General features: G+C 37.6%; 4 protein-coding genes across 28 annotated transcripts; 2 read left to right on the forward strand and 2 right to left on the reverse strand.

Moving 5' to 3' along the window:
• Positions 1-7,626: 7,626 nt before the first annotated feature.
• Positions 7,627-44,262, forward strand: KRAS (KRAS proto-oncogene, GTPase). Of its 4 annotated transcripts, XM_032473305.1 has the most exons (7): positions 7,627-7,933; positions 11,784-11,905; positions 27,246-27,424; positions 28,396-28,555; positions 35,467-35,582; position 35,817; positions 39,793-44,262. In XM_032473305.1, exons 2-7 carry the CDS (start codon positions 11,795-11,797, stop codon positions 39,907-39,909), a joined length of 684 nt encoding a protein of 227 aa, XP_032329196.1. In that variant the 5' UTR covers positions 7,627-7,933; positions 11,784-11,794; the 3' UTR covers positions 39,910-44,262. The 4 variants fall into 4 exon arrangements, with proteins under 4 accessions (XP_032329196.1, XP_032329194.1, XP_032329193.1 ...); XM_032473303.1 differs by lacking the exon at position 35,817 and having other exon boundaries at positions 7,628-7,920; positions 35,467-35,590; positions 39,793-39,927; XM_032473302.1 differs by lacking the exon at position 35,817 and having other exon boundaries at positions 7,631-7,933; positions 35,467-35,590; positions 39,793-39,927.
• Positions 44,263-44,517: 255 nt separating this feature from the next.
• Positions 44,518-48,960, reverse strand: ETFRF1 (electron transfer flavoprotein regulatory factor 1). Of its 14 annotated transcripts, none has more exons than XM_032473315.1 (5): positions 48,902-48,960; positions 47,929-48,031; positions 45,679-46,184; positions 45,499-45,590; positions 44,518-45,420 (listed from the first exon to the last, which is right to left on the reverse strand). In XM_032473315.1, exons 4-5 carry the CDS (start codon positions 45,547-45,549, stop codon positions 45,208-45,210), a joined length of 264 nt encoding a protein of 87 aa, XP_032329206.1. In that variant the 5' UTR covers positions 45,550-45,590; positions 45,679-46,184; positions 47,929-48,031; positions 48,902-48,960; the 3' UTR covers positions 44,518-45,207. The 14 variants fall into 14 exon arrangements, with proteins under 14 accessions (XP_032329206.1, XP_032329205.1, XP_032329200.1 ...); XM_032473314.1 differs by having other exon boundaries at positions 48,898-48,949; XM_032473309.1 differs by having other exon boundaries at positions 48,799-48,932.
• A 111-nt stretch (positions 48,961-49,071) lies between these two features.
• On the forward strand, positions 49,072-107,895 carry CASC1 (cancer susceptibility 1). 7 transcript variants are annotated; one of them, XM_032473460.1, is made up of 16 exons: positions 49,087-49,187; positions 52,147-52,164; positions 58,692-58,776; positions 60,080-60,171; positions 62,300-62,401; positions 63,311-63,448; positions 67,858-68,004; positions 70,768-70,871; positions 72,539-72,851; positions 94,818-94,881; positions 97,460-97,620; positions 99,229-99,385; positions 102,990-103,204; positions 104,375-104,542; positions 106,412-106,525; positions 107,359-107,895. In XM_032473460.1, the coding sequence occupies exons 1-16, from the start codon at positions 49,185-49,187 to the stop codon at positions 107,635-107,637; spliced, it is 2,160 nt and encodes a 719-aa protein (XP_032329351.1). In that variant the 5' UTR covers positions 49,087-49,184; the 3' UTR covers positions 107,638-107,895. The 7 variants fall into 7 exon arrangements, with proteins under 7 accessions (XP_032329352.1, XP_032329351.1, XP_032329354.1 ...); XM_032473461.1 differs by lacking the exon at positions 52,147-52,164 and having other exon boundaries at positions 49,072-49,187; XM_032473459.1 differs by lacking the exons at positions 49,087-49,187; positions 52,147-52,164 and having other exon boundaries at positions 55,020-58,776.
• LRMP (lymphoid restricted membrane protein) lies at positions 107,854-159,722 on the reverse strand. 3 transcript variants are annotated; one of them, XM_032473468.1, is made up of 24 exons: positions 159,596-159,722; positions 152,351-152,465; positions 151,767-151,929; positions 144,818-144,879; positions 143,585-143,665; positions 142,920-143,016; positions 141,047-141,194; positions 139,768-139,849; positions 129,418-129,464; positions 129,246-129,310; positions 128,983-129,090; positions 127,003-127,073; positions 123,876-123,933; positions 121,593-121,656; positions 121,480-121,507; positions 121,074-121,214; positions 117,740-117,874; positions 114,404-114,551; positions 113,505-113,548; positions 111,810-111,872; positions 111,644-111,693; positions 111,251-111,352; positions 109,291-109,401; positions 107,854-108,277 (listed from the first exon to the last, which is right to left on the reverse strand). In XM_032473468.1, the coding sequence occupies exons 1-24, from the start codon at positions 159,712-159,714 to the stop codon at positions 108,091-108,093; spliced, it is 2,289 nt and encodes a 762-aa protein (XP_032329359.1). In that variant the 5' UTR covers positions 159,715-159,722; the 3' UTR covers positions 107,854-108,090. The 3 variants fall into 3 exon arrangements, with proteins under 3 accessions (XP_032329359.1, XP_032329357.1, XP_032329358.1); XM_032473466.1 differs by lacking the exons at positions 152,351-152,465; positions 159,596-159,722 and having other exon boundaries at positions 107,854-108,381; positions 109,294-109,401; positions 151,767-151,955; XM_032473467.1 differs by lacking the exons at positions 139,768-139,849; positions 141,047-141,194; positions 142,920-143,016; ... (3 more) ...; positions 152,351-152,465; positions 159,596-159,722 and adding an exon at positions 132,993-133,093 and having other exon boundaries at positions 107,854-108,381; positions 109,294-109,401.
• Positions 159,723-209,313: the final 49,591 nt, after the last annotated feature.

The raw sequence follows: 209,313 nt of genomic DNA on the forward strand, positions 1-209,313 counted from the left end.
GCGCCTGCTGGTCTGTCCAGGGAGGAGGACGTGCCATTAGGAAGGTAATGGGGTCTCTTGTGGACATTTTGAGGGTTTTGCTCTTGAATGAGATGGAAAGCTACTGGAGGTTTTTAAACAGAGGAATGACAAGATCTTAATTGTGACTGACTTGAACATCACTGGATGGGATAAAATAAGAGTTTGGAGTCACTTTAGTGATGACTTCTAGAGAGCCAAGGTGTTTTATGGAGCTGGGCAAAGATTTAGTGTCTGAGGATTTTCATAATTTTGGTATTTTTTCAGGAAGTCAGGAAGGAAGGAAGGAAGAGAAAGAAAAGGGGGAGTGGGTAAAAAGGAAGAAAGAAAAAGAAGTCAAGTATTGTCGAGACGCTGAGAGTAGAAACTTTCATTATAAGCACAGTATCCATACTCCTGACAAACCTGGTAAATTAAAACAATATGGGGAATATATAGTGCTCTTATAGTCACAATAAATAGATGATAAATGCTTTGTTTTTGCTCACAACTTTCCTTCAAGCCAGGACAAGCCCTTCTACCCGGTTTGTTAGTTAAACTGTCTGCAAAATGTCTGGAAATTATATTTGAAAACGTTTCCTTGGCGTCTTGGGATGTTCAGTTAATTAATGTCTTGTAAAGTGCTTCAAGATCCTCAAGAACACAAAACCACCCTAAAAACAAGAGTTCTCGATTATTGCAAGGAAGGACATGACTTGGGGCATCTGTTTTACCTTTGTATATTTTACAAAATATACAAATCTGTATATCATATTGGTGATAATTTCTCCCACATACCATTATCAATAGAAGCTGTTTAATAGTGACTCGGAGAGCCTATTCTGAGAAGCTGAAGAATCGTTTTGGAAACGCTAACAACGGTATTGGCCTTTATTAAACTGTGGCCCTGTTTTACTAGTGAAAAAAAATTAACAAAGAGCTCTTTTGAACAGCAGTTATCAAATGTGGTCCAGTTACCCCTGGAGATTCGGAGACCTTTTTAGGAGTTCTGCAGGGTCAAACCTATATTCATAATAATACCAAGAAGTTGATTTCTGTTTTCACTTTCATTTCTCTTATGAGTGTATAGTGACGTTTTCTAGATTCTAAGTGTGATGTCTAAGCAGATAGAATGTAGGAACAGATAGGATCTAGTTTCTTCTATTAAGCCACACATTCAAGAGACTTGCAAATATGTTAAAAAAAAATGCTACTCTTCTCGCTGCTTTTAAAAAGATAGTTTTTTTCACTGGATACTTGACAAGGCAAATAATCTTCCACGGAGACTAGAAGAATTTAGGAAAAAAAGAAAAAAGTGACTTGCTTCTTTCAACTGAGGACATATGGAGACTGAATTAGACACCTGGTCCCAAAAGGTTTATAATGCCCCTAGATTCCAGAATGTTAAATTGACCTGCACAAGTAAAGCTCTGTTGAATGCACATTGCCACAAATGGAATAGAAGCAGCTCACAACGTATCTAATGACTGTGATTAAGGAGAGATGGAAACTAGGAAAATTAGGCTTGTAATCTACAGGTTGTCCAATGAGCACCTCCATGGGGAATTAAAAGGAAGCAATTTTAAAAAATATTTCTGATAATCTAATTTTCTTCAAAACAAAACAAGCATTAAATGAAGTACTGTTGCATTAGGTAGACAGAAACAAAAGTTAAGACGCTTAAATTGACTTGCAAAGACCTCACTTAGAATGAATTATTAGTTCTTTTATTTTCTTTACAGCAAATTATCAGCAAATCTGTACTGACTACTATGTGCTAAGCTCTCTCTGGGCGTTGAGGATTCGGGAGCGGGGAGGGGTCCCTGTCTCATGAAATTTATATTTCAGGGGAGGAACAGACAAACAAACGAATGACCAAGATAATTTCAGATGTAATATGTGCTAAGTAAAGGAATAAAACAGGCCACTGTGCTAAACGGGGACTAGCTGAAGGGTAGAAGTAAGAGACCAGGGTGGGGAGTGCTGATGTGGGCTGGGTGTTGGGGAATCTCTCGCTGATTTGCTGGTGTTAAGCTGCCACCTGGGAGAAAGGAAGAGGCCAGAGAGCAGGAGAAGGCAGGTACCAGGCCCTGAGGAGGGAATGAGTCTGACACTACCTACGGGGAAGAAAAAGGTGACTAATCTAGTTGGGGGGTAGGGCAGCTGGAACTTAGTGAAGAGAAAGGTCACGGGTGGTGTGATTCAAAGGAGGTAAAAACGACCTCATGAAACGCTTGAAAGAGTTCCACTTTTCTTCTGAGTGTGATGAAAAGTCTTTGGAGAGCATGATCTGGTCACATGATTCAATGTGCATTTTGAAAAGATTCAGCCTGGCGGCTCTGCTATGGGAAAAGATTGCAGAGGAGCAAGAGTAGAAGCCAGGAAACCCGTTAGCTGATGACTGTTCCCCTGGGGGGGGGGGGCAGAGGATGGTGGCTTGGACTGCAGTGATCGCAGTGAGGAAGAGGAGAGTGGACAGATATGGAGCAGATGTGTTCTTTGTCTGAAAGAGTGTCTAAAACTTGTCTGGCTCAGACGAGGAGTTTAGCAAATGGTAGCCACTATGTCTTTGCTGCGTTCTTGAGCTCGAAGCTGGCAGAGATTCACGAATTTGTTCTCATTCGCAGGACTAGTGAATTCAGCCAATGCCCCATTCCCACTGTCACTGGGTACTCTTAAACCAGCCACAAAACACCTGACCTGAGGTCTTTTTATCTCTCAATCTTTTCTGCATTTAGCTGCCATTCTGATCTTCCTCAGACACAGCTTTCATCATGTTTACCTTGCTGATAAGAGCATTATATGTATTCCCGTAGTTACTGAGTAATTGCAGTGAATGAGGCTTGTTGGGGTGGGTGGGGTTCACACACCTAAGATTATTTCTTGCCTCTGGGATTTTAGAATTTACTTGGGGAGATATGATTAACCCATACGAAATAATAGATCTAAAAGAGATGGCATCATTAAGGAAGCTTTCAAAAAGGAGGTAGGACTTGTTCTAGATCTTAAAAGAAGTTAGTAAATTCTAGCAAAGATGCCCAGTGAAAAAAAGGAGCAAGGACATAACAGCCTAGAGTTGTGGCACAGAGAGGAGATTTCCTAGTGTTGTGGCACAGAGAGGAGATTTCCTAGTGTTGTGGCACAGAGAGGAGATTTGCTTGAGGAGAGGAAAGCGTCTGCTTTGGGAAAATGTGGGGGACCAAGTCACGGGGCAGGATGGTGCCGGGTCGTGGGTGCCGTCAAAAGTTAGGCACCAAGGATTTGGATTAGATGCAGTTGGATATAAAGAGTTATTAAAGATTTATAAGCAAGATTCAGTCTTAGGTAAGGCTTAGCTGGGGCCAGTGATCATCCCCCCCTCTAATTTTCAAAGTAATTATCAGTGTCTTTAGGTGCTCATTAGGAACTTGGCTTGTAACTCTGGACTTTTCAAATATATAATCTGTATGCGTGCAGCCTCTATGGAGTAGGTACAGAGTAAATGTTTGATGATGAAGAAAGACCTGTGTAAGGAAGAGTCATTTGGCAACGGCATATGACCTGAACTGAAAAGAAGAAAACCAGGAGGTAGGGAAATCCCAAGGAGGCTGTTCCAGTAACGCAGGTGTGAAGGAGGAGTCTAGAAGAGGCAGATGTGAGAAAATACTTAGGAAGTATCACTAAAAGGAGCTTGCATGTGGAGTGGGTTAAACATTTAAATTTTCAAATCAGAATGTTTTGAAGGGTCATGATGCCACGGTGGCGGGGGGGTGAGATGGGAAAAAAATTGGGAGAGGGAATTAGTTTGGGGGAATAAGATGGGGCATTTGGGTTTGGATGGGCATTTGAGATGATGACTGGATATCTGTTTAGAAATGGTCTGGGAAATTAGCAAGAGGAGAATGAAGCCACTAGGTAGAGACAGGGCTGAAGTTTTGTCTTAATGTCATTCTCTACAAGAAATATTCATAGAGGCCCTACTATGGGCCGAGAGGTAGAGGATGTAGAGTTAAATGAGGCACGGACTTTGAGAAGTTAACAACCTAGTGGAGAAAACAGATATGCAAAAAAGGAAGGCACAGTCTAATGAAATAAGTGTCTAGAGGAGACTATGTGCTGGGTAAGTGAGCTAAGTAGCACCCATTCAGTGGTACAAATTTCCCACCTGAGACAACTGATGGGGAGTGTGTGGAGAGGTGGCTCCTCCTGCTTGACTTTCCCTGCTCTGTGTCCTGCTGCTCAGCCACCACTGTCTCCATCCAGGATTGGCACCCAAACAAAGGCAGTGGTCTCTAAGCAGATGTAAAGAAGGCCAGTCACCAATCAGGTGGCCCATCAGGAAGACTGTCCCAGCAAGACCCTTCCTATTGAACAATGAATGACAGATGCATTCAGATCCTCTCTCTTGGGATGCTTTAAACTCAAGTCACAGACAGCAGTCACCAGAAGCAGAGATAGCAGTAGAGGCTGCGACTGTGAGTGAGGAAGAAGCAGGGAGATGCTGATTCGGGAGAATGGCTAAAGCAGCAGAGTCCGGGCAATGGGTGCTTGTCAGTGAGGGGCTGAGCAGGGCACCTGCGCCTGTCATTGGATCACGAGGACAGCAGTGGATTCCTGGATGAACAGTAGTTCTGGCCATATCGTGATATGGTTTTCTAAGGTTTCCTTATTTCCTTTACATAAATCTGCAGCATTCGCCATGTTCTGAACACGTCCTGGCATTTTATGTCTTGTGAGAGCCCAGCTAACACAAAGGCATTCCTGTTGTTTTGGGTTTGATTCTATCTGCAGAAGAGGGTTAATACGATCTTCACAAAACAGAATCAGAAGGACGTGCATGGGTGCACACGTGTACATGGCTGCCTTCCCGGAGGAGTGGGACGGTAGAGGGCAAAAACTTCAGTTACGTCTTAGCGCAATACTGGAAGCCCCAGGTTTATATATACTTTTTGTTATCCTCTCTCTCTCTCCCCATCCTGGTCCCAGTGTGGGCCTGGGTGCTTGTCCTTGGGGAGGGCAAAGAAAGAGAAAGCCAGGGAGACTATTCAACATGGCCACCAGGCTTGAGGAAGGGAAAGCCCCAAAGCTCGCAGCAAGTGCAGCTGCCAAGAGAAGAGAGGACTGTGAGCGTCCAGACCAGTTTCCCAGTGTCCAGACTGCTAACCACCAGGTGAGGGTCACCCGATTTGTTCAAAATGAATTTCACTTTAGACCAACTGAATGGACTATCTGGAGGAGGGGCCTAAGAACGTGCATTTTTGTAATTATGCCCGGTGATTCATGAAGTGCCTTCCTTTGAGACCCACGGCTCTAAGCCCCGTGTCCAGGAAAGGGTGTTGGGGAGGAGGCAGCTGGCTCTGAGAAAGCAGTCAGGGCTGGACAGTCGAAGCGCTTGACGTGCGTACGTAGATAGCACTGGAGGAGTGAAAGGGAAGGAGAGAGGAAGCGTGTCAGGTGAAGCAGGAGTGGAGGGTGCACGGAACAGAGACTGGGACGCAGGTCTGCTTCGGGGAATCCTGAGCCTAGATGATAACTGAGACATGCAGAGGGATGAGGGTTCTGCTAACGCCAGAATTTTCAGTCAGCGTATACGTGCTATGGAAAGCTTTCCCCTCCTCTCTAGCATAGTCCGTTTAAGATTTATGGAGCACCAACTACAGAGAGAACATTGTATTAGCAGCTGTCAGAGAAAACAAGAGCTTAGCATGTACTTGAAGTTGGACAAATCTGTGATTTACATTGAAGAGTGATGACAAAGCAACATAGAAATAAGTGAAAATCGTTCACTTAACAAAAACTCATTGTGTCTATTGTGTGCAGACACTTTTCTAGACTCCATAGGGTGTGGTTTATCAGAAAGTGATGTGGGTGAGTTTAAAGGCAGATTTCTGTAGGAAGGTAAAAGAGGCTACAGATACTTGAAGGCATTCTGTCTCAGTAAGGACTTAGATTCACACTGTTCCAAAGCTGGGTACATAGCTTCCTTCATTCAACATTCCATACATTTACTGAGTGCCTATTATATTTGTAGCTGTAAACGTAAAACACAAAAATCTGTGCCCTCATGGAGCTTATATTCTGGTGGGAGAGAGACAAAAAACCAAAACAAATATGATACATGGATGTTAAGCTTTGGAGAAAAATAAAGCAGGGAGAGAGGATTTGGGAGGAGGGAGAGATGTGGTATCAACCATGATCTTTTGGGAAACTCATTAGAAGAAGGCATTTGAACAAGATTTGTAAGTAAGTGTCAAAGGAAGCTCTGTGGGTATATATTGGGTTCCAGATAAAGGGGCAGCAAGTACAAAGCCCCTGAGGAATAAGCCTGCCTGTGTTTCCCAGGAACAGCCAGGAACCAGCACGTATGTCTAGAAGTTAGGAAGGTGGACTGTAAAATAGAGAAAAGTGTTTGACTTCATGAGGTTGTTGTGATGACTAAGTAAGATGATATGTGCAGAACACTTAGCACCTACTTGACCCAGAGCAGGCATATTCTTTTCCCTTCCCTGTCTACTGCTTCCTCTCTTCTGCCTCCTCCACCTGGTACCAGGTGCTAGGAGAGCGAGACAGGAACCACCCTTGCAGAGTACAGTCCACATAAGGCGTAGGAAGACGGCTGGTACAAGGTTTACTGACATACTAGTTGGGATTTGAAAGAACTGTTTTATTCGTGTTTTGTGACGTGGATTAGAGGGACAAAACTGTAAGTAGAGACTCAGATGGGTGGTCCTATTAGGTACAGGTGCTAGTCTGCCAGGCCTCCATCTTTACAGCTCTCCCAAACCTTTCCAGGTAGTTTATCAACGCAGACTCTGGGCATGCTAGCAGTTTTAATTGTTCCATTGTTTAATGTGTTAACTCCCTGACGTTAACTGATTAATCTGTCTTCTAATTAATGTTTGAATGGTTCTCCTCAGGTCTAGACTATTAAGGGCACTTCTACTTAAAAACAGTTTGTCTTCAGCTTATGCCGTCAGGGGCAACTCGGTACATTTATGGTCACTATTTAGAGTGACCTGTGATGGCTTCGAAATATCCAGAAAGACAACAAAAGCAACAGACCCTCTCCCCCTTCCTTAGTGATGAAAGGATGTGTGGCGTTTGTTTGGGCCTGGGGCTGCGTTCCCAGCCCCAGAGTGCTGAGACTGGTAATCACCAAGGCGTGCTCAGAAAGCCCCGGGCTGGGGAACTGGCGGCCGGGTCTCTCCCTAAGTCACCCAAGTCGCCTCCCACTTTTGATGACTGCATGTTTATTTACTTGCAGGAAAAGATAGTAAATGAACGTGCCCAAGTGTAGGCCGACCCCAGGGCTGGCGGGATTTTCGCAGCTTCTCTGGGCGGACCCGGCAGGGGTGCGGCGGGGAGGCCTCCGGGCCTCCGCGGTGCGCGGGTCCCAGTCTGCGGCTGCGGGCTCGGCTCTGCGGCGGGAGCCGGGGGCGGGCCGCCGCGTGGGGCCTCCAGGGCGCCCTCCCGCCCGCGCGCCGAGGCACCGCCCCGCCCCGCCCCCGCCACCTCCAGCGCCCCAGCCGCCCGCTTCCTCCGCCGGCCCGGCCCCCGCTCCTCCTCTGCCGGCCCGGCCCGCCCCCTCCGCGGCCGGCCCGGCCCCCTCCCTCTCCCCGGCGGCGCTCGCAGGCTCTCTCTTCCCTCTTCCCACACCGCCCTTAGCCGCTCCCGCCCCGCACGCCCGTCTGGAGAGGAATCGAGGGCCGAGCGCATCGATAGCTCTGCCCTCTGCGGCCGCCCGGCCCCGAACTCATCGCTGTGCTCGGAGCTCGATTTCCCTAGGCGGCGGCCGCGGCGGCGGAGGCACAGCGGCGGCGGTGGCGGCGGCAGCGGTGGCGGCGGCTCGGCCAGGAGTCCCGGCCCCCGCCATTTCCGACTGGGAGCGAGCGCGGCGCAGGCACTGAAGGCGGCGGCGGGGGCCAGAGGTTCGGCGGCTCCCAGGTGCAGGAGAGAGGTACGGAGCGGACCACCCCTTCTGGCCCCTGCCGGGGTCCCGACCTTCCTCGCCGGCGCCGGGCGGGGCCGCCGGGGAGTGAATGAATTAGGGGTCCCCCAGGGGCGGGGAGGGGGCGCGGGCGCGGGGCCTGGGCGGGCCGGCCGGCCGGCGGGCGGGCGGGGTTGGGGGGGTCTGCAGGGGGAGGCGCGGGGACGCGGCGACGCGGGGAATGAGGAATGGGCGGTGCGGGGCTGAGGAGGGTGAGGCTGGAGGCGGCCGCCGCTGGTGCTGCTTCCTGGACGGGGAACCCCTTCCTTCCTCCTCCCCGAGAGCCGCGGCTGGAGGCGGCCGGGGAGAAACTCGCGGGCCGGGCGGGCTGCCCCTCAGGGCGGCCGGGTGCGGTGGAGGTTACCCCCGCTGCTCTCCAGCCTCCCCTCCCCCTCGTTGTCCTTCCCTCTCCCCTCGCTCCCGCACTCTTCCTCCCTTCCCAGCACTCGGCTGCCTCGCTTGCTGCCTTCTCTGCTGCATCTCGCATCTCTAGGACGAAGGTATAAACTTCTCCCTCCAGCGCAGACTGGACGGCTAGTGGTCCTTTTCAGTGTGTAGGGGGCTATATGAGTAAGAGGGGAGGTCACGTTTTGGAGGAGCATACGAAAGTGCTTAGAGACCACTGTTTGAGGTTATTGTGTTTGGAAAAAATGCATCTGCAGCCGAGTTCCTGACTGCTCCCCTCCCCCACATATGGGCTGTGACATTGCTGTGGCCACAAAGGAGGAGGTGGAGGTAGAGATGGTGGTGGAAGAACAGGTGGCCAACACCCTACAATGTAAAGCCTGCGACTTAGTGAAAAGGAAAAAGTTAATCCCAGAAGGTCTGTTTTGCTTTGCCGAGTTAAAACACACGCAGAAAAGCCGCAGAGCAGAAGCAGGGCTTTTTCCTGGCTACTTGAGTGTAGACAGCAATAACTAAAATCGTACTTGAAGTTTAATTTGCGTGTTGTTGCCCTTCTCCCCCATTTCTTCTGTATTACCTTCGTCCGTACAAATTTGACCCCCATCCCAGGAGTTATTACAGTACTCAAACAGCACTCGCACGATTTTTTTTTTTAACTGACTTAAAAGAGGAGTTAATTGCCGCAGTCTGCCAGCCAACTGCCTGAAATACTCCTAGGCATGTGCATGCTGTGGTTGAAGTCCTGCACTAGCCTTCTTAAATCTTGATACCCATCAAAACAAAGGGTTAAGAACAGAAAGGTGTTTTCTGATTTTTACACAGTATACATGTTACATTTGTAATGGGAAAAAGAAAATCATTCAAAAAGGAATTCCAGAAGGAAAAAAGTCTTCGTAATCATCATCTCAGAATCAACCTTGTGGGTGATGTCATTCTTAGGTGACTAAGGTCCAGAATGCTGACTCGAACGTGTAATAGACCATAGACATGAAATATGGTTGATACCAGTACTATTTATTTTGAGACGGTATCCATCCACAGGCGTTCTTGGTTTTAAGAGATGGTTAATGAAATGATAATTGAGTTTTATGACCAAAAAAGTGAAACATTTTTTTTTCCTCAACAAAATGTTTGATTCTGGTCCCAGTTCCACCCTTTGCTCCCTTTTGTATTTTTGGGTGAGGGGGCTCCTTCTTGCCTGTGATCTTCAGTAAGACTCTGTGGGAACTCAGATCTCTCTCGTGGATTTAAATATTGCTTGATTTTTTAAAGTCTAAGTGAAGGATTTTTTTTAGAAATGAGCACTGCATAAAGGAGTAGACCAGAAGGTGTGTGTCTTTCAGAATTCACACATGTATGTACAACTAAGCTCTAATCCAGTATTTGCCCACAATATCTCCAAGGCTGGCAAACTTACTGGTCATAAGGACCCAGACCCTTTTACACGCTTAACAATTATTGACAGTCCCAGTCTGGAGTATGTCAACATTTACCATAAATAGCAATTAAAATTGAGGATCAAAAAAAGAAATAAGTCCATTATTTGGTAACATAAATAGAATTCTTAATGAAAAATAACTTTTCTAAAACAAACATAAAAATTAGTGAGAAGAGTGGCTTTGTTTCACACTTTTGCAAATCTAATTGTATGGCTTAGTAGAAGACAGCTGGGTCTTCATAGCTGCTTCTGTATTCAATCTGTTGTGATCATACGTCTGGAAAATTCTACCGTACACTTGTGAAAGAATAATGGTGGATAGGGTAAATCGCATCATAGCAGTATCATGAAACCAGTTTTTGACCTCTTGGACCCTCCTCAAAAGTCTTAGGAACCCTAATGGGTTCCTGGACCACATTTTGAGAACTACTGTTCTACGCTATCCAAATTGTTTATGAGGAGGTGGGAAGTGGGGGGAGCAGGGCACCAGAGGGTGCATTTTGGTGTGATTATCCTCACCTATCCCATTGGCTGTGGCCAGTATTTGGAATAAAAAGGGGAAGCAAACAGGATGTGATACATGTTTGTAGTGGCCCTAGACAAGCCTATAGGTGGCACAGAGCAGGCCAGGGAGCAACGGTTGGAGATGTAACAGTTGTCTGGCCTGTCTGCTCTTTGTGAGTGGGTTCGGGAACAGGGCAGGAGTTAGCTCATATGTTACCACTTGGAAAACCATATTACTTTTTTGGGGGTGGAGGGGCCTATTTTGATAATTCTTGGTCTTTAGTAAATAGGATGCTGCATGTATATAGTGTTTATACACAGTATCTGCACATCCCTTAGTTTGGAACTGCTTATCCCTTACTAAATGATTGGGCATTGACTGCCCTTCTTTCTGCAGTTCACTACTTCTAATAGTATCATGGAGTTATTGAGGGAAAGGAGATTAACATAGATAAATTCATTTTTATTTCAAGAAGTTTGAAACAGCTGACTAAAACGTGTTTCTGTCTTGCACTGTTCACCTTGTCAGTTGTCAGTATTTATTGCTACTGCTGGGAGATGGTGTGTGAGAACCAAAGAGTAAAAGTCATGTGGATTACTAGGAATATTCACTTTCATTTTTTAAACATTCTCATTAAAAGCAGTGCTTGACTTTACATATTATATTTTTCTTGTGCAAAGTGCTGTTTTTCAGCACTGATACAGGATTATATACTGTGGATTGATGATCACATTATTTATACTAAATAGTTAATTCAGAATTCTCAAAGTTCTCTTAGATTTTATGCTGTTATTTTTCCTAGCAGATAATTTACAGATTAAAATGCCACCAGATACTGTCCTGTAGTGTCTCAATTTTTATTTCCCCAATATACCGTCCAGCTTTATTTGATGATTCTCTCCCCCACCCCCATCTGATTCTTGCTAACTGTCCAGGAAAACTACTGTGATGATGCCTTGAAAAAGTTTTCTACAGCTGTTGGCTACGACAGAGACATTCAGCATATCCACTCGTAACTCTTAGGGGCCCGAGTCAACGAGGAATATGGAGGAGATAGCTGTCAACAAGTTTTGTGTGGGTGTGTCCACGGAGTATAGAGCAGTGTGCTCGACACTTGGACTCAGTGAAGTCATGGCGTGCTCCTTCGAGAGCCATTAACTGCTGCAGAATGGCAGCCTGGCTCTTCAGATAGAACAACCTGAGTCGAAGATAAAAGGACTATGTACACTGAATGCATTTTTCTCAAATGCTGATAGGGGAGTTTGTAAATGAAGTACAGTTCATTGCAGTACACATCTGTAATCAACTGGAGTTTTCATCGTTGAATTTTGTAAGGTATTTTGAAATAATTTCCCGTGTAAAGGTGAATTTGTGTTAAGAGGTATTGATAAGAGTGTTTGGGCTATATTAATCTCATGTGTGACCCATGTTCTAATTTAGTCACATTTTAATTATTTTTATTTTATTGTAAGGCCTGCTGAAAATGACTGAATATAAACTTGTGGTAGTTGGAGCTGGTGGCGTAGGCAAGAGTGCCTTGACGATACAGCTAATTCAGAATCACTTTGTGGACGAATATGATCCTACGATAGAGGTAAATCTTGTTTTAATACTACGCATATTGATTTGTGCAAACCCATCCTTTGGGTACCAAAAAAAGATTTCTCTGATCATTTTCTGTGACTGCTCATTACCAGGCAGTCATGCTGATAATACTTTTATTAAGTGATCTGAAATGTACGTGGGTTTCAAGGCTTTACCCTGTTGTTATATGTAACCGTGGATATGGAGAGCCCGGCTTGTCTTCTCCCAGGAGAATGATACCAGGATCCGTGGCTTTCACTCTGTGTTAGTACACGTGCATTTTAATTTGAAGTGTTTTTCAGAGGGTGAGAATGTAAATTTACATCTCATCTGTAAGATGAGACATATCTAACAGTCATTTTTTAAAATGTGGTTATTGTTTCTATGGGTTTTTGGTATTTTGATGTCACTTGTAGAGTTGATTTGTCTTGGTGAAGTTCAGTCATTTGACGATTGAACTGATAACACTTAATTAGTAGTATTTTCATGTTTTCTCCTCACAGTGAAGTAGTGGAGAACCTCCAGCTACCTGATGCATTTTAAATAGCTCATCCTTTGCTTTTATGTGTGTGTCTATCAGGTGATGTATATAAAGGTCCCACCACCAGTCCTTACCTCTGCTTTGCAGCCCTTTTTCAATTTACTCAAGGAAATTTTAGAATTGTTTTTATTATAAATTTATTCATGAATAATTTTCAGACTTTCTCAGTTTCATGAAAATGTACCAAAGGAAAGGCCAACAGCAAAATAATAGAACAAAGGCCTGGAAGAGACCTTGAGAGGTAGTATTTCCCACTCACTGCCTTCTGGCAGCACTGTTCTCAAGTGATCTCAAGCAGATGAGGATTTATTTAATCCCAAAGACCTGCAGGAGGAAATGGCACATAACTGTCCGTGTTAACTAATCTCCAGAATGTAATTATTAGTGTATTTTATGCATAGTCTGAATCTTCATGTTAAGTTTAACATAATATCAGCTTGTCTTTGAAATAGACTTATGTTGTTAGACTGTTTTTTTGATGTCTTTACCCCAGGTTAAGCAGTCTTTAATTCCTTAGCTTTTATTCTAGATCTGATATATACCAATTTTTAAAATCAGCTCTGTAAAATTTTTCAGAACTTTCTCTGAGTCCCCAGCTGTAGAATCTAGAATAGCTCAAAATACCCTGTATGGTAATGGGTAATGTCTTAAAAAAAACAAAACCCACCTTGACTGCACTGAGGTCGATTCTGAGGGCACTGTTGTCCTTAGGAAGATGTTTGTGCCGTATAGAACTTTGAGGATTGATTAGGTAACTGTTCATAGGGAAATGACAAATATTTTTGGTACTGCTGGAAAAAAAATGGAGGAATAACGCTTATTTACAAAGATCTGATTTAAACATAGAAGCAACTTTTATTTGGCTTCCAAGTTTTAATAATTTGCATTAGTGAAAGGGACTGAAGCAGACCACCTGTACGATAGTTTCTGCATTTTTCTTGGCAAGTCAGTTCAGTGCTGATGGTTTTGTTTTTTACTTCAAGGAGGATTAAATAGTTCACCTGTTTCTAAAGCCAAGGTTGCTCAGCATACTGCACCATTTAAATTAGAAGTAGAAGGAAGTTTTAATAGAATTCAAGTTAAGCATGGAAGTGTTCCTGGGATTCTAGAATATGATTTTAGCAGAAGTGCCCTCTGTCTTTTCTGGAAGTCTGAGTAATTCCATTACACTGTTTCCTATCAGAGGTCAAGAATATATATAATAATCTGATAATAGATTAGGAAACCTTTTGGTCAAAAGTATTAAAATGCAGTATAAATCTTAAATAAAGTTAAAAGTCAGTCCTTTATTTTGGGGGAAGGTAGAAGAAGGTTATAAGTAAACTCAAACCCATTAACTCTGATTGTGATTTCTGCCAAACCAGAATACTTGACTCAGGGAAGCATTGATAACCTGTGAACTTTGAAACTGACTTTCCCTCACTAGTGTAGCCATCTGGGAAGAGGCGTCAGAGATTGCCTCTTATCTCCCAAGTATCTGACACGTTAAATTCTCCGTGTAGTTCAACTAGGAGAAAGGCAGGAGAATTCAGTCGTTTATTTTGATAAATAGATAAGCAAAAATACTGACATGACATTTTTGTAAAAAGTTAAAAAAGAAGGATGGAGGTATCACTACTGCTGTGAAGTTTTGATTGGCAAATGATACAGGTCAGAGGGAAAATGGGAGAGGACATAGGCTTTTTGCACATTTGGAATTCTCATCAGTTTTCCTACATTGAAACAAATAGAAAAAAATTGAGGGAAAAAAATTTAAAAACAAATTTTAATTTGGTAATAACCATATTTTCTAGTGGTTTAGAATTTGCAGAAATTTATACTGTGAGATAGGTAAGGAAGGTAGTCATTTCTTTCATTTTATAGATTAAAAATGGTTTCTGAGAGGCTGCAACTTCCTAAGGATACTTAGCTAGGAAGTGGTAGAATTTTAAACTTTTTGAGACCAGGTTGAGTGAAATTTCCACTGTACCCTTGTATAACTTTTAAAAATTAAAATTAGCTTTCAAGCTAAGAAAATATTTAATATTGGAGGCTGATTGAGATTTATCTATATACCAAAATTTGACCTGAGTGTACTATCTAGGGGCATCTTACTGGCACAGATATGATAGAGAATTAAACAGGTCTGATGCATCGATGGATCATGTTTAAATTTGCACTTGATGATCACCTTTACTTCTATTCTGAAAGATTTTTATGAAGCCCATTGAAGAGTTCCAAGAGGCAATGAAATACCTTGTTAGTGGTGCAGGGTTATTAAAAATTCAAAGCAGTCCCCAAACACAATACCAGGCTAAAAATAATAAACACTTTTATAGTTTGGAGATATTTGTTATTATAAAGACACCTTCTATGAAGTGTGTTTTCTAAGGTAAAACTTGGCGGAAGACGAAAAAATCTCGCCCAAAGAAAATAGAAGTAGAGTTCAGAACACCCAGTTGGTCAGTTAGCAAATATATAAGTTATCTACCGTATGTAACATACAAATAGATACAGAAAGAAGTATTTTTTTCCAGGCCTTAGTTCACTGATATCTACATGCTTCTGTTAGGTGACACTTATAATTCAGTCCAAATATTATGCCCTTCTTCGATGAAACAGTTTTCTACTCAATAAGGAAGAATGGATTCGTAATTGGATTGATTTGTTCCATCTTTAGTGCTCTGAGCTGTGGAGTGTTTATTCAAGATATATCAGTTTCTTTTTAAACAAAAAATTTCCATGTTAATTATGGAATTTACTTGCTGAGAGCACTATCTAATGTCAGCTCTTTTTCTGGTTGTGAGGAATGGGTGGTGACTTTGCCCCTCAGGGGACATTTGGCAATAATCTGGAGATATTTTTGGTTGTCACAACTTGAGGAAGGGGACTGCTGCTGGCGTCTGTAGTGGGTGGAGGCTGGGATGCTGTGACTGGTGTTTCCAGCAGTGCACAGGACAGCCACTGCAGCAGTAGTGACGTGGCCCAGAATGTCAGCGGTGCTGAGGTTGAGACCCTCATACGTGTTGTGTGCAGCTTTAAACATCCCTTAAGTTGTGCAATTCAAGTCCCTGAATATGGTTTATGTTAGATTTTTAAAAATAAAAGATTTGAACATACTGATAGTTCATTATATTGACGTACTCTAGCATGCTATTAAAACATTCTGTTTTTAAAATAAGGTATACAAAGCAGTTTGGTAAATGCATTTCTCTTCAAGGCTGTGGCCAGCTCTTCCCCCCTTTCAAATGAGTGCCCTCTACTGGTCAACTTACTTCCTTTTATAATAAAACATGAAATTCCAAGTTCGGATATTTTTCCTGTTTAAACTAGGTATAATCAATTTACAAATACATAAATTTTATTTGAGAGTCTTATTTTATATAATTAATGTTTTAACAATCTAAAGTATCAGTTTCACTCTGCTAATATTATGATTACTGTGTGGACTAGGTAGGACCAACTAATTAAATATGTGGGTGAATATTTTTAATTGAGAAAGGAAATGTGGCAGTGTAGGAGAAGATGGGGTGGTTCTGTTGTTAACACTGATTGAGGTTACTTTGTCTGAGGGAATTAAAAAGTGGCACCGTGGCTCTGAATTTCTAGTCATGCACACGGGAGGTACCTTACAGAGCTCAGAGCTTCATGGTGTGTTACGTGGGGTGTTAGGAAGGGCCTATTTGAAAGTGACAAATTGTGGAAGTTGACATTTTATAAATCTTTATAGGACTGTAGAATAGTTGAGAGCGCCTGACTTTTAGAGTAAACTAATAACAAAATTCAGGCATTGTATTTAGGTCAATTTAAGAATAAGTATTTACTTAGTAATAACTGTTGAGACCTGGACATTAAAAATTACTGGATGCGTTTTATTGTAACTTGAGTTTTTATAATTACAAAGCTTTAAAGACATACAAATGAAAGTTGGTAATGGAAATAAATGAGAGGGGGAAAAACTTTTTATCCTTTGGCATCTCTTAAGATTACGGTTTTAACATTGCAACTAATTCCTTAATTCTATCAATGTTATTCAGTGCCTGCTCTGTACCATGCAGCCTTCCTTGGGCCTAGAGATACACTGGGAAGCAAAAGGGACCAGCTCACGGCTGTCATGGAGCTTATTAGTCTTAGATGTATTTTGAAGAGCGGTGTTTGTAAACAGCGATCCTTATTACATGTAACTTAGTTTGGAGGCTTTATTGCTTTAGGACAACAGATTTCTTCTGTGTCTTAATTACATTGTCTCATAGTGCCTAGGTTTCTGGAACAGTTATAGTATTGTGATCTTAATATAATAAAATTAGAGCTGCGCAGTAGAAATAAAATATTTGAGAGGATTAAGTAGGGATATATTGCTTCCCTAAAATAATTTTTGAACTTTTTTTTTGAAAAATTTCAAACCTATGGAAAAGTAGTCAAAAATAGTGCAGGGAATACTTGTTACCTTTAAACTGCTCATACTTGCTTTGTGTGTGTGTGTGTGTGTGTGTGTGTGTGTATGTGTATGTGTGTATACACATACTTGAATACATGATTTTTTTAGCTTAAATCTTGGAGAACAAGTTGCAAATGTTAGGACCTTTTACCTCTAAACATCTACCTTCTAGCCCAGGGGTCTGTACACGGTGGCCTGCTGGCTGTGTGTTAGTGTAAAGTTTTGTTGGAGCACAGCCATGCTTGAGTGTATACGTGCTGTCTGTGGCTGTTTTTGCTCCACAGTGGCAGAGCTGAGTGGCTGCAACTGAGACCAATTACTGTCTGGTCCTTTATGGAACAAGTTTCTGACCCTGTTCTAACAACAGGAATAGTTCCTTGTATAACTACAACGCAGGGACAAAATTTGGGAACTTCAATGCTGATATAGTACTTTATCCAATACATAGTCCATATGCAAATTTTGTCAGTTCTCAGAATGTGTTTTTAGCAAGTCTGTTTTTCCCCCTGATCCCAGGATCAAAAATCAGTTGTCACACCTCACAGTCTAGCACAGTTTCTTAGCTTTTCTCGGTCGTTCACGACAGTGACACTTTTTGAAGAATTCAGGCCAGTTGTTTTGTAGAATTTCCTCTCATTGAGTTTTGTCTGGTTGTTTCCTCATGGTCAGGTTCAGATGAAACGTTTTTGGTAGAAATACTGCATAAGTGATGTTACGCCCTCCTGGTGCATCACATCAAGGGGCATGTGATGCTGGTTTGTCCCGTTACTGATGGTGTTATGTTAACACTGATTATTTGGTTAAGGTCATATCTGCCAGTTTTCTCTCTATGAAGGTATTTTTAGTTCCTTCATAATTAATATGTACTCTGTGGGGGGGATACTTTGAGACTATAAATATCCTGTTCAACAACATACTTGCACCCAGTGGGATGTAGTATCCACTGATCATTCTCACCAGAATAAATGACTGCCACAGTGATGGCAAAGTGGTGGGTAATCTAACTCTGTCATCACTTCTGCATTTATGAGTTGACATGTACCATAAGTAAGGGTCCTCTCTTTTCTCCTCTGTCTCCTTGTTTGGTTTGTCTTATTTGTATCAGCATGGACTCATGGATTTTTTTTTTCATTCAGTGTGTTGCAGTCTATTCCTGTAGTGATTGATTTTGATGCTCAAATTTGTTTTTGATATGGCCGGTGGAATCCCTTTCAAGCTAGCCTCCTTTCTTTGACATGTCCCCCTCAGTTTTTGAGCTCTTCCTCACTTTCTGGCACGGTGTGTTCTGGGTTCACCGTGTTCTTTCCCTGTCCCTTCCCTGGATTCAGCCATTTGTCCAAAGAGCCCTAATTCCTTTTACTGGGGAATGGTATTTAGAAATTCAGATCTGGATGTTAAGTGTGTGTGTTGCTGCTGGGGTGTCACTGCTCTAAACCCTTTTCGACGGACAGAACTAATAAATTTTATTTAAAAATCGTGAGTTCATTCTTCCCTACCTTCCTCCATGTCTCCTTTCTCTCATGCTGAGAACCCTGGTTCTACCTTGTATAAATTTTAACGTTAAACAGTAGACAGCCGTTGAAATAATGATAATGTCAGTCTTAAATCCTGTTTCTTGCAGTATTTTCTAAGTAACACAGATTGAATGAATGAATTCAACATTAGGTTATATTTTTATTTGTGCAGTTGGAACTAAATGTTTTTCTCCACTGAGAAAAATAGGGATCCTTTTCATTTTCAAAGTATTCTTAAACCATTTAGGAAAAGATTGAGCTATTGGCTACATAAAAATTAAGACATCTTTAACAAAATTACAAGACAGGTGGAAACCTGGGAAAACTGTTCGTATCATTTATCAATCAGAAAGCTCTCCTCTTTCTGGATTAGAAAAAAGCAAACATCCAAATAGAAAAAAAAGGAGGCTATAGATACAGATAGCCAACCTATCCACAAACACATACAAAATGATGTTGAAACATGTGAAAAAACACTTCATTAAGATAGAAATGTAAGTTCAAACAATAAGCATTTAAAATTTTCATACTGACTAAGAGAGAATGATAACAGGTCTGGAAAAGTCTGGAGAAACGGGAGAAACGTGTGCACTTTATTCTATAGTGGGGCATCCGTGAGTGTATATTCTTAGAAACTTTCTGGAGGTCATCGTTTTGGCAATATGTATCAAAATGGAAACTACTTGTCGTTTGACCACGTATTCCACTTACAGAAATTTATCTGAAAGATTCAATTAGATAAATGTTTAAGATGTATACCCAGGAGTGTTTATTGCAGTGTTGTTTATAATTTTTAAAGTGGAAATAATCTACACATTCACCAGTAGGGGATGGGGAAAGTAAGTTATGGTATATCTGTACAAGTTACACAGTTGTTGAAAAGGATTCGGCAGATCGGTATATATTGACATTGATAAACTGTCCATCATGTAAGAAGCTGCACTTTGTGTGGAGTGTGATTCTAGTTATTTAAAAACAATGTGAATATGTATGTAAAATATGGTAGGACATATGCCAAACTCTCATTCTCTGTAGTGTTTTGGTTTTTAAAATGAACATCTTCTGTTTGAGAGGGAAAAATAAATCCTCATTTTTGAGGGAGAAAAGTCACTAGAGTATACTGTTAGATTACTTTATATTTACCCCTCCACAAACACACTTTTAAAGCCTTAGCACATTGGATAATACAGATGTATCTTAGATAAAGAAATTGGTATCAGTCCAATTAAAGAATAGCTGAAGGATATATAATCCAACACATGGAAGTTACATTGGCGTCTGTAATTATTAAGATGTGATCCATGATCGCTCTAGCCTCACATTCTGACCTTGGCATCAAGTGAGGGTTGGGGGAGAATGCCACATGGCTTCACCAGGTTACAGGTGTATTCCTGTCATATCCTTATTTTCAGAATCTGTTATGCTGATTTCCCTTGAGTTTATTCAGATTTTTTGAACAGTTTTATCTCTTGAATATAGTACGTATTTTATTCTGTAGTCCTAAGTTAAGATTCAACACTTTATAATTACAAGTATCCATCATTTAGTAAAGAAGGCTTTGTTTTCTTTATTCTTAACTTTAATGAATGTCTTAATGAAAAATTCTGTCGTAAGAATGAGCTCTTTTAAAACACTTTTGCTCCCTCATAAATGTAGAAATCCTTCTTAAATCCCAGGGTTTTAGCTCTTTTCCCCTGGAGCTCCGTTATATTTATTTTGAAATATAGTGAATGGTTTTGGAAAAAGTAGTTCAAATGTCAATGTCCAATGGTTTTTATAAGGACAGCATATTGCTGCTGCTGTGTAGTTCCTAGTAGCCAGTAGCCTGCCTCTCCCTTTTTGGCCTATAATAGCATGTACGATATAAAATGCAAAATAATACAGTTAACTTTTTATAGCACTTGTCATTTTATAAAGGGATTTTCATGGTCTTTAATCCTAATCTGTATGCAAAGGCCTGTTCATTGTTTACCCACTTTTACAGCTAAAGGAACAGTAGTTTAGAGTAGATGAGAGATTAAGTAGTTTGCCTACACTCACACCGCAAGTAAGTGGAGTTCTGCGGCTGCCCGTGGACTGAAGATTCAGGAGTATATCTCTAGCCTAGACTTGAGCCCTGAGCATCAGACCTGTTATCAGAACTGCCTACAGGTCACAGCACCAGAACAACCCACGAACATATGGAATTCAACATGCCCCAAGCTGAACTCCTCTTTTCCTCTCCCTTCCCCTTCTGTTCCCTTCCCTAAACAGTAAGCTCTGCCATTAAAAAAGGTTGAGATATAATTTACATAACATAAAACTCATCCTCTTAAAGTGTACAGTTTGGTAGATTTTAGTATATTCACAAAGTTATGCAACCATGACCCCTGTCTAATTCAGTAACATTTTTATCACCCTGTACCAATTAGCAGTCACTTCCCAGTCCCTTCTCCTGCCAGCCGCTGGCAACCACTAACCTACTTTCTGTCTCTGGATTTGCCTATTTTGAATATTTCATATAGTTGATAACACACAGGATGTGGCCTTTTGTGTCTGGCTTCTTTCATGTAGGATCATGTTTTCAAGGTTCATCCATGTTGTCACGTTTCAGTACTTCAGTCCTTTTTATGGCTGAATAGTATTCTCTTGTATGGATATTTATTTATATGTTCATCAGTTGATGGGCATTTGGATTGTTTCCTCCTTTTGGCTATTTTGAGTAACACTCCTGTTAACATTGCTGTAAGCAATGAATGAGGGTTGTTCTGTCACTTTTACCCAGTATTTCTCAGAACTCTTTGATCTCCATCTTACTGTTGTTGCCTTAGTTCAGATTCTATCATTTCTTGTAAAAGTTTCCTAAACTCGCCTCCCAGCCTCCTGTCTGGTCTCTTTCTATAATTTGTCATAATAATGCTACCAGTGAACCTTCTCAGTCTGATCTTCCCTACTGTCTAAAAACCTTTCAATGATTTAGTATAAGATGAAGCTCAAAACTCCTTACTATAGCATATAAGACCTTCGTAAGTTGGCCTTGTCCAGTTTCATGTCTTTGTGCATTCTCTTTGCTTCTTCCTGCCTGGAGTGGTCCTCCTGTCTTTCTTAATTCACATAACCAAAGTTGATCTCTTCTTCCTGTTTGCCACCATTGTACTTTGTATTGCATGCATTTCATTGTGTTTTAATTACTTGTTTACATTCTTATCTCTTCCATCAAATCTAGCTCCTTAAACTCAGAAACTTTGTAATGCCTGGCAGAGTATATGACACATAGTAGATTTTTAGTAACTATTCTTATGATGCAAGGGAGAATGGAGTAAATAGGTGAATAATAAATCAGCCTGTGTTTAAATATCCCAAATTCAATACAATATGTGGCCGTGTCTCTTTCCTATTGTAATTCTAACATAACCAGGCTAATAATGTACACCTTTCTAGCTGTCTTTTGAGAACTAGCTGTGTACAGCAACTTTTGATGGTTTATAACCAATAGTGTGGAATACATCATTCTGTGATAGATTCAAATAATCTTTCAGGAGAGTAACAAAATACTTGAGCATTAAGAGAGTAAAAGTAAGTTGCTCATTTTTTTCTATAGCTGTTATTCAGCAGTACATGAAAAGTACTTGTAATACTTCACACAGTAAGAAAATCTTAACATTTCAAAAGTAAATCCTCAAATAATACTTTAGCTGACATTTTCAGCAGTCCTGTTGATATTTACAAGAGTATCTGATGTAATCAGAGGCATGAAGATGGAGATTAAATGGGATAAGGCTTGTAATATGCTTATCACAGTATCTGACGTATAAATAAGGGCTCAGTAAATGTTGGCTGTCGTAATTACTATTAACAGTAACATGATTGCCTTTAGTAAGTTACTAATTTCTTTAGGTCTTTACTCTAGTATGTCTAACCATGTCAAGGTTAACTGCCTGGGTTGGAAAACTAAGTTGAGTCTGTTAAAAGATGAACATACCGAGTAACTTGGTTACTATTAATTATAATAGAAAAACAGCAAAATGATGTCCTGGTCAATGAGTTTATCTTATTCTTGAGTAATGTAGTCCTAACTTTCAAATTTCTCCAGTGGGTCTAGAGATAAGTTTCTGTACATAGAACAACACTTAAAGGCATGTTAATGAACTGGAAAACACTTAAAAAATTACATAAGTCAGCACAAGAAAGACAAAAATTCCAAATTGGCAAAGGACACAGGTAATGGGAATAAATATGAAAATATAAAGAAGAAAAACTGTATAATATTATTAGTCCTCAGAGAAATAGATATTAAAGCGATAGGGGTTTTGGGCCTAACAAGATGACAAAAATAAAAATATAAAACTCATTGTTGAGTGAGTGGTGATGAAATGGGTACAGTCTTAATGCTATGTGGAAAAGTAACACAATAGTAATACAATCTGTTGTTTATATTTTTACATTAAAGGTAATGTAAAACTTTTTCATGTATAAAACTTGTATTAATACCTTTATTAAAATACTCAATATGTTATAATTTTAAAATTTACAACTTCATTGTTTTAATATAATTTACAGTATCTTTAACTTGTGTTTACTTGGACTGATTTATAGTGTCTGCATTTATTTACATTGAATGGATTTATTCATTTGTTCAACAGACAGTACTGATTACCTACTGTGTTCAAGGCTGCCACACACATGGTGCATAGTGGTGAGCAAAACAGATGTGAGCCCAACCATCATGGAGTTTAAAGCCGAGTAGGGGATGTAGACTTGAACAATTACACGTAAATACACAGTTAGAAATTACAATATGACCACCAGCTGCTAGGTGGAGAATTTATTGTAAGGGTAGCAGCAGGGATCCCTGCTAGGAAGCAGTGGCAGGAGAGTGCATGACACAGGATTACCTTGGACTAGGGTGGTGACGGTCAGTGCTTGGATTTGGAGCATTTTTTGAAAAAGAGATAAATGGCATAAGATTGTGGACATTAAATGCTTTTTTTTTTTTTTTTTGGTAAGATATTTTAGGATGCCATGTTGAATGTATCTATTGTAATAACTATCATTTTTAAAAAAACAGACCAACCATATTTCCTTAGCATCTTTTACCAGAAGCAGCATTGACTGTGTGAAAGGCTGTGACCAGCCCTGTGGCTCTTGATACGTGCTGCACTTGCTTTCTAGAAGGATTGTACCTGTTTATCACCAGAAGTGTCTGGCTTCTGTCTACACTTAACTTTTGCATACCACAGTATATGTCATTTAGAAACGGCTTTTTCCCCCCCTACAAATAAATAAAATAGTACTTTAGTTGGGAGTAAAGGGAAATACATGGAATAACTTTCCTTCATTTAATATTGTATTACATTGAGTTAGTTTTTAGGTGGCTTGCTTTTATCCTTGTTTCCAAAAGATGTTAATAACCTATGTACCTGATATAAAAGTTTATTCTATTTGAAAGACTGGAAATGACACTAATTAAAAATGTGAAGTCTTAATCCTGTTCTTGCTCTGTCTTTAACTAGTTTCATTGTAGAATCTATGTGGTTTTAAACTGATTAGGCTTTGACAGCCTGTGCTTTCTCAGTGATGATTTTTTTTTAAAGTATTAAAGTAAAATGTGTTGAGAATATTTAGATTTGTGAAAAGGTATTTTGCTAGCTGAGAGCAGGAGATGGCAAACTTCTGTAAAAGGTCACTTGGGTATTTGTCACATACTCTTTTTTGTTTTTAAACAACCATTTAAAAACATGAAAACTCTTCTTGGTTCATAGGCTATACAAAAACAGGTGGCCAGGATTTGGCCTGTGGGCAGTAGCTTGCTGTACCCTTATTTAGACTCCAGTCTTGGGAAAGATTCTACATTGGTGCATAATTTTTTTCTACCTCCTTATACTTCTTTTGTCAATGGGTAACCTGAAGTTGAAACAAAATCTTTAGTATTTACATATCATTTTTGTTATGCTTGTTATCTGCTTTGCCTTAAAAAGTGTTAGTTCTTTTCAGATCATACCTCGCCATTTAACACTTTTGTTCTTAAGTTTTTACCGAGTTGCACTGCCTTTTTATATAGCTCAGTGACTGTGCTTCTAAGGGTGACTCTAGTTAAAATTAACTTGGGAAATAACTGAATTTTTAACCTAAACCTATTATTTGTGATCTGCAGATTGCTCCTCGTTGTTTATAGGTAGGTTGTAGATTACTTTTTTCAGTAACAGAACTTTGCTGTCAATTTAGGATTTAGAAGGGAACAGATAACAGGAATGAATAGGGACTGCTTTTCCAGTTTCTCAGTCCCTTTGATGGAGTGCTCATGGGAATATATTATGAAATGCATGCAGAAACTACTAATACTCCACATTATATGCTTTTGAAACACAAAGTGTTTGAAAATTTTGTAAATGGGAGTTTATTGAGGTATATGTACATCTTGGAGGTGATATCCACGGGCAGATGGTGAGTAATCCCCCAGTCATGCCTTAGGTAGAGATTTGTGTGGCTTAGAAAGTATAATCCTTAATTTTATTGTTGATAGAAAATTTTAAAGGCTGAAGAAACTATCAGCCTTAAGGTTAACGTAAGCTAGTGTTGGCAAGTGAGGAACGTGAGGGGACAGCAGTAGGTAAGGAAAAGGCATCTTGGGTCTGTTTTACATGCTTAGTAGCCTCCCCTGGGTAATGAATGGATTGACTCTAAGATACTGTCCTCTGCTCTCCATTTCCCCTCTTTCATTATACTTCAAAACACTGCTTTTCAATTTCTAGTATACAGGAATTCTTTTAAGTAGTTAATTAAGGGAATAAGCTAAAATAAAATGTCAACCAAATGTTCACATCCTTAGTCAAGAGTTTCTTATTTAGAAAATTAAGTAAATATTCATTCTTTTTTTCTGACTGGTGAGATCATTTTTATTATGGGCAATTTTAAATATAGTTTACTTTAAAAGATAAACAGAAGATCCTAGTCTAGTATGGCAATCTTTTCACAGTTTTTAAAATTAAAAGCTAAAGAAAGAAATGCATTTAATGTAGTATCTATATTACCCTCCCCAAAAAAAAGATAAACAAGAGATGAGTTATTTCTTAAATTAATGATCTCCATCAGAGACATACCCTTTGTTAACATTTTGATGGATGTACCATCAGTTTTGTAATGTATGTATGGATACATTTATACTGATATGTAGAGATATTTTATTGGGATCATGCTACATATGTATCTTTGTATTCTCCTTATACTGGAAACATTTTTCAAACATTTTACCAAAAGCTTGATTTTAAATGACCACCTTTTAAATGATAGGTCTATAAAGTAATTTATGAATTAAGGGTGGAACAATAAGAAACAGTGTCCTTAGGTTTATACTTTATACCCCTTATCAGCCCTGCCTCTGATTCTATGACTACACATGGCACCAGCCGTTTCCTTATTTTTTGAAGCCTATTTTGGCAGAGGGTGTGTGAAACCTTGTAGTCATAAGTATTAATCAGAAGTCTCAGATTTTCAATTCCAGATTGTTATGTTACCCACCCTCTTTCCTTTACTCCATCTTGAGAGCTGCGTAGTCTCTAAGATACCGTCTCTTCCTCCTTCCTTCCACCTGCCTCTCTTTTTACTAGAGGCTTCCCAGGATTTGCAGACAGGTCATTCTCTTTAACTTTATCATAGTATCCATCTGGCTGTTAAATGTTCCCAGGACTTCAGAAATGGATAAATAAGGGTGTTAAAATTCTCTGTATTGACCATTCTCTTACGTATTCCCTAGGCTGGAAGTAAAATTAATGCATGGTAACTGTGAATTGCTTGATTTTTCTTGCCATCTAAATCATCCAGAATAAAAGAGTTAGTAGAGCTGTCTCATTTTGTAATAATTATTTTCCTTTATAGAGAATTTGGGTCTTTTTGTTATGAATATGGAGATTTACATTGTTGGATCTCTGTATAACACCTTTTTAAAAAAAACTTATTTTTAACTGCCATAAGATACACATTTATATATAATATATATACATTATATATAATATACCTTTATATATATAATTTATCATTGCAGCCATTTTAAGTGTACAATCTAGTGGCATTAAGTAAATTCACAGTATTGGACAACCATTAGCTCTGTTTCCAGAACTTTCTCACCATCCCAAACTGACACTCTATGCCCATTAAATAATAACTTTCCAACTGCCCTCTCCCCCAGCCCCAGGAACCTCTATTCTACTTTCTGTCTCTGTGACTTTACATAGTCTAGGTATCTCAATATAAGTGGAATCATAGAATGGTTGTCCTTCTGTGTCTAACTTTTTTACTTGGCATAATGTTATCAAGGTTCATCCCTGTTGTAGCATATATCAGAACTCCATTCCTTTTTATGGCTAAATAATATTCCTGTGTGTGTGTGTGTGTGTGTGTGTGTGTCCGTGTGTGCCCCCACGTGCACGTGTTTATCCATTCATATGTTTAATAAACACTTGGGTGGTTTCTACATTTTAGCTATTATAAAATATGCTGCTGTGACCATTGGCATACACGGGTTTGGGTTTCTGCTTTCGGTTCTTCTATTTGTATATCGGGGAATGGGATTGATGGATTTTATGGTACTTCTGTGTGTGACTTTTTGTTCTCTGTATCCTCGCTAGCACTTGTTATTTTCTTTTTTTTTTTAAGTAGCCATCCTAATGGGTATAAAGTGATAACTCATTTTGATTTGTATTTCCTAAGTGATGTTAGGTATCTTTTCAAGTGCTTATTGGCCATTTATGTATTTTCTTTGGAGATTTGCCTATTCAAGTACTTTGCCCAGTTTTGAATTGGGTTGTTTTGTTTGTTTGTTTGTTCCAGAGTTGTGTCTAACATCTTTCTTAAAAATAAAAGGTGCGCCATAATAATCCAGACTGTGTTTCTCCCTTCTCAGGATTCCTACAGGAAACAAGTAGTAATTGATGGAGAAACCTGTCTCTTGGATATTCTCGACACAGCAGGTCAAGAGGAGTACAGTGCAATGAGGGACCAGTACATGAGGACTGGGGAGGGCTTTCTTTGTGTATTTGCCATAAATAATACTAAGTCATTTGAAGATATTCACCATTATAGGTGGGTTTAAGTTGAATAAAATAGACACTGAGGGGTAATTGTATCTTCCACTTATTGAGTCTTTGCTAACTGCCATGCACAAGTTATCTAATTTAAATTTTAAAATAATTTTTATGAGGTAGGTAATATCCCTGTTTTAGAAATGAAGTTCTTAAGGATTAGAGCAATTGTGTAACTTGTTCTGGATCACATGGTAGTAGTGATGGAATTGAAACGTAGGCCCATTTGACTCTAAAACCTGTGCTCTTAACCACGCTATACTGGAGAAACAAGGCTTTAAGCTAGATCCATCATAAAAATAAAAACCATGAACAAAAATGTGAAAAGGTCATTGAGATGGTGCCTTAAATTTAGGTGCCGAATAGTATATTTAGTATAGAATTCCTTGGAATCGGAGAAATGTTGGCCTTAGATAATTAAGGAAAAAAGCTTAACTCTGAAGTTGTAAGGTTGAAGTGTTAGAACAATACAGTATTTAAAGAATCTGAGAAATTTGCATAAAACCATCTACTTTTAATAAAATAATTGTCCAATAGATATCAGAATCTTTCCACTTGGTGCTCTTTTTTTAAAGAATGGAATGTGAAGATTATGTTTATGTTATAATTCGTATTTTTAAAAAAACTTTTTAATTCTACATAAACATTTAACAACATATATAGTATATGTTTCTAAGATTAAATTTTTTTAAATTAGGTGTAACACTCTTTTGGCCTAGAATCGTTCAGTATTTCTGTTTTATCCTTCTGACCTACCTGCATATGAACCTACTGGATTGTAGTTTTACTATATTTCTAGGTATTTGATCTTTCAAGGGACACAGAGAAAAATAACTTGAAGGAGGAGAAAGGAAAATTTGGTGTGATGGGAACTAGGTCTTTTAGCCATATTTTATGAGATGAAGTTGGACAATTTTTGAAAGGTTTTTGTTACTAATTCTTCTGCTATAACTTTTTTTTCTTCCTCCCCAGAGAACAAATAAAAAGAGTTAAAGACTCTGAAGATGTACCTATGGTCCTAGTAGGAAATAAATGTGATTTGCCTTCTAGAACAGTAGACACAAAACAGGCTCAGGACTTAGCAAGAAGTTATGGAATTCCCTTCATTGAAACATCAGCAAAAACAAGACAGGTAAGTAAAACTGTAATAAATACAAACCTCTTCTCTGCAGACTATTTCATGTGATTTTAGTCATTAATCATCATTTACTATTACATATTTTAATATTGTCATTTGGTGCCAGGAGGGCAAGAACATTAATACACATACTTGATAGCATTATTGTTATATCAGTTGATATAATTTGTCAGTTTTTTTTCTATTATACTAAAATAGGAAATGAAACAATATTTATTTGGTAAATGTTCTCTTAAGGATGTGGGAGGCAGCCCTTTTTACTCCAGTGCCTGTGGTATTATTTTTGGCTTTGGTTTCTTTCTACACTGAACTTTTTTCTTCAACTCAGCACATCTTATATTCAAGATTCAAGAAATGTGGGAATTTTCTTTTTTTTTACTGTTATATTTATAAAGTCAAAGAACAAGGAAACAAATTTTGAGTTTCCTATTTTAGAAGTGCTTTTAAGAGTATTATGTCGTATGTTTTCTAGACTGAATTTTGTTGTATTTGAAGAATTTTACTCTGGTAGAATTTTTGTAAGGATTTATTTATTTTTGAAGAAAGTTTTATTAAAGCAAGAGAATATTTAAAAATTTTTCATTTACTGTGTTGTTCTGATAAAAAATATTGCCAGCTTGGTCCTGAATTTTTCAAAAACTATCTTTATGTTAAAAGTAGCTTTTTCTCTAGGTAAAATAAAATAATTGGTATTATTTAACCTATTTGTATGAAATAAGAGTTTAACATATAGAAAAAAATCCTAGAAAGGAATATGTAAGGTTATGATGGGATACTAATATGTTCCACACAATATGGAACCTTTTATGGGGCCTTGCCATATGTGCAACTATGAGCCCAGAAAACCAGTTTCATGGAATTTAACTTCATAATGCTAGAAGCTGAAAACTGATGAACATCTTATTACATGGTTTAACTGACAAAAACACACTCTAGACCTTTCACTAAATTTTATAAAGGGGGAAATACTTTAAAGTAAACCATCATTCAGCTAGTATGTATGTCTGTTTCCCTAGTGGAAGATCACATGTACCACTTTCTAGTTGTGCAAATTTGATACACAGTGGAAAAAAAAAAAGAATTCTATTTTAAGTTTTCATTTTGGGATTAAAAGCTGAATTTCTGGGGTGTTTGATCATAGTATAGAAATCTCATTCTAAAATCTGATTTATAAGTTAAAGAAATATTTGGTATATACATTATTTCACTTTACTTTGGAGGAATTAAAATTTCATTCATATCATTCCCAGGTCCCAAAGACTGGGTAAAGGTTTGGTTTTCGTCTTCTTTGTACTGGTCTTCTCTGACTTTGATTTCCCTTAGGAGGTACTCAGAAAACATGATTATAGTGTTACAACTTTTTCTCCCATTTGCGTATGAAAAATTTTCAGATATATAATTGAAGGAATTTTATTGAAAACATTTACAAACCTACTATCTAGAATATACCATAAATATTTTATTAACTTGCATTATTTGCAACTTTTAAAAGATACCTTTTAGACTAGCGAACATGTTAGTTTACATTTTCTAAAGAAAAGAAAAAAAATCTAAGGGACTTGGCCTAATGTTGTAAAGGGCTGCAAATAAAGCAGTGCTTCTCATACTTCAATACGCATATGAATCAACTGGGCTTCCTACTCAGATCCAGATTCTAATTCTGAATTAGAATTAGGGTCTAGGTTGAACCTGTGATTCTGCATTTTTAGCAAGCTCTCAGGTGTTGCTCACTTTGGTACGTGGGCTACATTTGCAATAGAAAGGCAATAAAGGGCAGTAAAAGGAAGTCTTGTTATTCCTACAGTGTTGCCCTCCCCTTCTCATTCTGTAAGAGCCTAAGGAGCTGTATCTTCTTTCCTAGTTGTATGGTTACTACCTCAGAAGTATTGCTTATTCTTAGTGTTTGATGTTAGTGCTTTAACATACCCCAGCATCATAACTAATCAGAAGAATACCTGGTTTCCTTTTAAAATAGATGTTTAGGTTTTATACTGGTTTTGTGGGGGGGTGGGGGGGATAGGGAACGGGATATAGTATGTGTGATACCAGTGGATTAACTTAAATTTGCTTTGTAGACATTTTTTATGGATTGTTAAAATATAAGGAATACTTGTACTTTATTTCTTAACCTTCTGTCACTCAGCTTTTCTTGTATTTAAATCCTGTTTCATTGATACTGTTATGTAATTTATGTTGCTAGATTATAATCAGATATTTAGTTTCTGATCTTTGATTTTTTTCTCTTTATTACATGGACTTGTTGATTTGTCTTTCAAAAGTTTATTCATCTTTCTCTGTTGAAATTAACTTGATATTTGCATGCTTTTGGAAGACTTTAAAGAGCTATTCCAAGTAACTGAGAAAATGATATATGTAAATTTCCATAAATTTTACATCCCCAGATTTTGTGAAAATTTGAAGCCCTATTTTCTGCAGTGTTTTATTGTGCATCTGCTATTTATTATTCAAACAAAATAAATATGCTTATCCTTGTTGCATTTAATCAGCAGCTACTTGCTTCACGCCCTAAGTTTTGGTCTTGAGCATGAACTTAAAATACAAACAACAGAAAGTTATATTCAAGTCAGCAGGAACAGGACATTCATTTAGAACTTTTGGTAGATATAAGTCAGGGGCTGGCTGACTTTTTCTGCGAAAGGCCAGATGGTAAATAATTTAGGCTTTGTGAGCCACAGGTGGTATCTGTTGCATTTTTTTTCTTACAAACTTTTAAAAATGCGGAAACCATGCTAAGCTTGTGGCCAGTACAGAAGTACAGGCGGTGGCTGCACTGGGCTTGCAGGTTACAGTGTGCTGGTCATTGACCGTCTGGGGAGCTGTGTTCTTTGACTAGACGTGGGAAGTTAGGTCAGACTTAAATTTTACAGGTGAACATTAGTAATTTTAAAGTAAAACATGTATTCTGTGAAAGAGAAATAGTTTTGCTATGGCTTTTTTAAGGTAAGGGTTGCAGACTATATATTTTACCAACTTAATTAGTTTCTTATTTTAAAAAGCCCATTATATGGCTAGAATATGATAAATTCTATTTTTTAACCATCATTTTAGTCCACATCCAAAAGGCCACTGGTTTTTACTTTCTGCCAGTATGCTGTATGTGGCCCCTATGTTCCTAGTGTATAAAGACTGCTACCTGGTTCACGTTTATCTGGGCAGTTACGAGGTGACATTTTCCTGGCCTCTTTGGACAGTGCATGGCAGTGTTGGCAAAGGCTCTTGAGACCAAAACACTGACACCATGGTAATGAGCTGTGTGTTTTCCAGTCTGCTAAAATCAAAAGTGGGGAGCATTCAGTAAAGTGGATGACAAAAGCAGAATTCTCTGAGTATCTGCCACTCGCGATTCAGCTTTTTGCTCTCTGGACATCTCAATTTGAGCATAAGATGAAAACTTGTTTTATGAACTTAAAAATATTGAGTGATTAATTTTCTGTTTTTTGCTGTTAATTTCTAGATACTTAAAATTAATTGTTAGAAGACCTCCATTAAAGAAAGCTCATAAGCAAATAGTTTTCACAGAGCAAACTTAACAAAAACACTTCCTTATATGCCATATTTCTTTGTTTAATAGTAGTTGGGTTTGTGTACATAAGATCAGTATTTTGAGCCTCAGCTTTTCACGAGTTAAAAGTAGGTAAAACAGTTACTGAGCAGCTGCTGGGCACCCACTTTATAGCCTCCCAAATAATGATATTGTTGCATTTCAGTGGCTCCTGAGATGGGTTATCATTGGGCAAGGTTTCTTTCCCGTTCAGCAGAGTGAAGTTGCTTTTTAGAATACATCTTGTTCCCCCCATTCCTCTCCCTCAAGAAGGCTAGTATTCTTTCATCTGTCTACAGTTTGGGTATTTGAAGTGTTATTTATTTCCTTGAAAGAGTTTTTGCAGATAATGAGCCATTCAACTGGAACAAACGCTTGTTTAAAATTAAATGGCTTAGTGAAAGTGTTATAGGCACCAGGTATAGAATGGTGTTATTCGTTTGTTCTTTCTCCTGTACTGGGAATGCTCTATTTCTATAGTCTCACGGTATGTTTTCAGATCATAGCTGAGCTGAAAATATTGTCAAATCTCTTGATTTAAAAAAATTCACATTATATGAAAAAAGGCGCTTTTGTTCCTACATGTACTTTTGTTTCAATTGTAATTCTTAAAGTTTTGATAATATTAACATTTGAAAATGAGTATACTTGGCAACAAGCCATGTTCTCAAGAATAAATCATTACATGGCAGTTAAGACCTTAGGAACTACTCATAGTGGGTATTAAACATCTGTTTTGGCTGCACTTAATCTTCTAAAATTACCTACAAATTTTGGAATATAAAACCAGTGTTCTGTGCCACTGGTTTAAGATACACAACAAGGATCAATAACGTTCTCTTGATGTCAGTATGACTTTAAAGCATATTATCAGGAAATAAGTAATTAAAGTCTGAGGAAATATGGTAAATAAATGATTCTTTAAAATCTAATTTAAATGTCTTATTAGTAAAAATGAGAAATGATAAAAGTCACTCTGGAATAACTGTTTCTCAGTGTTGTTAATTATCTTAACCTCTGAGGTCCTCATACTGAATTCTTGGTGGCGGGTAGTAATCATTTCTTTTTAATTACTGGCTTCCAATTCTCTCTGCATTGCTGGAAACAAAAATCATATATTCTGGCATTGGTGATGGGGATGTGCACACTTAAAAAGTAGACACTTTCAAACTAATTTTAGAAATAAGTTACCATCAAAATTTGCTTCTGCTAAATTAGTAGAGGACCAAACCCCTATTTTACCCCATCATAGTGTGTTTCAGTACTTTTACATTGACTTTGTGACTTTTTTAAAAACACAAATAAAAGTTTATATTACTGAAAAATATGAGCTTTACCTGGTTTTTATATATATATATATATATTTTAATTTCTTACATTGATTTTCAAATTGAAGAGAATCATTTGTGAAAATATCTTAAATACATGCTCATGCTTTACGTTTTACATGCTTTACTAGAGCTATTTTAACACTTTAAATTATTTCTCTAATTTAATCATGAGGATTTCTGATACATAATTTTTAAGGACTTAAGAGTAAAACAAACCCTCTCCTTGACAATTAATGATAAATATAAAATATTAAAAATTTTGGACACAGGTACAAATGGCTATCTAATTTAAAGTACCAACATATTTAATGATTTCAGAAAATAATTGGAAATTTTAATTTTGAAGTTGGCTTAGCTAGCAAGTTGATTAAATTGATTCCATTAAAAATAGGATATAAAAATTTCCTTGGGCTATCATGCGTTTTGTATTGGATAGCTAAATTAAAAAAAAATCATGAAATGGTATAAGTAACCTGAGCGGTACATTATAATATATAATCAACATATTATTTAAATCCCTACTTCTTAACTGAAATTTTTATGAATTTTAAATTAAAATTTTACTTTAAAGGTAAATTACTGAGTCCCACTGAAGCAGTTCTTAATATATTCTTGAGATTTATAAAAATTAATATACCCTGAAGAATTGAGGTCCCCTTTTTTTCTTAACTGTTGCAGGCAGTGGATGTGCAATGACTTCAGCATGCAAAAATTAAGCCTTAGCTGTTGGTTTACTTAAGTTAATACTTAAATGGCTGATTCTCTGTGCCTAATTGAATTTAAAATTACAAACCATACTTTTGATACATACTAGTTTTTTAGGTACTGGGTCCATTTTATCACGTTTGGTTCATAGAAAGACTGCTGTTACCAATCCCAGAGAGCTAAAATGTGCCAGTCCCCGTTGTGAATCATTCATTCTTAAAATTAAAGGAACAGTTTAAGGTCAAAATTAAATGCGTAATAAAATATACCACTGACATCTTTTCCTAAACACGTCTTTCTTTTCAAAGAATGAGCACACATATTTAAGTTAGTCTGTACAACATGTAGATGAATATTTGTGTGCATTTCTCTTTTAGATGCAGGCTTCTAATTTGGTGCTGATGTTTCTCTGGGCAAACCAGCAGTACAGTTATCGGAACATTTTGTCCTCTCAGCTACCACCTAATTCTCTAGACTGGAGAGGACAATAAAACCTTGACTGAGCCCCAGACAGCCATATATGATTGTGTTTGTTGTCATAGATTTCTTTCCATCACCTTGGGCAGGAAAAGCCCCCTCTGCCCCTTCAGAGTATTTAAATTGGAATAGAACGTATGACCAGTATAGTTGAATATTGTTTTAAAAATTAATTTTTAAGACATTTCAAGATATTTTCATTTTCTGGTAAACGGTCCTCATTCAGCATTTTTATTTAAATAATGTAGTTCTCCATCCATAAAGTCCCAGTCCCAGTCTCAGTTGTGGGCCCTGGAAACTGACTGAACAGTGTTGTGATTGAAGATAGGACTTGATTCCAGTCTCTTGACCCAGCTATATTTTGAGGTATTTTGTGCGTGTGTGTTTAAACAAAGGTTAAATATCCCTTTTGCACCATTTTTCTCCTCATTCCTCACTCAGAGCAGGGGGGGGAATCAGTGCTACATAAGTCACTTGTTTTCCCAAAATCAAAGAACTACTTTAAGTCTAACTTCAGTTTAGGCTTTGATTAATTCCAGAACTAGCAAACTAAAATGACTGCACTAAGTTGATACATAGGTTCCTAATTTAAGTTTTTTTTTTTTAATTCTAATCACATTACAAAATAAAACTGACTTTAAAGAACAAACCAGGATTTAAGCCCATATTTTAAAATTGAATCCCCAGTTTCATTCAAACAATCTGATGTCTGTTTAAAAACAAATTCTCAAGTAAAGCTCATAATTTCAAACTTCTTGCACATGGCTGTCCCAATAAATTATTTTTACCAATGAAACAGACTTTAAAGAAAGTTGTGTTTTACAATGCAGAGAGTGGAGGATGCTTTCTATACATTGGTGAGAGAGATCCGACAATACAGATTGAAAAAAATCTGCAAAGAAGAAAAGACTCCTGGCTGTGTGAAAATTAAAAAATGCATTGTAATGTAATCTGGTAAGTTCAGCATATTAATTTTGGCAGAAAGCAGGTTTTTTCAAAGGTGACAAAGTAGTAACCACCTTAGAACTTACCTAGGTGTGGATTCTAATGTGAAGTATTAAAAAGTAAGAAACTTGTAGTTTGTTTCCCTGGTTAACACATTTATTTTTAATCTAATGGGAATTAATAATAATTGAGGCGTTTCTGATGACCATAGACCATTAGATGACCATTGTCACAGGGTCTAGAGAGAAGAAATGTGAGGAGCCGTACAGAGGGGTCAGGTGAATGGCCCAGAAGGCGGGAAAGGGCCACTCTGACGGTGTGTTTTTCTTTTGGACATTCCACAAGCAAACTCCTGTTCTGTCTGTGCTTTCTGACTCAGTGGCATCGTCACTTTTTTACCCAAGTGAGAAACGTGGCAGTCTTGGGATGATTACTAAACCCCTCTTTTTCACCCCCATCTGGAGGCAACTACAAATCCTGTTAAGATGTTACATTCTAACTTTAGTTACATCATTGGTTCAGGCCCCTATGAGGTCTTGCTGGCACTGTTGTAACCTCTTACTTGGTTTACCTTTTGCTGCCTTCATTCACAGTGTAACCAGAGAGAGATACTTAAAAGAAACGTCATTTTCTTATCTTTAAATCTAATCACCTGTTACTATAGAGCAAAGTCTCAAGTTTCATAGCGTATATATTGCTCCTAACACCTTCCTCCCTCTTCAGCCTTTGGCCTTTTCTCTAAAAACTCCTTGCCTGAAATGTTTTTGTCCTTATGTAAATCAGTACCTCGTTATTTCTTACCTTCCCTTGAGTCTCGGCTGTTGCTCTTGTTTGGAAAGCCAGTGTTCTTAGCTCCTAGCCTTCCTGATACACTTCCATGATTGTCTAATCTCTTGTTCTCTAAGAATCTTTCTTTCAGCCCCATAGACTGGGCATAAAGCTCTGCCTGTGTGTTCCCAGTATACTGCTGGTAACTGCTCCATGCTCGCCATGTTAAACTGAAATAACCCCTTTTATATTTGAGTCCTGTACGGTAAGAATCTTAGCCAGAATCATATATTTTTAATCTTTGCATGTCCATGGCCTAATGAGATTCCTGGCACACAGTAGCTGCCTAGTTGGATTTACTGAGTGAAATTTCTCAATTTCCATTGTTAAACCAACCCATATTAAATTTGGTCTTGCTCAGAAAATATTTCACTGAATTGATGCCGTAAAGTACATGCCAAAGCTTAAGATTTTGATGCATATTATTTGTAACATGTAATGTTCTGTGAGAACATGAAATAAAATTATAGAACATCATTTATTGTACTGATTAAACTAAAGGTTGGTATTCTTTATGATATGAGTTTAAATTTTGAAGTAATATATTTTCCCCAAATATAAAATAAACATCTGAATAATAGCCTAAGTTCCAAAAGATACTATGTGGTATACTGATGAACTAAACTCAGAAGAAACAAAGCGTGACTGGCATGAATTTTTATTGAGATTTGTGAATGCTTAATATTTTTTGAGTATCACTGTGTAAAGCAATATTTTAATTTAAAAGTTGTGGTGAAACAACACCATGATGTAGTCTGAAAAGTAAAACATTTAAAAATAATAGTAGGCGTGACCAGATTTAGGTGATAGTTTTTTTAAATTCTCTCCTCTTATTGTCTTATTATTAGATGATTTTAAAAGTAGAACTATTTAGAATAAGCTTTATGATTTAGTTTTTATTTAAAGCAAAGGTGAAAGCATATACTTTTCTAACATTTCTGATTTGTGCAGACTACGTTGTCAGTGACTGTGGTCTGAATGTCAGATTGTTGGGCATGATGAACCGAGTCCTTAATTTTTTCAGTGGATATGGATAGCATCTACATAAAGAAAAAAGTTCTTGGGTAATACTTAAAATTTTAAACAAAATATTTTTACAGAATTAATTTGAGAAAGGTAAATATGTACAAATTAGTTTCTCTTCATCCCAAAATGATGAGTTTAAACAAAATAATTGTCTTTTATGTGTGTTGTGAAATGATTAATTCCCACATGAAAAAAGGCATTCAATGCCCTATTTTAACATTTCCCTAATCATTGAAGTCATTAATTTTAGTGAGATTATATAAGAAGGAAAGTTCAGTGCAATATGAATGTAAAGTATTTGTCAGAATCTTAGAAGGTAACATTATCAGATTCTGCCCTCATTGTCTCCTAAATACTTATATATTGTCTTCACCTTAGGCTGTGTCTTCTCTATACCCGTCTCATGGTTCTTCATTTTATCTGCTTCCCCATTTTGGTACCATTGACATTTTTCTTCATTATAAAAGGAGTTGAAATGGGGTAGACTACATAAGGATGTGTGATCAAAGGGAATTTGTGAGGGTAGGAAACTGGAGGAGATCCTCCTTTATGATTCCATGTCATTCTAAGAGTTTATAATTATAAATTAGGCGTTGGTGAGCTATCAAATAATTACTCTTTATTATATCATTGGAAGTTTTTTGCTCTTTATATGTGTTGAGGGTTAGCATGAAGGTTTATATAAAGCCTTGACTGTATTGCTGATAAGCTGTCTGACCACTTTTCCCCTCTCCTTTGAGTGAAACAGAAGCATATGTTACATCAGTAGTGATACCAGAACATGAGTGAGTGCAGTCTGGGGGCTTCGTTGGGGACTTTTATTCACTGGTATTTAAACCAATAATGCTGGTGGCTCTCCTACCACTATTTCAATGTGAGCAAGCCTCTCATTCCCATTCTGTGTTTAATTCTTTAAAAATATTGGTAATACTTTTCTAAATTTTAGATCTATTGTGAAAATTAGTTAAATGTAACTTGAATGAAAATGCCCTGAACTAATTTTGTTATTATTTTGAAATATTAATTGTAGAAGATCTTAGTAATGCAGTAAAGGAGAAATGATATATCACTGTTAAATCTTCAAATTTTAAATTATTTTCAAGATAATATATAACTTAATGAATGTGTTTATATTAATATTCAACAGAGGTGGTTTAAATGAGTAAAAACCCAGTTTTCATTGCTCTTAAAGTGGCTTGATTTATACAGCTTCATTTGGTGCGTGTTTGTTCGTAAGACTCCCTCTAGTGCTAGGTTTGAAAACATTATTAGGTTAACAGGCTTTTTTTTTTTTTTTTTTTTTTTTTGATACTACTCAGTTGAAAGATTTTAAAATATATACAGGATCAAATTTTTCTTTAATTTTTTTATTTTTCTTCTATATTTAATTTGCTTTTTAACAGTGGTATGACAAGAATTGACTTACGTATGGATCTTACAGACCAGTATTGCAGGGTTAAAATCTGCTGTCCTGCTGCCACTTTCAGAGTGCCGTTTCTCATGTTGGGTATGAATGATTAGGTTGAAAATTATTCTGACTTGAAATCACTTTTAGCCATTGTTGACTTAGATAACTTGCTTTGACCACAAATAGATGTAGGCCAAAATGACCAAATGGAAATTTCTTCAAAGATACAGCATTTGACTTTACATGGCAAACTTTTGAATACTTAATATACTAAATAAACAGAAACTTAAAAAAAAAATTTTTAAGATTGCCTCCAATTTGGCAGAGGACACCACCGTTAAAATGATGTAGCTCCTCTTCCCACAAAGAGAGGTATCACATTTTTCAAGGTAGTGTGTTTTGTGTTGTGGTCACTGGGAATTTCTCATATCAAAAGTATATGAATTGAAACTAATGCCTTAACATATATTATTTGAAAACTGAAAGCATATTATTGTTTACTTGGTAATTATTTAAATTTAATAGATTTAAATAAGTATGGAACCAAAGCTCAAACATTACAGTATTTATGAAAACAGTACATAGTTGCGTGGGCTTATATCAAATGTCTAGAAACTCAGGGAGAATGGAGTATAAATACATATTCACACAAATACATACATATTTTGGCCACTATGGAAAAAATTAGTAGCAAATTAAGTTCTGGGAAAAAGTCATGTGTTAACCATGTATAAGATTCTGTGCCATTGACTTTAGTGAAAATCAGTGTTCCTATTTATATAAGCCAAATATCCATGAAGACATTTAAGAATATATTCAGTCGCCTAAAGAGAAATGTTAAGTATCCTTTCTCAATATTAATGTTTCCATTAGTAACATATCCTTCTGTTACCTGTACACCCCAAGCCATCCTGTATATTCACATTTTAATACTTGTTATTTGTTTCAGGGTGTTGACGATGCCTTCTATACATTAGTTCGAGAAATTCGAAAACATAAAGAAAAGATGAGCAAAGACGGTAAAAAGAAGAAAAAGAAGTCAAAGACAAAGTGTATAATTATGTAAATACAATTTGTACTTTTTTCTTAAGGCATACTTAAGTAAAAGTGGTAATTTTGTACATTACACTAAATTATTAGCATTTGTTTTAGCATTACCTAATTTTCTTTCTGCTCCATCCATACTGTTAGCTTTTATCTTGAATGCTTATTTTAAAATGACAGTGGAAACTTTTTTCCTCTAAGTGCCAGTATTCCCTGAGTTTTGGTTTTTGAACTAGCAATGCCTGTGAAAAAGAAACTGAACACCTGAGATTTGTCTTGGGGTTTTTGGTGCATGCAATTGATTACTTCCTATTTTTCTTACCAATTGTGAACTTTGGTGTGAAACAAATTAATGAAGCTTTCAAATCATCCCTATTCTATGTTTTATCTAGTCACAGATATGAATTAATTACTAATTATAACTTCAGTTGAGATTTCATGATTGGTTTTACTGAAACATTGAGGGAACACAAATTTAGGGGCTTCCTGTAGATTCATCTTGTTGGCATCGTGTCCTACGGTTTCAGTTACCCTTAATGAATGTAAAGTTATCTTGTTCACAAAGGTTTTCTCCTTCTTTCCACTGCTACTTGTCATGGTCACATTCCCCAAAATACTATATTTTTTCTATAAAAAGGGAAAAAATGGAAAAAAAAATACAAGGCAATGGAAAATATTAAAAGGCCATTTACTCTCCACCTTAGATAAATTCCTATAATACTCTGAATAGCTTTCCCTGTTAAGGCAGACCCAGTATGTAATGAGGATTATAACAACCATTTGGGGGCTATATTTACATGCTACTCAATTTTTGTAATTGAAAAAATTTTAATGTGTAAAAAATTCTCATAGGAATTAAACATAGTCTCCCCGTGTCAGAGTGCTCTTTCTTAGCATAACTTTTAAGTCTTTTCTTGAACTTCAGTCTTTGAAAATGGTTTTAACTCTGGTAGTGATGTTAAAGATTATTTGGGCCACTTAGCTTAGTAGGTGTTAAAGAGACCGAGGTTGCAAGGCCAGGCCTTGGGTGAACCTTTGAGCTTCACAGAGTTTCACAGGATGGACTGCATCCCTGTGGTCTTCCAGTGTGGGTCAAAAGTGGGAGCCAGGAGAGAGCTTGGATAGCTCAGCAAGGTACATTCTCGTGTGGTAGTCCTACTCAGGAACATCACTTTTATTTAAAAAAAAAACCAAAAAACAAAAAAACCCAAAACAAGACAAACCATTATTTTAAATGAGACTTTAGGGTGGGGTGACAAGATTTTAATTTTTTTAAACAATGAAATGTTTAAAAAGTTTCAAAATCTTGAGTATTGGCTCTGGTTCTCTTAACACCGGCTAAAGTAACATTACATAAACACTTCACAAGTTTGGTCCATATTTAAGAATATCTAATACTTATAAAATAGATAAATTAATGTTAACAAAATGATTCTTTCAGTGCATTTAAAATGTTAACTTATTGTAAAATATTTGAAGTGAGATGGTGTATCGAGGTGAAAATATCACTGGACAAGGAGAAAGGTGACTTGGATTCCAGTTAGGTGTCTTTCCCAACAGTGATCTGATGGGCAGATCACTTACTGTCTGTTTCTTCATGTTAAAAGAAGTCATCTCCGAGGCTGTATCTAGCATTACAACTATGTGATTTACATTCAGTTTACATAAGGGTGTACCTGTTTGTCAGTCTCAGCACGGTCTGTAACTTTTTACCTGTGTTATCATCTTCAGTACCAGTCTTAGGCAAAATTGTGCAAGAGGTGAAGCTTATTTTTGAATATCCATTCTCCAGTTTCAGGACTTCTCCCATATTAGTGTTGTCTTGCCTGCCTACCCTTCCACATGCCCCATGACTTGATGCTTTTTCTAGTTCTAAGTCCCCTAACTTCAAGATTTATTGCTGCTTTGGGTGTCTTCATGAAGGCTTCCCATCAAGTCATATCAGAATGCCCTGTATCTTATTTCCACAGGCTCAACATAATCTGACAGATACCACAGCGGAATTTGACCTAATCGCTAATTTTCAGATGGTGGCTGTAGCAATTGAATCTTGATCCTTTGAACATCATCTCTTTGCTGCCTGGCCCATTAGTGACTAAGTAGGCATTTTCATACTTGCTTGGAGTAGACAGAACCCTATCCAGTGGAAGGAGAATTTAATAAAGGTAGTGCTCAAAGAATTCCTTACACCATCTGCAACTAGGACTAGCCCTGGTAATAGTGATACATTCCATTGTTTTAAAAACTAAAATCTTACAATGAATCAAAGATACTTTAAAATTTAATTCATACAGCTTACTTTTTAGCAGAACTCATTTATTCAGCAAATATTTGCGTGCCTACTAGATGCCAGGCTCTGCACAAGGCACTGGGGATATTACAGTGTCTCCACACAAGGGACATAATCCTTCAGTAGTGCTTATATTCTAGAGGGGTCTCTTGGTGAGGCCCTTGGCACATGACCCAAGAGAACATAATGCATATTGTAGTTCTGCAAAGAAAGGATTGGTCTCAAAGGTTTCTTTCAGTTCTGAAATAACTGTTTTGCTCTGATTCCAAACTTTAATCAAGCAACTTTTTAAAATTAAGTCAATCAGTTTACTTTATTGTTTTGAAGGAGTAAATTTGATTATATTGTTTATTTTGCATAAGTATGTGATTCTATTGGGGCAGTTATAGAACAAATTAAGTTGTATGTCAGATAGTATTAAAATTCCCATGTGTGTAATATTCTAGTTGGTTTCTTTGTCTAAGTAATTAAAACAGACTTTAAAAATTAAATATTGAATTCTAAACTAGTGGTGTGTATCTGGGTGCAAATAAACAGATGCCTGAACTAATTCACAGAAAAGGAAACTAATGTGTATAAATCAGCGTGATTTCTGAAATACTACACTAAACTACAGGTTAATGGATCATTATCTAGGTAGGGTGTGAAGACCTAATATAGTACCTCCTCTTGTTTCTACACAAGAGAAAGAAATGGCCATATTTCAGGAATTGTAGTGCATAGCTGAGGGGATTTTTAGGACTCTTGAATTTTTGATGTAGCTGGGCAATTTTTTTTTATGGCAGTGGTAATTATTCTTTATTATGTGAATTTTGAATGGTCTAACAAAAGGTTTGTTTTTGTAGAGATTTTAAAAGGGGAGAGAGAATCCTAGAAATAACGTTACCTAATTATTACAGCCTTAAAGATAAAAATCCTTGTTGAAGTTGGAAAAAAAATTGCTAAATTACATAGTTTTAGACATTAACATGTTTGTGGAAAAATGTAGCAGAAGTGTGTAGTATAATTTGAGTGAATATTCCCAATTAGGAATTCTAGGCTCTATTTTAACTGAGTCACACTGCATATACGAATTAGAACCTAACTTTGTAGGTTATCAGAATCTTTGCCACCATTGCACAATTTTGTCCTAAAATATATAGAACCTTTGTGAGGCATGTTAAGTTGCAGTTTGCACAAGTTCATCTCATTTGTATTCCAGTGTTTTTCTTTTTTTTCTTCTAACCATGTTTTTCTAAACAATATATACACATTTAGGTTTTTTGGTAGGCAATAAAAACTGTCATTTCCATTTGTCAAACAGAAAAAATTTCTTGATTATGTATTAAATGATTTTTAACTACCCATTAGTTACTTTAAGCTGAATAACTTTGGTGTTAATATTGGGTAGCATGAAATCTACAGAGAAACTGAACAGCATACAACTGATAGCTGTAAATTCCTTCATAAAATGAAATTTCTTTCTTTCTAAAGATATATTCACATGAGTTCTTGAAGAATAGTCATAACTAGACTAATACTTGTTTTAGTTTAATAGTTTTAAGTGCCTGTTTGGGATAATAGGCAATTTTAGATGACTTTAGGGAAAACAGAGTTATTACCTGCAGAAATGTCAATTACAGAAGGTCCCCTTCTCTATAGAGCTCAAATGGGTTATGTAATGTTTTATCCACAAGTTTCCAATTCCACTGTCTTGTGTTTTCATGTTGAAAATACTTTTGCATTTTTCCTTTGAGTGCCAATTTCTTACTAGTACTATTTCTTAATGTAACATGTTTACCTGGAATGTATTTTAACTATTTTTGTATAGTGTAAACTGAAACATGCACATTTTGTACATTGTGCTTTTCTTCGTGGGACATCTGCAGTGTGATCCAGTTGTTTTCCATCGTTTGGTTGCGCTGACCTAGGAATGTTGGTCATATCAAACATTAAATTTAAAAATGACCACTCTTTTAATTAAAATTAACTTTTAAATGTTTATAGGAGTATGTGCTGTGAAGTGATCTGAAATTTGTAATATTTTTGTCATGAACTGTACTGCTCCTAATTATTGTAATGTAATAAAAATAGTTATGGTGACTATGATAGTGTGTATTTCTTGATGGAAATTTGAAACATTTGCCCTGCAGTTGACACGGGACAGTTTATAAGCCACAGACGCTACGGTGTATTAGTAAATCTTTTTTGCAACTCGTAAGTTAGATATATTTTTTGTATGTGAAAGGTGCTGTGAACATTATGCAAAGGCTTGAAATCTTGTTAGGTTTAGGCCCTTTGCCACGTTAACTCATGTAGATGTGGATGCAAAAGAAAGAAATCTGCCTTTATGACAAAAAGAACAGTATAACATTATTTATTTTTATTAAAGAAGGTAATTGATACACCTTGTTTTAGGGCCCAGAGGGAGCCAGTAGCAAAATTAATAATGGAAATAATTAAATAGGTATATATGTAATGCCAACTGCTGGCAGGCTATTTTGAGTCCAGAAGTGATCTTAACTCTCTATACATATTATTTTAACTGCACCGAAATCATTACCAGATGCTATTTCTTTTCCAGTGAACCTTGAATACGTGCTATTAATGTACCAAATGGGGTTCAGAATGAGGAACTCCCTCAAAAGTTGAGAGGAATAAATTTGTGAGAAATCATTTTGCTTTACTTAAATGTGCATTAAATGGCATTCTCTTTTCAGTAAAATGAAGGGGTAAGAATAACTGGCAAAATTTTATTAACTAAAAATTAAGTACATTGTATTGTCATTCAAAATTGGATACTCATCAATTTTTAACTGGTAGTCGGCTACATACGGCTAAATTGCTATTTTAGTATAAAAACTGAGCATAAAGGCTACTGATAAAGCTCTCATTATGTATAGAAGTTGAAACATATTTTAGTTCATTAAGGCAGCTCAGGTATTTGTTACACAGTGTGTATCTTGACATTTTAAGTAAGAATTATTTTTGTAGTATCTGGGATATATGAACAGCTGGCACTGGTTTTCTGTCAAATTAGAGTCATAGGGATCAGTTAGTATCTGAATAATAGCGTTGTTTCATAGCTCTGTATTTCCTAAGGAAGTATAATGCTTCTAGTTCTTTCATTACAAATTTGCCCCGTCCAATAAGTTCTCTGATCTTCTCTGGGTCCTTCACATCTTTGTTTTTAAGGAAAACATTCTTCAGACGCCTTTTAAAATAGTCTGCTCCTTTTGGATAGTCTCGTCCAAGATACAGCAGCTTAAAAAAGAAAGATTACGTATTTCTGAACAGTCTATGTCATACAACATTTATAAAATTGGCAACACAATTACTTACATTTTTATAAAGATTCAGTACTTCTCCTCTTAAAGAATTAGCCATTTTCATTTATCATGGAAAGCATCCACTTTTATATATAATATATATACCTAAAGAAAAAGAAATGTTTTTACAAATAACTGCATTGTAGTCTTAAAGAATCAAAGAAAAAAGATTCTACATATGGGGAAATGGTACCTTTTTCTTTCTCATCCAGTAAATGTTACTGAGCACTTTGACATTCCAGGCACTGAGGTGTAGCTATGAACATGTCAGGTAAGATACCTGTTCTCACAGAATTATGTCCGAATTAATGCCCGTATGCTTCCCCTATTTACTAATAATGTGAACTAATTCAAGTAACTAGCGTACAATGTAGCAGAACAACTTTTTTCTGAGTTCATTAGTATCAGCTTTCATGCAATTTTCTGTTGTTTTCCTCCAAATTGCTGTTTTTCTGCTTTTATATCACTTCTGAGCTTTCCTCTAGAAAACGTAATACTTTTCTGTCCATTCTTATAAGTGAAAGGACAGAAAAGTTTTTTAAAAGATCTGTATACATGGTTGCAGCTTAGAGACAGAGCTTCATTGAGGATGATGTGAGTCGGCCCTTTGCGGGAGAACCTCTGATGTCAGTATCTTAGGCCGATCCTTCTGGGCTGGTCAGATTCGTCAGACAAGTCTTCCAAACTTCTGAGGATTTGCTAATTCAACGTTAAGAAGTGGAAGAGGAATCAGGGTTTGCATACAACACTGTACACCCAAATTCACCTAATCTTCCAGCGTGGTTCTCACGTACTGGGTATGCCTGCAACCCACTCCAGAGACTAGTGTTTTGTCCAGAAATAAACCTCCAGTCTTCTGGGAGTGAGGGGTGCAGTCACTTAGAGGTGGTTCTCAAACAGTTTTCACGTAATCCTCGCTACCTCATTCTTCATTTCCAATTCCAGAGGCCCTGACCCCAGTAACTTTGAGAATTATGCAGTATAAATTGGCTTTTCTAGTGTGCTAGGTCACATTTGTTTTGCAGCTTCCAAGGTTTTATTGTCATCTCTTTTCATTTTTCTAATTTATATTTCTTTACTGAAAATTCAGTGGAGTTGTGGAAGGGAGTGAAATTAGATGGGTGTATTTAACCAGCTATATCAACACCTAATTTCATTTTTAAAACTTTTTGGGGTGGGGGGCTGAAAGCCATTTTTTGTGTGGTTTAATTTTACTGAAGAATGATTCTTAAAAGCCTTGTGCTTTTAAAATAATTAAGTTAAATCTACATTATAGCTTGTTTGATTCCTGGCAAAGAGCATAGCTCTGTTTAATTCACAATTTGTAATTTGTGAAAGCTTTTAGAGATGTGGCTTAAATTGTCCTTTAGCTGTTGCCCTTTCACAAATTATGCACAATAAAGGACCTGCCCAGCAAAATAAAAGTAGCTGCTGTGACTGAAGTAAATTTGTCTCATTCTTCGATATGTTAATATATATGAATTTTTAAAGTTTATATTATATTGCATGCCGACCTTCAGGCCTTTATTTTAGCCTTCAGGAAAACTAGGTTTTTCTAGGTTCACAACTGGTGAACAACTTCAATGCAGCAGGGAACTGGGCTTGCTCCTTGACCCTGCATAAAGTCGTGGAGATTACTGTTCTTTGTAAAGAGCCAAAAGAGTTAGGGACTGGGAGAAGTCCCCATCATTCTGAGATCTTGGATGGGGGCAGGCATACAGTTCACATCCATAGCTCTTTCCCAGTGACTTGTGGGCTAAGGATTTAAGCCTTAATCAACTCCACTTCTGGGTTAAGTGAGAACTGTCATTTCACTAGAGTTTTGGTGCCCAAAGCCCTGGTTAATCACTCTTCCCCATGAAGTTCAGACTTGATTCAAACAGAATGAAGCCCATTTCCCCAAAGTAGTTGAGTCTAAAAAGCTTCACACAAAAATCTATCCCCAAACACTTGCCAGCACCAAAGGGCATGTAATCCGAGAGGTGGGTGGCAAGAGACTTTGTCCCCCAACGCTGGTATACTGCTTGGTCTAGGCCTACCCGGAAGCCAGATTATACAAGAGAGCTGAAAGGAGATGGTTACATATGGCAGGGGTAGGTACTGCACCTGTCTGCAAGTAGAAAAGAGAGACGAGGAAATAGGCTTCTTAACGCAGCTTGTAAGGGGTACTAGAGGACAACCAGGCTCACTGGGATAATCTCATAGCAGCGATCCCCTAGAACACAGCCCAGCCTGTTCTCACACATCCATAGCAAATCCTCCTCCCTGGGGGGAAGCTGGAATGAGAACTTGAGCAAGTCTCTCCCCTAGAGGCCCACCATTTTAGGTAATTTGTGATTACCATAACACCTCCTTATCCCCATCAGACTTGACTGAGGTTTTGTATCATATACATTGTAGTTTGGCTGAAAAACTAACTTAAAACAAAAGCTTAGTTCCATACCAAACAGCTTCAGAACTCTATATGAAGTCGACGTTAAGATGTTTTTATTTTGCTGCCAGAGATCTGGAGATGAGATGTCATAGCTACCACACAATCTGGATTTCTGGGGAGAGAGTAAGTAACACTTTAAACTACAAAGACCAGCTCAGCCAGCAATGTTTATTTACTAATACTACATTTAGTCAACGAAATGGGAAGGCATAGCACACTATAAAACTAGATGTCAGACATGAGAAATGGTGCCAGTTATTTTAAAGCATTTCTTGACAGAGTTTAGGTCTAAACCCATGGAGAACTCAGGCTTTGGAAGGAGCTTAATTTCTTAATCACTTAATTTTTTCCAGTTTCCCTGCTGGTGTAAGTTGCTAGAGTTTCTTTATGTGGGTAGACTGACATTCTTGTGCTATCGGTTGGTACAATGAAAATGTGACCTTGACTTTGGGCACATAACTTTAGCAAGTCTTTCTGGGGCTCAGAAACCTTCACACCTGTAGGTATAATTTACCCAGGAATTGCCTCCAACCATTACCACTTCTTGTTTAGAGCTCCTAGAAAAAAAACAAAAAAACAAACGGCATACACCTTGCCCAGACAGTAAACAGAACCATGTCCAGGGAGAAGAATCCGAAGGTCAGTTTCAAAATAACCAACCCTCTGGAAGCCAACTTATTTACCTCTTTGTCTAAACCGCCAGCCGAGCCCCGCCCCCGCTGGCCTGAGCTGCTGAGGCCCAGGCCGCCGGCCCGGTATCCGTCACCTGACCCAGCTCTGTGGCCGGCGGCCCCCTTCTCGAAACCCGCACAGGCCTCGCCCCAACCACTCTAGGGAAATAGGAAGACGGACTGTCAACGTTGGAAGACGCTTACAAACCCTTTCCCACAGCCGGTGGTCCTCGCCCAGAGCAAACTTCACCGCCTCCACACCCCAGGACCCGGAAAACGGAATAAAACGCCCAGGCGCTGCACTCACGCACTTTCCGGCACGCCACAGCCGTAAAATCCTCCGGCCGCTCCGACTCCTCGGTGCGTCCGCCGCTGGGCGGGGCGGCCGTGGGCGTGGGGCAACCTATCAGGGGAAAGGGGCGGGGCGCCGTCCGGAAGAACCCCAGCGAGACTGCGCGGACCCAGATGGGTGGATCCGCGCGCGTTTCCTGGGGCGCCAGTGGGCGGAGCTTGTCGTCCTGACAACCCGGGAGCGTTTTCCACACAACCCTGAGCTGCGACTTGGCCGTCTGCGGAGGTAGTGCTTGCCTCGGCATGGTGAGCGGGGAAAGTGGGGAAGCCGGGTGCTGGGGCAGGCATCGGTTCTCCTGCACTGTGTTAAATGATGTAGTAAGAGCCTATCATGCTTCGTTAGAGGGAAGAGAGTCGGTTTAAGGAAGAGCCTGCACCCTTGAGGGGGATGGGCCTTCCCCTGATCTGTGGCCTTCCCTCCGGTATCCGGCGGGCAGGTGGGAGTCCAAACCAGTTTCTGCAAATGGGGAATGGCCAGTGCAGTCAGATGGTGACTTAATCTCGAACTACTGCTAAATTTAAAAATCGGTTTCAATCTAGTAACTTCCAGTAGTAATAGACGTTCCCATGAAATTGCTTTCTTACTGCAACTTGGATGAAATGTGATTTTGGTTTTGCCTCCTCAGCAATTAATGCAAAGCTGTTGCAGTTTACTCTGCTTTAAAAAATTATGTTATGTGGTGTTTTGTGGAAATTTGAATTGTTTTGTGATCCAGGGTACTCAGCCTGTCCTGTATTTATATTAAGTATGATAAAGCTTCCCGTGTTGTTTTTCTGCATGCCTCAGCGGTCCTGTCTTCTCCAAGAACACAGGCCAACATGTAGCTGTGAGGTGATCCCGTTTCCCATTTTCTTAAACGTGATTTCCGTCGTCGTCTATGATTAAAACTAGAGGAAGCGGACAATGTAATTAGTTAATTATTTTATTCATTAATTAAGGGAAATGAGGGGTGTGTTCTTTGTGCTTGACACTAGGCTGAAGCCACGGACAAAGGTGAATATTACATCCTCTCCCTGGTATGGAAGACAGACTGAGCAAGTTAATTACAATACGGCTTTATAACTGTAGTAATTGAAGTAACTACTGTGGAGTAACACAAAGTTGGAAATGTTGAAATTGGGGAGGAAGAGGAGAGGAGGACAGGAAGGAAAGAGCAGTGCTTTCAATCTGTGTTTTAAAGTATGATTATGAGTTTACAGAGGTTATGAGAAGAAATAGGGCGTGGAGAGCGTTCATGTCAGAGAGAACAGAAAGTAAATGGATTTTAAGCGGACTTAAAACTGCTGATAACTTGAGGAAACACTAAGCACCTGTATTATTTTCCAGTGGGTACGTAAGTCTCTTAGATACCTGTAGCAGTGTTTCTCAAAATGTGGTTTCTGGAAAACTTGCTTCTAATACACCTGAAATACCTGTTAAAATGCAGATTCTGGGAACAGACTGGACTCCAGATCTGCTGTATTAGTTTCCCAGTGCCGCCAAGTAACCAAGTACCACACACTAACTGGCTTAAACCATAGAAATGTATGGTTTCACAGTTCTGGAGTTTAGAAGTCCAAGATCAAGGTGTTGTCAGGGCTGTACTCCCTCTGCAAGTGCTAGGGAGGGATCTGTTCAGACCCCTCTCCTCGTGTCTGGTACTTCTTAGCTTGTGGCAGTATTCTTCCATTCTTCACTGGCCTTGAAGGGGGGGGGGGTTAGCGCGCGCGCATCTGTGTCCAGATTTCCCCTTTTTATAAGGACACGAGTCATATTAGATTAGAGGCCCACCCTGTTCCAGTATGACCTCATCTGAATCTAACTAATTACATCAGCAATGACCCTCTTTCCAAATAAAGTAAAATTCAGAGATACTGGGAGATAGGACTTCAATGTATGAATTTTGAGGGGACACATTTCAACCCATAACGTGAACTGAATTACAGCAGGGAGGGGTAAGTGAGCGTGTACACTTTTAGGTCAGGAATATGCATTTGTAACAGGCAACCAGGTGATTCTTATGCCCTTTGAACTTTTTGAGAACTACTCTACTACATGATACTCTTACAATTTGCAGGAGGGGTGAAGATACGTATTTATTCCAAACCTGCTTCACATTAAGAGCATTAGCGAGAGATGGCAATTCGCCCGTCTTTAAAATGTGGCTACCTGGGAACAGGGGCAATGCTATTTACATATTCTGCTTTGTAGTACTTATTTCGAGATGGAACTATGTTAACTTAATTGATAGCAGATATGATAATAAAACTAGAGCCCATTTGTAAAAATTATGTGAGAGCCAAGTCTCCATATTTCTTATTTATATCATCTCCAGCTTCTGAGTGCTTTGTGTGTAAATCATTAGTAAATATCGCTGAATGAATTAGTGACATGAATGCAATTGTCAAGAAGATAAAATCTACTGCTTTGTGTCAGTTTTAACATTTATATTTTATACGGTGATAATCTTGTGACTTAAACAAGTAACTTATACAAGTCTTCAAATGTGGCAAGTATGTAATATTATAGTCACATAATCTACAAATTCCTCACCAGAAATATAAAATGGACACATGGGCCAAATCAGGAAATTACAAGTAGTGTTACTGAAAAATACTTGTAATTGTAAATATTCATGGAAATGCTGTACTTCCCAAAATATTTTCCAAAAAAGCATAGATGTGTTTTAAGACGCATTGCTGAATGGAATCATTTTGTCATACTTTTGTTTGCTTTAAATCACTGATTCCCTTTCTACAAAATCAGCAATCTAATTTTACAGAAAGATTATTTCTTTATAATATAAGCTGATTCCCACACTTTCAAACTTGACGTTAGTACCGTACTTGGTACTTCAGAACCCTTTACATCAGTGCCTTCTTGAATGGTACTATGTTTTGTGATGAGCCATTTCATTAAACATGGATCACTGACTGATTGTTATAAGAGTGTAAAATTTGCTTACAAAAGATGCTTCAGTGAGTGAATTAGCTTTGTTTTTCCTAGACTTGCGTATAGTTTTCTCTGAATTCTTTTTTTAAAAACTTTTTATTTTGAGATAATTTTAGATTTACTGTAAAGTTGCAGAGAGGGTACAGAGAGTTCCCTAATAGTCTTTACTCAGCTTCTCCTAATCTTATCATCTTAGGTAATCACCATACTTTTGTTAAAAATGTATGAATTATTTTTCAAATTTACCAGTTCTTTTGTTTTTCTAACTTTTAGGGTCCCAAATTGAAAAAGGTAGGTAGAAATTATTTTCTCAAAATAGTTTTATAAGCACTGACATTGTACAAACAATTTTTAAACATTTTCTGGTAGTTTTATTATAGTTTATAGAATTTACTAAGCTTAGTTTTTAGACATTAATGCTATTTAAATTATGGTATAATCCTTCGTAAAAATAGGACATATTTCAAATTTGACTTAAAAAGATAATGCTGATTTCACAAAGACTTTTTAAAATAGCCTTTAATTTCTTCTTGTGTCCAGATTTGAGGTTTTCAATTACTTGTGCTTGAGAAAATGTTGGATTAGGTAGGAACTCCTCTTCTTCATTTCAGATAAATACACAAAAATTTAATGAAATTTTTTTGTACTTTGTCAAAATTTGAGTGCGTTAAGGGATGTCTAGAATACCTTTTTCTCTCTTCTTCCCTTAGCAGATTTATGCTTTAAAGCAGAGGTTATAATCTCTTGACTGGCAAAGCAGATTTACCTACAGACATATCTCCTTTGATCTAAAAGTTTTATTTTAATCAACTGCCAAACTATTTTCATGCAAAAATGTGATCTCCACCTATTCTTGAAAAATTGGAAACCTGATAACATTGGGCCTACAGTCTTACAAGGCAACAATTGGCGAGACTGAGTAGCAGCTAGCCCTTTTGGAAATACGTAAACTCTTCAGTTTGCTGTAGTCCAGACCATGACCAAATCCCTTGCTTTATTTACCTGCCTGGTCCCAACAGGGATTTAGATTTGGAATGCTGGCTTTAAGGCAGATCTGAAAGGTCACAACTGTTAATTTTCCCCTGTGGAACCAATCATACTCTCTATGTTCATAGCACGTGCATTTGAACATACCTCAATTAAAACTCATGTCATTTTATTACAGTAATTTATAATTGTGAGCTGTTCAAGGTCAAGAGCATATCATATTTATTTCTGTGTCTGTAGCATTTACCACAATGTCTGGCATGTAGTAGAAATCCAGTCAATATTTGTTAAATGAGTATGTGAAGCCCCATTTACCCTACCCCTACTTAAAAACACTTGGGTCCTTGACTGTTTAGGAGAAATGCTTATATAAATGTGTATTCAGTATTTATACAATTAAACATTTCTTCCAAAAATAATGTTGTTTGCTTTTCTCAGTCACTTGAACCCACTACCAACCTGATACTGTTTCAGGGGCTCTGGCCATAACGGACCAAAGTTTACGTGGGCTCGGGCCCCATTCTTATGGGGGAAGTATTCTGGAGAACTCCAGTCATTTGTATGTGGGTCTCCAATAGTTTATTAGTTTGTGTGGATGTTCATTTTTGGCTTTAGATTGTGAAATTTTAGAGGCATTGTTTTAAATCTGAAAACTCATTGTTCCAGTGACTTTGGTACTTAATCATGTATGTACAGATGTTAAATAAACACTTTGGATTATTTTCTTCATAGTGTTGTTTCTCTTAGAGAATGGTTAGATTCATCCTCTGAAATCTGAATTTGAACAAAGGTGGAAATTACTCACTTTTTAATTATTTCCATTCTTAAAGATTATGGCTTGGGGATGAGGGGAGTCTGTGAAAGGAATTCACAGTATGGTTAGGAAAACATTGAAAGATATATTTTATTCTTCGATTTCTTAGGTTTTTTTTTAAAGGGAAAAAGTAATAAACATACATGGTACAAAATTAAAATAGCCCCAAAATGTAAATGTTCCTCCTATCCAAGACTAAAAGAACTACTGAGTATCTTTTCATACATTTTCTAAGCACTAAAAAGTACACACACACACCCCTTTTCTCCCCGCATATGGGAGCATCCTGTACCTCCTATTTTTCACTTGATGATATTGTATTTTATTAATTCCAGGATACTCATCTTTTTACATTTTAACATGACTGAAATTGACATATGCCTCATGGGCGATAATAACTTACAATCACTGTAGTACTGAGTTGATGTCTGTTTCTTCCAGAGTGGATGTTTGCTTCTGTCAGTTACATGGGCTTACCACCAACCTGATACTACTTTAAATTCTCTTCTAGAGCGTTTTTGGACTGCACTGGTATGAGTCAGACTGCAGATCTCCATGAACTAGCTTGTGCTTTAAATTTTCAGGGAATTCTTTTCCTTCTTTATGTTCATTTTCAGGATTGAGATTTGCAAGTTTCCCTGCTGTATCTTTCTGTTCCTTTGTCTGTACCTAATATCCATGTATATACCGGCGTCTCCTTTTAGATTCCCATCTTGGGCATTTTCTTTTTTGCTATGATTTAAAGGTACATCTTACATCTGATGGCATCATCGATTCTATGCAGTAAATATGTCTTGGGGACCTTTTTTTGTTTCAGCACATCGAGATTACATCCCTTTTCACAGCTGTATCACATTCTGTTGAGAGTATATCTGTGATTTTTTTATATTGTCCCTGTTTTTTGCTACCACAAACAAGGTAGAAATGAAGAGCCTTGTACACGAGGCCTTGCAAACATATGGAAAAATGGTGGTTTTATTGATTTAGCAGTGTTGTAGACAGAGTACAGCAGCAAGACAGAGTCTCTGCCCTCATGAAACTTACTTTCCCGGCTTTATTAACATATAATTGACATATAACATTGTCTAAATTTTAAAGCACACAGTGTGATGATTTGACATACATATGTATTATGAAATTATTACCTAAATAAGGTTGGTTAACACATCCATCACCTCACATAATTACCATTTTATGTGTGTGTGTATTGAGAACATTGAAGATTTACTGTCTTGGGGGGAATTAGGTTTATTTCTATCTTTCTTTATAATGGAGGTACCTGGGAGTGGGGAGATTATAGCTCAGTGGTAGAGTGTGTGCTTAGCATGCGTGAGATCCTGGGTTCAATCCCCAGTACCTCCAATAAGAAAATAAAACTAATTACCCACCCCCCCAAAAAATGAATGAATCTTGCAAACCATGATTTGTAACCTAAAGAAGTAAATCACACAAAAGGAAAAATATATTATTCTACTTGTATGAAATACCTAGAGTAGTCGAACTCAAAGACAGAAAGTAGGATGGTGATTGTTAGGGGCTGGGGTTGGAGGGGCAGGAGGGGAGTTAATGTTTAATGGAATCAGAGTTTGTCTGGAATGATAAAAAAAAGTTCAGAGATGGGTGATGGTGATGGTCGTACAACAGTGTGAATGTACTCAGTGCCATTAACTTGCACATTAAAAAAATGGTTAAAACGGTAAATTTTGTTATGTGTACTTTATGACAGTGAGTAAAGAAGTAAATTACAATCGTATACATAAAGTATAATTGGATTTCTGTAAAATTCAAAAGTAAGAAAACTACTTTTCTTACTGTTTAGACATATATACATATGTAATACAACTTTAAAGAAAAACAAGAAAATTATCACAAATATCAGTGATTATCTCTAGGAGTAACTTTTTTTTTGATAAATCAGTATAACTTCCGGCATATGTTGTGGAAAGGATTCAAAGAACTGCATGATATAGCTGGAACCTATTCCCATTGGCTTTTTTATATAAGCCAGATTTCTCACTTCTTATATTTGTACAAATTAAAATAGAATCTGTGTGAATTCTTGTTTCATTCAGCAATAGCCAACATTTATCCATGGATCATGAACTAACCAGCAAAAAGAAAAAACCCAACCATCTCATCAAGAGATGTATATCTAGTAAATTTTCACTTTTTGTATTTTAATATTTACTCACCAACATTTGTAATATAAAATGTTGCTTTATTAAATTGTATACTGAATATAGTAATAAAATTAACGCAATCCAGAGCAAAATTTGTATTGCTTAGAAACTTAGAGACAAGGAAATTTAAATTTTCATACATATTTTGACAACATAAATATGATAGGATCGACAAAATTTTTCAAATGTATTACATTAGGATAAAACTTGGTGGGGGAAGTGGAATGGAAATATGAATTCAAAGAGAAAAGGATTAAAATTTTTATTAAATGTTGTTCATATTTCTTGAATTAACATTAGGTATTAAATCACTGTAGTATGTGGATCCATCAGATATAATTTAAATAGTGATGGATATATTTTATTTAGTTAGTTTTTTTTTTGTGATGTATGTATTTTAAATAGTGATGGATATATTTAAAAGAGTGATGTAAAATCTTCTTGTGCATACCATATACTAGAAAGTAAAACATTTGCAGCTATTTAAACTTGTGATAAAAAAGTTTTCAATGCCAACTTAAAAATGTGTGAAGCTTTTCAAAATTCTTTTAGGGAATCTATGAACAAATAATTTTAGAAGTTACTGATCAACTATCAGCTGAGGAGGAGAAGCCAGACAAGAAGTCTAAGAAGGAGGGACTTGCAAGAGAAGAAACAAAATCAGACAGTGCCAACCTAAAGCCTAATGAACGAAATATTTCAAGAGAAGGGAAGAAAACGTTGTCAAGTGATGATGACAGAGGAGTAAAATGAGGGCTGAAAATTGGCCATTGTCATTGGAAGCGTGGCCATCTTAAGGCTCCATGACAAGAGAGGTTTTAACGGAGCAACAGAAATGGAAGCCTGATTGGAATGGGGCATGCAGAAAATGGGGAAGTGGAAGTAGTAGGCAACTCCTTTTAGGTGGTCTGATACTAAGGTTACCAACACTGGAGCAGAAGGTGGAGAGGGATGTGAAATCTAGGGAGGTAGAAATCTATGAATAACTAGAGGTGTTAGTTACAGGATCCAAGCCTTAACTAGACAGTGAGGAATAGGATCTACTGTAAAAGTGACAGATGCAGCCTCAGAGAGCTGAAGTTCATCTACTATACCAAGAGGGAAGGCAGACAAAAATAGAGGTAGGTTCAAAGATTTGATGTGTACAGGAGAGTATCCTCTTAACATTTCTAGTGATGTAAGAAGTGAGGTCAACAGCTGAGTAGGAAAGAGGAAAGGATTTTGGAAGGTTGAAGAGTGAGGAGAATGGAATAGTTGTAGGAATACAGGGTGGTGCTTACAGCCTGTTTAAAATTTGTGGTCACAAATCTGAGCTCTAGTATTTTTCTCTGGCAACGTCCAGCTGCTCATACTAAATAAACGGAGAGTTGCCTTTAACTCGAACTAGGAGTTTGCCAGCTAAGCTCCTCAGAGGGAGGGGAAAATAGGTCAGGTGGAGATATATAAGTTAGTGATTGTGGTGATGAACTGTGAAATTTAACTGGGGTAAGAAAGAAGTTGGGGCGGAGGTGATGAATGGTGAGAAAGTGATGGGGTAATAGATTGGAGATTCCAAAGGAGCATCCTGCAGTAGGTGAGCCGAAAACCGAAGATGGGCATCCAAGAGTCTGTATATCCCAAGGATTAACCACTCTGTTGATTCCGAAATTTAGATGGTGTGCTTCTGTTTCTACTCTCTCACTTAGGGAAAATGGAAGGGAGGTGGTTGTCACCAAGATAGTTCTCGAGTCTGTATGCTGTAGTCCTGATCTCTGCTATACCTAAATTCTCCAGTTTCAAAGCCTGCAAGCATTGTCTGGCTCCTCCACCAGCACTTCATACTAACTATATTTAAATTTCTTTAAACAGTTTCTCTTGCAAATTTGCATCTTCCTGACTACTATTCTTCTTTTTTGACCCTTCTCTGACTCCTTCCTCTCCTTGCCTTCAGTTTTAATCATTATCCAATAAGTTAGCGTATAAAGCATTTGTTGCATCCAGTATCCTATCTGCGTTTCCATTGTCAGGACTTTATTAACTATTGTTAATAGTCACCAAAATGGTATCATCTTCATAATCACGTTTTCCCTAATACCAGGTTAGTTTTCACAATAACATTCTTAATAGCCACAGCCCTTCTCGAAAACTTTTAGAGGGTTTACAATTCTTTTAGAATAATGTCCACACTCTATAGCATAGGCTCTAGCCTTCTTTTCCATTCCATTTCCATCATTACCTCTCTCTGGAGCCTTCCCAGGGCCTGTCCAGTGCTCTCCAACTCCATATTTTATGCCTGCATGTCCCTCTTCTTTGGATATCTTCCCCTCATATCTGAGTGTTAAAATCTTTGGGGCACAAACTTAAATTCTAGCTGCTCTATAAAAATTTTACTTGATCCCAGCTGCCAAAAACAATCTCCCCTTCCTCTGAACTTGCAAAATAACTCTCTTTATATCTGTTAGTCATTAAAATACCTCTAATTTTTATAGACATGTAGCAGTGTTAAGTACATCTTCACATGTATTTTATTTTAATCCTTACAAAAGTGAAACGAAGTTTTCTTCAGCACCATTTTAAAGATGTGAAAACTGGGAATGAGAGAATTACATTGTATATACTTGTCACTGTCACTCTTGCCTTTGAATAATTTATATGTGCATTTTTCTTGTTTCCCTACTTTGTCCCCAAGGCACTGAGTCGAGGCTTTGCACTTAATAGGCAGTCTTATTTGAATGAGTACAAGACTGGGTTCATGGAAACAAAAGTGTTTTTCCATAATTACTATTTGAGGGATATGTGTTTTAAAGTAATTTGGGTACATGCTAATAGCTTTTTTAAAAGTTGTGGCCTTTGTTAAGTCTGGCAGTAAGAAAAAGAAAATCACCAAAGCTGAACGATTGAAGCAGCTACAAGAGGAGGAGGAGAAACGACAAAAAGAGGAAGGTATGAAGTACAGATGATACTGTTTTCAAACTCAGGTACTACCAACAAAAGGTTGGTGTTTCTGTAATCCAGTCAATACTTTTTACAAACAGTTTTCAGAATTTTTAGTTTTTTTTAATTTAATCTGTTTCACATTAGCTATTTACTATTTAAAGGGTACCCAGAAAGTTCTGTTAGTACACACCAATCACTCTCTGATATATCTTGAAGTAGAGTTGCCAGATGTAATACAAGATGCCCAGTTAAATTGGAATTTCAGATAAATAATGGATAATTTGGGATAATTTGTCCCATGTAATATTTGGGGCATGCTTAAACCAAAAAAAGAGTCCATTGTTTATCTGAAATTCAAATTCAACTGAGTATCCTGTATTTTTATTGGCAAAATATAGCAACCCTATTTTTTTTATTTTTTATTGAAGTGAAGTTGATTCATAGTGCTGTGTTAGGCAACTTTATCTTAAAAGTGTTTATATTCACTGATTAAATTAGAGGCATTGGTGCTTATTGTGCAGTAAGAATTCTGAAACTCAAATTAAATATGGGAAATATACACTAGCGAGAAATACACAGAACAGCCTAAGATCTTATAGATTAATAATATTTATTTGCCAATTTAAAGAGGACTTTCATTTGTTAAAGAATGTCAAATATAAATTAATAAAAGTATTGATTCTTTAAAATGCCAAAAAGCGATTTTAAAAATCTGAATAGTTCAAGTGGTTGTAGCTTTTAGCATGAAGAACATCTGTTGATTTCAGATTCAGACTGTAAAAGTCTGTATCCTCAGGTTTCCATGCTGATTTTTTTAGGTATAATCATGTAAGTCCTTTTTAGGTGACTCATAAGAATTCAGTATCAGAATCCTACATCTTGGGAAAGTTTTACTATATTGAGCTAAACCCATATTCTTCAACATATATTTCATTTGTTGTTTCTTAGTAGTTGAAAGTAAGAGAAAATTAAGGTAATTCCGACGATGCAGATGTCACAAGATTATGGAAATCTTCTGAAGATGTTATCTCTTCTTAATTACCCATGATAGACCTGTCATTTTTCATTGATTAAAATCATTATTGGATTGCTATAAACTTTTTGGAGAAGAGAAATATCATTGTGGGCCAGAAAGTTTGAGAGTCGTGTTAATTTTTTGAAAGAAATCTAGCACCTGTTTTATTTCTACCACATAATAAAGGTTGTGACTTCTATAAAGTATTCCAGCCTCACTGTATCTTGAAAATATTTGAAGTAACTTTAAGGGCTTGAAAACAGACTGAAAATAAAACGTTTTGCTGTTCTTTAGAGGAAGCCCGTGTGAAACATGAAAAAGAAGAAATGGAGAGACTTGAAATACAACGAACTGAGAAAGAAAAATGGCGAAAACTTGAAGCAAAAGTGAATACACGTTAATGATATTATTACTGAAGACAAACTACGTGGCGTTCAGATCTGTCTGGCCATTTAATGTTCTTCTGTGTAGCTACTAGTAGCATTTAGGCCTTATGTGAACTGGTTTAACTCATTTAATCCTATCAGAGAGTTATGGTGGGTAAATTATTACCCACATTTCATAGATCAGGAAATTGAGGAATAGAGAGATTAAGAAACTAGTAAGTTACAGAGTCAGGACTTAGACAGTAGTAGCCTGAGCCCGTGCTTATAACTATTAAGTTATTATTCTCACCTTTAATGAAAAAGAATATGAAAACAAATATATGTATGTATATGCATGACTGGGACATTGTGCTGTACACCAGAAACTGACACATTGTAACTGACTGAACTTCAATTTAAAAATAAAAAAAGGTATTATTCTCAATGTGTTATGGATAATTAAATAGGGACAAAAAATGTTCAAATTCTACCAAATGTCAAATGTTAAAATTTTGCTTCTCTTTTTCATCAGAATTTTCATTATTGGAACAGTAGGACTGAGATATTTTAATCCCAGGACAAAACCTCATTACTGTTAAAAACTGAAGACCCCCCCAAGGAGCTTTTGTTCATAGGGGTTATCTCCATCAATATTTACCATATTAGATATTAAAACAGAATTTAAAGACATTTATTATATTAAAAGAGATTAAACATTGTTAAAAAACATGAATAAAAAACAAGTACATTAACATACTTTTAAGAAAAAACAATTACAATATATATATATATTTATTGAAATATAATTGACATGTTATTATTAGTTTCAGGTGTACAACATAATGATTCAATAGTTGCACATATTGTGAAATGATCCCACAGTAAGTCTAGTTAACATCCAGCACCACACACTATATGTATTTTTAAATTAGGAAAATGAGTGGCATTGTTTATATTTTTATAACCTCTTTAATATCTGACTTAACAGGAGACAACGGGATCTCATATCTCCTTCATTATTCCATCCGTTACAATGTGTCGTTTTGACTGAAGTATATTAAAAAATATCTGGCCTCACACAGTTACGTAGTGGGGAAAGGAGGAGTACTGTAGTAACCTTTCAGATCACCGTGGCTAGTCTTCTTTGATACTATACTGAAACTCAGTAGATGGTAGTACCTTAATGTGAAACCAAATCAATGACCTTTACATACGCTATCACACTAAAACACTGATCTGTTCTTAAACTTTGAATAGATCTTGTATCCATGCATGATTTCACAATATGATGCATTGGTTGCTCGGAAAAATTGGTTCACTGAATTATTTCCTTCCAAACGTTGACACATTTTTAGTATTCATTATCCAGAACATCACATGCATTAATATCATCGCCAATCAAATGAGAAAAGTGTTTAAGGATTGGGAAACTGTCTGACTCACTAGTGGTGGACCCAAGTTTTCTAAAATTCAGATTTGTATCTGAAAGCTTGAATTTTACCAGAAACAAGTACTTTGAGCTGTTTCGTGAAAGCGACACACTCACTTTGTTTTTGAAAGAGTGTCTGCTAAAATACTCCAGTAACTGCACACGTGTTTGTTTCTTAAGCTAGCATAGTCCTTTGATAGGTAGCAGAAGTGCGTTATGCTTACACCCCATTTTATCATACAGAAAAATACAAAGGCATATACTTAAGCTGTGACATTTAATGAAACTAGTAACTTTCACTTATTCTTCAGGTCATTCTTATGTGAGTCTGGCTGGTTACTGCCCGCGTCCCCGGCAGGGTAAGACCACCAGTACAGCCCGTGCCAATTTGTGCTAAGGCACCAGCAGCTTTACACCATCTTGCACCATCAGTGCAAATGTGTACACTGCAAAAAAAGCAAAAATGCCTTAGTATAATTATGAAAATAGATTTGACCTCAGATCCTGAAAGAGCCTGGGGGACCCACTGGGAGTCTGCAGATCCCACTTTGTAAACCACTGTTTCAGATTAAACTGCTTGGAAATAACAGTTACATTCATTCTCATTTTAGTATTCATCTTGAGGACTAAATACTTTGTCTAGTACATTTTAGATGCTACTTGTGAGACACAAAGCTGAAATTAAAGACAAGATCAATGTTATGTATTCGCATGCAACAGGCTCTAGAAAGGAGCAATGAAGAACTTGAAGAACTTTATTTATTAGAGAGGTGTTTCCCTGAAGCAGAGAAATTGAAACGAGAGAAGAGATTGCTGTCTCAGGTAAAACTGCTTTTTTATTTTTAGTTAATGCTTTGACAACAAAAGAGGGAGTTGTAATCTGGTATCCAGATTAATAACAAGAAAATTTAAATTTGTCTATAAAAAAATCTCTGATCTGACAAATCTCTCTCTCATCTTGCTTGTAGTGAAGTAAATTCATATAGTTTTGTAGAAAACTATTTGTCAAAAATAAGATCCTTGACATTTTTATGTCCTTTGATTCTGATTTAATTTTGGGGACTCTATACTGAGGAAATTATCCTAATTCAGATATATAAGATACCCTAATTAAGATATATAATTAAGATGTATTTTTATATCTTAAGCTTAATGAGCTTAAGGCAATCTAGTGTTGCTCAAAACAGCATAACTTTGGAAACAATATAGATGATGATCAGGATAAAAAGGGAAAATTGTAATAATATGGCAAAAGATTATAGTATAATTTAAAGCAAAAAATTGTGAGTACAGTATGACTACAAATGTTGAACTTGCACTGACTAGAAAATGAATGGAAGGACTCATCCTGAAATGACAGTGGCGATGAACAATTAGTAATAATTTGAGAAGTAGAAGACAGCCCAAGTGTTAGCTTTTGTACACACAGGAGCTGTATAATTAGAAAGGAAAGTAAACCAAAATCAACTCATAAATACTGTTTAAAAGATTCAAGTATGACAATAAATAGAATATCTATTAATTTGAATTATTAAGGCTTATACATTATTTTGATGAAGAGGAAGTTTGTTATTTTACAGATATCTCAAGAAACTAGTTAAAGTCATAATATGTTTTTTGCCTAAATTGGGAAAACTAGGTTATAAGAACTCATACTTTGAAAAAGAAGGAATTTTTAATCTTTGGTTGAATTTTCACCCATGTGAACCTTCAAACATTTTTACTCCACAGTGGAAACACTACATTCAATGTGGTGGGAGTCCTGATCCTTCAATATCCCAAGAAATTAATACTTTTATTAGCTTGTGGAAAGAGGAAACCAATGAGACTTTTGAGGCAGTGATTGCAAAGAGTAAACTAGTGCTAAATGTAAGTATTTAAGTGTTATTCTGTACTCTGATATTGACTCTAAAAATAGAGATAAATTAAATACATATAGTATTTGCCAATTCATAACACTACTACTTCCTTGGCTATGGAGAGGATATTTGCTCATCTTTTTGGTCTCTTTTTTCTTTTTACAACTCCTAAAAACCTCTTGCCACCTTAGGTAAGATCAGCCTAACATAAATCTGAAGTATTAACTGTATGTGCGTCTAACAAGAAAAAAGATCAAGTTGCATCCATTTATGTAGATAACTCGAGTAGAAAATTGTGTGATTTTATCCTCAGCTGGAATTAGCCACTCTTCAGTGATTCAGTACACATTTTTTTAATGTTAACTATGTGCCAGGCACCACTTTTAAGCACAGGAAGTATAAAAATGAGTAAGAATATCTATTTCTGCAAATAGGATGGATAGGCTAGTCTGAGGAGCTACTGCTTTACAGTGCACTTAAAAATGCTAGGGAAAAAAAAAGTTAAAGGACATTTAAATCCATTGCCCATCTCAAAAGAAAGTAAAGGAAAATCTTGGAGGCCATAAAACAATTCAGAAAAGTAGGCAAGTCTCAAAGTTGCTTCCCAGAGCAACTGTTAACCCCTGGTGGTTTAGCATTCATTTAAAGGGACATCAGGAAGCAAAGCCTAGGGTACAAGCAAGGTGACAAGTTGGATCAGGGACTCTTTTATGGCTGAGAGACTCAAAAAGGTAATGTGGTCAATGTGGATAATTGGGGAAAACCTGCTCTGCAATGGGAGATGATAACTTGACTGGTTCACCTTTACTGTTTTTGTTGTTTGGTTTTTTTTGGGGGGGGGGTAATTAGGTTTATTTATTTATTTACTTTTTTGATTAAACCCAGGACCTCGTGCATACTAAGCATGCGCTCTACCACTGAGCTATATCCTCCCCCTAAGAATTTTTAATAAAGGGTGAGTCAGAAGTTAGACTGGAAGAATTTATCAGAATACAGCACAGAGAGGTAAAGAGATGAAAAATATCAAAGAGTAGTTAAAAAACATGTATAATGGCACAAAAAGGGCTAGACATATCTTGAAAAGGAGTACCAGAAGGAGATCTAGAGTAAAGGAGAGACAATATTCAGCGATAATGGCAGACAATTTTCCAGAATCCTCAGAAACCAACAAATCTCAAGTTAGGATAAACAGAAAGGAATTCGCACTTAGACACATCTACATAACAGTAGAAACTTGGAGGAATTCACAGTCTTCCGAGTCCTTTTATCCTCTGATGCTTTTGTTTCAATTCCTTACCACATTCTGGTGCTTCTTGTTACTGTGGTTTGCACCTTCTCCATGTTGCTATCAAATGGGATAACTCCAGACGCTGTTAAGGTCATAACATGCTTTGCCTAATTTAATCCGGACCACAAGTTTACGAGATTCATTTTACATATGAAGAAACAGATTGTGACATGCTTACAGTCCCCTACGAGACCTTAGATGGGCCTTATTCTGACTTTGCAAATGCTGCAAAGAGCCTCCCATACATTGTGAGATGTTTGGACACTAATGAATTCATTATACAGTGTTCTTGGCATTGCATATCCTGTCTACCAGGGAGGCTGCCATGGTGTGATGCTGGTCCAGGAATCTGCTGCTCTTTGATTAGCAGGGAGGCAGCAGGATGGAGACTAGAGATCACGAGTGATGAGATGGTTGTGACATCTTCCTATTATGAATGTGGAGTATAGAAGCGGAAGTAATAAATAGTAGGGGGAGATGAGAAAAGGATAAGTAAAACAAAAAGGGGACAGAAGAGGAGAATAATCAGTAGCAATAGGAAACTAAAGCAGGAAGCCACAAGAAAAAGAGAATGAATTGGATAGCAGTGATCCCATTGTAAACACTAAGTTCCAAATTATCCCACTTATTTATTTGACAAACTCTTAGATGACACTTACTATACCAGGCTTTCTCAGCCTGGTTCCGGTTATTCAGCTGAATTTCCCTAATAACACTATGACGTAGGCACCATTATCCCCATTTTACAAACGAAAAAGGCAAGGTACAGAGATGTTAACTAACTTGGCCAAGGTCACACCTGGTAGCAGGTGATGAGGATGGATGCCCAGGTTTTGGGCTTGAGCCCATAACTACCCAGCACTACTACGCTGTCTCTCTCAGTTTAGACATTTGCTATATATTATCTGTCAGTGTTCAAAATTAAATCCTGCCACTTATTAGTTGTTACTTGAACATGCTGTGCCTCCATTTCTCTTAATTTTTTTTTTGTTTGTTTGTTTTCTTTTGCTGGGGGAGGTAATTAGGTTTTTTATTTCTTTATTTTTAGAGGAGGTACTGGGGATTGAACCCAAGACCTCGTGCATGCTAGACCACTTGAGCTATACCCTCTCCCCAACACTTTAAATACCTCTCCACTTTCTTCTTACTTTCTGAGGAGTAGGATATAATTCTTAACTTTGTTCCTCTAAAGGTGAGGTACTTTTTTCCTTTGGCTGCTCTCAGGAATTTTTCTTTATCTCTGATTTTCTGTATTTTGAAAATGATATGAATAAATAAAGAGTTTTTTGTTTTTCTTTGTTTTGCCATTTATCATGCTTCGTGTTCTCTGAGCGTCCTGAATCTGTAGTTTGGGGTCTGACAGTAGATTGGGGAAATTCTCAGTCATTATTATTTAAAATATTTCTCTTGTATTTTTCTTTTTCTTCTGGTATTTCTATTGCATATTTGCTACATTTTTTGGTAATTGTCCCATGGTCCTTGGATATTCTATTTTGCTTTTTCCAGTCTTTGTTCTCTTTGCTTTTTGGTTTTGAAGATCCCATTGATATATTCTCTAGCTTAGAGATTCTTTCTTCAGCTGAGTCCAGCTAAGGCCTAAGCTTGTCAAAGGCGTTCTCCATTTCTCTTGAACTGTTTTTGATCTTAGCTTTTCTTTCTGGTTCTTTCTTAGGATTTCCCTTTCTCTGCTTTACATCGTCCTCTATTCTTGCATGTCATCTACTTTATCCACTAGAGCCCTTAGCATATTAATCGCAGGTGTTTTAAACTCCTGATTTGATAATTCTAACATCCCTGCCATGTCTGGCTGTGATGCTTGCTCTGTCTCTTCAAATTGTGGGTTTTGCCTTTCGGTATGCCTTGTAATTTTTTCTTGGTAGCTGGTCATGATGTAGTAGGTAAAAGGAACTGCTGTAAATAAGCCCTTAGTAACGTGGTGGTAAGGTGGGATTGGGGAAGGGAGAAGACCTGTGATTCGGCCCTAGTCTTTCAGCAAGCCTGTGCCTCTGTACGGTGAACTTCGCAAGTGTTTGTGGTTTTTCTTATTCCCTCTTAGGTGGGAGGGGATAGCTCGAGCCAGCTGGAGTTGGGTAGTTCCTTTCCCGGGGTGATTTAGGCTCTGATGAAATTCCAGGTAGGCTCTAGTTAATTACTTTCCCGAGATCAAGCCCTGTGAAGAACAGAGTGCTCTGGTTTGTGGGTCCTTTTCCCCTCCCCCTGTCGCAGGCACGAGGGGGTTTATTCCGCTTACTTTTTGTGGGCACCATGTTGAGCACCTGCAGGTAAATCTTGAGATAGTAAATCTCGCCATACGCTGGGCGCTCACGCTCCCCGGGCTGCGTCCTCCCGGAAGTTGGTGACTCTCGCCGCGCTCCGCCCTGATCCTTCAGCAACTCTTCCTGCGGTTCATGTTTTCCTAGCTGGCACCGGCTCCCGCGCAGTGGTTTTTCCTCCTGACTCTGCTCAGGTAAACCGACTCCCTGAATTCACCAGTGGGTCTCCAGACTTGGGGACGGGGATTTGCCCTGTGTCGTCCTCTCTGTTATGGGTCAAAGAAGAGTTGGTTTTTCCGTCTATTCAGCTTCTCCCTTGTTAGGGTGGAGTGGCGTCCTCCAAGCTCCTTACTGGTGGAACCAGATTGCCTCAGTTTCCTCACCTATAAAATAGGCACAATGAACAGTAGTAGTGGTAATTTGCAGAGCTGAATGAACGGAATGACGTAAAACACATAAAGCATTTAGAACAGTTGCTGGCACATAGTAAGCATTCGATATGTGTTAGTAATTCTCCTCCTCTTTCTCCTCTCTCTCCCCCTCACTGTTGCAATCATATTGTTATTCTGTTGTTCCGCAGTCTTAGGTCATGACCAGCTATGCCTCATCTGTTAGCTTGCTAATGACAGCTCTGTTTCACATGGTTGAGAACTCTAATAATGGAGTTTTTAGAGGCTATATTTTATTTTTCCATGCTCTTAAATAATGCAATAAATACAGGGAAGTATTTTTGTATGTTTTACTGGTGATGTGTTTCTCAATTCAAAAGTGATAAACATCCCCCATTTCGCATTTTCTTTGACTTTATCAGATTGCTTTTATAGTAAACTTACTTTTTATGTTTACTTTTTCTTATAGTTAATTGAGAGATTGAAATTAATTTTATTGGAAACCCCACCATATGATTTGCAAGACAAAAACATAGCACAGTACCAGGGATCAATTCTAGAACTGCAGGAGCTCCTTCATCTTAAGTTTAACATAGCCACAGAAATACTTCTCAGAGTAAGTGTGATGTTTTGCTTTACACGTTACTAACTTTTGTAAGAGTTAAAATTTTATATAGTTTTTAAAATCCAGTATCTTTTTTTTTTTTAAGAATTAAAACGTTATGGGAAAGTCAGTAGAATAATTTAAGACACATGTCGTTATCCACATTTAACAACTGTAAATATTTTAAAGAAATAAAACATTATCAATATAACTAAGGTACAGGATTTTATTCTTATACTTGCTGAGGTTTACTGGGACCATTATGAAAATAAATTAGGTATTCACTCTAAATGAATCAATTGACACAAGATTACAATGATTGGTAATTACTCTATTTTTGCCAAATATCTTAGCACTAATGATAATATCCAAATAATTGTAGAACCATTATTATACCTAAAAAAGTAATAATTCCATAATATATTCTAATACCTATCCATATTTAAATTTTTAAATACCTGTCCATATTAAATTTTTCCTGTCATGCCATGAGTATCTTCTATAGCTGTTTTTGTTTTGTTTTGTTTTGTTTTTTAAATCAGAAAACAATCTAAGGTCACACATTAGTTTTGGCTGTTTTGTCTCTGGGTTTCTTTTGATCTAGAACATAGTCACCTTTATAGTCTTGGTAGAATATATTCTCTTTTTTCTGTGTTTAAATTATTTTATTTTTTAATTTTATTGGGGGGGTAATTAGGTTTATTTATTCTTAATGGAGGTACTGGGGATTGAACCAGGACCTCATGTATGCTAGGCATGCACTCTACCACTGAGCTATGCCCTCTCCCAGAATATGCTCTAATTACCAGAAAAAAACTGCAAAGAAGGCTTAATCATCACTAAATTTATTGTTAACAGTAATATTCATAATTTTGCAACTATTTTATTTATATTGTAAGAGAAAGTCAGTAAGGAAATGTATTATAATTATTAGTAATCAAGATTTTTACTTTAAGAGAAAAAAGATACATTATATTAAAAAGATTAGAGAGAATATCATAGTGTTAAATTTGTAATGAAAATATCAGTAAGAATGAGATTTCTTTTTATTCCATATAAAGGAACCAGGTCTAATTGGGGTAAATGGCTGATTCAGGTTTGGGGCAGGGGAAGTGAAAGCTGGGGTTACTGAAAGATGGGGTTGAGTAATCTTGTGCCAGAAAGCAAGTAAATACTGAAAGACTAATGGAGTCATATCCAAAGGGACAGGACTGGCTTAAAGAAGCTCCCACTGGGATAATTTGAATATCAGAATGAAAAATGACTGTAATTGATGATAGTACGTTGAATAAATAAAAATGCATCAGTCTACAGTAATACTCCAAAAAGGAAGGCGGAAAGTGGTGTTGGGGGATAGGTTGGGGAGAACAGCTCTTTACAGAGGAATGCCATCTGATAAATGTGGAAGGAATGGTCAGGTAGAAAATCACCATTTTTCAATTCCCAGTGTAATAATTGATAAAGATCATCAATGTCTACCTAAATAATTAGGTGAAAAGTTGAGGAACACATTATTCTCATACTGCCAAAGTATTAGACCACAGATTACTTACTGACTGGAAAAAAACATACTTTGCAAGGTGGGTGGTCACCACCTTAACCAAGTGCTCAAGTCCACGTTGTTAACAGTGGGGCATCGTATGCCTTCTGATACAATGCAGTCTGAAGAACTCAACATAACCCACCATGCCTTCCTGCCAGAAATGGTTCATTTAATGTAATTAAAACTACCTACACCTAACGTCCAGTGTTCAAAAAATGAAGCGGATAGACAAGCGAGTTAAACCATAAGGAAACAACCAGATAAATCCACAATGTGGAACAGCTCTACAAGGCAACTATCCTGGATGCCTCGAAAAGTTAGTGTCAGAAAAAAAAAAGTATGGGAGAATAATCACTTCTTTAAAAAATTAGCAATAAATTCAATCCCCAATACTTATTTTTTAATTTGGAAGTAACAGTATTTATTTATTTGTTTACTTACTTATTCTGTTGAAGTATAGTCCATTACAATGTGTCAATTTCTGGTGTACAGCACAGTGTCCCAGTCATGCATATACATACATATATTCATTTTCATATTTTTTTCATTAAAGATTATTACAAGATATTGAATATTGTTCCCTGTGCTATACAGAAGAAACTTTTAGGTTTTTACATTCTAGGAACCAAATACATACTGGCTTATTCAAAGCCTTTAAGAGAGCTAATTTCTTAAGCCATAGGCATCAACCTATGTTAGTCTTAAAAAATTCTTAAGAGCATCCTTAAATTGTATGTTTAATGTTGGATATCAGGTATTGGACTAGTAAAACACATGATTCATCTGGATTCTATCAACTGGATATTTTGTTTTCTAAACTTGGTATGTTCAGCAATAGGCTAACTTCTGCAGTAACATAATGTACATTTTAATAGAGTAAGGATAAAGAAGCATTATGTAGCTCAAATGAAAAGTCATGACAATGTAAAAATTGAAAAGGGTAGCCTAAGTGTAACCCACAAGGGCTACCTGGGGATAAAGGAGCAACGTCAGTCCCTAGATACCTTAAGAGAAACTGAGTGAACAAGGGGAAGCACACTTAATTAAGTGAATAAGTTTTGTTTAGCGAATATTTTTTAAAACAACTTTTTGTTTTAATTGGACCTCATTTTTACCCAACTTACTCTTTTAAATATTGAAGGGATCCAACACCTAAGTGATAGGATAGCTTATCTAAGTGGCATAACTTATGAGGCCTCTAATCTTTATAAAGTTTTCTTTTCCTCTTGCAGCAAGCTAGTACTTTAGCAGATCTGGACAGTGGAAATATGGAAAAAGTCATTCAAGATGAAAATGTTACTCTCTATGTGTGGGCAAACCTCAAGAAGAATCCAAGGTATTCCATGGGTGATACTGTGGATACTGGAGGTCTGAAGGCAGTAGGGTCACATCGGGATGACCAGGCAGAGGCCTGTCGCATTACAGCATAGCATACTTACAAAATCTCATGTTAGGAAGTCGGCCAACTGGGCTTTGACTCATAGACCTGCCATTTATGTTAGGCAACTTACTTAGCATACTTGTTATGCTTCAGTGTATCAGCAGTAAAGTGATGATTATGTCACTTAATAGGACTGGGCTGAGGATTAAATGTTAACACATGTAAGGGTCATAGGGCGGTGACTAGTACAAATACACACTGAATAAATACCAGGTTTTCCTCTTCTTTTCACACTTAACCTCCCTCCCCACCAAAAAGTAGAAGTGGTGGGTGCTTTCTACATGGCAATCTGAAACAAACAAACAAAAATTTATCTTTGTGAACTGTTAAAAATAAGATTTTCACGTTTATTATTTTTTATGTATTTAAGAGATTGTTCCCCCAATCATTCATTTTCAACAAGTAATACCATTCTGAGGAATGATAGAGATAATGGTAAATTCATGACCACTCAGTTGCTGCTTTATCTCAAACATTTCAAATTAATTGAGTTAGTATGGCCTTGAGTTTTAGGGGGGAAGTGACCAGAATAGAGGTTAGGAGGCCTAGTTTCTGGTCCCAGCTCTGAAAAGACTGATCACATGACAATGGGAAAAACTGGACTTTATTTTTGATATTTAGTCAAAGGAAGGAACGAACTGTTTTCAAAGTTCAATTTGCTACAGAATTCTCTGTGGGTTAATCGAAGTCAATATATTAATATAACCTTTTTCATTGTAAAATATGTTAAATATAGAAGTGAAGGAAATTAATCTGTATAATTTAAAAAGAGTAAAAGTATGAGTAGCCCTATATTAACTACCCAGGTTTAAGAAGAGAATTAGGTGGTGTCGTATTACTAAGATAAGGAATAATGGAGGCAGAACAAATTTTGTGGTGATGGTGATTGTGATGGCGAGGGGGTGGTCGGGGTGACGAGTTCAGTGTTTCACTTGCTGAGTTTGAAGTACCTGTGAGACATCAGAGTGCAACTGTCTGAGCCATTGAGAGGAATCTGAGTTGGGTATATATTTTGGGGAGTCTGTAGCATATAGATCAATAGTCTTTAACTTCTTGGAAGTCATAGATTCTTAAGAACTTTAAATGATTACATATGTTCACCCATATGTAAGGGCATTTTTGGACCTTTTAAAGTTCATTCAGGGATGCTTCCCCTAGGAAATGTAAAACTCATGCTAAAAACTCCTGGCAATATAAATAATAATTGAAGCCATACAAATGATAATATGCAGGGAGCATATGAAGAGGGAGAAGAAAAGAGGGCCCAGGATGGAGAGCTGAGTGACGTGTACACTTAAGGGATAGTTAGGAAGGAGGCCATAGAAAGGAACAGAAAGAGCTGCCAGAGATGGAGGAAAGGAGAATGGAGTCATAGATCCTAAGAGAGTTCTGAGAAGGGTATCATCAGCAACTGGTTCAAATGCTGCACAGAAAGCAAGTGCGGGTTGGGACTCAGAACTAGTGTGAAATCAAAGTGGAGAGAAATACTGCTTAGGTATATAATTTCACGAGAGATCTAGAATTTCCTAGAGCCTCATCCTTTTTGTTAAATTAATTGACAGGTACAGAAGTGTCAGATTCTCCGAGACACAGATTGGATTTGAAATTCCAAGGATACTAGCAACATCTGACATTGCTCTGCGACTCCTGCATACTCACTATGATCACGTCACGCCGCTGAGGCCCGTTCCAGCAGCATCACAGGAAAACACCTCCACAGTAACTCCCTTTGTCAAAGGTGAAGTAAAGAGTGTAGAAGCAGCAATCAGCAAAAATCTCCAAGAAGAGTGTAAACAACAAGAAAATGAGCCTCACTCAGTTCATGAGGAAGAAACAAAAGTCATGGAGGAACAAGATGATACTGAAAGACAAACGGTAGGACCCTTGATATGTACATTTTTCTTCATGTAACAAATGAAGAAAAATTCATTCCCTTGAAGCATCTCAAGATTTCTTTTCTAACAACTAGCAACTGTGTGAAAGCCACTTTCTTGCCAGTGGCTCAATTTTGAATGTATAATTTTTTTCTTGCCTTCTATTTATAGTCACTATTCATAGTTGAGCCTGTTGCTCCAACATCGTAAAGTTGAGCACAGGAACTGGTCATTTTTATTTTAGAGTCAATCCTGAAAAGCTTTGAAGCAATTTAATTTTTGTGTATTTATTATACTTCAAACTCACTTAAGGGAACTTGTGATAAATACTTTCACAAACTGAAGGGTTATCTTACGTTACTCTTACTTTATCAGCTTTTGGTGTTGTAAGGTAATTATATAAAATTAAAATTGATATTTTAAAAACTGTTACATTCCTCTTAAAATGTGACATCTTTAGATATAATAATATATTATTTGAGCAATTTAATAATCATATTCCATTAGTTGGTTTCTGCTCTTTTTTCTATTTCCAGGATTTTCAAGCTACTTACTTATTATGATAGAATAAATTGTCTCTTTTTAGAATTTAGTAATACTTTCTCAGAATTGAGCAGCTGTTTTGTTTAGCCATAAACAATTTGCATTTTAGGAAGGACCAGGTTTTCCTACAAGTACTTAAGATATGAAGTATGCTGGTTTATTGTTTATTTTCTTTAAACACAGGTAAGGATTAAGAATTAAACTGAATACAAATTTCAAATCATAATAAGGATTATTAAGATATTCTAAGAACATGTTTAATTGAAAAATTCCATTTAGAAATTCTATTTGATTACACCAGCATCAAAAATTATAATGATTCTATAGCAAAATAGAAAAAGGATAAGACAAACAACAGAGTTTAGAGTATGATTACAACCATGAAAAATTTTAAAAGGCATAGGGGAGGAAAACCGAGAAAACTGTATATAGCTGATATTTTAGAGGTGGGAAAAAAGTTAATTTGTTCTTCTTTTAAAATCAGTCACTTTTAAATGCTTTCTCAGCAATCTGGTAGCTTTTACAATAAGAAATTTCATTTTACCTCTCAGGTAACATGCTAGTTTTACAAAAGTTCATCAATATTTCTAATTTTCTTATCTTTCTTGGACATATGGAAAGATTACCCTCTTCACGCCCTTGAAATTAGGTGTGACCATGTGACTTGCTTTAGCTAATAAGATGTGAGTGGAAGTGACATACTGATTTCTAAGGGCAGGGGGGATAAAGAATGAGTAAATCAGCCCTGGATGTGACATTATTTAAATATGCAGTAAAAAACTAACTGAAGACCCTTAAACTTAAAATTTGGTAGGATTTATGATTGAAAATTCATGAAAACAAAGATCAAATAAAAAGGTATCAAAATTATTGTATAAAGAGAGTATCTAAAAATGTTTGATCTTGAGGGGAGGGTATAGCTTAAGTGGTAGAGCACATGCCCAGCACGCATGAGGTTCTAGGTTCAATCCCCAGTACCTCTTCTAAGAATAAATACATGAATAAACCTAATTACCTCCCCCCACCAAAAAAACGAAAACAAAACAAACAACCAACCAAAAGTTTGGCCTTGATCTGATAAAATGATTTCCATATAAAAGAAATTCCAGAAAGCAAGAAGGAAATGGATGAATTTAACATAATAATTGGCACTGAGATAGCTGGCTAAGATTTGAAATAAAATAAATTTCCATTTATGCTTCAGTCTACAGATTAAAAAAATGAATCGAAAGGTTTAAATATAAAAACAAACTAAACTAATCAAAATTCATAAAATAATAAAAGTATTTGAAGAAGACGTAGGGGAGTTATTTTATCATTTTTACGAGATCTTATTTAATCAGTGCATCAAAACCAAAACCACAAAAAAAAAAAGATTCAAACGTTTGGATAGCCAAATAAACATCACTGTAAATAAAGTTGAAAGACAATGAACTGAGAAAAATATTGAAACATAGAAAACAAATGGTGTATCTTAATATAAAGAACTCACAGGGGCGGGGAAGGGTATATAGCTCAGTGGTAGAGCGAGTGCTTAGCATGCATGAGGTCATGGGTTTGATCCCTAGTGCCTCCAGTTAAGTTAGAAAAAAAAAAGAAACCTCATACAATTGATAAGAAGACCATTTCCTAATATAAAACTAGGCAAAGGATTGGAGTAGATGGATGAGAAAGAGAGATGCAACTAGCCAATAAAAATATGAAAAGATAACCAAATAAGTAATCAAATTGGAACTGACATTGTACCACTTCTTACCAGCTTGAGCATGAGAGGGTGCAGGCATTTTCACCCACTGTTGTTAAAAGTGTAAATTTGTACAGTCTTTCTGAATGGAAATTTGGCACCACATAAATGTACCTATTAGTGATTTATTATGAAATAATAGGATAAGTAAGTAAAAATGAATGTGCTACAGTGTTCATTGAAGTTTTTTATAGTAGCAAACATAGTTCATAGATTAAGCAAATTATAAAATATTCAAATAGTAGCCATTCAAATGATAAAGATTTTTGTAATTAGAAAATTTTATTGAGATATGCATGACATATAGCATTATATTAGTTTCGGGTGTACAACACAGTGATTTGATATTTCTATAGGCTGTGAAATAATCTCCACAATAAGTCTGATTAACATTCATCACCACATATAGCTACAATTCTTTTCTTGTGATGAGAACTTTTAAGATCTCTCTTACCAACTTTCAAATTTAAAATACAGTATTATTAGCTGTGGTCACCATGTTGTACATTCATCCCAAGAACTTATTTTTAACTGGAGGTTTGTACCTTTTGGCTACCTTCACCCATTTTGTTCACCTTCATCCTTGACCTCTGGCAACCACCAGTCTGTTGTCTGTATCTGCGTTTTGTTTTAGATTCTATGTAAAAGTGAGATCATCTGGTATTTATCTTTCTCTGACTAACTTACTTCACCTCGCATAACATCCTCAGGGTCCACCATGTTGTCTCAAATGGTAAGATTTCCTCCTTTTTGTGGTTGAATATTATTCCATCGTCTGTATATATCACATTTTCTTTTTCCGTTCATCTGCTGATGAACTCTTAACGTTGGTTCCATGTCTTGGCTATTGTGAATAATGCAGTGAATGTGGAGGTGCATCCATCTTTTTGAGTTAATGTTTTTGTTTCCTTCAGATAAATACCCAAAAGAGGAACTGCTGGATCATATGGTAGTTTTATTTTTAATTTTTTTGAGGACACTGCATGCTGTTTTCCGTAGATACTGTACCAATTTACATTTCCACCAACAGCACACAAGAGTTCCCTTTCTTCCCCATTCTTGCCAGCACTTATTTCTTGTCTTTGTGATAATAGCTATTCTAACAGGTAATATTTCATTGCAGTTTCGATTTGCATTTCCCTGATGATTAGTGATGTTGAGCACCTTTTCATGTGCCTGTTGGCCATTTGTGTGTCGTCTTTTGAAAAACGTCTATTCAGATCTTCTGCCTGTTTTTTATTTGGAATTTTTTTTTTTTGGCTATTGAATTGTATGAATTCTTTATGTATTTTGTATATTAGCCCCTTATCAAATACTTGATTTGCAAATGTTTTCTCACATTGGGTAGGTTGCCTTTTCATTTGTTGATTGTTTCTTCTGCTATACAGAAGCTTTTTAATTTGATGTAGTCTCACTGGTTTATTTTTGCTTTTGTTACCTTTGCTTTTGGTGTCAAATCCAAAAAATCATTGCCAAGACTTATGTCAAGGAATTCACCACTTATGTGAGTCTTATGATTTCAGATCTTATGTTCAAGTCTTTAATCCATTTTGAGTTAATTTTTGTATATGGTATAAGATAGTCTCTTACCACATTCATTTACACCCACCACACAACTTTCAGTATAGCTGGGAATAGCAATTTCTTTATGAGCAGAAGCTGTAATTACTGGCTTCCACCATAAAACAAAAGCATCTCTGGCCCACTTTCTACTACAAGGGGCACCAGTCTCTCTCTTATCCCTATGCTAGTAATTATTGAAACTATTAGCTTATTTATACGACTAATAGCCCTAGCCATACAGCTAATGGCTAGTATCACAGCTGGCCACCTATTAATTTACTTAATTAGAGGGGCAGTCCTGGCCCTAGTAAGCATTAACCCTACCACAGCCTTCAATACGTTTGTTATTCTTTTTCTGCTCACTGCCCTTGACTTTGCAGTAGCCCTTATTCAAGCTTATGTGTTCACCCTGCTAGTAAGCCTCTACATGTACACAGTAACACATAATGACCCACCAAGCCATGCATACCTGTCATAAACCCCAGCCCCTGACCTCTTACAGCAGCCCTCTCAGGCCTTCTCATAACATCTGGTCTAGTCATATGATTCCATTTAAACTCAACATTTTTATTATCCTTGAGCTTATTAACCAACATCTTAACAATATACCAATGATGATGAAACATTTTCAAGGCCATCATATACCAATGGTTCAAAAAGAACTTTGATATGGAATAATCCTATTATTTCAGAGATTCTCTTTTTTACTGGCTTCTTTGGAGCTTGTATCATTCAAGTCTTGCCCCTACAGCTGAATTTAGGTGGTTGCTAACCAATAGGCATTCGCCCCCTAAATCCATTAGAAGTACCACTTCTCAAGACCTCTGTCTTACTGGCCTCTGGAGTATCTATTACCTGAGTTCAACACAGCTTGGTAGGAGGAAATCGTAAGCATATACTTCAAGCCCTTTTTCTTACAATCTCTGTAGGAGTTTACACCACTATAAGCCTCAGAATATTAGGAAACACCTCTTACAATCTCAGATGGAGTGTACAGATCAACATTCTGCATGGCCACAGGCTTCCGTGGTCTTCACAAGATCATTGGCTCTACTTTCCTAATCATCTGCTTCCTAAAGTTTCATTTTACATCTCACCATCGTTCTGGGTTTGAAGCTGCTGCCTGATACTGACACTTCATAGATGTAGTGTAACTATTCCCATACGTCTCCACTAGTGTTAATTAGTACAGTTGACTTCCAATCAGCTGGTTTCAGTACAATTCAAAAAAGAATAAACCTTATGTTAGCATGAATATATTACTAGCCCCGTTACTTGTATTTATCGAATTCTACCTTCCCCAGCTACAAACACAGAAAAATCAAGTGCTTAAAAATGCACATTTGACACTATAGGATCAGCATGCCTACCTTTTTCCACAAAGTTTTTCATTGTGGCCATTGCGTTTCTCCTCTTTGATCTAGAAATTGCCCTAGATCTTCTGCCCCTACCCCGAGTATCCCAGACAATCTAATAACAATACCCATTATAGCACTAATCCTAATTTCACTGCTAGCAATCAGATGAGCCTACAAGTGAACTCGGAAGGGGTTAGAGTGGACTAAATATGATAATCAGTTTAAATTAAAACAAATGATTTTGACTCATTAAATTATGATTAAATTTATAATTATCAAGTTCCTTTAGTCTACACAAATATTATTCTAGCATTTACAGTTTCCATTATGGGCTATTAATATATTGATCCCACTTAATATCCTCCCTACTGTGTCTGAAAGAAATAATATTATCATTCTAATCATTCTAAATACTCATTTCACTCTAGCTTGCATAATCATCTTACTAGTTTTCACAGCCTGTGAAGCTACACAAGACTGTCCCTGCTAGTAATAGTATCAAACACCTATGGCATTGGTTACATGCAAAATTTCAACCTTCTCCAATTTTAAAAATGATTATTCCAACTATTAATACCACAAATGTGATTATAAACAAACAATATAATTTGAATTGATACCACAACTTTCAGTTTACTAGTTAGTTTTACTAGCTTATTCCTTCTTAACCAATTTAATGACAACAGTCTTAACTTTTCATCAGTCTTCTCTGACTCTCTGTCAGCACCTTTACGAACGCTTAACAACAGGATTCTTACCATTAATACTCTCAGCCAGACAGTTGCACCAATCTAAAGAATCACTAGTGCAAAAGAATCCTATATATCACTGTTTATGCTATGGGTACTCCTAATAACTTCCACAGCCACGGAATTGATTCTACTCTCCATCTTACTTGAAGCAAAACTAGTCCCAACGTTAATTACTGTTTCTTGCTGAGGAAACCAAACAGAACTACTCAATGCAGAAATTTCCTTTTTGTTTTACACACTTGTAGGATCTCTTCGACGTCTAGTTGCTCTAGTATATATCCAAAGTATTTTAGGTTCACTAAACATTTTAATAATCCAATACTGAGCCCAAACAGTCTAACTCTTGATCCAGTATTGTCATATGATTAGCATGCATCATAGCTTCTACTTATAGCAAAACAGCCCCTCTGTAAGTGACACCTCTGCCAGAGGGCGTGCAGAATCCCTTGCTGCCAGGCTGGAAGTTCTTGCAGCCAGACTGCTCAAACTTGGCTGCGGTATACCACGAATCACAGTAATCCTAAACCTTAAACTATATAGTGTATCCATCCCTTACATTATCCTTATGAGAAATAATTATAAGTAGCTCAATCTGTTTGCGTCAAACAGATTTAAAATCAGTCTTCACACACCCCTCCATTAGCCACATGGCACTTGTCATCATCAGAGCTGTCCTCATCCAAACACTTTGAAGGTTTTGCAGGGGCTGTCACCTTAATATTGCCCATGGATTCAACACCATTTATAGGGTTTTGCCTGGCAAAATGACATTTTTTCATGTGCTTCTGGACCATTTGTATGTCTCTTCTGGAGAAGGGCCTATTCAAGTCCTTTGTCCACTTTAATAATTGGCTTGTTTGTCTTTTGGTTGATAAGTTGTGAAAGTTCTCAATATATTCTGGATAACAGACTCTTATCAGACATACAATGTGCAGCTATTTTCTTGCATTCTGTGGGCTGTCTTTCTGCTTTCTAGATAGTGTCTTTTGATGTCCAAAAGTTTTTAATTTTGAGAAATTCCAATTTATCTATTTTTTCTTTTATTGCTTGTGCCTTGGTGTCAGATCTAAGAAACCATTGCTAAATCCAAGGTCATGGAGATTTATCCCTGTGTTTTCTTCTATAGTTTATACAGTCATCCATCGGTATCTGTGGAGGAATGGTTCCAAGACCACCCTGTGGATACCAAAATCTGCAGATGGTCAAGTCCCTTATATAAAATGGCATAGTATTTGCATATATCCTATACACATATTCCTGTGTATTTTAAATCATCTCTAGACTACTTAGTACCTAATACAATGTGAATGCTATATAAATAGTTGCCAGCAAGGCAAATTCAAGTTTTTCATTTTGGAAACTTCTAGAATTTGGGGGGTAAATATCTTTGATCCACAATTGGTTGAATTTGTGGATGTAGAACCCACAAGGTTTGGAGGGCTGAATAAGTAAGCCTTTTACCTATTTTGAGTTAATTTTTATATGTAGTGTGAGGTAAGAGTCTGATTTCATCCCTCTGTACATAGCCAGTTGCCTAGCACCATCTGTTGAAAAGATCATCCTTTCCTCAATTTAATGTCCTTCCATGTCAAAAATCAGTTGACTATAGATGGATGTGTTTTTTTCTCCACTCTCTAATCAGTTCAATTGATCTATATGTATATGTTTATACCAGTATCATAATGTTTTATTCACTGTTGCTTTGTACTAAGATGTGAAGTTGGGAAGAGTGAAAGTCCAACTTTGATTTTTTTTTCCTAGATCATTTTGGTTTCTTGGGGTCCCTTGAAATTTCATGTGAATGTTAGGATAAGCTTGTGTATTTCTTCCCAGAAGCCTCTGGGAATTTTCATAGGAATCACTTGAATTTATAGATCATATTATGTACCACTGACATCTTAAATCTTTCCATCACCACGGGATGTGTTCACATTATTTAGATTTTCTTTCAGCCTTATTTTATCATTTTCAGGGTATAAGTCTTGCACCTTGATTAAATCGATTCCTATATATTTTATTAGTGTTAACATTATTTAAAATGATACTGTCTTCTTAAATTCCTTTTGAGATTATTCATTGGTAGTATATTACAAATAAATGGATTTTTGTGTATTATATTTTGTCCTTTCACTTTGCTGAATTAGTTGACTAGCTCAAATAATTTTGTGCTGATTCTTTGGGAAGTTATATATAAAAGATGCTGTCATCTGTGTCTGTGAATAGACATGGTTTTACTTTCTCCTTTTATATGTGGATGCCTTTCACGTCTTTACTCATTGCTCTGGTAGAATATCATAACAATGGTGAAAGCCAGCATCCTGGCCGTGTTCCTGAATTCAGGGGTAAACCTTTCAGTCCTCAACGTTGAGCATGATGTTTGCTGTGTGTTTTGTCTAATGCTTTGTATCATATTGAACAAATCTCCTTTTCCTCATACTTTCTAGAGTGTTTATATGATGAAATTGCACTGGTGTTTGTTGAAAGCTTTTTCTGCATCAGGTTATATGATCATGCAATAATTGTCATGTATTACATTGCTTGGTTTTAACTTGATAATTGATTACATTGCTTGATTTACTACGTTAACAACCTGGAATTTCTGGTGTAGAGACACTTGCTTATGATGCATAATCTTTTTAATATGCTGTTGGTTTCCTATTGCTATTATGTTGTGAAGGACTCATATCTGTATTTAGAAGGAATGTTGATCTGTGGTTTTCTTTTTATGATGTCTTTGTATGGTTTGTTTAAATTGGGGTTGGCATTAGTGGTTTAGAGGGCTAGGGCTAGGGGTTGTATGCAAGCTGACCCTGGGCTGGGCTAAGGTTAGAATTTTTTATTACGGTATAAGGTTTATAATTTATGGTTTACATTTTGATTATGGTTAATGGTTATGGCTGAAGACTTACGGATATGGTTTCTAGTTATGGTATATTCTTTCTGGTTATTTTCTGATTTCAGTTTCTGGTTACAATTTATGGTTTATGGTTCTGATTTTAATTTCTGGTTATGGTTTGGTTTATGGTTTATTATTATAGCTATATGGTTATATGATATGTAATTTTATGGCTTTTTGGTTAATTTAGAGTTTATAGTACAGGTAAGGGTAAGGTATGGGCTGGGGTTGGGGTTTAGGGTAGGATTATCCTTGGTAAATCTAACTAAAGCATTGTTAATTTTATCTTATCAAAAAGGCAGCTCTTAGTTTTATTGATCTTCTCTATTGTCTTTTCAGTCTCGGTTTCATTTATTCCCACTCTGATCTTTGTTATTTCCTTCCTTCTACTAATTTGGGGCTTCATTTGTTCTTTTTCTAGTTTCTTGAGGTATAAAGTTAGATTGTTTATCTGAGATATTTCTTGTTTCTTGATGTAGTCATTTATCTGTGAAATTCTGTCTTACAACTAACTGCTTTTGCCTTATCCTGTAGGTTTTGATGTGTTGTATTTCCATTTTTGTTCGTCTCAAGATATTTTTTTTATTTCTCTTTTGGTTTTTTTTTTTTTTACCCATTGGGTGTTTAGTAGCATGTTGTTTAATCTCTACTTATTTGTGAATTTTCTGGATTTTTCTTGTAATTGATTTCTAGTTTTATACCATTGTGGTCAGAGAGATGCCTGATAGGATTTCAGTTTTCTTAAATTTATTGAGATTTGTTTTGTGGCCTAACATATGATCTATCCTGAAGAATGTTCCCTGTGCACTCAAGAAGTATGTGTATTCTGTTGCTTTTGGATGGAATGTTCTGTATATGTCTGTTAAGTCTATCTTGTCTAATGTGTATTTAAGGCCAGTGTTTCCTTATTGGTTCTGCCTAGGTGATCTATCCATTATTGTATTGCTTTCTATTTCTCCCTTTATGTCTGTTAACATTTGTCATGTATATTAGTTGCTTCTATGTTAGGTGTATAAATATTTACAAATGTTATATTCTTTTATTGGATTGACTCCTTTGTCATTATGTAATGACCTTCTTTGTCTTTTACTACTGTCTTTGTCTTAAAGTCTAATTTTTCTGATAAAAGTATAGCTGCCCCAGGTTTCTTTTGGTTTCTATTTGCACAGAATATTTCTTTTCATCCTTTCACTGTCAGTCTGTTTGTGTCTTTAAAGTGGGTCTCTTCTAGGCAGCACATTGCTGGGTTTTGTGTTTTATCCATTGAACCATTATGTCTTTTGACAATATTTAGCCCACTTACATTTGAGGTAATTATTGTTAAGTATGTACTGACTGCTATTGTGGTAGTTGTTTTTTGGTGGTTTTTTAATTCTTCTGTTCCTTTTCTTGTTGTCTTTCTATGTGATTTTGATGATTTTCTTTATGGTATGCTTAGATTATTTTATCTTTTGTTTATTTACAATAGGTTTTTGATTTGTGGTTACCATGAAACTTACATAAATCAACTTATTTATAACAATCTATTTTAAGTTAATAACAACTTAAGTTTGAACATATTCTAAAGCTTTACATTTTTACTCCCCCCACCACATTTTACTTTTTTTTAATCATTTTTTTAACTGAAATATAGTCAATTTACAATGTGTTAGTTTCTGGCATATAGCTTAGTAATTCAATTACATGTATATATATTCCTTTTCATATTCTTTTTCATTATTGTATCTTACAAGATATTGAATATTATTCTCTATGCTATGCAGTAGGACCTTATTGTTTATTTTATATATAGTGGTTAATGTCTGCAAACCTCAGACTCCCAATTTATCCCTCCCCACCTCTTTCCCCCCATTTTGTTTTCAACGTCACAATTTACATATTTTTATCTTGTGTATTTCTTAACAAATTATTATAGTTATATTTATTTTTACTACTTTTTCTTTTAGTGTTCACGCTAGCTTTGTAAGTGATTAACCTACCATTTTTACAACATTAATCTGAATTTTACTATATATTTTTCTTTACTAGTGAGATTTATACTTTGACATGTTTTCCTGTAATTAATTAGCACCCTTTCATTTCAGCTTAAAGAATTCCCTTTAACATTTCTTGTAAGGCCAGTCTAGTGATGGGGAGCTCCTTTAGCTTTTGCTTGTCTAGAAAACTCTTTTCTTCAGTTCTGAATGACAGCTTTGCTGAATAGAGCATTTTTGTTTTGTTTTGTTTTGTTTTGTTTTGTTTTGTTTTGTTTTTCTTTAAGGACGTTGTATGTATTATGCCATTCTCTTCTGGCCTGCAAATTTTCTGCTGAAAAATATGCTTATAGTTTTATGGTAGTTCCTTTGTATGTAACATGTTGTTTTTCTCTTGGCTGCTTTTAAGATTCTTCCTTGTTTTTAACTTTTGACGCTTGAATTACAGTATGTCTTGGTGTGAGCATCTTTGAATTTACCTTTTTTGGAACTCTCTGGACTTCTGGATCTGGATGTCTGTTTCTTCCCCAGGTTGGAAAGTTTTCATCCATTATTTCTTCAAATAAATTTTCTGCCTCCTCTCTCTCTTCTCCTTCTGGGACCCTTATAATGTAAATGTTGGTGTTGTTCCATACGTCTCTTAAGCTGTCTTCACTTTTTCTCACTCTTTTTTCTTTTGCTTGGGTGAGTTCTACTGCTCTGTCTGCAAGTTCTCCAATCCTTTTTTTCTGCTTCATCAAGTCTGCTGCTGAACCTCTCTGTTGTATTTTTCAATTCAGTTACTGTATTCTTCAGCTCCGTGCCTTCTATTTGGTGCTTTCTTATATCTTATTTTTGTTGAAATTCTCAATGTGTTCCTTCAGAAAGGAATCAATTTCTTTTCCCAGGCTCAGTGAGCATATTTAGGACCATTATTCTGAGATCTTTGTCAGGTAAATTATTCATCTCTGTTTTATTAAGGTCTTTTTCCAAAGTTTTATCTTGTTTTTTTGTTTGGGATACATTCCTCTTTTTCTTCACTTTCCTTGACTCTTTGTATTCATTAGATAAATCAGCCACCTCTCCCAGTATTGAAGGAGTGGCCTCCTGTAGGAGATGACATTTATCCTTCAAGGTTGCCCTAGCTCTTGGTTGTCTCTCAATTCTTTGTGATTGTCCAAGTGTCTACTATATTTTCAGTGCCTCCCGGCAGTTGAGGGTGTTCAAGACCTGTCAGTGTCCCAAAAGGGAAGAGCTCACTCAGGACCTGGGTTCAGGCTGATTGGAAGCCAGACCTTCAAGCAACAGCTTTTAAAGTATGCAGATATGCATCTTTCAGGGGAAGACTGGGAGATAGTCTTCTGGGAGTTTCTGCTGCCTCTGAGCTGAGCCCTGAGGTGATAGCCAGTTTAAAACTGTTTGTTACTTTGCTCCTATCCTGTTGAATTCATGAATACAAGCTCTTCTAGCCACCAGAACCAGGCCATTCCCTGGGCAGCAAACACAAAAAACAGGGTACCAAACGTAAAAACCAGGGTACCAGACACATGTACAAGCTTCTCCTGGGAATACTGGTGATCAAGAGCACAGCAGAGGGAGACTACAGAGGTAGTGCCTGCCTTCTGAGGTCTCCGGAGAGGATACATTGGGCCCCTAGGTGTGTGTCCAGTTAGAAGCCTGCCCCTCAGGCCACAGCTCTGAAGGTAAAGCCTCATTCACAGAAGCACTGAGCTCCTGGGTCTGTTGCCCCTCTGCTGTGCCCTGGGAGTGGTAGCCAGTTAAGAACTCTTTCTTCATTTGTTTCAGTCCTATGGGACCTGTGGACGTGCACCCTGCTGGCCACCAGAGCCAGGCGATCTAGAGGTGTCTCTTGGGTACAAGCTTCCTTGTGGGACGTACTGGTGATCTGGAGCAAAGCAGAAAGAGAGCACAAAGATATCGTGCCTGCTGGCCTCCGTTGTCGGAGACTAATTCAGTAGGTCCCGAGATGTGTGTTAGATGCCTGCCCCTCAGGCCTGTGCTGTAAGATAAGCAAATAAGCCTCTTTCACAGAAAGTCGTGTTGCTTTTCAGTTGGATGCCTCTGCGCTGGGCCTCTGGTAGGGGTGAGTCCACCCCCAGGGGCCCTGTAAGAACTGCTTCTCAGTTCATATAGCCTGGTGGGCCTGGTGGGCCTGGTGGAGCCAAGCCTGATGGGCTTTCAAAGCTAGATGTTTTGGGGGCTAGTTTCTCAGGTGCACGTCTTAAGAGTTGAGGTGCCCGACGTGGGGTTCAAACCCTTATTCCTCAGGGAGAAGCTCGTGTTTGTGAGTTCCCTGCTGATCATGGGTTGTGTCGGGGGGTGGCTTCATGGTGCGATTGCGGCCTCTCCTGCACGCTTCAGTGTGGGCTTTTTTTCATTCTGCCAATGTGTAGGAGTCACTCAGCCAGTTTGGGGTTTTTTTTCAGAGAACTGTTGCATATGCAGCTGTAGATTCAGTGTGTCCGTGGGAGGAGATGGCTTCCGGATCCTCCTACGTTGCCATCTTGGACTAGAACCTAAATGCTTCTATATGGAAAAATACCTAAGATGTGTTGTTAAGGTATTTTTCCAAGATACAAAACTGTATTTGCAGCAGGGTTTTGTTTTTGTGAGGGAAAAAAATACCTATTTGTGAAATCGTAGAAAACACTGGCAGGCTATTTAGCCAAATGGTGGCTACCTTGGTGGTGGGGGAGAGCGTATGAAAAAGGTAGGATGGTGGTAAAGTACCGGTGATTTTTTAAGTTCTCTTTACAGTTCTGTATTATTTGAGTTTCCAGTAAATAAGTACAGAACACACATTACTTTCCTAATAGAATATGAAACGGTTTATTTCCTTTTTTGGTTTTAAAGGGGGAAAGTTCATGATAAGCCTCAGTGACACTCCACCTGCTCTGTTGTCGTCATGAAATCCCCTTCCTCCCATCATCTCATCCACTTTGCCTGACATCCACGTGTCTCTTAAGACTTACCTCTGTCGATGGAAATTCAGTTAACCATCAAGAAGAGAAAGGAGAATTTTATGCGAGTTAAACTGAGAATTATAACCCAGGAGTCAGGCTCTCAGAAGCTCTGAGAACTGTTCCACCTGTTAGAAGTCGAAGGCGCAGCCATACACATCTTCTAGACAAAGGGTCATCCATCAAATGACACACTGACATTTTGCATAAAGTTCACCAAAGATACACAATCCAGGGAAGCACGTACCAAGTGAGCAGTAAATCACCGTGACCTCTTACAGAGTCGAGAAAGAATGCTGGTCTTCTAAGAAGTTACATCGCCGACATCAGAAGAAAGGGGAAAAAAACCCAAAACATATTGACCTTTGTGGCAGGCGTCCCACCTTGGCGGAGGTCTGGTTAACGTGTACCGCAGATACGCACTGTACGTTAGAGACGGCCCGGTACGGGCAGGGAGTATGTTATGCTTACATTTTCTTGTCCTGCTTTAAAATACAAATTTTATTCCATTGCTTTAAATTTTACCTCCACAAAATTCTTCCCTTTTCTTCAGGCTAAATTAGATGTGTCTCTACTGTGTCCTTATCATCCTGTTTAATTATTAGATTCTTAAACATCAAAGTATGATCTTGAGGACAAGACTATCTTGATAGGCTTTATTTATATTTACAGTAGGCATAGGGCCTAGTACATGTTAGGGGCTCAGTAAATGTTTATTGAATGAATGAATGAGTAAGTGAATGCATGGATGGTGAAGTGAGTGAAAGTAAGTCCTGACTTGAGTGATCTGTTGTGAATGACCTGTGCTGGAACAGTCACCCGTATCAAATACCTCAGCTTCTAGCCACATGAAAATTACTCTGTGTTTTAGAGACGTTTAAGACTCTTTGAGTTATACTTGGCTGTGCTGGGAACCATTTCTGCTACTTCTTGGGAATCTACAAGCTTGTCACGAGGGAGTCCTGGGACCGTCTCCCCAGCAGTTGTGACCCCTGGGGTGATCTGGCCTGGGAGGTGGTGGTAGGAAGGCTTCATTTCCCACACCACAACGGCCTCAGGAGAAGCGTGCCCCTTGCAGTCCAGCCAAAACTAAGAGTGAATTTGAGGCAGCATTTATGGATGGTGGTGAGGTTTGTGTTCCTTTACAAGCACAGCAGTATAGGGACTGGCATAACCCTAAATGTCATCCATAACGCTGTTTTCTTGGTGTGGCAAAATATGCTCTGAACTTTAAAAACTAGCGTGTAAATTCATGAAATTTAACTTGCATGTGTAAGTGTACATGTGTTTGTGTGAGTGTATTTAAATTAGGGACTACCTGTAAGATCAGGAGGCAAACTTACTATGTTTTGTCTTTAGAGGAAGAGATTTTTTAATTTTTAAAACTTGTTTTTAGGATAACCTGCTTATTTTTATAATTTTATGTTGATATATTTTAATATAAATATTACATTTCTCATATCTTTTTAGTAAATTTGGAGGCTGATTGCAAGGCAAATATTAGTATAATCATACAGAAGTTATGGCCCAGAATACCTGAATTTATGCTTGGTATGTGATATGATTTCAAGCAACAAGTATTTAGGACTTTGTTAGCTTAAAAACTAAGTCTCTTATTCCTAAGAAAACTAAAAACAGAGTTACCATATGATCCAGCAGTTCTACTCCTGGGCATTTGTCCAGAGAAAACTCTAAAGATATGCACCCCAGTGTTCATAGCAGCACTGTTTACAATAGCCACGATCTGGAAGCAACCTGAAGGTCCATCAACAGATTATTAGATAAAGAAGATATGGTGTGTATGTGTGTGTGTACATATGTGTGTGTGTGTGTGTTTGTGTGTATACATATATATATATATATAATGGAATATTAGCCATAAGAAGAATGAAATAATGCCATTTGCAGCAACATGGATGGACTTTGAGATTATCATAGTAAGTGAAGTAAAGTCAGAGAAAGACAAATATATGATATCACTTACGTGTGGAATCTAAAAAAATTACACGAAGGAACTTATTTACGAAACAGAAATAGACACACGGATATAGAAAACAAACCTTGTACCAAAGGGGAAAAGGTGGGAAGAGATAAATTAAGAGTTACGTCTTCCTTTTTCATGAATCTATTAAGAATTTTGCCACTAGAGGGCTCTTAATACCATATTTTAGTTAATTTAAATGTGTAGTAATAATAATATGATAAATTTTAGGTATTGGTTAATACTGTCTTCTCAATTAATACATCTTGCAAAATTTTTAGAAAAGCCTAATTTAAGTGTAGCACAATTATGAGAAATGTTGCTTTTTAAAAATGATAGTGATCTTCAGAAATATTTTAGTGATTTAAGGGGCATGCATGATAGTATATGGGCCTTTGAACCTTTTAAACTTCAACTTAAAAATAGCCTTTGTTGAATGAAATAATGCCATTTGCAGCAATGTGGATGGAACTAGAGATTATCATACTAAGTGAAGTAAGTCAGAGAAAAACAAATATATGATATCACTTATATGTGATATCTAAAAAAATGATACAAATGAACTTTACAAAACAGAAGTAGACTCACAGACAAAGGAAACAAATTTATAGTTATCAAAGGGGCAAGCGGGAGGGATAAATTAGGAATTTAGGATTAACATACACCTAACTATATAAAACAGATAAACAACAAAGACCTGTACAGCACAGGGAACTATATTCAATATCTTGTAATAAACTATGGTGGAAAAGGATCTAAAAAAGAATATATATGTATATAGATATATACAGACATATATAGATAAGTATATGTAACTGAACCACTTTCCTATATACCTGAAACACTATATCAACTATACTTCAATAAAAAAAGTTTTAATTAAACAAATAGACAAAAAAGTCTTTAGGATACTCTATAAACAGATACCAGATTTAACAAAAACGTGAGTATATATGTACTATATATATTTAATATAAATATGAGTATGTACAGTATATAAAACGTATATATGAAATATAAAATGTACTAAGTATCTTCTGTAAGGAATTCATCATGTTCATTGTTTTTTAATGGGCTGACAGTCTTGTGGAGGAGAAGTGCTGCGGTTCCTGTACATTCTGATAGGTGCAATGACAGAGATTAGGCATGAGAGTTAAGAGATCAGAATGACTCCTCTCCTAAAAAAAAAACAAAGAAAAGAAAAAAAACCAGAGTGAAGAGGTTGGAAGTCTTCTCTGATGAGGTAACATTTGAGCTAAATCTTTTGATAGGCATGGAGGAGTTTAGATGGAAAAGAAAGGAAATTATTCTGGTCAGAAGTAAAAGTGTAGAGACATGGAGTAAATAGCCTTAGAGATCTGGGGACTTCTCAGCATCATGATGGATAAATGTAAAATCTGCGAGAACAGCCCATGTGAAAAACCTAGCCTTACCGTTCAGCAGCCTTCAGCTTCGCACAGATTGACTGCAGCACCCGATTTCCACGGTCATACCCGCTGCCTTGTTCTTGTTTCTGTACTCATTCAGCAAGTATTTATTGAATGCCTACCTATATGTCCTAGGCACTGTTCTGGCCCTCAGGGGACAGTGGTGAAGGACAAATGAGATTCCTGCTCTCATTATTTACTTGCAAGTCAGGAGAAACCAACAATAAATAAGAAAAGGCTGGAAAATAGCAGATATTAACAATTGCTGTGCGCAGAATTAAACAGGATGGTGTGGTAGGGAGTGACTGGTGGTAGCTAGATTGGGTGGTTAGGGAGGGCTTGTATGATGAGTTATTATTTAAGCTGAGACCCAAATGACCGGAAGGAATCAGCTATGTAATGACGAGGGTGAAAATATTCCGGTCTGAGGGAACGATCACCGCAAAGGTCACAAGACAGACAGGAGGACGGCCAGTGGCCTGACGTATAGCGGGCAAGGAGGAAAGTGGTACGTGATGACGTCAGAGAGGAAAGCAGAAGCCAGGTGAAGCAGGGCTGTGCAGGCCAGAGGAAGAAGCTAAGATTTTATTGTAAGTGCGGCGGGAAGCCGTTAGAGGGCTGAATGTAGGAGAGTGGTGTGTTCTATGGCCTCAAAAGGTTATTCTGGCCACGGTGTAGAGAGGGAGTTGTGAGGGGCCAGAGCAGAAGCATGGAATGGCGTTACATAGTACTGGGGAGGCATGAGAGGTCATGGTGGATTGGACGACAGGGCGGTAAGGGACATGGAAAGGTCGATATGTTTTGAAGGTCAAGTAAACAAATCCTGCTGAGTTTTGATTTTTGCGAAACTGAGCAGATGGTGATGTAGTTTACTGAGATGTGTAGGAATGGGCTGAATTGGTCGAGAGTGACAGTGGAACCAGGGGGGTTTGGGGGAACATGGTAAGTTTGGGACGCACAAGTGGAAATATCAAGTAGGCAAATGTGAACCTGGAGTTCCGAGGAAAGTCAGACCCAGCCACCATGTCTGTGTGTAGACTGGGCGCTTTGCTTCCAGAGTTGAGCATCACTGGCATTGATTTGGGATTCACTGCCGTATAGATGGTATTAAAGCCACAGGAATGAATGAGACTTCAGAAACTCAGGATAGTCATTCTGATCTTTTATCCAAAAGGAAGCATATGATGCTATATTTTTAAAATTCATCTTTAATTCCTTATCAAGAGCCAGTTCCAACAATTTATTCTGAAGCTCTAGTTAAATTATCTTTTGATGATGAAAAAGTTGGATTTCAGTACAATGAACCTCCTTTGTATAGATTTTCTCTTGCTGGACAATAAAATTTGAGCCATCCTATCACATGTGTACAGTATTCAGCACTGACATTTTGCAGATGTGTAATAGCAAGATCACCTGTTCCATTGATGATTGTTGATATCAGTCTCCTGTGTACTTTTCAAATACTTTCATGATTTTTGTGGCTTTTGATTGGTCTAGTTATGTTTTCACTTTTAAATCTTTTATCCATCTAGTGTAAAGTAGGGAGAATCTAAATTTATTTTATTTCAAATCTTAGCCAGCTGACTCCAAACACCATATAAACCTTGGCTTTTCCTATTGATCTGAAACGCCATGTGCTAATGTTCCAAGTGGATCCTAAGGTCTATTTCTGGAATTCTAGTCTGTTTCCGTGATCTTATTCATGACCCAGGTTATATTTTTATATCAAATTCAAATGACATATATATTAAAAGAATTTCCACATTACAGTATCTGCACATTTTTCAAGTTGCAATGAAAAATACTTTGCTACTGTTCCACGAAGTTCTTCCATGTTACAAGGCAATTCCTTAATCTATTGAACCAAGGTGTCTTTGAAAAGTTATACTTTAGCTACCTTCTCTGCTTCATATTGTTATTCTGTCAACATTTCCAGATAAACAGTTTTTAGAAAATATTATATTTCGTAGATTTATTATAAATCTATAAATCTAGTGCAATTCAAATAAAAATTCCAGCTGGTGATTGTGGAGACTTGGCAAAACACTATTAAAGTTTATCTCGAGGAAAAAAAAAATTCGTGGAAAACAGCAAATTTTGTAAAATGATTATGATGAAAGAGGACTTTTCATTACCAGATATAAACATGAGGATAATATTAAAGAAAGAAGTATTTTTTTCACCCTCATTGCCAACGAACACAAGGAGCTTTGGGATGTATAAAACTATGAAGAATTATAGTATCTGTCAGTGTGGCTTGGAGTTTAATTTTTGTGCAGGAGTATGTTCTAATGATATAGCTGCCGTGACAGGAAGACATTCTAGAACAGTTGTCAAGATTCATAAGGAGCTTGCGCTAGAATGTGCGTTGACCCATTGCTTACTTCCGCAAGAAGTATAACTTCAAAACAGAGTCATTTGAGCTAAAGAATAACATAAAATTGTAAAAATTGTGAGTCGTGTAAAGGCAGTGTGTTAAATACAGGCTTATTCTATTATGTGGTAATGGGGAAGCTGATAAATTTCTGTTGTTCATACTGAAGTATGTGGTTATCAAGGGCAAAGTTCTTTTGAGAAGGCCTAAATTCTTAGTTCCCTCCCAGGTTAGAAAACCAGTTTGATCTAAATGCAAAAGAATTCTCGACTTTTTGAAGATGTGAATTGGAAAGCCTGATTCATTTGGTTTGATACCTTTGGTATTATTGTTGAGGAAAATCCTTCCTGTAAGGAAGAAATGCAACTGGCTTTTTAATGACAGCTATAGCATATCAAAGGCTACCTAGATGTCCCCTGGGCACCTCAAAATCAACAGATCCACCATCAAATTCACTACTTTTCTCCTAAGCCTATTCTTCCTTTTCTTTGTCTTAGTAATTTGTAGCACCATCCACCTTACTGCCTAAGCCAGGCATCTGAAAATCCGTCTTTGCCTGACTCTTGCCTTTCTTCTGTATCCAGTCACCACCCAAGTTACATTGATTTAATTCCTTACCATCTCTCATATATGCTCCTTCTGATGGCCCTGGTTGCTTCTATCTTGAATTAGGCCCTAATCCTCCTACCTTGGACTTCTTACTCTTCACTGACAACCCATCCATCAGCTGACCACCAGAATACTCTTTCCAAACGCAGATTTCTTCCTGGGAGTTTCCTAGGGCGTTGTCTTTTACCCTTAGGAGAAATTCTAGTCTTCCAGTGGCACCCAAAGCTCTCCACAAGCCTCTCTCCAGCTTCCAACCTGTACACCCCCCTACCATGTCTCATGCCAACCATATCTGATGGTTTGGGGTGCTTGAAACCCTCTGTTTTGCTTCATGCCTTTCTGCCTTCACCCACACTTGGAATTCCCTGCCACCATTCTTTGGAAGACCTAAGTATCTTTCAAGATTTAGTTCAGACTTTACACCTTTGGGTAGCATTTCCTATCTTCTCCACCCACAGACTATTTTCGCCACAGAATGGACTGTTCTTCCCTTGTATCCCTGTTGTAGACCCCTTACTTTTCACTACAGCACCCACAAACTGTATTACAGCTCTTTGTTTACCTGCTTCCCTAGTAGACTAGCAGCCTCTTAAGTCAAGGACTCTCTTCCTTTCTTTTTTTCTTTTTTAATTCTTAGTATCTAGTGTTATCTATACAATTTAGGCACTGAAAAATTCTTTGGATGAGTTAATAAGTAAGAAGTTTCAGAGACCTGATGGAAAGGGTTGGCAGAGAATGCACTAGTGCTGAAACTGGTCCAGAGGAGGTTACAGGGCAATGCAGTGATGAGAGTAAGGGAAAAGATAACTTACTAAGGGGGACTTGACTTTGTATGGTGGATGAGGATGAGAGGCATGGTGGGCCTGGCTGACCTGAAGCTTCTGGCTAGAATTCTGCTATAAGATTCCTCTATTGTTCTAGAAAAGTACAGGTGGTACTTGAGGCCAAATGAAGTTTGCTGGATATAATCCAGTTTGCAAATATTAGCACATGCATACCAATTTTTTATAACAACACTGCATTTATCTAGTGCTTTACAGTGTACAAAATTCTTTACTTTAATTATTTTATTTGACCCTTAGACCAGTTATCTCTCCAAGCTTCAGTTCCCATTTTTATAAAACGAAGATAATAGCTGTGTCTTAGGATTGTTTACAAGATATGTTTGGCATGCAGCCATGTACCAAATAGGTTCTTAGGTCAGGAATTTGAGGCTCATGTTGGTTAAATGACTTGCTCAAGGTCACAAAGGTAAGTTAATGGCAGATTTGGATATAAATTCTGTTGTCTTACCTCCTCTTTGTATGGTGGTCTTTTTACTACACCAGGATGTAAGAAGATACTGTCTTCTACATTACTTGGTGCATGGCATCTTTAATTTCCTTGAGAGGCTTACCCAAAAGCAGGCTTTGGAATTACTCATATTAGAGAGCTTATTGCCAAAATCAAGCAAAATCTGAAACTTGGCTAAAACCAACATGCAAATATAAATAGTGTTTTTATGGCTTGAAATGCTTCCTCACCTCTCTGTTTTATACGTGGGGGTTTTCAGTGGAGAATCTGAGCAGGCTAGTTCCTGCCTTCGTGAAGTTCTGTGGAGGTGTGCTCTCATTTACAATAATGCTTAAAATACCGGTTTCGAGTCCAGTTTTAGGCCGGAACAAGTGTCAGTCTGGGGCCCTGGAAGTGAGGTAGCAGAAACCTGAAGTGGGAACTGAAACAGAAAGAGAGTGAATCTGGGCTGAGTAGCCACTGACAGTCACACCCATCTGTCCTTGTCTGTCCAGGAAGAACCTGAAGCCACAAAATGTGACCTGGAGATGAAATTATTAAGTGAAACAGTTTCAGCAGGTACTTTTCTAAATTACATTTTTAGAATTGAACTTTATTGGGATTTTCTGCTTGTAAAAGAAATGTAGGGGCATTGTAGAAAAACAAAACAAAGCAAAACAACTCAGATGTTGCAGAAGTATATTTAAAGTGAAACTTCTTCCTAATCCCTCTTCGGAGATAACCAGTGTTAGCAGTTGTGTTTTTTATTGTTGTTGTTTTTTGTTTTTAATATGGGCACTCTCTGTCTCTCTCTCTCTCTTTTGACTTTAAAACCATGGGATTACATCATACAAATGTTTTTGTTCAAATCACTTTTTTCACCTAACAATATTTGTTATTGTACATACATACATGAAACACAATACATATTCTCCTTAAATGAATAGTATTCAACATTATTCTAAGTCAGAGCACATGGGTAACCTTACTTTTTAAAGTATCTGTGTAATGCCATCTAATAATGGAACATTATTTAAATCCTTATTAGTAGACAATAAGGTCACTTATAATTTTTTTGTTATCACAAGCAATGTTGCCTTGAACATTTGCAAGCACACATACACAAAAAGAAATTTCTCAACACTTTTGTATTAAGTCTTATTCTGGCAAATAGCAATTGCATAGTTTTAAAGTGTCAAAATGATAGTGAAGTCTAACTTGTAAATCTTTTAGTTTGAGATTTATGTACATCTTTTCCATTAACTTCATTGTTATGCTACTTTCCCAGTACCTTTTACGGAATCTGCTTTCTAATGTATTTTTTAGCATAATTTTTTATAACAGGCTTCTTGTCTACTTCACTTTTTCCAACATACTTTTGTGTCAGCAGTCAACTAGGTTTGTATCTTTGTAATTTTTCTATAATTCCTGTGAGGTAATTTTCCTGTTAGAAATATGATACTGTAGTCAATGCATGAACCTCTGTCAGTAACACCAAGGTTTTCTGCATGGTGCCCCCCAAATAATGCGTATCATAAACAGTCTGAGTTTGGACACAGTATTCTTTCTTTTCAGGTAAATCGATTACTAATTAGATACATCTGAAAATTACGTAAGGTCTGCATTTTATTGAAGGTACACAGGGAAAAGGGGCAGTTGTTTACCTGAAATTTTCTTTGGATATTTCCATTTACTTTCAGCGCCTAGTCTCCATGGGTTAAATTTAGTGCCATTTTGGTGCGCTTCCTTTGATGGAAGAGGAAAATTGTAATGAGAAACAGTAAGACTAACAGATCCTGAGTTGTTACTATATGTCTGACACCAGTTCTAAACTCTTTTCCTATATTAAATCACAGTACCCCCAAGTTCTAGAGGATAGGCACTACTATTACATCCATTTTTTTGGAGGAAAGCACTTGGACTAGAGATGTTAATTAGTGTTTCTTGATAAGGTCACACAGCTAGTTAAGTGTGGAACCTGTAAGTGGCCCGATCTCCTTTCCTTATCTATCACACTCTATTGAAACAATTTTGGTAAAAGTTGAGAACGGTGATGTGTGACATCACAGATCCCCTGATTGTGCACTGAGAATTCTGGGACAATAGAATTTCCCCTTAAAACTTCTCAACACAAGAGATTATCCAATCCAGTGTCTTCTCTTTCATCTTCCATCCCTGTATTTCTATGAGCTGGGCCTATTTTTGCTGGAAAAATGTTAGCTTTTATTTCGTACATGGACCAAAAAAAATTTTTTTTTCCATTTTACTTTCTTTCAGATTTTTAGCCCAAAAATGTCCAATTTTTAAAAATTCATTTGGTGGTTATTAAATTTTGTGTTAAACCATTTTTGGTCTTTTATAATGTAAGATAGCAGGATATGCCACCCCAAAATATGCCACTTAGGCAGAAGCGTTTTGAGCTGAAAACAATTAAAAAGATGCAGATGCAAGAAAAGGTCCTTCCCCTCCTCCTCTTTGCCTAAAAGCAGGATATAAATTTTCAAAAGTATTCTTCCTCCCCTCTGTACCAGGAGGGGCAAAGGTTAATTCTCAGAGACAACTTGAGACCCTGTCAGCCTGGAGGGGGCGCCACATAGCCAGCTTTACTAACTGCTTTCCTTTGGCCTGTTATTTTTCCACAAATGTATTGTTCTTTGTAGACAATGCTATATAAACCAGAGTTCTAAAACACCTCTTTGAGTTACTAATTTTTCCCAGGGTATCTCCCATGTATACGTGAGGTGTACATGTTAATAAACTTCTATTTGTCTTTCCCTTATTTATCTGTCTTTTATTACAGGAGTCTCAGCCAAGAACTCAGAAGCTAGTGGGAAAATTATTTTTCCACCCCTACAATAAACTACATTTTTGAAGGTTTTGTTTTAATAGTAACACATACTTATTGTATACAAATTCCTAGAATGTTAGTATATGAACTATAAATGGAGCCCTCCCCTGCACCTACCATTATGCATACGTGTTCCCACTTCCAAGGTTAGCTTTGTGAACAGTTCTGAATTAACCACATTTTGAAAAATTTTTGTAGCTAAATGAAAGCTTCCTTTACCACTGTTAGAATTTTATTTTATCTCCCTACTAAGAAAAAACAGAAATGTTATGATCTATTTAGAAACTGAATTAAACTGATTAATTTCAGCCCAGATGTTGCTGTTAGAGAATGCTTGTGAAAAGCCATATTCCTTTGAAGACCCTGAGGTTGATTTATACCAGTTCACAACTCTGGGTGGAGTGTACCACTTGGATATTTTGGAGCTTCCCCCCCAGTGTAAACCAGTGAAGGGCTGGATGATTGTGGAAGTAGGTTGATTCTTGAATCAAAATTTATGAATAATTTCTCACTTTTACTTTATCTCAAATGATCTAACATCTGATGAACTCTAACCCTATTAAGCAAGCACAAAGGAAAAAATGTAATTTTAAACTGTCTTGGATTTATAAATTTGACTCAGATACTAAAGGAGGAATCTGAAATGTTATGAATTTTGAAACTAGAATTCATACATATTAACTTAATTGTAAATCTATAGCACTGTGTTTATATTGTGCCAGTTTGGCCTTAATAATGATATTCTGTTTCAGAGGCTGGCGAACTTTTTCTATTAAGGGCCACGTGGTAAATATTTTCAGCTTCGCGGGCCACACACCAGCACTGCTGCAACTCCTCAACTCTGCCATTGTAACGCTAAAGCAGCTGTGTGTAAATGAATGGGCGTGGCTGTGTTCCAGTTTAATTTTACTTACAACACTGGTGATGGGTTGGATTTTCCAGGAACCATAGTTTGTGGATTCTGGTCTAAATCAGTGGTTCCCAGTATGTTGTCCCTTAGCCAGAAGTGTCAGCATCTTTTGGCATCATCTGGGAATTTGCTAGGAATGCAAATTCATGGGCCCCTCCTCAGTCACTCTGGAGGTGAGGCTCAGCCATCTGTATTTTAGCAAAACACACCCTAAAGTTTGAGAACCACTGGTCTGGATCCTTAATATACAAAGTGTGGTCCATGAGCCGGCAGCATCAGCACCACCTGGAAACGTGTTAGAAACGCGTAATTCGGGGCTTCACCTCAGAGATACTGAATCTGCATTTTAACAGGATTTTCAGGAGATTCATACACACATTCAAGTTTGAGAAGCACTGATCCAGGTGATGCCAGTGCTGCTGGTGCTCAAATACCAGTAAGGATACTGATGGTAGCAGTTGTTCATCATGTTTCAAGAAGTTCCTCATCCCTCTTTCAATAGGTAGCAACACTTGCACTAGTACTGACTTGGTTTAACTTCTGGTGGCCTGTGTCCCAGATATACCCGGTTACGTTGTGGTGGGCCCTTCCTTCCTTCCTTCCTTCCTTGCTCTCCTGCCCTCTTTTCTTTCTCCCTCCCCTCTCCCAGCCCCCTCCCACTCCCATCTCTCGGCTCTAACACATCAGGTACACAGATTGCCAGGTACTGGTCACCCACAACCCCATCCCATTAAGGGTCTTCATGCACTCTTGTATTAGAGCAGTATTTCTTAATTTTTATTTTTTTTCCCATTTTCACCCCTCTTAGGAGCCTTTGTAGACATTTTTTCCCCAACAACATCCCCCATGAAATATTGTCCACAGATATACTATTGTATGTGTTATATGTACTTTTGTGTTTTATACCTGAAAGAGTAGTTTTTTCATAACCCCTCAAACTAATTTTCACCCTCTTAAGGATAATACTGCTGTTCCTTTCCTCTTCTGTTTTTTTCCTCAATCATTATCTTTAATTTCATTGTGACATTTTGTTAGTCAGTCTATACTTAAATGTGACCAAACTGCGATGCTTATTAAAAATAACTATACAGCTCATTCAGCAATGTTTACATCTTTAGCTATTACTAGTCAGCTTCTAACTTGGTGTTATTTTGGTCATTTTCAAAAGATACTCAAAGAAGGATTACAGAAATACGTGTATCCTCCAGAAACTACAGAAGACTTTGAAATGGAAAACGCTTTCCCACCCATAGAGGTCATGCTTAAGGTTCATGAGAATGTCATCTTTTTTGAGGATCCTATGGTTGCAAGGTGGGATGCTGAAGGTACAGTAATGCCTTAACCAGCTTTGATAATTATGTCTCGAAAAGAGGTGTGATAATACAGATCCTTACGTCAAAACAAGAAATGCAGTGTGTAAACAGAGTTTCTAATCTTGCATATTTCTGTGCCAAATCTAGGGTCTTTGTTTTGTTTGCTCTTGATGGAAATGAATAGGGATTGGAGTTTAAAAATTTACTGAGTTTTATAACTATTAGTTCCTATATTAGTTTATTTTATCTGCCATATTCTCTGAACCGTTACTTGATGGTTATATAATTATGTTTTAAGAAAGAAGGAAATGCACAAAAATATCAAGATAGCATAGCAAATCAAAAAAAAACCAGCAAATGAAAAGCCTACTCTCTCTTGCAATGGCCAAATAATTCAGATTGGGGTGATTAAAATTTGATTATTTTAATGTTAATAACTTATAAATTGCAAATCTTACTGCAGCCAAGTCCTGGGGAAGGGGAGTGGGCAAATGGGAAACCTGAGAAAGAGGAAAACTAGCCACCGTATGCCTCTTTATAACTTTGACTGTTGAACCATGAAATTATTGCTGATTCAAAATGTTAAATAAGTATCAATAAAGTCAGAAGTACTAACAGAAATACAAGCTAACGATTCACCAGTCATTAACAAACAGCTTATTTTGGGTTGACTGGCTAAACTCTGAAAGGTCTTGTGAATTAAGCTGTGCAGTTCTGAGGCTCTTAGGTGGAAGCTATGTAGCTTTGTCTTTAATGTGAATTATCTTACATCCTATTTATTCGTGAAAGGGTTTACACACCGGGTGATAGGGTGGAACAGATAAGACCACCAAGGCACAGAGCTATTACTTAATCTATTTAGTTATGGTGGCAGAGAATTTAGAGAATATTTTGTGCTTTAAACTTTTTTTATGATTGCTACAATACTCCACATTTTTGCTTTTATAGACATAGCCACAGATATTATTTATTTTAGAAACAATTTATGTATTAAAACAGTATGTTTCTATCAATACGTTAAACTACAAAATATATCAAAATGAGCGTTAGGTAATTTCTTCCTTTCATGTTGCTTTAGAGGTTTCACTTTTCCATTCCATTAATGGTAAGGTTCTTAAATATTTATTTATCACATTAAAATTTATTCACACTGAAAGGAAAAAAAGAAAAGAAAAAAGGACATTAATGAACTCATCTACAAAAGAAACAACACTTCCAGACATAGTAAACAGTCTTACAGTTACCGAGGACAGTGGGTGGGAAAGGGATAAATTCAAGGGTTTGAGATTTGCAAATGTTAACCACTATATATAAAAAGAGATTAAAAAACAGATTTCTTCTGTATAGCACAGGGAACCATATTCAATATCTTGTAATAACGTTTAATGAAAAAGAATATGAAAACAAGCATATGTATATCTCTTCATGACAGGGACATTATGCTGCACACCAGAAACTGACCCATGGTAACTGACTATACTTCAATAAAAAAAAAAAAAAAATACTCACACTAAATTAGAATTCGACAAGGGAAGTTATCCCAAATGATTCAGGGAAATACAGCATGTAAAATTTGATTATGCAGTAATTATACAGCAGTAATCTGTAACTCCAGTACTTTTTAAACCATGGGGAAACTTTTTTGCCAGGAAATACTAGAAATCTGGAGAATTTATTATAGGCAATATTTAATTTTTACCTTTACAAATTAAAGTTATTTTGTTAGTGTAAAAGCAAAAAGAGGAATTATAAGTCACTTAGTTTTCCAATATAATTGTATTTGTTATATTGAATTTAAGAGTCAAGAACAGTCATTGGAACCCTCCCTGTGAGAAGAGGAGAAACTGTCCCTGTGAGAAGTGGAAATGAAGAGGGTATTCTGGGAAAGAAGTGATTCATTCACTCATTCTATAAATATGCTAAACAATAAGAAAGATAGAGATAAATGAGACGGTTCCTTCCTCCAGGAGTTTTCGAAGTTGTAGGAGAGGCAGACACAGAAGAACGTCATAATACAATGTAGCAAGGTGCTGTATAATAGATGGAGGTGGTGTGGGGCAGAACAGTGACTGGGTCAGTCTGGAGAGTTAAGGAAGGCCTTTTCCAGGATGGAAATTTAAACAGGTCCTTAAGAGACTAAGAGAACATTCACGTGTAAGTCTTTGTGTGGACATAAGTCTTCATTTCTCTTGGGTATATCCCTAAGGATGGAATTGCTGGGTCGAATGGTAAATTGATGCTTAATTGTTTAAGAAACTGCAAAATGTTTTTTCATAGTAGTCATACCATTTTACATGCCTGCCAGCAACATACGGGGTTTCCCATTTCTCCACATCCTTGCCAACATTTATTATTATCTGTTGTTGTTGTTGTTGTTTTTCTCAATTAAAGCCACCCTGGTGGGTGTGAAATGGTACCTCGTGGTTTTAATTTGTATTTCCCTAAAGGCTGGTAATGTTGAGCATCTTTTTCATGTGTTTAATGTACTTTTGTGTATCTTCTTTGGTGAAATGTTTATTCAAATCTTATGACCATTTTTTTAAGTTGGATTGTGTTTTAGTATTGATTTATAAGAGACATAAAAGACTACCTATTATATAATTGTATTTAATGAAAAGTCCAGAAAAGGCAAATCTTCAGAGACAAGAAGTATACTAGTGGTTGCCTGGGGCTGGGGTTAGGAATGGGAATTAACTATAAATGGACATAAGAGACCTTATCAGGAGGATAATAATGTTCTAAAAACCGGATGGTGGTGATGGTTGCACAGCTGGGTAAATTTACTAAAAAATAAGATAGGTGAATTTTATTTGTTAATTAAAAAAAATTTTTTTTGAAGTACAATCTGTTACAATGTGTCAATTTCTGGTATACAACACAATGTCCCAGTCATGCATATAAATACATATATTCATTTTCATTTTTTTTTCATTAAAGGTTATTGCAAGATATTGAACATAGTTCCCTGTGCTATGCAGAATAAACTTTTTTAAAATCTGTTTTTATATATAGTGGCTAATGTTCGCAAATCTCAAACTCCCAAATTTATCCCTTCTCACCCCCTTTCCCCCAGTAACCGTAAGATTGTTTACTACGTCTGTGAGTCTGTCTTTGTTTTGTAGATGAGTTCATAGAAGAAAAGATGAGTCCTTTTTTTTTTTTTTAGATTCCACATATGAATGATAAGATAAGTGAATTTTAAAGTTGTTTTTAAAAAGAAAGATGAACAGAGATTCTCTAAAAGATTAAGGAAGAGAACTCTAGGAAGAAAGAACTGCATGTGCTGAGGCTCAGAGGTATAGGATGTGGTTGGGGAAGGAAGAAAAGTGGCTAGAAACAGGTGTGAGAAGTGGCAAAGGATGAAACCAGAAATGAGAGTCAGAGCTTCATTCTGAAGGTCTCACAAGTCATGCTGAGGGGTTTGGTCTGGATCCTGTAGACAGGAAGGAATTCCCAGGAAAGTTGACTTTTTGTTGAGATTCTACTCAATCAGTCCATTAGTCAATTAATGTGAAAAATCAGTTAATACACATTGTAGTAATTGAGGTGGTTTCTTTCACCTGATTTTTGTAGAGGGAAAAATGAAACTAATGTCACATTCTTCCTAATTATAAAGGTAAACACTGGAAGACTGATGGCATCAGCAATGTGTCTTACCAACCAGAAGACAGACTTATAACATTCAGCCTGGAAACCTTTGGCCCTGTTACCTTGATTCAAGATGCTCACGTTAACATGCCGTACCAGTCATGGGAGCTAAGGCCACTTGATGTGAATAAAGTACTTTTGACTGTGACTACAGTATTTACTGAGATTCAAATACAAATTAAGGTAAACCACTGTTGTAGCAAGTCAAATCAAAGAGGGAAGCCTCCTTGGGGACTGTAAGACAGTGTCCAAGCAGTCAGTCATGGTGATTTACATATTGAAATATGTCTTTCATAAAAATATTTAAAATATACCTTGAGCTATAATTTCTAAATGAAATATTAATTGAATCAATAGTAATAACATGTAATAAGTAAAGTGCAAATTGGTAACCTAAAGTTTCTAGGAATAGACCAATTGATGAAGCTACAGGCCTGGTTGCAGTATGACTGTCAGAGTTTTTGATCCATTCGAAAGAGGCTTCTGGGTCTTACCACCCAGCCACTTGAAATCCCTTTTGAGGCTGGTCTCTGAATGAGCCACCGTTGCCCACTACACAGTCTGAAATGGAGAGAGACAGAAAGTAGATTTAGCGGGCACCTGAGGCTGAGGGTGGAAATGGGGACTAACTATAAATGGGTATAAAGGGATTTTTTTAGGGGGATGAAAGTGTTCTAAAACTGATTTATGGTGATAGTTGCACCACTCAGTAAAGTTACCAAAAAAATTATTGGACTGTGCACTTGAAATGGGTCGACTTTAGAGTATGTAAAATACACCTCGTGAAAGTTGTTTTTAAAAAGAGAGAGAAAGAAAGAGAACCTGAAATTCCTTATGAATGTGCCAGGAAGGCTGAAATAGCATCAGATTTTGCTTTTAAAGTCAGATGAGAGAGTGAACTCTGCACACCTTCAGACCGCCACTTTGTAAACGTTAAACCTGGAAAATAATTTTGCATTATTATGTTAAAATTTTATATGTATAAAAAATTATGATCCTTAAAAGTTGCAACACATTGTTGTCAAATAGCTACTATACTTCAGTATGAACATATGCACTACTCTTGGATCATAATGTATAAAATAGGAGACCAGATAGATACTTTAGTTCAATCTCTTGATTGCTCTGATAAGCCCAAAAAGAGGCGATAAACTGCTTAAGGTAACGTGAAGACTTTGTGCTGAAGCTTTTGGATCAGACCTAAAACATATCTGTCCTATATCCTTTTTAATATAGGATAAAACAGGATTTTTAAAAAATAGGATAAAGAACCTAACAGCTGGAACTGAAATGATAATGAGGTAACAATTTAACTTACTTATAGAAAAGGTTGTTTTTTCTCCTTGAAACTAGGAAAACCTCTGTAAGTTAGCTTCAATCAAACTAAATAACAAAAGGCATTCTTCTGCTTTGGAAGAAAAGTGGATGTCTCCTGTTTCTTTCATTATTGCTTTGAAAGAAGCTGGATTGAATATCTTCCCAACCGGACACTCTCATTTTTATGTTGTTACAAACTATAAGGTAAGAATGACTCTTTCCAAATTTAATGTGATGGACACTTGGAATGTTAGCAAGTATTAAGTATTATAGAAATCCTAAGGTACACCATGTTTTCTACATTCACTTACATAAGATTACAGTTAGAAAGAAAGGAATGTATGTAGAATCTTAAAAAAGATAAAAGGAATTCATCTGCAAAACAGACTCACAGACATAGTAAACAGTCTTATGGTTACAGGGGAAAGGGGGTGGGAAGGGATAAATTGGGGAGTTTGAGATTTGCCAATGTTAGCCACTATATATAAAAATAGATTTAAAAAGTATTTCTTCTGTATAGCACAGGGAACTATATTCAATATCTTGTAATAACCTTCAATGAAAAAGAATATGAAAATGAGCATATGCATGTATATATATGATTGAAACATTATGCTGTACACCAGAAATTGACACATTGTAACTGACTATATACTTCAATTTTTTAAAAAAAGAAGAAAGAAAGGAAAAAATGACAAGACCAGAAATCCGGAGTTCTCTCAAATTTAATCTTCCCCAAGAAAGTAAGCCTGTAGTACGACCTTCATGTTAATGCATGGAGCACAACCCCAGCTGGTCAGTTTAGTGCAGAGGTAGTCTGAGCAACTTCGTTTTATGTATTTTCTTTCTTCCTCCAGACTGGATATATGTAAGATTTCTTAAAAGAGTATATGACGTAGCAGTTTCCCAAACATGATAAATCAGGCAAAATTAAACATACGGGGACCAGTGTACAAAACCCACTTCTTTCGGTTTCTTGGCAGAGCCTCCCTGTCTGCAGACTTACGTTACTCGTAAGGCTTTAGTTAACTGAGATGCTTGCATGTTAAACTGAGCTCCTTGAGGGCGAGGACCATTTCTTAATCAACGTTGGTTCTTCTAGTTAGCCCACTCCTAGAATACAGTGCATGTTTGGCAAACATTTATCACATATGAATGAAGACAAAGTAGCTTCTAATCATGAAAGGTGTTTTGGGCAGAAGAGTTCTATACTCAAGAACAAATTTATAATATACCAGAAAATGACAATATAGGTAGACAGAACATTTGAAATAATTGTATCAATAAGAGCATGTACATAAATGAGTAGGGAAAAAAAAACTACCTGGGTTTTAGTAACTCAAACTGCCAATTACTCTACAAATGCTGAATACACTATTCATCTTACCAGAATATAGTATTCAAGAATTTTTTTCTGAACCCCTATATTCTAGACATTGTTTTAGATGCTTAGGAAACTGAATAAAACAAAGGTTCCTGCCCTTGTGGAGCTTACATTCTAGTAGAGAGAGGCAAAAGTAAATAATAAACGTGATAAACAAAATTATCCTGTATGTCAAAAGGGGATGCGTGGTATGGGAGAAAGAAAATGTAGATCAGGAATAGTGGGGTTAGGGCAGCAATCAGTATTAAGTAGGGTGTGGGGGAGGGGGCTCAGTGAGAAGGTAAGACGGAGCAAAACCTCACAGTGGGGAAGTTAGCCAAGCTGGTATCTCTAGAAGGATGGCAGCTTCCAGGTAGAGAGAGGAGCTGAAACAAGGGCCCTGAGGGAGTGTGTCTGGGGACTAGAGGGGCAGCACGGAGGCGGGGAGCCGGGAGAGCCAAGGGAGGAGGAGGTCGGAGAGAGAACGGGGTGTGGGGGGGACGTCAGGTCGCAGAGGCCCTCATGGAGGATTGTGGATTCTACTCTGGGAGAAGGGGGACGCCGCTGCCCGTTTTGAGAAAGAAGGCATGAGATCTTAGAGTTTAAGTGCCTCTCTCCGTGTTGAGAGCAGACGAGACTGTAGGAGGCCAGGGATGGAAGGGAGACTTGAGAGGCGCCATGAGCCACAATATTGGTTTTTATTTTGACAGCTTCCTTTGGTAGAAATGAAAGCTTATCGACAAATGGCCCTGCTAAGTTCCGCTTTTGCATTTAGTTGGAGCAGGTGGAATACAGAATGTGATCCTAAAAATGTTGTATTTAAGGTATAGTATGCAAAACCCCATTAAACTACTTTGCCCTCCCAAAGAAGATAAAGTACTGAAAAGCTAAATGAACGTAGACCATGGTTTCTCCTCTTAAAAGGTGAAAACATTAACATTCAAAATGGAGTTTTAAAACTTCATTTTTCTTTATTTTTGTCAAAACTATAAAACCAAACCATGTAAAGGTTATGCCTTCGCTGTCCATTATGGTATCAAATGCTCTTGATTTTAGGTTAGCGTCCTTATCTCCCTTCACACCAACTTAAGAGCAGATGAAGCCTTTCATGAGACTGTATCTGTGATTCACAAACTTCCTCTGAGAGGGTTAGGCTTCCAGGTTAACTTTCTGGCCCATTTCTACTGCTTGATTTAAAAAAAAAAAAAAAGTATCTTACCAATTCTACAAGTTGACTGATGAGTATTTTATCATAAATGAGTCACCCTATTTATTTATCCTGTTCATTATGTGTTTCTCCCATTAGAATGTAAGCTCCTTGAAGACAAGATTCTGTTGTTGCAGTTGTTTGTTATTTATTAATGCAGTTGGTTATTTTCCCTTAGTTTTGTTGTTGTTATAGCCCCAGCACCTAGAACAGTACCTGGCACTTGAAGCCATTCAATAAATACTTTTCAGAGAATTAATACATTTTGATAAGCTCCATAAACACCAAGATATAAACAGTTCCATGCTTAAAAAAAAAAAGGAGACGTTAAGAATGTTTCTTTTAATGTTGGCAATTTGGGGAACTCAGTTACGCCCTTCAGATAAGACTTTCTGCTGCCAAAATACCTCATAGAGAAATCTGTTCAGTTCCTCTTCTAATTTTCTTCAGGTGCGGGAACACCTTACAAAAGAAGAACCTAGTCAGAATCCTAACTGGAACTTTCTAATGTTTAGCGGTGACAGGGCCCAAAGTCTCAAGATCAACGAATCCAGTGAGGCATTCTCTAAAGCCCTCAAAGAAGAAACTGAGTTTCATTCTACTTTATATCACATGGTGAAGGATTTTGCTTCTAAAGAAGCAATGGAGAAAGTCAGGCTTTCCAGCTGTCAGTTTATTGACTCTGTATGCCATCTGCTCCTCTCAACTAGGTTACTCAGCTATTCTTAAATCCCCCCTGATAAATGTTACTCAGTATGAAGAAAGGATCAGGCAACTTGGAGAAAAATCAGGTATTTCATCAATAAAGTAGAATGAGTGAGTATTTTTCAAATAGGCTATTAAAAGATCTAATCAGTATTTTATATACTCAAATTTTTTTTTTAAGAATTAGGGATTTTTCCCTATGTATACTTAGCCTACTGAGAGTTCCAACTTTTGACTGTATGAAAATTTGAATGGTTCTTTATTTCAATAAATTTTAACAAACAATAATATCTCCTCCTCAAAAAGTTCATTAAAAAGTCATAGGCAGCCTTCCTCCCCATTGTACTTCAGTGAGGAAGGCAGTCACAAAAAGGGGGGGAATATAAAATATCTTACAGTCATTCTGAGAACCTCTGGTTCCACGCTATAATCTCCCAGCTAAAAGTTACTAGTTTACAAACTTCAGATACTGAAACTTTAAAAAAAAAAAAAAAAATCTAGACACACATTGGGATGTGCTGCAGTCACACTGGTGGTGGCCCATTGTGCTGGAGTCTGGTAAATGGCCACAAGATATGTTCCAGAGACATCCAGGAGTCCCCAGCCTGTGTGGGCGCCGCATCCACGGATTTCTGGAAGAATCGGCCTGTGAAGAAGCTCATCAGCGCCGCAAACAGCACAATGAGCGCGACAGAAAGCCAGAGTGCCCTGTTGGCCTCTCTGATGGAAGTCTTGAGGCTCGTTGCCCAGGAAGCTATTGTGCCATAACTACAAGGAAAACACAGATTCAGAATTCAGTCTCTTGTTAGAAACACTCCTTTTGTCAACAGTAATCAAGTCACACATCTGCCCTGCAGTCCACCGACACCGCCTTGTAATGTGCTTCATAATGTGGTCTATCATCTTGGCTTTGCCACAATCTACACACCCCTTTATAATTTTTAAATTATAAGAGTTAAAGAAATGTTGTGGTAGGTAAATATCTGAAAATTATGTGATTTAGGCATTATTTAACTCCTAACAAGTACATGTGAGTATTAATTCCATTCTTTCAACCAGGTAAGACAACTTACATTCTTGTGGAAACAAAAATGTTACTTACTGGGTAGAGCAGGATACGTGTGTGTGTGTCATATGAATGTACATAGAAACGTGTCACTTATTTCTTACCAGGCCCTGGGCTTTTGCTGTACTGAAATTTAAACTCTTTTAAGAAATACCCACCAAAACAAGCTTATTATATTAGCATTGCATAAGTCTTTGAAAATAGTTAACTCTGTGTTAGACACTGTGCTGAGTATTTTACATGCTAATTCATTTAATCATGACAACAAAACAGTGACATAGGGACCATTATCATCCTTATTTTTTAGACGAAGAAATCGGTGCTCAAAAATGAATGAATTTGCCCAGGTCACGTAGCTGGTTAGAGAGCTAGAATTCGAGCTGGGCCATCTGGCTCCAAGGGCAGGTTCTTCACGCTGTGGACGCTCCTGCCTCTTGTGGCCCACAGTTTCAGGGATAATTCTTGTAGACCTTACAGAGTTTGTTATTCATCTTAAAGTTAACAATTTGAAAGCTCTTTTAGTAAAGAAATATAATTAAGATGATTAATGCTAACCCTGCCTTACCTCTCCCCATTCCACCAAAATGGTATTATTTAGCAAGTAGACAACTTACATCGAAGATACATCCCATTTTGATGGATTATTTTTCTTTTCAGAAAGACTGGGCTTTCTTGTCCTTTCTACTGCTTCTTCTCCAGGTGGTTCTGAGTCATCTTTAGTTCTGTAAATATTGTTTTTAAATATTAAACTATGGACAATGTGCTATAATTATTTATAAAATAATGCTAAATTTTATGGTATTAGTAAGACAGCTCACAGGTATGTGTTTTGCTTTAGAAAGATTTGATAAATATCTAATTCTGAAAGTCAAATCAGCAAATTGATATTTTTAATCATTCATAGGAATTTAATTTTTAAAAGTAACTTTTTGTATTTAGAAACATAGCAAATGTTTGTTGTAAATAGTTGGGGTGCTAGCCAAAGAACAAATAAAAGGGGGAGATGTACAAAGAGCATGTCGGTCAATTCTCACCACTCACAATTAACCAGGGTTATTACTGCGATTCCTTTCCCTGTGTGTGTGCAGAACCACACTTTGAAAAACAAGTGTAGATGCCACTGTGTATTTTCTTCTTCAACGTGTAGTACAATTTTTCTCATTAAGCATTCGTTTACCACATTTTTTATATTCTATATTAACAATTGATTTTACTCTTTCCTCTGTAGGCTTTTTGAGCAATGCTAAATTCGAGTAACATCAAAGTGTCATTTCTTCTTTCTCTAAAGAAATCTTAATTTTAAAAGTGTTTATGAAAATATGTTTAGTATAAAACTAGCTAAAATAAATAGTACTCAGTGAGCTGGGGAAACAACAGTTGGGTTGACCGTATTTTAAGTAAAATCGTATTATCTAAAGAGGCACCTTTTACATGAACAAAACTTAATTGTTTCATTGCTCATGTTTCATGTTCACTGTTAACTTCCTTGGAATTTGAATATTGAAACCCCAAACTCAAAATCCCCTCACAATTGCCAAAGGGAACTGTGCCTCAAAGTTTCTGTTTTTGTTTTTCAGTCAGCCATCTATAGAGAATGCATGGGGTAGATTCTAGTTTGATTTTTAAAGGAAACAAGGCCCAAGAGCCAGAATTCTTGTAAGAGCCTCAAGGTTTCAGTCTTTTGTTTGCAGAGACTTCTCAGTAGAAATCATACTATACTAACAAAAATTTAAAAGTAGATTATAGTCTTTTCAAGGAAACTCTTGTTTTTTTTTAAACCCAGATCAGAAAATATCCATTATGTTAACTCTAAATCTAAAAAAAGTTTTCAATACATGCAGTAGGCTCCCAGGATTATAATTTTTTTTTTTGAAAAAAGGACCGAGGGTAGGCGCTGTGTCTTTTTCATCTTTATATCCTTTAGGCTTGATAAGCACGTAATGAACATGTGAAAAATGAACTTAAAGTTGTTTCATTAAGATCTCTCCAGATGAGGAAGCTGAGACCAAATAAAGTTAAGCAATTTGTCCAACATCACCCAAGCATTTCCTCATGGCTCTCCCTCTTGCCTTCTTCCTTTCACTATAGAAGGTGAATTTTTACTTGTTAAACTTGCTAGGTACAGAGATAGCAATAGAGAATTTTATGTCTTCCCTACTCCTCATTTACTTAAAGGGAAGACAGATGTATATATATAATGCACATACATTACGTGTGTGCCTATATGTTGTACATAATTCATCTAAGTTGATGGACATTTTATTTTTGTGGCTCTTTACTGACCTTTCCTCCTGAAGGCAAGAAACCTAAATAGGAAAAAAATTATCCTCACAAATCTGGCAAATTCGTCTTTTCTAACTTAAGACTTCAAACCTTGCAGTACAGAGTACCACAAGAGTGAATGTATTCACAAGTAACATTTATATAGTGCTTTATAGTTTGTAAACGCCTTACACACTGAATTATCTTTTTGATGACGCAGGATTGAGCTCATCTCTGTAGAATGAAAGTGACCCCCACTGTTTATGCCCCAGTCACGTCAGGTTAATAAACACATTAAGCTTCACCTACTTTAGTTCACATTTTTCTTCTTCAGCATCTGCCCAGGAATAGGTGCTAATAAATCGATGTAATGAGGGACGATGTTCACTCTGCTTTGAGCCCAAAATACGCCTAAATAAAGATGATTATAGCCACTTGTCAAATTGGATACTTCTGTAGCCATTATCAATTATTTTCCACTACCTAAGCCAATACAAAAATGATGAGTTCTCATTTTTATCTTGGCATATTCACACAACACTTACAAGAAAACAATTTCATGATCATATACCAATTTTTACAATTATTCCACATGTGCTCTGTACAAATCACATGTTACTATATCACTTCTTTCAAACATTTCCTTCAGCCCAATTATAAAACAGTAAGTTTCCCAAAAGGCCACCATGAAAGTACACTTACCAACTGCTTGACCTCCGATTGAATCGGTCATTATTTTCCATCCCAGCCATCTTTAACGTTCAGACATTAAGGAAATAATAAAATATGAATTTAGTGAAGTAAATTTATATTTTGTCACATGCAAATGAATTTGCTTTGGACTAAGAACGCTTAAGAATTTGCTTACCATTCCCGCATTTCCAATATTTCTGGGCAAAGAGGCAATGGTCACTCTTCGAAGAGAAGATGGCTACCCAAAGGGGGAAAATGTACGTTTAGAAAATTCTCAGTATTTTGCCCTTGTGTGAAAGACTGATGAATATTCTTGTATGTACACATCCATACACTTGACCACTGCTGAGTTAAACTGTAGACATATTTTCAAAGATTTTGTTATGGCCAAAATTGTCTTCCAGAAATATTCCACCAATTTATTTTATTTGGGGGTGGGGGAGGGGGCAAGCAATAACAACTTTATTTGTTAAACCCGCAGGCCGTGGAGATGGTGGACCAACATCCAAAAGAACCATCTTGCCTGGATTTGGATACTAGTCTCTTTCTTTAATAAATTTATATTCCACCTTCTCCAACCATGGATGAGTATAATTTTTACCAATCAAGTAAGGAATATAAGGTTTTCTGTTTAGGTTTCTAGTAATAAGTCCACTGTTTTTCTATGCTGAATAACCATGTGTGTGTGTGTGTGATATATCTGCTCTGAGAACCACCTATATATTTTGCCTACATTAATTTTGTTAATATTTCTGGCAGAATTTTTTTCTTTTTTGCTGTTAATGCAGCCGAATCTCTTCTCTTTTGCTACTGTTTCTTTTAAGCTTGGGAAGGTTTTCCCCACTTCAAGAGGAGTTAAATATGCACCTGTTTTCAAGCATTCTTTTCATGGTTTCATTTTTTCCATTTAACATATTTAAGAATGAGTATGACATTTTAATAAATGGATATATTTATACATCAGCCTTGAGATTTGTACAGGAAAATGTTATATTTTGTGGCTCTTAAAGTTTAAATAAGTAGAACTTCAGAAAATAAAAGTATCTTAAACATAGGAAATAAAGAAGTTTTATGTGAATTCTTTTCTTAAACCACCAAACCTAATTGAATTTTATAGGTTAGTTGAACATCAAGATATCAAATTGTGGTCCAGAAACCTGAGTTCTAATCATGGTTCTGTCACTACATAATCATAACTAATTACTCTGTGAAACTGATTTTCCTTATCTGTGAAAAAGAGATTTAGATGGGATGATTTTTAAATTACTTGCTCAAAAGTTCGATGAAAAAATTCTGTGAAATCCTGATTTTCAAACTAATGAAAACTGCTATTTGACTCTCAATATTCCGTTCTCTTCTTATTTTAGTAACAGACCCCTTGATTTTGAGTTAGGCATATGTCCTCTAGAGTAAAAACTGTTTTCACCTTATTTCCAACCAAGAATGAAAAGGGAAATGTCACGTGGGACTTTGAGGAGATAAAGCCATCTCAGGCCGTAAGGAGGAAGCAAAGCATGGAGGGTCATGACGCGGCAAGTGAGGGGGCGACTGGGCCCAGTGGATGTTGTGAAGCTGCTCTCCCCTTGTGAACTGCTTGTTTCCAACTTCAGTTTTACATGAGAGAGAAACTGTTGTTACACTGGCTTTCCTCTCGCTGCCGGGAAAACTTAATTGATACTGACAAATACAGCAAGGAGTATAAAGCATACATATACAAACATAAACATACGTGCATGTGTACGTCACAATTACATATGAATTAAGGCCTCTATTTTATGATTCATGTTTAAAGCCATGTTGCTTCAAATAATACTCTAAAACCATCTCATATAACATTTGATAGGCATTTGTCAAGTGAATTAGTAATTACCTTAGAGTTTAGGGAAGCCGAACGTTTTTTAATTTGGCAGTCATCTGAAAGGGAAAACATTTGAGCAGTTAAGGAATTACACGTGCAATTTAGTGCAATGGCCTTAATTCTTTACAAAGAAAAGCAATGGTCAGAAAATAAGACCATTGTGGACATCTGGTCATTTATTTGGTGATTCATAACATCAGTAATCTGAACCAGTGGAATACAGTCCTCTGTATCACTGCAGATGTCCACACTGCTTGCCTAGCGCACAGGGCACTAAATGAATGTCTGCTGAATAAAAGACTCCAAAATTGAAAGATCAGAAGGTCATCAAATATTATTTCTAGAAGAGATCAATAAAATGAAAATTCTGCTTCAAAATGTTCATGTTGTCTATTTATAACTATTGTAAGATTTATATAAACCTATAACCCTTATGTTAAGATAGTTTCCATGATCTCAGACATCTCCCTATTTCCCAGTCCACTGGTCAGCTGACTATGCCACAGTCACTCCTCCTCCTATTGACGACAGTGGTCCATTTACACTATTGTGCCTTGCTGTACGTGTGGAGAAAGAGCCAATTCTAACATATCCCAGGTTGGACATCACTGGGGTCCACTCCATGGGCGGGATTAAGTATATTCTCTCATGTCAGCAATTTAATTTAATGAATTGTTGGTGTCTACCATAAAATCCTTGTCTCCTAATTTGTTTTCTAATTGACATCTTAATTTGGGCCCATAAAGTAACAGGGATGAGTTATTTCTTATATTCTATATATTATATCCTTCTTAAATTCTTCTAATATAACCTTAACATAAGGATGTTTTCCTAAAGACACTGTATAATAAGAATTAGTAAGAGAGAATGAAAGGAGAATGTTAGAAAAACATGATTGATACTCTTATTACCTTCATCTTCAAGAGGGTTAAAAGACCTTTCATTCTGCAAAAGAACTTGTTTTAGTTCTTCTAACTCAGCGTGCTCCTTGGCATACATTCTTTTCAGATTCTCTACATGCTGAATCATCACTTCTACTGCTTTACTAACCCGGCTTTCCTGGCAGGAAAAAACAAAACAAAACACATTTACATTGAAAATACTATTCTCCATACCCAGTTGTAAATCAGTGAATTAGACACGTGCTTACCTTCACTCCATGCCTAGAGCCTACTAAAATGGAGAGAAAGGTTTTGTTTTTTTTTAAGGCATGCGTACATAAGGATGTATAGAACATGGAAGAGGATATAATAGCAACAAAACTGAATGCCTGCCAAGTAGGAGGACTCGTGGTAAGTGACTAAGACCTGAAAAACTGAACTCTAAGCAAAGCTGTAAGAAAAGCCCAGAAGCAGCCTGGCTTTTACCACAGAAAGCCACAAGGGCTCAGGAACTAGTGGTGCCTCTGGAATTAAGCTTGAAGGTAGACACGTGAACAGAAGAAATGGTTGAGAATCTGTGTAAAAAGCAATCAGAGCCACAGATCACCGCCCTTACTCAGGTCAGCTGAGCAACTGCCCCACTACCGCTTTGGTGAAAGACTACAAGGTTGGATATCTAGAGAAATTTAAACAAAGGGTCTGTGGGTGGAGCAGTAACACACAGTTGATGGTGAGTGGATCATACGGAAAAGAACAGACGGAAGCAGAAGTCTGCATATATATATTGAATATTGAGATACACAGCCTTATTCTTCCTTCCAACCACCAAACACTGGTAGCCAGGCTTATACTCTCAAGGTAGGCAGTTGGAAGATTTTTCTCTGAGGAATCTAACATTACAAGATGAAACTCTTAAAAACTGCTGACACTGAGTATGCCAGAAAAACTTCCTGGCTCGTGTGAAGCTCAGAGCCACCATGAAACTTCCCCAGCCAGCATATGCAGAGCTCCCAGTCAGCTGTATAGCGGGTCATCGCTAGTCAGAGGAAAGCCTCTAGCTTGAGAAAAGAAAGTCAACACATAGAAAAAAAGCAAGCTAAAAGAAATGAACTGTAAGAGGGGCAGGGCATAGCTCAGTTTAGAATGTGTGCCTAGCATGCATGAGGTCCTGGGTTCAATCCCCAGCATGCCTATGAAATGAATGAATGAATGAATGAATGAATGAATGAATGAATGAATAAATGAATAAATAAATAAATAAATAAATAAATAAATAAATAAATAAATAAATAAATAAATAAATAAATAAATAGTAAACATAATTACTGCCCCCCCCAAAAAAAGAAATAAACTGCAGAAAAATGAAAACGCCAAGGAAACTATCAATATCTTCAGAGAGGTAAGATTAACTATTGTATCTATGAAATAGGAACAAGATATTATTTAAAAGCAACATTCTGAGTTTTTTTTTAAGTCTGGAAATTAAAAATATGACAAAAAATATGTAACTCGACAGAAGAGTTTCAAGATAAGGTTGAGGAAATCTCTCTGAAACTAGAGCAAAAAGACTACAAGGTAGAAAAGAGATGAGAAAAGACCACTTCAGGAGATCCAACATTCAAAGAACAGGAATTCGACAAGTAGTCAAAATGTAGAGAACATCCACCAAGTGTAGAAAAGGAAATAGCTCAAGAGAATTGCTGAATTCAGGAAATAACTTGCCAGCTGGGAGCGGCTGAGGATAAATTAGAGAAAAGTAAATAGAAAACAGCATAACAATCATGGTGAAGGGAAATGATTAACTCCATGAAGAACATGAATGTTGTGCAAAGAAGAAAAAGTACTAGACTACTGTCTCTACTATGAACAGAATTTATATGGTCATAATAGTGTTTATAGATAATATTGACCTAATACTATTCATCCACTAATTTTAATTTAAAAAAAATTTTGATATTTTCTACAGACACAAAAAGTAGACAATAAACCTACACATATCCATTAATCAGTTTCAAGAACCACCAACATTTTGCTATGAGTTTCACCTCAATTTTTGAATGCTGTTTTTTAAGAATAGATGGACATCATGTTATTTCACTCTTAAACATTTCAATAAGTATCTAAAAAAAAGGAGTGTATTTCCTTAAATAATCACAATGCCATGATGACACCTAACATTAACAGAAACACTTTAATATCATCTAGTCCATATTCAAATTTCCCCAATTGTCTCAAAAAAGATTTATTTACAGATTTGTTTGAATTGGAACCTGAAAATGTATATTCATCATATTTTTTCTGTTTTTAGATAATGATGAGTAATATAAAATTAACTATTTTAAAGTGAACAATCCAGTGGCATTTAGAACATTCACCATCTTGTGCAACCATCACTTCTGTCTAGTTCCAAAACATTTTCATCACCCCCAAATAAAACCCCACACCCATGAATCACCTACTCTCCATTAATCCCTCCCACAGAACCTGGCAACCACCAAGCTTCTACCTTTCTCTAAAGAGTTACCCAGTCCAGATACTGTGTAAAAAAGGAACCATACAATACGTGACCTTTGTGTCTAGCACCCATACTTAGTTTAATATTTTCCAGATTCATCTACATTATAGCATATATCAATACATTCTTTCTTTCAATGGCTAAATAATATATTAATGTTGCCATAATAATATTGCAATCTCTTCACATCCTTGTCAGTACCAGTTATTTTCCTTCTTCCTTCCTTTCCTCTTTGTATTATAGCTCTCCTAGTGGGTGTGAATGTCAATATGGTTTTGATTTGTATTTCTCTAATGATTAAGCATATTTTCATGTGCTTATTGGCCACTTCTGTATCTTCTTTGTGAAATGTCTATTCAAGTCTTATTTCCTTTTTTCAGTTGGGTTACTTCTCTTTCTGTTGTTAAGCTATAAGCATTCTTTATATATTCTGGATACTAGACCCTTATTAGTTATATGATCTTCTAATATTTTCTCCCATTTTATAGATTATCTTTTCACTTTCTTGGTAATGTCACTTGATACACAAAAGTTTTTCATTTTGAGGAAGTCCTATTTTTTTGCTGTTGCTTTTGGTGCAGATTATAACATTGTATGAAGGGAGTATCTAGAAAAATATATCACAAAATTTTTAAAATGATTGTCACTGCCTAATGCTATCGAGAGATTTTTCTTTACATTTTTATTTGCATGCTCCATTTTCCATTTTTTCTGTATTACATACGTATGTTTTGTACAATAAAGAAATGTTTTTTTAAAAAAACTTATTCCTAGAAATGTAATCCATAATGTTAAGGAAAATACATTCTTTCAGTAGTTTCACCATAACTAGAGAAATGGAGACAAATTACCTGATTAATGGCTCCCAGCATCTCAGCCCTACTGGCCACTCGTGCTGTGCACTGGCTGAGGAATGTTATGCTCTTCTCCAGCTTCTTAATGATTTCCTGAGCCTGGCTGTCATCTTCACAAAGAGGGGTTAAAGACTGCACAGAAAGGAAAGCATTAGTAACTATTAAACCCAAGTATTCAGCAAGTGATTCTAATACTGATTGTGTTGTAAATCCAGGTGACTCTGGTACCTTTATGGAAGGTGAAAAGCAGCAGCAAAGACCAATAATGAATGATACAGAAATATTAGCATCTTTGTTGGCCATCAAGCAGGTGCTCCCAAAACCTTTTATACTATCTTATAGTATCATATACTATCTTTGATCCCTTCCTCCTTTACTTTCCAAATTTGCCCCTCCTTCATGTGTATTTATGTCTTTCTTCTATGATTAACAGGATGCAATGTAATTCATTGGCAATGGTAAAGAAATTATGCCTATAAATGAACTGAATGCATTATATGAGAATCATAGCTTGAACTTTTAAGAAAAGTAGTGAAAACAGACTGGAATTATATATGACTCTGACAACTATATTTGCTTTTCCAGTGATGACAAGTTGAGATTGGGGTGGTTAGGTAGGTGCACCTTCATTGCCTTATAAATATTTAATCTCAAATCTGTGCCCTTGATCCAAAGACATAATAATTTAATGGCTAAAGAGTTTCAGTAAGCAAGACAAAAAAGTTCCGAAGATTCTGTTTCACAACAGCCATGAATATACTTAACTCTATCGAAGTATACTTATAATGGTTAATATGATAAATTTTTACATAGAATATGGCTTCTACATTTTTATTTCATTTTTCCAAAATTAGCCCTGTTAGTTTTCCAACCCATCTTTGTATTGATGGTGACCTCATTAAACAGAAGAGTAACAGTAGTTGTTCCACTTCTATGCGCCTTACAGAGGGTTTGCCCATTATCTGAGAAGACTGGAGTCAGTTACCATTCTCTCTTTTCAGTTACTTAAATGAAAATAGACTTTTGATTCTCTTCTTTGAAGCTTAAAATTGATATTATCTCCTATTGCTCAGTTTTCTGCATAATTACTCTTTTGCCTGAAATCTATTTGAAAATCCAGAGAGAAGGCAGATGATTCATATAACTACTTTAAAAGACATTTATTCACACAAAAACTACTAGAGCTAATAAACAAATTCAGCAAGGCAGCGGGATACAAGATTAACATGCAGAAATCGGTTACATTTCTTTATACTAACAATGAAATATAAGAAAAGGAAAGTAAAAAAACAATCCCTCTTAAAACCACATCCAAAAAAATAAAATATTTAGGACTAAATGACCAAGGAGGTGAAAGACTTATATGCTGAGAACTATAAAACATTGATAAAGGCAATTAAAGATGATTTAAAGAAATGGAGATATCACATGTACTTGGATTGAAAGAGTTAATAATATTTTTAAAGTGGCCATACCATCCAAAGCAATCTACAGATTTAATGCAATCCCTATCAAATTACCCAGAACATTTCTCACAGAACTAGAACAAATAATCCTAAAATTTATGTGGAATCACAAAAGACCCAGAATTACCAAAGCAATACTGAAGAAAAAGAATAAAGCTGTAGGCATAACCCTCCCAGACTTCAGACAATACTCCAAAGCTACCGTAATTAAAACAGTGTGGTACTGGCAGAAAAACATACATATGGATCAATGGAATAGAATAGGGAGCCCAGAAACAAACCTACAGTCTATGGTCAATTTAATCTTTGACAAAGAAGGCAAGAATATACAATGGAGAAAACACAGTCTCTTCAGCAAGTGGTGTTGGGAAAACTGGACAGCTTCACGTAAATTAATGAAGTTAGAATATTTCCTCACACCATACACAAAAGTAAACTCAAAATGGCTTAAAGACTTAAACATAGTGTCCACACAGGACACTATAAATCTTCTAGAAGAGAATGTAGGCAAAACCTTCTCTGACATAAATCGTAGCAATGTTTTCCTAGGTCAGTCTCCCAAGGCAATAGAAATAAAAGCAAAAATAAACAAATGGGACCTAATTAAATTTATAAGACTTTGCACAGCAAAGGAAACCATAAACAAAGACAACCTACAGACTGGGAGAAAATATTTGCAAATGATGCAACTGATAAGGGCTTAATTTCCAGAACATACAAACAGTTCATACAACTCAATAACAAAAAAACAAACAACCCAATCAAAAAATGGGCTAAAGACCTAAACAGACATTTCTCCAGTGAAGATATATAGATGGCCAATAGGCACATGAGAAAATGGTCAATATCGCTAATTATCAGAGAAATACAAATCAAAACTACAATGAAGTATCCCCTTACAGCAGTTAGAATGGCCATCATTTAAAAGTCCACAAATGATAAATGCTGGAGCGGATACAGAGAAAAGGAATTCTCCCCACTCTGTTGGTGAAAATGTAATTTGGTGCCACCATGGAAAACAGCAGGGAGATTCCTCTCAAACCAAAATAGTGTTACCGTATGATCCAGCAATCCCACTCCTGGGCATATATCTGGAGGCAACACTAAATCGAAAAGATACATGTACACCAATGTTCAAAGCAGCACTATTTACAATAGCCGAGACATGAAAGCAACCGAAGTGTCTGTCAACAGATGACTGGATAAAGAAATTGTAGTGTATATATACAATGGAATACTACTCAGCCATAGAAAAGAATGAAATGATGCCATTTGCAGCAACAGGGATGGACCTGGAGATTGTCATACTAACTGAAGTAAGTCAGATAAAGATAAATATCTTATGATATCATCTGTATGTGGAATCTAAAAAAATGACACAAATGAACTTATTTACAAAACAGAAAAGGACTCATAGACATAGAAAACATGGTTGCCAAAGGGGAAAGGGAAAGGGGAGGGATAAATTAGGAGCTGGGATTAGCTGATACTAACTACAACGTATAAAATAGATAAACAAGGTCCTACTGTATAGCGTGGGGAACTATATTTAATATCTTGTAATAATGAAAAAGAATATATATGTGTATAGCTGAATCATTATGCTGTACAGAAACTAATACCTTATAAATCCAAAAAATGTATAAAAAAGACATTTATTTGCTTTTATTGCTTACATGCTCCTTTAATGAACATTTTCTCTTAGCCTGATCCTGAATTCTTACCTCTTACTAATTCATAGCTGGGTCAGGCAGGACTTAATACTTGGTGTTGGTTTTAGTCATACAAGTAAACTCATTTGTAATTTTGAAAACCTTAATAATAACATGATCAAATGTGTCGTCCTCAAATAGTACGATTCTCACCTCTAACAGTTTTAGACAGTTAGTGATTTCTTTCTTCAGATTTTCTTCTGCCAAGTCACGGGATCTTTCTTCAAGCTTCACTCTTTTCTCCAAGGTGAACCAGTCGCATTTAAATCCCAAAGATAATCTGAGAAATTCGGCCTGTTGTCAAAATAACGTGAGGGTGAGGGGAGAAAAACTGGATGTGGTCAAATATTTCAGTTTAATCCCAAATATGCAGAGGCATTTCTTTCTCCTCCCAGCGACGTAATGCTGGCACGCATAGACTTTTCTTGCCCTTTGTCATGGCAAAGCCAAACAGACACCAAGCCTATGACAGCTTGCACAAAATCATGAAGTGACTGTAGGTGAGTCTGAAACACTTCTTTTTTTACTCAAAGGAAAAAAACATTTGCTTTAAACTTACCTCTACCTCCTTCTCATTAGTAGAAATGCTGCAGGATAAGAGAAAGAAGTTATTCAAACAGAATTCAACAGAAAAGCCAGAAACGTTAGCAAGCTACATGAAAAAGAGCTTACTTGTCACTCTGTCTAAAGTTAACGGACTTCACAGTGGTTACAGGGAGGGAGGAAAGAGCAGCATCTATTAAAAGACAATAAAATGTTATTTGGTTAAAAAGGCTTAATAGCTAAAGGCACGTTCAATCAACTGTTGTTACGTTCTCTCTCCACTAAACAGGCATCTCATTGAAATATGTCTGAGAAGATGGTCAGCTAACAACACATTTGCTTAAATGTAAGATAATGTTATGCTTTGCTACTGGGATCACAATGATATTAAATCAGAGGCTCACATTCCAGCCTGGGAATAGTCATTGAAGATGTCTGGGAGTCAAAGGACAGCCCGAATTACTTTTCTTTGCATTTGAATGTTTATTTGACTTGATCCTATGGTTAAATGCATACCTTTCTCTGGTACCCTGGTCCTTCTGAGGATCAAGAGTTTAAAAGCAGCAACAACAGGTGTTGTAGTGATTCTGGTGGTGGTGGTGGTGGTGGTGGTAACAATAGTATAATAATTATTTTAAAAATAATATGGTGACAGTAACATCAACAATAAACCTAGTCTCAATCATTTACCACAGATTTACTATGTGCCAGTCCCAGAGCAAGTCTCTTTATAGATATTAATGGTACTCTTCACAACTACTTCACAAAGAGGGCAATATTAGTTATGAAGAGCATTAGGTTTAAAGTTGAAAAAACCTGGTTTAAGTCCTAGCTTTTATGGACAAAGAATGTCACCTGCCATTTCAGTAAATAAAGGATGTTGTGGCCATCAAGCCGTCAGCCCCGGTAGCCGTGGTGCATCCTGAGGGGACTTAAGATGGAGGAAAACAGGACGCTGGCCCTAGGTAGTTAAGTTAAGGTGCATATTCAAGGAATAATTACAATAAGCCCAGACTCCTGCATCTTCCCATACGTAGAAAAGTGCTAAATTCATTAACTTGAAATATCTGAGTTTTTTAAATAACTAGCAGTAATCTTTTGGATATTCAACTACCTAATAGGTTGTTTTTGTTTTTGCAAAATCTCCTATATATCCTGTCTCCTCCCTTCCCTCTTCAGAACAGTCCCTCAGAGCTATCTGAGAGGCTATGTCTTGGGCTTAAGTCCTCAGGAAATCTGCTGGATAAAACATAATTCTCAACTGTTAGGTTGTGCTTTATTTTTTTCAGTCGACACTTTGATCCTTATAACTATGTGACCTGAAACAAGTCACAACTTCATCAAACCATCTACAAAACAAAGATGATTTTTCTATTTTTCTATAGTAGCTAACTTTTATGAGAACTTCCATCAGGCACTTGTCTAAGTGCTTTTTATATAGTTTGTTCAATCCTCACAGCAAATCTGAGATAAGAACAGTATCTTATCTACAGTTTACAGGCTGGGAAACTGAATCATACCGTACCCATCTCACACAGGTATTGGGGAGAACTAAATAAAACTATGCACATAAAGAATTTAGCCTTGTGCTTAGCACAGTATATTCTTAATAAAGGGTACTTTTAAAAAAATCAATCACTTCCACTTTGCAGATGAGGAAATTTAAAGTCAAGGTTAACATAGAAAACCAACTTATGGTTACCTAGGTGAAAGCGGGGTGGGGAGAGATAAATTGGGAGTCTGGGATTTGCAGATACTAACTACTATAAACTAGACAAACTAGATAAAATATAGGTCCTACTGTATAGCACAGGGAACGATATTCAGTACCTTGTAATGTCCTATAATGAAAAAAAATGTCAAAAGGAATACATATGTGTGTGTATGTGTAAATGAATCACTATGCTGTACACTAGAAATTAACACAACATTGTAAATTGACTATACTTCTGTTTAAAAAAAAAAACAAAAGACTCAAGGTTAAATAACTTTCCAAAGTCATCGCAAGTCAGAGAGTGACCAAGCAGAGTCATTGACTCTGAAGTCAGAACGCTATCCACTCACTAGTCCATCCTAATTAACGGAGGGGAAATGGGGAGAGAAACATATTAGCACTTATTCTTTAAATACTGACTTATTTACTTTTAGATGGAATAATAAAAAAGATCTGAGTAGCACTTAGCACTCACCACCAACATTGGTGTGGTCCCTAGTTCACAACAGGGGATCTGGGGCTTAACAAGCAGTGCAACATAAATATGGTGAAAATGATACAGACTGAATCAAAATCAGTTCTATTTGGCTGATTTTACCTAGAGATGTAGACCTGTAGATGCCATATCTTTGCTCAGAAAGATTTCACCCCTAAAAATTACCGGCGGGAAATAGGGGTTGGAAGAGAACATCCCTTACCTCCTGCAGCACATTCTTTTCTGTGCTCCTCTCTTGTTCCTGGTTCCGCTATGGCTTCCTAAAACCATAAAGAGATTTTATTGCGGTACGTAGAGTGGAAATCCTCCATAACCAGTCATTTCCCAACTTCCTGTCCTCTCTCGCCCCACCCTGTGGAAACCACTCTACAGCAGCCAAAGACCTGTGCTGGGCATTAGGAAGAAAAGAGGACTGGCTCCAGCGGGGCTTCCAGTCTAGCTAAGGCATAAAGAAGAGAAACACACAGAAAGCTGCCCACGCGGTACAAGTCACCACCACGCAAACTAGGATGAGGAGCCAAATAAATGCAGTACGGATGAAGAAGTTTTCTGCAAAGGGAGGAGAGCGGCATCATGGCTTGAGAAGCATGGAAAGTCCCTGCTGACAAGGAACCAGCTGGAGCTTGAGGGAGAGGCAGGAATGGGTGGGTGAAGAAGTGGGGGTGATTTAGGACCACGGCACCAGCTTTTCAGATGGGCGGCCGGGGAAACTGATGAAATAGCTGATAAGATGGTGTCACGCTTGGCTTTTATTCCAGTGTGTTTTAAGGTCACTGACCAAGTGTCCTACAAACGTATCTGTATAACAAAAATCACCCTAATAAGAGAGTGGGTAATGTACTGCTCCTGGGGAAAACCAGTGGAAAAACTATAGATCATCATTTTTCAACATTCTCAGAAATTTTCCATAAAAAACAAGTCCAAGACGAATTTCCTTGGTAGGGCCCTTGATACTATGTCGTGTAATTTTTGGACAATTGAAACTAAGATTTTGATCAAATGTAACAAATGCAGTAATACGGGTAAAACATTAGATCATTCTTATCAACATGTAAATCATCTTAAGTTTTTTGAATCCTCCCTCAACTCATGACGTCTTCTGGCCACGGCATTTTCTTTCTCTCCTGCGCTTCGTGGCCACGCTTCTGGGAAGAGGTGTCCACAGTTGCTGTTTCTAATTCTTCATCTCCTGTTAGTGACCAATGAACCACTCTGCCCCTGTACCCAACACTCCAAGGAAACTGCCCTCCCCGGTTACCTGGGGGCTCCCTACTGCCAAATCCAAGGGATCATTTTTCAGTCTTTATTTTACTTGACCTCACTGTAGCATTTAAAATGATCTATGGGGGTGGGGGTATAGCTCAAGTGGTAGAGCACATGCGTAGCCTACAAAAGGTTCTGGGTTCAATCCCCTGTACGTCCTCTAAAAATAAATACGTAAACCTAACTACCTCCCCCCACCAATAAAAACAAATAGATAAAAATATATTAAAAAAATTTTAAAAATAAAAAAAAATTTTAATTAATTAAATAAAATGATTTATAATCCCCTCCTTCCTGAAGATTTTTCTTCCCTTGGTTTTCCTCGCCTGACGCCGCCCCATCACTACAATAGCTCCTTCTTGGTGTCCTCCGCTATCGCCTTCTCTTATTAGGGAACAGAGTCATGAAGAGTCCACTGTCCTCAGTGCTCTCTCCCTGCCTGCCAGGGTCCTTGGGAGCTCCCATCCACATGCGTGGTCCTTTGCCGATGACTCACAAATGAGTGAGTTTGTGAGTCATGCTACCGAAAGGCCCACAGGTAAGTTTATGAGTATGGATAAATAGCTCTATATGAAATCTCCTTACAGAGTACTGATGTCTCATCTCAACCAAACTTGATTTATCTCAAATTAAATTAAATTTACCCCGTAAATTCCATTCTTCTTACTCTCGCCTGCTCTCATGTTAATCTATCAATTCTGTAGGTTAAGCCGTAAGCCGGGGTGTCTACCTTTTCCCATGCCGCTGACATCCATCACTGAGTGCTGTGAATGGTACCCCCTCACTATCTCTCCAATTAGTCTCTTTTTCTCCATCATCACTAAATTCATACCATCCTCATCTCTTGCCTGAATTAGTACAATAGCATTCTAACGAGTTCCCCACTTGCATTACTGCATTTTCCAATCCATCATTTTAAAGTTTTTTTTTTTTAATTTCTATCTTTTTCCAAGATGAGAAGAAGTGTGTTCTCTCTGAAGACTTCTATGAAAGACTAGAGGACTCGAATTCTCCTCTGTCCAGTTTTTATAAGGGGCAACCACATTCGGCATGTGTGCGAGCCAATACTACGCTCTCTGCATACTTTACAAAGAATTATTCCAAATCACATATCCAATCACCCTACTCTCTTCAGATATGAATAGTATAAAATTTTTATCTATCTTATTACCTCAGATGTATACATGCCACAGCCTTCTCTTCACTTGAGTTAGCTGCATGAGTCTCTGTTTCTTTTAACCAAATAGGCCTAACTAAAACAATGTTTATACACTGATGGGAAGACAATAATATTAATACACACACAGACACAGACACAGACATACACACCTCTGTGCACAGAATGCAGGGAGGGGCTAATGCATGAGTAAGACTCTTGAGGAAACGTGGAATTGAATCCATGGTCTACTAGTTACCCTTCGATAATTATAAATTCATACCACTGACAAGAAGCCTTCTAAAAGAAAGGAGTTTAACTCCTTTTCCATACACATTTCACTGTTCGCCCTCATGATGCTCTACAGCAGTTTGCCATAAGGCTGTGTAACATTCGACACCACTCAAGGCACCCCCTCCATGACACCTTTCCTGTCCCCTCACCCCAACCACTTCTCTTCTCTATCACTAACCACAGTCTAATTACTAAGTAATCATATATTTCCTCCCTGAATCACAACATATCCTTGAGGTAGATATCATTGTTTTATTTAGCCTTATTTATTAAGGCATTCATTTATTTAAGAGTACCCTATTGATAGATATCTAGCTGGTTTCCAGCAGACTTTTGCTGAATAAATGAGTGAATGAATGAATGAAGGAAAAATTAGTGTGGAGTCACGAGGTCCTACTTCTGACTCTACTGTGTGACCTCAGACAAGTCACAAGGATGCTTTGGCCTCAACTTCTTCATCTATAAAATATTGGTATAACTAAATTCTATTAACCTCATAAGATTCTGAAAAGACAAAATGAAATAGTGCTTATAAGAGTACTACGCAAACTTAAAGGGACAGTTCCACCGTTGTATGGGTTATTACTTTTATTTTGACAGGTGTACATTTCCTTACCAGATTTAACGTGGTTTTTCCTTCACTCACGGAGCCCTGGACTACAATATTTTCAGGAGCTGGACTTCTGCCTATGAGAAAGAGGAAACACACCAGTTAGGGGTTGGGGAGGGCAGCAAGAAGTAAAAGAGGAAGAGGGTGGCAATGTGGCAAAGGCCTTCATATGTGAGACCAATTTTGTACTAAAAAAACTTTAAATGTGTCCGAATCAGGACCAGACCAGCAAAATTTCCCAAGGAAGCTAACCATAGGCAATTTCTTAACAGAAATGAACATCTGTATAAACAGCCTTCAAATAATAGGGTTTATAAAATACTTTTTAAGGCTGGTGCTGCTTTTTTAAATCAAACACATTGCTAGTGTAATTACAGAAATGGAGTGAAAGAAGGATGAACAATTAGCAACTTCGTAGCTTTTTTTATAGCTTGACAAACAGGTTTTTTTAAATTACATATGCAAGGCTGATAACACAGTATGATATCCTTCCAAAACACTGTATCTGTCTAAATGTCATCAAGCTAAGATGAAAAGATGCACTTTTAATTTATGCCAATCCTTTTCATAATTTCACTTTATTTACCTGTACCGTAATATACTTGATAATTACTTGGACATGATCCATTGTCCTGAATTTAGTTCAGAGCAGGCACAAAGGTCACCTGCTATAGTTAGATTTTGTTTAAGAAAAAGCAATAATTAAAGGATATATTAGATTTTTAACACTTAAATGGAAACAAGAACAAAGTGGTAATCACTTTCTTCGGAGATATAACATTTTTTCCTATACATTTTATTTTAGTTTAAAAAAAAATTTAGGATACATGATAGATTCATATGGTCCAAAAATGAAAAAATGTAAAATGTTTTCCAGTGAAAAACTTCCCTCCCATCTATGCCTGTCAGAAATGCATTTTCCCTCCTCATAGACAATGTTACGAATTTTAGTCTAGACTTTCAGAGATATTATATATACACGCACAAAAGCTTTTTTCTATTCTTTTTTTCACAATTTTTACATGCAATACATAATGTTTTGTACCTTAGGCTTTTTTCCCCAAGAAACAATAGTTCTTTGATACCTTTCAAAGAAAAAAGGTTTTTTCTGTGTGTTTTACAGGGTATTGTTAGTATTCCATTACGTGGATATGCCAAATACGTAAATTTATTTCCAATATTTTGTTATTACAAACAATGCTGCAGTAAATAAACATCCATATATGTCACATAGTATGTGTGTACTTAGATCTATAGGATAAATTCCCAGAAACCAAGTTATTTTATCATGGGATATGTACATTTAAAATTCTGATAGATACTGGCAAATTCCTCTCTATATTAATTACAGTAATTTACACTCCCTGGATTCCATTTCTACAGTTTTACAGCGCCTCTAATTTAGCATGTATATCTAAAATTTAATTGTCCAGTTCAAACAACAGATGAAATTTCCGTAATTTTTTTTTTTTTTTTTTTTTGGTGGGAATGAGAGCTTCCTGTGAGTGTTGACTGTAGTGATGTCTCACTGGGAACGGATGAGAAGAGCCACTTCATTTTCAGACTCAAATGGCAGAAGGGAATCTAACATTATTTAGTTAATTTTTGCCTCCTGAGTGGACCATCACTAATTGGTCCATCCTTTCAACCTAGTAAATCCTAATTGGGATTCTGAGAATTTCCTAAGTAACTCCATATCTGCGCCACCGTTGAGAGCAGTGTGCCCAGTCCATCTTTGCTATAGGAAGTATTTAAATCCCATTGAAATATATTGTATTTTTAAAATTCTAAATGCAGAAGTGGAAAAAGTTGGTAACATCATAAATGAAGGCCATGTTCATCTCTTGGACTTCTTTTCTCTAGACTATGTCTTCAAAATTCTTTTATAAAATAACATGACAGAGCTACTGAGGATAGTACCCTCCACTGAGGATAGCTTCCAGGTTTGCTGAATGGAAGCTACACTTGAAGCCTTCAGCAGCTCACCTCCACTCTTTAGCCCAGCAGAAACTGATCTTTTTTCCTCCTCTTTCTCACCCAGTGGTTTACATCCAAGGTCAGCAGAAGCCATATTCAAAATTTCTGATCCAGAATCTACCATCAGGAAGAAACGAACAGCATGAACACTATGCAAAAGGATTATTTGCGTATGTTCTTTTCATTTGCACGCACCTCAGCAGGTCAGAAAACAGCAAACTTACAGCTATAATACTAACATTCTATTTTTGTATCTTTTCCAATCCACTCACCACTTGGAGTCACAGTACTTTCTGTAGATGAAGTGTGTCCAGGTGATGGTAGCGTGGAGTGTTCCCTGTCAAAGGAGTAGAAGAAAAATTTTTGAGTGTTGGTTCCAAAGAATTTTCTTAGAAATTAACAGGATATGCCCCCAAATTCACACACACAAACAAACCAGCAAACCTGGACTGTGGCAGGCTCTCAGAATATGAGCATTCAACACCATTCTCCTTAAGTAGAAAAAAAAAAAAAAGGAGAAACAAGTTTAACAATTTGACATTTTCCATTCCAGAGAGGCTGTGTTAAGCAAACATTTTCATACAATTTTAAATGAACCCATATTTGCTTTTCTCTTTTGGAGAGGAGACAGGAACGGGATGGTATAGGGAAGATTGGTACATATACTTCCTCAAAGCTGTACTTGCAAAAAAAAAATCCAATTTTAAGTATACTCACAAGTCTAATATTTAAAGAAAACCTGATGAATTCTTGGGCAAAGCAAATTCTAAACTTAAAGGGCACATAGAGTTTATATCATGAACTTAAATTTTCTTTAAACAGAACGTTCTAGGTGGGCATGAGACAACATTTCTATTTACGGAAATATTACTCAACCTAAAAGTTCTGACTCGGTGATTTAAAAATGGTTCTCAATGTTCCAGCTAGACACGTAATACGTTTTAAATTTAATCCAATTCTCAAAGATCCCAGGGATTATATCTAAGTCAGCACCTATTACTTGGCATTCAAGTGGAGCTTAACGAAATTATAGTCCTAGCCTGCCAAGGCAAGTGTTTGAAAGCCTCACTTGAGCTTCCTGATCTCTAACAGGAGCTCCTAATTTGGGGGGAACTTTAGGACGTTACGCTGGATTACTTTGCTTATTCTCTTTTCAAAAAATATAGTGGGCACATAGGTTCCTCTTGAATAAAAAGCTTTTCTAATGTTTTCATGATTAGTTGGTTTATTTAAGAAAATCCATTAAAATTTCATAAATTAAAACAGAAATCATTTGGACATAACAAAACCCTGCACTGACAATACAAAAATGGACACATTTAAATATTCCATAATCAAACCTAGAACTTATTCCCTGACACAAGCCACAGCAGGTTTCAAAGCAGGGATGCTGGATATCACACACAGTACTGAGAATCTATCCAAAATAACAGTGACTACAGTCATGGGAATGAAAAGGTTTAGCAAGAGCTTGCTGAGTACATAGTTATTCAACACAGACAATAACGGCTTACATCTGTTCAGCATATTAAAATTTACAGAAGCCCTTTTATGCATTATCTTATTTAATTCTCCCAACCATATGCAGTGGGTTTTAGCCAACAAACAAACAAAAAAGGATTTACTCATTTCAGATAAGGAAGATAAAACCAGTGATTAAGCAATTTCCCAGAAGTATTCCGATAGTGGCATCAGCCTCTTCACCCCAGCTAGACTAAACACAGTGTCCTCCCCACTGTCTCTGAGATACCCTAAGGCCGTTGGAGGGGCAAAGCCTTTCTAGCTGTGGTCTTACACTGGTAGATGATTTGCATATAAACTTTTTAAATGTTCACCTCACATGTTTAGAAAAATCTACAATCAAACTTGCACAGCAAGAGTTTACACCTAATTCTTCTATTAATAAATGTTGGGCAATCATCTTTTTTTTGTTTCATTTCATCTCTGCTTTAAATATCTTTGAGTCAGACTAGATGTGACTGGAGCCCCTTGTGACAACAGTTTAATTTAACTCAACAACATTCATCAAAAGCCTTTCCCTGTTTCTGGCACAAAACAGAAAGGCTGGAGTGACCAAAAGCACAGTCCTTGTCCCAGAGCAGCTCACAGGCCAGTCAGGAAGACAAACATATAAAGCAAACACTCCATAAATTATAGGCAGCATTCCACAGAGGAAAGTAATACTCATAGGACAGAGTAGGGTAACATTTGAATTAAATTTTGAAGAGAACGTGTACCTTATACTCCACAGTTAGTTAAATGATAGTAGCCTTCTCCTTAAAATATTTAAATAGATTGTTTAGTAACTATTATATGCTTGTTTAACTATATGCTGATATATATGTAAGAAATGAAGTTATAAAAATAGGAAAAAATGAAACATCCTTCAGTTTCATTGAGTATCACACCATGTAAAAATCAGCAAGGATTGATTCTTTAATAATAAAAAATTGGGCCCATACATATATCCAGAAGGAACCCTACTTCAGGATGACACCTGCACCCCAGTGTTCATAGCAGCACTATTTACAATAGCCAAGACATGGAGGCAGCCTAAATGTCCACCAACAGATGACTGGATAAAGAAGATGTGGTATATTTATACAATGGAATACTACTCAGCCATAAAAACTGACAACATAACGCCATCTGCAGCAACATAGAAGCTCCTGGAGAATGTCATTCTAAGTGAAGTAAGCCAGAAAAAGAAAAATACCATATGAAATCGCTCATGAGAAATCTAAAAAAAAAAAAAAAAAAAAAAAAAACATAAATACAAAACAGAAACAGACTCATAGACATAGAATACAAACTTGTGGTTGCCAAGGGGGCGGAGGGTGGGAAGGGATAGACGGGATTTCAAAACTGTAGAATAGATAAACAAGATTATACTGTATAGCACAGGGAAATATACACAAGATCTTATGGTAGCTCACAGAGAAAAAAATATGACATTGAATATATATATTTTCCTGTGTAATTGAAAAATTGTGCTCTACACTGGAATTTGACACAACATTGTAAAATGATTATAAATCAATAAAAAATGTAAAAAAAAAATCGGGCCCATTAATACTCTATAAAATATAAAAGTATGCTTTTACATGTGGCTTGAAGTAATCCTTATCACTGTGCTATAATTAATAATATATATTTTATATAATAATAATTACTATATTGCACTAACTAAAAAGCTAATTTTTTCAGAAAAAGATTTCTTATACTGATCACAGTCATGGATTCTTGTATTTGAATTTAAGAGGTATGAAAGGAAACAGTTATTTTCTATTCAATTCACTGATTTCTAAAATTAGGGAAAAGGGAACACACATTATTTCTGTAAACTTTGTTTTTCAAAAAAGGCTAGTTATTATTTAAAATCAAAATAATAGCTACAGCAAAAACACAGTTTGCCTCCATTATGTTACAGATGAGTCTCATTTGTTGTTGTTGGTAAACATAATATATTTGCCGATTAAATTAAATAACAATCCTGTGATTTTGGGTGAATTTAGTAGCCATGCATTACTACATTATTCTGGAACAGTTACAAGGAAATTGGATATTAGTGGTTATTATCCCCAATTCATTTATCTATAAATCTCACTGATCAGAAAACACCCCATTACATATCTCAATCCTAGATTTTCAGACATTCAGTTGAACATTTTTTCCCAGACAAAAGAAGGAGATTTTTCCCCCCAAAATTTAGGATTATAGTTCATGAAGGTTGGAGATAAAGCCCCTCAGGGTGTCTGTGCTTGTGAAGTGGTGGGGGCGGGGGGGGGACAGACATAACTCAGCAAAAACTTTCCACAACTGTGTCCTTTACTTCCAGCTTCAAAATTTACCCCTATTCAAACCAGCTTCCCAGACCCACAGGAGAACCTAACCCACACAACAGCTGTAGGACTTGGGCAGATCATAAAAAAGACAAGCTACTAGATATATCTTAAAACCAAGGACAATAAAAAAATTGCCTAAAAGCAAGAAAAAGAAAGTTCAGAAGAGAGACTTACATGGAGAAGTCTGGCTCAAGTCAATGGGTCTAACATGCTGACGGCATCAAGCAGGAAGCATACTCTTCCTGTCTGAGCCATTCAGATATCAACCTGCATAACATTTACATGGAAATCCGTGGTCCAGCCCATTTGCTTTTGACAGTAAAAGTCTACCATAGGGTGGGGTAGCCAAGGCGCTCACGGAAGAAAGTGAGACATTCTCCCACGGGCTGGGTCAGCCAATGCAGGACAAACACACACACATACATACACACACACACACACACACACAGAGCAGTATTATTTTAATATTTAGATAGAAAAACATGATGAACAGTAAGAAATAACTTCTAAGATATTAGTAAGGGCAATTAATAGGCCTAGATAATTACTCTTCTACATGAAATGCTATTTTATCCATAGATTTTATGATCAGAAACCCTTCCACCAATAAATACTCACATTACCAATGTAATTTTTACTTTTAGATCCATTTTGGGCAATTGACACTGCTCAAATTAATACGATTTTCTGAGAGAAGAAAAACTGAACATAAGGAGCCTTTATAAACTTATTTCACTCTAACTCAAAATACCCATGACTTGGAGTCAGTTTCAATGTTCTAAAAAGAAAGGAATGTAAAACTGAATGTCAAAAGATTACAACTGCTGTAATCTAAACAAAACTAAATGCCTTCACAAGTTTTTTTTTTCCCCCTCCAATTTCTAACTAAAAGGACACCACACCTTCAGATCTACAGGACACACCTACCACTTTGAGGTTCATTTATAATACAGTTATCAGCCAATTTCTACATGTCCCAATTTTGCAACTGGCAATGTTACTCATTTTCCAAAGTTATTAAAGCTGCACCCACACACGGCTTGAGAAAGCAGGAGAGACAATGGCCAGGAAATCTTCTGAGATATTTTAAAATTGATTCTGTTCTTTGCTTCATAAATCATCTTCTCCTAGTGATAGTAAATCATAAACAAAAACATGTCATAACAAGAAGGAGACCTCAAAGGGGATCAAAAGACACTTCACATTTAGTGTATGTGATTTATGTAACAGCCAAAGTGAAACAGAAATTCATCTCCGTGTCCCCTGACCTGTATCCTCTGAGCTTCACGCTGCTGACAGTTCTGGTTCTGGGTGACAGTTACAGCTGCTATTTTCTGGGTGTCTACCATGAACCAGGTACTTCCCTTACATTATAAAGTATCTTGTTGGGGTCAAATCTGAGATTGCAGTAAGTAGAGGGGAGAATCAGTTTCATTGTCATAGAATTTTCATGGAACTTCTTAATTCTTGGAGTGTGCAGGGACACACATAGGTACCTAATCACATGTCCAGTTTTGCAAAGGCCCAGACACACTGTAATTGCTATTGACTCAATGGTGGGAGCCGTGAGGCAGGAAAGAAAGACAGATTAGAACGAGAGACACCTGAGCCCCAGGGAGACCCTGCCAAGGGTGAGGAAGAACTGAGCAAGTTGGGCCAAAGGAACAGCTGGGTCTAGCTATCAAAGGGAGCAGAGATACACAACATTGTAAAATGATTATAAATCAATAAAAAATGTTAAAAAATAAAATAAAATAAATAAAATTTAAAAAAAAAAAAAAAAACCAAAGGGAGCAGAGATCCTCAAGCCGGTGGGAGACAGTGTCTCCAGCCAGCCCTGCTGGACTGTCTCTTTGCATTGAAAAGCAGAGGGTAATTTTAAGAACTGCATCGCAAGGAACCCACTCAACATCACACTCAGACCTCAACTGCAAGTGCTGAAAACAAGAAGGGAGAGTCATCTCTCTACTGACCAGGGAAGGGAGATCACCAAAGGTCTAGACACAGGGTTTGAAGGAGGTCAGCCGTGGGGTAGGGCCCGTGGGCAGTGTGGACAGCAAAGAGGACTGCAGAGAGGTGAGTGGTGAAACTGACTGCCTTCTCCCACAATCTCTCAGGGGGTCAAGCGTCCTTCCCTGGGACCCACTAGTTGGTGAGGTCAAAAGGACATTGGGATATCCTGGTATGCTCCCCTAGAGGTTCTTGGAAATGTTGAGAAGGGACCCCCTGAAACAAAAAGGCCTTCCTATTCATCAGCAAGTGGGGAAACAGAGCACTGAGTTTTGTCTTTCCTCTCAAAGTGACCTACTGGGTTTGCTTCCACGGACTGGCTAAGCCAGAACTCAGCTGTTGCAGATATATATAGGTGTATACATATGTGTAATATATATATATGTGTATGTGTGTATTTGAATCCCCGAAAGAACTCTGCAAAATAATATCTCTGTTTCACAAGGGACGCACACAAATTGAAAGAGGTTAGGCCATGTGTCCAAGTTCACACAGCTAAAGAGTAACAGAGCCAGCTTATACCCACACCTGCTTAATTCCAAAGCCCATGCTATGTGGCTAAAAATTCTAAGTCATTGCTTGGAAATATTTCAAATAAATACAAAAGTAGACAGGATGGAATAATTACCCTTTGTGTACCCATCCTGCAGATTGAACAATGATCAATCTATGACCTATCTGGTTTCCTCTATACCATCACCCACTAAACCTAACCTGGCATTATTTTAGAGCATATCCCAGATACCATTAACATTTCTTTCATAACTATTTTAGTCTGAGTCTGTAAAAGACAAAAACTGGAAATAATCTCTTTCCTTTTTTCCTTTTTACACTAAAATATCCCAAATAAAAAGATTTCACTGGGTCACTAGGGTAGATCTATTCTCCCCAAGAATGTCCCAAACTGGACCCCAAATTATTTTCCTATGAGATGTTCTTCTTGAGATATTTCTCTTGTTGGAGTCCCTTGCTCACCCAAAGATCCTCGTATAAGTTCTGATGGTCACTCTCATCTCATGCTGTGCTTTCTGAAAAATCGCATATAGCTTCCTCTATGAATATGGGAGGGAAATAAAAAAAATAAGTCTCGGGTTCTCAGGAACACCAGTCAGAAGGCAAGAAGGCAAGACTGTCAACTCAACACACTCATTGAGTGCTCACGCTCAATGTTTTCAACAGACCCTGTAGGGAGTACAAAAATAAATAAGCTAACAGGCACTCAACAAATATTAACGGAGCAGCCACTGTTCAACGAATCTATGCAGGGAGATAGCTTAACATTGGTTAATGGCCAAAGGCAGTCTAGAATCTGATACAGGAACACACATAAGAAAACAAGTAACTACAATGTAACCAAAATAAAGGTGACAACCAGAGAAGGACACAGTGACTAGGGTCCAAGAAAAGAGTGAACTTGTTTTTCCCTGAGTGGGATGCTTGGGAAAAGAGGGAACTGAGGCCTGAAGGTCAAGACTTTTGCATTGTCACAGAGAAGCAGAGCCAGGGAAAATGCCCATCTCTCCACTTCTAATCCATTATGATCTCCACCTCAAGAAGGACTTAAGATGCCTGACTGTGAACATTTCTTGCTACCGCAAGAAAGGTTTTATGGAACCCTTGGTTTTTGAAATGGGCCTTGACACGCAAACAGAATTTGAGATCCGGAGAAGTGTACAGCGTTCTGGGCAGGGAAAGCAGTGCGGGCAGCTTTGTATGATATGTTCTGACAATACAGACTACCTCGCTCGGCGACACTTAGGGACAACTCTACGGCAGTGACAGGGAAAGGATGGAAAAGTAGGTTGCAATCGGATTAGAGAAGAGCTCACGTACCAGGTCAACTTGTTTGTCACAAAGGCCTTCAAGAGTGACAACATTCTGACAGTTGGAAGCCAAAGAATTAAGAAAACACAATGATTTATGGGTCGCTGAGGTAAACATGGATTCTATGTTTCGTAATTTTTTAATATTTGATAGTGAGGTATTTAATTATTTTCCCCCCAATTTTGTTTATTTATTTATTTTTTAATTGAAGATTGAAGTATAGTCAGTTTATTTCAAAATGTAGAATAGATAAGCAAGATTGTACTGTGTAGCACAGGGAAATATATACAGGCTCTTGTGGTGGCTCACAGCGAAAGAATGTGACAATGAATGTGTGTATGTTCATGTATAACTGAGAAATTATGCTCTACACTGGAATTTGACACAACATTGTAAAATGACTATAACTCAATAAAAAAAGTTTATATATTTAAAAAAATGTGGACATCAAATTAGTTAATTTAATTAATTTTTGGTGTACCACGTAGAGATTCAATTATACTATATATATTCCTTTTCATATTCTTATGTTTTGTAATTTTAATTTCAGATTTTATTCTAATTCCCTGTACTTATCATCACTGAGAAAGCTTAGGCAAGCACTGTCGAGGGAGAGCTTTCTATCTGTTTCAGAGATGGGTGTGGGGTGGGGGATGAAGGGGCAGGAGGTGGGGTTTACTCAAGGGACAGGCAGGAGGACGTGAACAGGATGCACGGATTCTTCAGTGGAGCGGAAACCTGGAAAGAGGATGGTGGGAATTGGTGGCATCAGCCACAGAGTGCAGGTGACAGCCCAGGTCCTGGGGACTACAGAAGAAATGGCGCAGAGACGGCATGGAAGCCTTCAGGGGGCCCACGCATTTCCCCAGGAGCATCTGACAGAAGTTTCTTGTGTGATCTCTGTTAGCTCCTATTTCTTAATGGGTGTCAAGAACACAGACAAAACCCCTCGGTCACATGCCCTGATGAGAGTGGATAAGGAGGCCCTTTTAGACACATAAGGCAGTACGTTTCTTAGCCAAAAAACTACCAAGATAACTGTGAGTAATTATTACGATTGAAATGTCTAAATTCAATGTTCTAAGAGAAGTTGTGGGAAGGGCTTAATCTTTGAAGCTAGACAAACCTGAATCTGAATCCCAAGTTTGGTACTTACTGTCTTTTAAAATATATTTTTATTGAAGTACCGTCTATTGAGTGATTGTGGTTATTTAACTTCTCTGAACTTCAGTTATTCTGTTTGTAAAAGCAGATCATACTTAGCATTCAAAGCTGCAGAGAGAATCAATAACATGGCATGTGGAAATACTTTCTTACAAAGTACCTGGTACACAACTGATGTTTGTTTCTCTCCCCTTCTTGGTGAAATCAGTACCATATAGAAAGGAAATTACTAAGAACCAAACATCCTGTAAGCTTCCAAATTCAACTTCCTTTATTAAAACTTTACAAGAATTGCTAAGTAATAGTAAAACAGATTCATTTCCTTCTTCTTTCCTTTTCTTAGCTACTCAGTAGGATCGGTACTAAGGATGGGGAAAATGTCAGATACACACACTTAAAAAGAAAAATAAGAACTTGTATAGCTCAATTTTAAAATACACCTCATTTTTTAAATCAGCAAGAGCTCTGTGTAGACATCTCTCCAAAAAAGGTATACAAATGGTCAACAAGTACATAAAAAGATGCTAAACATCATTTGTCATTAGGGAAATGCATATCAAAACCACAATGAGATACCACTTCATATCCACTAAGATGGCTATAATCATATCTTCAATAATAATAATAATAAAAAGATGGCTATAATCAAAAAAGTAGACAAGTGTTGACAAGGATGTGGAGAAACCGAAATCCTCATACATTGCTGGTGGGAATGTAAAATGGTGTAGCTGCTTTGGAAATCTGTTTTGAAGTTCCTCAAAATGTTAAACTTAGAGTGACCCTCAGATGCATTCCTTCATATATACCCCAAAGAATTAAAAGCATATGTTTACACAAAAAGTTTTACACTCATGTTCATAGTAGCATTATTCACAAAGTAGAAGCCAAAAAGTAGAAACAACCCAAGCACTTATCAATGGTGAGTGCATAAATGAAATGTGGTCCATTCATACACTGGAGTATTACTCAGTCATAAAAATGAAGTACGGATAATAAGCTACAACCTGGATGAACCTTGGAAACATTACACCAAGTGAAAGAAGCCAGTCACAAGAGGTCACATATTGTATTATTCCATTTATACGAGATTTCCAGAGCAGGCAAAACTATAGAGGCAGACAAGGTGGGTAGTGGCTGCCTAGGGCAGGGGCAGAGGAGCAGCAGAAATAGATTGCTAACAGGTAGAAGGTCTCTTTCCAGGGCAATCAGAATGTTCTAAAATCGATTGTGGAGATAGTTGTGCAACTCTGTGAATCTTCTGAAAAGAATTTAATTGAATGAGTTAAATTGATGAGTTGTTTGATATGCACATTATAACACAGTAAAGCTACTTTTAAAAAAGGGAAAATGATGGACTGCCAGGCCCTAAAACAGAACAGTCAGCTCCATCTGGCTGAGAAGATCACAGAGCTCAGGCTCAGACTGCTGATGGAGGAAGGGGCTCCAGACACATCTCCTTGACCTTGGGAGTTAGCCTCAGGGCCCTCAGTTATTCAGTATTCTCTTCTTGGGTGGAGAAGTGCCATGAGCACCTAACTACTCCACTGGATACTCTTGGGCATTGCCCTGTTCTGTGCCGCAGAGCCCCTGCACCTTGAAGATGGTCTAGCCTTGACCTCAATTCTTAGAGAGTCAATGAGATGTGAGGCTTCTTACAGTCCATAGTGAATTCAGGTCTCAAACCACCCTGCCTCTCAAACAAAAAGTTCAGCACACTTCATCAAAATCTCCTTTTGGTCACATATCCTTGAGTTTATAGTTAGAAGAGGCAGAAAGCACCCCAAATCAAAGACTGACATTTCTCGTGCATCTGAATTTTGTGGTGTAAGACTTATACTTGCTATAAGAGTCTCAATAATACTTAAAAAAAAAAAAAAAAAGGACTACCCATAGAAGAGGACCAGGATATGGCAGTGCTAAAAATGAAGTTGAAATACAGTCCAATACTCACGTCCATACTTAGGTCATTATTCATGCTGGTGCAACCTGAAAGATCTGTTCCTGGGTGGGGGCCGGTGGCAGGGCCTGGGCACCTGGCAATAGGAAGTAAAGTTCCTTACTACAGTGGAAAAGTTGCTAATTTCAGCAGATCCCAACCTGTCGCATAGTTCCCCTTCCCCGCCCCAGTTTTACCAAACGTCTAATTGAGTTCAAGGCTTAAGTAAGTCATAATGAAAGAGAGCCCAAAGCTCCAGCAGAGAGAGGGTAAAAATCCCAGAGAATCCAGCCAGAAATGAAAATGAAGTATTTGCAATTCAAAGTCTTGCTTCCTGACCCTCGATACAGAAAGGAAATTTCATTGCGGTAGATACTGCTCATAGACTCTACTGACATTTCTTTTTTTGTTTGTTTTTTGTTTTTTGTGGGATTTTTGTTTGTTTGTTTTTTGTTTTATTTTTGTTTTCAGGATAAGGTAATTCAGTTTATTTATTTACTTTAATGAAGACACTAGGGATCGAACCCATGACCTAGTGCATACTAAGCACACACTATACCACTGAGCTATACCCTCCCCCCTCCACTGACATCTCTGAGCTTTTTCTAAGGAAGATCAGTCTGTGCACTCTGACAAGTGAGTGAGCTCAGACGAGCTTCAGGGGAGAGTGAGTGTGGGGACAGGATTAGATTCCCAGAGATTTGTCCACCTTGAGCGTGAAGGAATAAAAAGATCATCAAAATCTGTCTGAATACATTAACTGAGCAGTACATAGTATGTTCAAAAAAATTGGGAAACATTTTAAGTAGCCTAATTTGTCTTTTACGTTTTAGAAGGGGTATTATGAAATTCAAAAGAGCTAATAGAGAAAACTATAGAGGTATTTTTGCTTTAAAATTGTCAATTTTGGGGGGAGGGAGGGTATAGCTCAAGTGGCAGAGCACACGCTTAGCATGCATGAGGTCCTGGGCTCCATCCCCAGCACCTCCTATAAATAAATTAATTAACATAATTACTCCCACCCCCGCAAAAATTGTCAATTTTCAGAAAGTTAGAGAACTTATATAATAAAAATTCCATAATAAAGATATTATGAATATGTCTGTGTATGTATGACTGAAGCATTATGCTGTACACCAGAAATTGATACAACATTGTAAACTAGCTATACTTCAATAAAAAACAAAGATGTTATGATCTCTGGATATGAAATTCTAACTGATTAAGAGGTTTGGCAACAGGAATAGGCCACCCACAAAGAGCAGGTTAAGAATATTTTGCTTCTATAACTCACTTTTGTCTTTCAGTCACATCCAAAGCACCGTCCTCTATTTCTCCATATTTGGACCTTTCACATGAAGCATGGATTTGGTTGGCTACACGTGGGAAAGGCGTCAATTCCAGTCTTGGAACCCCTGTAAGACGATCCAGATGCAAGGCATCTACAGCAGAACAGAAAAAAATAAAAACAGAAATTTATAAATGATTCAAATTATATATATATATAATATATATAGCATAACATATATAAGGTATATAATATATAATAAACAAATTCTTTCCCTTTTGGGAGATTAGACCATTTCTGAAAAAGCAAAAGTCAGTTCAATTCTATTAACATTTCAACATAACCCCTCATCTCCTAAACCTTGATGTCGAGTTATAAGGGGTGGAAATGCCTTTTTTTTTTTTTATTAAGCAGGGGCTGGGGGTGGAGAAGGGGAAACAGAAACCCTTGCCTAGTAAGCAACTAGAGAGATCAACAATGATCTGCTTCCAGAGGGCAAAATCCAGCCAGCTGCCTGTTTTAGTAAATAAAGTTTTATTGGAACACAGCCACACCCATCCATTTAGTATCGCCCATAGCTGCCTTGTGTGCTGCAACAGCAAAGCTGAGTAGTTGCTATGGAAACCATACGTCCTGCGAAACCTAAAATACCTAGTAGCTGGCCCTTTACAGAAACAGGTTACCAACTCCTGAAAACAGTCCAACATTGTAATTGGAACCTGTTAAAGAGGGCAGGAAATAGAGTGACAGATTTTTTTTTTTTGAGTAAACTATCTTGATGTTTTTCTGAGTATAAGAAGCAGCAGAGTTTAATAGAAAAAAACACAGGCTTTGGAATCAATCACAATTTTTAGTTCAAGTCCTGGCTCTGTCCCATTCCAGTTGTGTGACCTTGGTTTATGGATATATAGAGTGCCATGTGTTTAGGCAAATCGCTACCTCAATGTTCCTGTTTCCTTCTCTTTACAATGGGAATGATGTTAGCATCTACCTCCTGGGGATGTGGTGAGGATTAAATTAATTAACAGGTATGTTCAGTGCAGAGAACTGTGCATGGAATAAAAGCAGGCACTCCTTAAGTGCCATCCTCATGTTGTGTTGTCACCGTCACTGAATTTGTGCAGGTGAAGTCATCTCTGTAAACTGCTCATCTATTGTCTGACACAAAGTGGCCACTCGGTAATGGTGGCAGTTTTCCCTCATCTAGTTGAAATGATCCACAAATCACTCTACTTTTTGATTTATTCTGATAACTACCCCATTTCTTTTAGAACCAGCCATTAACTTTTACTTTCAGTCACACCCAGATTGTGATGAGAGACGCCACCGCTTTGAGCATTTCCGAAGGTAAAGCTCATTCTCCTCGGGTTGGCACTGAGTCATAGCCCGCCGTGTGACCCACATCCTGCTCCAAACTTGTATTCGACTGCATCCTGACCCACATCCCCTTATTTCCAAAGTGACTTGTCCAACTTGGAATTTTCTTCAAGGACTCGAGTCTTCTGCATTCTTCTTTTCTTCCCCCACTCATGTCACTATCCCCAGCTGGAATACTTTTTCCATGCTTTTTGCTTTTCCAAATGCAACCCATCTTTCAAGGCCCCATTCAACACTCATTTCTTCTATGGAGGCTTCTCTGCACCCAGGCCTTACTTCCTGAATAATCTGTGAGCTATTTTAGGACTTACTCTCTGTTACGCACAATTTAGTGCTTGGCACAGAGTAGGTGCTCAAACGCAAGTTGATTGAAGTCAGGGATAAACATCTAAGTGTTCAACAACTTTGGCTATGTAACTGTGATTAATTCTTTTCCCTTTCCAAACAACCCCACTCCCGGTCATGTCTGATGGGGCCCAGGAGAGGCGTTACCCATGCTCACCCAGCAGAGGTGTGTCCCAGCGTGTGTGTTTGAAGGTCAGGGGCAGCCGATGTATTCTTGCTTCTTGACTGTTCCGTTGTTTAGGGCAACACCTCCTCTGCACAGAAAATCAAGTACTATTAGCTTTCTAAACGGGTGTAACATATTTCATAATCAACTCTCTTCATCTCCAAAAGTAGAAAGAACATCACTATTCTCAAATAACCCCGCAAGAGAGATCAAGAAGAAAATAAATGACACCAAGAAACAAAGCTTTCACGCTTTGGATCAAAAGGTATACTCTCCGAGTAAAACAGAATTCTTATTAAAGATCACTCTTCATTCAAGTAACAGAATGATAACATCGGTTCCCAATAGTCAACACTTTTATATAAACAAAGGCTTGGGGGAAAGAGGTGTGAGTGAGGGGCAAGTTCAGTTACATAATTCTTCTTCATGATACTGTAATCAAAAAGTTTTAAATATTACCATTTGCGAGGGTTTATCAAAGTTGCGTGTGTACACATGATAAAGAAAAAAATAGGTTTCTTGCTTCATCTGAACATCTCTCAAGAAAATCAGTGTAGAGTTTGAACACACTAGTACGTACTGGACTTACCTTTCTACATTGGCATATAGTAGATTCACAATTGGCACTTAAATAGTTTCAAAAAGCTTACACTTACCAGTTGTCCTTGGAGAGGTTGATGAATTCTATCTGTGCCATTCAAGGGAATGCTGGGAAGAAATTCCTCATCTAAACAGCTCTGTCGTGAGAAGAAGGGGGAAGGTATTCACAGACAGAACCATGAAAAAGTCGCAGATACAAAACACATCAGACTTGAGAGAAGATGTGATGCTACCTGAGGAGGACAAAAACTGACTCGTTCTTTATCTTGTGTCGTATGTTAAGGGAACAAGTGTGTGATGGCAAACCTCTCAGTGCATTTTCCCCCATTCCTTGTGCTGGGAGCGAAATCCAAAGATCAGGCTCAAGAAACTGAATGGCCTGGTCATTAAAATCTTCAAGCAGAGGCCAGAGAAGCTTACTGGAGACACAGAGTGGTGAAAATGATGTCTGCGAAAATTTTCACAGCGATAAAATTGTGGCTTTATTCCGAGAGGTAGATACATACCTATCATATATTGTAATAGAAACTGGTGTTCTTGAGGTGATTAAAGTTACATTATAATAGAAAATTGTGTTCTTGAGGTGATTTAAGCACATTCAGATAAGGAGATTTTTTTCTGGTTCAACTTATTGTAGGGGACTTTTTAGGCACTCTGCCTAGCTTTATCTCCTACATGAAATTTTTTTTTTCCTGCTTAAACAGATGTGCCCGCTTTATGCCCTGGAAACAGATCCATGCAAATGTTGCCCTTCCCTCTTTCCTCCTTCAGCCCCTTCCCTCTCGTGCCAACCTTGCTGTTCCTTCTGTTCTTCGCTTATGAACAGAAAGGAGAAATTCACCAAGTGTCATAAGGGAAAGAAATACATTCAACGCTACCACGCGTATCTTAGGATATCCAGACAGAAGGGAGTTGAAAGTTTAATTCCAATGGAGGAGAAAAGAGACAGCAACCATCAAAGCCCATTCACGAGTCTCGGAAAGGAGGGGCCTAAGATTAGAAAACTGGCCTTTTGCTAATAGATACAGTAAATTCTGAGTGCTACTTCTTGGAAAGATGTTACTAGGAGCCACTCACTGACATGCATTCTCCCCTCCTGTTGTGCTAAATGCTGTCAGCGCATAAGAGAACAAAGTCCACCAGGGCATCTTTTTCTAAGATGGTTATGTAATTTTATGATTAAAATGATTGCATATGATAAATTAGCTTCAAAATCTTATACAAACTGGACAACGTCCCCACAGTAAACACATCACAGAGGTCTGGGTCTTTGTGTGTGTGTTTGTTACCTGAAACAGCAAGCCATGGAGTTGTCCTTTGATGAACTTCTGTCTTAGTGATTCAACTGTTGCTAGAAAGAGAATTTACATTCAGCTTAATATGACAGTTTGTAACCCCCTTTTCCGTTAATTCATTTCATAAACATTTAACAGCTTTAAATTTGGGGCCTGAGGAAAGGAGAGAGAAGACGATGGCTTCTGAGGATGGTGGTCGCCACTCATGACTTGGGAAAGTGGGAAAGGAGGACAAAGCAGGTGGGAGCTGAGAAACCACTATTGCCCTTGAGTACTTAACATTAACCTTGACAGATGCAAAGGGGTGAGGGTATAGCTCAATGGTAGAGTGCATGCCTAGCATGCCTGAGATCCTGGGTTCAATCCTCAACACCTCCATTAAAAAACAAAAATAACCTAATTACCTCCCCCCAAAAAAGATGAAAAAATAATAAATAAAAATTAAAAAAAATTTTTTAAATGTTATAGTTGGGCAAATGAATTATCTTCTAGGAGTAAGTCACAGAATTATTTATCTTAAAATGGGAAGACGCCTCAGAGGTCACTCAGTCCAGCTTCCGACCCATGGAGAAATCCTCTCTTCAACAAGCCTTTGCTTGAGCTGTGAGCGATGGGAGCCCTGAAAGTGGAGCCCCAGAGCCCCTGACTCCTACTAGTAGGTCTGAGGTCATGAGAACCCTGAGGTCCAGAGCATTTAAGGGGTAACTGGTTATTTGTGGAGCTGAGATCTGACTCACAGGACAGTGCTCACTTCACTATACTCTTTTGTGAAATTAAATATATTTGCCTTTCTACTTAACTGAAATCTGCTGCCCGGTAACTTCCAAATGCTCACCTCTGGAATAATGAGAGTGGGAGAAATACCTATTTCACTTCTTGAGTTAAATAGTAACATGTTACTTATTTGACAATCCATACTCTTTGAAATATAGCCAAGAACCAGAAAAGAGGCTGCTATCTTTGGAACGACCGAAACAGACGTTGATATCCATGCCCTTGATTCACGTGGCCCATCCTCACATTTCACTCAGACAGTGGGCTCTGAATTTATACACAGTTCTCACACGCCTGACTGTTTTCTCAGCCCACAGATGATTAAAAACAAAGATTAAATGAGGGTCAGAAGCTCTGCTAGATGGAGGCATATTAATAGCTGCCACTTTTTTAAAAGATCACTAACAGCCAGGAAAATTAACAGCAGATACTCCGGTGCCCAAAACACACAGAAATCTGGTGCTTCTTATTTTAAAGACCAACAGTTTTATGTCTCAAAAGTCGAGAGAAATTCTGAGCCATGAAAAAAAATGCTAATACATGTGCAAAGTACATAATCTAATGTTCAATATTTTCCAGGGAATAAAAGCTTGAAAAGCTCCAATGATGTGGCAGACTACCCATGTAAAATTTATTTTGTATGAGTTCTTTTTGTAAAAATAGTGCTTCTCAACTAAGCCTGACATAGTGTGTATTAGGCCCACAGGCGGAAAATACATTTTAAAAATATTTCTAGTATACTTAAATAATTTTAAAATTTTAAATTCTTAATACTTAGAATTTTAGTGAAGATTCAATTTTTTTAAAAAAATTCTGTGTTAATTGCATTAAGAAATAAGCCTCTGTCTACCTCCTGACCTTTATCGAAGCAACAGCAACCAAAGCTTTCAGAAGTGGCTGACATTATGTTCCCGAAGTTGTGTATCTCAAAACACTGTCTTTGAATTTCCAAATTAAGCTTGTGTTTCAGAAGGAATAATGAGTTAGTATGAGACTGTCTAAATTGCCCATCTGCTTTCCCATCAGGCGATCTTGGATTTTAGAAACAGTCCATCTCAAAACATTCAAATTGTAAACTTCATTTCAGCAGATGTTTCGTGCAAGGTATAGCAACTATTTTCATACGTTTCATAAGGCAAAATGAGCTGGCTTATGACCCAAATTTGCATGCACCTTTGCATTCTTCTTTGTGTGTCTGGGGTTGGACCTGCCATGTCTCTGGGGCATTTGGGTTTCACAGGGAAGCAAGGAAAACAATGGCCACTCTATGCCCTGCTGTTGCCATCTGTGCTGTAGGATGAGACCAGGTGTCCTGGATACACTGCCTTTGAAGGAAGCAGAGATAAAACAACTTTCTAAATGACTATGCAATAAGACTTTCAGGCAAAAAGCCCGGCAATTAATTGGCTGTTGAAAAACAAAACCATAATATTAGAGCTGTAATAATGTAAGCTATCAATGATGGTTGACATTTATGGATTATGGACTTTATAACACAGTATATGTGTTACTTAATGTTCTATAAAATAGGGCATTAAAATACTAAAGTTCATTGAAAGCCACAGTCTAGAAGAAAAGAATTCACAACACATAGATCTGTCAAGGGACTTGTATCCAAAATATATAAAGAAAAGAAATCCTATAACTCAGTAACAAAAGGACAAATGACTTAACTTGAAAAAGGGCAAAAGACTTAGGAACTTCACAAAGAAGATAAGCAACAGCCAATCAGCTCAACAAAATAAAATCACAATGAGATACCCAGTAGAGCAGGGAAAATGAAAGAGATTGACGCCACCAAATACTGGAGGTGTGGAGCACCTGGAATTCCCCACGCATTGCCAACTGGAGTGTGAACACTTTGGAAAACTGTTTGGCAGTTTCTTAAAAAATGAGAATTGTAGCTACCCTAAATATGACCTAGCAGCTCTGCTTCTGAATGTTTATCCCAGGTTAACTAAAAACACAGGTCCACACAAAGACCCATACACACACGTTAATGGCAGCTTTCTTCCTAACCACCCAAAACCGAAAATAATTCAGATGTCCAATAGTAGAAGAGATAATCAAATTGTGGAATATTCATGCAAAGAAATATGACCCAACCATGAAAAGGGCATCCCACTGACAAACACAACACAAATAAATCCTGTGCTGAGGGAAAGAAGACAGATACAGAGGAAAGTACCTACTGTATAACTCAATTCTAGAACAGGCTAGACTAACTCATAGGTGACAGAAATCAGATGAGTGGTTGTTCCTTGTGGTGGTGGAGGTGGGAGCGGGGAGAGACTGGGAAGCAGCACAAGGGAACTTTCTGGGGTTGCAGGAGTTCTGTGCTTCAATGTGCACTTGTCACACTGCTTCAACAGTACACTTCAGATCTGAACACTTTATGCTATGTTAATTATGCACCAATAACAAAGAACTTTAAAACTACAACAAGAACGAAATACTGTGGTCTATGAGATAAACAGGGTTTGGAAGGGAGCCTAAAATATATACGCAACAAACAACACAATTACTAAATTATTAGTACCTAGGAAGAGAACTTGGATCACTGAGACATGCAACTTAAAACGGCTAAAGGCTGACCCCCAGGATGCTACAAATGCACAAGAACAATAGAGGGGAGATGCTGGTGACACTTTCAATGGCACAGTACTGGTAGGGCGCTGAGAAAACGCAGATGGAAATTGAACCCTCAGGCGGCAGGGCCGCGGAGGCAAAAGCAGGAGGGAGTGCCGCCCGCCACGACCAGAGCTCTTCATGGCTGGGACGGCTCCTCTGTGGGAGGGAGGCCCAAGTGAAGGATGCTGGCTTTTAATTTTCTTAAAATGAAGCTGAAAGGCTCCTGCTGCCTGTCAGCAGCCAAGCTGAGGGCTTTTTCCTTTCCTGCTGAAGGTTCTAGTTCTGTTCCCCCGACTCCAGATCCTCAGCCCAGGAAAACTGTGAATGAAACGTCCAGATTGCTCTCCCAGGTCATTACCCGATTGTCAGTGGTGCATGAGGTAGTTTAGGTGATTGACAGAAACCTGCTCTAGCAGAACAGACTGTACCCAGCATGGCCAAGCACCAGCTACTCTTTTGCATTTGCTGTGTTCTTTATAAACGAACCACTATGGTATTTTCCATATGGAAGAGGGTATGGGGGCTCGGCGAGGTAAAGTGATCTGCCCAACTTTATCGAAGTCTATTGTAGACTTAGTGTCAGAAAGTAGGTTCACCTTCAAATCCCAGGCTCTCTATCATTATGCTCTATACTGCCTCCTACATCACTGCATCCATATCTATGCCTGTAATTTGGGAAAATGCCAGCTCCCATCCTATCACAGCTATCCAGCAAGGTATATCTGACTTTGCTCTTCTCCTTGGTCCTCACCCCAACACTTTAAGTGTCTCCGTCTCCTGAATGCCCCTTCCTATTGCATTCCTTTCTTGCGTACTGACTACCCAGGACACATGGGTCTCGTCCTGCATTCATCCTCAAAGCTCTATAGCTGCTGGCTGTCCCGTACCTCATGCCCTCCGTGCTAAGAGCAGCAAGCTAGATTTTCCAGTGAGCTCATCTAGGTGAACGGCGTCTCTAAAGTTCACATCAGATACTATGTTCAAGTAAGGAATTATAATATATAAGATCTTCTTAGGCTCCCTCCCCAAAGAAATATTTCTGGTTTCTAAAGGAAATATATGTGATTTCACTCACTGTCTATTGAATGAGTGACTCAATGAAGATTTCATGGAAATTGGGGCAAAGAGAAGATGAATAGCAAAAGGGTGACAGCTTGGGTTAGATCATTTAGCCTATGCTTTTTGCACAGTAGATTCACCCTAATATGTTGTATGCCTACCCTTCGTCTAAGAAGATTTCCTTTTTAAAGCAAATATCCATTTATACTTCCAGTATTGCTCTTGTAACAAGATACTTAAATACATATAAAGAAGCAGTAGAAAGAAAATATGTAAGTAACCATTCAAGAAATTTAGTAGTTCTAATGGCACATTCCATGGGGCAAGCATGGACACTAATTTCCTTATAAATCAGTCCAGTCCTGAGGGGAACTGAAAACTTCAACAATATTATTTATTAAGCCTTAAATTCAGCATTTAAATGTCATAAACAAACTCCCAAGTCCAGTTTGTGAGCACCGTCATTGACCGGAGCATTTGGACGAAACAGCTGCGCCCCCACGCAATTTGCTAATGAACCGTTCTCAGATGCAACAGAAAGCAACTTGCCTTAAACACTTCATGCCTTTATGAAGCTCACCAAGAAGTTTCACAAGAACTAAATGGATTTAAATATTTTTATCGTCTGACTCAGAATTCAATGTCTGACTCAGAATTCAAACAGTGTGTGGTGGCAGTGGTCATGGTGGGATGTGTGAGGATGTGTTTGTGTGATAACTGTTCTGCCTCGCTGACATTTGTTCCTGGTCTGTCTGGAAAATCTGCTATATGAACTTCGAAAATACATGCTACCTAACTTCCCCTCTTCTTGCAAAGGTTGATTTTTAAGGGCATTTTAAGAAAGGTCTCCATAAGCAAAGGGTCTTAAGAGCAAAATCTTGATATGTGTGCTTTCTTTGGACAGCAAGAGACACAAACAAATAAAGGAGATCATAAAACCTGGCAGACTGTGGGTGACTTAAGATGGAAAGGAGGCATGCACCCTGCTTTATCCAGCCAGAAAAAGTACACGCATTCAACCTAGAGCAGCTGCTTTCACATTCTGTTTTAAATGGTATTTGGACCAATTATTCCCTGAGGATAGATTGATAAGACAACAGCAGTTCATAGTATCAAGAAGTCTACTTTGGGATTTTACAAAGTTGACTTTTCCAAGAAAGTACTACAAATCATGGCGTGGGGGGGGGGAGTGGAGGAAGGGATAAATTCCTAGTTGTATGAAACTATGGGGTATAACATTGATTTAATAAAAGATAAATGTAACTGGATCAAAAGATTATTCCTCTAAGCACTGGGTCTAAAACAAACACACCATAAACCAAATTTGGAATGCCTTCATGTTCGTGCCTCAAAACCAACAGTTCTAGTCACAAGGGAACCTTCTCCAGTGTCCTCTGACCAATACAAAATGTAACATATAGATGATGTAATTTAAAATATGCTTCGTATTATCCGACAGAGTGAAGCAAAGTAAAATGATACTTAGAGTTATTAAAAATGAGCAAGCTCTTCGAGGCTTAAAAATAATAATAATAAAATGTTGAATAACCACTGCTATTTTAGAACTAGCCAATTCCTCTACACTCTCAAACAGCTTTCTTGAATAACAGTAGAAAGGGTACAATAAGTTCAAAAGAAACCCATGTCTAAAAATTTCCACCTCTAGCTTACCTTAACCTTGTATTTAGTCATTACCCGAATCAATAACTTTCTATAAAAAGAACATTTATATTGTTAGCACAAGAAGCTGGTTGAACAAAAGCAGTTGTCTGATAAATGGTCATAGAGATAAGCTTTATTTCTCCTGAACTGTGTTTCTAGAACAAAATAAGCTTAAAAATAATCTGACATATGAATTTTGACAACTGTCTTCTCACCAAAATCCTCAGTAAACACTTATCTACTTTTGGGTAATACAGAAAAAGGACAAATAGTCTCATTTTTAAAGCAAAATATACATATAGAAAGAGCACATTAAATTTTTTAAAGAATTTTCACACATATTTAATATTTTGATGTACATGGAATTAATAAGCATTTTGCCCAAGCCTAAAATTCCTGCTTAAATGAACACAGAGAGGCAGGACCTTTTCTACCATATGGTGGGTACAAACTGGCTAATAAAATCAAGGTATAATATGTAAACAATTTGCAAGTTGAACTATCCCACGCATACAAGATTTTTTCCCCATGTTTACTTTTACAGATATTGAGAAATTTTGTTTAATTTTTAAAGAAATAACAGTCATGGAAAAATCCAGCTTCTAATAAACAACCAAAAGGGAAAGTTAATGGTTAAATCCATCCACCTAGCCACTAGGCAGACCTCCCCGAACGCCCACAGCACTGCCTTCTGGAACCACTTCACTGCCATGAATGCAGTAATAATACAGCAGCTGTAATCCAGAAAAAGGGCTGTAATCCTCTGCCCCACCTCAGAGTGGACTGAATTCGGACATAACAGATATCTGCTACTCACTTTTTGGTTTTCTCGTCTTCTGCTCAAGTGTCTGGCAAGAGTTCACTAACTCAGTATTTATAGTCTGGCGATTCCGTTGTTCCGAAATTGCTTCCTCTAATTTATGCCGCAAAGGCTTAGCTTTCTCACTGGCAGAGTGGGCTGCCCGATCTCCATCCTCCACCTGGATACGGACAGTTAATGCTGAATTTTAGCAGGGTGGCCGAGAAAGAAAGCCATTGAGTGCTCACCCTGACTGTGCACACGAAACTGAAAATGTGCTTTTCTTCTCAGGGAAGCGATAAGCCTCCACTGAACTTCTGCAATTCTGTGTTTGCATGGGCTTCGTATGCCTGAGCTATTTCTACAGCTGTCCTGATATGTCAAGTTGCCTCTTTCTGCAAAGTTGTCTCTTTCATCAGCAGGCTGTTGACACCGCCTCTTACAACTCCCCCTTTACTTCCTCCGCTCACTGCTCCTCTCGAGAGGGACTGAACTTCGCAGTTCCTCTTTGTTTTCTTGTTCCTCCTCCATTTTTACTTCACGGTGTTAAGAACATCTGAGAAGCCTTCCCCTGCATATAATGTAGTCAAAGGCCATCCTACCTGCTTCTCTGCGTCCTCCAACCATTGGCTGGCTTCTTGGACCTTCTTCCTGAAGATGGCTTCCTGGCTGACAGCATCTTCTTGCAGTTGTGTGATGGCTTCTAGTTGTTTCTGCCTGGAGTTTAAAAAAAAAAAAAGTTCAAACCACAAGCTGTCAGTGACATTTCAACTAAGAGTCACCCCTGGGAAGTTATGACAAATTCAAACTTAATACACTTCCTCAGAGAAGAGAGGAAAAAGTGAAAGTATTTAGATATAGATAAATGCTTCACAAATACGGGATTTTAATGAAAACCATCATCTTGCTCACTTAGCCTGATAACATAACTTTATAGATAAGGACATTTAGTTTCCTATTTCACACTGGAATATTCAGTTCCCCACAAGCTACAGTCATAACACTTAGCTACATTGGTTCTACAATGAGGTCACTGTGACAGGTGTAATATTTATACATCACAGCTAGCTTTTTCCAAAAAAAAGAGAAAGGAACAGAAAAGGGAGAAAGGGAAAAGAAAAAAAAAAAAAGAGTGGAAAAAAATTAGAAATAAGCGCTTTGCTTCATGAACTTAACCTTAAGAATTGTCAATCGTGGTATATAATATGTACCATGAGAAAGGAAGGGCTGCTCCCAAGAATAGATAAAAGTTACCTGTTAGTATTTCCACTGCAGTCCTCTCCTCTCTAAAGCCCCTCCCTTTCTTCCTAACCCCCCAATCTCTCAGTGTTGTTATATTACTTCCCTTTTGGATCCAACCCTGATCCCCCAAATATATAAAAATGCATCTGTTAGCTGATGAGATTATTAAAACTATGCTATATACCCATATATCAATGACTATCTGGAAACAACTTGACCCGAATAAAGACCTTAGCTCAAAGGGATGATAACCTTTGGGAGTTTTAAAGCAGTGAGGAAGACATTGTCAGGTTTAAGCCTTTTGTGGGTCTCGCAAATATTAAGACAAAACCCAGCCCTGATTACAAGAAGGACCATGGGAGAGACAAGGATGGTCTCAGAGAATGCTTCTACCACTATGGTAAACCAGCAAACAAAACCCTAACTGAAAATAAAAACTACCTAAAACACACATTCTCCTGAGCATCGTTCAAAAGCATGTAGTCAGTTTTTTCTTTTCCTTAAATTGTGGTGAGAACATTTAGCATGAAATCTACCATTTTAACACGAGATCTACCATTTTAACACATTTTTAAGTGTACAATACAGTACTGTTAACTATAGACTTAATGTTGTACAACAGATCTCTAGGACTTATTCCTCTTGTGTAACTAAAACTTAATACCTGTTGAATTATGACTCCTCATTCCCCCTTCCCAAGCCCCTGGAAACCACCATTCTACTCTCTGCTTCTGTAAGTTTGACTATTTTAGACACCTCACAAAAGTGGAATCATGCAGTATTGGCCCTTCTGTGACTGGCTTATTTTACTTAGAATAATGTCCTCAAGATTCATCATGTTATCACATGTGGCGAAATTTCTCTTTTTTTTTTTGAAAGCTTTTTCTAGAAAAAAAACACCGAATATTTCATTGTATCTATACACTGTATTTTCTTTCTTTATTCAATCCACTGATGAACATTTAGATTGTTTCCACATCTTGTCCATTGTGAATGACGCTGCAATGAACATGAGTGTGCAAATATCTTTTCGAAATTTTGCTTTAAATTCTTTTGGATGTGTACCCAGAAGTGGGGCTGCAGGATCATATGGTAGTTCTATTTTTATTTTTTGAGAACCTCCAAACTGTTTCCCATAGCAATTGTACCATTTTACACTCCCACCAACAGTATACAAGGGTTTCAATTTCTCTACGCCCTTGCCAACACTTAGTATCTCTTGGGTTGTTTTTTTTTTTTTTTTTTTTTTTGATACTAGCTTTCCTAACAGGTGTGATTGTGATTCATTCATCATTGTGAATGACTCATTGTGGTTTTTATTTGCATTTCCCTGATGACTAGTGATGTTGAACATCTTTTCATATACTTGTTGGCCAATTTTATGTCTTCTTTGGAAAAATGTCTATTCAATTCCTTTGCCCATTTTTAACTGGGTTGGGTTTTTTGTTAGTTCTTATATTTTGAATATTAACTCCTTTTCAGACATATGGTTTGCAAATATTTTCTTCCATTCAACAGGTTACCTTTTTACCCTGTTAAATCCTTTGCTGTGTGGAAGCTTTTTAGTCTAATGTAGACTCACTTGTATATTTTTTCCTCTGTTGCTTGTGTTTTTGGTGTCACACCCAAAAAATTGTCAAGACCAATGTCATAAAAATTTTCCTCTAAGTTTTTTCCAGGAGTTTTACAGTTTTAGGCCTTATGTCTAAGCCTTTACCCCATTTTAAGTTCATTTTTGTATATGGCATATGATAAGGGTTCAACTTTATTCTTATGCATGTGGATTTCCAGTTTTCCCAATATTATTTGCTGAAAAGACTATTCATTCCCCATTGTGTATTCTTAGCAACTTAATTGAAGATCAGTTAACCATATACGCATGGGTTTATTTCTGGGCAATCTATTCTTTTCCATTGGTCTATATGTTTGTTTTTAGCTTAGTACCATACTGTTTTAATCACTATAGTTTGTAACTTACTCTGAAAACAGTGTGATACTTCCAGCTTTGTTCTTCTTTCCCAAGACTGTTTTAGCTATGTGGGGTCCTTTGTAGTTCCATATGAATATTGGGAACTCCCCATCTCTCAGCTTTTCCCTGGATCAAGAAAGAGCTGGGCTGTTGTTCCCAACATTCCAACTTTGCGGAGGACTGCCCAAAACACTAGCTTCTATCCACCTGTCTCAGTCTGCAGACAAAACTGGGGATCCTGTAGATGCCAAGGGGGCACTGAGAACAAAGACGATGGTTTGAATTGGCACACGAGCACTCATCATAGTCCCTCACCCTGGCTCTTTCTTGGGGTTGTTCTTTTTTATTATTGTAAAATAAAATTCTATTTGAATTTTGATGGGAATTGCACTGAATCTGTAGAATGCTTTGGGTATTACAGACATCTTAACAATATTAAGTCTTCTAATCCATGAACACAAGCTGTCTTTCCATTAATTTGCATCTTTTAAAGTTTCTTTCAGCACTGTTTTATAGTTTCAGTGTACATGTCTTTATTTCCTTAATTAAGCTCTTCCTAAGAATTTTATTCTTTTGATACTACTTTAAATAAATTTCTCAGTTTCCTTTTCAGATGGCTTATTGTTTTTTGTTTTAACATTTTTTTTATTGAGTAATAGTCATTTTACAATGTTGTGTCAAATTCCAGTGTAGAGCACAATTTTTCAGTTATACATGAACATACATATATTCATTGTCACATTTTTTTTTCCCTGTGAGCTACCACAAGATCTTGTATATATTTCCCTGTGCTATACAGTATAATCTTGTTTATCTATTCTACATTTTAAAATCCAGTCTGTCCCTTCCCACCCACTGCCCCCTTGGTAACCACAACTTTGTATTCTATGTCTATGAGTCTGTTTCTGTTTTGTATTTATGTTGTTGTGGGGTTTTTTTGGTTTTTTGGGTTTTTTTAGATTCCGCATATGAGTGATCTCATATGATATTTTTCTTTCTCTTTCTGGCTTACTTCACTTAGAATGACATTCTCCAGGAACATCCATGTTGCTGCAAATGGCGTTATGTTGTCGGTTTTTGTGGCTGAATAGTATTCCATTATATAAATATACCACATCTTCTTTATCCAGTCATCTGTTGATGGACACCCAGGCTGTCTCCATGTCTTGGCTATTGTAAATAGTGCTGCTATGAACATTGGGGTGCAGGTGTCATTTTGAAGTAGGGTTCCTTCTGGATACATGCCCAGGGGGGGATTTCTGGGTCCTATGGTAGGTCTATTCCTAGTCTTTTGAGGAATCTCCATACTGTTTTCCACAGTGGCTTTCCTTGCTTCCCTCTCCCACTCTTAATGATTTAGATGTCTTCTTTTACAGTTTTGTGTTTATTCAATTTTTAATTCATGGTAGTTATAACCTTTCCACTTATGAGTTTCTCATTTTTATATCATCTTGCTTCTTTTCTATTTAGAGTAGACCTTTCAATATTTCTTTTAGCATGAGTTTAGTGTTGCTAAACTCTTTTAGTTTTGCTTGTCTGTGAAGTTCTTTCTCTCTCCTTCTATTCTAAAGGATAGTCTTGCTGGATAGAGTATCCTAGGCTGCATCTTTTTTTCATTCAGGACTTTGACTATATCTTGCCACTCCCTTCTGGCCTGTAGTGTTTGTGTTTGTGTAGAGAAGTCAGCTGAGAGCCTCATGGGGGTTCCCTTGTAACTCACTCTTTGTTTTTCCCTTGCTGCCCAGATGGCTTATTGTTAATGCATAGAAATGTAACGGATTTTTTTGTCTTGATTTTGTATGTTGCAGCTTTACTGAATTTGTTTATTAGTTCTGTTTTTTGTGGAGTCTTTAGGGTTTTCTATATACAAGATCATGTCATCTACAGAGATGATCTTTCTCTCTTTCTTGTATTCTCACATCTAATTCACTAGTATGTCAGATCTGATCTAGCCTTAAAATATAGTTAGAATCCAACCACTTCTTATCACCTTCACAACTATCACCCTGGCTCACATTACACCCCTCACCTAGACTACTGAAATAGCACCTAACTCAGTGGCTTTTTAAAATCATAACCCAGTAAATATTTTATATTTCAACAAAATACACACACACACATACACACATGTAGCTGAAACAAAAGCTTTATGAAATGTTACTTACTCTTACTATGTGCGTTGTATTCTGATATTTTATATTTTATTTGTAAAAATGGGTCATAATCCAGTAAATTGATTTCAGGATCTTTAACTGGTGATCTGTTATTGAAAAAAACCTCTTCTCACTGCTTTCACTATATAGACAATTCTCTCCCTGGAAGCCAGGATGGTTTTTCAAAACACAAGTCATATTACTTCTTGGCTTATAATCTTCCAGTAGCTTCTGATCCACTTAGAATAAAATCCCAATTCCTAAACATGAACTGCAAGGCTCTGGACCTGACCCCTGCCTATCTGTCCGACCTCATCTCCTACCACTGCCCAGCACTCACTCCACCCCAGCCATGCTGGCCTCTTGCTGCTGCTCAAACATCCCAAGCTCATTACAACCCCAGGGCCTTTGCATTAGCTATCTCCTCTGCCTAGAACACTCCCCAGATCATCACATAGCTCGCTCTCTCACTCCATTTAGCTATCTACTCAATTTACCATTCCTCAGATAGGCCTGTCCAGACCATTCTTTCTAAAATTAAGTCCTTCTGCTCCTGGTCATTCTCAGTCTTCTTATCCTGCTTTAAGATTCTTCATATCACTTACTACTGCCTGAATTATATTATATAATATGTTTGTACATTGTCTGTGTCCTTTAATAGAGGTTAGTCTGATGGAGGTAGAAATTTCTGTTCTATTTTCTAGAATTCCCTAGCATTTAGGAAAGAACAGAAAGCTGGCAAAGAACTGGCACTGGGATGCACAAAACCATGTACCAGTGAAGACGTGCTTTTCTCACCAAGTCCTCCAAGAACACTGTTTGTCTCATTGACTCACTCAATTCTTTCCATTCCTCAGCACTGAACTGCACCAAAATGGAAGTTTTCTCCTCCTCAGCAAACAGCTAACTCCTGAAAGTTTCCCTTTAATAAATATTTCCTACTTCATTTAAACATAGAAACCTCTCTCATCCCCAGAAGATACTCCACTCATTTTCTTACTCATAGTTAAGACCCAAAGCCAAATCACTTTGTGTGTAGCCTCTACATGGCTTTGTCTCTTTTAAACTATGTTTAGAAGGCAGGAGCTAAGCCATCCTTACACTGATGAGTATTATTTTACCCAGTGCTAGGTTCCTAGGATTATTATTAATAAATACTACATTAGATTTTAACAAGGAGATGATAGGGGATTAACACTTGAAAAGAACATAGGTTTTGAAGTAGAACATACCTAAGTCTGATCCAAGCTGGTACCTGATCCCACCTGCGTGACCTTGGGCAAGTTACTACACCTCTCTAGAGATAAACTCATGTCATACGGAACACAGTGAGCTCTCGACAAATCACACCTACTGTTATTCAGCTGGGCCGTTCGTGTGTCTAATAGGATAACACAGAAGATTCACCTACTCTGAGATGACTCCAGTGCAGGCTTCTCTCCTAATAGTTCTTTGTGGCTGAATAGAAGAATTTCCATGTTCCCTTTTGTGAAGATGGTATCTGTGTAAGGAAGCTGCGTATCTACTTAAACCACATCTTTACCGCTATGGGGAAGTCTGGCTCCCGGCCCCTTAGGGAAAACAGATCATCTTCTCGATAGTTCCTTCTGGCATTAACCTCTCTCTGATATCTAGTTCCCTTATTTGGGGGGAATAAAAATAGTTCCTTCTTGCTATTTTCTTTAAGCAACCTTGGCCTCTAAGTACATCTTTTTCTTTTACTTTATTCAAATTCAGAATACACTGATGTTCACTCATTCATTCATTCAAGAAGCATTTCTTAAGGGGATGCTCAGTACCGTATTAGCAGCTATAGAAACAGTGGTTAACAAAAGATATCATCTCTGTGCCTGTTCAATATGTGGTCTACAGTGTACAAATTTCAAGAGTTCCCCCCACCCCCCCAAAAAACATGAGAATCGAGGTGAGAGGAAGGATAAGATTGCAAATTATTTTACATTTAGAGCCTCCTATTCTCTGTGACTCCTTTTACTTGAAATTGTATACTAAGATGGAACACAAAGCCCAATAGGATAGGAGTTAACAGACCCAGCACCAAGTCCTTCCAGCAAGAGAGCTATTCATAGATGTTTCCATTAATAACTCTCAGGTCTTCATCAATTCACTTTACATCCTTTTGCTGCAGTCCTCTGTAAAATTACGAGGTTTTACTAAACAATCTCTAAGGGACATTCTGGTTAAAAGAATTCTATATTCTGTGATTCCAAACTCCTTCTCTAGGGGAAAAAACTCTTTACATGGGTTTCCATGGGTTTTTTAATTTACTACTTGCAATTTTGGATATTTAAGTCAATTTCTTGCCATTTCACAATTCAACATTGTCAGACAAAACGTCTTCCTGAAAAAATGTCATCTGAAATCAACGCATACAACTAGAAAAAAAATAAACTGAATGCCGTGGCACAATCACAAACATGTTACGTATATAAAGCATGGGTTTCTTACATATAAATGATCATCACCTGGAAAGAAATTCTTTTCTGAAATAAAAGTATTCCAGCCTGAATTGCTTCAAAATCTCTATCAGTTTGACAAACTCTTTATCAAGTGATTCTTTGTGGTTTCTCAAGCTGCTCGGCATTAATAGGCAAAGATTTAGTTTCTCTTCCATGATAGATTTGAATTCCTATAAGAAAAGTCACAGAACAAACTCCACTATTCCAACGTTAAATATAAAGATATAGCAGGCAGTGTAACATGCTGTGGCCATTCCCATCTCAATAGCGTTCACTGTTATTGGACCCTAAACTTCTAATTGAACAGATTCTCGGTTGCCTAAAGATTGATCATCCTGTGGGTTGATTATCTCAATTTAACAACTATATATTGGGTACCCATAATGTGCCTAAAATTGAGCTTTGTTTTCTTTTTCTTAAGATAAGTGATCATTTTATCAATAATCACGATTGCTTTAGAACAGAATAGGACTAGGAAATGCAGTAAAATCAGTATCTGTTCACCAGCATATCCAAAGGCAACTTTTAAAAAAGGTTAGTTTGGCAAGAGGATGAAAATTAATATTCCAGAGTTTTCAGAGTTTACTTCTTGCTTTAGCTTAACTTAGGGGGCTGACAGATGTTAGGAAGTCATCTGGCAGTCAAGAAGCAGAGATCATTAAGTGATGGATAAATCAGAGATTTCTTTTAATTCGCTTCCTTTCTAACAAAACTGAATAGTTACCTAAAAAATTCCCATTTTTCCAATGTTCTGCTACTTTCTGGTATAATAAAATTGTCAGAGTCCCAGGAATAAGATTCTTTGGCACAATAACCATTCTATCAAAGTTAGAGAATTTTGCTAGACCAAAAAATATCCAAGGTTAGACTAGCCAGTTCCCACAAGGGTCCAAATAAAATACACTTGAATTAAGTCATCTTATTTATTCTTTGTCTCTCCAACACATATCTTCACACTCACACACTCTTATCTAATCATCACCCTCTAACTCTCACCCATACACATCCCCGGACATACTCTACACACATAATCAGACTGAGACATCAGAGCACTGCAATAAAGACTTAGAAGTGCTCCTGTGTATAATAAGTATTACCTGGGTTGAAAAAGTAGAAGAAAAAGCAGGAAAATCTCAAAATATAGAACACTCACAGTAAGCTTGTTCTCCCACTTTTCTTTCAGAGTAATTTCTGGGTCAGTTACCCACTGTAGAGAACTTCCAATGAGCGCTTCAACTTCAGAAACATCTTCATGCTGAAAAAGAGTTCCACATTTTCAACCAGGAATTCAGGCGAAAGGCATGTGTTATTATATAAGAAGAAGTAATTTAGACAAAGTTCTATATGGGTAATTCCAGAAGCCACCAGAGAGAGTTCCTTGTCATCTAATGCCACCCGGTGACCTTCCTTTATCCTAGGATGTTGCCATGTGTAGACAGGTGCTAATTCTTATCAGGTGCTCTGTGCATGCTGAATACATACAGCTAGAATTGTTTTCCAGAATAAAATCTACCCAGTTTCATTTCCGTCTCAAACAGGAGGAAGCAAGCATTTTCATGGATATTTTTCATTAATCAAACTAAATGTTACCTACTACATGCTGGGTACTGTGAAAGGGACTAGAAATACCAACATGAAAATGTTCTCTGCTCTCTCTGACCATCTAGAGTTTCCATCAAAAGTCAAAATAGAGTCAAAATAATGGTACTAGCCATTAGCAGAAAGGAAACAGTTCAATAGATACCATGTCTTCAGCCCTTTGATACTAAAGATTAATCTGTAAGAAAAATCAGCTCAAGCAATCCATCCCTAACAGTCAACCTTTTAGTCCTGATTGACCTAGAATAGAAAATCCACGTCAGGAAGGTTTGAGAAAAATCTCATTTCATAGTAGATGAATCTGGGTCTCAACACAGATCCGCCTGTGCTCAGCAAACAGGCTGTAGGTCAGTTAGCTGCAGAAGAAGTTCCCACCCACCCAGTGAAACCACATGATACACCAGTGTTATACAATACCAGCTTCTGAAGCGTAGCTGCGAACTCCACCCCCTGCTGCTCAAGTTCTCCCAGTAACAGTGGCATTTCTTGGTCCATCGTCACGTCCAGAGACGACAAGCTGATTAAATTGCACTGCCACTCAGTTTCATTGTTCTGAAACAATTACCAAAATGTCCACAACTCTGTCATCCTAATAAAGAACATGCACTATTTTTATTTTATGAAAATGATGCCCATGGGTCAACGTAATTATCCCCATCAAATAGTTCTAAATAGTCTTATGAAATCCTCCCTACCTTGCCCCCAAAACTGTTTTCATTTTCTCTCTTGGATGGCTTCAACTTAATAGTTATTCATTCTTAAGGAATCTTATGTGTCCAGTAGATAACATTTACATGCGGGTGATATAAACTGCTTTGGCTCTAATCTTATGAAAAGAGGGGAAGGGAAAGAAATTCACACACACACAGAGTTGGAGGGTGCTCGGTAAATCCCACTGAAAATAGACTGGTTTCTCTTGTGTCTCTTCTATTCACAGAATAACTCTCAGATGTTTCACAAAGCCTTTTTCTCATACTTCTTTCAAAGTCTTTGTCTCCTGTCACATTTTCAATATATGACAACAACACATTTAACATTCTTCTTGCTCTCTGTTGGACAAAGGTCATAGAGTTCACTCCAGGTTCCAATTAGAAGGCAAAAAACTTCTCATTTCACTAGTGGGGCAAACCTCATAGCCAGAACTTGCCAGCTCTTTAACCCCTGTTCAGAACTATACAAGTCCACAGGCTGGCATCTCGGCGTTGCTACTGTCTCAGAGGACTGAGGATAAAAACACATTGTCACCGCAGATTTGCCGCCATTTCATTCAGTCTGGCAGTGTGGCTTGGTTTCAAAAACACAGTAAAAATGATGAGTATTTGAAACAGAATGTGGGGAAAGCACAGCCCTTCAGCAGAATGTTCAAGGCTGCCTGAGACGGCCGTAGGTGAAGGCAACATATGCTGCCCTGTGTCCTTGGCAGGAGACATTCAAACAGCATTTGCCCCAAGGACATTCTCTCCTTTCAGGCTCATACCATGGCTGTCAACAGGAGGACATTCTGACATATCCATCATCTACCCAACATGGAAAGACCATCAAAGTGATAAAAGAAAGCAATTTGTTAATAAAACATTTCCTAACATAACAAGCACAAAACTGGAAAGTACCAAGGAGTGAAAATACAGTAGGAAGGCGGGTCCCAACATTTTGCCCCCAAGAAGGCTTTTGACTGCTTCCACCATGTCATAAAGAATTGGGTCTACATAACAAACTGGAGAGTTTAAGGCAATAATTCTTGTTGCTATTTTGAAATTAGCCAAAAACATATAAAAATGCTCATTTATGTGCAGAATGTAATGATCAGTGTCATTAGTGTGGATTGGTACAATTATATCCTAAAGCAAAGACATTTCATGCTGTTTCTGAGCATCTTTACTTTTGGCAGATACATTTACTTTGGGGATGTGGGGAAATACTGCAAATGGTTCATGGATCTCTACTTGCTGACTTTCAGACCCCAGGCTGGGGAATCAGTGCAGGCAGTTTGTCCTGAAAAATATTAAGAATATAAAGACTTCTAAATCCAGATTCACTGAACTTCCACAATCCCATGCTCGAGCCTCACTAGAGGTTTTAGCCATAACTTGAAAAGCATCCATTCTTCCAGGCTAAGAGACTTCAGACTTCGTTTCTAAAAACTAATCAACAGATTCCCTCAAAATGTCATGGGAACTTTCCAGCAAGCTACGGACCTTCACTTAACAGTAAAGTACTGCACGTGGTGATTTTTTTTTTAAAGCCTTCCATTTGATGATAATTACCTACCTCTGCAGACTGAGCAAGAATGAGTTCACAATGTAAAGATTTCTCTCCTTCAGAGTTGATATTCTTACGCTCGCCATTAATGGTCAACTGGATTCCATTTCTTGAAAAAAAAAAATAAAAAAATAAAAACCAGTAGTCCAGTGTGGTTAGGTATGTCTCCAACATTATGTTTTAAGTCACCAGAATAGAGCTTATCACCAAACAGCCAGTAAGCACCCATGTGTGCCAAGGATTGAGGAAGGTACTTAGGATAACAGAGGGGAATAAGAGGTAGCCTCTGCCCTCCCTTCGGGGGCTGCATGAACTAGTGACTCGAGGTGGTTGCAAACAAGTAAGCTACTTTTTTTTTTAAGAATTAGAGCCGATAGTTGAATTTTTAAACTTTTCACTGAAAATCTAGATTTCTGGCTTTCCTTAAAAAATCAGAATATATGGCCACTGGATGTTAACAATTATCTGGAGAGAAGCAGAGTAGCCCCCCACCCCCCACCTTTATCTGGATAATGTGCTTTTCTCACTGTCATTCCCCTAATGTAAGTGTGTGTACTGACCCCACTGACTTTTCTCATCTTCGTTACCTGAGTGGCTCCTGGGAATTCCTGGACTGGCATACTACCATCATCAGAAACCAACGATTGTTAAGAAAGTGTGTTAGGAAAGAGGTAAGAACAACATGCCTTGCATGCACTCAGAAGGATTACTTAATCTCAAGGTATAGGGAAAGTGAGGGAGGGGGATCAAAATCTCGTGAAGGAGTTCATTCTCTTAGGAGAAAAGCAGAGAAAAAAACATCACCTACAAAGTTACAGAAGAAAAGAATGCAGCACATTCAAAGAACTGCCTACAGCTCCATTAAGTAATGTAGGGTGGGGGCACATGAGAGAAGGCTGGTGAGGGGATGCTCTGTACTTACATGATGAGCTCCTGTTGCAAGCGCTGTAACTCATGAGCCAGTCTGTTTTTATCGCCTCGTAAGCCCTGAAACCACAGACAACATTAGGCTGCACGTGCTACTCCAGGGGGACATTCACATTTACGTTTAATAATCCCGCCCTGTGAGTTGTGAGATTACTATGGTATACCTCAATAATGCGTCCGTGTTCTATGATGGTTGACTTAAGTTCTTCTATACTCAAATCCTTCTGAAAAGTGGGAGAGAGAATTAATAACAAATAAATATATGAATTCACCAAATCATATATACTAGACATCAGTCTGAGCCACAGAATTGTAAACGCTCAAAGATGAGACCGTCTACTGATCTCATTATTTGAAAGCTGAACTAGTCTGTGTTTGTGATTAAAATTATACAAAAAGTGTGGGTCAACAAGGCAACTATATCTGACTGGTGTTATGTTCTGTGTTTGCTTGGTCCAACGGAATCACACCCTGAAAGGTAATTCTCTTTATTTTTTTAGGTTTTTTTGGCAGGGAGGTAATAAGGTTTATTTATTTAACTATTTCTTTTAAGGGCAGTACTGGGGATGGAACCCAGGACCTCATGCATGCTAAGCATGCACTCTACCACTTGAGCTATACCTTCCCCCGGTAATTCTTAAATTCAAGTCAAAATTATATTTATTGTTATGATACATTTAAGAAAAAATCAGACTTTACCTGCAAATGACTAATCAATTATTAAAGCATCCAATTTTATCCAGTTCAAACCACATCTCTGTTAAAATCATAGTTTTATACTGCAAGACCAGAGAGTGTGGTCAGTGTCTGACCACACCTAGTGAGGTCAGCTTATCCCATGTCTAGCATGGTGCCTGGCACATGAGAAGTGCCCCAGGAATGCTGGGCGGGAGTGCAAAATGGCAGAGAGACCAGAGTTACGGAGGAACTGAGCAGCCACCATTACCACAATGTCACTACACGGAGGATGAGAACACACACCATAAGGAGAGAATGTTGGTACAATATTCAGTATCCCCATCAATGTCCACAAGCCGTGAATGACTCCTTTGAAACTTCATAACTTGCAGGGAAGGGAAAAGAAGAGAAATACTGCTCTTCCTTCACTTTCCTGTCTTGGAAAGTGGAAGTTTATTAACTTAGGCTGCGTCCTTCCTGGATCTCTTAAAGCCACCAAAACCAGCATCTCTGTAGCTGGCAAACTTTATTTCCAGATAGGCTATGACCACAGGATACAAGGATGAATAGAATAATATCTATCTATCGAATCAATCCATCAAACTAAGTAGAAAATAATCTGGGATATATTCTTCTTCCCTAAAAATGAATGGCTGCCCACTTGTTTGTGTTGTTATGATTTAAAATGGTATCACACTATCTAGCCAGTGACTGGTAAACTGGAACACTATTATGTATTGAATAAAGGAATGAATACCACTAGAATTTAAGGAGGATATATTAAAACTTATTCCAGATGGAGAAGTCAGTATTTTTCATTCAGAACATTTTTGCTCTTATAAATAAGGTCTTGTGACAGAATATTAGAATCAGATGTTTTAAAAGGGGTGAAGTTACACGAATGACCATCTCCTTCCCTTATGATTTGGAGAGAGCTAGTGAATCCCACAGGCTTTCATGGGAAGAGACGGTACCCACCTTCTGCAAACTTGCATCTTTATGAAGCAAAGTGTTCTCATATTTGTGTAACTGCATCTGGAAAGAGACAAATTTAGGGAAGGCTGTTTGGACTCCGCTTTGGTAAAGGACGGTGTCACACAGGGAGACAGGGAGACATGTTTCTGAAGCACCTTTAACGTGCATGTGTTTTTCACTTTATAAAGAACATTCCCATTAGCCTTACAACAACCCTTGAGGCTGGGGTCATTGACCTCACTCTACCAGGAAGGAAATCGAAGCTCAGCACTATCCAGAGACTTGCACAATGTCACATCCAGTAAGTGACAGAACGGAACTTCGAATCTGAATCTCCACCTCCAGCCAATAGCCCTTCACATAAGAGGATGTAGGGCGTCTTCATTTTTTTGGTGAGATGAAAATCTAGGTAGGACATGAACACAGACTCCACATGGAATATGACAATGAATATATATATGTTCATGAATAACTGAAAAATTGTGCTCTACACTGGAATTTGACACAATATTATAAAATGATTATAAATCAATAAAAAATGTTAAAAAATACAGTTTAAAAATGTTCAACATTTCTTTTAGCAAAGTAACTATTAAGGATTTATCAGTTTATTCAAACCAAAAGCAAGCTTGTTGGCATGGACTTCTAAATAGGATGTAATTGATAAAAACCATATATTGATTGAATGGAAAACCTGGAAAAATCATCAGCACAATCAGAATCATCATCAGAATCATATATATTTGATGTCCCTTTATCGTTTTAAAGATATTTTCACATAATCATCTCGTCTGAGTTTCCAACAAGCTTGTGGATGAGGCAGAAAATCTCATACCCATCCAGTAGATGAGAAAATTGAGATTTAAAGAGGTTAACTACTTGCTTGAAGTTATAAAGCTTTTAAGTCGAGAAGACAGGATTTGAATCCATGTCTTCTTGATCTTTCCACTAGTTTATAACAGTTGTGTTTTCCAAAACAGCCATCCTTAGAATAAAACTAATTTTACTGTCTAAATTATAACTGCTGTAATATATGTATATGTACATACACACATGGAATTGGGGTTCCGCTAGGAAACCTGAGAATTCCACACACAGACATAAAATTTCAGCACATCATTTCAAATATATCCTACAACAAAAGTATTGTTCAAATAAATCATTAGCAATGACAATAAGCATGACACAAATTCCTGAGTTAAACAACTAATAATAGTTGCCTTCTATTTCCTGATAAGAATGTATGGCAGATATAACCCAAAAATATACGAAAATAGACTTTTTAGGTGCTATATAATCATTTTTTAAATGATTCGATCAAGGATAGATTTTTTTTTCCCCATCTCTCTTCATTTTCTGCATTAAGAAGTTACAAAATCTTTCCTAACTTAGGGATTTACAAAATCAGATACTGTTAAATTAGAAATTGCCACTATACACAAGGATAAATAATAACAAGTGTTGGCAAGGATGTGGAGAATTTTGAACCCTCATGTACAGCATATTACAGGAAATGTAAAATGGTGCAGCTACTTCGGGAAAAAGTCTGGCAGTTTCTCAAAAGGTTAAATATAGAGTTGTCATATGATTCAGTAATTCCACCCCTAGGTATATACTCAAGAGAAATTAAAACATATGTCCACACAAAAACTAGTACATGAATATTCACAGTGCTATTCGTAATAGCAAAAAAAGCAGGAACAGCTCAAATGTCCATCAACTGATGAATGGATAAACAAAATGTGTTACATCCATCCAATGGAAAATCATTCAGCAATAAAAAGAAATAAAGTGATGATATATGCTACAACAGGGATGAACTTTGAAACATGCTCAGTGAAAGAAGCCAGTCACAATAGACCACATAATGTATATGATTCCATTTAAATGAAATGTCCAGAATAGGTAAATCTATGGGGACAGAAAGCAGATTAGTGGTTATCTGGGGTAAGGAAGGAATGGGGAGTGACTGCTAAAGGGATTTCTTTTTGGATGATAAAAGTATTTTAAAATTGGTTTTGGTGATGGTTGTACAACTCTGAATATACTGAAAACCACTGTGCTGTAGACTTTAAGTGGGTGAATTTAATGGCATGTGTATTATATATCAGTAAAGCTGTTACATTACTAAAATAGAAACTGTCTTTTATGTAACTCAGACATCTAGAGAAGTACAAATTTCAAAGTTTATAACCAAAGGTTATTGTGTCAAGGAGTCATATACAACATTACAGAGTAATATTCGTTTGATGTAAGAAAATATTTTACCAGTATTTGAGAAGTGCTTACTTGGTGCTCGTTCTCAGTTTTAGATAATTCCTCAATCTTCTCTTCCAATTTATATATATCCATAATGTTCTTAGCATTCTAATGTAAAATAAGATAGTATTCTTAGATTCAGACCAAAAAGGAAAAATAAAAGGACATCACAAAATCTTTTTTAGGAAGTGGTATTTTCATCATCGACATTATAATCCATTTTAAACTAAGGGACAAAATTTTAGACTTTGTCCAAAAATAACATGATCCTTTTAACATGATCATCCAGGAATGCTCTCGGTAATCCCTTCTTATTTTCCAGTCCACCTCAGCCACTCACTCCCCAGTCATCTTCAGGCTGGTCATTACCAGCAACTGAGACCCCTCCATCACCTTAAGTGCAAGCATCTCACTCTTCTACCATGACTTCTTGCCCTTCCAGACTACTTCTTTGCACACCAGCAAACCTTCAGTCCCCACTGGAGCCTTCCATCCATTGACCCTAATACAGTCTCATTATCCTTCCACATTCCACCTTCCACCTTCCACCTTCCTGTGAACTCAGTCCCATCTTGACTCAGCTTAAATTCTTCCATGGTCAATCACTGTAATCACTCTCTTCCACGTCCCCTCAATGCCCTTGGCTCTTCCCTACTTTTGCGTATTTTCTTAACTTCAGCTTGCCACCCACCCCATGCCAGCTCCCTTTCAGATAAACATTGTTGAAGAAAAAATATCTTGTAAATCAACCATATTTGAATTAAAAAAGATTTTTAAGAGAGAAGCATACACATTAAAAGAAAAATACAAATAAACCAACAGGTCACATATTACATTTGTAACCTTTAACCTCAATGTTTACTGCTGATCATATATAATCCTAGTCCATTCACATGGCTATTTGCTTAAATCAAGAGTTTGCAAACTATACCCACTTCCCCACTTCAGCCCCACAGGCCAGCTCTAGCTGACCACCTGGTTTTGTAAATAAAGTTTTATTAGAACACGGCTGAGCCCATTTGTTGTCATACTGTCCATGGTTGCTTTCACACTGCAGTGGCAGAAGTGAGTGGTTGTGACAAAAGCCAGGCAAGCCTAAAAATATTTACTATCAGGTCCTTTACAAAAAGTTTGCCAACTCCTGACTGATTTCATTCCTTCTCTCTCCTTGAACTTCCAATACCTCCACCAACATCCTCACTCTCCGCCAATGACTTTGCTCTGTATTTCACTGAGACATTAGAAGCAATCAGAAGTGAATTTTTCATCTGACTTGGAGATATAGTAAATACCTTTGGCTATATTATGAAGCACTTACCGAGCTGAACACTTCTCTACCTCTTTTGTTCCTGCTTCAGTTCTAAGCCTCCAGCAGCTTTTGCCTGAATAATTACAAGGGCCTCCTAACTGGTCCCCTCGCTTCTTCCCCTGCCCCACTGCAGTAGATTCTAAACCCAGCATTCAGAGCTGCCATGGTAAAACTGAAATTAGACGATGTTACTCCTCTGCTCAAAACTGTCCAGCAGCTCCCATCTCACTCAGCATAAAAGCCAGGGTCCAAACAATGCCTATATGAGACCCTGTGGGTCTGGGTCCCCGCAGCTCTTTGCAGCATCTCATGATACCTGTTCCCTAGCTCCAGCCATGCTGGTTTTGCTGTCCCTCAAAAACAGCAGGCAAGCTACAGCCAGAGGTCTTGGAGCTGCTGTTTCTTCTGCCTGGAACGTTCTTCCTTTCCAGTTTTTAACAAAATGAGTAACTTCACCGTTCTACTTTCCCTACCACCCTAGTTTAAATTGCACACTCCCCACCACCACCACCCCAGTTCTGCATTCTGGTCTTCTTTTCTCTGTGGCACTAATCACCATCTCACGTGCCAGTTCCACATGGGCTATTTTGCATAAGCTTGCATCCTCACCACCTAGAATGGGCTCTGTCTCCCAATGAATGTGTGTATAATACACAAAGTGAACAACTACCCAAACCATTGTGTTGTCACTCTTCACAATGCATCAGATTTTTACCTCCTACAGGAATCGTAGCTAGTAGTGACATCAGTTTGCCTTTTGCAATGTAAATCAACAATTTGCATTATGCCCTCTCATGATGAAGGGTTGTAAGTCTCCTTCCTTCTATCTCAATTCTAAATTGGGGGGAGGGGTGCAATTCTTTGATGCCAGTCAATCATCTTAAATATGAGGAGAAAATATTTCACACTGAGAGCTTAATTGTAAAGCATTAGCTTCACAGACACCTGGTCTTGTAGTGGAAACATGTCTGAATCCAATGTGGAGTTTCTTTCCAATCTTTAATTGTTCCTTTTCAACTCATTATGATTTTTTTCAACTCATGACGATATTTTGGATAACTCTTCAGACTGTTCATTGTAGCTTAATAAATACTTCTAATAAACTTAAAGAAAGCCGAAAAAAACCCATAAAATGATTAACATTCAGACGGTACCTATAGACTTTTCCTCCAAAATAGTAACTTACTAGCAGATTTTCTACTTGTTCTTTCAATGCTTTAATTCTGTTCCTTAAAATATGTTGCATAGACTTTTTTTTTTTTTTTACAGATTTTACTAATATTTCCTAACATGGATGAGGTACCTTATGGTTAACCAAATAACCTCACATGCATTATCTTAATTTGTAAAATAACTGTAGGGAATATTTATTATTAACCCCCCAAAAGATAAATGGCTTTTCCAAGGTCAAACTTTCAGTGAATTTAAGATGCGGGTCTTAGACTTAAAGACCTTTGCAACCGAGCTCGGTGGAATAATAATGGCAAATTATTAGACAATGTCTACACTTTCCTTCTTGGTTTGTATACTTCTTATATGGGTTAAATTCATTTCATCTCAAATCAGAATTTTAAATTCCATTTCTTCCATGGATGATTACAAAGGTAATAACATACTTCTGTCCAGACAGGAAAATCCTGTCTACTGTTTCCCATTGTCATTTGACAAAGCAACCTGGTCTCTGGCCCACAGGAGCCTGAATAGCTACATGATTTCTGTTTAAGCCAGGGTCAGGAACCATGACTGTATGATTTCCGTATGTTTACCTGAGCCCATTTAACGATTTCAACATACCTCTTCTTGGAGAATCCGAATCTTAAGAATCAGAGCCCGGTTTTCTGTCTCCTTATTTATTAAGAGAAAAGTAATTAAAAAGTATTCGAGAAGTTTATGAAAAATCACATATTTTTTTCCAAGGCTACCAACATTTTCTTCTTCTATCAACCTTAAACACGCCACTGACACAGCACAAACGAGCCTAGTCCGAACATATTCTCCATACGGGGTAAGCCTTTGGTTTCCAGTTTCTTGGGATCTGGGAGAAGTCACTCTTCTTGACTCAATCTAACTATGTCAGGGAAGGAAAGATGAAAAAAAGAAGAAAAAAAAAAGAACAGCCTGGCCTTTTTCCCTGCTACTTTACCGCTATCCACTTACGACATAGTGTGAACTCATCTAATTGAACAGCACTTTGAAATCACACAGACCTCTAGCTTTCTACTTGAAGTTGTGACTATTCCCAGATTCAACATTATCAGAACATAGGATTATCAAAAACTGTTTTATAATTAAGAGCCACAGATTGAGAGCCATCAGAATAAAAAGTATTTTAGGACAGGATACGTGCCAAAATGTTTACAGTAAATCTTATGGCTAGGTAGGGTAAAAATATTGTGGGATTTTATTTTCCTTTGTCAATATGCATTTGCTTACTTTTTGTTGTTGTTGTTGTTGTTTTGGGAGGGGGTATTAGGTTTATTTGTTAATTTATTTTTACTTTAACTGATGTACTGGGGATCAAACCCCTCACCTCGTGAATGCTAGGCATGTGCCTACCCTCTATCCCCCTAAAAATGTCCTTATTTTTATAGTGTGAACAGTTATTACCTTTATAGTATAAAAATAAAAGGGAGACCCTCTCAGGCTGGGGTAGTTGGAATCAGAAGACCTGAGTTCACTTCTCGTTCTACCAGTTATGAGACAACTGACTGAATAATCAAAACATCTCTAAACTTTACCCTAACTCTATTACTTTTTAAAAAATAAAGAATAGCAACTTCTGACACAAATGAACTCATCTACAAAACAGAAACAGACTCACAGACATAGTAAACAAACTTATGGTTACGGGGGGAAAAGGGGTGGGAAGGGATAAATTGGGAGTTCGAGATGTGCAAATACTAACTGCTATATATAAAATAGATTAAAAAAACAAATTTCTTCTGTACAGCACAGGGAACTATATTCAATATCTTGTAATCTATAGTGAAAAAGAATATGAAAACAAATAGATGTATGTGTATGTATGACTGAAACATTATGCTGTAACCAGAAATGGACACACTGCAACTGACTATACTTCAAATAAAAAAAAAAAATAGACTGCCATGTAGGGGAGCAGGAGCCCCCCCTCCACACACACACACAAGCTGGAAGAGCAGGAGATTGAAGGGGGCAGTGAGTCATTTGAATTTTATGACTGGAAGGTTATCTGGTTTTCTCTCTATCCCAGTGAAGTCCTTTTAACAACAAAAACCACAACAAAAAAGGGCAGCAACTTCTGTTTCTGCCTCACAGGATGTCTATGATGATCAATGAGGAGAAACATTAAAAATTCTTTTGAAATTGTAAAACACTGTAAAGTACAAAAGATGAAGACTGTACAGGACCCTGCACTTGAACAGTAGACGCTAACATCAAGCTCTCAGAGGCAAGAGGGCACTGACTGCTTTGCATGTATTCACTCATTTCACCCTCCCAGCCCTAAGGGAGGTAATATTATCCATGCCCATTTCTCATAGGAGGACACTGAGGCTTGGAGAGGTAACATGGATTGCGTAAAGTTACGCAGCCCTGAGAGTCAGAGCTTGGAAGCTGGCAGCCTGACTCCCAAGGCTGAGCTCCTGATCACGTCTCTACACGGCTTCCGCGCAGAAGCTCCTCAGCAGTCCCCAGATCGAGTCTTTCCCGTAATGCAGAGTCAGCTGACCCTCAGTGAGTCTAGTCCCCACATTTTCCTTTTGAGGCAAGAGCTAAGCTAAGCTGTGTTGGTTGTAGGTGGTCACGAGTGAGAGACACAGGCCTGGAATCCAAGTCTCCTGATGACTTACAGACCTAAAAATAAACGATTTGTCTGAATGGTTTTCAGCTTGGCCCACCATGGTTAGCAACGCTACAATATTCCTGGACTATACCAGAATTTTGAAGATTATTACTAAAGTTCTAGATACTAGTTTAACATTCTCAACAAAAAATAATTAATTCTCTGGCAGTTGAGCTGAAGCTTAGTTTAAGTAACATTTTGCTCCAAAAATGACAAGCATGTGTTTATTTACTGTAAGGACTGATTTATGGAGCTTATTAGTAATCTGTAAGTACTGAGAAAATGGATTTTTTTTTAAACCAGAGAAAAAGCTGAAAGTTTGACAGGGAAGATTTTTTTGGAAAAATCTAAGTGGTTTTAACATCAGATATTTATGATTTCACCTATTAACTTCAGGAGATACTCCAGAGATCTTCTCAAACCATTGTGAATAAGACCAAGTCATTTGTAAAGAATTTTAATCCTGGTTGAAAAGAAAAACAGAGTTTGTTTTATCCTACCTGCCTTTACTTTTCTAAGGTGTTACCAATTCATTCATCAGCCTACTGATTTCTGATTTTTACCGCCAAATAAACTCTGTTGCATTGCAGGGATGTAAACTATATGCCAATTTCAAAGTAGTTGGATGACTTACTAATTGTTTGTTCTGGGCTATAACCATGGTCTTCTGCTCTTCTGAGGCGCTCATACAAATTTTCAGTTCCTCCAGTTCTTCTTTTAACAGATTTGTTCTCATAATAGCCTGGTGGGCACTGCGGGGGTGGGGGGAGAAAGCAATGAGCAAAACCTCAAATATAACCGTCAAAGATACTAAGTACAGCCACAGGCTATTTTTGGACCCAAGTTGAAAACCACTGAAAAACTCAAACCAGATGCCAACAATAGTAAAAATATACCCAAGATCTTTCACAGTCCTTGGAAAAGGAAGGGTTTCGGGTGGAGCATGGTGGGAGAAAAAGGATAGAAGGAAACCAACATATTCCTGAAGATAAAGGTTTGGAGCCTCCCTTCGAAATCCATCATTGGCTGAATCACGTGGTTCTTTCCTTCCACTAATAGGATTTAATATTACCTAATGCAATTCCACAGATATTTATTGAATACTACCACATTCAGGCGGTGCACCCTGCAAGAGGACCCAAGATGTTGGACAAAAGAGACGTGGTGCTTGCCTGTAGAGAGGTTACATACTAGTGAAGGAGATGACAATTAAACAGTTACAAAGAGTCTCTATATGATATATTTTTATTTAAGTCATTTTTTACAGCATTATTTACAATAATGAAGCATTGCAAACTAACTAAATGTCCAACAAAAGGAAACCTACTATTCTAATAATCCATATCATAGATTTATCTATCTGTACTCCTCAAAGATCATAAACTTTCCTGAGCAGGATCTTGAAGAAAGTAAGTTTTTTTCCTTACTAGGAAATTACATTGACTATTCAACCAATAACTATTGAGTTCCACCTGTGTGCCAGTCATTACACTAGACACTGAATAAGACAAAAGTGAACCCAGTCATGAGAATGCCTCCCTCCTAGAGTTTATAGTCTAGTAAGGTCAACAGACAATTATAGTTGCCATACAGTATAACAGGAACCCAGGTTGGTGGGAACCCAAGTTCTGTAGACACTGTGTAAAAGGGAGATAGCTCAGATAATGAGAAGGAGAGAAGAGGGGGACAGAGGAGTAGAAGACAGAAGCTCAGTGAGGAACTACAAGCAGTCAGATATTGTTGGAGCCTAGAGGGGAAAATGGGAAGTAGAGATGAGGCATCAGAGCTCCACCATGAAGGCCTTCGCAAACCAGATGAAGGAATTTGGATTTTATCCCGAATATAAAAGGGATTCATTGAAATGTTTAAAGCAGGGGCATGATGTGGTCAGACTGGCAATTAAGAAGGGCCTTCCTGCTGGAGTGGCACCTGCTGCGGATCATGAATTTTTGTATCATCCTTCTAGGGTATAGGTACCCTGAGGGCACATTTTAAACCTGACTCATCGACGAATTTCTCATAATACTTAGCATGGGACTTTTCATACAGTAAGAGTTATCCAGAACCACAGAATGTTTGGATGGATTCACACTGGACCCATAGGCATATTGGTCTTACACAGAGACTTGAGTGACACAGAGAACATCACTGCTAACAAACATTGCTGGTAAGAAGGTAAAATGGTGTAGCTGCTTTGGAAAACAGTTTGGCAGTTCCTCAAAATGCTAAGTATAGGTTACCACCCAGGAATTCCACTCCTAGGTAAACATGCAAGAAAACCGAAAACATATAGCCACACAAAAACATGTACACAAATGTTCGTAGCAGTAGTATTCGTAAGAGTTAAAAAGTGGAACTAACTCAAATGTCCAAAATGAGGTATATCCATACAATGGAATATTACTTGGCCATAAAAAAGAATGAAGCAGTGATATATACTAAAACATAGATGAGCTTGGAAAATTTTGTGCTAAGTGAAAGAAGCCAGACACAAAGGTCACACATTGTATGATTCCACTTATATGAAAATGCCCAGGATAGGCAAATCCATAGAGATAGGAAGTAGATTAGTGATTGTCAGGGGCCGAGGGAAGGGGAAATGGGGAATGACTGCTAATCAGTATTGGATTTCTTTTTGGAGTGATGAAAATGTTCTGGAATTGGATCATGGTGATGGTTGTATGACCTTGTGAATACACCAAAAAACACTGCATTAACTGTATACTTTAAAAGGGTGAATTTTATGCAATGTGTATTATATCTCAATTTAAAAAAAAAACAGATTTATTTTAAAAAAAAAAAAGGAAAAAGAACTGAAAGCTCCCAGCACACAGTATCCCCACCACGTCTCACCTTTTTATCTGAAGGTGCAGTTCAGTGCAGTCCTGAGATAACTGGCTGTTAGCTTCTTCCAAGGTTTCTAATGCCAATTTAAACTTATTATTTTCCTCCTCCAATTTCTGCTTGTTGAAATGCAGGTCTGTTACATAGGTAATCAAATCAGACACCTCTCTGCAGGTGAAAGAATGACTGAGAATACTCTTCTAATCTCTAATCCCTCCCAACCAGAATAAGACATATGGTTAAGGCTTAAATATTCCTGTGCGATTTTCTACTTTGTCTTCATTCATCCTCATAAATGTAGTTCATTCACACGATATTTTTCCAAGCTTTATTAAAACAGCCTCAAAGATTTTTCCAAAACTGCCAGATATTCAGCATCTGCCACTTGTGAAGTCAATTTCTACAGCTTTTGTTTCTCCTTCCCAGTTCGCACCCAACATCCACCTCCATCCACACTGAAGAATTCCTGTTTCTGCCCGGGTTATGGAAAATCTCAAAATAAATTGACACTGTACTCTTTCAGTCAAGATATCTTGGCAGGTTTTATTAGGCCTTTAACTAGGAAACAATTCCTAGAGTCTTATGCGTGTAGCCTGGGGCCCACAATTTAGGGCTCACCTTTCCTAACATTTTCTACAGCTTGATAATGTTTGTGAGTATCACTCCTGCCCCCAACATTTGATCATAAGCCTCTTGAGAGTCCAGACTGCATGTGTCATGGAGTCTCAGGCCTCATCTTCCTCTTTGTCATCTTATCCCTGTGCTTAGCCCAGGTTGGGCACATGATTCCTAGTCCATCTTTTTGCATGGATAAATCTGAATTTGCAAAGGTAAAATAAGTGAGAGGCAGAGTCACCTCGCCTTAGTTTCTAGAACTCACATTTAGCAGAAGACAGCTTTTCTCAGTCCTATCGCAAAGCATCTATTAAAGAAGTGCTTTAAAAATAATCCCCCATGGACCTAGACATGATCAAACTAAATGAAGTAAGTCAGATAAAGACAAATATCATGATTTCACTTATATGTGGAATCTAACATATGACACAAATGAACTTATTTACAAAACAGGAACACTCACAGACATAAAAAACAAACTAATGGTTACCAAAAGGGAAAGGGAGGTTGGGGAGGGATAAAATAGGAGTTTTGGGTTAACAAATACACACTATATATAAAATAGATCAGCAGCAAGGTCCTACTGTATAGCACAAGAAACTTTATTCAATATCCTGTAATAAACCATAATGGAAAAGAATATGAAAAAGACTATGTGTATATATGTGTATAACTGAATCACTTTGCTGTACACCAGAAACTAACAATGTTGTAAATCAACTATACTTCAATTAAAAAAAAAAAAACAAAAACAGAACAAAAATAAACAAAGCTTGGGAAGGAGAGAGAATGACAATCCAGGCCAATGATACCTAGGCCAATGCAGGGATATAGTTTGAAGTCTGGATTAGGAGGTAAACCAAATGTAGGTCTTTCTGTTGTTTTTGTTTGTTTGGGAGGGTAATTAGGTTTGTTTACTTATTCATTCATTCATTTATTAGCAGAGGTACTGGGGGCTGAACCCAGGACCTCCTGCATGCTAAGCAATGCTCTACCACTGAGCTATACCCCCTCCCCTCAAGTGTAGGCCTTTTAACCTATTGACCTGAAACATCATTTATCTCTAACTTGAGGTTTTAATAAATTTGGAAAGAAAAAATCCCTCAAAGTGCTTAAGGTGAATGTCATAACTCTACTTTAAATAGAACTTGTTTTCCAGGGAAAACATATGAAGTTAAAGAAGAAGGGTTTCATGAGGGAGAAAATGTTAATGTATGTCATACTCATTTCCTATCATTTGTGTTCTTAGTAAAACTACTTCTAATGCAATTGGGATAGAATAGTTAAGAGTTAATAAATTACATTAGCACTACCACACACACACACACACACACACAGAGCTAAGCGACTGTATCGTAAATAAAATATGTAGATCTATGAAATAAATCAAACATAAAAAAGTTGAGAAACTTGAGAAAGCCTTACAAGTAAAGAATGCTTACAAGACTTGATTAGACACGTCTCCACCCAAAGCCTCGAAGCTCCGTGATGCAAAATCTGTTGAATCTGTGGTCATCTTAACTGAAAGACATACAAGAGAGTTTTTATGAGAAATCCAGTTCCCCAAACCGCAAGAGAGTGGCAGAACAATCCCGAAGAAACACACACATACTTCCTCGGCCTGAATTTATGCTGTCCTGTTCGAAAGCAGAATCATCAATTCCGCTGCATGATCCACGAGTCACTCCTTCCCTGCAGCCAAAAAACAGAACCAATGAGCTCGGCCTCTCTGCCAAACCAAAGCTGAGCTAATTTTTCAGATGTGCTCTGTACTTTCTTGTTCAGTTCTTTCTGAATTTTAAAACCATCTATTCATTCAGCAACTACTTGGAACCCAACACTGTGCTTAGATAGGGTACTGGAAGAGAAACAGAAGGCATCACCTCCACCTTCCACAAACTTTTTAAATGAAAAAGAAAATGTGTGCACAGAAATAGGAGGTGATGTACAGAAGCTACGATTCAGGGATAGGAGGTCTCAGTGGATCAGTTGACGTAGTTTGAAGTGATAAGGGGACACTCAGGAAGGTAGCAAGACCACCACCTTTAAAGAATTGGGAAGGAAAAGACATGAACAGCCAATACTTTGGGATACATGGATGGTCTTATGCTCTCTTTCTCACGGAAAACCCAGTGGAACCTAGTTGTACTTAAAGCATTTTACTCCTGAAATTTAGGGAACCCTCTTCACAGGTATCTGTCCAATACCCAAACTCTAGGTTTAACCCCAAAAACAAACATATTAAAATTTCAACCATTTCTTTTCCAATAGCCTTTATATGGTGATTTAAGTTTTGTCACTTAATCTCTCTAAATGCCAAACCCTTAGATTATCTATCTCTCTAGAGCAGCCACAAAATGCTCTAAATTTGTACTTACATCCTGTTGGGTTTCAACATGCGATGTCTGTCAGAAGGTGGCTGAGCAGAAGAACTCATACATCATTCTTACTATTCCTAGGTACACCATTACCATTTTTGAGTTTCTGTTCTTATATTTTGTATTTATATCTTCTACGGTTTTTCTTTCCTTTATATTTGTTATAAAAATAAGTTTTCCCTTTTTCCCTCATTCCATTTTATAAATAAACTATTGATATTTTTATTATACAGTCAAACCTAAATATTTTAGAAAAAAATAGAAAAGTCATAAGAAAAGAGAACAAAACATTAAGGCCATCATGCAGAGGTAATCATTGTGGAATATGTTCTTCTCAGAGTTCTCCTGTGCACATTTTTATTTCTTAACAAATATGGGATTGTACAGATATACAGATCTATGACCTATTATTTGAAATAACTATGTATAAATATTTCTCTATACTCAAATATTTATCTAACTATAATTTTGAGAGACTAATTAGGATTCCAGTGTATGAAAGTATTATAATTTATTTGCCCAACCATTTACTTTTAAATATTTAGGTCGCTCAGAAGGGAGGGTGTAGCCCAGTGGTAGAGTGTGTGCTTAGCATGCAGGAGGTCCTGGGTTCCATCCCCAGTACCTCCATTAAAAAAAAAAAAAAGAATTTAAAATAAATAAATAAACATTTAGGTTGCTTATATTTATCACTATCATAAGCAACATTCTGCATATATATTAGATGACTGGATATTTTTCCTGAAGTTACATTATTTAACCATGCTGCATATTTTTAAGGGTTTGATACAGATTCCTAAATTGCCCTTGAAAACCTTTGCCAACCTCCACTACAACCAGCAAGGTATGAGAGGGCCTATTTCTCCACCAGCCCTGACAATACTAGATGGTGTCATTCTTCTAAATCTTTGCTAAACTGATAGGCAACAATGATACGTTCTCTTTACTTGATTTTTTTTCTCTTTTTTCTATTGGCAGGGTAGAGGTAATTAGGTTTATTTCTTTTTATTATTTTTAATGGAGGTACTGGAGATTGAACCCAAAACCTCATGCGTGCTAAGCACGTGCTCTACCCCTGAGCTACACCCTCCCTCTGTTTGCATTTCTTTGATTAGTAGTAAGATTAGATATTTTTAGGTATTTATCTTGCCTTCACAATTAACTCGAGTAGGGCAAAGATTTCAGATGCATTTTTTTAAGTCATCTATATGTCCTAACCCCATGTGAAATTTAGCAGGTTGGCCACCCTTTGGGCTTGACGCGTTCTTTAAGAAGATCGCTAGTGCGCATCAGCTGATAGGTGGAGATCAGGGGCTGAGTAAAAGCCACAAGATTAGGCCTCCTGTCAGTGAAGATAATATTTTTCCACAGTCTGCCTGTCGACTGAAAAAAACTGCATAACCTATAAGTTGAGAGTTATGTTTTATTTGGTGGATATTCTAAGGACTTCAAGCCTGGGAGACAGCCTCTCAGTAGCTCTGAGGGATTGCTCTGAAGAGGCGGGGGAGAAGCAGGGATAAATAAGAGTTTTTGCAACAAAGACCAGATAATAGGACTTCAAAAGATTGCTGTTAATGAAGGAAAACCAGATATCTCAAGTTCAGGAATTTAGCCCTTTTCTGTGTATGGGAAGACGAAAGAGTCTGGGCTCATTAAAATCATTCCTTTGATATCCACCTCAGCTGTCTAGGACCAGTATCCTGTTCTTCCCATCGTAAGTCACCACTGGGGGCGGCTGCAGAGGCTGAGGGCTTGGCAGCAGGTGGCCTGCTTGTCTCCAAGCTGAGTTCCCTCCAGTTCACCTTTGGAGTGGTGGTACTGGCTGGTGGCTCATATCTGCAGCATCCTTTGTTTACTGAGATGGCAGGCAATAGTTCTTGTTTGTTTGTTTGTTTTTGTGGGGGGGAGGGGGAGTGATAATTAGGTTTATTTATTTGTAGAGGAGATAATGGGGATTGAATCCAGGACCTCATGCATGTTAAGCATGCCCTCTACCACTTGAGCTATACCCTTCCCTCCCCTAGGCAAGTTTTCATTCACATGCCAAGGGCACCTGAACTCATGGGTGCCATTCTGCTTCTTCACCTTTTTTTCTACTTCACTATCCTTTCCTTTTCCTTTTAGCCTCCCTATGTTCTAGCCTTCTAAATTACGCTCCCTGCCTCCATCTCCCCACTGATCTTAAAAGGGAGTTTATGATGACTTTAAATGCATTTGGAGACTTAGCCATCGATATCAATAATTTGCTTGACTCCTCTGCCAACTCAGTTCTTCTTAAGAACATAGTAATAGGAGATGCCCCAATCATAATGAATGTTATCGTAATTAATAGGTTCTCAAACAGTGCCCATCTCCCACCCACCCCATCTCCCCCCATCGGGATCAGTGTCTCCTGGAAACATGCTAGAATGCCAATTACCAGGCTTCACCCCAGACCTACTACATCCTGGTGGTGGTGGCCGCCCAACAACCAGGTGTCGTGTCATTTAGGTGATTCCAGTGCAGACTCAAAGGTGAGAAGCACCAGATAGTATTTCCATCCACACAGAAAACAGTGGTTAGCGTTCATAATCGGTTGTTAAAACACAACCTGAAAACACATCCTGCTGGGACAACGATTACCGTTTGTTTCTCCCGTGAGCCATCCATTCTTTCACGATGGCCTGGAAGGTTTCCAGATTCATCTGCGGGTCTCTCTTCTCAGGATCGAGCATGTTCCACAGCTCCTCGAGGACACCCTCTTCAGAACCCTGACCAGCTGTTTGTCTCAGGTAATCTATTATTTTGGTGACTTCTACTGAGCCTTAGGAAGAAAAAAGGCAAGTTAGTTTTGAAAGATGGGGAGAGATTATTTTTTACAAGCGAGATGTTTAACTCTTTCAGGTCCCTTGGGTCCTGAAAACACGCCGCACGTAGCCGCCACAGTCCTGCTGCGTTGCCATCAGAGAGGAGAAAGAGCGCTGGCTTTGGGTTGGAGTTTAACAGGCCAGGCCCAAGTCGTGGCTCTAGAATATCAACTGTGTGGCTCTGGGAAAACGACTCAATCCCTGTGAGCCTCAGTCTCCTCGTCTGTGAGATGGGGTGATGATGCCTACACCACACAGAGCTGTTGTGCGCTTGACATAGGAATGATACATGTGATCAATAATCACTTGTGAGAAGTGATCAAAACGCCACTTTACTTTTGTCTCATTCTTAAAATGTATTTAGTGAAGGAGGTTTTGCCTCTGCCCTCGATGAAGTTTCAGTCTCAAGTAAGTAGTTTGACTTTTATTTGGGAGGGTCAGGTTAGAAGAACCATTCTTAGACAGTCCTACCACCACATTCAGAAACTAACATCCTACAGACCGTGTTAGTAATTAACACGCCCATCTCCTTCAAGCACGCGACATCTCTTTTACTCTTAACTAAGGCCTGCCTTGGGCTAGCTGCTTGAAGGGGAGAAGGAAAAGGAAGTAGAAGGTTGACAGGGCAGATGTGGGAGTAAAGAATCTTCCTCCAGGAGATAAGCAGAGACCTTAACATTAAAAAAAAAAAAAGTCTCATACATAATTAGAAAGAGGAGAGAGTTGTAAAGGAGAGTGAAAAACTTTAAAGAGAGTATTAACTTAATGGAAAATATCATTCGGCTATGACAGGAAGAAATGGAAATAAAATTATTAGTATAGTTATTTAGAGAGAGGATTTTTATTCCTGCTTGCAGTAGAATTAGGGAGTTGGAAAGTCAAAAAGAATACCTTTATCTCATTTTCCTCCACTAAAACTCTAAAACCTGGATCCTATACCTCAAAACTGAAAAGGTCTCCTGTGAGAGTTTTTTCATGTGTCAAATTAACTGCCCAGCTCCTTGGTCAAGCATTAGGCTGATAAGCACTACTCCTTTGGTGTGCTTAGATCTGGCTTGTGCAAACTGTCAATACTACATCATTTAATGTACAGCCCACTGTCTCAGAAATATTTAACTGTGCCTTGACCTTTAGCAGGTGAAACAAAGCTTTCTGAGAGGCTGCTCCCAAGTTATAATCCTCAATTTGGTTCAAGTAAAATCTTCCATATCTTTTTAAATTTTTTTCAGGGGGGAGGGACGTAATTAGGTTTATTTATTTATGTATTTTTTAATGGCAGTACCGGGGTTTGAACCCAGGACTTCATGCATGCTAAGCATGCACTCTACCACTTGAGCTATACCCTCCCCCTTTCCATATCTTTTTTAGATTGACTGATTAATATTTTTGTTGACATTAGGAAGGAAAAATAGTATCTTTACAGTTGGGAAACTTGTCAGACACCACACTAATCAAGTGATCAAAGGTAAAAATCCGGATATACTGTACTGAGAAGAACATGACATCACTTGTGTAGTGTGGCTGTGAAAATGTACAACCTGAATAATCAAGAGGAAATATCAGATGTTCTGTGAAGTAACTGGCCTATACTCCAAAAATTTCAAGGTCATAAAAGGTGAGAAATCTGAGGAACTCCTCCAGATTTAAGGAGACTAAAGAGTTGTGATAACTAAACACAAGGTGTGATTCTGAATTGGATCCTGGACCAGAAAACAAAAAAAGCTATAGAGAATATTCTTGAGAGAAGTGACAAAACTTGAATATAGGCTTTTTAATTGCATCAACAGCAAATATCCTAATTTTGGCAACGGTTCTGTGGCCACTCAAGCCAATGTCCTTGTTTGTAGGAAATACACTCAGGACTAAGGAGGCACAGTGTCTCCAAGCTGCTCTCAAGGGGTCAGAGACACAGCCAAGCCATTATCCTCCCTTTCCTTTGGGAAACAAGCTTCAGCACAGCCAAGCAGGGTAGAGTTTCTCTGTATAGACATCCCAGCTGGTAAGCAGGAAGGAATAAAAAAAATATCATCTTTGAAAAAATTTTTTTTCTTCATTCACTTCTTTTTTGGCGGGGAGGGGTGGTGGGCGGAGTTAGGTTTATGTGTTTCTATTTTTAAGGGAGGTCTTGGGTTCAATCCCTGGGACCTTGTGCATGCTAAGCATGTGCTCTACCACTGAGCTGTACCGTCCCTCTAGAATATGACCTTTTGCAACACCTAACAAAAGAATAAATCTAGTCCTCCAGCCTCAAATAGTCTTGTTTTCTGATAAAAATACATGCACCACCTATGCAGAATCTTGCCCCAGAAAGAAATAAATCTTATATCTGATCAAACCTCTAAACGTAGGGGACAGAGAAACCGGTTGGGTATTGGCCACACAATCACCCAAATTCAGATTGGAGGAAACTACGAGATATAAGAACCAGTTTCATTAACAAGTAACTCCAAATACAAAAAAAGAGAGAGAACAGAAAGGGAACACAGAGATAAGTCAGACAACCAATCGCATTAAACAAACCTTTCCTGGATACTGATTTAAACCATTAAACTGTTTGAAAGAAATTTCTCACACCAACTGAGAACACTTCAGTACTGACAAGATATTTGATATTAAGAAAGTACGTTACAATTTTAGTCACAATAATGACATTGAATAGTTGTGTTTGCAATCAGTCTTTATCTTTTGACTGTACTGAAATATTTACAGAGGAAATAATGATACGTACTGGATTTCTCTCAAATCCAGAGTGGAGGAGAGGAAAATGGGTCGGGTTAAAAATGAGACATAATTACTTATGACACATATATAAAAGTGTTCATCAAATTATTCTCTATATTCTGTATATGTTCATATGTTTGAAATGGTGTGTAATAAAAAAGTTATAATCCAAATAAAACAAAAACCGCACAACATTGTAAACTGACTATACATCAATAAATATATATATATATATATATACACACATGCAAAAAAAGAAAAGTAAAACCTTATTGACCGAGGAAATTGTAGAAATCATTAACAAGTGATTAAGAATGGTTATTCAAGGAAATACGATTACTGATGATTTTTTTCTTTTTTTCTATATATTATTCATTTTACTTCAATGATCATGAGCCATGTATGTGCTAAAAATTACTCGTGGAAATTTTAAAAAGAACACAGCTCTAAGGAAAACAGAAGTGAAAATCTAAAATTAACTTAAAAATTTGAGCTACACTTGCAGAGTGGTTTTATACATCTGAAGTATGTATTTCTTGCAAGACAACACCTCTGTGATTTAAGTAGTTCCGATCGATGATTGCAGATGGGACATCAGCTGATAAGCTCAATGAAATCATTCAAGACACTGGTAAAATATGCAAAGCAGGTTCAAAGAAATTATAAAGAAATAACCAACATCTAAATAGCCATCCTTACTCCCAAATTAGGTTACACCCACCACACGTGTAGACACAGATACGCAGAGCACCACACATGAACCATTTCCCTTTCTCTCACAACAGAAAGTACAGATGACTCGATGAGTACCACTGAATATTTGAGCAGATAATTTCGACTGACCTCTACATTTTCTGTCACATGCACAAAAAATACTCGTAAGCCACTCTTCATCACAGGTCCTGGTATTGCTGTGGGTTACATCTTCCTTGCCATCCTCAGTTCCTAGGTTCCATCCTATTAGAAGAAAAAGTTTGCAAACCCACATGCTTTTCTGTGCTACCATGATTAATTGCTAATTTTCTGTTTTAATTTTCACAAAGGAAACATTTCAATAAAGAGCTGCCCACAATCCTGGTTACTTAACTTGACTAGACCAAGACAAAAAGGGGTCTGGAAAGGTCTCTGATTATTCATTTTTCTTTTCATTCTAAGTTTTATAAGGTAGAATAAACGGAGAGATGAAGAGGGAAATGAACTTCACTGCTCTGTAAATCAAAAGCACTTTGTGAAAAAGCAAATAGTGTAACACAAGTAGAAATATTTTAAAGAAAAATCGAAAGAAAGCAAAAACTAGCTATTCAGAAAATGTGTCATTTTACATCATTTTGGTTTTCAGTGCCAATCGTATGTGGGACTTTGTAAGCAATTCTCCAAATAGAATTCCAAAATTTTAATTGAAATTGGCCTACAAAATTTACATTCTCCCCTGGTCTACTTTATGATCTTGACAGTGGAACTCACACCTTCTTATACATTTTACACAAACACAAATGCTAAAATGGTAGCTTTCAGCAAGGCACCCTGGAACTGTATGAATTTTAACTCCCCTCTATCTATGTATTCCCACTGTGACGTTCTAATTTGCCCTGGAGAAAGTTTGTTTTCAGGTCAGTAGAGAAATACCAATGATTATGATTGTAAACATAATCCAGAATTTCTATCAAGTTTATAATCCAAAGCATAGAAAAGACTTATATTTCACATATAAGATGTTTTTAAGAGAGAAAAACACATTTTGAAAGGGAAAAAATGGGTTCTTCCTTCCGAGTTTTGATCACGTACACCGGTATTTTATTTTAGTTCAAGCAGTTCAAGTATTCTGATAGTGGTATATTTATTGCTTTATTGGAAAAACAGATATTAAAAGATGAATATTTACCCTCTTCATTCAGAGATAATTTTTTCACCACTGAATCCTGAGGAGTGAAAAATCCGGAGCTTTGATCAGAGGCAGAATCAAAGTCAAGTGTTAAGGAACGAAAATCATTTTCATTACAATAGTTGTTCAAATCCTTGTTAGAGAAGTGCTCCCTTTTTCTGATCTGGGATCTCAAAGATGTGCAATTCTGGGGGCTCTGTGATCTCGGCCTTGAGATGTTTTCAGACCTTGTGAGGATAGCAGAGTGTGCTGCACTCTCAGGAGAGCCGGGGTGGGAGCTGGTTGGATCTCCTGGAGATGCGATGTGAGGAGGTGAAATGAAGGCTTCACCTCTCTCAGAACTCGAGGAGAGCGTGTTGGGCGGAGGCACGTGGGCAGCAATCATTCTCCTCAGCACCTCTTCAAGATCCTTCTTGGGGTTAGTCTGTGGACTGTCAAAACTGCTAGACTGGTATCTGACAATGTGTCGGATGGGATGTGAAATCTCTCTCTTTTGGATGGCTCGGATTTTTCTGCAGATGCTTTCCACTGGGTTATGCCGCTTCTCAGTTACCTTCTTTGCAGAGGCCATGGTTGACTTTCCTCCAACGACGTGGCTGAAGGACAGGCAAAAGTAGACATGTTTTTCAATGTTAGCACTGTCCTCACAATCATTTAGCAATAGGTTACCCATTCCTGGATCACCTTTGGAGGGATCAAGATCAGATGTCTTTAAACCACTGTCTTTAAACAAATGTCCACGTGTTTTTAACTCTGGCTCTCAAACTTCTAGAAAACAGTAACATTAACATATATAAAGTACATCCCAGGTGCCAGGCATGGGACTAAGTTTTTTTTGTTTTTTGTTTTTGATGGGGGGAGGTAATTAGGTTTATTGACTTATTTCTGGAGGAGGTACTGGGGATTGAACCCAGGACCTCATGCATGGTACACATGCACTCTACCACATGAGCTATACTCTCGCCCTGGGACTAAGTTCTTTACTTGCGTCAACTCATTTCATCCTCAGAACAACTCCATGAGGTACGTGTTACTATTATCTCTACTTCCAGGCATAGTGAGAATAAGGGACACACCCAAGGTCACCTGAGACAAGTACCAGAGGCCATATCTGAACCCAGGCAGTATTGTTCCAGAGGCTGGATTCTCCACCATATTGCTTTTCATTTGTATGTCAAATATGACAATGGTGATGAAACAAACTCCCATTTGAGTACTAATTCCGATTCTCATCTGCTGAGAACTTACTAAATATGCCCTTTATTAAGCATTTTACGTGTACTGTGTCTAAACTTCACACAAAACCCTGTCAGATATGTAGAAATATCCTCTCCTTACAGATAATAAAACTGAGGCTCAAAGAGATCAAGTAAATTGCCAATGGTCACATCTCTAAGATTTGTGCCACAGAGAGTCTGACTCCAGCATAATTTTATTTAATGGCAGCATATATGACCTTGAAAAAAAAAAGCATGCTCTCACTTCCTATAAGACACTAATTAAAAAATTTGGAAATAAATCCAAAATTTTGTCTAAACTAGTAAATTTTAAATTAATCTATGCAAGGAGTTACAATAATTTAACAGTTGCAAACAAATAGTTGAATAGTTACAAAGAGTTTGAAAGTTATGATTTTTAGGACCTTAAGAAAAATTTCCATTCATAGATCTTTTTCAAAAGTTCCCTAATAGAAAATGAACAAGGGTATAGCACAGGGAACTATGTTGAATATCTTGTAATGCATAAGGGAAAAGAATATGAGAAGGAATATATGTATAATTGAATCACTATGCTGTACACCAGAAATTAACAAAACATTGTAAACTGACTATATTTCAACAAAGAGAAAATTAAAAAAAAAAAAAAGAGGATGAACATGGGGCACTTAGAAAGACTGGAAAGAAGAAAATCCTCAAAATATTCTTAATCTGGTTCATTTTACCTCCAGATTATGGCCACCAGTTCCAGCTAATGAAGTTTCTATCAACAGGATCCTTCACTGTTTAAGGTAATGATCATCTTCAAACCTTTATGCTGTCACCTGGTAATACCTTCCTTTCCATCTATTCAAGGCTTACCTTTCAATGCCAAGCCCCAAACCCATTCCTCTATTGAAATTCTGGAGTCAGTGTATACTTATGGGACTCAGACATTTTGTTCTCTCCTAGGATGTGTAACTGTACTGTATGTCACTTAATTAAATTTTGTCTTCTATTCTCAGATTGTTTCAAATGTGTATGCATGGTGTCTCCTCAAAAACACTGTTGATTCTTGTATTCAACAGCCATGGTGTGATTCTCTCCTAGATACTCAATACAGTATTGTTGAGGGGAGGGTATGACTTTAGTGGTAGAGCGCAGGCTTAATATGCACAAGGTCCTGGGTTCAATTCCCCGTACCTCCATTAAAATAAATAAGCAAATAAATAAACTGAGTTACCTCCCCCTAAAAACAAAAACAAACAAAACACTAAATAAATAAATAAATATTAAATATATATATAGATACACATTATTGTTGGCATCACTGATAATCCACAATTGTGAATAATACATACAATTACCAGGCTAGAGGCCTTGTCCCCTGGCTGCAGTGAGTGTTGGCTTTCAACTACATGTAGCTACCACTTTTTCTAGAGAATTTTCTCTGGGCAGATGGGAACGTTTCCTTGCTCAACTGAGAGGCTGGAAATGGAGTAGTGGTAATGACATGAGAATTCACCTTGGGAGCACAACACACACCAAATCTATGGCTGACTGGTGGTGACACAGCTGAAGCCATCCGACTTCCCCATGACAAGTGAAGACCCTCTTACAGATAAACGACAAGGTCCTACTGTGCAGCACAGGGAACTTCTAATAGCCTATAATGAAAAAGAATATGAAAGGAAATATATACGTATAACTGAATCACTATGCTGGACATCAGAAATTAACACACTGTAAATCGACTATCCTTCAATTAAAAAATAGAAATTAAAATTAAAAAAATTTTAAAAGACCTTCTTAAAGACTAGTTAGGTGTCTGCCAGTGTTCTCAGTGTGACGTGACTGTTTTCCCTTCTAGAGCCAGTGAACTGAAGGACAGGTTGAGCTTGGGGCTAATCGAAGCCCTAGAACGTGAACCTCAGACTCCCAGACCCACCTGCTTGTGAACATCTGCGAACAGCAATGTGGGATGCTATTCAAGCCACAGTGAGAGGCTGCACTTTGTGGGCATCTGTGACTGATCCAGATGAACGTTCCCAGCATATAAGACACCACATTTGTATTTGCTTTTCCAAGGCATTTTTCTGCTTCTACCATCTGTTTTCTAAACTTCCATGACTCACCTAAGTGAGTCCTGCTCCACGGTTTAGAAACTAAACTTACAAAGAGCTCATTTAAGACACTGGCTCTTCATGAGCTAACAAAATTTCTTGAGTAACTTGTTTTGCTTTTTCTAATGTAAAGCAGAACACTTGTGGGAATTCAGTAAGTAAGATGCGATGATAAAGAGTTCAAAATTTGTGCCACCTTCTCCATTTATGGCCTGGAAACATCTCCTGTCCATCCTGTCCAAACCTCTTTTTCAGTTTTAGATCCTGCTAGAAAAGACGAGCTGCAGTCTGCCATAACACTTAAAAATACAAGTCTCACTTGCTTTGTGCAGTAACTGTCTTTGAAAAAGTACTAACTGAAAATTGAAAACTGAAGGTTAATTGCACTGGTAGAATCAGTTGCTTGGAATCTCTCTTTTAAAAGGAATTTCCTCCTTGTTTATCTATTGTAGTTGATTAACTATGTAATATGTAAAGTTGGTAGACTTGTAGAATCTCAATGGCAAGAACTGCTACTTTTGGTTTTAAATTCTCTGAACCTCAGTTGTACTCCATATCATTCATCCTTTTAGGCATTTAACCACTACGTATTAAGTACCTAAGTTGTGCTAGACCCACTGCAGATACTGGTGGTGGTACCATGTCTCCTAAAACTTGTGGTCTGTGAGAGACACAGATATAAACAAGTAAGCTACAAAGATTGCCAGATTAAATCCAGAATGCCCAATAAAATTTGAATTTCAGATAAACAATTTCAGCTCATTATAAGTGTGTCACCTTATGCATCAAAGAGTTGCACAGGAAGAATTTATACTGAAAAATAACTTGTTGTTTATCTAAAATTCAAATTTCTCTGGACATCTGGCATTTCTAACTAGCTAAATCTAGCAACCCTAAAGGCTACAGATAATAAATAATTACACACTAGGAAAGAAAAGTGCCAGAGGCTATGAGAGCATACAATAGGGGTTATCCTAGTTTTGGAGTGAGGACAGGGAAAATTAGGGGCATCTATTATGTTGTCATGTGCTGTGCATAACGGTATAAATACTGTTTGCTAAATCCATGATTATAAATTAAATAGTAGAAATTAAAAAGTGGAATCATAAATCTGCTATAGGGATACCCATTTGGATTCACATTAGATAAATGTAATATAATGTTAGAGATTATCCAGACAAGTTATTTCACTAATTTTTTTTGAAGTATAATCAGTTACAATGTGTCAGTTACAATATGTCAATTTCTCATGTACAGCATAATGTTTCAGTCATATGTGGACGTAACATATATTCTTTTTCATTATAGGTTACTGTAAGATACTGAATATAGTTCCCTGGGCTATACAGAAGAAATTTGTTTTTTATCTATTTTTATATATAGTAGTTAATATTTGCAAATCTTGAACTCCCAGTTTATCTCTTCCCACCCTCTTCCTCCCCACCCTCGTAACCATCAGATTCTGCACTATGTTTGGCTATTTCACTAATTTTATTTCTTTATTCATCCTATTTGTGATATGTCCCATTGCTCCTGTTTCTAGGATGAGTTCCATTACTATTATTGCCTCAGTTGCCTTATTGTATCTAATAAATCTCCTGAATCAATACTTTTCAACCTTCTCCCTGATCAAAAACTATAAAGCAATTATTAAAAGCCCCTGATGCAGGGCAACCTCTATGAAATAAGTGTGATTCGTCTCTTATCTAAAGTATGGTGATTTTCACCAGTGACGTAACTACAGAGTTCAACATTAACCTCGAAGACATTTGCAGTCTTCGAGACTTAAAGAAATCTTCTGCATTTGCTCTGACTTCCTAAGGGGCCTTCAACAGATTAGAATAAATTCACCATGTATGTACAATTGGATAATATCTCATTATCTTTAGGAACTTAGAAACAATATAAGAGCATAATTTGTGTTTTTCAATATCCATATTCTTCAATCACAAAGAAAGAGTGGCTTTTCTCTGCAAAGAAAGACATCAGATTTACACAGTTACAAAAATAGCATCCATGAAAAAGATTTCAGGGTGATTCAGAAAGCAGCTTTAAAGAGCTTTCTGAATCAAACCCCAACTCAAAAAAAGATTATGTTGACAATGTAATTATCTTTCCTTTACCAACCACTTAATTTTTTTTCTCCCTTTACTAATAGTTATTGCTTGAACACTGAACTTCTAAACTTTAAATCAGGTGGACTTACTTTAACAATCATTTGTTACTTTATTTTGAAATCCAGGCAAATCTTTCATGGCTCACCTGAGTGAGTCCTGCTTGGTGGTTTAATTAAGGTTAAGCCCTTAATTAATGTGTGTTAAAAATGCAAATATATATGTATGTGTAGATGTAGATAGATAAACAAGGGGTTCCTTTTGCCAAAAGAATCCTTAGTTAACAATTAGATGCCAGTAAACTCCTTATCTAAGAAATGTAAGAACATCTGCTCACCAAGATGTTCCCAAGAAACTCAACTTTGGCGAGCCCAGTAGGAGAGCAGAACTTGGTTTTCTACTTAACCAGTAAACTTTTTATTTGCCAAATTACATTGTTTTTAGTCTCTTTGTAACTAGTATTTAATGTAATAAAATAATAAGGCTTTTTCCTGCCCCCTCTACATAAATGATAGCAGCTGTATATCAAAATGAAATGATTTGCAAACCACAAGTCCCAGATTTAGTAAATGCTCAGTGAGTCTGTCATCTGCAAACCTTTATCATCATTACTAATAATTGCAAGCTGGTAAGACTGGAACCAACTCCTCCCACCGCTCACCTTGTTATATTAAGCTCCTTGACTGGGTCACAGCAAGCTTATTATAAACATCTCATATTGGAACAATTCCTGAAATAGCACAGTCATACATTATGCTCCTGAAAACTGACTGAGTTCTTCTGTTTCAGTTCTTATTATATGAAGTCTGGTTTTCTTCTCAAGAGACTAGGAAAAACCCTATGATAAATCTCTAACTCCAAGAACTCACGTGCTCCTACATTCTTACCATCTGCAAAACCACATAACCGCCTTCTACTAACACACATTCCAGATGACCAAGGCTGGAAACAATTTAGTGCTTCACCTATCCAAAAGCCCTCTGCAGACAATTCTGGGATTTGTCTTGAAAGCAAAGTGTCCGGAGAACCTAGCTTTATCACTTTCAACTACTCATCTTTTTCCCCCCAATTTTTTTCAGAGTTTCGGGTTTTTTCCTAGAGTTGTTTCAATTTCTCAGTGAGCTCTGTTAAACCTCGATATATCAGTCAATATTGAATTTGTCTCATTCACAGCAAACATTGAATTTGGGGTTATGGTGAGGAGACAACAGAGTAGCTACATCTGGGATTGCTTTTCCCTGTTTAGGGGAGGGTTTTCTTGACCTTCCATGACTAAGAGCCACCATCAGCCAAAGTATAATTATTTGCTTGGGGAAAACTCACCACCTTATTTTCACAGCACTCAAAGAACCACCTTCTGAGGACTGGGGATGGAGAGCAGAGGCCCTGCGGGATCAGATGATGTGGGTGGAGCTAACATCTACCTGGTGGTACGGAGTGAGGTGAGAGACAAACGTAGAAGAGGGAAGACTCTTATCAGCTACACCTGCCTCTTTGGTTTAGCCAAGATGAGGAGAGGCGGGAGGAAAGGCAGGTGGGAGAAGTTAGGATGCCCACCTGGACAGGATGGGCACCATACTGGTATGCTTCCCCCCACTAATCACCACATTATTACAAAATAAAAACCATCCAGAATAGACTCTCTCTTATCAGGGTGAAAGACAAGTCACCTTTTAAGTTAAATCTTGTGTGTTTCTATTGGGCCAAACGCCACATGGTTCCTAAAACATGAATGCTATTAATCATTGTGTCTTTTATGGGACGAAATCAGGTTTGGGGGAGACTGTATAAAAATAATGTGAAATGCAATAATTAAGTGAAGAAGTAGATGAGCAGTACGTTAAGCTCCATGGGAGTTCAGGATAGCACGATTCAATGTGGGTTGAGAAGCCTTTATAAAGTAGGTGGGATTTAAGCCCAGCTTTAAAGAATAGAGTATTTCGGAAAGGCAGGGGCTTGGACAAACCTGTGAGCTGGGGAGAGATGACTAAAGCCTAGGGGTGAAACTCAGCCTGTTGTTTTGGCAACATGGGGTAAACAGTCTGATGGGAACGCGAGATAGGTGGGAGGTGGTGGAGCAATGAAAAAAAATCAGTTGCCGTAGGTAGGATACCAGCAGATTCAGAAACCAATGAAACCTCATATAATGCCATTTCCCACCCAGGGAAATGATGTGCAGCTGTGACAAGCATTTTAAAAATAGAACAAAACAAACCTACCACAAAACAAACAAACAAACAAGCCAACCAGAATCAGGGGTCCAAACACACAACCCAAAGTGTCATAACCGGAACATTTTGTTCTCAAACTGACTGCTGCCCGTGGGGCTTCTCTGGCCGGATCACTGCAGTTCCTCATCACACGCTTCACAGACTTCAGCGCCGCTGATTTTCTCCCTCCGCCCCATTTTCTCTCTTCCCTACTCTGCATAGGGTGCTCTGAAAATCTACCTGGGGAATGTTGAGATTTTTATATACTCTCCCATTCCTGTGGGTCATTATCATTTCCGTCACCAAGTGAGAGGGAGAGGGCGTGTAGTAGTTAAGAATTGGGGTTCTGGAGGCAAATAACCTGGGTCTAATCCCAGCTCTGCTGCTCCCTAGTGTCGTGACCCTAGACAATTACTTAACTCTCTGTGCCTCAGTCTCTTCATCTGCAAAATTGCATCAATATCATATATGACCTCCTGGGTTTACTGCAAGGGTTAAATGAGATGACACATGTATGATACACTTTCTGAAACCCAGTGTGCTTATTCCATTATGAAATAAACTCTAAAAGCACGAAATAGGGCCCAGAAAGAAATAACCAATTAACCCCTTTCTCTCATTAGACTTGCTCTGTTTAATTTCCCATGACGTGAAATCTCTTATAGCATCCGTGCTCGTGATCTTCTTATCAATCCACAGATACCGAAACCAGCAACACCCAGAGATATTTGCCTCCTAGTCATAAAGGAAGCCAGTGGCAGAGCCAGAAATAATATTCAAATTCTGAATCCACTAGACTATATCGCCTGTCTGACGAACTACACTTTCTTCCCGCTCGACGTAAATGTGTCCTACCTGATGTTTCTCAGAGCAGCGAAAGGAGTAACGTGAACTTATTCAGGAATAACCTGAATAAATTCCAATGGCTTGTCAATGAATTGAATAAACATGTCATTTCATCACTTATGTGCTATTTATTGATCATTTGTTTATTCCACCACTTATTGTTTGCCTTGGGCTGATTCTAACAGGATATGGTTGTCTGGTACCCATGGGAATGGGTTCCAGGAACCCCTCAGATACCCAAATCTGTGGATGCTCAAGTCCCTTATAGAAAATGGCATAGTACGTGCACATAACCAAACAGCTTCTCCAGCCCCAAACACATGTTTTGTTAACACAGGAGGGAGTGCGAAGGGATAAAATGCAGACTTTACCCCCAAAAAGCCCAGATGGGGCTTTGGCTTCTGGATATAGTGCAGGGAGAGTTGTTAACATGTTGTTTCCTTGCCAAGTCATTTCTTCTTTAGGTGCATTGACCAGACAGCGCCCCCTGATACTGCCAAACCTGAAGGCAACTGTCTGTCTTGTTATAATTATAGAACCTCTAAGAAACTCCATCCCCAGTCTTTAAAATAACATGGCAAGGAAATTAAATCTTGTGTAAATTGGCAAAAAAAAAAAAAAAGAATTATTTAAATAACACATATCTCCTTCTCTCTAATGCAATCATTAATGTTTTTAAACATTAGCTGGATTTCTGGGATTAATCTCTGGTTGATCCAAGGGACTCCAAAGGTAGATTAGATGAAAAGAGGGTACTACCAGAGGAAAGTAAGGAAGGAAAAAAAGAAACCCAGATAGTGAAATCCTCCTTCATGAGAGGCATGGCCAAACATAACATACCCTTTTTTTTTTTCCAAAATCTGCCCTATGTAAAATGCATTCTGTCTTTTCTTTTTTTTTTTAAAGGCACTATTTCTTAGAATGTACTCTATAGCGCCCTCAGAGTGTAGATGTCATTGTCTTTAAATTGCTTTCTGTTAATTAAACTGTAATAAGCAGAGGCAGTGCTTATTTTCAATTTTCAGAAAGATCCTGTCCCCTAAAGAAAGGGACCAGGAATTTTAGTGATCTATGGGTTCCATTCCGAAAAGAAGGAACACAGAAATGAATACTTTGGAAGAAAAATCAGCAATATCTTTTTTGGCAGGAGGTTAAAATGATGTAAGGCCCTGAAGATATTACCAAGATATGTATTAGCTGAATAGCAATCATCTGTTGCCCTCCCAGATTTACCCTCTGAAATAAAGATCTGAAGATCTACCCCTCCTTACACAGTGTCCCAGCACACTGACCTCTGGGGACGGATGGTTCAGTCTGACTCCCCTGCCCTCTGATTTCCCACTAAACTTGGCCAGTAGGAGGCACCAGCAGAAAATAAATGGGCATGAGCAGAACCTGGGATAGTTTTCTCCTGAATCGCACCCTGCCAGGTCTGTCTGACAGTGGTCCAGGCTGTTCCATGGCTCTGCCAGGCAGCCCCCTCCCAAAGCAGTAGCCCTCACTTGATGGCTTCTTGGAGCCATGACATCAACACCAAGGGGTGCTCCCCACTCCTTAATGTTACCCTTAATCCTGCCCACACCTTCATGATTGAAATTCTTTTCAGTCTTGCCTTTTAAAAAATGTGCCATCTGTTTCCTAAAGGACCCTGACTGACAGACACTTGGAGATTCTTTTAGTTGTCATGTTAATTTCCATAGCCCAATATGGTTGTCATTCACCTGCTACAACAGGGATAATAACCTCCCTTAAAATGTTTTGTTTTTATTTTTAAACTCTGTAGCCTCTCCTTCTGGGTAAGCACATGCAGCTGATGCAAAGAAACAGATTTGACCTAACAAAAGAAAAAAGAAAAAACCCAAACACCCCGCAAACTTTCTTTTGAAAGTTTTGGTAGCTGTTTCCAAGCTGGTTTCCATAGAGGTTGTATCAGTTTATCATCTCACCAGCAATCTGTGAGGCTGCCTGGTTCCCCACACCCTCAGCAACACAATGTGTTGATCTCTGCCAATCTGATAAGTGAAACATGGCACCTCATTTTAATTTGCATTTCTCTCCTTATGAATATGGTTTCATGTATTTAAAGCTATTTGTATTCCCATTTCTATGTTCGGTTTGTTTGTATTCTTTGGTCATTTTTCAATAGGGATTTGATTTTATCAATTTACAAAAAGCTCTTTACGTATTGAGGAATTTAGCTCTTTGTATTTTGTGTGTTAGAAATGCATTTTTACAATTTGTCCACTTCTGGTTTTTTTAATGGTATTTTTGCCACGCAGATTTTTAAAAACATAAAGTCTAATTTCAGTCTTCTCTGTGTGGCTTCTGAGTTTGTATTTGCCTTAGAAAGCTGTTCCTGACTCCAAAACTCCATGTTTTTTCTAGTACCTTTATGATTCAATACATTTGACTTTATTTTGGTAATGGGGAAATAGGACTCCACCTTCTTTATTTTTCAGATGGCTATCAGGTTTTTCTAGGAAGTTATCCTACAGATACACTTGCACATATTTACAAAGATAAATGTTAAAATACATTTGTTATAGTTTTGTTTGGAATGGCCAAATATGGAAAACAACCTTTGCATCCTTCAATAAGGACTGGCTATATAAATTACAGTTCATTCTCACACTGTTATAAAATACAGCTGTTTAAAAGAAAGAGACTCTCTAAGGACTGGTATGGAATCCCAACATTATGTGATCTAGTTATAAATCAACCCTAGGTGAAGAACAGTACTTATACTATTTCTGATTTTAAAATATGTGTACAAATACCACTCAGCCATAAAAATGAATAAAATAATGCCATTTGCAATAATATGGATAGACCTGGAGATTGTCATACTAAGTGAAGTAAGTCAGAGAAAGAAAAATACCATAATGTTATCACTTATATGTGGAGTCTAAAGAAAAAAATGAGACAAATGAACTTATTTACAGAACAGAAACAGACTCACAGACATAGAAAACAAACTTGTGGTTACCAGTGGGGAGAGGCGGGGGTGGAGGGATAAATTGGGAGTTTGGGATTTGCAAACACTAACTACTATATATAAAACAGATAAACAGTAAGGTCTTACTGTATAGCACAGGGAATGATACTCAATACCTTGTATTAACCTATTATGAAAAAGAATATGAAAAGGAATATATACATGCATAAATGAACCACTATGCTTGTACACCAGAAATTAACACATTATAAACCGACTATACTTCAATTTAAAAAATGTTAAATATATATATATATGTATATATATATACACACAGTACAAATTAAAGCAAAACATACACACAGTTACAAAAGAAACTAGAGACAGTGATAACCTTGGGGAGGGAAATGGGGGGACCAAGAAACAGGGGTAGAAAAGAGATTTAATTATTTCTGTATATTTTCTGTACTGTATTCTTATACAAGATCATCAATTTAAATGTATGAATGAGGGGCATATGGTATGGCTTAAGTGGTCCCATGTTTAGCATGCACAAGGACCTGAGTTCAATTGAACCCCAGTATCGCCATTAAATAAATTAAAAAATAAACAAATAAATAAATACATAAATAGACTTAATTACGTCTTCCCCCCAAAAAATTAATTTTTAAAAATTAAATGAATGAAAATGAGAAAAACTAATAGATTTTTTTTTAAAAACTCAAGTTATTCTATTTTGGTGGCTAATTCACTACCATATTATATAGATTTATAAGATAACATCATTTACAGCATTGAAACCTGACACTTCGTTCAGCAGTTTTTTTTAAAATACATAGCTGTAAAAAATGTGGATCAGTGGTACCCTCTGCTGGTAACCAGCTGAAATTCAGTGACCTAGAAATCATGAATATGATTTATCTTATGCTCTATTTTGTAATTATTATCATATAGTCAAATAGTATATCATAAGGATGATAATATTTTATGTCATAATATTTAAAAATCACTGTGGGAGTTTCCTAAAGTTGAAAGAGACACATTTTTGTATATGTTCACAATTCTAGAGTTTTAACTGTTGTCTGAGTACAGAACTCTACTTTTGATGATGTGGGAATATTGAGAATAAAATCATAAGTGTCTTTAACAATAGCTATCACCAATTTGTATAAAATTAAGCAACATTGTGTATGTTTGTCTTGTCAGGCTGTATACTCCCATCACATTCATCACTGTTATAATTCATTCACTCAACAGGTATTGAGTACTTGGTGTGTGTCAGGTGAGTCCTAGTGCTGGGGTATACTGTATCCCAGTGTACTGTGAACAGACAAACTTCCTGCTCTCATAGAACTTGTTTCCTACCAAAGGAGACACAATAAACATAATTGACAAAAAATATATGATATGTTACAGTCTGATAATTGCTGAAGAAAGAAAAATAAACAGAATGTGAAGAATGAGTTTGGAGGGAGGGTTGCGATTGTAGATAGGGTAGCCAAAGAAAGGCTCACCAGAAGGTGAATTTGAACAAAGACCCAAAGGAACTAAAGAAGGGAGCCAGGGAATACCTGAGAAAATGCATCTAGGCAGAAGAGCAAGTACAAAGGTCCTGAGGTACAAGTTTGCATGGCATGTTTGAGAAACAGCAACAGTGTGGCTAGAGTGGAAAGAATAGGGAAGAGTAGGAAAAGAGGTCAGAGTATTAATTGGGGAGAACTAATTGTGTAAGATCTTTGAGTTATAGAAGAACATTGGCTTTTACTCTAAGCAAGATGGGAGGCCATTAGATTTTAAGGAGAACAGAATAAATGAATTAACTGAAAAGAGTCAAGGATAGAAACAGTGAGATTAATTAGATATTTACAGCAATAATCCAGGAAGAAAAATGATGAGAATTCATAGATGGATGGATGATGATAGATAGATAGATAGATAGATAGATAGATAGATAGATAGATAGATAGATAGATAGATAGATTATAGGTGGTGTTAGATGAGATAGGATCTGCTCTGCAGGATGCACTAGATGTGGGGTATGAGAGTAATAGAAGACTCAAGAATGACTTCAAGATTTTGACCTGAGCAACTGGAGGGATGTAGCTGCCATTAATTGAGATGATTTAGAGTGAGAGATGAGTATCAGGATATCAGTTTCAGAATGCTGAGTTTAAGATCCTATTAAATATTCAAGTGGAAGTTGTCCAACAGGCAGTTGGGTGTATGTCTGGATTCAGGGGAGAGGTGTGGGTTGGAGATAAAAATCTGAGAGTCCTCAACATAAAGGGGGAATTTAAGGCTGTGGGACCTACTGAGATCACCCAGGGAGTGAAGGCAGGTGGGAAAGAGAAGCCCAAGGCCTGAGCCCTCTGACAGGTCAACATTTAGCAGTCTGGGTAGAGATGAGGAGGATCCAGCAAAAGAGACTGAAAAGGAGTAGCAGAAATGTAGAAGGAAGAAGGTAGAAGGAAGAGAATCTGGAGAGTGTGATATCCTCCAAGTCTAGTGGGGAACGTGTTTCAAGAAAGACAAAGTGATCAACTGCTGATAAGTCAAGTAAAATGAAGACTAAGAAATGACCTTGGATTAGCAGTAAGGGAGCAGGTGACTGGTGACCTTGACAGGAGCAATTTCATTTTGCAGACTAAAGCATGTCGCTCACCATCGGGTTCTACAAGAATGAAGTCACTCACCAGTGCAGTCACTGACCTTTAACACATCCCACATCCGACAGGAGTTCGGAGCAGACATCAGGAAGGGGGCGCTCCATGCTCTGGGAAAAACTGGCAGAACAAGGCCTTCAGATAGTTAGATATTTTCAGGAGAAAGTTTTATGAACCCAATTTCTTGCATCTTCTCATACCTAGAAAAGCACTAAAATCATTAACCAAGACACCTGCTCCTCGTGACCAGCAGCAGTGCTCTTGTGACTTGCAGCAAACTTCTACCAAGATGCATGCTTGACTGCATGTGTCCCCTTCACCGAAATCACATATACACTGACCTCCCTGGCACCTCTTTGGAGCAGTTCCTCAGAGCTAGTTAGGAGGCTCCCAGGCTATAGTTCTTGGTAAGCCCCAAATAAAATGTAATTCACAGCTCTCAAGTTGTGTGTTTTTGTTTTTTCAGTCAACAATTACAATGTGTTCAAAAGTGAACAGGAGGAGAGAAATGAGAGACTGAGTATGAACTCTGCTTTTTAAGAGTTCACTGTGATCGCTGCATATTACTATTCCCATAGTTAACAAGATGACGTTGTGCACTGAATAGTTTAAGAGGCAGATCTCATGTTAAATATTCCGACCATTAAAGGAAAATAAGGGAAGAGACATAAGGAAACTTTTGGAGGCAATGGATGTAATGATTGCCTTGATTATGGTGATGGTGCCACAGGTGTATGCATACTGTCTAAACTCATCAAACTGTACACATTAAATGTGTGCTGTTATTGGTATATTAATTATACCTCAATAAAGCTGTTCTAAAAAAAAGAGTTCGCTGTGAAAAGAAAGGAAAGAAATAGACAACAGCAGAGAAAGAAGTGGAGTCAAGGGAGTTTACTGCTTTGGTTTCGGAGTTTCTTTTAGTTGAGAGAAATGACAGCATGTTTGCACGTTTATGGGAATAATCCGGCCCAGAAGGAAATTTTGAGGTTGCAGGTGAGAGAGACGGGAATAGTGGAACCTGTGGGTGACCATGTGTCCGAGGAGGAGGCCTAGGGCTCCAGTGAGGGCTCAAAGCCAGCCCATCCGCAGGTCCGGGAAGGCACTGAGTATGGACACAGGTACAGGTAGTAGGTAGGTACAGGGGAGGGGTGGCCACTGTCTTCTTCTGACGGCTTCAATCATCTCAGCAAAGGGAAATAGTGTTGGAAGTTGGAGGAGAGACGGGAACGTGTAACAGATCTAGGAGAACGTGTAAGAGAGACTGGATGAAGGAAGCACAATATGATTGCTGGACAATGTGAGAGTCAGCACAAAGATTCATGGTCCCAGGTTTCACGTGAGACCAGCTAGCACCGCTGTGCGGTTTGTAGCTGCATGGGTGCGAACATAGAGTGGGGTAGGGATCTGGAGTCAACTAGCGTTGTGATGCAGCCAAGCGAGTTTGCTGTGAGACATGAAAAGGAGGGAGTAGAGTTGAGAGTGCGTGCAAAGCAGTGACTCTGCTGATGGACACGGGATTCAAGCTGGGCAGGGAGAAATCATGGGACATCAGTGCAGGGATAAGGGACAATGCACAGTAATAGACTCAGTGGGGGATCCTGGTGGAGAGAAAGAACGGTGAAGATGGAGCAGAAGAGTGGAAACTAGAATTTGAGATATGACAGGGATCTGGCCATTGATAACAGCAAGGTCAAGGTTATGGCCGTGGCAGTGAGTGGCTGTGGTCTAGATGAAGTGTTCTAGTCACTGTGTAAACCCAAAGTTTTGGTTCTTTCTCCAAGAGCCAGCCTCATACGGCTCTGGTGACTGAGCTATTTACAGTTTATATATCTGCCTTGGGTCTACTTTTGAAAACAAACCCTCGAGAGGTGCATGTTTCCATATTATACACTAGAACACAAAATAGAACACATACCAGTATTTTTTAAATAGAAGAGGAATTCCATTCCTCCCAAATGTACAATCATAAATACTTCAACTCGAGCTCTGTTCAATTTGCAAGACAAACAGATTTTTATTTTTCCTGCCTGGCAGGTTAAGAATTAGTGTTAGGGTTGTGTTCCATAAATAGCCCATCCCCTTTCTTATTTTTATGGTATGCAAAATGCAATCACTTACTCACCATGACTTTTCCCCCCATAAAACTACTCACAAAGTAAGTAGCACATGGAGTTGAATAATAAATCAAACACGCTATGCAAAATGTAGTCATTCTCCACATACCCACATCAGCAGGCTTTGCCGTGTTCGGGGAGAGAGGACGTTTCTCAGACAAGAACTTCAACCAGTGAAAATCAGCAGGCGGGTGTGAAATCTCCAAGGATAAAAGGATCCTGACTCCCGTGATTCCTGTGATATATATCAGCACCGTGTAGGTCATGAGAGGGAGACATCAGTACTTACACCTTCATTAAAGCTCTTTCCAACAATTGGCTCATCCATCGTCTACCATATCTTGCTGGGACAACTCAACTGGGCTTCATTTCCTGACACTCAACGCAACTACCATAGCGTGCTGGAGATTTTTTTTTTTTTTTTCCATCAATCAGGTCGGACCGTGCTCACAGTACCGACGCTGGGGAGTTCCTGGTGTCCTCTGCACGGGCAGGGCTGGTGTGAACTGTATCTGAGGCCCAGCTGAGACCCCCGAGTGCCCGCTCCTTCACACTATTTTAAGTGCCAAATACAGGTGCACGGAGGTCACTGTAAAAAGGAAGAAAAAGAAAGCAAAATAGCCGATGACTTTCATTATTTGTGGAAAGTCACAATAATATATTTTGTTGCATCTTGGGGGAAGGCCACTTGAGTTAAGTCTGCTGAGGAATTTATTTCTTCGGAGTGAGTCAGTTGGGTTGGGAATGTTGTTTGAGCAAACAGACATCATCACAAAACAGCGCTGTTAGCCACAGCTAACCTGTCCCTTAAGCTTTCAGCATCTCTAGAAAAGTGCTTCTCCTCCCCAGACGGGCAGAATTCCTCATAGTCTGCTAGTTGCTCTTAATGGGAGAAAGGGGTGGGTGGTTTCATTCATGTAGAGCATGCTTGATAAAGTCAAATTTAGGTGTTAGTGAGCTTTTCCAACTTTTTGTTTTCACTCATGCCCCCTCCAGCCCTGTGATGGCCTTCGGACCAAACCTGCTTCACTCTTCTCAGGCCAGTTAACCAGACGGGCACCACAGTGTAGCAGTAGAGCCTGGACTCAAGGTTGAGATTGGCGGGGTGTTCCTCTAAACTCTGCCTCTTGGACAAGTGCCTTGACTTCTTCTCTGTGGTGTTTCCTTATCTGTGAAACGGCGGTGATAACAGGATCATAGTGAGGAGATGAATTGCTGTGTGTAAAATACACGGAACACCGCCTCGCTCGGTAGCGGGTACTCTGCGTGTTAGCGCTACAATTGCCAAAAACACATCAGACTCCCAGTAGTTTCTCTCAGCTTCTCTAGGGCTTCCAACATCTTTATCTATTGCTGGGAAGCAAATCACCCCAAGACTTAGAGTCCCAGATCAATAGACATTTATTACTCACAGTCTCTGTGGGTTAGGCATCTGGGGCTGTTCAGCTTGGTGGTTGGTTCTTCCACCACGACCACTCACGTGATTATTGGCGGGTCTCAGTTCCTCGCCACGTGGGCCTCTCAGCTCGGCTGCCTCACAACTTGGCAGTTGGCTTCCCCTAGGGCGAGCAATCCGAGAGAGAGAGAGAGAGAGAAAACAAAGAATTCACATGCACACACACACTCCAAGAATAGCAACAGTCTTTCTTTTTTTTTTTAAGGACTTTTTTCTGGGGAGGAGGGGCAGTTGGGGAGGTAATTAGGTTTATTTATTGAATTATTTTTCAGTGGAGGTACTGGGAATTGAACCCAGGACCTTGTGTATGCTAAGCATGCGCACAACCACTTAAGCTATAGCCTCCCTCAGCAACAGTCTTTTTAAACCTAATTTTGGAAGTGATATCCCATCACTTCTGCCATATTTTATTCATTATAATCAAGTCAGTAAATCTAGCCCACACTTAGCTTTGGAGATTACTCTGAGACAGACATCACTGGGGACAGCTTATGACACCGTCCGTTGGGAGCTGCTTTAGAGAGCAGCTGTAAATTATTTTGCCTATAACATATATATAGAGAGAGCATTATTTTCACAGTGAGAACCAGCTTCTAACATCTACCCTCTTACTAAACAGACACTAGTTTTGGCAATAAAAACCCATATATAACATCCAATATGCTAATTTTCCCAGGTTGATGGAGAAAATAGGGGAGCAGAGAGCTGGCTTTTTCTGCCCGGTGGTAGGTGACAATCCCAGAATGCATGCTGGAGAGCAGGTCAGCTGGTCACCCCTAGAAATGCCACTTAAACTGGTTGGCATGTAAGTAATATTATGCCAACTACACTGAAGTTTTTTTTTTTAAAGTAGATTGCAGACTTTATAACCTCTTCTAAGATTTTCTGTAAGTCCAGCCAAATTCCCATGTCTGTGAAAGCCCCCTACTTTAGAAAATATGACTATAAATAAAAGCATACTTAAAGGAAATACTAAAGAAAATGGTAGAATGTACATGTTTTTCTAACTTACAAGAGTCTCAAAATGGAAAATCCAGACAACTGGAATGTCTGTGTTGAATCCCACCGCACAGCAGCTCAAAGCTGAGAAAGTGTTTTGTTGACTTAATAAAGCTCTTTGGCAGCTCAGAAAGCTGTGGTGGCATTTCTGCTGCACAGAGTTCTGAGGGGTTGATCTGTTAACTCTCAAATACAACTAAAATGGCCGGGGGTACCCCAAAGTGATAAAAAAGGTGTAGTACAAAAATCATCTTTATATTTAAAAATGAAAGTTTTAAGTAAATAAAAGCGAATTGTATACATTATGACCTCAAATACACAGACAGAAAAGGGAAAAAGCCTGAAAAGTAATAGTGAAGTTAACAGTGGAAATTCTGTGCAGTAAAATTTCAATTTTGGCAGCAAAGGGAGGTATTTAGGTTTATTTCTAGAGGAGGTACTGGGGACCGAACCCAGGACCTCATGCATGCTAAGCATGTGCTCTATCCCTTGAGCTACACCCTCCTCCCCATAAAATTTTAAAATAGAGCTTTACCATATTGGACTTTCAATGTCAATATGCAGTTAAGATCCATTCTGGAAAACTGAGAAGTTGAAATTCAGCTATCCTTGAATAATCTAAGAGATTACATCCAAGTGCTAGAAACTTTCTTCACGGCATTTTATATGCAGCCTGGTCTGTTCCAGAACAAACACTGCAGCGATTTAATCTCTCTCAAAATCCACAGTCCAACTAAGATCCTTAAGAATCTATATCTCTTCCAGGTTTGGGATGGATTTCTCAGTCTTCTGTGGACCCATAACATCTGAAATGCTGCCTATTTTTAAGAATGTTTTCCCAAGCGGTAAAAATTAATTAAATACGAGTTAAACACGGCTATGAGTACACCATCACAGCTTCATTTCCTACGCTGAGGAAATTGCTCTGGCAAGCCCTTCCAGCTTGAAAGCAGATACAGTGGTCCACAAAGCTGTGATTATTAAGACCTCGACTGGCCAACCTGCAGACCACCCATTGTCTGGAACCACATCAGAGGTTTTGGAAGAATTTGAACTCATAACTATCCATGCTGCCCATGTGTGGCTATTTCAATTTCAATTAATTACAATAAAATTTTTTTAAATTCCATCCCTCAGTCACACTAGCCACATTTCAAGTGCTCCAAGCCACATGTGGTAACTGTATTGAACAGGGCAGAATATAGAACATTTCCACCGTCACAGAAAATTCTACCTGACAGTGCTGCATTTGATTATTGAAAAGCTGCCTGATATTAGAAAATTCTGGTTATGCTTTCTGACAAAGATTCACTGACTTCCCAAGTTTCCCATAAACTCTCTCAGTGGAAGTTGTGACACTGGGGAGAATCATTAATGATATGGGATGTCCGTTGATGGAGACATTTTCCTATCATTTTGGAAAGAAGAAATTACTCTCTTACACAGGATTTTCTTCTTGTTTAAAGGCCACCTGTTTCATGCAGGCCTCCCAGATTCCACTTCTTTCTATAACTCCCTTCCTTGGCAGCAGAGCATGGTGGCCAAAAGTCTTGTCTTAGGGGATTGCCTGGTTGTAAATCCCAGCTATGTTACTTACTAGCTGTGTGACCCTGGGCAAGTTGCTTAACCTCTCTGTGCTTCAGCAGCAGCATCAGTAAGACAGCAGTAATACTACCAATATGAAGAGGTTTTGTAAACATTCCATGAGTGCCTAATGCCCAAGTTTGAGTATGTATGTATAATCAAATTAGTCAAGGATTCGCCTGAGGTGACAATATTTTAAGTTTTAATAAAGTATTCCTACAGCTCGTGCATTCTATGAGTCCAATTTGATAAACACTGGTCTATTCCATATTTTACTGTAACCTTGGTCACTGTTCATTAGAAAGACCCGCGTAACAGAGACCAGTTAAATCCATGATGAAAAAAACTCTGATTTGATCTTTGTTCATTATATCCCAGTCAATATGAACTTTATTTTGAACTATTCTTTTGTTGCATGTCACAATGAATATTTCCTCCTTTCCTTTCCTGAAGTCCAGCTTGTATCTAATTTTGCCATCTTTTTTCTTCACGCCGTCTTCCATTGACTATAAGCACTTCTTTCTCTCCTATGCTTTTTTTTGCCATTTTTTTTTTCTTTAATGGAGGTACTGGGGATTGAACCCTGGACCTTGGTTGCATGCTAAGCACACGCTCTACCACTGAGCTACACCCCTACTCCCCTCCTATACTTCTTTGAATCAGCTTTTTTCTCAATGTTGGCTCTCCCATAATGAACTAAATAAATCTTTGACACATATTCACTCTCTATTTGTAAAGAGTCATGTTAGTAGGTTTTGCAATTTGTACTTTGAAAGTTTGGGAGTTCTCACTGAGATGTCCAAGTGGACCTACCTGCCAGAACCAATTGTCCTGCCCTGGAAGTGCACCTCATGGGCTGCTTAAGCCCAGTCATGTGTCAATAGAATTTTCCCCCTGCTGACTCTCTTCCTCATTTTCCTTGTGTTTTAATCCTATGTATTCATTTTTGTTTCTTTTCTTGGCCAAATCTATTACCCTGTCCACATTCTGTTTAAGTTGTGATTTGGGCCATTTATCCTTTCATTACTGAGTCTGGGACCTAGGGGGTAAAGGACAGAGGTATTCTGGTAAATGTTTAAGAACTGGTTCTTCGAGGGGGCACAGGGGCTGGTTTTCAGCATCCACTGATTTCTGTGGGATAAATACTTCCAGTATGGCCAGTGATGAGCTACCAGTGTGAGGTACCTGATGGCAAAGTCAGGAAGGGCACTGCACAGTCCAGTCTGGTGGCGCAAGACACAGCTAGTCCTAGACCACTAGGCAGGTCTTGGCTTCCTAATCGAGAGAGCACCTTGTGTCTCCTTGAGTCTTTACGAAATAGTGGTTGGGCCACATTTTTTCCTACAGTGTGGTCCAGGAAATAGTGTATAATGGACTTTCAGGCGTCATTTCAATGTGACGCACATGGTGGTTGAGTTACTCCTCGTGGTTGGCAGCAATAATTGCAATAACTGGCAATCTGGTTTCACCATCTGCCCCCTTGGTGCTCTCTCTGAGAATGAGGGTCAATTTTCCATTGAGTGAATCATGATAGTCAGAGAATAGGGACTATGAACCCTTTTTGTTTCTTTATTTGTCTATTCTTGAGCACTAGTCAGTTAAGAAAGTATCTTACGCCCATTGGGAAGGAGAATGGCTCCTTGAGACATGATCAGAGAGTTTTTGCATTTCTGTATTGACTTTTAACCTGTGAATGAGAACTGAAGGTATAAATTCTCTGATGCTTGTGTCTGTGTTTTTTTTTGTTTGTTTTTTTCTTTTTGAGAACAGCTGTTACCTCTTTTTGACAAGAGGTGAGATATGAATAAACTACATTAGAAATGATTAATACATTAGATTATAATGTCTTTAAAAGAGAACATAGGCCATTTCTTTGAAAGAATCAATCTGCCAAAATTCACATTAGAGAAAATAAGAATGTGAATAGGCTGAGCTCTATTAAAGAAACTGAATAAATAATTAATAACCTTCCAAAATAGGAAGCAACAGGCCCAGATGGGTTCATTGTTTAATTCTGCCAAACATTGAAGGAAGAAATTATACTAGTTTTCCACAAGCCCTTTGAGGGAGTAGAAACAGAAGGATTATTCCCCAACCCATTCTATTCTAGGAAATTCTAGACCAGCATTAACCGAATACCAAAACCAAATAAAAGAAAAGAAAATTCCAGGCCAATATGTCTCACAAAATAGGTGTTAAAACCCTCGACAAATGTTAGCAAATCAATTCCAAAAAAGTATAAAAAGAATTATACACCATAACCAAGTGGTATTTATCCCAGGTATGCCAGGCTGCCACAACATTTGAAAATCCATTAATGATTTATTACATCAACAAACTGAAAAAAAAAAAAAAAGAAAGAAAAA

This window comes from Camelus ferus, chromosome 34 (assembly GCF_009834535.1).
Source record: "Camelus ferus isolate YT-003-E chromosome 34, BCGSAC_Cfer_1.0, whole genome shotgun sequence".
NCBI classification, from domain to species: Eukaryota; Metazoa; Chordata; class Mammalia; order Artiodactyla; family Camelidae; genus Camelus; species Camelus ferus.

Excerpts from the sequence above, each read along its gene's own strand:
- KRAS (XM_032473305.1), top strand. The coding sequence starts at position 11,795 with ATGACTGAATATAAACTTGTGGTAGTTGGAGCTGGTGGCGTAGGCAAG. Across the intron at positions 11,906-27,245 it reads AATATGATCCTACGATAGAG|GATTCCTACAGGAAACAAGT; the intron begins GTAAATCTTGTT and ends CTCCCTTCTCAG. Across the intron at positions 28,556-35,466 it reads CATCAGCAAAAACAAGACAG|AGAGTGGAGGATGCTTTCTA; the intron begins GTAAGTAAAACT and ends TTTACAATGCAG.
- ETFRF1 (XM_032473315.1), bottom strand. The coding sequence starts at position 45,549 with ATGAAAATGGCTAATTCTTTAAGAGGAGAAGTACTGAATCTTTATAAA. Across the intron at positions 45,421-45,498 it reads TACTGAATCTTTATAAAAAT|CTGCTGTATCTTGGACGAGA; the intron begins GTAAGTAATTGT and ends TTCTTTTTTAAG.
- CASC1 (XM_032473459.1), top strand. The coding sequence starts at position 58,653 with ATGCTAATAGCTTTTTTAAAAGTTGTGGCCTTTGTTAAGTCTGGCAGT. Across the intron at positions 70,872-72,538 it reads AACCTCAAGAAGAATCCAAG|GTACAGAAGTGTCAGATTCT; the intron begins GTATTCCATGGG and ends ATTAATTGACAG. Across the intron at positions 72,852-94,817 it reads ATGATACTGAAAGACAAACG|GAAGAACCTGAAGCCACAAA; the intron begins GTAGGACCCTTG and ends TTGTCTGTCCAG.
- LRMP (XM_032473468.1), bottom strand. The coding sequence starts at position 159,714 with ATGCCGAGCAGCTTGAGAAACCACAAAGAATCACTTGATAAAGAGTTT. Across the intron at positions 143,666-144,817 it reads TCCATGGCTTGCTGTTTCAG|AGCTGTTTAGATGAGGAATT; the intron begins GTAACAAACACA and ends TTCTCACGACAG. Across the intron at positions 129,091-129,245 it reads AAGTACTGTGACTCCAAGTG|ATTCTGGATCAGAAATTTTG; the intron begins GTGAGTGGATTG and ends TCCTGATGGTAG.